Genomic DNA, 218,760 nt, shown 5'->3' with positions numbered 1-218,760 from the left:
TCTTAAAAGTGGTCACCAATACATTCTTTGGTATTCGTTCTCAGTTACATGCATACCCCTCTCTCACAACTGTTTTCTGCAAGTTCTTTTAAAAGTAGAATTATTCAGAGACCACGAGCCATCGTATTTTTTGCTGTCCATGGGCAGTGTCAGAATTGAATTTCTGAAAATCCCAATCACCTTGAGCTAACTTACTTGTTAAGACTGCCCTGGGGCCTTCCCTGATGGTTCTTTGAAAATTTTGAAATCTGAGCACCTAAAGTGTAGGATTTATGTTTCTTTACACTTAATATTCTCTGTTTTGATTACTGTAAACTCTTAACACTGCCAAAGTTTTGATCTGAATCAAACCCAAAGTATCACTTCCCCTTATGGCTTCCCCTATGTCCTGTGAGATGAAATGGACAACAAAAGAAAGTGAAAATATATAGATACTTTATTTTGAATGACATAAGATTCCCAGTAGATGTCTGTATAATTGGAGTACCCAAGTAGAACTTTATTTTGCCCTTGTGATAGTTTTGTGAAGTATGTTGGGAAAATATAATTATATTCTAGGCTTGAGTATCAGAAAACACATGGCACATTCAACAGACTAATTAAAGAGAATCGAATAAGGGGATTGAGGTGTGGATAGGGTTGAGGGAAACTAACAAGGGTTGATGAGGCATCCAGGGACTAACAGCAGGAGTCTTTACTACCTCCAGGCCTTAAGGGACAAGGGATGGAGATGTTATAAGACTCCAACAAGAGCTTGTATGAGTCTGTTAGGGTTGCCAAAGTACTACAAACTGGGGGCTTAAACAACAGAAATGTATTCTCACAGTTCTAGAGGCTAGAAGTCTGAAATCAAGGTGTCAGCAGCGTTGGTTCCTTCTGAGGGCTGTGAGGGAAGGATCTGCCCTCTTTTCTTGACTTGTAGATGACTGTCTTCTCTGTATCTCTTCATATCATTTTCCTTCTTTGTATGTCTCAATCTGTGTCCTAATTTCCTCTTTTCATAAAGACATCAGTCATATTGGATTAGGGCTCATTCTAATGACCTCATTTTAACTCGATTTCCTCTATAAAGACCATACCTCCAAATAAGGTCACCTTCTGAGATACTGGGGGTTGGACTCCAATATATCTCTTTTGGAGGGTACACAATGAGCTGTCTGGGTAAGAAAGGGCAGCTGTGAGTTTTGATAAAGGGATATAACCATGACCCAGCAGGGAAATAAATACCCAACTTCTTTCTCCTCTCATTCTGTCAGGCTAATGCTTCCCGTAGACAAAACCCAACTGGGAGAAGAGTGCCTGGGTGACGCAGTCCATGCAAGCCAGCCTCCTAGGGCATAGAACAGGGTGGAGAAGGGTGGCGGGTAACTACGGAGGGGCAAACAGAGACTATCAAGCACAGCCTGTCTGGGCAGTCTGTAGGATACACCCAAAGCAGCTAGAACTTTCCAAGCGAGTAAGCCAGCTTCTTGGGCTCCCTGATCCCTGAAGAGGCTTGAGAACAGAAGCTGCTTAGAGTTAACCCCCTTTCTGGCTTTGTTCTATAAAAGCTTAAGCTTCACAAGGAAATTGTACTGGAGTAAAGAGTTGGGGGCAGTAGGTGGATTAGATGAAAGACTAAAAGCCTTGGCTTGGTGGGGTAAGAAACTATGTAAGTTCTTTGAGATCTCAACTCTCTGTCTTTTTGGATGCTCTGGCCATGCATGAAGGTTGGAGGAGGGGAGGAGATTATCTACCAATGAGGTGGTTACAGAGATTGGAGGTTCCCAAGGTAGGAAGGGCCCTTGCTCTGCTCCCTGGAAGTGCTCTGGGGAGGCGGCGAGGTGTTGCAAACTGACCTGAGCTGAACATGTCCAACTCTTAGTTCTTTTTCGTTAGTAACGATCCCTGCTAGAGAAGCTTGAAGTGATGAGGATTTGCCCCACATCCTCACTTCTGGGATATGAAGAAAACAAGTTTCAGGCTAAAATCTGCCCCCACCCCCAGGATATTTGTTAAATATTCATTAGCAGGCAGGCACAAAACAGCTCCAGTGACTTCTGTAAGTTCTATGGGGTTTCTCTGTCTTTTTGGATGCTCTGGTCACAGCATGAATGAAAGGTTTACTCAGGGCAGGGACAACAGTATCCTAGAGGCAGGACTCCGTCACCCACAGAGTGGGCATCAGGCAGCCAGAGAGGGAGTTCCCCTTATACTTTATTATGCTGTTCCAATCCTGATCAATGCCAGAGGTGTTATCAGAAACAGGTTTTCACTGCTGAAACAAGTTGCTTGTTAATTTGTGTAATGGATGTTATAAAAGAGGCTATCATTGGCGAAATCTGTGGTATTCAGTTACTCTGAACCACTTTGTTGAAGCCACCTTCTGACCGGAATGCCCACTAACCACTCCCGACGCCGGACTTGCTGATTAGAACATTAGCTGCACCGGGGTGTAACTTCCAGTAACTGACATCTACAAATGTTATTCTGTCTTTGCCAAAAGTTTTAATATGCCCAAGTATTTTATTTTGAAAAAGCATATTTATTTATTGAAAAATGCCTCTCCCTGTCCCCCCTGCTCCTCACCCCGCCCCCAAAAAGCAGCAGCAGCAATCTGGGAGCCTAATACTAGGGGAATGGTTAAGAAAGTGTTACACCATGTCTGTGTGAGTTGGTAAAACAGGGACATGGAGCCTATCTAAGGTTCTGGAAGTACCAGAAGAGCTTTCTTAAACTTTTTCACCTAGAATATGCCTTCCCTGCCTTGATTTCAAGGAAATTACAAACAGCATGAGATGCAGTGCCCCTAAGAGGCTGCCAGGCCAGGAAGATCCTACACTATATTTAACATGTTCAAAGGACCATACGGACTCGGACAATAAAAATAACAGACTGAAGATTAAAAGTTTTTTCCCTGTTTTCTGAGCAGTGCATAAACCTCACACACTTTTCTGCGACCCTAAGGAGAGGAGTGCTGTAATGACTAGGATTTAATTCCTCCAGCTCGGCAATCTCAGGGGCAGAGCAAAGACAATTTAGGAAATATATTGAAATGGTATACGTGTTTGATTTTTGATTTCTACCCTGCTATGTAATGTTGAACCTATTTTCCTTTTTTTTTTCTTTCAGATATTTTCCACCATGTTCATCCTTATGACAAACATCTATTTAGTACCCACAGCAGGCCAGGCATTAGACTAAGGATTGTGAAAAGCAGAGAAGAAACAAACATAGACCTTGCTTTGTAGGACTTAATAGCTAACTCTTACATATTAATTACTGTTTACTAGACACTGTTGTCCCTCAACCCTCAAACAATCTATGAGATAGGTACTATTATTATCACATGTTTGACAGATGAGGAAACCAAGGCACAACCAAAGTCACACAAACTAGTAAGAGGCAGGATTTTGAATCTGGGCAGCCAGGCTCTCAAATTCATAGTCTTAACCATACACCATATCACCTATCTAGTTTAGTGGGGGGATGGACGCATAAGTAAATAAGTACAATGCCCAACAGTAGATGCACAAAGTACCAAAAGAGCACAAAAAGAAGACCACTCAGCTCAGGATTTGAGGAGGGGAGATGACAGAGGCATTGCCTGAGTGAGATGACACCTGGGTCGTGTTGAAAAGCATGAATAAGGATCAACTTGGAACAGCGAGAAGAAAGAAGACTCCAGCCAGAGAAGACAGCGTAGTATGTGCGGAGAACCACAAATGTTTACTCACTGGAGCATAAAATGCAAGGAGGGACGTGGGAGATAACTTGCTCCACAAACGTTTCTTGGGCCCCTTCAATGTGCAGGCATGGTGCTTGGTGCTGGGGGTATGGCAGGGACGGAACATCTAAGGAACCGGAGCTTGAGCTTTCAAACATTCTGCTTCCTTATTCACTAAAGTAACTTTTTGAAACTACCCCCATGCAAAACACTCGATAAACTAGAAATAGAAGGGAATTTTTTCAAACTGGTAAAGGACATCTATGAAAAACCTACAGCTAACATCATATTCAATGGTGAAAGACTACATGCCTTCCTCCCTAAGATCAGGAATAAGACAAGAATGTTCACTTTCACCATTTCTATTTAGTATTGTACTGGAGGTTCTCGCCAGGGTCATCAGGCAAGAAAATTGTATAAAAGGCGTACAAATTGGAAAGGAAGTTGACCCTTAAAATAAAAGTGTTACATCACAGTTTTGAATGCCATCCAATGGAATTTAAATACAATAGCAATTCGATACCAACCATCACCCAATTACATATGTAAAAAAAGCAAAGTCGCTTCAACTATAAGAAATTTCGCATTTCTCTCTTTTCTCCTTGAACCTGTATTTCTATTCCATTTTCTTCTCACAGAAGTTTATCCTCAGGTAATATATTTTTATGCTTGGAAGTCTATCATACTTCTCCACCACAGAAATGTGCATTTACATTGATATTTAATTTGTAAAAATATTTCCTGAAATTGTGATTCTCTAAGAACTTTCTTACCTATCATTGCAAGTATTCTTATTCTTAATCATTGCGTGATTAATCAAAATAACTTATAGCATCATTTTTTGATAAAGGAAATTTTATTGCAGATGTATTTCAGTGCAATGTTAGGTACTTTTTTTCAAAGAGTCCTGCATTATTCTACTCCTGTTTTTTGTCTGTGGCTAAGAAAACTTGTTCACATAAAATAAGTAGATGCTAATGGAAAGGGTTTTGCTATAGCAATACCATTCAGTTGTTTTTGGAACTCTTTCCAAATAATGTGCCAAGAATCACATAGTAATCATTCTAAAACTTATTTTAATGACCCGTCAACTGACAACTCCAGGAGGTCCTTATTCAATTTCATTGAAAGCAAATGATTGGAAACATCTGACTTGCAAAAAGATGTTACCTGATGATTAAGTTGTTTACTTTCTCAATCCAGTATTTTAATATGTCCCTTTGTTTAGACCCCTATGAGGTTTATGTGACCTCTGGCAGTGCACCTGAGAATGATTCTTTGGGAAGAGGGAGAGGCCTTTGTTTTTGTTTTTGTTTGTGTACCCCACCACTCCATGGAATGATAGTGACTTTTGTTCATTACTATATTTCCAGGACCTAGAAAGGTGTCAGATATATAGTAGGTGCTCAATGAATATTTGTGGGATGTTATGAAGGAATGTAAAACCCACAGGCATCAGGGTGTATGCATAGGGGGTCAAGGAGAGGAAGCAGAGACACAGAGGCATCCAGTGTACTTATTTGGGTTTTTCAGTTCAAAAGTACCAAAAGGACACCTTTCCCCAAACTGAAGCAGCACTGAGTAGAAGAAAGGCCCAATATTTGGCATCTATCCTGGGTTTGAATTCTAACATTGACATTGAATAGCTGTGACATTGGGCAAACTCTTGGTCTTAGATTCTTACCCTGGACAATATAGATAATGGTCCCTTCTTCCAAGATAGATATTAGAAGAAGTAATGATGAAATATGATAACGCCTGTAAAGTATCTGCACCATCACATAAACTCAGGAAGTATGAATTGCCCTTCATTTGAACTCTGCTTCTTTTCCTTTTGGTGGCACCACCTCTCCCTTTTCCTAGGTCAGAAATTTGCACTATTGGACTCATGACTACTACAGATGCTCAGCAGTAGATAAAATGGTAGAATTAGAGGCCTCAGGTGGAATTTAGGGTAGAGGAACCTCCTGTACCTTGGATTCTTCAACTAGAAAACAGGAGTAGGGTTGTTGTGCAGAAGAATGCGTTAACTTTTGTGTAGAAGAGAGACTGGTACACAATAAAGGGTTAATAAATATTATTTTGGTTTGCCTGTAGGCCACTGATAAAAATACATGTGTTATCTGGAAGAGAAGGGGCACCCTAGGGTATTAGCGGAGCGGGAGAGCAGAGTTGCTCTGTCTCCCATGCACCATTTATAAGATGTATTAAGATGTCACAGAGAATCAGATTCTACCAGAGGAATGAAAAATAGTGGGCAATTTTCAGTAGGTGTAGCAGGTTAAGGACACCATAAGTATCTGTGGCCAGAGGAACCACACATTTCCTTCAAAGCTCCTATTCCTCTGAAGCCCTTTTAAAGGAATCCTGCCCCTCCAAAGCCCCACCTGCTATTGGCTACAATCTTAAATCAATGGATAAAGTGGGTGTATGTGGGGGAAATGTGGGATAACTTCAAATACGGGTGTCAGAATGTCTTCTTTCGTGAAGGAGGAAGCTGTGGTGAAAATGTGGATATGAGTTCCAGCAGATGTTTGTCTGTCGAAGAGAAAAACATCAGTATAGGAGACTCAGCTCCTCGGCAACAAAGCAGTTCCTTTGGAGAAAATCTAAACTCTTCAAATAATTCTACAAGGAGAAACCAAAATGCTGCCACTGAAATTCCTCAGATTGTTGAAATAGGCATTGACACGGATAATGATTCGTGTCACCCCAGGAACGAGACTTACAAAAGGAGCCTCTTCCTCTTGACGTGCTCCATGGGGTGAGAAGAAAAAACATTCTTGTTCTACAAACACATGGAATTCACTGGATGCTGATAAAAAGTTTAGTAAGACTTGAAGTGGATGTCAAAGGAGAGGTGATATGACGTAAGCTCCATACATGATAAGAACAACATTTCCAGCACAAGTGTAGGAAGTCACTAAGACAGATGTTGCAGTATACTGCAGGCTTATGTTTTTCCATGAGAACTTATGACGAACAATCAAAGCCCCCTTTTTTATAATAAAAGAAAAAAAATATATCTCTGAATTAATGCTTGGGAAATGTCCTTTTCCTGCTGGCTCAAATTTAGTCCCCAAATGACATTCGATTAAATAGCATATAGCCCCTATGAGCCCACATTCAACATTTTTTTTTTTTGATACATTTGATCGATCCTTGGCTCCCATAGAAGATAAAGAAGATAAGCTTAAAGAAAGAAGGCAGCGTAGTATTGAATAAGGGGTCGACCCCCTCCCGATGCACAGACACATACATTTGAAGCCACTGCACAGGTCAATTAATTACATAACCTGGTTCCAAAGTTAACTCCTGGAATGACTGAAATAAGTGAGACAATTCTGCAATTTCACAAGCTAATCGTGACTCATAAGAGGATACAACTACCCTGTGTTCGCAGTCACGTAGGCAGAAGTAAAGCCAGGTGTCTAGAGAGAGCTATGCCCATGTTAGTAGACAGGGAGCTTAGAAAGTCCATACACAGATTCATTACATACACTGCCTCGTGACTGATTTGCTTCAGATATAGGTAGTCCCTGTTACAGGGGAGTGATAGACTGTTATAAAGTGGAAGCTCTTCTTGAAGGGAAACCTGAAGGTACATTTTTGCTCGAGGAGTCTGCATGAGAGTCCTCTTCTCTGTGAGCTTCTGTTGCTACAACAGGTTCCTGCATGCCAAAATTTAACAATGGAATCATAACTTTAGTTTTGATGTTCACGATCCCTGTGTATTTCACTCTTGCACTATAACAGGACTTTTGGAACATTATAAAAATCTCAGTTCTTGCATGTTTTTTGAACCATTGCTCGCTATGTCACTAAATAGGGCTTTCCCTTTTAGCCTGCAATATATCTGCCATGAAGGAATCTACAGATGCACTACATATGATGGAATTGATGGGCTCCCTTTATCACCAATGTTACAGGATTTTTAAAAAGAGTGTTACTATAAACAATAAGTTAGCATTTGCTGGTTAGAATGAGAACCAGTCAAGGCAAAGTGAACTCTCCTGTTCTCAAAGGGCTAGATCTGCTTTTATGTGTATCGGACAGTATGCCAATAGCAGGCACACATATCTGTGTTAGGTTTTTTTCAGTGTAATACGTAAGCTTAATGTTAGTATCTGTCAGATGTGATTGGCTGTTAGATAAATGTGGTGCCTATCGAGACAACCTAGATAGAGACAATATTTTGCTGATTTAGCTGTTTGATTTTTAATGGCTGAAGTAATTGAATGAGACAACTCTGGGCATTTGCTGTGAAGAATTCTATTTCTTACCGAACAACAAATTATTAATATCGAATGAGTATTTGAACAGTGTGACTAATGTTTGAAATTATTATTTTTTTCTAAGAAATTTTCTACAAACTTCCCAAAGTAGCAATGTGTGTAGTGACAATAAATCAAGCTTTGGAAGTCCAAAAAATAAAGACTGCCTTCCTTTAGGGAAAAAAAGCAATTTTCTGGCCATGTGGACTTAGTGCAGTTCACTTAAGTGTTGATATAGTTTATAGTCAATCTCCTTGTCTCTTCTGAAAAAGGTACTGTTACATAAACCAGGTTTTCTAAATAGTAGTTCTTACAATTTCCGACTTATACAATTGGTAGAATTTTATTTAAAGACTGGGGTATTATTATTTTTTTAAATGAGTGCTTTAACTTAAAACAGACATTTGGAATAGTGGCTGCAATGTAGTTCTGTGTGTGATTTTTAAAGTAGACATGTACTGTCTAATTGTTGATTCATTAAAGTTGGATCTTTTCCTATCCTCATGATGAGTTTGTGAACTATGAAGAAAATGAGACTAGAAGATGCCCATACAAGTCAGATAATAGTAACTACAGTGATTGCTGATATTAAGATTATTGTTAAACTGTAATTAATAATTTGGATGACAGTATTTATCTCTGTTGTAAACTCATAGCTGAATTGCTTGAACACAATTTCTAGAATTTCAATGCAGTTGATTTTAAATAGAAAATCTGAAACCTAAATTACAGATTTAAAAGATACTCTACAACCATTATATCTGTAAAAAACTTTACTTAGCACCTTTTTATCACTTAGAATTGTATGCAATACTATTAGAGTGAGCTATTTTGGAAGTAGTAATAAGTTCTAGTGTTTGCTTCTTTGTATTGAACTGAATTTACAATTTTATCTTAGACATTTGCACTAAAGTGGTTAAATCCATTCTTGTGTCTTTTGGTTAATGTGCTCTGAACCACTGGTGAGCGAATGGTCCTTAGTTTCCTAACTTGCTGCTGTAGAATGTTACTTTACATCCCTATGGCTATTGCCAAGGCTACAAAAATGGAAAGCTGTTTGTATGCAACACTAACCCTTTGACTACTAATGTATGTTTCCACTTGTTGTCTTGTTATGCCTTTTTTTGTGCGCGTGCTAGTAAAGTATATTTGGTGTTCTTGTAACAAAACCAAACAAATACAAAAAACTCTTCTGATACCCCCAGCAGAGGGTGAGGTAAAGTTCTGCCCTCCTTTCCCTCAAAGATCTTTGATGTCTTGAAACAACACAGGGGATCATGTACTCAGTGTTAACAGTTCCTAGGTTATATGCTATCTCCCCCTCCAGCCTATGATGTCCTCCAGAGCAGGGAGTCATTCTGTAAAACCCCAGACAAGAATAAGTCTCAGCACATGGCAAGCACTCGAATGTTCCTTAAGCAAAAAACAAAAAACAAAAAACAAAAAACAAACAAACAAACAAACAAAAACCAAACTACTGGAGGTATACTGATATCACATCTTGTCCAAGGGACAGCCTTCCCTGAGACTGGAAGGGCAGCCGTGAACCAAGGGTTCCTAAAAAATTGCAGAGGGTGAGGGAATGGCCATAGTTTCTGTCAACTTCCTGACAGTTCCTTAAGTTTATAAAATCTGAAGGAAGGAGGCTAAAAACGAACTTGTAGGCCTGGCAGCTGCTTAGGGCTGGGGTCAGACGTGAGCAGCCGCGGGGCTTCCCAGGTTGTTTATCTTAAGCTCTTTGAGAACAAGAAACACATGTTAGGATGGGTTGTTTTCCTTAGATTTAATCGAAGCCTCCCTCACCCCCAATTTGATGAAGTTTTAAAAAGTTCTATAACTTTGGGAGGGGAGAATCCCTCCATTACTATGAATGAGCTCATGTCACCTAGGAAAGCAAAGGAAACACCCCCAGAATGTTAACAGGATTACCTCTCGGGAGTAGAAGTATAGGAGATTCTCCCCCCAAGCTGATTTTCTGTATTTTACAGATTTTTATTAAAGAACCAGTATTCTTATAATGAGAAGTTTTAATTTAGAAAATCGATATCATGAGCTCTAAAAGGTCTCCATCTGTAGATTTACAAAATAAACACAAAATTAATTGAAGCATGAGGCTCCCTTGACTATGTTAAGGTCAATTTTCAGAGCATTGGATAGAGTATTTAGAAAGATTTTGTCCCAGTTTTGGGAAAAAATTAGCCCTGGACTAAATGCTGCTCTGTTCCCACCTAACAAAGCATGACAATAATACCTGAAGTGATCGAATTGTTTCCTGGTAGTTTAGCCATATCCCTGAACAAAGCTGAAGAATATTTATAGGAATACAATTATACCCCAACCCTAACACAATAAAATTTACAATATCCAGTATGATTGGTCCAGTGTCCAATAAAAGTTAACAAGTATGCAAAGAAGCAGAAAAATATGACCCTTAATGAGAAGAAAAATCAACCAATTGAAACTGACCTAGAAAATACATTGATGACAGAATTAGTAGAAAAGATTAAAACTATAACCATATTCCATTTACTTAAGAAACTAGGGAAAATATTGAACATGTTAAGTAAGGGTATGAAAGATATTTTAAAAAGACCCAAACTGAACTTCTAGAAAAGAAAACAACAATGTTTAAGATGAAAAATTTCACTGGATGGGATTAACAGCTGATTTAGACATTGCAGAAGAAAAAAATTAGTGAGCCTGAAGATATACCTACAGATGCTATCCAAGATGAAACTAAAAATAACTAAAGAAAATAAAAATAAAAAGAGCCCGAAGTATCAGTTCACTGTGGGACAACTCCAAATGGATTAATGCACCTGTCAGTGGAGTTCCTGGCGGAGAAGGGAGAAGCAAAGGATAGATATTTGAAGAAGAATGGCCAAAAATTTTACATATTTAGGTTAATTGCATTTAATGTGATTATTGATATATAATGGGATTATTTATATTTAATGTGATTATTGAGATATAATGAGTGCTTTAATTTAAAACAGACATTTGAGATATAGTCACATTAAATGCAAATGGCCTAAATATCCCAATTAAAAGCAAGAGATTTTCACACAGAGGAAAAAAACAAGACCCGATTACCTTCCACCTACAAGAAACCCACTTAAATATAGAGACATAAATGTGTTAAAAAAAATTAAAAGGATAGAAGCAAGTTTTACCATGGTAACACTATTCAAAATAAAGTGAGAATGGCATGTGGGTTCCCGGCTTGGTGGGTCCTAGGTCTGGCTATAATCCAGGCTCGTGGCTAGTAATAGGACCCTGGATTTAGAATGTTACATTAGTGTAGTAGGACACCTATGGCAAAAATATGTAAACATACTTCAGCTTATTATATCATATTGTATCAGCATTGTGGCTGAATGCCACTATTGCTCCTGTGTGAAGCCATGAGGTCCCCTGGAGAGCAGAAGGGAGCACAAGAAGGGAAGCAGGAGAAGTGTGTACAATACTGCGCTTCCCACAATAAAGTTGGTGCCTTCTCTTTCATTCTCATGTCGGCCTTTCGTGCATTCTTCTAACTGGGCGTCTCATTATCGAACCTTCTCTTCTCAATCAGCTCAGCACTGATACTTGGTGTAGTCGGCAGGTTGAGGTGTGTACAGCCCCTAGTGCTCCGGGTGGTTCCTGGGTGGAGGATACCAGGGTGGAGGATATATGGCCCCCCTGCAGTGGTACTCTGTGGCCGCGTATCTGGCTATGTGGATGCCCCCGGAGGATTGGGGATGGAGTGAAGCTGCGTCCGGAGGACATCTGGAAAGCCCTGGAAATGTTGGAGCCAAATGTCCCTACCACTTACTAGGAGGCAGCGGGTCGGGTGACCTGGATGTTCCTAGTGGTGCTGTGGCAAGCCAGCCTGGAAGCTCAGCGGGTACAACCACTACAATGCCAGGAAGAAGGGCTGGAAAAGTGGCTGGAGGCAACAGAACATATGTTATAGGGTCCTGATGGGTCGTTGCCATTGTCCAGGTCTGGGAGCCTACCGGAAGTACCATGACAGGCGCGGCTGGTGATATGGCAGCAGGTTGAAGTGAAACAGCCATTGCCCCAGGGGGGCAAGCTGACAATGCCCTCCAGGTTAAAAAGCAAACCACCTTGATCCAGTATACCCCTGAGGAACTCTGGTTCCTGATGAAACTGGTATGGCAGAGAGATGGGGAAAGGGTTCTGGGGTGGCTGCTTTGGCTGTGGGATGACGAAGCTGAAGAAACTGAATTATCTCCGGAAGAGATGGCTCAGCTGGCCTCCATAATGGTGATACTGTCCCTCAGGCAGGGCCTCCAGAATGTGGCACACACGGTGCAGGGTGCAGGCAATCACTCCCTGATTAACTGGCTCATGTCCGCTGCATGGACAATGTGGGCCAATCTGGAGGAGCTGCCAGAGAGAGAGTGAGCAGATGACCACGTACTTAGATCTGGTCCAGATAATTTGGGAAATGGTCATGCGACAGATGATATTTCACGCCCAGTGTATAAGCTCCGATGAAGAGGTATTTACAACCTGTGCGAAGGACTTGATTTTGGCTTCTGGCCTGGCTGGTACTTTTGCTGCCATGGTGGCACTGTTATCCCCATACGTGGATAGGCAGATCCACAAGATGACATCCGCTATGGCTAGGTTGGGCAATGTGGAAATGAAACGCAAGGAGCATTCCACCTAAGCGTGCTCCCTACTGCCTACCGCACTCCCAGACCAGCCAGTGCACGGAGGGAGGTGTGACCAAAAAGCAGGAGCAGAGCAGTGCCCGGCCTGTTCAGCTGTGAGAGTGAGCCACAAGCAAATGCGGTTTGCTCTCCTGGTGGCAGGGTCACTGCGGAAAAGAATGAGCAGCAACTTAATGAAGTGCTGCTGGCGCTGTGGAATCAGCTGTGCCCTGACCAGCAATTGACTTTTATTCCCGGGAAAGCCACAACCCATGAGGTGGGGCTGGCCGATTATCTCCCTGATTAGGGATTCGGCTGGAACACTCGGTTGGCAAGGGAGCCAGTTGACCTGAAGCCTCGGGAATGAATAAGGTTACGCCGTCCCTGCATGCTGCCATGCCGAACATCACGTACATCATGGACCGGTCGTCACATGAACTTGGACGATACCATTATGTGGTGGACTTGGCAAATGCCTTTTTCTCTAGCTCTATCCTGTGCCATTGTCTCGTGGTTCAAAATTTAGCCACGTGGAAACGACTGCCGGCAGTGTACTTGTATCATTACATTGATGACATAATGCTAACCTCTGATTCTCTTACAGAACTAGAAGCAGTGGCAACCAGCCTGTGAGAAGCTCTCGCTGACTGGGATTGGGCAGTCAACGAGGACAAGGTCCGGGGACCTGGGTTCTCTGTCAAATTCTTGGGAGTTGTCTGGTGGAGTGAGACAAAAGTAGTGCTGGAGGCAGTGATTGATAAGATACAGGCATATCTCTGACCTGACACTGTGAAGCAGCTCCAAACCTATTTGGGACTGCTGGGATTTTGGATAATGTTCATCCCTCATTTTGCCTCCTTGATGCAACCTCTGCATCATTTAATGCAATGGGATGACCAATGGGATTGGAACCCCCAAATAGAAGAGGCCTTTCAGGCTACAAAGGGAGCTGTAGCACAGCCCAAATGCTATGTGTTGTAGTTCCAGCCCTTCCATTCCTGCTTACAGTGCAGGTGGATGATGCAGGGTTTGGATGGGGCTTGTGGCAGAAGCACGATTCCCAGAAGGTGACAATAGGCTCTGGTCCCAATTGTGGAAAAGTGCGGCAGTGTGGTATTCTCTGATAAACAACTGGCTGCCATATATGCAGCCCTCCTGGCCAGTGAGGCCATCATTGGCCCTAATCCCGTAATTGTGCAGTCTACGTACCCCGTGGAGGGGTGACTATGGTCTTAAGTAAGACTCCTTGTATGGGAATTGCACAGACCCCCACACTGTCCAAGCAGAGCTCCTGGTGGAGCCTGCTAAGATGGGAAATATACCAAGTCTCTATGTAGAGGGTCGGACTCCCATCCCTGAGGATGCCTAGTACACAGATGGCTCATACCAGGGAATAGGTAGTGAAATGATGGAGACTATCATTGACATGGGCTCGAGCACAAGTTGCTGTGTCACAATGCCTCTGGTGTGCTGAGCAGCACCCAGAAAGATGGTGGATAAAGAGTACTCCGGGGGTGATGCCCCACAGGACTAAGCCACTCCAAGAATGGCAAGCGGATTGTGGGCCCAAGACAGAGCCCTCCAGGACAAATCCTGCACCGCAACCCTGTAGGGGTGGAGTGTGGGTCTCAGGTCTGGTGGGTCCCAGGTCTGGCTGTGATCCAGGCTCACAGCTAGTAATAGAATCCTGGATTTAGAGTGTTACATTAGTGTAGTAGGGCACCTGCACCTAAATTATGTAAACATACTTCAGTTTATTGTATCACACATGTGTGGCTGAATGCCACTATTGTACTCTGACCTGTGTGGAGCCATGCAGTCCCCTGGAGAGCAGAAGGGGAGCACAAGAAATGGGAAGCAGGAGAAGTGTGTACAATACTGCGCTCCCCACAATAAATTGGTGCCTTCTGTTTCATTCTCACGTCAGCCTTTTGTGCATTCTTCAAACTGGGCATCTCACCATCGAACTTTCCCTTCTCTATCAGCTCGGCACTGACATGGCAATGCTAATATCGGACAAAGTATATTTTAGAAAAAAATATCACTAGTCACAAAGAATGTCATTTCATTAGGAAAGAATGGGTCCATTCATGAGGAAGACATAACAAAGCTTAATGTTAAACATCTAACAGCAGAACATTGAAATACATTAGCAAAAGTGACAGACTGCAAAGAGAAATAAACTTTCAATTATAGTTGGAATTTTCAATACCTCTTTCTCAATAACTGATAGAACAAATGAACAGGAAATCAGTAATGATTCAGAACAACACTATCAACCAACTTGACCTTACCAACATTTATAAAACTATCTTCCCAACAACAGCAGAACACACATTTTTTTCAAGTGCACATGGATCATTGCCAAGATAGACCTTTTTTCAGATCATAAAACAAGTCTCAAAAATTTTGAAAGGAATCAAATCATGCAAAACATCTTCTTTCACTACAGAGAAATTAACTTAGAAATACGTAAAAGCAAGCTATCTAGACGATCCCCCCAAATATTTGGAAACTAAATAACACACTTCTAAATCCAGGGGTCAAAGATGAAACCAAGAATGAAATCAGAAGATATTTTGAATTAATAAAACAAAACATCAAAATTTGTGGAATGTTGCTAAAGCAGTATGTAGATGAAATTTATAGCACTAAACATCAGTAGTAGGAAGAAGAAAATTCTCAAATCAATGACCTCAGCTTCCGTCAAAAGAATCTAACAAAAGAAGGGCAAATGAAACCCAAAATAAGTGAAGAAGAGAAATGAAGATTAGAGTAGGAAGAGAAATGCAGATTAGATTAGAGAATGAAACAACAGAAAAATCATTGAGAAAATCAATAAAACTAAAAGATACATGAATATCAAATAAGCATATGAAAGAATTTTCAACATTACTGGTCATTAGAGAAATTCAAATTAAAACCACAGTGAGATATAATTATATAGCTATTAGAAAGTCTCAGTTTAAAAAGACTAAACATAAATGTTTACAAGGATATGGAGCAACCAAATTCTCATATACTACTGATGGAAACGTCGTATAAATATTTTTAAAAATTCATAAAATGTTAATTATATACTTACCACATGACTAGGCCATTCTACTCTGAAGAGAAATGAAAGTATATACATATATGTTCATATAAAGACTTTTACATTACTGTTCATAGCACCTTTATTTGTAATAGCCCCAAACTGGAAATACTCCAAGTGTCCATAAGCAGATGAATGGATAAACAGATTGTGATATATCTATACAATGTAATAGAAAGGGTTAAAGTCTTGATATGCATAGCACATGTATGAATCTTAAAATAATTATGCTGAGTGAAAGATGCCAGACCTCCCCCACCCCAGAAAAAAGCACATACAGTATCATTCCACTTATGTGAAAATCTAGAAAATGAGAACCAATCTATAGAGACAGAAGGTGGATCAGTGGTTGTCTGGGAATGAAGATGTTGCTAGGGAAGGCCAGGAGGGTGGGATTATAGGTGGACACAAGGAAATTTTTGGAGGTGATAGATGTGTTCATTATCTTGATTGTGGTGATGATTTCATGGGAGTATACATAGGTCAAAATATCAAATTGGCACTTTAAAAATGTATTTATTTTATGTTAATTATGGTTTAATGAAGCTGTTCGAAATAAAAACTGACCTGAAGTCCAAGACAAAAAAAAAAAATCAAACAAACAAAAAACCACTTTAGATCAGTATTGATATTAGGACACTCCAAAATAGTTTTTTTTTAAAGAGAAGTTGTCAAAAATATTTAATAACTATTTGGGTAGGAAAAGGGGAACATGAGACTATTTGTTCACATATTAATACTTCTATTTGCATAAAGAAATTACCATTCTTACTGTTATAAAGACATAGTAAGAGGACCTGGAAGCACACAGAAAAGGCTAATAATGGTGGTTATCTGGGTGGGGTGGGGGAAAAAGGAATTTGGGAATGAAAGTGTGGAATAGGACTAGGAGCAAGATTTTTCACTAACTTATTTTTATAGTTTTTATTTTTTGAACTCTAACTACTTTTACTATTTTAGACGATAATTAAACAATAAAGTAGAACTCAGTTCAGGCTGAGAAATAGATAAGAGAAAATATTGATGAATATCAGATAACATGGAGGAAAGTATTATTTCTTGGACATGAATCTCAGTTGCGTGTGTGCGTGTATATTGTGTTATGTTATAAAATATGAACTGCAGTCAAAAAAAATGGAAGGCACTCTTCTGAAAAACCTGGTCTCTCTTCTCTTTCCTCCTACTGTATCTTTTCTTTCTTTATTAACTTTTGGGTTGTACATATTACATTGTATTATAGTTTATTCTTCTACCCATCTGTCTTCTCATCTGGATTATAAATACCTTGAGGATAAGGACTATAAGGAATGTTTGATCCATGCATGCATGAGCAAAAAAGAGAATAAATGAATGAGTAGGTGAATGAATGAATGAATGAAAAGATTCAGATGTATAGAAAGCTGCTACTTAAGCCACATTTAGGTAGGGATGAGAGAGTGGTGGGCTAAAATAATTTTCAAGGCATTTTTCTCTTTGATGATGCGCACAAACAACCTTGTGGAGTCAGTCTAAAACTGAGGGACCTCAGGAATGAGCGATACATGACCAAACTCAATCATCCTTCAACAAATGTGTTCTAAGCTCCTATCATATGCTAGAAACTTGAGATTTACTGAAGGAAAGGATAGTGAAACTCAAGATTTTTCCCAGAGTCTCACCTCAGATGAACATTAGGTCCTCAGTAGATGTGGCTCCCCTGCTCATCCTTGGTTCATTGAGAACCTTGGGCTTCTCTGTGCTGGGTTCAGGTAGTCCCTCTGAGATACTTACATTTATCTAACTTAATAACTTAATAACTGGGGGTTTTTTGTTCTTTTTAATCCTTTCTTGCTCCTCCCTATTTTTCAACTAGAGTCCCCTATTCCTTATTTTTCCCTTTACTGGTTTGGAAATTACATGCTTTGTTTATTTTAGTGGCTACCCTTAAAATATTGCTTTACATATTTAATTTGAAATATGGAGTTAATCACCATCTCTATCTTTCTCCTGAAAAATACAAGGACTTTAGAATATTTTGTTTCTGCACTGAGAGAATTGTATTAAAAATCTTCTGCTGTCCTCAGATTTGTCTATTTCTTCAGTTTGTTTTATATATTTTGAAATGATGTTATCAAGTGCACGCAAAGTTAGGATTGTTAGGTCTTTCTGTTTAATTGGCCCTTTAATCACCATGTAATGTGCCCCTTTAACTTTTAGGAATGCTTCTTATCTCACAATTTAATATTAATATTGCCATCTCAGCTTTTAGTTGCTATTTGCTTATTATGTTTTTTCCATCCTTCCGCTTTCTACATATCTGCATATTTATATTTATAGTGCGTCTCTCATAAATAGCATATATATATATTTGAGTCTTTTAAAAACTACCCATTTGGAAAAATTTACATCTCTTAATTTGAATGTTTAGTCTATTTAGTTGTTGATATAACTGAGTTTAAGACTGCCATTTTGATATTTTTTTTTTCTATTTGTCCTGTATATTCTTTGTTCTTTTATTCCATTTTTCTGCCTACTTTTGGATTAATCAAGTGTTTTTATTATTCTATTTATCTCCTCTATTAATTTAATTATATCTTTTAAAAAAATATTTCTAGTAGTTTCCTGAGACATGATAATGTGCATCTCTGACTTTTTATAATGTACCTTAAATTAGTTCTTTACCACTTTATGAACAGTTTAACTGCATTTACCAGTCTTGTTTTTTGTATTTTTGTGGTCATATTCTTTTACATATGTTATAAACTGGACAAGATAAAGTTATTATTGCTTTAAGCAATCACAGTCAATACTGTTTTATATGAATCTACATATTTAACCTTTCTAATGCTCTTTAATACTTTTTGCAGTTCTAAGCATCCCTCTGGAGTCATTTTCCTTCAGCCTGAGAAATTTCTTTAATATTTCTTATAGAGGAAATCTGTAGGTAATGAATTCTCTCAATAACATCTTTATTATATCTTAATTTTTAGAGGTAAGTTTCACTGGGTACAGAATTTTAGGACAGCAGATTATTTTTTTTCTTTCAGAATTTAAAAGATGGCCTTCTATGGTTTTCTGACTCTCCATAGGTTCTGTTAAAAAGTCAGCAATGAGTGTTATTGTTGTTACTCTACAAGTGTGTGTCCCTTTTTCCTCTGACTGCTTTTAAGATTTTCTGTTCCTCTTTGGTTTTTAGCAATTTAACTATGATGTGGCTATGCTTGGTTTTCTTTCTGTTTATCTCGCTTATAATTTGCTAACCTTGAATCTTTGAGTTGCTGTCTTTCATGTTTTGGCAAATTCTCAGTCACATCTTCAAATATTACTTTCCTCATTCTCTCTTTCTGGGACTCCTAAAACACATATATTAGGCCATTTGACTATGTCCTATATGTCTCGAAATCTCTTTTCTGTACCCCCCCATTTTTCTTCTATATGCTTCATTTTGAATATTTTATATTGACTATCTTTGACTTGCATAATCCTCTTTTGCTGTGTCCATTGGATAAACCTATCAAATGAATTTTTATTTTCCAATATTTCATATTTCAGTTCTAGAATGTGCATTTGATTCTTTTTCTGCAAATTATAATTCTCTTTTGAAATTATTCATCTTTTCATTCATTTGTCCATCTTTTACTCTGCTTTCTTGAACACATTTATAATAGTTTTTTGAAGTCCTTGATCATCTGTGGGAGTGCTTCTATTGTACACTTTTTTTTTCCTATTCATCAGACATTTTTTCTGTCTCTTCAAATACCTTGTGTTTTTTTTTCTTAATTGTATGCTGGATGTTGTGCAAAAAATAGAGACTGAAATCAATATTATTTCTTTCCAAAAAAAAAAAAATACATAGTTCTTATTAGGCAAATAAGATGAGGACGAATCATCCCAATTCTATTAAAAATTGAGCTGTGTTGTGGCTTTAATTGACTTAGTTCACCTCTGGTTTCAAATGTCTAAAGGGCAGGATCTTTTGTGTGCTTATTAAAGAACTCTTTTATTTGGGAGACAAGTTTGCCTCCCAAATAAAAATACTTTGAGACTGTGGGAGATTTCATTTTGTTTTTGAAGGCAATTCCTAGCCTCCTGAGTGTCTCAAAGAGGAAACCAGTCAATCTGTCATGGCACTTCAAGTAGCTTCCTTATACATACCCTCAGAGTTTCCTGTATTTTACCTTCAAGGCGCTTATCACAATTTATAATTATTTCTGTCATCTATTCTCCTCATCTTGTATCTTTAGCACCTGGGACAATGCCTGGCACATAGGAGGAGTTCAATAAATGTGTTGAGTAAACATGAACAAGTTCCAGTCAAGATGGGAGAGTAGGTAAACACTGTGCTTGCCACCTTTCACAATCACATCAAAATTACAACCAAACTGTAGAACAGCTATCATTGGGAGTCGCTTGAATTCTGGCTGAACAGAAGTCCTACAACTGGGGACATACAGTAGAGGCCATTTTGAGACTGGTCGGAGGAGTGGAGATGTGGAACAGGCTGGTTCCTCATCCATGTGTAGTGGTTGAGAATTGGGAGGGATATATCAGCTGTGAAGTTCTCCCTGGAGGAGTGAGGGGTTCTCAGCCCCACACTGGGCTCCTCAGACCAGGGTTCCAATGCCAGGAAGAGAAGTCTCCACTTCTGGCTGTAAAAACCCACAGAGATTATGGCTGATTAAGATGGAGGGCAACTAGAGTTGCAGACATTTCTCCTAAAGGGCCTGCATGAAGACTTACTCAGTGACGGACTCACTCACTCTGAGCTCGGGCTGGGGCAGCAGCTTGAAAAGCACCAGGAACATACAGGGAGGAATGCAATTGTCTGGCTTCAGGGCAAGGGCTGGAGGGGCAGCTTTCTCCTAGACAGAAGTGCTGGCAGAATCTATTGTTACTTTGTTGAGCCCTCCCCACTCCTGGTGAACAGACATAGGTGGCCATGATATCTGAATCTCCATCAACCTGGCTGGCTTGCCCTGGTGATTCTTGGACACCTCACCCCACCCAACTTGTGAGCCCACTCAAGCTGCTTCTGTGGCTTTTCCATACAAGTGGCCTGTCTTGGCTCATGCTGTGGACATATCTAAAATCTCTGAAAGTTTTGCAAAACCCATACAAGCTGCATCTGGCCTCTGCAAGCCCCATACCTCTTGCTGAGCAGCTCCAAGCCTGGTTCATGGCTTGATCCCTCAAGGCTTCCTTCTCCCAGGACAGTGTGGGCAGCAGCCATCAGCAGATTGCTTAATGACTCTTGCAAGGTGGCTTTGGGCATGGCATAGGCTGTGGCTGAACTTGGCCTGTGGCGGGGCCCCTCCCAGGAGGCCCCAGGGCTGGCACACCTGATAGCTGACTTCTGACCAGCTCAGAGCACCACCTGGGGCTGCATTGATGACACACCCAAAAGGCAGACTGGGCAAGCACCAGAGCCCTGCTAAAGCGAATCCTGCTCCATAGAGTCAGTCTCTCACCTGCCACTTCTCACAACCAATCAGCCCAAGGGTCAATTCCTCTCAATGACATGAAAAGTGAAATGAAGGCTCAACTACAACAGGAGGGCACACACAACCCATAAAAGGGACATATCTGGAGTAGCTGGCCCAAGTGACCAGGGAGACTGTGTCACTTGGCCCCACAGGACACCTACTATATAAGGCTACTCTACTAAGACTGGGAGACATAGCAGCCCTACTTAATAATAGAAACAAACACAGGGAGGCAGCCAAACACAAGGAGGCAGCCAAAGTGGGGAGACAAAGAAACATGTCTCAGATGAAATAATAGAACAAAGCTCTAGCAAAAGAACTAAACAAAATGGAGATAAGCAATCTACTGGATACAGAGTTCAGAACACTCTTATAAGGTTATAAAGATGCTCAATAAACTTAGGGGAAAAGTAGAGAAACTCAGTGAGAGCTTCAACAAAGGAATAGAAAACATAAAAATGGAGATAGAAAATATAAAAAAGAACCAGTCAGAAATGAAGAATACAATAACTGAAATAAAGAATACCCAGAGGAATCAACAGTAGATTAGATAAAGCAGAGGTCTAATTGGTGACTTAGAAGGTAAGGTAGCAGAGAACACCCGATCAGAACAGCAACAAGAAAAAGAATCCAAAAAATTGAGGACAGTTTAAGGGGCCTCTGGGACAACATCAAGTGTACCAACATTTGCATCATAGGCATAGCAGGAGAAGAGAGAGCAAGAAATTAAAAACCTATTTGAAGAAATAATGACTGAAAACTTCCTTAAGTTGATGAAGAAATAGACATACAAGCCCAGGAGGAACAGAAAAATCTCAAACAAGATGAACCCAAAGAGGCCCACACTAAAACACATCATAATTAAAATGGCAAAGGTTAAAGACAAAGAGAGAATCTTAAAAGCAGCAAGAGAAAAGCAGTTAGTTACCTACAAGGAGGTTCTTAAAGACTTTCAGCTGAATTCTCAACAGAAATTTTGCAGGCCAGAAGGGTTTTCAGTGATGAAAACCCAGGATCTACAATCAAGATGACTCTACTCAGGAAAGCTATCATTTAGAATTGAAGGACAGATAAAGAGCTTCCCAGAAAAGAAAACGCTAAAGGAGTTCATCAACACCAAACCAGTACTACAGGAAATGCTGGAGAGACTTCTTTCAGAAGAAGAAACAAGATAAATGATAAAAAAATATGAATAATAAAATGGCAATAACTACATATCTATAAAAAATTACTTTAAATGTAAATGGATTAAATGCTCTAATCAAAGACATAGGGAGGCTGAATGGATAAAAAACAAGACCCTTGCATATGTTGCTTACAAGAGACTCACTTCAGATCGAAAGACATATGCAGACTGAAAGCAAAGGGATGGAAAAAGATATTTCATGGAAATGGAAACAAACCAATAAAAAGCTGGGGTAGCAATACTTACACCAGACAAAATAGACTTTAAAACAAAGGTCATAACAAGAGACAAAGAAGGACCCAGTAATCCCACTCTGAGTATTTATCCAAAGAATCCCAAAGCACTACTTCGAAAGGACACGTGCATCCATATGTTCATTGCAGCATTATTTACAACAGTCAAGATATGGAGGCAACCTGGGTGTCCATCAATAGATGATTTGATAAGGAAGAGGTGGTATATATATACAATGGAATTACTCAGCCATAAAAAAACAAAGTCTTGTCATCTGCAATAACACGGGGAGACCTAGAAGGTATTGTGCTGAGTGGAGTAAGTCATGTAGAGAAAGGCAAATACCATATGATTTCACTTATATGTGGAATCCAAAGAACAAAATAAACAAAACAGAAACAGACTCATAGATACAGAGAACATTTTGATGGTGGCCAGATGGGAGGGAGCTTTCGGGGAGGAAAGGGGAAGGGATTAAGAAGTACAAATTGGTAGTTAGGAAATAGCCATCGGAATGTATAGTATAGTATAAAGAATATAGTCGATAATATTATAATAACTATATATAGTGTTGGATGGGTACTAGATTTAGCAAGGTGATCACTTTGTACGTAAATGTCTAATTATCATGTTGTACACCTGAAACTAATATAATATTGTATGCCAACTGTAATTAAACAATTTTAAAAATTATTTTTTAAAAAGCCATGAACAAATGAAGCTTGTGACTTGGGCCTCAACCTCTTTTAGGGTACAATTGTATATGACCTTGGGCTAGTTATAAAACTTATCTGAATCTTAGTTTATGCATTTATAAAGTAGGGATAATATTGTTTTATCTACCCCAGAGTTTGGGAATGTTATGTCTGTAGTAGATGCTTAGTAAATATTGGTAGAATGAGTGAATGTGCATGCTATCTCTGTAATAAATGACACCTGTGTTTTAACAAGAATTTCTTTCATCTAACAGATGAGAGAAATTGAGTACTCAAGCAAGATGAATCTTGTTTATTGAGTGGGAAATGAAATTCAGGATTCCATATAGTATTGTCCAGGAGTCTATATTTCTCTTCTGGTTGTAACATAGTACTAGATATTTTTTAATGGGAGAGGGGGAAATTTTTAAAATAAATTTGGACCAAATTAGTAATGATTGACTTTTCCAATTCCTAAGGGGTTTGTGTCTGCCACAGATTTTAACTAAGTCTGGTCTACCAAGAGTAGAGATTCTAGATTGCTTGTGTCTTAAAAATCTGTAAGAAAGACACAATAGTGATTGTGAATCTGAAGATCAGGGAGAGTTCTATAGAGCTAGCATTCTCATCAGTCGGTACAGCTAATTGGCCTTGTGAAACAGTGGCAGGATAAGATCCTGATCTTGGAGGGATGGCAAAAATGCTTTCAGCCTAACAATTCCTTATCTTACATGCCTCACAGGCTGGCCTAGCTTAATCTGCCTATTTCTATCATCAGGGCAGTAAAAATACCCTGCATATAAAATACAAATGCCACTCGGTTTTTTTTTTGTTGTTGTTGTTCATTGCTTCTCCACCACGTCCGCCCACTCTGGAATTTCTCGCACCTGACATTTCCTTAGGCATACAGAATACAGAGAAGAGAGAAGATGCAGCAAGGGTCCAAATGTAGTAACTAGAGTTACATATTTTATTTGAACCTCATCTCTGGAGAAAGGGGAACAGAGCTGAGAGGATTACGTTAGAGATAGCCTGATAAAACCCCTGACATGCGGGGTATGCGAAGGAAAAAAATCCTTCATTAGAATGTCTGTTGAAGGTGAAATGAGGTGCACCTGGATGAGGAATTCAGAGATAATTCTTTGTATTTAGTATTGTGATCTAGAAGCAAGATCACACTGCTGAGCAAGGAAGAAGGGCAGCAGGTAGAAGAGTCCCAAAGCAAGTACTGCTAGTTAGTAACTTGTCTAGGACTTCTGACCAAATGACCCAACTTGCGTGGAGAGGGAATCAAGGGAATCTGACCCCTTATTCCCAGTTCACCTTCTAGTGATCCTCAGTGTCACTGCCCTTAGGTGAATATGAATTCATATGTTGACGCCTCCTCTCTACTGACTGTGTCCTAGGCTGAGTTTGACTTAGAGAGCTGGAAGGCTTAGACTGATACAGAGGCCAGTACTGCTGCCAAGAATAAGTTTGATCCCTTGGCCTGGATTTGGACTTGGGCTTGGGTTCAGGCTCGGGCTCGGGCTCAGGCTCAAGTTCCAGCTCTGTCTCGGGCTCGAGCTCTGTTTCAGGCTCCAGCTCAGATTCGGGCTCTAGCTCTGATTCAGGCTCCAGTTCACTACACAGGTCTAGGTCCAGACCTCTCATAGCCTCTTGTTCTGACTCCAGCGTGGGTTCCAGCTCCATGTCCAGCTCTGACTCCTCCTCTGTTATAGGCTCTTGGATCATGGTGAAGCCAGAACTTACATTTTTGGGGGCATCTAGAATACTGCTGCTTATTTTATGTCTTGACTCTGCATCCTGAAATATACATAATTAGATGTGTTAACATTTCCAATTAAATCTAACTTTTGAATAGTCAAGGAATTTCAAAATACAATAGGATTTAAGGTACCAGAATCATGGGTTCCTGGCAAAATAGAAAAAAACTTCTGGCCTAAATCTGTTTTTCATCTTTTTTGTACCCTCTGGTTCCTCAGTTACCCATTATTTTTTAGGCTTAATCAATCCATAACTTCTGGTTTCTCTGGATTTCCTACCTAGCCTGGATTTCATGGTCAACCATTTGAATAACAATGGTCTTGGCGGCATTCTGAAACATCTTGTCTTCTTGATCTTACTTGTCTTCCTATCTCCCAATGTAATCCTCAGCAGGACCCTTCATGACCTAGCCTCTTGCCATCTTCTTTGGCTTTATCTCCAGCTGTAGTCCCCACTCTTTGCTCTAGCCATTAAGCTGACCAAAGATGCCTGACTACTGCTTACCTTTGCGTATGCAGCTAGCTCCCTGTGTCTGCCTTGTCCTTCTCCATCGTTCCAGATTCAGATCAAAGATCATTAACCAGGATATTAAATTCCTTTGTGTTCCAACTGTACCTCACTCACATCTTTATCATAGTACCAGTAATATATTGCCTTATTCATTTACAAATCTATCTCCCCTATTAGACCCTAAGCTCCTTGAGGTAGGACAGTGCCTGGTACTTGATATCCCCAGTACCAGGGGGCCTGTCACAGAGCAGACCCCCTACAGGCTTCATGAATCAGCCTTGCAGCAGCATTCCACAGAATTAACAACTTCCACCTTTCCTGAAATATTTTTTTCTCTTCCACCATATGACATTTTTTTTTGCTTTTCTCTCTTCCTTTCTGGTTGCTTCTTCCTGGTCTCTCTGTTGTCATCACTACTTCTTCTGGGCTTCTGAATGTTGGCATGCCCCAAGGCTTAACCCTGGGACCCTTCTCTTCTCCATCTACACTGCCCCCATAGGCAATTTTATTTAGTCCCGTAATTTTTATTACCATCTTTGCGCCAATGACTTTTTGGTTATAACTCTTGCCCTAATCTGCTGGTTCATATATCCACTTCCATTCTTGACATCTCCACTTGGATGTTTAATAGGAATCTTGAATTTAATACATCCAAAATTGAAATTTTTCCTCTCCTAGTCTTTCCTAGCTTAAATGCTAGAAGAAAAAAAAAATGACATACTCAACACCAAGTTTTCAACAAAAAAAAAACTTTGCTTTTTCTTAATATAAGTCCTGATGAGAATATTAGTAAACTAGAAAAATACTTTTTAAAAACACAGTGAATGTAATGTTCATCTTAGGTCAACTATCACAGATACATAAGAAGCTTTCTCATTTAATTCAGGAGTAAGGCAAGAGTCACCATTATTACTTAAATTGTTCTGGGAGGTTTGTTTGGCTAATGCCATAATATATGATACTGAAATAAGAATTCTAACAATTAAAAAATAAGAGATTTATATTATTTGTATAAAATATTTTTTGATTTAGAAAACTCAAGAGAATTAACAATGAAACCTTTTAGGACTAGTAAAAAGATTCGTAAGGTGGCCAAATAATTTAATAAAAATCAATAGGTTTCTTATATGCTAGCAGTTGCCAGTTGGAAAATATAATGAAAAAAATTCATTTTAAAAAGCAATAAAAAAGTAAAACATAAAGTATATCTAGGATTTGTCTATATGAAGAAAGTCACAAAACCTGGCTATGAATACAGCATTTAAAAAGTCTAATAACTGTAGACACTGCCAATATAGAAAAAATATGTTTGATTCTATTTGTTGGGGAAGAAGTTATTCTAGATAAGCAGAGGCACATACCTGTGAGAATTCTCAACAAAGCAAAGAAAATGCTTGCTAATATATTACTTTAAAATAGAAAAATAAATAAAAGGGTCATGTCTCATGAGCTTGGATATCTTTTACTTTTTAAGGTTTTTATAAACACATTACTCTGGTAATATTTTTTTGTCATAAAAATTCAAACATTATTGAAATGTAAATCAAAGAATCAAGGAGTTAATTTTAAAAATTTCCAGTCATTAGGTAATATTTTGGTGACCATCTGTGTTTTAATTTCCTTTTGGTGGGCGGAACTGTTAACCTTCACAGATACTGATTTGAAAATACTGAGGCAGGCCCAGTTCTTTACTTAGTATTAATAAATGGTTAAAAGTTCTGGCTTGTAAATCATTCTCCTTTGTATTTGGTCAGGCAGAGTAAATCAAATTACTCACAATGTAAATAATAGCCAAAGTATTAGACTGACAGATCTTTACCTCTGCTAGTTCATTAGTTTTATTATTCATCCCAAGGGTAGGGTAGGGGTAGATTCTAAAGGTATAGCTAGAGGAGATGTATAAAATATTTAGTCATTGATATGGTGCTTGGCAGTAACCACGCCTGCTGTAAAAGGATCCTTGAAACCTTTGCTGGGTTGGACAACCTTCTCTCCAGTTGGGAAAAGGCCCTGAATGGCACTCAGATGTCACAGCCCTGGGGGAACCTGGGACTCAGGTCCACTGCTATTTTCTAACTGATAAGGGAACTTCAACATCTCAACATCTCAAAGTCTGGCACAGCCATACTCAAAAACCTTACCTGGACGTTGCTTATCTACATCTGATCAGGGCTCTCCCCCACCTCACCCCTACCTCACCCCCACCTCACCCCTCCTCCTCACCCCCAGCCCAATGCTTCACATCATCCAACCTTGTCTGTTTCTGAGTAGGTTTCCTGTATCACTGTCTCAGATTCATCCACACTCAACTCGGAGGACTCTGGAAACTTCCTTGACAAGGCAAACAGCACAGCATCATGGAGAGTGAGGAACAGCTGGGCCTTGGTGATACCAGCATCAAAGAAGTCATTCCTCTCAAATGCCCTGACCACAGAAGCTACAAACCAAACCCGGAGCACACACAGGGTCAGACACCTGGGGAGGAAAGCACCCAGGGTGCAAAACACAGCCCTCTCATAGGGTGAAGGATACTCACAGTGACTCCCTGCAATGAGCACCAAAATGTTGGCATTTTGGAAGGCATTGCACATCTGCGGGGAGAGAGTAAGTCAGTGTTAGGGATCTTCATACTCACTAAGAAAGGGCCTTCTAATTAGTTGTGTTTTAAAATTCCTTTGGTCATTCACTTGTCTGGGATATATGTACCTTTGCATTCCAATTCAGCTCTATAAACATTTGATGGGTGGACTTCTATATGCCAGGAAGTGTCTAAGGTGCTGGGACTACAAAAGAGAATCAGATGGTCTTACATGGTGTAGGGAGTGAGAGGGAGGGTTGCGCATGGTCTTAAGCAGGGAACAGTTCAGGTAGAGATAATGTTCATGTGAGTACAGTGCTAGGATAGAGACAGGCACAGGTGTGATGGGAACACACTGGATGGTCCTCAAGAACAACTATATCTTGTCATTAGTGCTTAGTGTTTGCATATGATCCCCTTCTCCCTGGAGTTCACTGAACAGAGGAGGTAAAACATGGCCCAGAGATGGTCAAGGGTATAGCAGGAAATGGAATTCAGGAACCCTGAGGGTCATAATCAGAGCTGCCCTGTAAAATTACATCTGACTTTAGTAAAACATCAGATATTTAGTAGTATCAGATTAAGAAGGATCTGATATTGATCTCGAATTTTCTTCAGCCAATATATATGCTCTGGGGCAATAAATCTTAAAGTTCAATTCAATGAAAGTCAGTATTAACTTTAATACTCCGATCAAATAAGCCAATCCTGAGCACTAAGCTAAAATGTCAAGAAAAACAAAAACAACTAAAACAGACAGACTCTATTTCTTTCACTACCAAGAAAAAACAAGGAAGCCATTCTTGATGATAAATCATAAAGTATAAAGATAAAGCATGAGGTCTTTTGGTAAAGAGCCACAGTGGACATACTCTGAAAGACAAGCAATGGGAGACTGAATTAGGAAGAAGATTGAATTGAGAGGTTGTTTCCTGGGATTTTTCTTATTAATATTAAGTTTTCAATTATAAAGTAAACAAAATATAATGATTTCCTCCAATACAGTGGTATAGAACAATTACAAAAGAAATGCAGAAACCTGTAATTTTAAAGTGTAAAAGTGCGCCATGAATCTCCGAAGGCTGCGCAGTAAAGGTGTCTGATGTTGCCTCCACATTGGTGCTGGAGCAGAAAGTCATCAACATAAGCCGAGTATGGATGGGTCATACCAAGGACCAGAGCATATGGTGCCTCCTCAAAAAAGGAAGGCAAGAGAGGAGTGAGAGGAAGAGAGGATGGCACAACTGTTTTAAGTTCCAGTGCTGGACAGGCCACTTACTTGCTGTGAGCCCAGAACTCCTAGGGGGAAATATGGCTTGTCTCTAGGGCTATGTGAGAATTAAATGAGATCATGCATATAAGTGTGTCCAACTCAGCCTGGCATTTAGAAGGCATACAGTAATGTGAGTTGAATGAAATCACAGCTATAGCGCAAGACTGGGAAAAGAGACCACAGCCCAGTAGGATGACCTAAAGTGGAAAAGCCCAAAAGATAAAACATAATCAAGTATACTTGAGTCTGAAAATGGGGGGTGGGAAAAGGATCTCATAGATGGAAAAGCCCTGAATATTAATCTTTTCCAAGCCTCTCATTTTATAGATGAGGAAACCAAGACCCCATGAATTTAGTAAGTTGCCCCAGGTCAGATGGACAGTCAGCAGAAGTAAAGCCACATCCACAGACCACCCACCCAGAGTTCTTTTTGACATGAGAAGCTTCCTACTGCTTCAGACCAAAAGGGAACTGGACTCACTTAAGAAAGAATCACATTCCTTTAGGAATAAGGTTTGATAAACTAAGATCTGAGGATAAAAGATGGAAAATCAGCCAAATGAGTATATCTCAAAAAAACAAAAAACAAAAAATGAAAACAAGTGGGTGCAATCAAAGCTGGGTTGGTCAGGATGTTTAAATCCAAGCCATCACCAACAGGAGCCAGAGTGAGATAAAGGGCTATAAACTGAGATAAGCTGGCTGAGAAAAAGATATTTTATTGATGAGACATTAAATAATAAAACCAGTATGGTTAGTTGTGCATCTCAACTGTCCATATTGTATAAGAAAGAGAGAAATGAAAACTGTCAGAGAAACCAGAGAGTGGGAAAGAAGCCAGGATTTAGGGACACAGCTTTTGAAGGAAAAATCTTCCCTGCCCCTTTCGCCCAAAGTTGCAGGCAATGAAGAGGGAACTGGGGATGATCCTATAGGTACTGGACCAGACAGCCCCAGGCTTGGGGTGTCCTTTCATCACAATTTCTTCAAATCTGAGTGCCTTTTACAATGTGTAGGTCAGAGCAGCTGAATAGCGGAGAATTCTTGGTGAGCTCTTTTCTGCAGCATTCAGACCTATTCCCCGAAAAGATTTGCAGCTAACCCTCAGGATATACTAGAAGTTGCTGGGTGTGGCATAGATTGCTGTTTCAGTGGTGTTAAGAGTTTTCTGTTTTTCATTCCTTGAGAAATAATATGCCATGCTTACGGAACCAACCCCAGTTCAGTACATCAGAGTTGGTTCATTTTCTTTTTATTCTGGTTGACCTTAAACTATCTTCAGTGTTCAAGTTTCTAGTGGCCTATGAGTCACATAGCAGCTGATCAATGACTAACAGAATTCAATCAGGATTGGGGCTGGGGTGGTGGGGTAGGTGGGGATCTTACCTGTCTTAATATGACTAAAGCCCGAGAATCCACAAAATGTACCATGGAGAAATCCAGGATGATGGTATGAGTGCTGGGTAGAAGAGATGATTCTGAATAAGGCGCGAGTGCTCTACTTCTGACCTGACTTGGAGCAGCATCAGGAAATGACCTCGAGGGTTCATTAGAAAGCCATTCTTTCTCCACAGGCTCATAGGTTTGCCCTTGATTTCTCAGAAATGTGGAAGATACTGCGTATGGCATTTGGTCATCAGATGAAATTTGGCTTGTGCTCCCACCCTCCAAACGTGAGCAGCGGATCAGGTTAATGGAGGATGTGCTGTGGTCCTGTTTACTTTCAAATCGTTCTGTGTAAATAACCTGGGACAAGAGGTAGGGGAGAACTATAAGATTCAAACAAGGCCTGGAAGTACTTGCAACTACGCCATTTCTGTCTAGTCGCTTCTCTTTCCCTTAGGAAATGTCTCCACAGACTAAGTACTCTACATTTTTTTACTTGGTTATCTCATTGTCACTTTAAGCTAATGGCAAAAACAAACAACATTCATCTTTCCTTATCCTCATCACTCACGGCATCTCCTCCCCAATTCCCTGTGTGTATCAATGACATTATCAATGTCCTAGTGAGCCGGACTTAAAATCATCTTTGATTTATTCTTTTCCCTCATCCCTGGGTTCTAATTAGTTTAGTGCTTACTAATGCTTTGCTCTTTTCTCAACACCCCTTCTTTTATCAGTGGAACAGTCTCTGTCAGACTCCATAAGAAGACACAAATTACTTGAGTAGGGCTGTCTTTACCTTTCACTCCTTTTTCCTCCTAATTGGCCTGGAGTGCCTGTCAGAGCTTAAGGTCAGTATCAAGCATAAGGAATACAACAGCATGCAAGATGTGAATACCAACTCTGCAGTCACAGGGACCAGTTTGTATCTGGGGAACTGGCACATGTCTATTCAAAGGATAAATAACAACATATATGGACAAGAACTATAAGGCACATAGAAAAAATGGAAATAATTCATTTGCTAGAGTAGTATAATTTGGGGTAATGTTAAAAAAAAGTTCTAATAATGTTGCTTATGAAATAAAATTTTAAAAGAGAAAAACTATAAAGATAAAAACTATGCAAGGTAGTATATATTGTATAGCAAAATAAGTTGTGTGGATAGATAATATTACAGTTCAAAAGAGAGAGGTGTTCCCCAAGGTTTGAAGGTCACTGAGGCCAGGTCTTTAGGGGACAGCTGTGGACTGGCTCAGTGGCGGGGAGATGCAAGGTTTTCCACACAAAAGGAAACCTCTGAGAGCCTCCTTTTTCTCTCCTTCATCTACTTTATACTACTATCTTTCAAGGGCTTTCATAATTCACTCATGCTGTGTCTGCCCAAACTTACTTCCTAGGCCAAGCCTCTTACTCTGAGGACCTCATACTTATTCATTGTCTTTGTCCAACCCTATCCATGGACTGAGAGTCCTATTTTTTTTTTTCCAGCCTCACATAAATCCAAATTTCTTTCTTCTGCCTAACTCACATTCATTGCTACCATGAAATTTCTGACTTTTCGAGCTTATGCTGATCTCTCTTTACCTGAAGTCTTAGAGTTGTTAAAATATTAACACATAATTTAGAGCATAAAAATATATTGTATGGTATGGTTTACTACCCTATTTCATTAGTTTTAAGATGCATCACTACTTTTTGTGTTATCAAGGAAAAGAAAACACTGCAAGTTAAACTATGACATGCCATCGATTATATAATGCATCCGCATTTCAGAGATGCGAAAAAAATGTCTATCTTAGGATTGATAAAATACAATAATAGCCTTTTTGGTCACATTAATAGAGTTGTCTTCCTAGTTTGATTTAAAACTATGGATTGCTTCAAAATAATCCTGTGATTTTTGAGGGACTATAGGTAGGTGGGATTATCAATGAAACAAGGTTGGCTATGAGTTCATAAATCTTAAAGTGGATGGTAGGTACATAGAGGCTTGTTATACTTGTCTCTATTTTTGTATATGTTCAAAATTTTCCATGAAAAAACTTTTTTTTTTTTAAAGAACAACATGGATGAACCATGAAGACATTATGCAAAGTAAAATAAAGCAATCACAAAAAGACAAATACTGTACAATTTCACTTATATGGGGTATCTGCAGTACTCAAATTTATAGAAACAGAAAGTAAAATGGAGGTTGCCAGTGTCTGGGAGGAGGAGGAAATGGAAATTAGTTGTTTAATGGGTACTGAGTTCCAGTTTTCTAAGATGAAAAAGTTTTGGAGACAGATGGTCTTAATGGTTGTACAATACTGTGAATATATTTAACACTACTGAACTGTACACTTAAAAATGGTAAAGATGATAAATTTTATGTTATTTTTTTTACCACAATAAAAAGAAAAAGAAAAAAGAACTGCCCGAAGATAGAAAACCTTAAAAAAGTCTTTTTTCTTTTTCATGGTGTCATAGTTCTGGGTGCATAGTAGAAGCTCAATAATACTAGATGATCCTATTCTACTCTAAAGTGTATTTGCTGATGTCCTGTAAATACTCTCTACAATATTCAGTGCAGTGCAGATACAAAATAAAAATTAAATATAGTGTTAATTTTGTCCTCTTGGCAGAGAAATTGGTATTTTCAGGGAGCTCAGTAGAACCTACGCTTCGTTAGGGTGTATGGCAACGAGAGTGGGAGCTTGGTGTTTGCAGGGGTCTACATGAGGAGGCAGGCAGGAGGCGTGTGTGTGTGTGTGCGTGCGCGCGTGCGCGTGCTCACGCGCCCCTCCAGAGTGTGGGTATAGACTAGGTAAAAGGCTTCAAACCTAGAAATGAGCAGCCCTGCTCTGGGGGAAAAAGAATATTTAGATCAAGTCTGAGTTGGAAATAATGAACACTTTGTTCATCAGCTAAAATAACCTTCAGATGCTATAAAATTCCCATCTGTGCTTATCTGCTCTTAACTGCCCACCATCATTTCCTTGGTCACAGGCAGACATTAGGTGACCCTGGCAGATCCTTGAAAACCCCAGCCACCTTGACCCTGCCCTAGTTGGAATTAGAAAATTTTAAATCTTTAAGTTCTTTAATTTCAGAAATCTAAAAGCAGGCAGCTAAAAGTCAGAGAAATAGATACAATTAGGGAATTGCTGACAATCTCAATGAGCCAACTGTACTCTCTGAGCTCAAATAAACCTCCAGCCACTCAGTAGGGACTCAAGAGTCAGGACGTTTCCTCCTACCTACTTTCAAGTCAAGATCTGACCTTTAAAGGGGAACCTGTGTCTTCACTTCTGAGTAGAAATCTTTAATTTCCAATTACCTGTGGTCCATCTAAGAGTGAAATCCCTGAGGTGATTTTGATTTTATTTCCTTTTCTTAAAACAAGTACTAGTGCTCTTCTTTATAAACTGTGGAGAAAAATGCAGAAAAGAAGAGATGTTTCTAACCCTAGGTGGTGGCTCCAGTTCATCACAGTTGCAGAAACAGTGACAAATCTTTCCTTCCCGTGAGCCGTTTTCGCTTTCATTAAATAGGACGAAAATTTCTTCTTCTTTAAGAGGCACCTTGACCATTTCAACCTGAAAGATATAAGAGGGCTCTCATACAGACAGCGAGTGGTGGAAGACAGGGGTACTTGGGGAGGGCGAGGGGAGCAGGCGGAGAAAAGCAGGGGAGGAAAGCCAGTTACCTCTCTCAACAGCTTGTCCTTTAGGTGGTGAATATTTACAAATGTAATGGAGTTGCAGCACTGGAAGATTTTCACCCCAGGAATGGTTGTAATCTGCAAGACAAATGTAAAATTAAGAGAAAATTTTCAGCTCTTTTATGGAATAAGAAAAAATCTTTAGAACTTCCTGGAGAATCTGTAGTCTTTATAAGAGGCAAGAGCTAGCAAATTCCTTCCTTGAATTTTCACCCCCTACTTTTTCTACTATTTTCTTTTCTCCTCCATTTTCTTACTCCTCTCTTTTCTTTTGGCCGCTGAAGAACATTTTAAAATTACCCTTAATTGGCCGCAGGACTCTGAGGATTTACCTACTTAAGCTCCCCACCTTTACCATTGTGCATCCCTTTCCCTGCCTTTGTCAATGTGTGTCTGTAGTACAGCCAACACCACCAAAGAGATTTGGGAGAAAACTAAGCAGCAGACCTAGTATATTCCATCATTTGGGCAAAGAAGTGGGACTGATTTAGATTCTTACCTCCCGATAGTCATTGACGCTTCTATAAATGTTGGTGTTAGGGATCTGACCCAGGAGGAGAATCTTAGTTCTGAAAGGGAATGCATTTGGCTTTAGGTCATAGTTGCCTTACCTTGCCATGGCTAACCTCCAATTACCTGAGACTAAGTACCTGTGTGACTGAAGAGTGATCAAGAAGAAAGCAAAAGCTATTGAAACAAGTAGTCCAATGTCCAGTCCCAGGAAAATTGCAGATGTGAATGTCACTATCCAAATAATCTTATGAGAAAGGGGAAGAAGGGAAAAAGAAGACCATGATAACAAGCAGAATTGAGAAAATCGCCACTCCAATCCCTTAATTCACCTTCACTCTCTCCCTCCCAAGACCTGGAATTTAGAGAACAAATTCCATAGTCGTATGGACTGACACCATCACAAATGATAGGGTCCCAAGGCTGCCTAGCAATTCTTTTATGCTCTTAACTGCCCACCATCATTTCCTTGGTCACAGGCAGACATCAGGAGACCCTGGCAGATCCTTGATCCACCTATCTTGGTAACCTATCTTTTCAATTTTCTCTTGAAACTTCAATCTCCTTGTGTGCAAAATGTATGTAATAATATCTACTTTATAGGCTTTGTTGAGATTAGAAACACCATTTGTAAATCAACCCAGGACACGCGCCAAGTAGTTGCTATTTGAAGACCTAGGATAGTTACTGTAAATCTTTAACATCCTTTTAAAGTCCCTACCCCACCACCTTCTCCATTAGTCTCAGCAGGTGACTTAACTTTAATCTTCATAGAGAAGACAGTCTGACACTCCCTTAAATATTTACTTCCCCCTCCACCAGCCACTTGTTAGTTAATATCTGCACTCAATTTTCCTTCATCCTCTCCAGTACTGTTGGAAGTCCTATTTCTCCTCTTGGAGATGGAAGCTCTACCTATGCATTGGACCACATATCCTCTTAGCTCCTCAGGGACCTGGATCTCCTTGCCTCTGTTGGATCCTTCTCCTCTTGTCATATTATACACCCCCATATTTTATTTCTTGCTGTTTCCCCTTTCTATCTCCTAGTTTTGAGCTTTAGAGAGAAGGAAGGCACTCCATCAGTTATTCTGCCTGGCAAGACAGAATAACTTATTAGGATTTCTGTTTCCTATGCTGGAAACACATTAACTGGGTTAAAAGTCATTCAAATATGCAATGCACGGCAAACCCTTTTTACTAGATGTGTGTGTAACTGTAGCCACTTCATTAATTCCCTTTTATTTAATTTTGCATAAATGGAATGAGGTCTCAGCATTTCCATGCACCAACAACTCTGACTCTCCTTTTTTTTTTTAAAGCAAAAGTAGAGTATTAGGCATCAAAGGGTTGCTAGTGTCCTTCACACTGATCTCTTTGGTTTGTTCTCTTTCCCCCTCTTCAGCCTTCTTCTCTGTCTTTCCCTACTCCAGACAGTGCATCTACACTCACACAGTCATATTGGTTCTGCTTCCACAGACTGGGTAGATTGTAAATGGTTTCAAGGTAGGGTACAACATTGCTCAGAATAATACCAGCCAGCACAGCCTGTGGGGAAAAGATAAAACCTGCTTCATTTTCCCTTTAGAGGTAAAACTCCCAAATCTTCACAAAGGAACAACAAAAAGTCGGTTTTGCCACTCAGAGATATTAGGCATTGATACTTCATAAAAATACCATGTCCATACTGTAACTCATTGTCTCATCAAAGAAGTATTCTCCACATTTTTCTCTGCTCTTCTCCATAATTTGTCAAAAACACAAGACAAGGCAAGGCCAAGGCCAAGACCTGACTGATTCAGCCAGTAAGGCTACAACAAGCACCTGTTAGATTCAGATCATTTATTATTTACGCAGAAAGTGGGGAAAAGAGTAGTCAAAGATTACACATACCTGTGTTGTCACTTTTGGTGTAGAAAACAAGACCTAGAGGGGGCTGGCACTATAGTTATTTGTCTTGCCTTTGGTTACTTGGCCTTGCTTTATCTAGTTTGCTGGTCACATCTATGCTACCTACATTGCCTAGGAACCATTCTCAGATGAGATAACAAATTAAGGGAACTTCTACTTACAGAAACTCAAATAGTTTTGATTGGGCTTTTGTTCAAGTCTAATCATGATACGCTGTAGTTATTTCCACAATGAAATACCATTTTTTTGTCTATCAGATTAAATCAGCCAACTGAAAATACCCCATACACATAGTTGTTGAGTATAAGAGGGTACTGCCCTTTTAGAAAATAATTTGGCAATATATCGAGACATATTGATATGCTTTTACACAGAAATGTTTTATTTTTAGAAATCTATTCCAAATATAGAAAAGGGAAAATGTATAAAATTACTCATTGTCATGTTATTTATGATAACAAAAATTCAGGCAATCTAATTTTTTTGATAATAAGAAAATAACTAAATAAGTTATAGTATGAAGTATCATGCTATATATTAAATAAAAACAAGAATACAAAGTTGTATGTCCAGTTAGGTTACAAAGTAATATCCCTTCATAGAAAATAACATTGGTCAGATATATGTCAAAATGTTAATAGTGGTCTATAGCCATGCCACCCCGACCGTGCCCAGTCTCGTCTGATCTCAGAAGCTAAGCAGGGTTGGGTCTGGTTAGTACTTGGATGGGAGACCACCTAGGAATACCACATGCTGTAGGTGTTTAAAAAAACAAAACAAAAAACAAAATGTTAAGAGTGGTTTGTTTGTAATTATAGATGATATTTGTACCTATTATGCATTTTCCAAAGTTTTAAAAATAAGCATGTCTACTTTCCTAATGGAACAAAATTTCTTAAATTGGAGAAATTGAAAATCTGTACTTATAGGGATATAAAAATCATCAGGGCCTCAAAGTAAATATAACATACTTCAAGAAACGCTTTCTGTGTTCACAAAGTCTTGTGTTGGCATAACATTTTCAGCCTTTTCCTAGCCATCCTCTCCTCTATAAACAATGCCTGGGAATAAGAACTCATCCTACCACTAGGAATGGCTGGATCCAAGCTTACTCTGGTTTTCTGAGGTTACTCAGTGAACAGTTGGACTTAACAGGTCAGTAGAGGAGGGAAGAGCAAAAGTGAAGTCAGCAGAAATTACTTTTTCCCACTAGGAATCACCAAACTTTCTGCAATTTGCAGGGAGACGTGGTAGGAAGGAAAATAATCTCAACTTCATAGGGTTTTTGCAAGGTTTTTGGCTGGAGGTAGGGAGTGTGAAGAGGAAACAAATATTTTCATAAAACAATACACAATAAAAAATTGACCTTTCTGAATATTAAGGTAAGACATGCTCATGTGTAAAGAAGAATTAAACTTATATATAATTTTCATCGCCTAAAAGATAACCATTTTTAACATTTTGGTATGTTCTCTCTCTCTATTTTTTCACATAAAATTGGAACAATATTGAATATACCATTTTGTATTATGTTTAAAAAATTTGTATTGGTCCCATTGCTAACTAGTTGAGATCCTTGCCAGGATGCTCCAATAATTCCTCCAATAAGAATTTTGCAGCAAGCTATTCATAGTTTTTCAAGGAAGGAAGGAATCTTTCATAGTTTAAGACTCATAGAGCCCCATGTTATAGTAATTTAGATATTCCACCGATCAGATAGTGTTCACATTTTCTTACCCAGAAATACCCTAACTAGATGCTGTAAAAATAATGTAACATAACATGGTTAGCCAAAAGCAAGGGTTGTTCTGTCTCTAACATATTTATAATAACGGAGTGTTTGGGATTTTTAAAAATTCTGATTCTTCTAGCTATACAGAAAGAAAAAATACCACTATTTAAAGTAAATTAGTGAGTGGCTCTCTTAAAATAGACTTCAAGAGTTATAGCACTAAAGATGCTATATAAACTAAATTCTAGAGATAACTTCTGCTGAGAATCAGAGGACAGCTTGTGTGATAAATACAAGCTTAATCCCACCTTCCATGCATAGCTTCCATGGCTAGGTTCCAAGGTCCTTGACTCACAAAAGCAGAAGGCAGCAACAGCCTTGAGGTGGTCCTGCTCTACTAAAACCTGATATTCACCAGGTGGAAGAGACGTGTTCAAAAGGATAAGGATAACATTTACAATGACTCCAGCTTCAGGGACTGCCACCTTAGTGTGTAACCAAGCTGCTACACCAGGAATGAAACCTCCTCCTACCTCCCTTAGTACTATCTAAAAATGGCTAAAAGGAACATTAAGGAAATTTAAAAGGAAATTATGGTCACTGCATACTGATCTCTATTATAACTTAGAAGGAATTGATTATAGGCAGTAATTAATGCACCTGGCATCTCTAAACTCAAGGTGGTCAGTCTAATGCAAAGCGAAGAAATGGCACATAAGTATATAGAAGCATTGTAGCTGAACACAGAGTTATAACTCAACTTTCAGATCTTGCTTTTTAGTGCTTTATACTAACCAAGAGACAATGTGGAAGCAAGAGGGGGATTGAGTTCACATGAATGCAGAACAAGTCCTTCTGGAAACGGTTTAGGAAAACAGATGGCATGAATGCACAGTGAGTTTCTAAGCCTGTGTTGGTAACGGGTGTTCTGGCATCTGAAGTCTATTTCGGTCAGCTTTAACTGAATCCTCACTTGTAAAGCTTACTTTATAGCTTAAGCAATTAAAAGAAGATTAATGAGAATAATAAAAATAATAACTAAGGTTTCTTGAGGGCTTATTATTAGCTCAACACTGTTTTCTCTATATTATATATATCATCTTATTTAACTCCCAATCCTGTGAGGTAGATGCTATTATTTTAACAGAAAGGGACTAGAAGGAGGCTGGGGCTACCACTGGGGACAAGCTGAATGCAATTCTCCTCAGAGATACCCACCAAGATGCAATCTGGAGATCGGTCTTTCTTGGCTTAGTTATTTGATCAGTTCCACTTACATTTGGCAGTTCGTAGAAAAAGTGTCCCACCTTCACCATCAGGAGCAGCATCACACCTGCTCCTACCAGAGATGCAAACTGAAGAGACAGAGGCGGTTAGAGAGAGACCATCAGGAACTTTTCGGTTCCTGTCATGACTGAGGCCTTCTGCTTGGTGAGAAGCATATCAGTTTTTCTTAAAAGGAGTTGAGTGTAACCAACCAGCATAGTGCATTTTTGTTAAACTGACATTTTCAGGTCTTGTCAAAGTGCGAAACACATACTAGGTACTCAGTACAAATGGTGAGAGAATGCATGAATCCACTTTGAAAATTTCCAAATTGTCTTGGGCATTTGAGTCTTTATTGCCATAGCTTTTTGGCTATGAATCTGAAATCTAACATCTGGCTTGCATTCCCATCCTAACTTGAACCTCTCCTTAAACAGTTAAAAAAAAGCCCTAGAAGAGTCATTACTGTCAGCCCTAAAATCCCAACCATTCCACTTCTCATATCAATAAATATCCCGCCCCTCGCTCTCCTGTTTGGAGCTTGGATACCTTCCTACCTAGCAGTTTCAGTGGTGCTTCCTCTTACAAATACAATGATAATCACTTCTGATGTTCCTACTTTAGTTGTCTCTGCTTCAAAAAAAGTTACAAACATGAGTCGGGGCCACATGTAGTAGCTCTGGATCCTATCCCAGCTGGGTTGACTACTCTGGGCTCAGTGCGACTTGGTAAGCAGCGATCCTGGTTGACAAACACAGGAGGAAACCTAAGAAACATAATTCCCTTCACAATCTCAAGGCTCTCTGGACATAGTCTTGAACTCATTATATACTTTATTGATAACTTTCTATTGTTTAAGTCCCTAACAATAAAAAATAATATAAAGCAGTATAATTTCCCACTGTGAAGGGAATAAAACTGTAACCACAAATCAAATCAAGCAAGAACTGAGGAAGTCCCTTAAATCTAAACCATTAAATGGCCACTCAGCAATATTCTCTAATTTTCTCTTTATCTTAGGCGTGAAGAAAAAAAAAAAAAACCTTCCTACGGGGTTTCCTGTTACTATTCACTGCTATTTGCCATATAAATGTATCACTGAAAATAATGGCAATGAAATCAATGTTCTATTCCCCCATCCCAGCTGATTCACAGCTAAGGTGAGCAACCTGACGTGGAAAAGTTGAGCCCCATGAGAGTAGTGTAGGAAGAAGGAAGGTTTCAGGAAAATGAATCACTGTGACTGAAACTCGGGGAGTTCTAATGGCAAATATTTTATACACTGGAACTAAAACAAGTAACTGAGGCCATGAGCTCCTCCAGCCAAGATACATATCAGCCTGTTGCTGGATCTAATTTGAGAGTCCGGCTTCAGGCAGTCTTTGTCAGCACTATAGGAAAAAATCTTCTTCAATTAGCACAGAAAAATATATCAGCATTTTTCCTTCCTACCACTTCTTTCCTCCAAAATTCTTCTGATTATTTTTAAGGAAGCAAAGCCATGCAGATGCCAAAATAAGCTGTATAAAGCCTAGATTAAAATGAGTACAAGCCAGACATTGAATTGGATCATAAAATTTTCTACTCAGAGAGGGTTGGAAGGCCTGCTAATAACTGTGTGTCCCCCTTGGCCGCACACACAAGGGAATGGAGCTTTGGGATCAGAGGGCCATCCTCAGTGGCATTATGCCTTAGGAGGATGCTTGGTGGCTCTCAGAATCTCAGACTCAGTGTCTGAACAGTGTCTAAAGACAGCAAGCATGAGAACTGTACATCTCATGCATGCTTTGCTTTTCTGCTCTAATTTTCCATCACTTTTCTAGGCGTTCTTGATCAAAGACAGACTCTGCCCTTTCTCTGGGGATTCAAGGTAATGTGAGTTCCCACAAGCCACAGCCACTATTGACACACAGACCCTCGGACATCAATTACCCTATAAGTAGTGGGTTCCATAAAGTAGGACAATAGATGGCCAAGCGCCCAGGGCTCTAGGAACCTGGGGTTAAAGTTATGATTTTCAAACATCTTAAGTGACAGGCACTGAAGGGAACTATTATCATCGAATTCAATTCTCACAACTGAAAGGTTATCCTTATCACCATTTCATAGGTGAGGAACAGAGCCTCAGAAGGCAAAAGCAACTTGCCCATGGTCATACATCTAGGCACCACCGAGTCAGGTTTCAACCCATCTGACCTGCTGACTCCAAAATCTTGGCTTTCTCTACTATCCCATCTGCTTCCTCTAAAAAAAACACAACACATTTCTTCTTTTATAATTTTTTTCTTTTCTTTCTTTTATAACAACTAATTTTGTAAACAGTTCTTGAGCATGGGGAGAAGGCAAGAAGGCCAGTTCTTAGAAAGCAGAGAATAAGGAAAGGAAACCACTCATGGGGAAGAGGAAAGCACAGTGGTCAGAAGTAAATGAGCAGGAAGATGGAGTGGGGGACAGTCCGAATGGGCCTGGGGCTCTCCACATCCCCTCTGTTCAGGCCCAGGCCATAGCTGGAAGGGCCAATAGGTTTTGCTGTAACCAATGAAGAGAAGTGGGTTATAGATCAGGAAAAATTAAAAAGAAATCCAGACACATATACACAGCTTATATTTATGACAGACCAAAAACAAACAAACAAACAGACAGACAAACAAACAAACAAACAAACAAATAAATAAAATAAGGTGGCCCTTGGTGGCAGGTCACGTCTGAGAGGTTTAGAGCCAGACCCCTAGCTTCTCTTTCTTTTAGTCTTAAGGAACTTTGAAGAAGCAAGTGTGTTCTCAGGCAGAGTGAATCAAAAGTCCTAGAGTGAAAAGGTGGAGAGAGCACCCACGGCTGTGGGATGAAGAAGGCTGTATGAGTCTTAGAGGCCTTTGCCGGTCCAGATCAGAAGCTCAGAGTAGAGGCTGGGTAGCTCCAATATGTAGGGCTAGGGTCCAGCAGCACTCTCTCCTTGAACTAGTGATTTGCATGGGGCAAATCAGGGTCTCACGGAAGGGCTTACCAGCATCCCTAGAAGGGTCACTGCACTGCAGAGAGAGAGATGTCATTGGTAGAGGAGTATGTTACACAAGAGAATAATGCAGCAACAGAAAACAGAATGAGAGCCATAGGCTGGCTGTCTTTGAGGCAGGCACTTTGTCCAACAGGCTGAAGGCAACTCAGAGGCTGAACTGAAGCCCTTCTTCCTTCCTTCCATCTATACATAACCTAGCTCTCTTTCAATAATACATGAAAGTCTCACTTCATCATTCTCCTTCTTACAATATTTATGGCAGTTTTTATTTACTGTACTTATTCTGCACTTAATTTTACTTGCACTGTGATTTAGTTTTTTCCAACTGTGTGCATCTTTTCTCCTCAAATTTATGTTACGCTTATACATTGAATGAACAAAGTGAGTTGTCAAAAGTTAGTGGGAATTAATATCCAGAATTGCTATTTCCATTTCTTTTCATAAAACTCTCTCATTCTGACTTCAAAGCTTTTTCACTAGTGCTTAGGACATTCTTAAAGAATAGTGGAAAAGAGCTACACCTTAAAGGCCAGTGTGTCTGGCAGAAGCTCTATGGCAATAAAACTCAGTCCACATAGAATGATATCATATGGTCTGACTCTAGACCCATGCTTTTGTTCTCACCTTCTGACTTTTATTAGCTTTCACCTTATATTTCACCAAATTTAGCCATGGACTGTGACACTTTATCTTTCCCCATTAAACTTTAGTGTCCATTCTCCCAACACTTCAGTTTCTGACCTTGGCTATACCTTCCTACCATGCTTCTGCAGCCTAAGCTTGTCTTTGACCTCTGTTGCTGTTTCTCTGCCTTCTGAACTCTGACCTGTTCCCTGGCCTTACTCTAGTTTCAGTTTTGATAGTTCTTTGACATTTAATCAGACTACATAGTTGAGATGGAACACCCCTCACATTGTAACGTAGTATCATTTAGTCGGTCTAAAACTCATGAACATTGGACTCATGACTGCAAGTAGACAAGGAGGTTTGCCTTTAGAGCCTGCCTTCTCAATTGTCATTTGCCTCTTATCTCTCCCCTTCCACCTACCCATACATTTAGTTTACTAATTCAGAATACCTGAAGTGAGTCTGACCTAGATAATTTTCTCTCATACATAGGTAGAATGGTCATAAATCCCCTAGGCTTAACTAGACATAGATCTTACTCTCTGTCATGAAAGCATCTTGCTATGCCCTTTGAGGAAGCAAGGACATTTTCTAGTTTGGCTGCCAGGTTGAAGAGAGTTGTGTTATTGCTTTCCCAGTCTAGGACTGAGAATATATAGCCCATATGAAAAAATGAGTAGGTATGCTACATAGAAAATGGTTTTTTGTGAGCTAATATATAGAAACCTGTCACACAGAACAACATTTCTATAGTAAATGACTTTCAAGTTCCATATTGACAAATTGCTTTTAAGACAAAATATAAGCAAAAATTAAGACAAGCATGAAATCCAAATTCTTCCAAGAGATCTTCCTCAATAAGCACAATGTTAAACAGCAACATAATTAAGCTAATATAATCCCTTACTATGACTATATATATATATATACACGTGTGTGTTTGTGTGAATAGAGATAAATATGTTTATACGTTAGACAATGGTTCTATTTCAACACACCTGTTGTCTTCCTCCAGATTTATCCTGGATAATAGTCCTGATAACAGCACCGGTAAACACACAAGATTTGAAAAATGAACTGACGACATTGCAAAGGCCGATGGCTATTAAATCCTACAAAGAAATGGCAAACAATTTAGGCCCACTATTTGTTGAAGAATGCTGATTTACATTTTCACTAAAGGTATACTGTCTATTTCTTGTGTATTAAGATAGGGTTGTTTATATCACTTGAAATAATACTGAAATTTTCTTAGAAAGAACAAAAGGATGGCAAATCTGATTTCTAGATTTCGTTGAATCTTCACTTTAGCTAGTGATCATAAGGAAAGCACGTTTCAAAATGAGTTAACGAGACTTTTGCAAGATCAGTAGGACTTAGAATGACAGAGAGGAACACAGTACTCTTTCTCTCCCTTCCTTCTATACTATCCTAAAGTCAAAGTGGGACACCTCTTACTTCCACATTTCCCTTTTGAGTCCTAGAAAAAGGACCAAACTCAGAATAGTTGGAGATCTTCCAAAAATAAAAAAAAGGCAAAAACTATTTCTGGGAGACCAACTTAATTATATTAGTAGCCTGGTTTTGATATTCCATATCATTTCTTACTGTACCTCAGAATGTGGTTGACTTCTAAGGACTTAGTGGAAAGGAAGATAAAATTAAGAGGAGAGGAACTCCGCTAGCTTACCAACATGGTACCGTGTGTTATCTTCTTGCACTCACTCCTATACCATATCTGTTCTAGGGGAATAACACTCACATTAATTCAAGAGGGTTCAGAGTTAAGTGTGCCACACTTCTCAAAAATCCTTTGGTAATAATTATAGTTTTGATAATGGTCCAAGTGATTCTCTGGTTACAGGAGAATCCAGTCTTCACATTAGCAGGAGGCTCAGATGAGAGAGCACAGACTTAAAGGTCAGAGGAAGTAATAGAAAGACCTGTCCTCTCACCTGGTTGGAATTGACATCATAGTTATGGAAACTGGCCATCTTCTTGCCCAGAAATATGAGCAGTGAGGAGCTTACAAAAGCTAAGGAGAAGGCTTCTAAAACAACGTCCGAAAGAAAGTTCAAATCTGGTGTATCAGGAAACAGGAAGCTAGAATAAAATGGTAGAATTATTCTTGGAGAGCAGGATCATTTATTGGCACCTCCCCCACTCCCTCCTTATCATAAAGGGTAGGCTGACCCTTAAAAAAAAAAACAATAAGAGATAAGAAGAACAATTGAGGCAGTAGCCTGCCAAAACTGCCAGCAAACCAAGCCAAGTTACAACAGCCATTGAGAGAGCATGCTCTGCTATATTCCAGTTAAGGTTTCTGCCATGTAGCAATGGTAACAAATAGGACACACAAAACCACAAAGATTGATGGAAAATGGTTTATATACACGATTTGAGACATACCAGTGGGTAAACAACAGGCAGATATCACATCTAAGATGGTTTAAAGCTAAAAAGCTCAGTGAATTCCCTTCTATTTACACAAACCTTTCAGGGTGTAATTTTAGTCATTGTCCTTTATACAAATTATTTCCAATTTTATCCACACCTTCCCACCTGTAGTTTTTTTCTTCCAGTTTTTGTTATTGCGGTAAAATACACATAACGTGAAATTTACTATCATCCATTTTAAGTGTACAGTTCAGTAGAATTCAATATATTCATAACGTGCAACCATCACAATCATCAGCTCCATAACTCTTTTCATATTGTAAAACTGAAACTCTATACTCATTACCCAATAATTCTTTATTTCCCCCTTTCCCAGCCCTGGCTACCATGATTCTACTTTTTTTCTTGATGATTTTGACTGCTCTAAGGACTTCATATGTGGAATCATACAGTATGTTTCTTTTAGTGACTGGCTTCTTTCACCTAGCACAATGTCCTCAAGGTTCATCCATGTTGCAGTATATGTCAGAATTTCCTTCCTTTTTAAGGCTGAATAATGTTTTATTATGTATATACCACATTTTGCTTATCCATTCATCCACTTATGGTTTCTTCCACTAAAATTTTAGCTGTTGGGAATAATGCTGCTATGAACATGGGTGCACAAATACCTTGAGACCCTGCTTTCAGTTTTAGGGGGTATATATATCCAGAAGTAGAATTGATATATCATATGGTAATTCTATTTTTAATTTTTTGAGGAACTGCCATACTGCTTTCCACTTACAGTGCATGAGGATTCCATTTTCCTCACCCACATTCTCTCCAATACTTGTTATTTTTATTTTTATAGCAGCCATCCTGATAGGTATGAGGCGGTATCTCATTGTAGTTTTGGTTTGCATTTCCCAAATGACTAGTGATACTGAGCATCTTATCATGTGCTTATTGCTCATTTGTATATCTTCTTTGGAAAAATGTCTGTTCAAGTCCTTTCCCAATTTTTTGAGTCAGATTGTTTCTTTGTTGTTGGTTATTAGGCATTATCTATATGTTTTGGATATTAATCCTTTATCAGATATATTTTCTCCTATTCTGTGGGTTACCCTTTTATTCTATTGATAGCGTCTTTTGATTCACAAAAGTTTTTAATTTTCATGAAGTCTAATTTGCCTATTTTCTTTTGTTGCCTATGCCTTTGGTATCATATTCAAGAAATCATTGCCAAATCTAATGTCATGAAGATTTGCCCTATGTTTTCTTCTAGTTTAGGTCTTACATTTAGGCCTTTGATCCATTTTGAGATCATTTTTGTATACAGTGTTAGCAAGAGTCCAACTTCATTCTTTTGCATGTGGATATCTAGTTTTCCCAGCATCACTGAAAAAATTGTCCTTTTCCCATTGAATACTCTTGGCATCCTTGTCATTGGACCATATATGCAAAGGTTTATTTCTGGGCTGTCCATGCCATTCCATTGGTCTATATGTCAGTTTTTATACTGGTACCACACTGTTTTGATTACTTGAAGCTTTGCAGTAAGTTTTGAAATTTGGAAATGTAAGTCCTCCAACTTTGCTCAACTTTTTCAGGATTGCTTTGGCTCTTCCAGACTCCTTGATATTCTATATGAATTTTAGGATTTTTTTTTCCTGCAAAACACCTCATGGGGATTTTGATAGGGATTGAATTGAATCTGCTGATTGCTTTGGGTAGTATTGATATCATAACAATATTAAGTCTTCCAATCCATGAACGTGAGATGTATTTCCATTTATTTACATCTTCTTTAATTTTTTTCACCAATGTTGTGTAGCTCTCATTGTATAAATCTTTTACCTCCTTGGTTAATTCCTAAGTATTTTATTCTTTTTGATGCTTTTATAAATGGAGTTGTTGTAATAATTTCCTTTTCAGATTGTCCACTCTTAGTGTATAAAAAAGCTACTCTTTTTTTGTGTTGACTTTGTATCCTGCTACTTTGCTGTATTCATGTATTGGTTTTAACAGTTTTTTTCTTGTGTAATCTTTAGGGTTTCTGCATGTAAATTCATATCATCTATAAACAGAGATAATTTTACTTCTTCCTTTCCAATTTGGAAGGCTTTTATTTCTTTTTTCATGCTTAATTGCTCTGGCTAGAATTTCCAGTACTATGTTGAATAGAAGTGTTGAAAGTGGGTAACCTTGTTCCCGATTTTAGAGGAAAAGCATTCAGTCTTTCAACATTTAGTGTGATGTTTGCTGTAGATTTTTCATATATGGCTTTTTAAATTTAAAGTCTATTTTGTCTGATATCCACTCCTGTTATCTTTAGGTTCCGATTTACATGGAATACCTTTACTCATCCTTTTGTTTTCAATCTATTTGTGTCTTTGGATCTAAAGTATGTCTCTTGCAGACAGCATATAGTTAGATCATGTGTTTTATCCAACTGACAATCTCTGTCTTTTGGTTGGAGAGTTTAATACGTTTACATTTAAAGTAATTACAGATAAGAAGGAAATTACGTCTGTAATTTTGGTATTTGTTTTCTAGCTTTATTTGTCCTTCATTTCCTGCATTAATTTTTTTCATGTTTAGTTGATTTTTTGTAATGAAATGGTTAAATTCCTTTCTAATTTTCTTTTGTGTGTATTATATAGCTATTTTCTTTGTTGTTACCATGGGAATTACATGGAATCCTCTAGTTATAACACTCTAATTTGAATTTATACTTCAATAACATACAAAAACTCTGCTCTTCTATAGTTCTGTCCTTATCCCTTTTGATTGTTGATGTCACAAAATTACATCTTTATACCTTGTGGGCCCCAAAACATAAGTCTTTTAAATGCATCAGTCTCTTAAATTATGTAGAAACAAAATGTGGTGTTACCATTGTTACAACAATAGTAGCTTTTATAATTGCCCTATATTTACTTGTATTGAGATATTTATTTCTTCATACAGCTCCCAGTTATTGTCTTGTTCCTTTTATTTTACCTTGCAGGACACCCTTGAGTATTTCTTGCAGGGCAGGTCTAGTAGTAATGAACTCCCTCAGCTTTTGTTTATCTGGGAATATCTTAATTTCTCCTTCACTTTTGAAGGACAGTTTTGCTGGATATAGGATTCTTGGTTGGCAATTTTTTTTCTTTTAGCACTTTGACTATGTTGACCCATTGCTTTCTGGCCTCTAAAGTTTCTGACAAGAAATCTGCTCATTATTTTATGGAGGAGCCCTTGTGTGTGATGAGTCACTTGTCTCCTGCTACTCTCAAGATTCTCTCTTTGTCTTTTGAAAGTTTGATTATAATGTGTTACCACATTATAATGATAAACTCTTTGAATTCATCTTACTAGGAATTTGTTGAGCTTCTTAGATGTTTATATTCATGTCTTTCATTAAACTTGGGAAGTTTTCAGCCATTATTTCTTCAAATGCCCTCTCCACCCCTTTCTCTCTCTCTCCTCCTTCTAAGACTCCCATGATGTGTATGTTAGTGTGCTTAATGGTGTCCCATAGGCTCCTTAGGCACTGTTGATTTTTCTCCAGTTGTTTGTCTTTCTGTTCCTCAGACTCAATAATAATTTCCATTATCCTATTTTCAAGTTCACTGATTCTTTTTTCTGACTGCTCAACTCTGCCAACAAATACCTCTACAGACTTGTGTTGCTTAACGATGGGGATACAGTCTGAGAAATGCAACATTAGGCAATTTCATCATTGCATAAACATTATAGACTGCGCTTACACAAACCTAGATGGTATAGCCTACCACACACCTAGGCTATATGGTATAGCCTATAGCTCCTAGGCTACAAAACTGTACAGCATGTTACTATACTGGGTACTGTAGGCAACTGTAACACAATGATAAATATTTGTGTATCTAAATATATCTAAACATAGAAAATATACAGTAAGAATATGATATAAAAGATAAAAAATGTAGACCTGTATAGGGCACTTACCATGAGTGTAGCTTATAGGACTGAAGATTGCTCTGGGTGAGTCAGTGAGTGAGTGGTAAGTGAATGCAAAGGCCTAGGATATTACTGTATACCACTGTAAACTTTATAAACACTGTACACTTAGGCTACACTAAATTTATAAAAAATAATTTTTTTAAATAATAAATTAACAGCTTACTATAACATTTTTACTTTATAAACTTAAAGTTTTTAAAAACTTTTTGACTCTTTTGTAATAACACTTAGCTTAAAACACAAACACATTATACAGCTATACAAAAATATTTTCTTTCTTTATATCCTTATTCTATAAATTTTCTATTTTTAAATTTTCAAAAATTTTTTTTGCTTTTCAAACTTTTTTGTTAAAAACAAAGACACAAACACACATATTAGCTTAGGCCTACATAGGGTAAAAATCATCAATATCACTGTCTTCCACCTCCACATCTTGTCCCACTGGAAGGTCTTCAGGAGCAATAACACATGGAGCTGTCATCTCCTATGATAATGCCTTCTGGGATATCTCATGGAAGACCTGCCTGAAGTTCTTCTTAAGAGATGTCACTCTTTTCAGAAATATGTTTGTTAATTTTTTTCATCATAGTTTGCTTGTAAGCAGTTAATGCACCTCGAACATTTATCTCTACTAATGAAAACCTTTTAGTGTTGGGTTCCAGATTTTCAAACTTTTTAAGGAGCTTGTTGATGTCTGCAAAAGCTTCTGCTAAACCCTTCACTGTGAATTTTCTTGCAGGTGCTTCTTTTTCTTCTCTCGCAGTTTCCTTTTCTCTTGCCTTTTCTTCAGCTATGCATTCCTGTTCCAGTTCCAACAACTTCTCGTTAGTCAGTTCCTCAGGAACTGCCTCTACAAGCTCCTCAGTGTCATCCTCATCCACACCATGTTAAAGTTGTTTTCCATCTCAACCACAGCTTTGTTGATTTTTGCAACCTCCTCATCATTGGCAAATACTTTCAAATCATGGAAAAAATCTCTTGAGTATCTTCTTTCAGATGCCATTCATACACCCCTTGGTGACATCACTCCAAGCCCAAGCAAAGTTTCTGATGCAGTTATAGATATTGTAATCCCTCCAAAATTACACCAGTGTTTTCCTTAGTCGCAGCAATAGCCTGAGCAAAGGTCCTCCTCAGGTAGTAGGCCTTAAAAGCTATTATAACTCCTTGATCCATTGGTTGAATTAAAGAGGTGATGTTTGGAGGGAGAAATACCATGATGATATTGGGATGAAGATCATCAATAAAAGGAGGAGCACTGTCAACAATAAGCGAAATCTTGAAAGGTATGTTATTGTCCAAACAGTACTTCTCCATTGCGCTGGCAGAGCAATTCAAAAGAGCATCTTGGAAGAGAAGTTGGGTCACCCATGATTTATTGCTCTTGCAGTACACTGGCAAAGTGGGCTTATTGACATGCTTGAAGGCCCTGGTGTTCTCACTGAGCCAGATCAAACAAGGTTTTAATTTGTAGCCTGCAAAATCACCCCCAAACAAGACTGTTATCTTGTCTTTAAAAGTCTTGAAACCTGGAATTGACTTGTCCTCCAGGCATCCATTTACAGAATAGGGACCTTTCATCCATACTGAATATTTGTTCTGGCAAGTAATTTTCCTCCACAATCAGCTAGAGTTTCCAAAAATTCTTCAGCTGCCTTTATACCAGCATTCACAGATTTACCACTCACTTTCACATTATATAATGAATCTTGAATGATTTAAAACACCCAGAGCTAGCAGTAAATGCAACACTGTTGTCAGGTCCAGTCTTTTCTTTCAACATCACAAACAAACTTTTTGCTTTGGCTATGATTGTCATGGTGCTGAGGGGGATATGGTTCTGTGTCTGGTCTTCAATCCAGGTAATTAGAAGTTCTCCATGTCTGAAATAGGCCCTTCTCAAATTTTCATTAGTTTTATTGCCTTTGATGAAGCAGATCCTTTAACAGCTTCTATCATTTTGTTCTTGCTTTTCAAGATCATAGCTATGGTGGAATGAAACATATCTGACTGGTGAGCAATTACCATCACTCGTTTCCTACCTTTGTAGTCTTTAATCACTTATAATTCTGTTTCCAGGCCAATCATTCAACATGGCCTCTTATTGGCTACATTAACAGTGGATTTTGTATGCTTAGAGGCTACAATGAACAAAATAACACAAGATTAAATCAAGCACAAGAGAAAATGATGCAACCAGAGACATGGTAAACACAAGATGTGTGAGGCTGCTGCTGGCGTAACACAGCATACTGTTTTATAGCAAACTTTTTAAATATAAGTAGAAAGATTAGACTCTAAAATAACAACAATTAAGTATAGTATAGTAAATACATAAACCAGTAACAGAGTCATTTATTATCATTATCAAGTTTTATGTACTCTACATAATTATATATGCTACAGTTTCATGTGACTGACAGTGCAGTAGGTTAGTTTATACCAGTATCACCACAAACACGTGAATAATGTATTGCACTCTGATGTTAGGATGGCTACGATGTCACTAGGCCATAGGAATTTTTCAGCTCCATTATAATCTTATGGGGCCACTGTCTTATATGTGGTCCATTGTTGACTGAAACATCATTATGTGGCACATAACTATAGTGAATTCTTCATTTCAGTTATTGCACTTCACGGCCCTAAACTTTTCTTTTAGGTTAAGGTTTTCTATGTCTTGTTCGATATTTTCAATTTGTTCCTTTTGATCACTTTCACCCATTTCACTGCTCCTTACCTGCCCCCCCGCCACTAGCAACCAATTTGTTCTCTGCATCTATGAGCTTGGTTGTTTTTTTTTTTAGATTCCATATATAAGTGAGATTATACAGTATTTATCTTTCTCTGTCTGATTTATTTCACTTAGCGTAAGGTCCATCCATATTGCAAGTGGAAAATTTCTTTCTTTCTATGGCTGAATAATATTCCATTATGTACATGTACCATATTTTCTTTATCCACCTATCAGTGAACACTTAGGATGCTTTCTCACCAGGTGGCCCTGGAGGTGCACAGGCTGTGGCTGAACTTGGCCTGCAGCTAGACCCCTCCCAGGACTGTGCCACTGGCCCCACAGGGCACTTACTACATAAAACCACTCTACTAAGTCCAGGAGACTTGGGAGCCCTACCTAATACATAGAAACAGACACAAGGAGGCAGCCAAAATGGGGAAACAAAGAAACAAATGAAAGAACAGAACAAAACTCCAGAAAAAGAACTCGAGGAAAGGAGACAAACAATCTACCAGATGCAGAGTTCAAAACACTGCTTATAAGGATGCTCAATGAACTTAGGGGAAGAGTAGATGAACTCAGTGAGAATATTAACAAAGAGATTTAAAAAACATAAAAATGGAAATGAAAAACATAAAAGAGAACCAGTCAGAAATGAAGAATACAATATATGAGATGAAGAGTACATTAGAGGGACTCAACAGAGTGGATGAAGCAGAGAATTGAATCACCAATATAGAGGATAGGGTAGTGGAGGACAGCAACAAGAAAAAAGAATCCATAAAAATGAAAATAGTTTAAGGAGCCTCTGGGACACCAGCAAGTTTAACAACATTGATATCAGAGGGGTTCCAGAAGTAGAAGAGAGAGAGCAAGAAATTGAAAACCTACTTGATGAAATAATGACTGAAAATTTCCTTAAGCTAGCATAGGAAATAGACATATAAGACCAAGAAGTACAGAGTCCCAAACAAGATGAACTCAAAGAGGCCCACAACAAGATACGTTATAATTGCAATGGCAAAGGTTAAATACAAAGAGAGAATCCTAAAAACAGCAAGAGAAAAGCAGTTAGTTACCTATAAGGGAGCTCCCATAAGACTGTCAACCGATTTCTCAGCAGAAACTTTGCAAGCCAGAGGGCTTGGCACAAAATATTCAAAATGATGAAAACCTAGGATCTACAACCAAGATTACTCTACACAGCAAAGCTGTCATTTAGAATCAGGATAGATAAAGAGCTTCTCAGACAAGAAAAAGCTAAAGGAGTTCATCGCCACCAAGGCAGTATTACAGGAAATGTTGGAGGGACTACTTTAAGAAGAAGAAGAAAAAAAATGTATCAAAAATATGAATAAAGAATGGGAATAACTATATATCTATCAATAAGTACTTCAAATGAAAAAGAATTAGATGCTCCAATCAAAAGGTAGGGTGGCTGAATGGTTAAGAAAACACAACCCTTACATAGGCTGCCTACAAGACTCACTTTATATTAAAAGACGCACAGACAGAAACTAAAGGGATGGAAAAAGATATTTCATGATGGACCTAGAGGGTATCTTGCTGAGTGGAGTAAGTCAAATAAAGACAAATGTCATATGATGTACATGTGGAATCTAAAGAACAAAATAAACGACAACCGAAAAAAAAACCAGAAACAAACTCATAGATACAGAGAATATTTTGAGGGTTACCAGATGGGAAGAAAGTTGGGGGAATCAGTGAAAAAGGGGGAGGGGATTAAGAAGTACAAATTGGTAGTTACAAAATAGTCATAGAAATATAAAGTACAGCATAAAGAATATATCCAATAATATTGTAATAACTAGGTACAGTATCAGAAGGGTACTAGATTTTTCAGGGTGATCACTTTGTTATACAGATGTCTAATCACTATGTTGTACACTTGAAAGTAAAATAATATTGTATGCCAACTATAAGTGAAAAATAAAATTATTGAAAAAATCGAATTGTTTGTTTTTTGATATTGAGTTGTATGAGTTCTTTATATATATAGGATGTTAATACCTTATCAGATATATGATTTGCAAATATTTTCTCTCATTTGGTAGGCTGCCTTTTCATTTTTTTTTTTTATGTATCCTTTGCTGTGCAGAAGCTTTTTAATTTGATGTAGTTTCACTTGCTTGATTTTGCTTTTGCTGTCTTTGCTTTTGGAGTCAGATCCAAAAAATCACTGTCAAGACCAATGTCAAGGAGCTTGCTGCCTGTTTTCTCCAGGAGTTTTATGGTTTTAGGTCTTAAGTTTAAGTCTTTAATCCATTTTGAGTTAATTTTTGTGTATGGTGTAAAATAGTGGTTCAGTCTCATTCTTTTGCATGTGGCTATCTAGTGTTTCCAACACCATTTGGTAGAGACTTTTCATTGTATATTCTTGGATCCGTTGTATATACTTGGATCTCTGTTGTAAATTAATTCATCATATACACATGTGCTTATTTCCATGCTTTTTATTATGTTCCTTTGATCTATGTGTCTGTTTTTATTCTGATACCATACTGTTTTGATTATTATAGCTTTGTAATATAGTTTGAAATCAGGACATGTGATGCCTCCAGCTTTGTTCTTCTTTCTCGAGATTGCTTTGGTTACTCGGGGTGTTTTGTGATTTTATACAAATTTTAGGACTGTTTCTTCTAGTTCTATGAAACCTGACATTGGAATTTTGATAGGGATTGCACTGAAAAGTAGATTGCTTTTGCATATGGACATTTTAATAATATTAATTCTTCCAGTCCATGAGCATGGACTATTTTTTTTATTTGTGTCTTCAATTTTTTCATCAATGTCTTATAGTTTTCAGTTTACAGGTCTTTTATCTCCTTGATTAAATTTATTCTTAGATATTTTATTCTTTTTGATGTAGTTATAAATGAGATTGTTTTCTTAATTTCTCTTTCTGATAGTTTGTTATTAATTGCCGCTCTTTGTGATGTTAGCACATAATATGCTAGTAACCCTTAATGGTGGTATTCTAATTTTATAATTCCTTCTCCCTTTATTGACTGTAATACGTCTATAAAGTGAAATGTCTTTTTATTAACTATTTGGATACCAAAAGCAGTTCTTATAGGAAAGGCATGATAAATATTTGATTTGTTTCTTTTATTTAACAATTTTCAAAATAATTAGCTGGTTCTTTAGCATTTTCCAAGGGTAAAAAAAGAAATTTATTTTTTTAGAGTTTTTATGTATTCGTGGATTTAAGCATATTTTATGTGTTTGGCCAGTAGGAGCAACAAAGTAATATATAGAGTCAATCTCTATCAAAATCCCAATGGCCACTTTTGCAAAAATGGAAAAGTTGATTCTAAAATTTATATGGAATTCCAAAGACCCTGAATGGCCAAAAACAATCTTGAAAAATAAGAATAAAGTTGGTGGACTCACACTTCTCCATTTTAAAACTTACATCAAAGCTACAATAATTCAAAGTGACAGAGGGATACACATATAGATCAATGGAATAGAATTGAGAGTTCAGACCAAACATTGACCAAACATTTACGGTCAATTGATTTTCAACAAGGGTGACAAGATCATTCAATTGGGAAAGAAGTCTCTTCATCAAATGGTTCTAGGACAACTGGATATTCAAATGTAAAAGAATAAAGTTGGACCCCTGTTTTACAACATATATAACAATGAATTCAAAATGGATCAAAGACCTAAATGTAAGATGTAAAACTATAAAACTCTTGGAAAAAAACATAGGGGTAAATCTTCATGACGTTGGATTAGGCAATGGTTTCTTAGATATAACACCAAAAACACAAGTGACAAAAGAAAAACTAAATTGAACTTCATCAAAATTTAAAAATTTTGTGCTTCAAAGGATCTATCAAGAAAGTGAAGAACAACACATTGGATGGATGAAAATACTTGCAAATTCTATATCTAATAAAGATGTGGTGTTCAGAATATATATCGAACTCCTACAATTCAACAAAAAAAAGACAAATAACCCAATTAAAAATAGCCAAATGATGTGAATATACATTTCTCCATAAAGGATATATAAATGACCAATAAGCACATGAAAAGATGCTCAACATCATTAGTTACTAGGGAAATGCAAATCAAAGCCAGGGCAATATACACTTCATACTTACTAAGAGGGTAGTAATCATAATCATAATCATTATAATAATAGAAAATAACAAGTGTTGATGTGGAGAAATTGGAACCCTATGCATTGATGATGGGAATATAAAATGATGCAGTCACTGTGGAAAATAGTTTGTTAGTTCCTCAACAAGTTAAACATAGAATTACCATTTGATCCAGCAAATGCACTCCTAGGCACACATGCAAAAGAATGAAAACAGGTGCTCAAAGAAAAACTTCTACATGAATTTTTGTAGTAGCACTGTTCATAATAACCAATAGTTATTGGAAATAACTGAAATGTCCATTAGCTGGTAAATGGATTAACAAAAAGTCGTATAGCCATATAATGGAATATTATTCAGCCATAAATAGGAATGATCCATGGTAGAACATGGATGAATCTTGAAAAATTATGCTAAGTGAAAAGAAGACAGAGTCAAAAGACCACGTATTGTTTGATTCCATTTATATGAAATATCCAGAATAGGCAAATCTACAGAGACAGAAAGTAGATTAGTGGTAGCCAAGGGCTTTGGATTGGGGCAATTGGGAGTGCTAATGGGTACAGGACTACATTTGGATGATAAAATATTTTAAAATTAGATAGTGGTGATGGTCACACAACTTTGAGAATATACTAAAATCTACTAACTTGTACACTTTAAAATGGTGAATTTTATGGCATGTGAATTATATATCAATAAACAAGATTAGAGACTATTATAAATAACTTTTTATATTATTATAAATACATTTGAAAACTTAGATTAGATAGAAGTAGTATATGAATCACCAAAACTAATTAAGTACTTTTTTATTTTTAAAATCTTTTTAAAAAGTATCTTAAGAAGAAATAAATAACCTGAATCATAAACAATGATTATATAATTTGATGATAGTTTTATTTAGTAAATAACCAATTTAAAAAATGAATATGTAGTTAAGAAACTGAAAACTTCAGGTCTAAGTATCTTTACTAGTGGACTCTACCAAATATGTAAGAAAGAAATAATGCCAATTTTATAGAAACTTCTTCAGAAGTTAAAGACAAGAGAATATATCCTAAAATTTTTTATGTCAACATTACTCTGATATCAAAATTAGACACAGACATTACAATAAAAGAAATCTCAAGTCAACATCCCTCATGAATATAAATATAAAAATTCTTACTATCATTTTAGCAAATCAATATATAAAATTATATCATGACCAATTGTGGTTTATCCCAGGAAGCAATGTTGGTTAACATTCAAAAATAAATCATGATATTAAACAGACTAAATAAAGGAAAAGAAATCTTCATGTTTGGGGGAGAGTGTTATTTTCTATAGATCCAAAGTAGAATAATTCTTTAAAACTGAATTTGGAAGCACCAGTATGCTATGGTTTCCAAATCTCTAGATTTAATTTCTAAGTAAAAAAAAAAAAAAAAAAAAATCTCTCATATAAGTTTTAGATAAGTTTTGCTATTTGAAATGTTTATTCTTCTGATTGGTCTGATCATTTCATCAAGGCACAGATATATGACTTAATAATTGATTTATTTCTGAAATTTTGTATAAAATCCAAATTCAGTAAAATGAACTTGGGAAAATCACTTTAAAAGAAATTTTGTGATGTATTTTAATCCCTTTTCTAATTAAAATTTCTTATTAGTTTATGCATTTTAAGTTTCATTTTCCTTAAAGTAGGAAATATCACTTTTAGCACCTTGAAGTGCTACTTCCTCCTATCTTCCCATTTCTCACCATTATTATGTGAATGAATCTAAATTCTTATTTTTGAATAACTTTTCCTTCATCATGTCTATTTTAATTACCTATTTATAACTTACTTATAACTTTAAAGTACCTTGATGTTTTTCTAGTAATGAGCTATGTAGGAATATAACTGGATACTCAAAGGCAGATATTTAACTTTTTGTTAAATTTCCCTTTTTTGTCCTTTTAAGAAGTTAGGCAAGAATGTGGCTATCCCAAACAGGTATACGGTAAATGGAATTTATTGCCAAAATTTATGTTAGTAAACCTCTAATATTTAGCATGATAACAACACAAACTACAGAGACCTTTCTACTGGTCTCTGTAACATTTAATTCTTTGTTAACAGTTTAGATTAAAAAGGGACATGAATATTAAGCTAACTTAAATAGATCCATTTTTCTAGTCCCTAGGAACCTTGGATAAATATATAATAAAAAAAGGAAGTTCAAAACAATACTTAAAATTATATTTTTGGAATGCTTACTGTCTGTCTAAACCCTTGAATCTTATGATAAAATATAAGCAAAAGGTGACTGTGTGGTTTTTAAGTCATTAAAAACAGAAGCATATTGAGTACATATAATAGAGTGCTTATTATAATCATAGATTTTGTAATTAAATAGCAATGGGTTCAAACAGTAGCTCTGCCCCTGACCAGCTGTGTGTTCTTGGATGAGTAACTTAAACTTGGTAAGCCTCAATTTCCTCAGCCATAAAAAGAAGATATAGTATAAATGTGAGGAGCAAATGAAATAAAATAATTACATAAAGTGTCAATCCTATTGTTCATGTTACTTTTTTTTTTCCTGAGGGTGGAGACCAAGCCTTATTTACTGTCGTATGCCCTGGGTCTGCTCGCTTTTTTTTTTTAATTGAACAGAATTTCAAATGGATTTAGCCATCATCAGATTTCACTGAGAACAAGTAGGATATGAAACTAATTCAATCTGGATTAGAATTAGTGTCAAAGTGGCCCGTGTTTCATTATCCTGGGGGCTAGTATTCCCTATTGAATAGCATGAGGAAAATGAACATACTCTTCAAAAGCCTGCCTATGAGTCAAGAAACTGCAATATATTGCCTTTCTTAGCTAAAGTGATTTATCTGATCGAGGTTATAGAAATTATAACTTCCTAACAGAAGCAAGAGTGATGTCTCATAGACACTGGTAGACATTATAATGTAAATTAATTGTGAGTCCTTAAGAACTTTATCTGCCAGATTATTTGAAGATAACTTTCTACTCAGAGTAATAACATAATGTTGCTCAAGGACACTGATTCAGTCTAAGTGGGTGAAGACAGAAGGAATGCTCACCTCCTAAACACTGAGCCCCAGGAGAGAGGCTAGGAAAACAGAGGCATCCTTGAGAGTTAATCAGATAGGTGTGGAAGTTGAGAAGGCCCATAATGTATTACAAAAAAATTCACGAGTCTCTCTGGTATTCCATGCATTCAACAGTTTACTTGGGTAACGGGATTGGTTCAACTACGGGAAGAGAGTCAGAGGCTGACCAGAGAAGAAAGAAGGGGTTGTCCTAGCCCTTCTCCTTTCATGAACCTCTGTGTTCTAAAATGAATTTGAACTCATTGACCCAAATTTGGCTATGGCTAGAGACTGCTAGTGGAGAATATCAATCAAGCACTGTGGTCAGAGGCTAAGAGAAGGTAACAGAAAGGGAAAAGTAGTCTTGAAAAGTGGAATTACCAACCTATAAGGAATCATATCAATGAGCGTCTTGCTGGTTTCTGTATCCATGTGTATCTTGTTTGCAAATGCACTGAAGCCAAGAATCTGTAGGGGTTTAAAAAAAAAAAAAGGCATATGATCATCTAAATATTATTTTACGTATTGCTTCCAGGAGTAGAGGTGCCCTCAGCATCTGGCAGGACAGGGAATGAAATATGTGGCAGTCTATTTATGAAGATTGGAGAGAAGGCCAGTTTAGTGGAGCAAAAAAGGCAGATGTTCTCCCTGACTCTTTTAGTTCCCTAAACCCTTTTTAGCATTGTAGCCAGAATGAAAAACAGCTTTGGTCTCTGACATAATAATAGGAAAAAATAGATGCCCTGGACTTCTCTTTCCTTACCAACTTTAAACATCTGGAGCAAATATAAACATATTTTCAGGTAATAGTTGTATCAAGGCCTCAGTTTTAAAAGTTTATAGATTTTAGATTTAAGTTGTGCCAATATAAATATGCCTTTTGGGGGATTGTTGAGGTATATCAAGAATCATATTACTGACTAACCCTTAATAATATGAATAGCATTTGAGAGCACAAGGACAAAGTCTTCAGCAAAGCAATTACTTGCCTTTATTCCCCATTCATTTCTTTCTAAAATGGCAAGTCTCCTTTCCATTTCAATTAGACAACCTAGCAGCTGTTATACCTTGTAAAGACCTCACAGAAAAGCAAATTGAACCAGAGACAAGAGATGCCTAGGTTTCAAAATAATAATCATATAGTTGCTGTACCCCATTGTCCCTACTAACACATAAATCTTTTCCCAGTTTCTACTCTAAGAGTTTAACCAGACACTGAGCAGCATAGCAGTTGGTTTACCTGTGATCAGATGAAGACCCCTAGGAAGCCTACAGATCAAAATGGAGGGAAGAATCTGGATCATAGCTTGAGTCAAAGGAGAGTTTTGGTCTTTTTATAGTTAAGAGACAAGAAGTGTGATGAGTGTCCAAGGAACTTTTTATTTTTAGTATAAAGATAATACTTGCTCATAAAGGAAAATAAAGAAAATAGGAAAAATTTAAAAGCAAAAATAAATCACCCAAAGACATCGACTATTGACACTTTTTTTTGTTTTTGCTATACAGCTTAAAAATACACACATATAAATTATGAACATATAGTATATATCATGTTCTATAACTATAAGACTCTTGAATTATATGTCAGTATATTCTACCTGGATCCTAGATATAGCCTTGAAAAATGTCCTTATATTTGAGACTACTACCTTAAGGACAAATTGAGGTATGTGCATGTTCCTCCAGCACATCTAAACAGCAGTGTCATGATGGGTGCTGTGAGAAGCTTTATAGACCTTAGGCCATAGCAGCTTCCACCCTCCCTCTCCCACTCTCCGCACAACCAGAGGAAACATGGAGGTCTTTTTCCAGTTCTAAACTACATCTCTAATCTCTGCTATGTGGTGGAAAGTGTTCCGAATCACCTGACATGAGAATAAGTAGTACATTGTAGGCTTCAATAACCTTTGAGTATAAATTAGGTCATGAAAAATTTTAATTCCTAAATTGCAATAATTCTAAGTCTTTACCTACTTGTATCGCTGGGCCTCAGATTGCTTTCTCACTTCACTTTATGAAGCATCCTAATTATTTATAGCATTCCCCAAAGGAATGTCTTAACTGTAGCCCACAAACCAATCCTTCAGCCATAGTAAAGCCACAGCATCCTCTATACTCTTACCTCTTTCCTTTCCTAATAACCCTGGCTAATAATGTTCATTGCCTTTGAGGCTGCTTGAAGGAATATCACTATGATTCTTATTGCTGATGTCTCTTAGGGGAGGGTTGATTTGAGAAAACATGGATGAGCCTTGGGGGCATTATGCTAAGTGAAATAAGCCAGACAAAGGAAAACAAATACTGTATGGTATCGATTATATGTGGAACTTAAAAAAAACCCAAACAGTTACATTGATAGAAACAAAGAGTAGAAAAGTGGTTGCCAGGGGCTGGGGGGTGGGTGAAATAGGAAAAAGTTGGTAAAAGGTATAAACTTTCAGTTATAAGATGAATAAGGTCTGAGGACCTAATGTATAACACGGTGACTATAGTTGATAACACTGTATTATATAATTGAAATTTGATAAGGGAGTAGAGCTTAAGTGTTATCAGCAAAAAAAAAAGATAAATATGTGAGGTGATAGATGTGTTAATTAACTGGGTGGGAGGAATGCTTTCACAAGGCACTGTATATCAAATCACCATGGTGTATACTTTAAATATCTTACAAGTTTATATGTTAATTGTACCTCGATAAAGCTAAAATTAGAGAGCGAGTGGCGGTGGGGGCGGGGGCACAGAGAGAGAGAGCGTGCGAGCACGTGCGCAAGTTAGTGCGCAAGTTAGCAAGCACATTGATGTCTGTGTCATAGGTGCCATCTGCTGGTGACTCTAAAGCCTGTTTCTTAAGGTGCCAGAACTGGACTGGATTCCAAGAAAATGAGAGGTTGCCTCTGACTCCACTTCCCAAACATCATATGCACACTGTCTCCTGGGCTCTAGGGCACCACTATTTGTGCACAGTGTTTTGAAAAATCTTTTGTTAAAGCAGCCTTTCAGCTTTTGGCCTTTATAAATGAAGAGCTTTTGAGCTAATACAAGGAAGAAAGAATATGTACCTCTACAAGAGGTAGACAACAGTTATGAGACAGAGCTTGGTCTCAGTTTCCAAAGCAACCCCCATACTCTTTCGATCATGAACTATATAGACCTGGATTAGTTAGTATAGGATAGGTTATGCTGTGGCAACATACAAACCATGAGATCTGAACACATAAAAGATGTTTTGCCTGCAGAGTCCATTGTGGGCCAGTGTCTCTCCAGGGTAGCTTCTTTGCAAATGGTGCCTCAGGGGTCAAGACCAATTCCACCTGCAGACTCCATCATCTCAACATACAGTCTCTATGATTACCACAGCAGAGGAAGAAAGAAACATGGAGACTCTCGCCTAGTCTCCTGTGCTTTGGCCTTAAAGTCACATAGTCCTGCCTGACTAGGATGGTTGGGAAATATAGGGGAGCACATGGATATTTGGATGTTAATTATCTCTGCAACAGAACACTTCTTAAGGGGAAAATAATTCTCAATGACACCCAAGCATTCGGTGATCCTAATATGAAAAATGATGGCTTAAAAAACCTGAGCTTTATTTATGAAAATGTCTTTATTATTATAAAAATGTTAATTATAACTGCAAAAGATACATTTTATCAGTAGATTTTAAGAAAGAAACAAGAAATATTATTATTAGATAGTGGGGAGCCCCAGCTCCGTTGCTTACTAGTGACATGGATTAGGTAATTCATGTCACATCTCATCTCCCTCAACTTCTCTACTGTAGCATAGTGAGAATGCGAAGAGGCTGAATAGCAGAATGATTGCAACTATGTTAAAATAGAAACGAAACTTCTACATAGAAGATGGAAATTCACCAACACTGAGCATAGGCCTGTCATATATTTGTTTGAAAGAAAAAAGGACTGAAAAAACTGAAAATCCAAAACTATCAATTGTAGTTGCACCCTCTGCGTGGTGCAGCGTTTGGAATTCTTTTTCTCCCTTTTTTCTTCTTTATGTCTTTTGAAAGTGTTAGGATGAGCCCATATTACTCTCATAAGGAGGAAAAAACCTTATTTTTAAATAGTGTGAAAAAGAGGCAATAGCTAAAAGTCCTTTGAAAATAAGTATGTTTTACAAATATAAGCTAGTATTTAAAACTAAATGTATTCAGCTTTGTCACAATTCAACATATGTTTTTTAAAAGTTATTTTTACAACTGACTCATTAATATAGAGGACATCTGGTGACAGCAGAGGGGAGGGGGTTGGGGGGCTGGGAGAAAGGGGTGAAGGGTTAAAGAAGTACAAATTAGTTGTTGATAGATGGTCATGGGTATGGGGAATGCAGTCGGCAGTAATGTAATGGCTATGTGTAGAGCCAGAGGGAAGACAGAGTAATCAGGGGGACCACTTCATAAACTATATCGATGTCTAACCAACGTGCTGTATATTTGAAACTAAAAATAAAAAAAAAAATTTAAAGTTATTTTTAGTCTTCTCTGAACCTTTCTCTTCCTAGGTTGCTTTTTATTTAATTGTTTAAAAGGTAGGTATTTTAAATGATCTTAACCATGAATTTGGGTCATCAAAACACCTACCAGAAAAACTTCCATAGGAAACTCAATGGGGTACTGATTGAAGGAAATTCTGATGCATTTGTTGGTTCTCAGAGCGACAACAGCAGTTAGGAATAGTAGGATGCTGGTAGAATTAGCTTTTGGGAGAGACATACAGTAGTTAACTATGTTCTGAAAGAAAACAAAATTACAGAGAATTAGAAAGGAATATAATAATTGCCTAAATCTAGAAAATGATACTCTTTCTAGATTAGTTCAAAAAGAAGTCCCAAGGCAGCGTTGCTGGGCCCAAAAATCTTTGGAGTACTACTAGAACAGCGAGACCAAGTAGGTACATGTGTATTTTTTTAAGTTGGAAAAAAATGATATTATAAACAGTAATGTCCAATAAGGAAAGAATACACTTTATATATTTCATTGTAATGAAGGTCTGTTTATTAGCCTATTCTTTATTGATTTTCCCAGACCATATATGTTCTTTAGCTTGGCTTCTATGCCATTTTTTTCATTCAGGGATTACTTAGCATTTTACATTCTTTAGCATTTTACATGTATCTTTAAGATACATGTTTGATATGAGGCATGTAGTAGGAAAAATTGTGATAGATAAAGTACCTTAAAGACCAAATTTTCATATAAATCTTTAATTTAGCTTAATATAAAACATTAGTTTAAAAATCTGGGCAAAATGGTTAATGCAACTGAGAACATGGTCCAACTGGCATCTGCAATTAATCAAGACTGTAAATCTAAAAGAGATAAAATTATTTCCAGGACCTCTTCACCCAACTGCCTATGCAGGAGTATCTCCACTCAGGTCTGCTTCTTTTTGGAAACAAGGGGAGGGGTATTTGTAATTTGGGGTGAGGGTAGAAATTACTCACATAGAAGAAGGAGATAGGGCCAGCGTGGAAACTAATCATAATCCCAAAGATGCAAGTCAGCTGGGACAGTATAATGTGTAGTGCTGTGGCAGCCAGGTAAGCACTGATTGCAGCCTCTGGAAGGTAAGTGGCAATGAAGCCAAAACCTAACACGCCCATTGATAGCTGCAGAGTGGTCAGATGGAAAAGAAAAACAGAGTGAGATGGAATGTCCTCAGACCAGCCATGGCACCAATTAGGTTCTCTCCAGGGCACTTCCAACAAAAAAGTTAGGTTAGGCACTTTTGATAACTCTTCTGTTTCTCTTTCCCTAATTAACTGAATTTAATGAGATAAAGTAGGTCCTGAATGTTCATTCAGAAGCCCCCTACAGGCACTAGACCACACATTTTCTTCCCAAGCACTTAAACTTAATTTCTTGCCCTAGAATCTACTGACCTTGTTGACTTAGGGTTAACAGTAACAAAGCAATCAGAACAAGCCATTTCCTTTTTCAAGGCCCTTTCATTAGAAGCTCGGATATCTTATCCCTGAGAGGAATGCAGCTTTTCACAAAGGAAAAGACAATTTAAAAAATCTGAGCTCTGGCTCAAACTTCTTGGTCTTTGACTCTTTTCTTTACTAAGAATGATAAAACTGTGTTTATGTCATCAGGATTATATATATATATATACTATATACATGTAAAATATAGCATTTTACATGTATGTGTACATATATAACATATAAGTATATATTTTAAATGTCATGTAATATATAATAAAATAAATTATATACATATATTTATAAATATACAAAAGATCTAAAAGACAGCAAACATTAACAAGAGTTACTTTTGGGGAATGGGATTAAAGGTTGGTGGTAATACTTTATAATTTAAACACTTTATTATTTGAGATTTTTTTGTAATATATATATCTATTTTTTATAATAAAAAAACACAATTGGAAAATTGATGGATCTCAATCCCCTTAAGAAGGCAGGTTAAGAAAACTGGCACAAGGAGGAGGGAACCAAACTGGAGTAGATGATAGAAGCTTTGTTCATCCCTCTGGTGACCAAATCAAAGCTGTGACGGAAACAAGGGGCAGCAGAAGGAAAAATCATCTGGGATCTTGATAAACAAGCCATACAACTAGAGAGAAATCTAAAAAAGCACTGTGCAACGGCAGAAGGAAGGACGGGGCAAGGATGCGAGCCTGCCCAGTCTCCAGCAGCTGAGATGGAGGCTGCAGCAGTAGCAGAAGCTGCTTAAAGGGGCCGCGTCCACCAGCAGATTTTTGCAGTGATGGACCTGCTCCCTCTGAGCACCAGTGCCGGTTCAGCTGCACAGGGGGCACCAGGGACTTACAGGAAGACATTGTCGGAGTGAGGGTGGAGGTGAGACTCGCTTGGTCCAGAAGTGCCAGCAGTATCCATTGTTCCCTGTTGAGACCTCCCCCATGCCAGTGCGCAAGACACTGCACGTTCATAGGCCTGATGTCATCAAACTGGATAACAGAAGTCGCTCCACCCAAAGGATTCCCTGAAACTCTGCCTTCCCCAACTCGCAGCCCCACCCAAGCCACATCCAGGTATATCCTCAGCAAGTCAGGTACTCCTTGCTGAGCAGCACCTATACTCATACTGGAGGCAGCTGGCCTCGGTTTCTGGTGTGGCCCTTTGAGGCAACTATAAGCACAGCATCTGTAGATTGCTTGCTGAATCTTAATAGGTGGCCCCAGAGGGGCAGAGGCTTGGGCTAAATTCGGCCTGCAGCTAAACCCCTCTCAGGACTGTATCACTGAACACTTACTTCACAAATCCACACTAATAATACCGGGAGACTTAAGAGCTTTGCTTAGTACATAGAAACAGACAAGAAAAGGCAGTTAAAATGGAAGGACAAAGAAGCAGAAACCATATGAGAGAACAGAACAGAGATCTAGATATAATGGAGTCAAGTAATCTAACAGAAGCAGAGTTCAAAACATTGGTTATAAAGATGCTCAATGAACTTTGGTTAAATTCAGTGAGAACTTTAACAAAGAGATTAAAAAAACATAAAAATGGAAATAGAAATTATAGATGGGAACCAGTCTGAAATGAAGAACACATTATCTGAGATGAGAAGTATATTAAATGGAATAGACAAAGGAATAAACAGAGTGAATAAAGAAAAGGATCAAATGCCCTATCTAGAGGATGGGAAAGCCAAGGACACTCAATCAGAATGGCAAGAAAAAAGATGCCAAGACTATAAAAAGAATTTAAGGAGCATACAGGACACTATTAAGGGTCCAAATATCTGTCTGATCGGCATAACTAAAGAAAATCAAGATGTTGAAAAGCTGTTTGAAGAAATGATGATGGAAAACTTCCCTACCCTGGTGAAGGAAATGGAGATAAATCCCCAGGAAGCTCAGAGAATTCTAAAAATCAGGGATTCAAAGAGGCCCACAACAAGACACATCATAAATAAAATGCCAAAGGTTAAATACAAAGAAAGAATATTAAAAGCAGCATGAGAAAAACAGACAGTTACTTATAAGGAAAAATCCTTAAGACTGGCAGCTGATTTCTCATAAGAAACTATGCAGGACAGAAGAGCCTGACAAAAAATATTCGACAGGATGAAGACTCAGGGTCTACAACCAAGAATAATTTATTCAGCAAAGCTATCATTTATAGTTGAAAGACAGATAAAGAACTTCCCAGACAAAAATAAGCTAAAGGAATTTATCACCACCAAGCCAGTATTACAGGAAATGTTGGAGGGACTTCTGTAAAAAGAAAAAAACATGTATCAAAAACAGAAACAAAAAATGGTAACAACTACATTCCTATCAATAAGTACTTCAAATGGAAAAGAATTAAATGTTCCAACTAAAAGAGTGGATGAATTGAAAGGAAAACAAGTCCCCTACATGTTGCCTATCAGATTAAAAGACACAGAGACTAAAAGGAAGGGATGGAAAAAGATATTGCTTTGATGGACCTAGAAGGTATTTAAGTCTGACAGAGAAAAAGAAACACTATGATTTCACTTATATGTAGAATCTAAGGAATAAAAAGAACAAACTAATCAAAAACAGACTCACAAATATAGTGGACAATTTGGTGATTGACAGGAGATGTTGGAAGGCTGGGAGAATGGGGTAAAGGGTTAAAGAAGTACAAATTAGTAGCTGATGGATGGTCACGCGGTTGGGGAGCACAGCATAGGAAATGCAATTAACATGAATACGTTGGCTAGGTGGACGGTCAGGGGAGGGAGGGAGCAATTTGGGGATCATTTTGCGAACTACACAGATGTCTAACCAATGTACTGTATACTTGAAACTAATTAAAATAAACAAGTTAAAAAAAAAAAAAAAGAAAACTGGCACAAGAATATGGGGAAAGAGAAACAAGTCTTGAAGCCTGCTATTGTCACTATATCTTCCACTGCATTAGAAGCCCTCAGAAAACAGACAAATTGGAAGAATAAATCTTTTAGTGTTACAAGCTTTTTGATTTAAAGCTTCCAATCAGCTGGGTGGGTACTCTGTCTCCCTTAATCTCCTGTCATTATCACCCAATATGCTCCTCTGCTTTAGTCAGGCCAATCTGCTTCCTGTCTTTTCAGTGATTGGCTGATTGCTATTTCTGTGCCTACCACTCTTTTTTTGCACAAACCACTCTTTTTTGCCATCTCCACCAATCCATGTCCATGAAAAGAGCATGATTCCTTGGGATGGAGAAGTTGGCTTCATCCTGGCTCTGGCACTTATTGGCTTTGTGAGTTTGAATCAGTTAACTAAACTCTCTGAGCCTCGGTTTCCTAATCGATAAATTGTGAATAATACTCTACACACAGTGTTTTGTATGGATTACATAACATAACATATGTAAAACATCTAGCTCGAATCTTACAACAGTGACAGATGCAAAAACATATTATTCATTCTCATGTCATCCTTTCTTTCCACCTCGTAAATGGAAAATAGCCAATTAAACATAAAACTCTCTTGCTCAGCTGTTATGTGGCATCAGAATCTGTGTTAACATTGTTTTCTAGGTAGCCATTTTCAGAGTTGGCCTGTGACGTGAAACCTCTCTGCCATTCTTATAGAGAGCAAGTACAAAATGGTCAATGAAGGAAAGAAAACTTCAGTAAATGGTTGTTTCCTTTCCAGACAACTCCAACCCAACTAAAGATTATTCCTCTACCTCATATTCTTTTGACACTGAACTCTCCACTTTTATTAATATTAGTTTGTACTTTAAGATTATCTAGAGCACAGATTCTGGAGGTTAGTTTTATGGCACAGGATATGGTTTATCTTGGTATATGTTCCATGGGTCATTGAAAAGTGTGTGTGTTCTGCTGTTATTGATGGAGTGTTCTTTAAATGTCTCTTAAGTCCTGTTAGTTGGCAGTGTTGTTGAGTTTTATTATTTCCTTGCTGATTTTCTGTCTAGTTGTTTCATCAATTTTTGAGAGAGGGGAGTTGAAGTCTCCAATTTTAACTGTGGATTTGTCTATTTCTCCTTTCATTTGTATTAATTTTTGTTTCACATATTTTGTATCTCTGTTGTTTGGTCCATACATAGGATTGCTATGTCTTCTTGGTAGATTGATCCTTTTATCATTATATAATGTTCCTCTCTACCTTTAGTAATTTTCTTGGCTCTAAATTCCACTTTATCTGATATTAATATTGTCAATCCTGCTTTCCTTTGATTCATATTTACATGCTACATATTTTCATTCTTTTATATTCAACCTGTCTATATCACTATATTTGATGTTTCTTGTAGATGGCATAGTTTTAGATACGTCTATTTCTATTTTTAATGTAAATGTTGATATGTTAGAGCTTAAGTATGCCATTTTTCTGTTTTTTCTTTTTTCATTTTTCTTTTTCTTTTTCCTGGCTTTTGTGGATCACTCGAACATTTTTAGAATTCCATATTTATCTATAGTATTTCTGAGTGTATCTTTTTGTATAGCTTCTTTAGTGCTTGCTCTTGGTATTACATTATATATACATAACTTATTAGTCTACTGGTGTTGACATTTTACCAATTGAAGCAAAGTATAGAAACTTTACTTCTCTTTATGTTTGTTTACAAAAGAATTGTTTTCAATATTTCTTCTATATACATTTTGAATCATATCAGACAGCGTTATAACTTTGCTTCAACCATCAAACATAATTTAGAAAACCCAAAAGGACAAGAAAAATCTATCATACTTAACAATATTTTTACTCTTTCCATTATTCTTTTTTCCTTCCTGATGTTTCAAGATTCCTTCTTTTATCATTTCCTTTCTTTTTAGAGAACTTCCTTCAGCCATTCTTTTAGGGTAGGTTTGTTTATGACAAATTCTCTTAGTTTGTTTATGACAAATTATCTTAGTTTTCTGAGAATGTCTTGACTTTCCTTTCATTTTTGAAGGATATTTTCATTGGGCATATGATTTTGGATTGGCAACTCTTCTTTCAGTGAACAAAAAATATTGTGCCACTTCCTTCTGGCCTCCATGGTTTCTAATAAGAAATCTGCTGTTATTGTTTTCCCTCTGTAGGTAAAGTGTTTCTCTCACTGCTTTCAATATTTTTTTTTTCATTGTCTTTAGTTTTCCGAAGTTTGACTATAATTTGAATCTGTAGCATTAGATATTTTGCCAAATTTGGGAAGTTTTCATTTATTATTTCTTCAAGTAATTTAGCCTCATCTTTTTTCTCCTCTCTTTCTGGACTCTTATTACACAAATGCTAGATCTTTTGTCCCTGAGGCTCTGTTAATTTTTTTCAGTCAATTTTCTCTCTGTTGTTCAGATTGGGTAATTTCTATTGTTCTTTCTTCAAGTTCATTGATTTTTTCCTCTGTCTCCTCTATTCTGTGTTGAGCCCATCCTTTAAATTTTTAATTTTGGTTATTGTATTTTTTTCAGTTTTAAAATTTCCATTTTGGTTCTTCTTTACATTTTTCTATTTATTTGCTGAGAACAGAACATTCTTCATTTGTTTCAAGCACATTCATAATTGCTTGCTGAAACATTTTTTAGAATGGTTACTTTAAAATCTTTCCAGATAATTCTAACATTACTATCATCTCAGTGTTGGAATTTTTTTATTGTATTTTTTACTCAAGTTAAGATTTTTCTGGTTCTTGGTATAACAAGTGATTTTCGGTTCAATCATACATTTTGGGTACTATGCTATGAGACTCTGGATCTTAGTTAAACCTTCTGTCTTAGCTAGCTTATTTTGACAAAATGCTGGAAGGGGAAGGAGCGGGTACCAACTTGTTATTGCCTGGTAGGAGTAGAAGTCCAGGTTCTCCTCTCAGCCTCCACTGACACCTAAGGCAGCAGGGACTCTTTATTTTGCTGGGCATGGGTGGGAGTTCTGGATCCCCCCTAGGCTGGGAGAGACAGGAATGCCTTTACTTTTTCCCACATGGCCTCCAATGACACTACAGCAGAAGGAGGTTGTTCTTATTACTGCCGTGTAGTGATGAAAGACCTGCTCTTCACTGGGCCTTCTCTGACACCACTCCAGCAAAGAGTAGGAAGGTTGTCTCGTTACTGCTCAGTGGGAATGGAAGTCCTAACTCTCTATTTGTTCTTTTCTTCTTCTCTGTCAAACCCCAGTTGTGGGTGGGTGGGTACCTCATTATAGCTACTTGAGGATGAAAATATAGGCTCCCTACTTGGCTTTTGCAGGCATAAATGGTGGTGACACCACAGTTCTGTTTTGTCTTGGTGTTTGTCTGGTTATTGTATAAATGTTTCAGTCTTGCTAGCCTTTCCTGGTCCTGTGGCTATAAACTGCAGACTTTTGTTGGGACTTTTCTTTGGTCTGCATCTGTCTGCATTTTGGGTTTCTGGCTTCTTCAGCACCAAGATTGAACTATATGAGGCAAAAAGAAAACCCAGAGAACTCACCACTGTGTTGTACTTTGTGTCCTAAGGTGCCAAGCCAGTTTGCCTTCTTCTCTCCACCTTTCAGAGTCTTCTATATATAAAGTTTTAAATTGTATTTAGCAGAAGGAACAGGGAAAATGGAATGTTCTGGAAATGGAATGTCTCCTCCTTTACTAAATAAAAAAACTGAGGCTCACAGAAGGGGACAGAACATGCCCAAGGCCACTTGGATAATTAACAGCTTACTGACTTATTGCCTGTTATTTTGTCTTCTCCTACAAGATTAAATTTTTTAACTACAGGAAATATATATATATATATATATATAAAAATAGATGAATGATAGATGAAAACTTCTCAAATTTGGCAAAAGATTATGTTTCTGTTAAAGTACCAAATTCATTTCTTTGTACCCAGTGATTATAATTTATTGATGCTTACTAAGTGACAGGATCTGGGCTGAGTGTTTTACATGCATTTTTTCCACTTAATCCTTACAAGAACACTACAAAACAAATATTATTATTCTTATTTTACACATGAGTAAACTAAAATCCACAAAAGTAAGATAATTAAGTATGTTAATATAGCTGGCAAATGTCAGGGCTGGGGTCAGCCCACCATGATAGCCTGCATTTGTAGGCTTCCAAAAATCCTTATCTAATGAAAGATTACCCCAGGAGAGATCAGTGATAATTAGCTAGAAAGTGGGTTAGTTGAAAAGAGAAATAAATCTGGAATATGTAACTTTAGTTCAGCAGGTGAAGCTTTAGATAGTAGACTCTCAGAAAAATTAAAGACACTGCCTAAAATAAGTTTGATATTTTAATAGGTCATTGATACTATTGTCCTTAAGCTATGGTTCTGTCATTGCAGAAAAAGGATTCCAGGTCTGACTCTAAAGCCTAGTAACCCCAAATGTAGTATGTGAGCCTAATGATGTTACTCTTGTTAAAAACAGATAAAGAAAAAATTTAAAAACATGAAATCATGAGTCAAACACTAAACATAGTTCCTAGGACTCTTCTTTAGTCTTAGAGAAGGGACTGGTCAGAATGTTCGGTATGTCATCTTAAATCAATTGTGGATGATTTCTGACAAAGGATAAGTTTTGTCACTGAGGAAAGAGCCTATCCACACATTCCGCAAGTTTTCTAAAAATAAATCACTAAAGTTCCATTATATCATAATGGATAACAGGAGCTATTAAATGGGTCTATTTGGAGCTCTTTTGTTCATTTATTTCTTCTTCAGAGGTTCAGAGACTCAGGTCTTACCTGAATAATTCCAGTCAAAAACGTTGTGGCTGCCACTGCACTCAAGGATTTGTTATAGGCTGCATAGAAGAAGGGGTTAGAAAAGTCATCTTTGATGAAAGTTCCCATTATCAGGTGGCCACTATTGAATGGGTACAATGTCAGGACATCAATCATCAGAGCACTCACAAGGAAGAAAGGACCTATGAAAGAAGATATTTAGGCAGAAGATGAAGTTTTAAGTCCAGGGAAACTGACAGATATAGACAAAATCAAGGCATGAACTAATGTTGTTTTGTTCTTGATCTGAAGAACTTTTCTCATTTTAAAGTGGCTATTGAGAAGTAAGAAAGAGCAATAAAAAAACCTCTGGGTCCAGAAACTATGATCAATCCACAGAATTTAGATCTTGGTGGTCTAGGTATTAACCTCTTTCATTATGGGCATATGGAGTGGGATTCAAAGAGAAATTAACTGGAAATGTGTATCAGGTTCAGCTGCTGTGTCTATTCTTAAAGATTGTGGAAAGAAAGATGGTGGTGAAAGTATCAGAAAACAAAGCTAATCAATAACAATAATAAGAAAAATAATACCTAACACGAATGAAGGATTTACCAGGTACAAAATGACACTGAGCTAAACCTGTTTCAAACATAATTTCATTTATTTCTCAGATCAACATAGGAGCAAAGGCAAATCTTACTTTTAAATTACCTAACAGAAAAAATAGATAAATAAAATAAAATAAACTACCTAACAGAAACAAAACTCTAATAGTCCTTATTATCAGTATTTGGAAATAATTGTGGTATGCTCCAGGAACTTGGAAATATGGAAATAAAATTGTTCTTTCAATGTTCAAATGTAAAATCAACACATACTGGATTTTAGTAAAGATATGTGATTAAAAAGGCAGACTAGCATTCCACATCTTGAAGAATGGGATGATAACCAGACCGAATATACAAAAACATCTGGAGAAAGAGTGTGTCGGTCAGAATGATCAGTGTCAGTTGTGTGGGGAAGCCCAGGAAAAGCCACTTCATGGAGTGAATGGTGGCAATTCCCCCCCAACACATTGGGGCATTTTGTGATTTGATTTCTATGCAGGTTCACTGAGGTGAACTAAATGTACTAATTATATGACTTTTAACTACTGTCATTCGTGTAACAATCATTTCTAATTATTAAGTAGTATGTGGACTTTTGAGTCTGGGGGAAAAAAGCATTCGTCCTGTGGATTTGAGTGCTTTGATTACTATGGCAGCCTTTTCTCATTGTAAATTAATAAACTGACATGATTATTATACATCAGGCCCACAGAATTTGGTTATTATGGGTCCAGCTGAAAGATGGATCCACTCTAGGAGTACTGGCATAATTGTTACTGAATCTTCCTGGTTGAGGGCAGTTAGATTCCAATGTGTGGTAGTTTCACTAAGGAAAGTACTTCTGTCCTTTAATTTCTTTGAGAAACAGCTGGCTGGCCTGTTTATCTGGTGACATTAGTAATGATACACTAGAAGTCTTTAATTTCTAAAGTCTGAACACTAACCCTATGGAGAGAGTGTTCATCTTTTGTCTCTTTCCTTTCCACCTTAACCGTAGCTTTAATTAGGGTTCCTTAGCACTAAGTAAATAATTGAGGTGGGGACTTCATTCACTTTCTGTGTTTCCAGTACTAAACTCACCAATGGACATCTGATGACATGATCCAAAAATCACGTAAATTACTGAAGAACAGAAAGCTGCATACGAGATATTGAAAGGAGGAATCAGTTGCCTTGCCAGCAAACTAAATGTCAGTCCTGAAAAGCAAGATAATTAAAGTAAGAAAAGGTAGCCTGGCTTTTAAAAGCACCTTAAATAAAAACTATAAATAATATTTAAAATGAAAAGGTTCTATATATCCAACTAAGTATGGTTACAGTATCCCTTGGCATTCAGCCTTTAGTTAGTACCTTTTATTATCTCCTTCGATTCCTAGCATCTTTTCCTATTATACCACGTGCTTTTAAATCTCAGTTCTAAATCATAGACTTACACACCTTTCACTGTGAGGTCTTCATGCTAATTATGGAAAGCAAAGATCACAGCAATAAGACCTCTAATTCTAACAGCTCAGAAGCTGCCCTTCTCCCATCCCCAGCCTAGTACAAGAAGGCCCTGGTAATTCTCCAGGACTGGAGATAAAGCTGGGGAGCAAGGCAAGAATTACACATAACTGACTTGACTCCAAGTTGGTCTATCTTCCGTATGCTAATCACTGTCATCTCTTCCTTCAGCTCTTTCTTCAATACTTTCTTTTCTAAAAAGCACCACGAGAATTAGGAAATTTTGAAGCAAATGAATTAATATGCATGGTGTCATCCTTTGATTCTCAGACCCATAGCTTCTGCCTAGAGAGCCTCAACTTACATCATACCAGTGTGCTCATCTGAATTCTGTTATGAGTCCAGTGAGCTGATTTATCGTCATAGACAAGAAAGGCTCCCTTTTTATGGAAAAGTTCAAATATATACAAAAATAGAGTATAATGAACTTCTATGTATCCGTCGCCAGCTTCAACAATGGTTAATTCATGGCAAATCTTGTTTCATCTATGCCCCCTCTTCTCTCTCACTTCATATTATTTTTAAGCGAATCCAATACATTAAATCATTTCATCTGTAGATTTTCTTTTAATTTAATTACAATATTATCATCACACCTAAGAAATTAAGAATAGTTCTTTAACATTATCAAATATCCAGGCAATGGTCACATTTTCCTGTTTATCTCATTAATGGTTGTTGTGGTAGAGGTCCTCTAAGATGATCAGCAATGCTAATTGGTATTCATGTCCTCGCGTGATCCCCACCCCATAAGTGGAAAATGGATCTTGTAACTTGCTTCTAATAAATAGGCTACAACGAAAAAGACAGGATATCACTTTTGAGATGAGGTTGCAAGAAGGCTGTGGCTTCTGTCCTGGTTGTTCTCTGACTCTCTTTCATTCAGGTCACCAGCTGCCAGAGTTGTCTTCAAGGGTGTGTGACTGATGCAATTACATAGAGCCATGGGCTAAGAAGTCTCCAAACTTGTCTTTATTCCCTTCTCTGATCATCTTGAAATTATGAATAACTTTTGAACTAGGGGCTCTGCATTTTCATTTTACATTGGGTTTCACACATGTAGTTGGTCTTGTCAGCTGCCATGTTGTGAGGACACTCAAGCAGCCCCTGGAGAGGCCCATATGGCAAGAAAACCAGGCCTGCCAGCAAACACATGAGTGAGCCTGGAAACTGATCTTCCAACCTCTATAGCAGGGGTCCCCAACCCCCAGGCCACAGACTGGTACCAGTCCGTGGCCTGTTAGGAACTGAGCCGCACAGCAGGGGTGAGTGGCGGGTGAGCGAGCAAAGCTTCATCTGTATTTGCAGCCACTCCCCAGCGCTAGCATCACCACCTCAGCTCCACCTCAGATCATCAGGCATTAGATTCTCATAGGAGCACTAGTCCCTGGAGCCAAAAAGATTGGGGACCACTGCTCTACAGAGTCTTGAGATGACTGACACCTTGACTGCAACCTCATGAAGACCCCTTGAGGAAAGGAAAGGAAGGAAAGGAAGGAAGGAAGGAAGAAGGAAGGAAGGAAGGAAGGAAGGAAGAGAGAAGAGAAGGAAGGAAGGAAGGAAGGAAGAAAAGAAAGATAGTGGGTTTGGGGGTAATTTTTAAAAAATTATTTACTATTATATGATGTACTTTCTTTTGCAATATTTGTGTTTACATGAGGACTCAAATAAGTTCTTCATATTGACTGATATGTCTCTGAAGTCTTTGGTAATTTACGGGTTCCATTTCCCCATTTTTTTCTAAGAAAGCGCCATTGACTGCAAGAAACAGAAAACCTGCTCAAATTAGCTTAAGCAAAATAAGAAATTTATTAAAAGAGTACAACGGGCAATTGGGCCTCATCAGAGATTGGAACCAGAACCAAAAAGTCATCAACACTCAAGGCAGCTACTTCCCCAACCTTTTTGTCTCTAGGCTTGCATGGTTTCCTGTCTTTGTTTCTAGTTTGGGGCTATAATGAATAATATTGCTATGAATATTTTTGTATGCAGGTCTTCTGGTGCATAGATGTATAAGTTCCTTGAGATAATATACCCTGAAGCATAACTGCTGGGGCATTGACTAGAAAATGCCAAACTGTTTTCCAAATAGTTGTACATTTACCCTCCCACAAGCACTGCATGATAGTTCCCATTATCCACATCTGCATTAGCACATCATACTGTCAGATTTTTAATTTTAATGTGCATGAGTTAGTGTGTAACTCATTTTAATTTCAATTTTCACTTCACAAATTACCAATAATGCTGATCAATCTTATTGTTCCCTTACAGATTTGTGGGAGTAAATTGTCCTTTGTTGGGTATATTGTTACAAAATCTCTCTCATTCTGTAGTTTGCTTTTCAATTTTTATGATGTCTTTGAATGAACTGAAGTCCTTAACTTCTACTTAATTCAATTTATCAGTCTTTTTCCTTTCAGGCTAGTATTTTTTTGTGTCTTGTTTAAGAAAGCATTTCCTACCTCAAGATCATGAAGATATTCTCCTAGATTATTCTAAAAAGTCTTCATTGTTTTACTTTTTACACTTATGTCTTTAATCTATCAGTAATAGGTTCTTGTGTATGGTGTGAGGTAGAGTTCTAAAAATTGTTTTTTCATACCAGAATTCAATTGTTTCACATAATTAAAAAGTCTGTTTCTACAGTGACACATCTGATATAAACTATGCAGCTTACATATGTGTGTGACTTTTTTCTGTTCCATTGGCCTAATTTATCTCTGCAATAGCACGCTCTCTTACTTTTTCAGTAATTAATTTAGTAATAGTTTTGATAATTAATTTAGTAATCACCATTTTTATTGAGAAATGTAACATACACATAGAAAGTGCATTAAAATAGGTGTTGAATTTAATAAATATTTACAAAACAAACACCCATGTTACCACCGCCCAGGTCTTTGACCACAACTTCATTTCTTCCCACAGCGATATTCATTATTTTGACTTTTGTGGTAATTTCTTTGCTTTTCTTTATAGTTTTACCACTAGTATAGATATCTCTAAACAATATAGTTTAGTTCAGCCCACTTTTGAACTTTATATTAATGGAGTTATACTGCATATAATTTTTATTTCTGTATCTTTTGCTCTAACCTAAGAATATGCTATCTTTCGATTAAGATCTTCATTAATATTACTAAGTAGTATAATTTCTTTTTAAAGGGTTTGCACATCTTAGTTTCATTAGAATTGAATTCATATTTATTATGCTTTTGTAAATGGTATCTTTAAAATTTTTTTCACTTGCTCTTTCCTGCAGGTATATAGAAACATAATTGATTTTTATGTACTGACCTTGTATCCAGCAACCTTGATAAAATCTTACTAATTCTACTAATTTATCTGTAGATTCTTTTGAATTCTCTACATGAAAAATTACCTATAAATACTAAGGTTTTATTTCTTCCTTTACAATCTTTATAACTTATATTTTCTTTTCTTGCTTTAACACGCTGCCTATGAATTCTAGTATAATGTTGAATAGCCCCTATTTACTCTTGATAAGCAACATATAGTATGAAGAATGAGTCTTTTGAAATGTAAGGTTTCAAATAACTTACCAATACAGAGAAGGTAAAAGAATTACTTGGGAACAGCCTGAGAACTAAGTTGTCCAGTCTCAGTTAAGTTTAGGCTATGGAGAAATAGAAGGAAATCAAGTTTCCAAACTTCCAACACCTTTAAAAACTTTTTAAATTTTGAACTAATTTTAGACTTACAGAAATGTTACAAAAATAAGAGAGTTTTCATGTCCCTTATCTGAGTTTCCCTGTTAACATTTTATGTAACAATAGTATAATTATCAGAATCAGGAAATTAACATTAAAAATTAAAGATTTTATTTGAATCTCATCTGTTTTCCCACTAATTTCTTTTCTCTGTTCCAGGATTCTATCCAGAGCCCCACATTCCATTTAGCTGTTATTCTTCCTTAGTCCTGTAATCGCTGATAGTTCTTCAGTCTTCACTTGTTTTTTTTTTTTTTTTTTTTGACTTTGACACTTTGGAAGAGTATTAATGGTTCAGTTATTTTGTTAAATGTCCTTCAATTTGGGGTTGTTTTAGGTTTCTTCATGATTACACTAAGGTTATACATTTTTGGTGAGAATACTACAGAAATGATGTGTCCTTCTTAGTGCATCATATCATAGGATTTGTGATCTCCAAATGTCTTACTACTGGTGATGATTAAGCATTGAACACTTGGTTCAGGTGGTTTTTTCCACATTCTCTTCTGTAAAGTAGTGGAGTAATTAATAAATATCTTGAGGAAAATAATTTGAAACTATGCAAATCCCATCACATGCTTTACAAACTTTCACTCACTAATTTTAATACCTGTTAGTGGATTTTATGTACAACAATTATTACTATGGTGTTTCTCTAATGATGATTTTATATGTTCTTTAATATTTATAAATTGGAATTCTACTGTAGGGCAGATCTGGCATCTTCTTAATAAGGTCTCCACCACGTAGTATTTTATTTCATTTGAAGAAATTTATGAAGTCGTTAGGTACTACCTATTCAAATATAAGTAAAACTTTCACATTATTTACACTACAAATTATTTCATTATTCATACAACTTAAAATAGATCTTAATGTAAAACATAAAAATATAAGACTTTTAGAAGAAAATATAGGAAAAAATCTTTGTGACCTGAGGGTTAGGTCTTACATATGATAGAAAAAGCACAATCAATAAAAGAAACAAATTGATACATTAGACTTCATCAAAATTAAAACTTTTGCTCTGCCAAAGGTATTGTCAAGAGAATAAAAAAAAAATAAGCAACAGACTGAGAGAAAATATTTGCAAATCACATATCTGACCAAAAAAAACTGTATCCAAAATATATAGAGTTCTCAAAAATTGATACTAAGAAAACAAAAATTGTAATTAAAAAGTGGGCAAATGACTTGAATAGGTACTTCACCAAAGAGGATATGAGGATAGCAAATAAGAAAATGAAAAGATGCTCAACCTCATTAGCCATGAGGAAAATGCAAATGAAAACCCTGATGAAAGAACACTATAATCCTCTTAGAATGGCTAAAATAAGAAATACTAAAAACCTGACTTCCTCAAAACAAAAAATTTTGCTCATTAAATACTTTGTTAAGAGGATGAAAAGACAGGCTACAGACAGGGAGAAAATATTTGCAAAACACAGAAGAGAAAGGACTAGTATTTAAAATATATAAATAACTCTCAAAACTCAACAGTAAAAATGTGAACAATTCAATTAGACCATGAGCAAAAAACAAGAAGAGACAATCATTAAAATGTATAGATGGAAAATTCACATATGAAAATATATTAAATATCAATAGCCATTAGGGAAATGCAAACTGAAACCACAATGAGATCTCACTACACATCTATCAAACTGGTTAAAATAAAAAGTAGTGACAACACCAAATGTTAGTGAGGATGCAGAGCAACTAGATCATTCATAGATTGCTGGTAGGAATGCAAAATAATACAACCACTCTGGAAAACAGCTTGGCAGTTTCTTAAAAAGCTAAATATGCAACTACTGTACTCCTGGACATTCATCCCAGAAAAATGAAGACTGTGTTCACTAACCTGCATGAAAATGCTCATAGCCAAAAGCTGCAAACAATCCAGATGTCTTTTGAGGGTGAATGTTTAAACAAACAGTGATACATACATATAATGGAATACTATTTGGCAATGAAAAGGAATAAACTATAGATACACACAACAGCCTAGACGAATCTTCAGAGTATCAAGATGCTGAAAAAAGCCAATCCCAAATGGATTGCATGATTCCATTTATATAACTTTCTTGAAATGACAATATAGAAATTATGAACAGATTAGTGGTTGCCAAGCATAAAAGAGGAAATAGAGGCAGGAGGCAAAGTCAGGGTGACAGTAAAAGGGCAACAAGAGGGATCCTTGTGGTGGTGGAAATGTTTTGTATCTTTCCGTATCTTTACTGTGTTCATACCAATAATCTGGTTGTGAAACTGAACTATAGTTTCGTAAGATGTTACCATTGGAGAAAGTGGGGAAAGAATACAAGTGATCTCTCCCCATACGTTTCTACAAAGGCATGTGAATCTATAATTATCTTAAAGTATAAAGTTTAATTAAAAAATACTGACAATATCAAGTGCTGATAAGGGTGTGGAAAAACTAGAATTTTCATTCACTGCTGGTGGAAATGTAAAATAGTCAATACAGCCCCTCTGGAAAACAGTTTGGCAGTTTCTTATAAAGTTAAACGTACACTTTACCATATGACCAATGATACCACTCTTGGGTATTTATTTACCTTAGAGAAATGAAAACTATGTTTACATAAAAACCTGTACATGAATGTTCATAACAACTTTATTTGTGACAGTCAAAAACTGGAAACAAAATGTCCATCAACAAGTGAATGGATAAACAAGCTGTGGTACAGCTGTATAGTGGAAGATTACTCAGCGATAAAGAGGAACAAACTATTGATGCATATAACCATTTGCATCAACTTCAAAGAGCTAATGCTGAGTTAAAGAAGCGAGCCTTCAAAAGTTACATACTGTATGAGTTCACTTATATGATATTCTCAAAAAGACAGAACTATAATGGAGAACAGATCAATGGTTGCCAGGGATTAGTGGTTAGGGAAAGCTGTGACTAAAAAGGGATGGCACAAGAGAGTTTGGGGGCTGAGGGAACAGTTAGGTATCTTGATTGTGATGGTAGTTACATAAATCTATATAGGTGTTTAAATTCATAGAACTGTACACCAAAAAGAAAAAAATAATTTTACTGTATGATAACTAATTAATTTTTTAAAAAGGGATCCCTTATTTTTTTTTTTTAAAAAAGGTACCACCTGCCTCTTTTGTGCTATGCACAACCTGTATAATCACAAGTTTCAATCCTACCTGATTGGCTCCAGAAGAATAGAGAAATAGAGTGTTTAAAGACTACGTAGGGAATTGTGAACTACTATAAGTAAAGGATTAACAAAATTCTTTTTATTTTTCTGTGGATAAATTTGATATTGGGTTAACTTTCTAGCTGTATGGGGTTTTTTGTTTGTTTGTTTGTTTTTTGAATGAGCTGGAGGTTGGAATTCAAGAAGTCAACAGAACACCCAATTATTTCAACCCAAAAAGGCCTTCACCAAGACACATTGTATTAAAGTTATCAAAAATCAACGACAAAGACAGAATTCTCAGAGCAGCCAGGGAAAAGAAGACAGTAACTTATAAAGGAAAAACCATTAGATTATTATCAGACTTCTCAGTTCAAACCTTATAAGCCAGAAAGGAATGGAATCAAATATTTAAACTATTAAGTGAAAGGAACTACCAGTCTAGAATAATGTATCTAGCTAAGCTCTCCTTTAGATATGAAGGAGAAATTAAGACCTTTGCAGACATACAAACATTGAGAGAATTCTCCACTACGAGGCCTGCACTACAGGAAATACTGAAAGGTGTCAGCTCATCTAAAACAAAATAAAAAAACAAAACAAAAAATACATAATTAGGAGTAAAGCGACTATTAGGCAAATAGAAGCAGAGGAGTGCAACCCTTACTAAGAACAGAGCATTATAAGCTTAAATAATAATAAGAGAATTGCTATAGCAAGATAGTAATGAATGTTTAGCATACATAGGGACAAATTGAGATAACAATGACTGAAAAGGGGAGGATTCAAAGATCCAAATTTACAAAGGGGAAAGGAGATAAGGCACACGCAGAAGAAAATGGATGACTGTATATATATAACTATCCTTTTTATATTCATAATGGTAACCACACACCAAAGATTCAGAACTGAAGTATATAATATAAAACAAGAAGGACCAAAGCCAAAACTCACAAAAGCCAACCGAAATAAAGAAAACAGAAACACAAGGACAAGGAAGCAATGGAAACACTGAGCTAACAGAAAGCAAAAGATCAAATGGCTATAAGAAGATCTCATATTTCAACAATCACCATAAATGTAAATGGACTGAATAAATGGACTGAACTCACCAATAAAAAGGTGCAGAGTTGCAGAATGTATCAAAAAACAAAACCCGACCATATGTTGCCTCCAAGAGACACATCTCAGCTCCAGAGACAAATATAGACTCAAAGTGGAAGGGTGGGAAATGACATTTCAAGTAAATGGCATTCAGAGAAAAGTAGCGGTACTAATATTAGACAAAATAGACTTCAAAATAAAAAAGGTAAAGAAAGATACTGAGGGACACTTCATAATAATAAAGGGAATCATGCACCAAGAAGACAGAACACTTATTAATATCTATGCTCCTAATCAGGGAGCCCCAAAATATATAAAGCAATTACTAACAGAACTAAAGGGAGAAACAGACCAAAACACTATCGTAGTAGAGGACATAAATACCCCACTGTCAGATATGGACAGATCATCCAAACAGAAAATCAATAAGGAAATCACACCCTTAAATAACACATTAGACCAACTGGACATAATTGACATATACAGAGCCTTCCATCCCAAAACAGCTGCTTATACATTCTTCTCTAGTGCACATGGAACATTCTCAAGAATCAACCACATACTGGGACACAGAAATAGCCTCGACAAATATAAGAGGGTTGAAATCATACCAATCATGTTCTCTGATCATAATACTTTGAAACTAGAGATCAACTGCGAAAAGAAAGCAGGAAGAACCACAAATACATGGAGGTTAAACAACATGCTACTGAAGAATAACTGGATCAGGGAAGAAATAAAAAGAGAGATCAAGAGATATGTGGAAATGAATGATAATGATAGTACAAAACTTTTGAGACATGGCAAAAGTGGTCATAAGAGGAAAGTTAATATCATTAAAGGCCTATCTCCAAAAACAGGAATGAGCCCAAATAAACAACCTAAGGCTTCATCTTTAAAAAACTAGAAAAGGAAGAACAAATGAAGCCTAAAGTCAGCAGAAAGAAAGAAATAATTAAAATTAGGGCAGAAATAAATGAAATTGAAAACAAAAAACAATAGAAGAAACAAATACAACAAGGAGCTGGTTCTTCGAGAAGGTTAATAAAATTGATAAACTCCTGGCGAGACTCATTAAAGAAAAAAGAGAAAGGACACAAATAAATAAAATCAGGCATGAAAGAGGGGAAATTACGACTGACATCACAGAAATACAAAGGATAATGCAAGAATACTATGAAAAAGTATATTAGACCAAATTTAATACCTAGAAGAAATGTACCAGTACTTAAGAAAATACAATCTCCCTAAACCGAATCAAGATTTGGAAAATCTAAATAGACTGATCAGCAGGATGGAAATTGAAACAATCATCAAAAACCTACCAAAAAGTAAAAGTCCAGGACCAAATGACTTTACCAATGAATTCTACCAAACATTCAAAGATTTAATGCCTATTCTCCTCAAACTCTTCCAAAAAATCGAAGAGGAGGCAATACTTCCCAACACATTTTATGAGGCCAGTGTTACCCTGATACCAAAACCTGGTAAAGATAACACAAAAAAAGAAAACTACAGACCAATATCTCTCATGTACACAGATGCAAAAATCCTAAATAAGATACTAGCGAACCAAATACAGCAACATATTAAAAAGATTATACACCACGATCAAGTGGGCTTCATCCCAGGGGCACAGGGATGGTTCAACATATGCAAATTGATTAATGTGATACACCACATAAACAAATAAAAAATAAGAATCATATTATCATATCAATAGATGCAGAAAAAGCCTTCAACAATATACAGCATCCATTTATGATCAAAACACTTAATAAAATCGATATAGAAGGAAAGTACCTTAACATAATAAAGGCCACATATGACAAACCCTCAGCCAACATTATACTTAATGACGAAAAACTAAAAACCTTCCCTCTAAGATCAGGAACAAGGCAAGGCTGTCCACTATCGCCACTGTTATTCAATATAACATTGGAGGTCCTAGCAAGTGCAATCAGGCAAGAGAAAGATATAAAAGGCATCCAAATAGGAAACCAAGAAGTCAAACTGTCACTATTTGTGGATGGCATGATTCTCTATATAGAAAACCCTAAAGACTCCACAAGAACACTACTAGAAACAATAAGCAAATACAGTAAAGTCTCTGGATACAAAATCAATGTTCACAAATCCATAGTGTTCCTATAATCTAATAACAAAGCATCAGAAAAGAAGTGGAAAAAATAATTCCTTTTGCAACTGCAACAAAAAGAATAAAATACCTAGGAATAAATTTAACAAAACATGTGAAGGACCTATATAATGAAAACTACAAGACTTTATTAAAAGAAATCAAAGAAGATACAAAGAAATGGAAAGATATTCCGTGTTTTTGGATTGGAAGAATCAATATAGTTAAAACAACCATATTACCTAAAGCATTATACAGGTTTAATGCAATCCCCATCAAAATCCCATCGGTATTTTTTAAAGAAATGGAACAAAAAATCATCAGATTTGTATGGAAGTACAAAAGATCCCGAATTGCCAAAGCCATCCTGAGAAAAAAGAATGAGGCTGGAGGCATCACTCTGCCCGACTTCAAATTATACTACAAAGTGACAGTAATCAAAACAGCATGGTATTGGCAGCAAAACAGACACATGGACCAGTGGAACAGAATCAAGAGTCCAGAATTTGCCCATATTTATATGGGCAAATAATTTTTGACGAAAAAGCCAAAAACATACAGTGGAGAAAGGAAAGCCTCTTCAATAAATGGTGCTGGGAAAATTGGAAGGCCACCTGCAAAAGAATGAAACTAGACTATTATCTTTCACCACACACCAAAATTATCTTAAAATGGTTAAGGACCTGAATATAAGACTGTAATCAATAAAATGCATAGAAGGAAACATAGGAACTAAACTCAAGGATCTTGGACTTAAAGAGGATTTTATCAATTTGACCTCAAAGGCAAGGGAAGTAAAAGCAAAAATAAATGAATGAGACTACATCAAACTAAAAAGCTTCTGCTCAGCAAAAGAAATCGTCAACAAGGTAAAGGGACAACCATCCAAATGGGAAAATATATTTGCAAGCAATGCCTCCAATAAGGGCCTAATATCCACAATATACAAAGAACTCTTACGACTCAATAACAACAAAAAAAATGTAAATGATCCATTCAAAAATGGGCAGAGGACCTGAACAGACACTTCTCCTTAGAGGACATACAAATGGCCAACAAATATATGAAAAGATGCTCGACATCGCTAGCTATTAGGGAAATGTAAATCAAAACCGCAATGAGAAACCATCTCACACCTGTTAGAATAGCCATAATCAACAGAACAAGTAATAACAAATGTTGGAGAGGATGTGGAGAAAAAGGAACCCTCATACACTGCAGTGGGACTGCAAATTGACACAGCCACTATGGAAAACAGTATGGAGTTTCCTCAAAAACTAAGAATAGATCTACCATATGATCCAGCAATCCCTCTATTGGGTATTTACCCCATAGACTTGAAAATCCATATCCAAAAAGATTTGCACACTGATGTTCATAGCAGCACTATTCAGAGTGGCCAGGACATGGAAGTAACCGAAGTGTCCTATGATAGATGATTGGCTAAAGAAGCAGTGGTACATATATACAATGGAATATTACTCAGCCATAAGAAGAGATGAAATAATGCCATTTGCGACAACCTGGATGGACCTCAAGATAATTATGCTAAGTGAAATAAGCCAGACTGAAAATAATTGAAAATCACATGATATCACTTATATGTGGGATATAAACCTAAAAGCAACAAATGAACAGGAGAAACAGCGACTCAGGGACATGGACAATGGACTAGTGGTTACCAGAGGGTAGGGGGTGGGAGAGGAGGGAAGAGGTAGACAGGGTAAAGGGGGTCAAATATAGGAGGGTTGGGGGAGAGTGAAGTGAGTAAAGGGGATCAAATATATAGTAGCTGAAGGAAACTGGACTCTGGATGGTAATCACACAATAGAATATATAGATGTCAAATTATAATGTACACCTGAAAATTATATAATTGTATTAACCAATGTTACTCCAATAAACTTAAAAAAATTGTTTACTCTAGGGAGGTGGACTAGGTCTGTGAGTAAAGAGGCTTCATATCTTCCTTACCTTGGGGAACTTGCACAAGGCCGACACTTATACCAGCAAGTAAGTCTCCAAGAAGCCAGTCCTTGAATCGATAGAAACACACCCACTCTAGGAAGGGAAAAACCGTCAGCATGCATTTTATAAACTTGTGCCACGAACAGCTGTGAGAAAGAAGAACAGAGGCTTGATTAGGTTCTCTGAAGAAAAAGCCCACATAGCCAAGAAAAGGCACAGTGCATAATTCTTCCCATTCAGCAGTTTTTTTGTTGCACTGTTGACATTTTGATATACTTGACTTGATAATTCTTTGCTCTGAGTGAAATATAAATACCCAGTTAGGGGAAGCTGTGCATTGTAGGAAGTTCAGCAGCTTCCCTGGTCTCTACCCAATTAATGCCAGTAGCACCCTTTCCTCCATCTGTGGCACTCAAAAATGTATCCAGAAATTGCCAGATGTTCCCTGGGAGACAAAATTGCCTCCAGTTGAGAGCCAGTATCATGCATATACCACAAACTAAGCCTTATAAGTTCAGTGTAAAGATCAAGTCTGTGTGTTTCACAGAATGTTTAGAAAGATTTAAACCTACTGACTTTCCAGTAGAAAAACAGACTCTTATTGCTTTCTCTTGATAAGTACAGTTTTTTGAGATGTGATATTGGTGAGTGGCAGCGGCAATTAACACACCCACATCATTCTTATATAATTTTTACTGAACATTCATTCTACGTGGCTTTGACCCATAATATGTAGAAATTTATAGAAAATATAGGTTATGAAGTTACCATGCTTAAGGAGTTAGCCATGTTAAAAAAGAAAAAAAGGCAGTAAAATATGACTTTGTTATCTTTAGCCCAGTGGATGTCAACCAGAAGCAATTTTGTTACCCAAGGGACATTTTGCAATGTCTGGAGACATTTTTGATTATCATGACTGTAATCTAATGAGCAGAGGCCAGGAATGCTGCTAAACATTCTAAAATGCATAGAACAGCTCCCCATAAGAAATAATTTTCTGGTAAAAAATATTAATGATGTTGAGATTGAGAAAACATACTTTAACCTTTAGATCATCTAAAAAGGAAGAATGACCTTAAATCCATCGATTGATCAGTTAATCAATCAGTAAAACTAGTTAGGTTTTAAATTGCTTTTTGCTATTTACATTTTAGTATGGGCTGAAAGCAAAGAGTATGATTTTTCATGTATAAGTTGTAGCTGGATAACTGGGATTTGACTACAGCAATAAATAAAACTTTAGTGTATGCAAGGCTAAAATGTGTGCTCAGAAGAGAAGTAGTTTCACATAGGTTTGACATAGGTCACACAACTATGAGCATTACTATCCCTAAGGTAATTAGGGCTAAATAAGTGTAAGTGACTTTGCTAAGGTCATAGTAGTAAGTGTAGGCAGACCTTAGGCTAGAACCCAGGTCTTCTGATTCCTAGTTTAGTGTTCTATTGATTCTATTATTGTCACCATTCCTATTGACGCCTGTTGAATTCTGCTCAGGACCCAGAAGCAAGACCACTGGTTTGAAAGTAATATCACATTGCTATTTTTATGAGAGTCTCTGGATATTAGGTAGGTGTACAGTGTGCTCTCTCCAGTTACAGCCTTCTATGGAGGTGAGTGGAGCATGACATTGGGACAAGTTGTTCCTTCATCCAATCTAGTCACCCCTCCTCTCCATGTGCCACTTGGAAAAAGACCAGCCACCCTAGGCAGCATCATCAAAACTCTGTAGCATGGCAAAAAGTAAAATGGACATGGAATAATGAAGATCTAAGACTGAAAGAAGAGGAATAGAAATTGAAGCTGGTGGGAACAGTATAAGCATTTGACATGAAACTGGATTTTAGCTAAGGCATCTTAAAAGTGAGGAAAATAAGCCAATAGGAGATTTTGACAAGAAAGAGTCTATTTGCAATTGCTAACTAAGAGGGAGAAAATGAGAAAAGAGATTAGGTTTTCTGAAGAAAGGAAGATATGGAGTTAAGAGATTATTTTTTAACTGAAAAAAGCCACTTATATAGTGCTTTCTACTTGCTAGGTGCTTTACAAATACTCATTAAATCCTCACAACTGACAAACCTTTAGCCAGGCTCACCAAGGAAAAGAGAGAGCTCAAATAAATAAAACCAGAAATGAAAGAAAAGAGGTTATAATCAACACCACAGAAATACAAAAGATGATTAAAGACTACTATGAACAATCATATGCCAACAAATTGGACAACCTAAAAGAAATAGAAAAATTTCTAGAAACATACAACCTTCCAAGACTGAACCAGGAAGAAACAGAAAATCTGAACAGACTGATTACTAGGAACAAAATTGAAGAAATTAAAAAAAAAAAAGCTCCCAACAAACAAAAGTCCAGGACACTTCACTTCACAGATGATTTCTATAAAACATTTCAAGAAGAATTAATATCTATCCTTCTCAAACCATTCCAAAAAATTGAAGAAGAAGAAATATTTCCAAATTCATTCTACAAGGCCAGCATTACCTTGACACCAAAATAAAAAAAAAAAAAAAAAAAAAAAAAAAAGAAAGGAAAAGAAAAGAAAGAAAGAAAGAAAAAAAGGAAAAGAAAATTACAGGCCAACATTCTTGATGAACATAGATACAAAAATCCTCAACAAAATACTAGCAAACCAAATTCAGTAATACATTAAAAAGATTACACACCATGATCAAGTGGGATTTATCCCAGATATGGAAGGATGGTTCAATACCTGCAAACAATTAATGTATACATCACATCAACAAAAGCATGGATAAAAATCATGTGATCATTCAAAAGATGCATAAAAAGCATTTGACAGAATTCAATATCCATTTATGATAAAAATTGTCAACAAAGTGGGTATAGAGGGAACTTAACCTCAACAAATAAAGGCCGCATATGATAAACCCACAGCTAACATCATACTCAATGGTAAAAAAGCTGAAAACTCTTCCTCTAAGACCCAGAACAAGACAAGGATGCCCACTCTCACCACTATTATTCAATATAGTATTGGAAGTCCTAGCCACAGCAATCAGACAAGAAAAAGATATAAAAGGCATCCAAATTGGAAAAGAAGCAGTAAAACTGTCACTATTTGCAGAGACATGATACTCTGTATAGAAAACCATCAAAGACTCTACCAAAAAATTAATAGAATAAATGAATTTAGTAAAGTTCAAAATTAATATATAGACACCTGTGGCATTTCTATACACTAATAACAAACAATCAGAAGGAGAATTTTTTTAAAAAATCCCATTTTCAATTGCACCAAAAAGAATAAAATACCTAGGAATAACTTTAACCAAAGAAATGATGACCTGTACTCTAAAAACTGTAAAACATTGAAGAAAAGAATTGAAGAGGACACAAATAAATGGAAGGGCTTGTTGTGCTTATGGATTAGAAGGATTAATATCTTTAAAATGCCCAGACTACCTAAAGCAATCTACATATTCAAGGCAATCTCTATCAAACTGCCAATGGCATTCTTCTCAGAACTAGAACAAATAATTCTAAAATTTATATGGCGCCACAAAAGACCATGAACAGCTAAAGCAGTCTTGAGAAAGAACAAAGTTGGCAGTATTATGCTCCTTGATTTCAAACTAGACTACAAGGCTATAATAATCAAAACAGTATGATACTGGCACAAAAACAGACACATAGATCAATGGAACAGAATAGAGGGCACAGAAATAAACCCTCACTTATATGGTCAATTAATCTATGACACAGGGGGCAAGAATATACAACGGAGAAATGACAGTCCCTTCAACAAGCAGTGCTGGGAAAACTAGACAGATACATGCAAACAAAGGACACTGGACTGCTCTCTTATACCATATACAAAGATAAACTCAAAATGGATTAAAGATTTAAATGTTAGATGTGAATCCCTAAAACTCCTAGAAGAAAACATAGGTAGTAAACTCTTTGACATCAGTCTTAGTAATATCTTTTTAGATATGTCCCCTTGAGCAAGGGAAACAAAAGCCAAAGTAAACAAATGAGACTTCATCAAACTAAACAGCTTCTGTGTAGCAAAAGAAACCATCAATGAAATGAAGACCACCTACTGAATGGGAGAAGAGATTCACAAATAATATATCCAATAAGGGGTTAATATCTAAAAGATATAAAGAATTTGTACAACTCAATAACAGCAACAAAAAAAAAATAAACAATCCAATCAAAAATGGGCAGAGGACATGAAGAGACATTTCTCCAAAAGAATACATAGATGGCCAAAAACATATGAAAAGATGGCCAGCATCACTAATCGTCAAAAAATGTAAATCAAAACCACAATGAGATACCATCTCACATCAGTCAGAATGGTTATTACCAAAAAGTCAACAAATAACAAGTGTTAGAGATGATGTGGAGAAAAGGGAACCCTTGCTCACTGTTAGTGGGACTATGAATGGGTACAGCCACTATGGAAAACGGTATGGAGTCTCTTTAAAAAACTAAAAATAGAACTACCACATGACCCAGCAATTCCATTTCTGGATATTAACCAAAGAAAATGAAAAACTAATTCCAAAAGATATGTATCCCTACGTTCATTGCAGCATTATCTACAATAGCCAAGATATGGAAGCAACATAAGTGTCCATTAATAGATGAATGGATAAAGAAGAAGTGGTATACATACACAATGGGCTATTATTCAACCATAAAAAAGAATAAAATTCTGCCATTTGTGACAACATGGTATTATGCCAAATAAAATAGATCAGACAGAGAAAGGCAAATGCCACATGATTTCGCTTATAAGTGAAATCTAAAAACAAACAACACAAAACAAAAACAGATGCACAAGAACAGCGAACAAATTGATGATTGCTAGAGGGATGGGAGTGGAGAGATGGGTGAAAAAAGTGAAGGGGAATTTAGTCAATAATACTGTGGTAACTTTGCACGGTGACAGAAGGTTACAAAACAGTGTGGTGATAGACCTTACACACTGTAAGGTCTATAAATGTCAAATCACTATGTTGTACACCAGAAACTAACATAATAGTGTATACTAAGTATACTTTAGTAAAAAATAAACAAATCCTTACAATCACCTTATGAAGAAGGTGCTATTACCATCCTCATTTTACAGGTGAGGAAACTGAAGCACAGTAGGGTTGGATAGCTTACCTAAAGTCACACGGTTGGGAAGCAGAACAGGGATTCGAAACCAGGCAATCTGCCTTCTGAGTCTCGCTCTTAACCACAGTACCTCTCAGGTTAAAATTCAGATGTGAATATAATTGTAATTGTATGTTTTAGAAGTAGGGGATAAGAACTGCTAAAAAAAAGCCCATGGGAGGCAGAACAGGTCAGATTTAAAAGTCTAAGGCTAGGGCCGAGAGGGGGCGGGGAGAGGGGAACAGGGATAAGTACCCATTTATGAAGAGGTATAAGTCGGGAAAAGACTATTATTTTGTAGAGACAAAGCCAATGTGGCCCCCCAATGCCCTCTTTGACATATGATGTCTTACCCAACCTGGAGCAGAGAAAATGAGAGCGGTGATGTAAGACTGAAGAGGGACATCCAAGACCACAACTTGCAAAAGGCAGGATATGGACAAAGGAGAATACCTCAGAGAGAGGAAGTTCTGCAATAGGGCTGTGTGGAGGCCTTCCTCACCTATCACCCAGCACATGCTGATTGTGGGCGATAAATCCACCGTGTAAGTGAGGACGACTTGAGTAATTAGGGTTAATATCATGATGGAGGTAGGTCACAAAGGGTTCTTATCCTGAGGTCTATGGACCCCACAAGAGGTCTGTAGATAGAATTTATGGGGGTATGTGAACTTAGGAAAAATTATATCTTTATTTTCACAAACCCCCTAACTGAAATATAGAATTTCTTTCAATTATGATGACAACAAACCAGAGTAGTATTAGCAGAACTTGACTTTGCCACCAATAGAAATCACAAATATTTTCATATTACATTAAAATTGTTGCAAATATCTTAAAATATCATTTATATTCAATACTACATTATTAAATAACATAATTTGGGGATTTTTTATATTTCGATAAGTATATTTAAATAAAGCTTGTTTCTTTTATAATCCTATCTATTTTATGCATTAAAAAATATTCTAGTTGAGACCATTCAATGGGAAAAAAACAGTCTCTTCAACAAATGGTGCTGGGAAAACAGGATATCCACGTGGAAAAGAATGAAGTCAGACCCTTACCTTGCACAACACAAAATTAACTCAAAATGGATCAAGGATGTAAATTTAAAAGCTAAAACTATAAAATTCTTAGGAGAAAACATAGGGGGAAATCTTCATGATCGTGGATTCCACAATAGTTTTTTAAACATGATACCAAAATCACAGGCAACAAAAGAAAAAATAGATAAATTGGATTTTGTTAAAATTAAAAAACCATTGTGCACCAAAGGACACTATAAATAGAGTGAAAGGAAAGCCTACAGAATGGGATGAAATATTTGCAAATTATATAACTGATATAATATTCAGAATATATAAAGAACTACAACTCAACAACAAAAGACAACCTAATTTTAAAAAGGGCAAAGGAAGAAAATAGACATTTCTCCAAAGAAGGTATACAAATGGCCAATAAGCACATGAAAAGAAGTTCATTATATTTAGTTATTAGGGAAATGCAAAAACAAATGAACGAAACCCACAGTGAGATACCACTTCACATCTACTAGGATGCCTATAATGAAAAAAAAGGTAAATAACAAAGGTTGGAGAAGATATGGAGAAATCAGAACACTTGTACATTGATGGTGTGAGTGTACAATGGTGCTACCACTGTAAAAAAGTTCGGCAGTTTCTCAAAAAGTTAAATATTGAATTACCGTGTGATCCAACAATTCTACTCCTAGGTAATACCTAAAAGAATTGAAGACAGGGACTCAGCAGTTACTCTGATGCCAATATTCATGGCAGCATAATTCACAAAAACCAAAAAGTAGAAACAGCTCAAGTGTCCACTAACAAATGAATAGATAAACAAAATGTGATATATATGTATAATAGAATATCACCAGCCATAAGATGAAATAAAGTATTGATTCATGCTGTAACATGGATGAACCTTGAAAACATTATGTTAAGTGAAATAAGCCAGATTTGAAAGACAAATATTGTATGATTCCACTTAAATGAAATATCTAGAATAGGCAATTCATGGAAATAGAGAGTAGAACAGAGGTTATCAGGGGCTGGGGGGAGGGGAAAATGGGGAGTTATTGCTTAATGGGCAAAGAGTTTCTGTTTAAGGTGATGAAAAAGTTTTGGAAACAGTAGTGATGGTTACACAGTATTGTGAATGTCATTGATGCAGATATGTACATTTAAAAATTGTTAAAACAGCCAATTTTATTTTATATATATTTTAACAATAAAAAAAGGAAAAAAGATTATTTTGAAAAGAGATTTCTAGGCTTTACTAGACTGCTAAAAGTTTCACAGCACAAAAACAGGGTAGGAGTCCCTGAACTGTAAAACCTATATGGTCACAGTGAGTATTAGATGACATGGATTCCATGTTGATGGCCATGACTACTATGTGGGTTCTGGTGGATATGAGATACGAGGAATCTCATTCTGTTACCATTAATTAGTCCACCATGATTGCTTCTTTTGTTATTGTTAGGAGACTGATAATGGTGGTGGTTAATCAAACAATATATTTATTAAATATCATCTCTAGATGCTGTGGGGGATATCCAAGGCCTTTATGTTCAAGAAGTTTAAAACCGAGAAGGTGCTGCAAGACAAAGCACAAAAGAATCAACTAAAGAGAAATCACACATTAAACTAAGCGTTCTGATGACAGGAATTCAGAGGAGAAAGACAGAAGTAGGCACCAAAGGAGTCAAGTAGGGTTATGGTTCTGCCAGCATAGCTGTAGGTAAGTGGCCACACACACGAACCGGCACTGGACACGGTGTCTGACGGTGGTGATGTCGATGTCCACGTTCCCAGAAGAAGTGGACTTCCTTCTGTGTTCTTGCTGAAAGGTCTCCTCATTGTACACATCTCGCTTAACATCATACGTGAAAGAATTTCCCCTAGATTTAGAGTCAAAATTCTGAATGTGCCTCTCTGGTTGCATCATTCCTGGACAGATGGAAAGAGATAGATCAAACAAAAAACCATTAAAACAATTTAGATCTTTATAAATAAAATTTCCATATAATAATTTCTTACATTTGTATAACATATTATGGAACTCTCTCATGTGTTGTAAAGTTTTTTGTTTTTTGTTTTTTTAAGGTGAGGCAATCCTTGATTGACCTCACAGATTGCAAAGACCTTGTCAGCTTACAATTTTTTATTTTTATTTTTTACGCCTACAGCACCTGGTCTTCCTAGGTGGTCTCCCATCCAAGTACTAACCAGGCCAAACCCTGCTTAACTTCTGAGATCAGGCAGCATCGGGCTTGTTCAGGGTAGCATGGCCATAGACTCAGTTTTATACTTAAAACCATCCTATAAAGAATGCAAGGTGTGTATTATTCTCATTTTCCAAATGGAGAAACCAAAACTCAGAAGTTTAAACAGACTTGGCTGTTAAATAATTAGAGTCAGGACTAGAATCCAGGTGTCCTGCTAGGAAGCCTAGTTTTCTTTATATTCAATTATGTTGCAGGGAAATGATTAAGAGGTAAAAGTCAGTATAACCACCAATTTTCACTGAAAATGCTAAGGATTAAGTGGTCAGGCAATACAGTGTCTTCTAACTTTCTCTATTTGAAATAGCATCCATCATTATCCCTTTATCCTTTCCTATTCTTTAAAGCACATGTATGGTCATGCCACCTTGAATGTTCCTGATCTCAGAAGCTAAGCAGGGTTGGGCCTAGTTAGTACTTGGATGGGAGACCACCTTGGAACACTAGGTGCTGTAGGTGTTATAAAATAAATAAATAAATAAAGCGCTTGCTAACGCCTGATTCAATATTTTTCTATTTGGTCATTGTCTGTTTCCCATACTAAAATGCAAGTCTAAGAGGTAAGACTTTGGCTGTTTATGGCTGTATTCTCAAGGCAGAATAGTGCCTGACACTTAGCAGATCCTCAACAAATATTTCTTCAATGACTTTCAAGTATCCCCTTAGAGGCTTCATGGCGTAGGAGAAAAAGTATTGCACAGGGTCTCAGGAGACTGGGGTTCTAGCCCTGGCTGTTTTTCTAACTAGCTGTATGATTGGGGAAGTTTCTTAGAAACTGACTTTCAGTTTCCTTGTGCACAAAATGACATGGTTGGACCACATGATCTCTAAGGGTCACATTAAGCTTTAAAAATCTGTATGGTTCTGCTCTTTTAAGAGAATCAGAATGAGGAATTAGGATGGATATAGATCCATCTCTGGGAGAAAGTATGACCATTCTTGATCATCTGTGTTTTTGAATAATAAAAAAGGCATAAACTCTAAAATTTTTCCACATAAATATGAAAAAGTATATATATATCATAGCTATAAAATATATAAGAAAACACAAATTATGTAGACTATGCAAATAGTTCTTTAATAGGTAAGGCTGCAAATGAGTTTAATGTATCAACAACTTTGTTTTCCTTCAGAAGGATCATGTGTCATCATCATCATCATTGTAATCGTCAACATTCATTGAGCACTTACTACATACAAGCATTGCACTAGATTTTTTTTCATGAGTTTTTTCATTTAATTCTCACAACAATTCTAGTATTACTATTATCCTTATTTTATAGGTGATAAAACTGAGGTTTTAGAAAATTTAAGTAACTGGGTCATAGTTATATATTGTACTTTTACCCTTAAAGCATTGGGTAGCAGTAGTATGCTATACAACACCTATGAACTAAAGATAAAAAATTCAATAAAGAAGTGAGAATGTGGTTGGGAAATACAGAAGAGGATGGAAGAGGTATTTTACAATGTATCATTTAAGAGAATTAGTACTTCGTATCTTTCACATAAACAAAAAAAACAGGTAGAACTGTACATCAAAACATAATATTTCCCTCTTTGTTTCCCCACCTATAGCAATACTGACCCAGTTTTCCTTACTTTTTTTCATGCAATGTTACAATAAACTTCCATTACTAGCACATATCTGTTCCTGGCAACTAAAAGAGCCTAATTAACCTGCTAATTATATCAAGATTATAATAACTACCATCATGGGTTAGATCCAGGGGCTAGAATCCAGCATTTTGTTTCTGAAAGTGGCACTAAGGCAGAGTTGGCGAGAAGTAGGCAATGTGTGAACATCAAGGCACAATGAGGACTGTGGGGCTGAAGAGGGCAGCAGCAGCTACTCCACTCCAGCAACTGTGGTTACAGGTCACATTGGGCCCAGCATTGTCAGATCAGATCTTTCTCAATAGAATCCATGATTCCAGATTTTTATGTGAAATCTTCTGACATTTAAATGTTGTCAATCACTCTTCATATTTTTTAAAACACAGTACACATCTAATAAAACTCTTCCACAGGCTAGATGAGGTCTGTGGATCACCACTGTGTGACTTTTGTGCCAAAAGCCTTGTTGTTGAAGACATAAAATATCCTCATCTCCTCCTATCAAATACTTCCAAAGCTGAAGTATTTATATTTTCTGTTGTAGTACCCTTTGGAGGTATTATATCCTACAAGTTCACTTAGGAAAAGTTGTATTTCATTTTGTCTTTGATCTATATCATTTATATTTCAAGAGGTGGCCCTCATTTACTAGACTAGGATTTACTAATTTTGCTTGCTTTTATTTTCACAACTTTATAAATTTCTCCCGTACTACTCTTGGCCTTCATTTGTTTCTAACCGCTATTTCACCTGTGGTCAATTAATTTAGTGTTCCATAAACATTTGCTGAATGCCAAGTACTCTAGGAATACAAAGACTCTAAAATTTGTTAGAATAAAAATAGCAAGATATAGTGCTGTGAGAGTTTAGTGATGGGAAAGACACGAATTAACGTTTATTGCTTCTCTGCCATATGCCAGGTTCTTCATCTCATGAGATAGGTACTATTTTCCTGATAACGATTATATTCATTTTACTGATGAATTTAGTGAGTTCCTCAGAGTCCTACAATAATTAAATCGCAGAGCCAGAATCTGATCTTTCTGATTCCAAAATAGACACCACATCCTAATACCATGCAATCTCCTACAGAGTGGAGTTAATAATCTCAACCCTAGGGATGAGGAAGGCCTCCTGGAAGAGATATGATTTGAGCTATGCTCTGTCTAAACTGTGAACAAGGAAGAGAATAAGGTATTTCAGGAAGAGGATAGAATAAATTACAGAGATAATAAGATAATAAGGCAAGTAATTCAATAGATCTGAGTAAAGTCAATGTTAAGCCCAAAAAGTAGGTTGAAGCCCATTCAAAATTTAATTGGACTTTTTATCTATTTAAAGTGTTTGAGCAGATGTAGTAACATGCACAGACACATGTTTTGGGAAAATGAGCTGTGTCAATGGTATGGTCTAGAGCTCTGCTATCTAGTATGGAAGCCGCTGGCCACCTGTGGCAATTTAAATTTAACTTAATTAAAATAAAATGAAAATGTTGGTCTCTCGATCTCACTAGTTACATTACAAGTGCTCAACAGCCATATGTGGCAGGGGCTACCATACTGGACAGCACAGACATAAAACATTTCCATCACACATTAAGCGCCATTGAACCATGCTTGGAGAAAGAAGAGAATGAGGGTAAAGAGACCATTGGAGACCATTGTTATTACAACAGTTTAGGGGAGAGGTAATCAAATCATAACTCATGGGACCATAGTGAGGATAGCTAAGAGGGGCAGGTGGAAAACTCTTCAAAGGGCTCATCACATGGCTGGCTAAAGGCAGCAAGGGAAAACAAATGATTTCCTTATTATTATTTTTTTTAAGTAGTCTTCTCTGGCATTTCTACAACTTCATTATGTCTTTCTTAATTTTACAGAAACCCTAGTGGTTCATCTTCATGTACTAGCAGGACCCTTCCTCACAAAGTACAATGACCAGAAGCTCCTACTGACAAGTGGCAGATGCACTTTGGTGTGGAGAAAGTGATACATTTCAGAAAACAGTCATCCAAATTGCATCGATAGGATAATGACCTTTCATCTGAGACACAACACAAGAGGGAGTCTGTGTTATTGACTCCGGAGGCATTAGTAGGATGGGGCCTCTGCCTACAGTGTGATCAACAACATGGTAAGCTCTACTCATAATCTTGAAGATAAATGTCCACTTAGAAAACAATTCTCTGATGCTTCCTGACATTAGACAAAATATTTAGGTAGGTCCAAACTACTTAAGGTTTCATTTTCTAATTCCATAAGTATGACATAATTTTGGATATCTGGATTCACTACTAACAGAAATTAGTCTGATCTCCATAGCCCACACACTGTCTCCACATAGCATCAGGATCATCTGGGAACTAATTTAGAAATGCAACTTCTACTTAGCAAACCTAATTATTAGAAACTTTGAGGATGGGCCAGTAGTCTGGTTAAAGCCCTCCAGGTGATTCTGATACACAGTAAAGTATGAAAACCACTGTAAACATAGCTAATTATCTTTATTTAGTCAGCTTTTCAATGCTAAACTTGAGGGCACTGTTAAAATACAGGCACTTTCGACCTAGCTCGTTTATCCCCCAAATTACCCCTACCTATCCAGCCATCCACTGATTCATTAACATAATGTGTTGAAAGTATTTTAAAAGTCAAGAATAAAAAATTTAAATGCAACCTAATTTTCTGACTATTGACCCAATAGATATGAAATCCTGAAACAGTTTAGTTGTAAGAATCTTTTTCTTGATATCGTCATCTTTCATATGTTCTCTCAAATCATGGAAAGGTAAAATTCACTTCCAAATTTCAAAATAAGCATTTGTAATTCCATCAGAAACAGTTTTTTTTGCCTGTTACCACGCACATTTTTATGGGAAATGTATTTGGAATATAGAAGAGGCACAAGCAGAGCATTGCTTTTAGTATCCTTCAGTCATGCTGTCTAGTGGCTGGGGATGAATAATTTAGATGACAGCCCTCAAGGAGCTGACCATTGGACACAAACAACTATCTTACTGTGATTTGAGGAGAGTATAATAAGTAGGGTGTGTTGGAGAGAACTCATTATTGGGGTGGGCACTGATACATAAATCGGGTTTGATAAGAAGAGAAAGGCGCCAAAGTGAGGGGGATGGTGGAAGTGGGGGCTCAGTCAGAGGGCATAAAATGAATCAAAGCAGTGAGGTCTGAAAGTACAAGGCGCTTCTGGGCAGTCAGGCCTCCGGAGGAGATGGATGGGTGGTCAGATGAGACTAGGGCAGTGGACCAGTTCTGGAGCTCCTGATAAATCAGACCAAAGGGTTTGGAAGGATTCAGCTTGAAAAACGCACGCAACTGTCTATTGCCATTGCCATTCCACGCGGCCTTTCAAAAGTAGAGGCAATACCTGAGAGATAAGCTCCCAGTGTCGACTGTCATTCTTTCATTCTGCAAATATTCACTGAGCGCCCGCGACGTGCTTGGCTCTGCGGGTGACGGACGCAGCCCTTGCCCGGGGACTTGGCAATGTGACCAGGGGCTGGTCCCTCGCACCCGGACGCCGGAGCGGCGCGCCGCTCGCAACCTGCAGCCCTGGTACCCAGGCGTCTCCCGGCAGCCACTCACCTGATTCGTCGGCGGGGGCGGGAGTGCGGTCGCCGGAGTCCGACGCAGCTCCAGCCTGGCTGGCGGCGCTGCCAACGCGGACGCCGGCGGTTCCCGCCGTTGCGGCCGAACCCGCGGGCGTTCTATCGGACGGGGGACAAGAGTCGGGGAGAGGAGAAAGAGCAGGGGCAGCGGGGGTGGGGGCGGGTAGAATGGTACCTGGGCCTTCCCCTCCTGTTTTTGGGCCGTGGAAACCCCTAACCTGTGCCATCCAGGGTTCCACTGATTTCCAGGTTTGACTACTGTTGATTGAGGGCCTACCTGATGCCAGGCCTCACGTCCCGCATTGCACACAGAGCAATTCACTTAAGTCTGTCCGTCAATATGTCAGGTCAGAAGAGGCAAGGCTAGAAGGTCACTCAGGTTTCCAGTCCTAGCTCTTGGCCCCACACGCTTGGCTCCTTCCACTAAAGGCACTCTCCTCCTGCCTGGGTCTCCTGCTCTGCTCTCTCTCCTTCTGTAGCTCAGTCTGTCAGTGTTCCTCTCTGCAGCCTTGTATTCCTGATCGGCCCACTCGCACTTTAACACTTGCTGCATTGCTGTATTAATATTTGTCTCACCTCTACAAGGGCAGGGATTTCTATCTCTCATTAACTGCTGAATCATCAGTGCCTAAAAACAGTGTGGTAGATATAGTAAGTGCTGAATAAATTTGTGTTGAATGATTGAATGATTGCCCCGCAGTTAACTGTAAGCTCCACCTAGGAAGCACTGTGTTTGTTTTTTAATCACCCTTTCATCAGAAGTGCTTGGCACTTAATAGCTGTTCAATATATATTTGTTGAAGGAGTGAGAGAATGTACTGTTTACTTCATCTTTACCCTTTTGGTCATTCTCACCTCATCATCCCAATTTGCTGGATAAATTTATGAATTTTTTTAGGATTTCTACTTCTAAGTTTGCTCCCTTGTACCCTTGATTCATCCCCTTGATTCCTATATTTGCTCTCATTTCCTCCTTCAACCTCCATTATTTCACTGAAAACTCCCTAATCTCCAGGTTGGCTTGGGACATTTTCAAATATCATGTCTTTGTAGGCAAGAGAATCCAGGCTAAGCCACACTGAATCCAAAAAAGCTCTACACAAATCACCCATGAACCTGATGTTATTATTTTTTTTCTCCCGTTAGGGAGAACTGAGGATCCTGCAGCACCCTCTCAATTGAGATCATGGTCGGTGTTCATAATTTGTTCGACAAATATTTACGGGGTATCTTTTATGTTCTGGGCACTGTGCTAGATGCTAGGACAAGATGGGCAAAGTCTGAGCACTCCAAGGGATGCAAAACACAAAAGAGAATAATCGTGGGAAGAGATGAGAATTGTCCTGGCTTGGACCTAGTTATTTCTAAGAGAAATGACTGAGAGAATAAGATTCGGTCCAATTCTTCTGCTTATTGTAACACTCTTTAGAACAAGAATAGGTTGGTAACAGTGGGGGAAGGTATGGGGTTAAAATATCTTGCCCATTCACATTTATTATCTTGGTCAGCTTTACAAATGACCCTACTAGGAATGTAAGACAGGAAATCTCTTTTCATAAACTGAAACTAAGGTCTAGGAAGGTCCATTTACTTGCCTAATAAGACACCGCCAAAAGTCCACTCTCTGCCTTGTTCTTTTTACTCTGAGAATTAAATGCTTAAAATCCTCTTAGTGGAAGCTCTTCAGGGCGGGAGTCAGTTCCAAATCCTTAGGTTAGTGGTTTTAAAAATGCCTCTCAAAGAGAGATACCAGAGACTTTCCTGAAGTAGAATTGCCTGGACCGTATTGTAAAAATGCACATTCTTGGTGTTCGTTATAATCCTTGTGGATCCTAGGAATCTGCATTTTTAAACTTCTAAGGTGAGTCTTCTGCACATAAAAGTTCGAAACCAACTAGGAGAGTTTGGGTGCAAAACTTCAGCCTAAATGCAGAACTTATATTTGCTTTGGGACAGATTTAATCAGGCTTTCAAAGAGTAAGCCATAGGTCCTTGAGCAGATAGGACTACAACGGCTTGCTGCCTGGAATCTTTCTCAATTACTTCTTGGAAATTGGGGGTTCCGCTGAGCAGCTGCTCTGCTGCTGGTGACTAACCACACAGTTCAAAGATCTTTTGGATTTTTCCCAACACCCTATTTGTCACTGTCGCTTGTCACCATGGAGCAAGGCATCTGCCCCGCCGACCACGGTGGGGCGCACGCGGAATGCATTGCCTGCTTATCCTCTCCTTCCCAAGTCCGTCTTCGCGCCCTTAACAAGAACAGACACTGGGAGTTCCTGCCTCCAGTCTCCAGCTGTTGCTCTCTTCTCGCGATAACTGCTCCTCCCGTCCTCTCCTCTCATCAAACCCCTCCCGTGGGCAGGTTCCATATTGGGTAAAATCTCGGCTCGCAGAGAGTCCCAGGAGCTGTTCTCGCGAGAGTACGGCGAGAGGCTTCTGTTCTCTGGGTCTGGAACGGCGACCACTGGAACCTCAGCGGGCGCAGCAGCTGGAGCTATAGTCCCGTGGCGCAGACGGGAGTCGGCCTGGTTGGGGAGAGGGTGCAGGTAGAGCGTGGCGGGCGCAGGCTTGAGCCCCAGAGCGCGCCACTGCCCTTAGCAAGGCTTGCCCCAGTCTCCAAAGGCGCGACCAGCAGCTGCAGCTGACAGGGGCAGCGCGCGCGGGAGTCGGCGAGGTCGCGGCAGCCGCACCTGCGCAGGCGGCCAGTGCGGGATCCCGGCCGCATCGGGTGGGCATCGCGGGCCAAGGAGCGGGTGCGGGTGCAGGCGGGGCCCCGGAGGGCCACCTCCTCGCCCGCGGCCGCCGCTGGAAGATGTCTCAGGAAAGGCCCACGTTCTACCGGCAGGAGCTGAACAAGACAATCTGGGAGGTGCCAGAGCGTTACCAGAACCTGTCTCCGGTGGGCTCCGGCGCCTATGGCTCCGTGTGGTGAGTGTCATTGGGCCTGGAGCCGTGGTGGCTGGCTGGCCCTTCAAGCTCCAGAGTCAGGCCTGCCCCCACGGCTCAGTGATGCGCCAAGCGGAAGGAATTTACTTTGGGGGAGGACATTGCTGCCCCATAGACTCCCCGTCTAGCACTCCCTTTGCCCCTTGCACCCCTCACCCTGCATGCCCAGGAAAGTGGTCAACAGTGTGCAGAACGCAGGTCCACGGTGGGCGGTGGTGCTGGTGGAGCTCGAGCCTGGTTCGCACCCTGCGCATTCCCTTCTTGGGGTTTGCTGCTCCCAGGGCACGCACCGGGGGAGGCTTTTTTTGGGGGGCGGGGGGGATCTCCCTGCTGGCGTCGAGCAGAAAGACCCTTTCCGGAGGTCCGCCCATCCTGGGCGCTTGGAGTCTGCGCTTTCAGTAGACAAACCCAGGGAGCTGCCGGGAGAAGAAGGGCAAAGCCCGACCCGGAGGCTGCGGTCATCTGAACAAAACTAACGACCAAATGCGTTCTGTCCGGGCTCTTTTGCAAACCTGTGTCGAAATCTCATTTTGAGAAGCATTCTTTTTGAATTCGCGTTTGAATTATCAGCGACCCATAGAACTTAAAATACCAACTTTATCTCGGTGAGCGCTGTGCCAGCTTGAGTGGTGTGTTTCCGATTCGGTTGAAAGCGTATTTCCTTTTCGCAGAGTTGGGGGTGGGTGGTAGTGCCTGCAAGAACACTGCAGCTTGAGAAACTGGCGGCCTCACTGATTAGTCACATACCACTTCTCATTTAGGTATTGTTTGACAAAACAATTTTCTCGTTTGGAGCAAGTGAGATTCAGATCCGTTGGACGCCCTTAAGATCAAAAAGTTATTAACGATATTGGGAGGCATTGGAAATATTTTTTAATTGCGATAATTCTTGTGAATAATACCGCGTTTTTACAAAGTTCCTGAGAGGGTTTGCAGGGAACATTTATAGACTGAGGTACACGATGGTTTTCATAAGGATATAGAATATATACCAAAGGAGAGAAAAGACACTTTTCATCTTTCATTTACACTGTGAATGTGTTTTAAGTTAAATTAATACCATCAAATTTCCGGACCTGAAATATTTCACTACCTCCTCTAACTTCCAAGGTTTTATACACTATATTTTAGACTTACTGTAATTTGAGAGCTCCCGATTTGAAACTGATTCATATAATTCATGCCCATGCATCATTGGAAAGGGGTCTATAAAACTTTTTGTTTTGGAACAAATTTCAGGATGTTAATTTTTAAATATAATTCCTATGTTTCTTAAAGTCACATCATGAATTTCCTGTTTTGTAGAATCTTCTGGGTAATTGAGATTGTGAAATTGTGTCTAGCAGCAGATCATATTGCATTTTCTAGTTCATGCTGCTTGAGTTATGCTGCCAATGGTACCACGCTTGACATCTTTTCCCCATTTTTATAGTATAGCAGCCTACATTTTAAGGGAATTTGCAGTAATTTACTATATAAATTATCGATTTGCTAATTTTCAAGGTGTATTTGGATCATTGCTCCTTTATCAGCTCATTAGTTTATTTTTCATTCTTGAATTGGCACATCGATTTTTGTAGTACCAAGTTTTGTTTCCAATGACATTTAAACTTGAATGGAATGATACAGCAGAATAGCTCAACTATGATGAGTTTAGTGAATTTGTATAGAACTACTTGCAAGGTTTTCCTGCTGTTGGTGTGAATAGCTCTGCACTGGAACCGAAGATCCAGATTTACAGAGAAGTGCCATTAAAACGTACTCCATATTTCTTTAGTGCTAGTATACTTTTCTGGCTTATAGAAGCCAGAAATATCTGACACTTAGAAGTAATTTTGTTAAGTAGATTTTTAAAAACTAGGTAATACATTCACACTGTATAAAATTCAAAAGGTATAAAAGGATATTCAGTGAAAAGTCTTTTCTTTCTGTTTTCCAACCATGCTTTTCCTTTTCTCAGACGACCACTGTTAAGTTTCTTAGTTTCTTGTGTGTCTTTCCTGTTTGTTTTATAGTTGCATTTCTGTGAAGAGGATTTAAGGTGTAACCTATGACACATTGGTGGAGGAAAATACAACTGATACAATATGACAATTGACTATAAACAAATGTAACTGATTTTTGATTGAAAATATCAATTTAGATTTACTTATTGTGTTACAATGTTCAGAGTAGTTATTTGAAGTTGTTTTTTCAATTAGCAACTTTTCAGGTGTGGCAGAAAATACTTTTTTTGAACTTCTCTTAGAATCCATTTTGGAGCCTGTGTTATTTTTCACTATTTTCATCCTTTGAGCGCAGATTTGATTTTAGGGAATAACAAAATCAAATTGAATCCAAATAATTTAGAGAATTTGGACAAAAGTCTGGTGAAAAAGATTAAGCAGTCAGGTTGGTGATACTGTTTTATGTTAAGTAGGAGTCGCAACTATAAAGTATGACACGGAATTACTTGCGTGACTTGTAGAACTGGATCTGAAGTCTGTTCCCAAAGAGAATCTCTGAAAGTATTCTAAGGAATGCAACGTCACTGAAATATGTGTCAGTTTCCTAATTTGATAGCTCTGAAGTGTGATACACTTTGTTGTGTAACTTAAAAAATCTTAATATTAAGGCTATTTTCATTATTTTAATTTGTATTACATATATAGTAAAAAAAGCAAATAGCCTTGAAGCAGCCATGAAGAACCACCTTGGTTATTGATAACCATCCTTAATATTTGAATCGAAGAGTTAGACTAGAAATTTGAGAATTGATAGGATTTTACAAATATGCCTTTCCTTTTTAGGGAGTAAAGGGAAGTAAACTAAGTCTTGCAGTTTTAAGGAACTTTGTGCATTGTGTGTGAGGGGAAATGAAGCAAAATTGTTTAAGAATACGTTGTTGCAAAGCATTGATTTATGGTTTGGAGACAGAAGGGGGGAGGGAATCTTTGTGGTGAGTTTAAGGAAATATAAACAGGAACTTAAATGCCTTTTCTCTGGGGTATGGTTTTTCCAGACCCTTGCTGTTGATTTGAGGAGGTGGGGCACTGGTAACCATAAAATACATGAGTGAGTTGAGAATTACTCTTAATTCATATTAAATTGTTTATGCAACATTATTTATTAAATACCAACTATGGACCTGATACTGGACTGGGTTTCTTGAGATAGAGTGTTGAACAAGATGGGACAAGATAATACATTCCCTCATAGATCTTATATCCTAATGTGAATAGTAACTACATTTTATGAATTGCTTACTATTTTCCAGGTATTGTGCCGTGCAGTTTATATTTATCATCAGTATATAAAGTTTATAACAAGACTTTTAGTAAGAGGATGGCAAAATTTTCTAAGAAATCAAATTCAGCTTTCTAAATGGTTTGTAGAACAAGATTGTCTATAAATAAACATAATAAAAATAAACGAAGTTAAATTTTGTTAGTATTACTGGCCATTCACCATTTTAAGTCTTTTGGTTTTCCTTTTTTCTTTTCTTTTCTTTTTTTTTTTGAGGGGGAATGAGCCAGGGCACAAGTAAATAAAAAGACATCATTATTGAGTATGCAAAAATGACTTTCTTGACTCCCGATCAATGAGAGGGGCTTGCCCTTTACTTTTCTCGTGATAATAGGCCCATATTGATCTTTCCTCCCATTTGCTTTTCTTTATAACCAAAAATATTGTGATTGCTGCATGTTACTAGTGCTAACCAATAAATATTTAAACACAATGGCAAATACATTGATACATAAAGATTTTTAAGAAAGCTTTCAGTCAAGTTGGCTATAGTCATTTTGTTTATCAAATCTCATTTTTCCACTGATACTTTCCCACTAGTACCCATTTTAAAATAAGGGTATCCTGGACCTCTGGCTTTTCAATTCTGCCAGTTTAATTTCTTGATAATGAGGAGTACTCTGCTTTTGATTTCCCTTCAACTCAGCCTCAGAGATGATCTATGTGTTGACTTTGCCTTTCATGGGTAATAGTGCAGATGGTGCTGAGCCCTTGAGGCTTGGGATTCAAAGGTGGAAGAATTCACTGGGCTAGATCACATGATATCACTTTAGTATTAACTGACATTTTTATGGGATTTAATATTTTATAAAGTATTTTCATTCAAAGCACTATTATTCAGTCTTCACTGACACTGTGAATGCTGATATTAACCCAGTTCTATAGACGAGGAGCTGGACTCATTTGTGAAAGAAATGGCAACTTGTCAGTGCTACTTTGTGTTTGGTTCTGGAGTATCAACACTTTAAAAGTCACCTTTCCTCTGCATGTAGGCTGCTGAGTTGTGTGGTGGCACCTTTTCTTGTGCTGTTTGCCTCCCCCTATTGCTTCTTTTGTGAAGAAAGGGGTTGCTGGGTCACTTGTAATAGAGGTGTGATTGTATAAAACCAATCCCACCATGTCATTGTCCAGCTAATCTGAAGGGTAATGACTTTATTAAAGTCACATCTTCTCAGAATTTATAAACCAAAAATGAACTTATTGTCTAGATTAAATTTTTTCCCAAAGAATTATTAGGAGTGCAAATAATTAATTCCTGAATTTATGAATCCTGTTCGCTTGAAATTCTTGTGTGTGTTTTGTAAAGTTGGGACTATCTGTATATGTTTGTCATATAAGTATAGGATATAAATAGAAATAAGTGCCTCTCCAGACCTTTGAAAGGATTTTTGTGCTTCACTGTGAAATTTGGTATTGATTTGTTCCTATCCAAGAGGTATAATTACTATAGTGCTAACACACACACACACACACAAAACACCTCATTATACAATGGGTTTCCTGACTTGGAACCTAGGAATTTTGTCTCCTGGTTGCCATGTACTTGGAAGCCATGCATATGTTTCTTTAGAACAACAACAAACGATCTCTTTAAACTTAAACAAATTTTTTTTTATAAATGAAGCTTTCAGTATTAGAAATAGTTTGTCTTTGCATAGTGCTTCCATAAGTTAACTACATGTATGTTAAGGATTTATAAAATTAACTGGCTTTCCATCATTTCATTCTTTTAAAAATTTATGTTAGGGAAGAAGGTGGTGGTCTGTAAATTCTGTACTTTTGACAAGTAAGTCCTGAGTTCTGACACGCTTGGCTCCCAGGCTGAATGTGGGGAAGAAAGAGGTACAGAAGAGAGGAGTCTGAGATGACCCCTAAATTTTGGCCTTGAACAAATAGATAGATTTTAGTGCCATTATCTGAACTTTGAAGTGTTATAGGGTACAAGATTTGGAGGCAAAAGGAGAGAAAGATGGTTTCATGCTAATCTCCTTGAGAACAGGATTCTGTGTGTTATAATGATACCTTGAGTACCTACTGTGTCATTCTTTAGGTCATTCTTTAGATGCTGGAGATGGGGTATGAACAACAGATAAAAATTTCTGTTTATAAGAAACTGTGTTCTAAGAGGGGTGGAAGTAGAAGTAGCTAATAAGAAAGTACAATTTATAGTATGTAGAGTGATAAGTACTATGGGGAAAATGGAGCAGGGAAACCAGAGAGAATACTGGGGTGGCTCCATTGCACTTTTAAGCAGGGTGGACAGGCTAGGCCTCAGTGATAAAATGACCATTGAGCAAAGACCTGAAGGAGGTGATATAGAACACCTGTTGGACATAGGTGGAGAGGGAAGAACATTCCAGGCTGAGAGATCAGCAAATGCAAAGGCCCTGAGGCAGAGTCCTCTTGCTTTTCCAGGAATAGCTAGGAGACCAGTATGGCTAAAGCTGAATGAACCAGGGGCCAGATAGTAGTAGGAGAAGGGGGTGGAAGGGTTGCAGATGTGTAGGGGTCATTAAGGGTCTTATTTGCCCTTGTAAGAACTGTTCTTTTTACTCCGAGTGAGAGGGGAAGCTATGGAGGGTTATGACCAGAGAAGAGAGACATGACCTAACTTTTATGTTTTAACAGATCACTCTGCTCTGGGGTTTCTATTTTTTCATTTCTGTTTCTTACCCATTAGAGACGCTAATTATAGTTTAGGGTAGAATGGAGAGTCAGATAAATTCATGCACAGCTCTGACCTGTGCTCACAACTCTCATTCCAGAAGGCTCAGTACCAGAGCCAGTACTTTTGGAGGGCCCTAGAAATTCAGGGTACTCCAGCTCTTTAAATAACACGGGCTTGCTTCACTTTATCAGGTTTCTGTTGCCAAAAGGAAGGGAGCAAAGAAAGAGATTATCTCTAGACTTCTGCTGACAAAGAAGATTAGCCTGCTGGCAGGTTGAATGTTTTCTAACTTCTTTGGGCTTCTAGGTTTTTTCTAACTATTGAGTCATATATAAAAAGTTATTTTACCTTCTTTCAACATTTAAGATTTCATTTATTTTCTATTTTATTTGGCCCTGTATCTGCTTTACATTCCTCTGCCTTTCCCCATTACAGTAATTTTAGGAGATGGGATTATTGTTACCTGTTACTCATATTTTGGATATGAGGCCCCCAAAACTTCTGTTAAGCTGAAAAACATTATAGGTTGAAAGGTTCTACACAAATGTGACCCTATAAAAATCCATAGGATTTATTGTCTTCCCTGTGTTTACAGGGTAAGTTTCTCTCCTCTTTCATGAAAGCTATCCCCTCTTTTGCTGCTCTGTCATCTAGTTGCAGAAAATACTTGTTCCTAAACACAAATTCCATGGCAACATAACAAAAAGGTAATAGAACAAATGTTAATTTTGTTTAGATCTGCTGTCTGAGTAACTTTAGACGCTGAACATGTTGGCTCCTGTTACTTTGAATGTTACAGATTTCCTTGTTTTTCTTAAAACCTTCTCCCTTAGGCCTTGGTGGTATTGTCACTGTGTCTGTGACATGAAGGAAGGTATGTGAGTAGGTGCATCTTACTGTCTGTCAGTCTACCCACAAGTAAGAATTGGTTGCTTTGCCAGGCTTATGATCCAGAGTGTAGGCATCATGCAACACATGACTATGCAGAAAAAGCATACCAGTTGTCTCCCTTGTTTTCTTAAATTTGTTAATTCAGTACTGCCAGTGCTAGGCACTGCAATTGGTACTATGTTTATAATGATTTTTAAAAAAGGCAGGAAGGGTCACTGCTTTTCAAAGTATCAGTCCACAAGGGACATATTTATGTTGTTTCCTCGGAGTTTGCTTTGGAAGTCCTCTTTTGGAAGTAGCTTTTCTATATTCTTTCAGCTTAAATTACCATTTCGAATCTATCTTTATATTTCTAATGCTTCTCTTGAAGTCTTCTTTTAGATTCTTCTGTGTCTCTTATATCGAGTGACATACTGGCCACTTTTTACATCTAGGACAATTTTATTCAAGGATGTGTGTTGGAAATCTGTGTCAAGAGAAGCCTTCCATCTGATGATTCAGATCTAGAAAGTGATGACATCAGCATGTGCCCACAAGAGATTAGAACTTCTTCTTTTGATCTGCTGAGGGCTCAGGGAGGCTATGTTTCAGGGGAGGAAAGGGCCTGTGAGGGTAAGGGTCCTCTAAATCCTTAACTCAGCCCTTTGCTTCCACTTGGGGTAGTGTCTCTGCTGTGACAGTTTTCTCACCTATGGATTATCTGCCCCTTATCACGCCCTTTGTCCGTCCCTTAGTCTGTCCTGTGACACTCGGCTTGAGGTGTCTGGTTTATGCAAATTTATACTGAACTCTTACATTTCTTCATCCCTGTAGTAGATATAACTTTATTCCCAGAAATAATTGTTTTATTCTTCATATCTTTAATAGCTATTTCTCTTTTTCCCCTTCTGTCAAATCCTTCATCTAGGGCTTTCGCTAACTTGAACCTTCTTTTTCTTTGACTTTTTTTTTTTTTTAGCATTTATTTGATGCTGAAGTTACTCCTGGGCCATAAGTTTTTGTTTCTTCAGTTTATTCTGAAGTTTATTTTTCTTCTGTGTACCCTCCTCTCTGGTTTAGGAAGAGTCTGCTCCTTTGCATAAGCATCATCTCACTGTGGCAGGGAGAGCTCAGGCAGGGGATAACCCACCCACGAGCTCTGTAAGTTCTGCGCTGCATCCTGGGAGCTTTGTTCACCTGGATGTGCTCAGTGACTAGAGAGTCCACATCTAAACCCTTAAGCTCAGCATCACTCTCTGCATTTTTAGGCACGTGCAGCAAAAATTCAGCACTCTTTTTGGGCCACTGACCCTGCATCCAGCCTCGCTGTTTGGCCTGGGTACACCTACCAGCTCCACCATTGTAACGATGGAAAGGCACACATTACTTCTGTAAAGTGACATCCTACAGATACTTTGTGGCTTTTTGGATTTGCACAGCCTTGTTGGCCTTGGCAGTATAACTTAGGGTTACTCAACCTATTGACATTTTTGGGTGGGATAATTTTTTATTGTTGTTGTGGGGGGCTGTGTTGTACAATGCAGGGTGTTTATTATCATCTCCATAGCCTACCCACTAGATGCCAGTAGCAGCTCCCAGTGTAACAACCCAAAATATATCTAGACATTGCCCTATGTCCCTGAGAGCAAAATCACCCTTGGTTCAGAGTTACTTATATAATCCTCCTGTATATTTGGATCACTTGGCCCTTAGTAAAAACAAGATAGGGTAACTTGAACCTTCCACCTGCAAGAAGATAGAAACACTATACTTTCAGTGCATATTCCTTTTGAATTCATTATCTGATAGAGTCTACACAGTGGCCTTGTTTACATACTGTGCATCCAGGTTCGTACTTCCAAACTTAATTTCAAGAATGTCTGACCCTTTGGATTTCAAGTCTATTGAAATGTAATGTTTCATGCTTTCCCTTGATTATTTTTCTACACATTATTTAGGATGATCTCAGAGACATAGATTCATGTTGTAAACTTGTATGGTTCAGTCTTAGATAAGTGGAGCTGATATTTGAAGGAAGCTTATCATTAGGTGAATGATAGTGGTCATGAAAATTACAATCAGAATGAGCCAATTACCTGAAGATTTCTATAACTCTAGATATTTAAGGCAGCGTAATGTCAAAAGTTTGAAGTGTGTGTATGTGTGTATGTGTGTGTGTTTACGTTTATGCTTACGGAGCTTTTAAACATACAAGTGCTTGGGTCCTACCCCCAGAAATGAAGAATTAGGTCTGGAGTAAGGCTAAGGCAACTGCATTTTTCTAGGCAATAGAGAGCTGTTACAGTTTCTTGAGTTGTAAAATAGCAAGGGAAAGTGTTTTAAAATTGATCTGGCTGGAGATACAGAATGGATTGGAGGAAACAAATGTGTTATTTTGTAAAAGTTTTTAGTAACTTGTTTATGGATGTGCCTGTTTGTTCTGACTCCCCAACTAGATTTCTCAGTTCTTTGAGGTCAGGAACTGTCTGCTTTGGTATGTATTTATTAATCTTGCCTCATGTTCCAGGCACTGGGCTAGGTTCTGAGGATTAACTATAGCTTCTGCTCTCCCTCATAGCCTAAATTGGGAAACATATATAAAGGAATAATTTTTTGCAGTTCACTGTCTTAAGTATTGACTGTGTTATGTTTGCTGATTATAGTAGTTCTTAGATCCTATCTAATAATTGTTAAATAAACGTGCATATTAACTTGTAGAAACTGTAGTTTCTACATCCATAGCATGACAACCAATGATCAAGGATTTGGGCCCTCAGTTATAAATTTTAATAACCTGCCCTATTTTACTATTATTTCAGAGATATACTCAACCTTAAATTTGAAGGTAAGAGATCTGAAAATACATATTGAGAATTTACGATGTGATAAACCCCATGCTGGAAGCTGATCACGAAACTTTTATAACAGCCTGTTCATTTCAACTTGGAACATTTAAAACTAGCTGCCTTATGTAGTTCATAAAGTACTTTCACATAACTATCTTGAACCTCAAAACAGCGTTACGAGGTAAGCAGGGCTGGTGACACCACCATTTTACTGATTTGGAAACAGGCTCATAGAAGCTTTGGCCAAGATCACCTGCTAGAAAGTGCCAGAACCAACACTAGAATGTAAATCTTTTCACTAGTTGTTTACTTTTCTCTATATCATACTGCATATGTTTATGTTTAATAGAATTTTTGGAGATCAGTTCATCAAAATACTGCAAACAGACCATTCACTAGGATGCAAAAGTAGCTTTGTTAGATGTAATTTCACATTTTTCTAGAGCAGTAAAAAGATTCTTATCTAGTATTCCCCAAAGTTAGTGAGATATCTTGAAAATTCCAGTATTTTGATTTAAAAAATCAAGTTGCTAAGTGCAGTGATTTAAAAATTATTTGATATTCCTCCCTTCTAAAGGTTGAGCTTAATTCTCCTCCCCTTGAGTGAAGGCTGTACTTAGTGACTCACTTCTCTAATGTATAGAATGTGGCAGAAATGATGGAGTGTGACTTCTGAGGGTATGTCATAAAAGACATTGTAGACCCCTATCTTGCTCTTTCTCTTTCTCTGAGATCATTTGTCTGGGGCACTGTCTCAGCCTCGGTACTATTGACATTTTGGGCCAGATAATTCTTTGTTTTGAAGGATGTTTAGCAGTATCCCTGGTCTCTACCTGCTAGATGTCAGTAGCACCCCCCCGCCCCACCCCCACCCCACGCCACCAGTAGCGATAGCCAAAAATGCATTGTCAGACATCTCCCCTGGAGGATGAAATTGCCCTCCATTGAGAACTACTGCTTTAGGGGAAGCTGCTGTGTTGAGAAGACACTGAAGCAGCCCTTTGGAGAGGTCTACATTGTGAAGAACCGAGACCCGCCAACACCATGTTAGTGAGCCATCTTGGAAATGAATCTTCCAACCTCAGTCAAGCCCTCAGATTACTGTAGCCCTGGCCAACATCTTGCATTAGATAACCAATACACTAAGTGTTACTGTAAAAAAAAAAATATATATATATATATATGTGCATGTCATGTAAGATGGAGAATCACAGACTGAGCAAAACCCAAAAGTTGTAAAGACACATTAATACTGTTAGGTAATTCTGTAGTCATGTTCATACCATGTATTTGTAGGGTGCTTTTCTGGATATGAAGCCTAGAAACATTGTTCCTTTAATAGTCTTTTATTTGTAGCAATGAGGCAAGTTGACTGATGGTAGTATAAATAGTTACAATGTAATATATGGGCAGTCTATTTAATATTTCAGATTTGCTTGAAAGGAGTTAAAAATTATTTAATGATAACTTCAAAAACATTTGTTATTGAAATTTGCAAACACATGAAAGTAAAGAAGATGTGCCTTTGGTGACAACATTGTAATGAGGCTTTGGAAAATAATCTCTTTAAAAAGAGGAAATAATCCACATGTAATATTTTTGCAATCAATATGGGATAACCATTGCTCTTGATGCAGATATATCACTTCACATTTGTAATCAAAGAAATATGTTAACTGACACAACTAGCTTTTAAAGCTGCAGTGAAGAAATAGAAAATCTTTCTTTTTTCAAATGGAGCTTGCAGCAACTGAAGATTAATTGCATTTTACATTTTAATCGCAAATGGTTTAGATTTTTAGACTGTGTGTCTAAAATTTTTAGATCGTGTGTCATTGTTTGACTATTAGTTTTCATCAGCTTAGTAAAAACTGTAGCAGTTGTGAAAAACATTTCGCTTCAGTAATTTAGAAGCTTTTGCAGCAGGAATTGAACCAGATCAGGAATGGTGTTTATCTAGCATGTGTGTTGCCATTCCTAGAGTCCCTGCCCCATGGCTAATGTCCCTAATAAATCCTGTCACAAATATATTTTCCTATCTGAATGAGATTTTCATGAAAATACTAAATTTGCATAAAAGTTCTTGAACTATAAGTTCTGCAAGTCAAGGTAAATGATCAATTTAATGATTCTTTTTTCATTTGGGCTACTTATCTGTTGATAAGATTTTTCACATATCTATGTTTTAAACCTCTTTGAGGAAGTTTTAGAAACTGAAAAGCTGGGGATTGGTTGCATTGTACACACTTGTAACAATTCTATTCATAACATCTGATGTTCTTTCCATAAATATGAAAATGTTATTGTAAGAAACTAAATTTTGTTTAAAAAAATACTACATATATATGTAGTGCAAATAGTTGAATAATTTTGTGATTTTTAAAAAATCAATGTTATATAGACATTAAAACAAAGTATTTGAGAGTTAGTGAAGATATTGAAAGCTCACAATATTTCAAATGTTATGAATTTTTAAAGTCAATTTTAAATCTCATTCTACTCTGAAGAATATTCTTTTGAGGTTCCTTAATTAAAATTTGAGTTTTAGGTTTTGCATAAAGTTGCCTTTATTTTTATGATGTTATTTCCAACATTTTATGATGTTATTTCCAAAATGGAGGGGCAGAGCATAGGCATCAAAACTCTAGTGATAACTTACATGTGTCTGAATTTAGAAGGAAGAAAAAAATAGGTTTCTGTAGTAGAGGGATGTGTGTGCTGAAAACATATTTCCAGTATGGTATTTATTGAAATTTTTATCAAGTATTATAGGTAAAGTGCCAAGTTAGTAGTCTGAATTACTTAGTTATTTAGAAGGACATATTGAAAGTCATTATCAATTAGCATGAATTCAGTTGGGAAAAAACCCTCTAATTACGTGATCTGTATAAGAGTAAATATTTCCATTAATTTCCATAAATACATAAAATTGTGTTTGTCTTTTTTTAATTTTTATTTTTCGATCAGAATTGACATTCAGTATTATTTTATGTTGGTTTCAGGTGTACAGCACAGTGGTTAGACATTTATATAGTTTATGAAGTGATCCTCCGATTAGTACCCACCTGGCACTATACAGTTATTACAATATTATTGGCTGTATTCCCTATGCTGTACTTCACATCTCTATGACTATTTTGTAACTACCAATTTGTACTTCTTAATCCCTTCATCTTTTTCACCCAGCCTCCCAACACTCCTCTCTCATCTGGCAATCACCAGTTTGTTCTCAGTATCTATGAGTCTGTTTTCATTTTGTTTGTATTGTTCCTTAGATTCCACATATAAGTGAAATCATATGGTATTTGTCATTCTCTGTCTGACATATTTCACTTAGCATAATACCCTCTAGGTCCAACCATGTTGTTGCAAATGGAAGATTTTATTTTTTTTTATGGCTGAGAAACATTTTATTATGTATGCGTACCACTTCTTCTTTATTCAGTCTTCTTTTAATGGACATTTAGGTTACTTCCATATCTTGGCTATTGTAAATAGCATTGTAGTGAACATAGGGGTGCATATATCTTTTTGTATTAGTGTTTGGTTTTCTTTGGATAACTACCCAGAAGTGGAATTGCTGGATAATAAGGTAATCATTTCTGATTTTTTGAAGAACTTTCAAACTGTTTTCCATAGCGGCTATACCAATTTGCAGTCCCACCAACAGTACACAAAGGTTCCTTTTTCTCCACATCCTCACGAACACTTGTTTTTTGATTTATTGATGAACGCCATTCTGAGAGGTGTGAGGTGATATCTCTGTGGTTTTAATTTGCATTTCTCTGATGGTTAGTGACATTGAGCAGCTTTATATGTCTATTGGCCATCCGAATGTCCTCTTTGAAGAAATGCCTATTCAGGTCCTTTGCCCATTTTTTAATTGGGATTTTTTTTTTGATGTTGAATTGTATGAGTTCTCTATAAATTTTGGATATTAACCCTTTATCAGATGTATTATAGGTGAATATCTTCTCCCATTCAGTGAGTTTTCTTTTCGTTTTGTTGATGGTTGCCTTTGCCGTGCAAAAACTTTTTAGTTTGATGTAGTCCTATTTTTAAAATTTTTTTTGTTTCTTTTGCCCAAGGAGATATATCAGAAAAATATTACTAAGAGCAGTGTCAGAGAGTTTGCTGCCTGTTTTCTTCTTGGAGCTTTATGGTTTTGGGTCTTACATTTAAGTCTTTAATGCGTTTTGAATTTATTTTTGTATGTAGTGTAAGAAGGCTGTCTAGTTTCATTTTTTTTGCATGTATCTGTCCAGTTTTCCCAACATCATTTATTGATTAGACTGTTTTTATCTCACTATATATTCTTGCCTCCTTCATCATAGATGAAATGACCATGTAGGTGTGGATTTATTTCTGGGCTCTCTCTATTCTGTTCTATTAACCTATATACTATACTCTTTATTATAGCCTTGTAATATAGTTTGAAATCAGGGAGTGTGATACCACCAACTTTGTTCTTCTCTCTCAAGACTGCCGTGGCTATTTGGGGTCTTTAATGGTTCCATATAAATTTTAGGATTATTTGTTCTAGTTCTGTGAAAAATGCCATTGGTGTTTTGATTGCATTGAATCTATAGATTGCTTTGGATAATATGGCCATTTTAACGATGTTAATTGTGTTTGTCTTCTTAACCATTATTGAGGGCCCATTTTTTTCCTTAATAACATCATTTGGGGATTAGAGAAGTCATCTATGACCATTGAAAGAAATTGTAAAATCACTTATGATCCCCACAAATTACTCAGAGACTTGCCCATTCTTCATTCTGTTGGGGAAACCCCCCACTTTTTTTTTTTTTCTATTTTAGGAAAATTCTCCCGTAGTCATAGTCATTTATACTCTCATGTTGTGTGATTGTGGGCTCTTGTTCAGGTTAGGCAGCACATCATCTTTTTTTTTTTTAATAGGTCGTCTCCTTTCCTCTACCTACCAACTCAGCTGTTAAAGCGTATTGATCTGCCTTTACCTTGCAACATAGAAAATCTGCCAGCCAGGTGCCAGTCATGGAGCATAAACACAAAGGCCCTATGTCTCTACCTACCTAAAGCTCAATTAATGGAAATCATCGTTGGAGGATTGTCTAAGGAATATGGAGCTTGTTATGTATTTTTCTAAATATTCTTAAGATTTCCTTTTAGATTAAGTCTGTCAGAGAACAGCATACCATGCTGTTTTGTACTCTCCTCCTCTCCTTTGCTAATAATGAATTGTATTTTGGCTTTATTAAAATCTACTAATGGATGCTCTAAGAAAAGAATCATCTGACACTATGATGTTTGTGTAAGGATCTTGGTAGGACATTTTTACCACATTATACAGTGTCTCCTTCATAAACATACACAGGAGGAACTTTTCTCCAGTTTTACTATAGAAGTAATTACTCTTTAGTTCTCCTGAGTACCTGGTTTGTTTTTATTGTATGGTTCCTGTGACTTACGTCTTCACTGGTTGTGTTCTTTTTTTGTGATGGCTCTAGTAAACTCAAAGCCAAATTTGTGACCCACCTCTTATCACAAAGGACCTCCTGATAAACATTTGTGTGCTAACCTCACCCATGTAGAATTTCTTATCTTACTTACCTTTAATCAATTACTATTATGTCAAGTTGTGTATATATATTTCCAGGCTGCTTTAATTCATTACGGAATAAAGCAGGGTGGAGTATGTAAATAAATTTAGAAGTTAAACAAAATATATTAGAATGTATTAAGAATCTGGTAAGCTTTTTTTTCAGCCAGTTATGGGGGGAGGCAAGTATGAATGTGTAGTGAAACATTTAATTTTCCTTAGTGAAAATTATCGTGTCCTAGATACTAGATTCATGGTCAACAGTAGATGAGTGACAATGACATCCTAATATTATAATAACTGCTTTTAATGAATTTTATATTTATTCCTTTATTTTTTTACCCTAACAATGATTTTATAAAATGTGAATTAACTTTATAACTTTGAAAGACCTCAAGTGAATTTATAATTGGGGAAAATCTTATAAAGTAGTGTGTTCTGAATTTTAGTTTGGAGAACCTGATCATCATAAAGATAATTCCATTGTATGTTGTTTATGAAAACAAGGTTTTATTTGTAGTTGTAGTTTTAAAAATGTGATTTAATAGGAATCTTCCCAACTGATAATACTACTAAGTGAATCATTATAATAAAGGCAAAACTGATAACTGGTCCTCGGGTTGTCCTTATTCCTGGTAGCTTGATGTCCTGGGAAAAGAGTAAGCATTGGAATTAGACAGATCCGGGTTTGAATCCCGCTGTGTGAGTTATACGACCTTGGGGGAATTGTTAATGTTTGTGGCCATTAGTTTCTTAGTTTGGAAAGTAAATAGAACTGTCTCATAAAGTTATTAGTATAAGTGTTAAAACATTTCCTAAATAACACGTGGCATAATCAGATATTCAACTATTTGAATTTCTTCTCAGTTGGTTTCCTTCTTTTTAATTGGTTTATCAGGTGATTTGGTTTTTAAAAAAATTATTAGGAATTTCTGCTTTTGGTAATTGCAATGATCAGTTTACAATTAGATACATGATTTCTCCTCTCTCCAAATATTGCTTTGATTAGTGATAGAAACAGAAGGCTAGGTTTGAGCAGTTAATTGCTAAAAGAGGTAGAGGCGGGAATGGATCCTATATTCCTTGCTTCAGCAGCTTTTGCTATAGCAATTACTAATATGCTGAGAGCAGTTTCTCTGAACAATTCCAGCTTGTTCTCTTTTGTAAGTCAAATATGTTTTTAAAAGTGGGCGTGTGTGAAAAAAATAAAAAGATAAAAGTAGGGAGTATATGTCCTTTGAAGTAAAAATAGTCTATTCTAAGGAAATCATTCAGTTATGGAAGAAGAAGTATGAATTAAGATGTCCAATGTAGTAGTAATTATATTATTTGTGTGTGTGTGTGTGAATGAATGAAATGACTATAATGCCCATCAATAAGAGAAGGATTGAATAGATTGTAGTACAGATATTTAGTGAAATTATTGTTAATGTTTGTTTAGTAAAATGGAAAATGCTTATGGTTTAGGGATGGAAGATACAAATTTATTTGTATATTATGAATATAGCCCTGTGAATATTATTTGAAGGAAATATAATTGTTAATAGTGGTTTAATTAGAGTCTCTTGTTTTAGGGTAACAGAACAATACAGATGACTTCTGCTTCTAACCTTACTAATGCCCTTATTAAAAAATGTAAGCTCATTTTTATAAAATCAGATTAAAAGATTTAAGCTCAGAAGATAAATCAAAAAGCAAATCCATTAAAAGTTTGAGTATAGTAGACATTTCTTCTCTGCATATATATGTATATATGTATGAGTACACATTTTTTCCCCATAGATAAGATCATTCTTCTGAAACTTGTTTTCTTTACCACAAATAATATAACATGTACATATTAGTATGTGGAGATTCTTGTTGATGGCTATATTATATGATACATGAGAATGTACCATAATTTAAACTCTCCCCTATTTGATGTTAAGGTAGTTTCTGGGTTTGTTCTTGTAAACAGGCTGCAATGAATATTTATATATTTTGAACCCCTTATATATTTTAAACCTACTTTATATATTTTTGAATCTAACATTTTTGAAAATGGTCTCTATATATAGTTGCACTGGAGTATTGGGCATTCTTTGCATTTATATATGTTTCATCATCCCAGTTAGATGGTAAGTTCTATGATATCAGGAACTATATTTTATGCTTCTTTTATATCCACAAAGAATCTCAGGAAGTAGATAATTTCAGTAAATACTTAGGAAGTGATATTTTGGTATTTGTGAGATACCATATCACTGACTCCTTTAATGTTTTAGATTCACAGGGAGTAGTAGAACTGTAGGGATTGAAAACTTCTCCTTAATAGAGTAATACATAGAAAGTAAGAGCTATTTCTTATAAAGTACTTTTCATTAATACTACTCTGAGTTCAATTTCATATTACAGGAAAAAACTTGTATTTATGAAATGTTATTAATTGTAACAGGAAGCATTTTTTTTTTTTTTTAAAAAACAGAGTTCATATAATTAGAACATGTTTAAAATAGACTGAACTATTAAACAAGTTGAACTTGCTTTTCCATTATGGTATAATGGTTAAGAGTTCACGCTTGAAACACACCACTTGGATTTCAATCCTAGCTCTCCTATTTTCTGTCTATACCCTGGACACACTACTTAACCTCTTTGTGCCTTTGTTCTCTCATCTGTAAAATGGAAATAATAATAATGTCTTCTCATAAAGTCATGATAATTAAAGATGTTCATTCATGTAAAGATCTAAAAATAGTGCCTAGCAATAATAAGCAGTTAATAAATATAAGTTGTTAACATTAATATCTGTTTCTTGTTAGATGCTATTGAAATTATAAAAATTGAGAGCCAAATGAAAAGTTGATGGTTTTCCCCCCATATTTCATATAACTCTGTTGTAAAATAATGTTTTATACTTTGTTAAGCATTTATTGAGACTGTATCATGTGCCAGGCATTATGCTGAGTCCTGTGTAATACAGTAGGAAATAAAACAGAAGATACTTCCTGCCCTCATGATGCTTAGAATGTGTGGGAAAGGTAGGCATTAGTAATGTCTAAAACTGGGCTTTACCATGGGCCAGACCCTTTGTTAAACCTGCTACAAAATTTTTCACATTTAATTCTAACACATATCCTACAGGTTAGATATAAACATTATTCATATTTTATATATGAGGCTAAGAGAATTTAATTAACTTTCTCAAGATTATACAGCTACTAATTAAAATCCAGATAGTCTAATACTAAAGCTCCAGCCCTTATTTAAGTATCCTGCTGGATTATAAATCAATATATAGTACTAAGAAATTGTGATTATTAGAGTCTGTAGGGTACTGATTAATCTTAGCCTGACTTTTACTTAATAGATACAGAAGTAAAATAGAGATAAAAATATGTACTTTATTATTGGCATAGAGAATGCCTTCTAATGGCTTGGACGGGCAGCTCAAGTAGACTTCTTATTTTTTCCTTACTGTATTGAACTTGCACACTAAAGTCACAAGTAGGTCAGCTAGAAACTTGATGGCATTCCTTGCTCTAGGAAGAGATTTCAGTGACAGATATAAGCTTTGGGAGTTTTCAATATATAGATGGCATTTAGTTTAAAGTTGGGGTATGGATGAGGTCATCTAGAAGGAGAATGTGGGAGAGAGAAGAGAAGAGGGCCCAGCACCATGCCTGGAAGGACTCCAACATACAGAGCTTGAGTGGAGGAACCACATGCAGTAGAAACAGAGATGTAGCTGCTGTAGAAGTCATAGAAAACCAGTAGAGTGTGCTGATGTGGACTCTAAGATGGAGAATGTTTAGAGAAAGGGAAAGTGGTAACTGGAAAAGTGGTAACCATGTCAGTTGCTAATCCAGAAAAGTAGCCATTGGATTTGATAACAGGTCATTAATGACCCCAAGAAGAGCAGTGGAGTAGACTGAGGAAAGAATGGGAGCCGAGAAAATATTGTGTGCTTTCTCAAACCTTAAGATGTATATGAATTACCTGGAGATCTTGTCAGAATGTAGATTTTACTAGGGCTCGCGTTCATGTATTTCTAAAGAGCTCCTGGATAATAACAATGCTGCTGGTCCATAGAATAGCAGAGGTATTGATTAGTGGTTCTCAAACTCCAATGTGTTTTAGAATTATGTGGGGGGCTTGATAAATTACAGATTACTAGACCCACTTCAGAGTTTCTGATTCAGGCGGCCTGGGGTGGCAGCTGAGAATTTGCATTTCTTATAAGTTCCCAGGTGATACCAAGTCTGCTGGTCTAGGAACTGTACTTTGAGACCCACTGGAGAATTTTAACTGAGGGAGAGTTGTCAAGGGAAATTTTGTTTGTTGAAGATGGGAAATGACTAGAGCATATTTATGCTGATGAGAATGATCCCTTAGATAGGGAGAAAATGGTGTGATAGAAGAGAAAGGGAACAAAGGGGTTAAGTCTTTGTAAAGATAAGAGAGGATGGCTCTGAAGCATATATTGAAGTCTTGGGTTTTTATAAGACTTATAGCAAGAGAGAAAGCAGAGAAGATGGGTCCAGTGCAGATGGGTTTATAGATTTAGTAGTGGTAGGCACATGTAACTTCTCTTTGATGGTTTCTATTTTCTCAATGAAGGCAAGGGCAACTCCTGAGAAAGGAGGATGAACTGAGGTTTAAGGAGAGAGATGGTATTAAATGATGACTTTGAGTAGGAAAATGAACTTACTAAGAAAAAAGTGGCAGCATTGACCGCCTTATTTGAGGTTAAGCTCAGAAATTAAGAATGAAACTAATCTATATGATTGTGCATTCTTTCTCTTCAACCACAGTTAGTTTTTGGATTCAGGCATGGAGAATTAAATAGTTAAGATCACCCAAGGTTAGACTTTATCCACGTGAGTACATCAGAGAGACAGAGAGGAAGAAAAGCTTCGAAGGAGAGAGGGTGAGGGAAGGTAGAGAGGGAGGGAGGGAAGCGGGGAGGTGAGAGAGACAGACTGAGACAGACAAAAGAGCTTAGGTACAAGAGAGAGGTACAAGGGCGCTTAGACTACTGTCTAAGCCAGGCAAGAAGCGAATTGAAGACCAAAGAGGGTTAAAGGATAAAAATAAGCAATGATGAGAAGGCCAATGAATTATCGTAGTCAGGGAATAAATAAACTAGAATTAACTAAAATACATAGGAGGTTGATGATGAAAAACGAGTGCTGGCATTCAAAATTTAGTAGGCAGGACAGTTATTGGTGGTGATAGAGGTGCAGGGTGTGACCATGGAGGCAGCTGGATGAGGTGGAGTTTCCTGGAGAGGTCAGGAAACTGAGAGACCAGGATTTTGAATGTGCTCTCCACCTGGATGAAGTTGCCAAGAATGATGACACGTTGGGAGTGGAGAGAGACTTTGAGATAGGAACTAACTTTGTGACAATTGATGGAAAATTCCAGGTCAGTGGGTAACAGAGGCAGAGAGAGAGGTGACTGTGAGCAGGGACTTTTATTTATACAAAGGGAGGGATGGTCTGGAAGTGGTAATGCTTGGCAAGGCGGACATCCACCCCACCTGCTAGCCATGAGGTGCCTGGGATATGAGAGAGAATGCCCTCAAATGGCAGGGCTATAAGAGAAGTACAGCTTCCTTTCAATTAAAGCAAAGAAATGGAGGGAAGGTTCAGAAAAAGGATTGAAGGTTTATAAGAATTTATCACAAATTGAGAGTTGAAGAACAAGGATTTGGGAGTGAAGGTAGGGAATTTCAGGAGTAAGTCAGTCATATGGGAAAGAGTTTGGTGATAATAGATGATCTGAGAGTCTTGGATGCCCATAACTGACTGAGATAAACAGGAGAATGAAGCATGATGGAATAAGCCTAGTCTCTCAAAATAATTAAAATACACGTTAAGCTTGTTGCTGTGGATGTCCTACATGGTCTAGCTTCTGCCTACATCTCTGACCTCATTCTTTTCTATTCTGCTTGCTCCCTGTGCTCCACCTTCACAGGCCATCTTTCTTTCACTCCAGCATGCCATATTTTTTCTACCTCTGTTTCTTTTCCCCTTTGTGCTTGCTCCTCTGAGAGACAGCATAGCAAAGTGGTTAATAGCATGAGCTCTGGGTTCAGACTTCCTGCTCTGCCACTTTCTAGCTTTGTGACGGTGAGCAAGTTATTTAACCTCTGTGCTTCAGTTTCCTCATTTGTAAATGGGGGAATGATAATAGTACTTACTTCATAGGGATGTTGGGAATTAAAAGAGTTAATTTTAAAAATTAATGTAAAGGATATAGAACAGTTGCTGGTATGCAGTAAAGACTCACTAAATGTTAATATCATTATTTTTTCTTCTGTTTGAAACTTTTCCCCTATTTCATTATGTGGTTGCTACTTTCTCATCATCAGTTGTCTCAGCTCAAATGTACTTCCTTAGACAACCTGGATAAAGTAGCATCACTCTGTTGGCTTTCTTATCTCTTTATCTTAATATCCTATTTTATTTATTGATAACATTTACACTATTTGAAATTATTTTATTATTCTTCTCTTTCCCTTTCTTTCTTTCCCCTGACAGAGAGGAAGAGAAGGAAGGAGAGAGGGACTTGTTCCCGACTGAATCTCAGTTTCTAAAACGTGGTAGATACTTTGTAGGTGCTCAAGAAATTTTTGTGCCAACTCATCCTGAAAATGCGCTGGTTTCCAAGGCCTCTACTCTGATCAGGCAGCATACGGTGGCAAAGTAACAGTGAGGCTTAGGCAGAGAAGACAGAATCTAGCTTTGTGTATCAATCCGTTGGCTCATCTAGATGAGGTAGCTGTCTATTTTTGTGTTATTGGAACACAGCCACATTCATTTTTAAATTTATTATCTGGCTACCTTATAGCTACGACCACAGAGTTGAGTCTAAAGTATTTACTGTCTGGCCATTCACAGAAAAGTTTGCTGACCCCTGATTTAGATGCATAGAAAAAAAGACTAGAAAGGCAACACCAAAAATAATAACGAAAGATTTCTTTGGAAAATGGGATTATTGGTCATTTTAGTTTTTATCTTTATGCTTTTTTTGTATTTTGTTATAGACCTGTTTGATTTGGAAATGAGCCTTGTAAATACTAATTTTGAGGTGTTCAAAGCGTATTTAATGATGGGTTATTAATGTTTTTTTTTTTTCCCTTAGTGCTGCTTTTGACACAAAAACTGGGTTACGTGTGGCAGTGAAGAAGCTATCCAGACCATTTCAGTCCATTATTCATGCCAAAAGGACCTACAGAGAACTGCGGTTACTTAAACATATGAAACATGAAAATGTAAGTTACTCATTCAAGGAAGAATAAATTCTGCTCTGGAATAGACTGGGAAAAAATGTGTTTTAATTACTGTAAATGGAACTACATTAGAGCACATCAAACTTTGGATCATGCTTCTTGTACTAGGGTTTTAGTGGCCACTGTGTTATGTAAGGTAGTTACTTAAAGCCTTGGAGTGAAATTGGTACATCTTCCTGGATTTCGAGTTTTACTCAAAAAGATTTTTAGACGGAAAGTGTTAATTTTTTTAAAATAAAAAGATATATTATGAGGTATAACAAAATTCACAAGGATTTTTAAAAGGAAATATTACAAAGAAGTTTTATATTCTTTACTGGGTTTCCTTATGGCTATCTTATCAGAATATGTGATTCCATGCTGTTTATTATTATGCGTTATTTCAGTGGAGAAGTTTGAGGAAGAGCGCCTTAGGCTCACTGAAAGTTCTATCAAAGATGGCTATTATTTTATATATAATTTAATATTATATTTTTTCTTTTTAATCTTCAAAAAAGCATTTTCTAGATTTGGGTATTTTAATAAATATGACAAAGACATTGTTTAAGTTAAATAAAACTTTTTCTTTTCTATCAATTTGGAAATTTGGGAACAATGCCATCCTGTAAGGAATGCTTAGACGTTCTAATATGGTAAATCAATGGATGCGATTGGCATATTAAATGCAAATGAAAAAATACAACTGAGGACACTTATTTTCCTGAATTTCAAAATCAGGTTAAAAAGAATGTATATGATTGCTGTATGAAAGGAACTGTAAAATTTGCAATATTGTAGAAACAATGACCGTAGAGATTTTAGAGTCATTTGACCCTATTGATTGTTACTGTGTACAAAACTTCAAATTCTAAATTTATTACTTGGCTATTTAGATCTTTTCTGTTTTAATAATTGAACTTTTTGGTTTCTAGTAAGAAAAAATCACAGATAAGAGCTACTTTATTCATATTCATTTATTTCACAAAGTATACATTTCTTCAAAATTGACAGCAATGAGACATATTTGCCATTGGATTATGAATGCTGTTGTAATCACAGCTGCACCTTCTTATTTGTTTTCATGTTTTATTTTAACTGCATACTATTGAGAAAATTCTGTTTTCTACAGGTAACCTCTCTTCCTAGGTATAATTTAATGTGAGCATCCATGTGCAAACCTGAGTTTTTAAAAAATTCGGTGCAGAGCTGCAGACTTTGTAATCAGTGACATGTTTACAAGAAGCTGAGATAATGTGGAAAAGCTAGCAAGAGAAGCTTTATTCCAAGGTCTGCATAAAATCAAGATGGCTTGGCAGCTTAACTGATAACATTTACATTTGGTTTTTAACACGGTTGAGTGTTTATGCTGTTTCTCATTACACATTAATAAATGTGACAGAGACATTGTCATTAGCTTTTTAAATGTAAAGAATACTTTGAAAATGGAATGCAAGCCAAACATTTATAGAAGCCCAAAGCATCTCCAGGAGGCCCTGGGATCCCGCTGATGTTGCCTACACTAATTTAAGAACATCTGGTTTAGAAGGTTACCAGTGCTATACTTTATTGTTTTGCTTTTCTTTATATATAAAGTAAGCCAGCGTTTAGGGCAAAAATTATTTTGGGTTATCTGAATCCATGCCTTAGCTTTTCTAGTGATCATAAGCAACAACCTTATTGCTTTAATTTTCCGTAATGAGATACTTTGAAATCTGTCTTATATGATATCAGGCTGGTTACATTTGGGCTATTCTTGTATTTGTAGAAATGAGGAGGCCACAGTGATGGATACAATTTTGCTAATTTAGGAAAGGTTACAAGACTCCTTTTAAAAAGAGGACTGACGTTATTAGAAAAACAAGGTTTTGATTTACATAAATTGTTTCATAAGCAACTTGCTTAGTAGTAGTCTATTCTTTTTTATATTAAAATATTTAGGTTTTAGCAGTATTAATGTACAGGGTCACCTGTATTTAGGTATTGGCGATTTGTTGTTTGAACAAAAGAAGGCACATGTCTGAATGTTTCATAGTTCTCTATTGTGTTGCAGATGTTTGAAGGGGGAATGGGAAGGGGACAAAAGACTTTTTGACTCAATGTGGAAAATTTTCTGAATTTCAGCCTAGTCTACAAACAATTGTTAGATGCTTAAAATGTAGAAATGGTTTTCCTTGGTAAAGAACAGGAGACTTCCAAGTAAGCTTAATGAGGATTTTAAAAGGAATTCCTTTCTTTATTCCCCTCTTCCTCTTTTTTTTTTTTTATCACTGCTTTGGGCCACCAACCAAGTTTTAGCTAGCCGCCAGATCGCCAAAGACAACAGCAATAGCAACAGCTTAAAACTATTGAAAATTTTAAGTGAATATTGATAACAAAAAGAATTTTTAAGATGCCAGAATGCACAAGTGTTCTTTTACACAAAAGTACATCTGACCCACAATTCGTAGTTCATCTTATTTCTTTTATTAGTGACAGTGAATGACAGGTACACATTTATCAGATGAGTAACAGAAGCTGGGGGATGTCTTCTGTGACTGTAAGAGTTATTCTCTGAACGAGGTTAGCTGGTCTATTTTTCACTGAACTTGCGACCGAGGTCTCATTAACACCTGCTCTAAGGAAGGATTAAGGGAAGCAGCCTGCCAGCTGCATCCTTTAGCTGTCTGGGTAGGTCCTACAAAGACTGCCCAGTTAAGGACCTGGGTATCTGTACATTTGAAATTAAAAAATGATTAAGGTAATCCTTTCATAAATTTTATTCTGGAGCCTTATATTTAACTTCACCTTGGTAGACCAAGTGATTGTTTTGGTTTGCTTGTGTTAAGTACATTAAATATTGTCTTTGATTGATTACTGAGTTAAAGTATTTATTTTTTGTGCTAATTTAATAAAAATGTATTACCTCTTTGTGTCAGCCTCTGGAACATTGTAGGACAATCACCAGAGATATTTGTTGATTATTTGTTGATTATTTTTGTAAATTTGTTTTCTAAAAATTTGATTTCTGGGCTACTTTTAGGTATCATATAATGGCGGAAAGAGTAAGAAAATAGGCTAAAATGTGACAAGTTAAAAGGAAATTTCCATTTAAGAAATGAGAAATGAATAGATTATGGAATATTCCTAAAATATTCCCCAGATCTTTTTAATGCTGGGAAAATTGTTTTTACAGTATTTTCCTTATTAGTAATACTCCATAAAATATGATTAGTAGAGAAAAAGGACATTTTGTAAAAGCCCACAAAAAATTTAAAATACTTAGATATAACATGGGTAGTTTTAATCTCAAAATGTGTCACATTTAAGGAAATTAAAATTTGATAGGGTATTTACTAATATGCTTTGCTCAATTTTTTCTAGATTAGTTACTTGTGCTTCATGCAGTCATGCTTTTTCAAAATTAATCATTTGAATAATTTAGTGTAGCTTTATATCTCAAATTTTGTTACTGGAAGTAGCTGCTTTGAATAGTTTGTTTCTGTGGTTTTTATTTTGTAATTCTTTATAAAACTCCAAGGGTGCGATAACCACTAATCTTCCCTACAATACTGTGAAAATAAATAACGATATTTCCATTTCATTCATATGAAGAGAATGAGATTCAGAGAAGATACCTTTATTTCATTTATTTAACAAATATTAATTGAACTACTGTAAGCTGGTCACTATTCCAAGTGCTGGGGTTATTGGAATTGAAAAAGATATAAAAGCTCATGGATCAAACTTACAGTTGTTCCAAAATGCCTGTCGTGTGTTAAATTGAAATTGGGGCATTTACTTGAAAATGTTTTGAACTTGCTTTACTGTCTTCAAAGTGTCTATTGCATGAATAATCCTGTGTAAATCTGATTTCTAGTGGTTTAATTTTATTTTGATCGGAGGATGATTTTTCACAATCACAATCGAAATAATGTAAAAAAGTTATATATATATATATATACACACACACATGCAGTGTTCCTTAAATGTCCAAAGATAGGAAATTAGTTAATTATGGTACATATATACAAATAATAGAGCATATTATTGAAAAATAAGGACATAAGAATAATCATATGTTAAGTGACAAGGCGGGATATAAATCTATTTATATAAATTGGGGTTATGCGTAGTATAACCCCAATTTAATTTATGTACTTTGGAAAAAACCAAAGGAAATATATCAAAATGTTAATGATAGTTATAATAGGTAGTGCAATTATAGGTAAGTTTGGTTTTCTTTTAAACAGTTATCTGGGTAAGGATCTAATGGGTAACTAACTACCTTTCCTTTGGAATAAAATGCAAAGACTTGAAAAAGCTATTCTTGAATTCCAAGAGTTTCTTTTGGTTTATTTTTCTTTTTGGTTCAGACTAAATAATTGAAATCACTTTTAAAAGTCTGGTATTTGGATGAGAGGAGTAACATTCTAATTAGAAGTGCTTTTTCATGATAATGTTTGGAGCATTGGTATGTTTTACCATTAGAGCTATTAATTTAACTTGGTTGGTTAGAGCAGCATGCTAATGAGGCAACAGTCCTGGGTCAGTTTTCACGAAGGCCTTTTAGCTTTCGTTTGTTTCTTTTCCAGACTCCCTTAAATCTGGCTGGACCTGTTACAAGTGAATTATAGTTGTTTGCCTTCTCAGTGCCTAACTTTGTAGAATTGAATAGTCTGGGTTTTAGGAGAAATGGAGGGTGTGAAGTATATGTGGATTACAGTATAAATCCATAACCAGAAAAACTACTCAAAGACCATGGATTACTGAGTATTAAGTAGCTCTTTGCTTTATCCTTGTGTAAAGATAGCTTTCAAAATAATTTAGTCTTATCTAAATGCCTGATAATGATTAAGAAAATTATCTTAATATTAAGAATATTATGGGAGCATTCGAGATCTTACTCCCCAGTGTGTTGTCAGTTTTGGCCCAAATAAACTCTTAAAAAAATTCTCAAAAAAAAAAAAAAAGAATGTTATAAGAGTAATACCAAGGATATACTGAGAGAATATTTTGGGGCTTTAAAAATGTCAATTTTGAAGACTATATAATAATATGGAAATTTTTCATGGAATAATAATACATTTTAAAAAAGATACTATAATAACAACTGTAGATGTATGACTTTTTTCTGTTTGTTAATCATAGACTATTAGTGCATATATAAGTCAAGAGCTCAAAAATTTTTTGCTTCTGTATAAACTAATGGCTATGTGTAACCAAATTCTAAGGAGTTGATGATTTTTAACAGTAAAATAGGCTTTTATGAGATGTGATATTAACAAGTAAAAACAAAAGCATAATTCAGGTAGAAAATAAGATGTAGTTATTTTATTAAGTATGCATATGATTTGGGGATGTTATTGAACTGAGATAGTGGGAGTTGGAATTAATTCATATTAAAATATTAAGACCTGATGGGTACCACATTAAGTTCAGTACTTATTTACTGTTTGATATTTATGTTTTCCTGTAGGTGATTGGTCTGTTGGATGTTTTTACACCTGCAAGGTCTCTGGAGGAATTCAATGATGTGTGAGTAAATCTTTTGCATTTGTCTTCCTCAGCCAGGGGATGAAGATTAGCAGCCCATTTTCTATTTCTGAACCCATTTAGCAGTACACAAACTTCAAAAGATTCTTTATTTCTATCATCCAATTCTTCTGGGGGAATGGGATAGATACAGAAGATGTATATTATGGGCGGTCAATGTATTTTCATCATTTCAGGCATGTTTTACTTTATTTGGAGAGTTATTGGTGAGTCCTTGCCAAGTAGTTCAATGAATAAGAGTATAGGGAGTTTGGAATATGATTTTTGTTCTCAAATTGCCTTTCCCAACTTTTAAAGGGACACCTTTACGTTATTATATCAAGAAGTGTAATGGTGCTCTGGTTCCATTTAGGTTCTTTCTCCTCTTTTATCTCACTTGTGTGTGAGAAATGATACTAGATCTCATAGCTGATCCTTGCAGCATTGGATTTCTGCACTTGGACAAAGAGAGGGCCTCCCACGTTGAGAAAGCTGATGAATAGTGCTAATTCTCCCAGATTTGTGATCATCTCTATTATTTTAGCCTGGGACCCTCCTGGAAAACAGAGCCAAGATTCTCAAGACCAGTAGTGGGGAACTAGGGAAAATAAAACAGGGACGAGAGAAAGCTGATACAAGGATATGTTATTAAGTTGGTCACCATTGTGGGCAACTGGGCTGAAAACTGCCTGGATCTTCTAGGAAGCTATACAGAATTCATCTCAGATAGGAAGCATTTATTCACTGGCTCCTGGCCCCATTGGCAAGGGTTACCCAATGGGGTATTCATGCTCTCATGTGCTTGGGTTACACCTGTGTGAGTACAAGACACATGTGCATTCATGTAAGTACAAGATAGATTTCAGCAGGTGTTTTGTACACGTACAAGCTCTCTACTACAGCTTTCCCAGTATCTGAATTAGTACACCTCCCTCCCAGAAGGGCACATTTTTTACCAAGGATGAACCTACATTGACACATGATAATCACCCAAAGTCCATAGTTACCTTAAGGTTCATTCTTGGTGCTCTACATGTTATGGATTTGGATAAATGTAGAACAACATATCATCATTATAATATCTTACAGTGTATTTTTACTGCTGTAGGAGTGATGGTTTTGATATTCTGCCTAGATGTGGAAGAAATGCTGAAGTAGCGTATTTGCGAATTACTTTGGAAAACATTTGAATCAGATCCAAGCTATAGGCCAAAATTTTAGGTACAGTGCATTGGATTTATTTAACAAATTGATGATTTGCCGACCTAGGCAAATGCTGTATTAATCAGGCATTATAGAACTGGATTATGAATCAGTTTTTCCTATGCAAAAGGACTTTATTTAAGGCTAGCGTCTGTTTGAAAGGTTAACTTTTATCTATTTTAATGCCTTTGTCTCCTTTATGCATTTGAAAGCCCATCAACTATCAACTTCAGGAATACCGAACCAAAGTTGAATTTCTTCTTAATTTTTCAACAAATACCATGGCTCCTGAGCAGGAAACAGTTCTTTCTACTTAACTGTAGCTGTATTTATTTATTTCCAACTTTATTGCGATATAAGTGACATACAACATTGTGTAAGTTGGGTTCTAATTATTTATAAACAAGAACTGAGTTCATCTCTTGGAAGTATTCAGCTATTTATTGAATACTTGATGAGTGGAGTGTTGGAACAGGCTCAGAATAGTCAGAAACATTAGTCTTTGCCCTTGATGAAATCAAAATCTCTTTAGGGGAAATAAATTCAAAACATTTTTGAAAGTTACCAGTTGGTCGTATGACCTTGGACAAGTCACTTTACCTCTCTGGGCCTCAGTTAACTTCCCTGTAAAATGATGAAAAATTGGGGTGGTTGACTTCTGAAGTGTTTTCAGTCCCAGAGACTCTCTGAAAATAGAATGATGTGAACCTAAGGTTGCCGTTAGGAAAATATTTTATTGTTTATTTTTTATGATGTTTGTATGACTGAAAAAAATTAGTGCTTGTCCAGGATTATGGTTATTTCAGTGTTTTCCAAAGACATTAGGGTTTGAAAATTAAATATACCTTTAGGGCCAGACAGATAACATAAATGAGACTCACTGCCACAACTGGGAATGGTAGGGTCTGTGGTAAAACAGAATGAATACCTGTGCTTTCTAAAAACATTCAAATTCACATTGAAATGAAACAAACAAAAACCCACTGTTTAGGCCAAATCAGATATGTTGTAGGTGGCTAGGGTGGTTCTATAGGCTGTAGGTTTAGAGCAGGCTATCATTTTGAACCGGAATTTTCTGTGCCAATTAACAAAATCTCTAATTACTTTTAATATTTGCAGTTGCCTTTTAATCATGTGTTATGTATATTTGTGTCTTTATGTTTCAGTTAGCACTTTTCATTTATCATGCAATTCAAATTTTTACTAAATTTTTAATTTCTTGGTTAATAGGCAACCTGCATACTTCATTTGTAAGACTATACTTTTGAGAAGGATCAATAATAGGTAGTGAGTTTCGATCATCAGGAACAATGTACAGTAACTGAATCTAACAGTTAGAGATGGTGTTTAGAAAATGTGGAGTTAAAAGATGGGTATACCCAGTTGTTCTTGACTGCCATATGATGTGGTTGTGCAGATGGCAACATTTTTTGTAAAGATATATCTAGATCTTTTAAACGACTGGAAATTATTTGGACATTTTTGTTGGCTTCTTGATGGTAATTTTTGGCAATAGGTGAGGCATATGTGTGCATATACATGCTGCGAATATTTAGTTACCAATAGAAATCCAAAAATTTTAATTGGCCAGTATTAGAGCCACACCCCTTGAGCAAGCTCCAACTGTTGTGCTGCTACATTGTTGCCTTTTCTTAAGGATAGTGGTTCTCTGATCAAGCTTAGTAGGCAATGAAGAGTTTTTGGAATCTTAGTGCAAACTGTTTCCTCAAATCTCAGGAAAACTGAATTGTCATGCATTAAGTGGAAAATTGTCTCCCCCTCCTATTTTCTGTCATGTTTCCCCTTATCTTACAAGTTCCCGTCCGAGGTTTCTTACACCTGAGCTCCTTATTTCTGCTTAGTTCTTAAAGAGAGAAACGGAAGCGTGGTCTTATATTCTACTGTGATCTAGTAGAAGACCTACAACAGGGTCAGTCAGCAGCTATTATTTTAGTGAAAGCCAGTGGACAGTTAATCAATCACCTTAATCTTCCACTTACAAAAATGATTGTGGAACTAATAAGTTTAGCTTTTTTATATCAATGTAAAAGTTGCCGAATATATTGAATAGGTAAAGGGAGTTTCTACACTTACATTTTAACCTGATTTCAGTGAGTAAATATTCAAATACCCATCCTTTGCTAGGCACAGTACTAGTCTATGGGAAATATAACAATAAATAAAATAAACATGATAGACTTGAGACTCATAATAGGAGAGTAGAATACTTTAAATGATCAAATAATACAGTGTGGTAAGCTCTGAGAGATCCTATATGATGTATTCCTGTGCATTCTCTGACCTCACCTAACACTCCACTCATTCTCTCCATTCCAGCTGCTTTGGCCTTTGTTTTTCCTTGAATATAGACATCCACAGTAGACCATTTGCACTGTTTTCTCATGTTGGCCTGGAGCACTCTCTCCACATATCCACATGACTGGCTCCTTTATTTCCTTCAAAGGTCTCTTCACCAGAAGCTCTTTTCTCCTCACCACCATAGCTGAAGTGCTGTGCTCTCAGTGCCCCCTCCTTACCCTCCTTCATTTTTAGCACATTTTATCATCATGTATTTGTAATTCTTTATCTTTTTTCCTCTAGGTTGTAAGCTCTTTTAGAACAGGGAGTTTATATTTTTCTTCATTGAGTCTTACTTAGAACTTTTCAGATAAGGAAACTAAAGTTGAAAGAGGAACTGAATTGTATAATACCACATACAAAATTGCATACATCCCAGTTCTTTTGGCTCTAAATCTATTTCTAATCGCAATTTTACTGATCTAGAGCTATGATTATTATTTGAAAGTCTACTAACCGTTTGGATTGGGTAAATACAATATTTTTATTCTTTGAAAATAGGCTGAGTGCTCAAGATATGTAATAGAGGAAGAGAAGGAGTCTGGGGGAAAGATGGATGAGTTAACTGTATTAACAGTTATATTTGCAATTTATTTCCTTATCAGAGAGGTCTGCTGAAATGGAGAGAGTTGGTGAAGTTCCTTGTAGATGTCTTCACTGGCTCACATTTTAAATCTAAATAAATTACACATCTTTTAATAAAATACCATTCAGTTTTTGTCTCAGATGATCAATAAGATGCCCCCTTTTTCTCAGATTAGCTGGTGTGAAAAGGTAAAAAAGCTTCAAGGCCTAGCTTATAGCTTGAGTCCTACAAGATATCTTTCCCTAGCATTCCAGTCAAGATGACAGAGTAGATAAATGTTGTGTTTGCCATCTTCCATGACCACATCAGAATCACAACTAAATTATAGAATGATCAACCTGGAGAAGCATCTCAAGACTAGCTGAACAGAAGTTCTATAACTAAGGATATAGAGAAGAAACCATGATGAAACTGGTAGAAGGGACAGAGATGCCGAATGAGCTAGTCCCACACCCACGTTTGGCAGTTGAGAATCAGGAGAGGTATCTCAGCTACAGAGGTTCCCCCATTACGAGTGAGGGGTCCCAGTCTCATATCAAGCTCTTGAGCCCAGAGCACCAGTGCCAGGAGGAGACCCTGTAACGTTTGGCTGTGAAAATCAGGGGATTCCATCCGTCCAGGTGAGACAGAAGGCTGTTAGAAACCAGGACGTTCTCTTAAAGGGCTCATGCACAGACTCAGTCGCTTGTAAGCACTCACCCTGGGCTGTGGTGAAGGAACAGAGGCTTGAGTGGTATCAGAGACATACAGGGAGAAATTGAGTTGTATGACTTCAGGGCAAGGGCTGGAGGGACAGCTGCCATTGTCCCTGTGTTGAGCCCTCCCCGCACATGGCCAAATCTGAATCCACATTAACCTGGTGAACATCACTCCCCCCACATTGGTGACTCCCTGAGACCCCTCCTCACCCAACTCACATACCTCCTGAGGCCCTTTCAGTGAGTGAATTTTATGGGCAGCCGGCAGGCAGTGGTAGGCCTTGGGATGCCCTTTTACTGAGTGGTCCCAGGCCCGGTACTGGTGGCAGCTGGCCTCAGTTCACAGCGACCTCTCTCACATACCTCAAGGCCCAGTACAGGTAGCTGCTAATCTCAGATTGCTTTGTAGCTCTTACCAGGTAGCACTGAGCTCATCACAGGTAACATCTGACCTTGGCCTGCACTAGAGCCTTTCCTAAGAGGCCCTGCACCACACCTGGTGGCTGGCTTCAGACTACAACAGAGCACCCCCCAATTAGCTTCACAAGTGACATACCCAGAGGTTGGTCTCATCAGGCACCAGAACCTGCTGAGGCAAATCCTGCTTCATGGGGTCAGCCCCCTCACAGCAGCTCCTACCCTGTGATTGTGGCCAATACTCAAAGCCAGTCAGCCTGAGGGTCCACTCCACCACTGATGTGCCAACAGCAATCAAGGCTCAACAGGAGAGCACACAGAATTCACACAAGGGACGCTCCTGTAGCACACAGCTCAGGAGATTAGGGAGACTGAGCCACTGAGCCCCACAGGACACCTGCCACATAGGACCAAGACTGGTAGACAAAACAGCCCTACCTAATACATAGAAATAAATACAGGGAGGCAGACAAAAGGGAGAGACAAAGAAACATTCCCAAATAAAAGATCAGGAGAAAACTCCAGAAAAAGAACTAAACAAAATGAAAGCAAGCTATCTATCAAATACAGAGTTCAAAACACTGGTTATAAGATACTCGAAGAACTTAGTGAGAACTTCAACAAAGAGATAGTAAGCATAAAAAGGGACATAGAAATCAAAAAAGAACCAGTCAGAAATGAAGACAAAACAGAAATGAAGAATACACTAGAAGTTATCAATAGCAGATTATATGAAGTAGAGGATTGAATCAACAATTTGGAAGACAAGGTAACAGAAAACACTCAATTGGAACAGCAACAAGAAAAAAGAATTTTAAAAAATGAATAATTGAAGAGACCTTTGGGACATCATCAAGTGTACCAACATTCACATAATAGGGGTACCAGGAGGAGGAGAGAAAAAGCAAGAACTGAGAATTTATTTGAAGAAATAATGACTGAAAACTTCCCTAAGCTGATGAAGGAAATAGATATACAAGTCTAAGAATTGCAGAGAGTCCCAAACAAGATGAACTCAAAGAGGCCCCCACCAAGACACATCAATTAAAATGGCAAAAGGTAAAGACAGACTCTTAAAAGCAGCAAGAGAAAGGCAGTTAGTTACCTGCAAAGGAGCTCCCATAAGACTGTCAGCTGATTTCTCAACAGAAATTTTGCAGGCCAGATGAGATTGGCATAAAATATTCAAAGTGATGAAAAGCAAAGACCTATAACCAAGATTTCTGAAACCAGCAAAGAAATCATTTAGAATTGAAGGAGAGATAGAGCTTCCCAGACTAGAAAAAGCTAAAAGAGTTCATCAACACCAAACCAGTATTACAAGAAATGGTACAGGGACTTCTTTAAGAAGAAGAAGAAAAATGGTTAAAAATATGAATATTAAAATGCCAATAACTAAATATCTATCAATGGTTACTTTAAATCTAAATGAATTAAATGCTCCAATCAAATGACATAGGGTGGCTGAATGGATGAAAAGACAAGACCCTTGCATATGTTGCCTACAAGAGACTCACTTCAGCTCAAAAGACACACACAGATTGAAAGTAAAGGAGTGGAAAAAGATATGTCATGAAAATGGGAACAAACCAAAGGAGAGGAAAAAAACTGGGTAGCAATACTTAAACCAGACAAAATAGACTTTAAAACAAAGGCCATAACAAGAGACAAGGATTTAGTAATCCCACTCCGGGTATTTATCCAAAGAATCCCAAAGCACTACTTCAAAGGGATGTGTGCATCCATGCGTTCATTGTAGCATTATTTACAACAGTCAAGATATGGAGGCAACCTGGGTGTCCATTAATAGATGATTTGATAAGGAAGAGGTGGTACATATATACAATGGAATATTACTCAGTCATAAAAAAGAATGAAATCTTGCTGTCTGCAACAACATGAGTCAACGTAGAGGGTATTGTGCTGAATGGAGTAAGACAGACAAAGACAAATGCAATATGATTTCACTTATATGTGGAATCTAAAAAACAAAATAAATGAACAAACAAAATAGAAACAGACTCATAGATACAGAGAACAAACTGATGGTTGCCATCTGGGAGGAGGGTTTGGTTGCCTGGTTGAAAAAAGTGAAGAGATTAAGTACAAGTTGGTAGTTACAAAGTAGTCACAGGGTTGTAAAGTATAGCATAGAGAATTTAGTCAATAGTGTTATAATAACTATGTAGGGTGCCAGGTGAGTACTTATCAGGAGAATTGCTTTGTAAATTATATAAATGACTAACCACTATGCCGTATACCTGAAACTAATATAAATAATATTGAATGTCAACTGTAATTGAAAATTGAAAAGGAAAAAAAAATCGATAGAGACAACAGCATACAAATGGCTGGGTTATGTAAATAGCGATTCTATTTCTAAAGCTCAACAGACCTCTCGAAGAAAACTACATAGCAGCATAGAAAACAAGGCATCTATTTGCTTGTTGGAGAATGTGTTTTCCCCATACAACAAAGCTGAAATATACAGTCTTTAACAGTTGACACTTTCTTAATTGAAATGTATATGTTTTAAAATTCAGTATAATATTTTCAACAAAAGTCTTATAGAAGGGGCATTTTAAATTTTATTTTCCTTTCAAATGTATGATTTAGAAATTAATTTTTAAATAGAATATCCAAATTACATATTGTCATTTTGTTAATTTATCAATTGGAAAAAAATTCATCCTTTATATACATTTTTAAAAAAAATCTTTTTCTAATTAACTCTTTCCTAAGTCTAGATTGGGGCTCTCTCCCATGTGTTCTTCAACATTTTGATGTTCCCTTTCGTAGCTCTAATCGTGCCCTAGTATGATTATATATTTACATTTGCCATCCTCTTATCTAAATTCTATATCTGTCTTTTCCACTGTTGCATCCCTTCAGTGCTCAACAATAAATAATTGTCAATGGAGTGACAGAATGAACGAACCTTGTGCTGTGTTGTTTATAACTTTTTGATAATCTGATTGTTTGATAGCATGCCCTGTGCATTCTCTTGACTAGCTTTTTTGTTTTTATCCTGTAATGTAGACTATATTGTAGAATATCGAGTCTGATTTGTTGATGCAGGTAATGTAGAGGGCACCTTTTGGTAATCTTTGCTTCAAACAAGAATAGTTTGTTGCAAAATAAACTGGCTAAGCTGCCTACCTGGCTGCTGAATGGTGCTTTTACCTCTTACATTAGAAAGATCTGGTCTACTTATCAGATGAGATCTTTGGCATGAGTATTTCATTAAGGTGTGTCTTGCCTGGTATTATGTAATAGTAAAGCTCTATGAGTTGTCCTGGGCCATTCAATTTCATTCAGTAGTTATTGAGTGCCTACTATCTGCCAGACACTGTTCTAGGTGCTTTAGATACTACACAAAAAAGAACCCTGTCCTTCTTGAACATTGTACAGATAGAAAGCAGTAAACAATGCACATTTAAAAAATAAATCAGATAATCTGGTAGCAGGCAATAGTGCTATGGACAAAAAGAAAAGGTAGAGGAAGGAAGGGAAATTAAGAATGTGGGGGCAGGGTGAAAGATGCAATTTAAAATGGGGTGGTAAGGATATGCCTCATTGAGAAGGTGTATTTTGAGCAGAAATTTGAAGTACTAGAAGAATTAGACTCATGAATGGTTGGGGAAAGAGCATTCCAGGCAGAAGGAACAGCCAGTGCAAATGTCATGAGGCAGAAGACTGCATGTTGATTTGGAATTGCAGCAAGGGGGCCTCTGTGGCTGGATTAAGGCCATTGTGGAGCTGAGAGAGAGCAGGAAGAGAAGCAGATGAAGTAAGAGATAACTGGGGATAGGGTGCTGGATTATGTAGGGCTTTATCTACAATCGAAGGGATTTTTCTTTTTGAAGAGAGGAGTGACAAGGTCTGGTTTTTATTTCTAAAGAATCGCTCTTTTCCGCTGTGTTGAGAATAGATTGCAGAAAGTCAGTCCCAGAGATCATTGAATGTATGTATTTCAAAGGCTTGTTGTTACAAATTGTCAGTTCCTGTGATTATTTTAAATACTTTCTTTAAATATGGAATTTTTTTTTGCCTTTTGATAATAGTTTTATCAAATAGGGCTGACAATAGTAGAGATGCCAGTCTGTAGATATAGAAGATATAGGTTCTTTTTGACTATATTATGCTTAAAAAAAAAAAAAAAAAAGTGGCAGAGTAGGAGTCTTGACAATTGGCTGTTATCCAAGAAGTCCTTAATAAATGAAGCTCTAGAATAGGGCGCTACCTGCAGTACTGAAAACCACTTATTGTAGACTTCTGCCTTTTTTACTGGTATAGTACATTTTACTTATAAGAGTCATTTTAAGAAATGGTGATATATGCTCTTTATAGTCTGATTTAATTTAAAGGAGACAATCTTCACAAGAAAAATGAAAAAAGATTTGTATCATGTCATGAAATCATTTTTTCAGCCTTTAGCCTAAATAATAAGCTCCTACTTATTTCCTTTTTAAAGATGAGAGAACTAGATACAGAGAGCTTTCCAACTGTGCTCAAGTCAAATCTTCATTAATTTATTTGAGGTGTTATAAACACTGACAATATTAGGCATGTCTTTACAAAAACGTGACCAAATTTGCTTTCCAGAGACAAAGACTAAAGAAATTATGTTGCTATTAATGCTCCTTTTGGAATTCACTTTTTAAAAATGTGCTCATCTATGTTTTCTTTTCATTCCCTTTTTCACTACTTTTAAAAGTTGATATGTCTTCCATAAGAATTCGGTAACTTTCACAGTGCTTGCTTTTGTCCACTATTGCAAGATTTATTTTGGAAACCTTTCTTTATGTGATGAGTTGGAATTTGACAATTGGTTGTCATAGGTTGGTCTTTGAGCTTCATGGAAAAAACATAGAGTGATTTGGTTAGTTCCTGCAACACACTTCTGCCAGGAATAATGCTTTTCAATTTATTTAATTATAGCCTAGAAGCAGTGCTTGGTAGTTATTACTGTATAGACTGATTAACCTTATATACTTACATAATGTTTTGAAAGTCTCACCCTCCGTCTGGAAATTTTAGTGATAAAATGGATGTGGTCTCTGATGGGGAGGGGATTTGAGGGGAATGACACAGTGGGGGAACATTCTAACTAAAAGCAGATTCTTTCCCAAGTTGTACAGTCAGTGGTCTTCTGGATGTATAGGATTTCTTTTTTCTGGTAACCATTGAAGCACAGTAGTTACAGTTGAAATTACTATGGTTGCATCGATAATACTGCTTAACACTTTTGTGAATTAGCACAGACATATTAGCAAGTTAAGGTTTTTAGGTTTTATTTCAAGACAAATTAAGATAGATTCTAGGTAGAATCATCCAAAATAATATTTTCATTGTGTACCTTTTCTCCTTAAAATTATTTTTAAAAATTGGGAGAATAGTCCTTTTACTTATCAATGTCATAAAATGTAATTATTTGCAAAGCAGTCTTATAAGACAGAAATTGATTCTCTCTTCTTCAACCTGAGCCTTGCAGTTTGTCATAATTGTTATTATGGACATGGCGGGCTCTAGCTCAGGTTTTCTAGGGGAAGTACTGATTTCAAAATATTAGCTAGTTATTCACAACCTTCTTATTTTTTTCAGATTATGTGTCAATTTGGGGTGTTTCTGTTTTGTCAGCTTTCTTCTTCATTAGTTAAAGATTAGCTTTGATAGTAAATATTGAGAATTGATAAGGAAATTATCTGGAGATACTGCTTCTCTGGTTATTTTGACATTTATAAAACTTTTATTCTCTCTACTTAAATTGTGTGTCAACTGGAAGATTTTGGAGGTAGTATGTGCTGTGATTACTGTTATCATCTCTGAGATCACAGTTTTGGATTCAGCCCCTGACATTACCACTCTTTTAACCTTGAGCAAATTTCGCTTGTTCTATCTTTGTTTCCTCATCAGTGAAAAGGGAATACTAATGGGACTTACCTCACAGAGTTGCAGGGAAGAGTACAGAAGACATGGACATAATAAATAGTGCTTGGCCAAGAAATAAACACTAACTGTCTTTGGTTATGTTATATTGAGCTTGGAACATCTCTTAAATCATAACTACCTTTATGAAAACATTTCAGAAAGTCCAATTTACACTTCAAATTACATTTAGAGTCCATCCTTTCCTCAAGGCAATATAAACATGCAAGTTTTGAAATGCTAAACTCTTACCTTGAGGTTACATGTAGTAACTACTGTTGACCTTAGTGAAATTGGGAACCAAATGACCATAGCAGCCCAACAAGGAAATTATGGAACAACAACAACAAAAAACAATTCCTCTTCGAGGAAAGAAATTAATAAATGGTGTGTGTGTGTATGTAAAGAGAGGTCATACACATTTATTCATATAATACATTATAATAAATTTAAAATTACTGGCCTGGTTTCTTTCCCTCCAAATTTATTTTTTTAAAAAATCAACATTCTTTATAACTGAACTGGTATATGTTATTATTCAGCCTCAGGAATGGGTAATGATTCTTAAACAGTAGATAAAACCTAATCTGGTTCTTAAAAATTCAGCCTCTTTAGTACTGATGTGGTTTTTATGTTCTCATACTTGTGTAATACAGTAATGAGTGGGTAAGGCATTGCATCTAGAATATCAGAGGTAAACCTGTTGGACTTGAATGTAATCATTCCCTAATCTTACCATGTAAGAACAAGATTAATTGCCAGCACCACACCTGTGAGGAGAAGTTCTGGAATGCCTCATCTCGCTTACGGATAAAATGTGTTCCTCCTTCCTTTAAAGTAAATGCAGGAATGTTGTCAGTGAACAATATCTTTTACCAGTCATTCCTGAAAAAGGAGAATTATAATGTGAAATTTTAAAGCTACTCCAATTTTAGCACCTACAACTTGGAGGGTTTATAATGAGATGAAAATGTAATGGTGGATTTAAAAGTTCAAAATACTGTATTATTGTCATGCATTTAGTTTACTGTATATTTCTCATGCAACAATAACATTTTTAAAGAAAACATACTAAGACAAGTTCTAATCTCCATTTTTGATTTTTTCCTTTTTCTGTAGAGAATGTAGGAAAAAATATGTCAACTTGGAACAAGTATAAAATTTTTAGAAAAATAGATGATGAGTGATAAAATTAGAACAGTAGTGTTGAAAATGAGCCCCCTATGGGTAGTTATTAAGCTTTTAGTTGTCATTGTGATACTTACTCGGTGGCCTTCTCTTAAAAACTTTTAAAAGTCTTATGAAGATAACAACTTGCTCAGGGGTTCTGGATTATTGTGTAACTCTTTGCTAATTTCTAGGTATCTAGTGACCCATCTCATGGGGGCAGATCTGAACAACATTGTGAAATGTCAGAAGCTTACAGATGACCATGTTCAGTTCCTTATCTACCAAATTCTCCGAGGTCTCAAGGTACTGACAGTATTAGTTAATAATTTTGAAAAATGAAATTCTCTCCCTCATTCTTTCCCTTCTATTTAGAGCATAAGAAAAAACAAAACAAAACTTTTCTTATGCAAAATTCAAACGCTCACAACATCACTCATCCAGTCATAGTATAAAACCCCTGAATTTCTCAGTGACCACAGTTACCAACATATGGCCAATCTTGTTTCTTTTGTATTCCCCAAGCCCTGGGTTATTTTAAGGCAAGTCTAGACATCATATCATCCCACCCATAGATACTTCAGTATACATGTCCAAGAGTTAAGGACTCTTTATTATTACAGATAAACAATAATAGTAATTTCTTGATATAATCTAATATCTGGTCAGTGTCATGTTGAAACTTTAGAAACATCCTCAAAGAGACTAATTTATTTGTGGAAGGGGCAGATAAACAGTATTTTAAAATTAAGCCCCCTTTGATACTTAGCAGCTTTGAGCACTTATTGAGCTCCAGAGAACCAACTAGAAAATAGATCAAAAGCTCTATTTCACTCATACTTCAGCTCTGTGAGTAGAGTTGGTGGTATGGAAATCATAGTTACAATAAAGGTACAGACTACTTGTTCTTATTTCTAATCCCATTGTTAATAATAGCAGTTCTTATTGATTCATGAAAATGTACTTCAAGTAAGTCTTATAATGTGGTAGTTGGAGGCTGGAGATAACTTTTCATTTAACTGACTTTTTTTCTGTTTCACAGTATATACATTCAGCCGACATAATTCACAGGGTATGTATTGTGTTTTTTATTAAACTATTTTCAGGAACTGAGGTGTGTGTGGGATGGGGGGAGATCCTAATCTAAGCTTACTTTAGCCATTGAAATATTGATTGATTGATTGCAACTTTGTTCTAGGTTTAAACTGCTTAAAGAAAGATGTATAGTTTTTACCTATTTAAGGCTAATTAGGACTAGATAGTGACTACAGAGTGGAGATTGTCTGTTTATAGCTGGATGAAGTCTTACTTTTATGTTTGGATCTTCATCATTACCTTTGAGAGAATTTACCATGCTTCATAAAGTTGAACCTGTCCTCTCTGTACTTGCTTCCTAGGACCTAAAACCTAGTAATCTAGCTGTGAATGAAGACTGTGAGCTGAAGGTAAGATGAAGAGAGGGTGGTAATTGTTTCACCTTGTAATTATATGTTTGATTAACCAGGCAAATTTATATAGGGAATAGTTTATAGGCCATGACTTTTTATCTGAAAATTCATATTGTCCTTAGGAATATCAGACTTTGGAATTTAAACCATAGACTTAGTAAGCTTTAGTTTTAAGTGACATTGAAGGTGCATCAAGTGTCTTGTTTCCATTCTAAAAGTTAAGTTAGAAATTTAATGTATTAGTTATAATAGAGGAAAATTATAGTCTGAATATCAAGTAAGCAATCTTGAAGAGATAATTATTAGATTAAATAGGTTCCTAAGAAAAAAAATGACAGCAACCTACTCACTCAAAATAATTCAAATAAAAGATAAATAAATCTGTTAAGAGCAAACAGCTCTGGAAAATTTTTGTTTGTTCGTTTTATTTCATTTTTTACTCAATGATTTTGAAACAATTTACACACATTAAAATGCATCATTTTAAGTGTACATTAGACAAATTTATATATCCATAGAACCAACACAGTTTTGATAAAGAACATTTCCATCACTTCAAAAAGCTCCATTGTACTTTTTCCTAGCCAATCACCACCCCTTCACCCCTAATTCTGGCTACAGACAACCACTAATCTGCTTTCTGATACTGTAGAGTAGATTTATCTTTTTTGGAGTTTCCTACAAATGGACTCATACAGTATTTTTGTGTGTGTGTCTGACTTTTGCTTAGGATAATATTTTTGAGATTCATCTGTATTGTGTGTATCAGCAGTTCATTTTTATTGCTGAGTAGTATCCATTTTATGAATATATCACAATTTGTTTATCCATCCATTGATAGACGTTTGCTTTAGTTCTCATTTGGGGCTATGCTCTGAATATTCATGTGTAAGCCTTTGTGTAGACATTCATTTTCATTGCTCTTGGGTAAATACCTAGGAATGGCATTCTTGTTTTGCTTTTTGTAATTTCTTTTTTTAAAGTTCTTGCAGTGTTTACCCTGCATTCGAAGCATGGACCAGGGAATATGTTTATGAAAGTGCTATATTGTTCTCCCTTTCTATAAGGCACTAGAGTTTTTTCCTCTCCTGCTTTACAAGTCTTAGGAGTTTGACTCTTTCAGTGCCTGATCTCTCTCCCTTAGATCCTGGATTTTGGACTGGCTCGACATACAGATGATGAAATGACAGGCTATGTGGCCACTAGGTGGTACAGGGCTCCTGAGATCATGCTGAACTGGATGCATTACAACCAGACAGGTAATGCTTACATTGGTTATTTAGGGCCTTATTAATACCACGTTGGGTGAATTTGAGATTTTAAGAAGATGGTGGGAGTGGGAGGAAACATTTTTTCTTCCCTCAGCGATTCTTTTAATGTCTACAAATAGAAACTATTTCTGTTGTTTAGATAGACAAAGTAGAGTTTAATACACAGCTTTTTAACTTTGTGATTTAGCAATTAGGTTTTTATTTATTTAGAGTTTCAACTTATTTTCTGAATACTTCTACATGAAGACACTGGGTTCATAATCTTAACTTCTCAATATTATTTGGGAGAATCCTCCATTTCTACCAGTAAGAAACTTTTGCTCCTTTGTGAACATCTTATTTCTCTTGCCTTAATTATGATTTGACTTATCCCACATATGAAGCCCTTTAGTGGGTTGAGAGTCTTAATAAGCTTATTTATTTCTTTTTGTACAAATGAGTATGATTGTTGAACCTAAGATATCTTAAATAATAATTTGAGTATTTCACCACTAGTTACAGTTTCATTCATGGCCAACTATGATAATAGTGACATTGTATGCACTTTTATTTCTCTTTAATTTTGCCAGTTGATATTTGGTCAGTGGGATGCATAATGGCCGAGCTGTTGACTGGAAGAACGTTGTTTCCTGGTACAGACCGTATCCTTTAAAAAGTTTTGGATTCTTGTTTCTTAACTGTATTCCAGTGTTCATGGAAATATACTACTTTTACCCGTCTCTAGGGAACATTCTCAGTTCCTGGCTTTTATAGTCTAGATATGAATAATGAGATCTCTCTTTCTGAGTATCTTGCCTTGCCAAGAAAAAGGCTTTGGTTTGCTTTTGTAAGTTGGAAGAATTCCTCATAAGCTGGAAAATCCTTTAAAACTTTCATATATCATCTTTTTGCCACAAGTTTCTTATATTAATATTCTGTGACCTGAGAGTATTCATGAGACGTTCTAGATCTCAATGACTGATTTAGTCTGCTTGTATAAACAATGAGCACAAGATACTTATTTATAAATCAGGTATCTTTTGTTTTTATATTTGGTTTACATATTAAAAAGGCTATCTTTGGTCTCTGTAATGATATACCTGCTGACTCTTATGTTTGTTTAACAACAGTAAAAGCAAAAGATGATAAGGTCACTGCGTTGTATGCCTTTTTTTTTTTCCAGTACAACTTTATTTTTATCCCAAACCTTAACTTACTTCCAGATTTATTGTCTAGTTTATGGTTTCTTATGACTCCTTTGTTTTAGCACCTTTCCTATCTGCTGCATGCCTATTTCACAGTTTAGTAATAATATCAAATTGTGGTTTGTTGAAAGTCTCATCATTTCCACTTGGTGAAGATGTTTAGGTGAGAAAGAATGTTGAAATAATATTTCTAGAATTAGGTTTGAGGATTTTTGTAAAATTCATTTGACTAGCCTTCAGTGGGTTGGTGGGCTTTTAGAGGTGCTGTAGTTACCTGTATTCTGTCATGCTTAGAGACCTAAAAGCTGTTTTAGCCCCTCACCTGAGCAAATTCATTGCATTTATAAATAAGAATATCAGTTTGCTTGCTTACAGTTTGGGGTATGCTTCTGTGGTGACCGCGATGTTCATGTTATCTATTCACATAATCTGGATATGTGGCTAATAAACTGAAAAATATTTTCCCTCTGAATCTTACTGGATTGATAGAGTTCAGTCTCTTGATACTTAGCTCACTCTCTTCCTCCTCATCTCCTAATATGAAGTTAGTTTAATTAATACCTCGTGCTTCTCCTTTTCCTTTGCTTAATTTACCTTATATCTGATGCTTAGAAATTTGGTATATACATTACAATTCAAGCTAAGTGAATTAGGGAAAATTTGTAATTCTCTTTTTCCTCAGGTACAAACTTCAGAGTCTCATCCTTTAGTCTCTCCTCCCGAGCACACTGCTCTAATGCTGTCCTCTGTTCCCTTCTCCCCTTTCTCTTCTTTATATCTGTATTTCCATCTACCTTCAGTTAGTTGTAGACACTCATACCTACATAGACGAAGTGGTGGAGAAGAGTCAACAATAGAGCATACTGGTTAAGAGCACATGCTCTGGAATCAGCCTAGTAGCTCCTTTACTCACAGCTGTGTGACTTTAAGCAAGTTTTCTAATCTCTGTCTTTTGGTTTCCTTAACTATAAAACGCTGATAATAGTACATACCTCATGAGGTGGTTGTGAGAATTCAGAGAGATAAAATCTGGAAAATACTTAGAACAGAGCCTACTAGGAAATGTTACCATCATTTTCATTAATGATCTTTGGAAAACAATTTCTCCCTTTATCTTCCTACTTTATTATCTACTTATGAATCATTAAAGGATAACTCTGTTTTATTTACATTTTGTGACAGTTAGTAAAAGACGGGTCTGCTCGGTAGGCTACCGGTAGAAAGGTTTCAAAGCAGTCGTGCCCCCTGGGCCCACCTCAGACACAGCTGCCTTTTAGAATGCTATCTTGCAACCTGTAAGAAGTCTTTCCTTTTATGCATACTTCTTTTCCTTCTATGTCTATGAGCTTTAGATAGAAAACCTAGCATTAAACTTTTTACTGGGGGATTCTTTCTTTAATAGATGAGAATTCATTTCAAAATTCTTATTTTAATAATAGTGTTTCTTTTCTACTTGGCTCTTTTCAGTCAGATGTCCTTCTGGATCATAAAAATCAAATTTAAATGATTGATATTTGTAATATCCATAACCCCCATCTGTGGATGTAGCTTTGCTTGCCTGACAGAGAGGGAAGTGTTTTCTATTATTATTTTTTTAACCCGAAGTGTATAATCACTTATATTCTAGCATAGTAGTTCTTTACTCTGTATATCCATATACTTTGGGGAGCTTTTAAAAACTCCAGATGCCTAGACTCAACTTCAGTTGGCATGGGTCACAGCACAGGCTTTGCTGTGTTTAAGTGTCCAGTTAATTTTTGTGTGCAGCTGGTGTTTAGTACAACTAGAGTTTAACCCAGTTGAATTTTAATTCTTACCTTTCAGACTGATCCTGGAAAAGTATTTAGTTAGGAGTCTTTTCTTGTTTTTAAGAATCTGAAAGTATTCCCTTAGGGACATAGAAAGACATTAGAAAACATCTAGTTGAACCCCTTGTTTTTACAGATGAGGAAACCAAGACCTAGAGAGGATAGATCCAAACCTATTATATATGACTCAGGTCACAGTTTCTTTCCAATATTCAATTTTTGCCTATTTCCCAAATTTCTAGAACTCCTCTTCTTAAAACCTTTGGAGAATGTGCTTCCCCTCACACTCTTCTTCCTTTGCCCAGAAGGACAAGCAGCTACTGCTTATGGTTTTTATGTGCAACTGAATGTTGAGGTAGCCTCTGGAGCATGCTCTTTATTTGAGTGCACAATTTTCTCCCTATTTTCCTCATTTATTAATCTCACATTTGGAACGGATGCTTTTAGCTTCCAGATAAGAACTAGGTAACAGAACTACGTAACAGAACTTTCTGTGATGTTGCCAAGTGTTTTATATCTGTGCTGTACAATATGGTGGTTGGTAGCCACCAGCCACATGTGGCTGTTAAGCACTTAAAATGTGGTTAGTGAAACTTAGGAGCTGAATTAAAAATATTTTTGTGGTAAAATGTATTAACATAAAGTTTTCCATTTTAATTTTTTGTGGTAAAATATGCATAACATAAAATTTACCATTTTAACCATCTATAAGTATACAATTCAGTGGTATTAATTATATTCACAAAGTTGTGCAGCTATCACCACTATCAATTTTTAAAACATTTCATCACTCCGAATAAAAACTCTGTAACCTTCTTTCCTCCCACAGCCTCTGGTTACCTCTCTTCTATGTTCTGTCTCTATGAATTTGCTTATAATCCATGTGCTAGTGTATATCAGAAAATTCATTATTTTTTATGACTGACTACTATTCCTTTAGATAGATAGACAGACAGACAGACAGACAGATAGATAGACAGATAGATAGATAGATAGATATAGATAGATCTATTGATTGATCTATTGATTGATCACATTTTGTTTATCTACTTATCTGTTCATAGACAATTGGGTTGTTTTCACCATTTTGGCTTTTGTGAATAGTGCTGCAATGAACACTGGCATACAAATATTTGTTTCATTCCTCATTTTCAATTCTTTTGTGTGTATAACTAGGAGTAGAATTGTTGGATCATACGGTAATTCTGTGTTTAGCATTTTTAGGAGCTGCCAGACTGTTTTCCACAGCAGCTCTACCATTTTACATTCCTATCAGTAATATATGAACAGTTTCTTCACATCTTCACTAATACTTGTTTGTTTGTTTGTTTCTTTTTTCTTTTCACTTTCCTCTCTCTTGCACTCTTTTTCTTTCTCTCCCTCTCTCTCTCTCTCGTCTTTTTTGTTGTTGAGTTTTAGGAGTTCTTTATATATTCTAGATATTAAACCTTCATTAGATATACGATTTGCCAATATCTTCTCCCATTCTGTGAGCTGTTTATTCACTTTATTCATAATGACCTTGGATGCCCAAAAGTTTTAATTTTGATGATGTTCCAGTTTATTTTTTCTTCAATTGCTCATGCTTTTGGTGACATCTAAGAATGTATTGCCAAATTTAAGGTCATGAAAATTCACTGTTTTCTACTAAGAGCCTTATGAATTTATCTCTTATACTTAGATCTTTGATCCATTTTGAGTTAATTTTTTGTGTGATGTGAGGTTAAGGGTCCAATTTTATTCTTTTGTATGTGCAAATCCAGTTATGCCAGCTTTACTTGCTGAAAAGACTATCCTTTTTATCCTTTTACCATTGAATGGGTTTGACACTCCTGTCAAAGATCACTTTTACACCACTGATCTATATATCTGTTCTTAAAGTAGTACCATACTCTTTACTGATTAAAAAAACTACTGATTACTGTAGTTTTATAGTAAGTTTTGAAATCAGGAAGTGGGAGTCCCTATTCTCATTTTTAAGTTTTGTTTTTTTTGTTTTTGTTTTTGTTTTGGCTCTTTGGGCTGTTTTATAATTCCATATAAATTTGAGGATGTGCTTTTCTATTTTTTCAAAAAAGGCTTTGGAATTTTGATAGCTAATACATTGAATTTTTAGATCACTTTGGGTAATAGCAACAATTTAAAAATATTAAGTATTCCTATAGAAGAATGGGAGAGGTCTTTTTTTAAGTCTTCTTTAATTTCTTTCAGCGATGTTTTATAATTTTCAGTGAAGTCTTTTATTTCCTTGGTTAAATTTATTCTTAGGTATTTTATTCTTTTAGATGTTATTGTACATGGAATTATTTTCTCTATTTTCTTTTTGGTTTGCTTATTGTTGGTGTAGAAATACAGCTGAATTTTTGTTTATTGCTCTTGTACTCTGCAATTTTGCTCAATTTGTTTATTACCTCTAATAGCTTTTTTGTGGATTCTTTGGTATGGTGTTTTCTACATATAGGATCGTGTCATCTGTGACTAGAGATAGTTTCACTTTTTCAGTCCAGTTTCGATGCTTTAATTTTTTTTCTTCTTATCTAATCGTTCTGGCCAGAACTTCCAGTATAGTGTTGAATAGCAGTGGTGAAAGTTGGTATCTTCATCTTGTTCGTATCTTAAAAGGAAAGTTTGTAGTCCATTGAGTATGATTTTAGCTGTGTATTTTTCATAAATGCTCTTTATCATGTCAAGGAAATTTCCTTCTATTCATAGTTTTATGAGTGTTTCTATCTGATCTGAGTTTTAAATTTCATTAGACTTTAGATTAAATTTAATCACATGTGATTACTGGTATTGTATTGGACTGTGCAGTTTTAAGTCTTTTTGCAAGTCTTCCTATTTTACCTCTTTCTCATTTTTTGTGATTAGTCTCTTTATTCTGAGAGATTCTTTTGTTACTATTAACAATCCCTAGAGTTTCCCTAAAGATATAAGAAATACTATGTCTTAAAGTTAATTATATGTCATTAGATTAGAAATGATGCTTGTTTATGACTTTGCAGAACCCTTCCAACTAGCTCAAAATAGCGTTATAATTTTTTAAAGAATGAAGCTCTTCTTTATAAGTCTAGTTGACTAGGTATATCAAGTGGACACAGCTGACAGAACTATATTAGAAGAGAGTGAGGATCCAGAATGTCTCTTCAGGTATAGTGCTAACTTATTTAAAAAACTATTGGTTTGGAAAAGAGTAAACCCATTAGAAAATGTTATTATGTAACGCTTAACAGTCTGTAGCCTACATAAGGAAGTGAGAAAATGAGTTTTGTAGCTCTGTTACACATCAAATACTGTTTTTTTCTTCCAGAAATCACAGCCTTGGTTTACTGTTGTTTTCTGTATCTAGGTAATCACATGAATTTCCTTCATGTGTAAAACTTTTTTTCTTTTAATAGAAATGATACTCTAAAGACATTAACTAGGGCATAATGGCGCTGTTGAATTATAATCTATTTGCCATCAATTTGCTATCCTACCCCATATGAATTCTCTTAGTAATTTTCTTTGTATTAAATTTACTCCTTAATTCTACTCTATTCATTTCATCTTTTGATTTTTCAAACATTTTATGAAATACTTCAGACATAGAAAAGACAAGGAATAATAAATGAATACCTGTGTTCCAGATTATGAGATAAAACATTGCCAGTAGAACTAAAAATTCTTGTATATCCCTTCCTGTCATATTCACCTGTCCCTTCCAGACACTGGTTTCAGATACTCTCTCTCATTTTTAGAAAGCAGTTGCATTTTAGACACTGAAAGCAAGTATCCTAATAAATGTTGAAGTAAAATATTAGGTTATTTTTTGACTTTCTCTAATATGAGAATATATTTTTTCAGAAAAGGCTAGAATTCTCTGGTTTATCCATAAACCCTAAGAAATGTTCTTTGCATGAAAGTAAAAATGACTATTTTGATGACCAAGAAGAGAAGCAAGTAGGCTAAGGCTCATTCTGGTCCATCCTTTCTGTCGCCAGGAGGATTTCCTACTGTCCAAAGATCAATGTTCTGGCTTTACCCCATATGGATATTTTTTTTTAATTGAAAACTGTTACTCAAAAGCAGCTGAGACTCAAAAGTAGTTTCAGGGAGGTCCTGCAACTGGTCATTTTATTCATCTTCAACTCTTCAACCTGTGGAGGTTTTCTAGAAATTGCCTAGAATATTTAGAAGTGACTAGAATATCCCTTCTTTCTTTCCCTCTAGTTACCCCAATACCCTTAGTTTTTTTTCCTCACTTATTCATTCTAGCTTCCTTTTACTTTTGTTACAAGGGTCCTGGTCTAAAAAGTAATCTTAGGCCTGAGTTGTTTTAGGAAGAATCAAGCGATATATATGATTTAAATTTTGACATTGTGATCATTATAATTAAAACATTTTTAACTAATGGTAAAAATAACACCTATCTAGGTAAAAAGGATTAAACTTCTTATGAAGGATGGTTTGCTGTGGAAATAACTAATTGTCATAATATGGTAAATTTTGCTTTGCTCTGCTTATATAGCTACTTAAAGCTCCTTCTGGCCTTAACTGCTTGGACAAATTGTAGTGGTCTTACAGTAGCTGGTACTGTTGGAAGACTGACCTGTATTTCGATGGATTGCCAACTCTTAGAGAATTTATGGTGATGTCTTCTGAAGTTTGATGCTTTGACTTCCTTCATGCAAGTGCTTTTAGCTATTAAGTAGATTTTTATTTGGCATTGTATGTTTACTAATCTAAGTATTGGCTGCCATGCTCTATCAACAGTCTTTTCCATGGCCCTTACACACTCATGGTACAATATATGTATACTCTTCATGGTATAAACACTTCAGATGGAGTGTTTGAGAACTTGTTAAGCCCAACATTAAATGATACAATTTTTCTTTTTTGTATATAGACTTTCCAGAGTATGGTTGTTCTAGATTTTGAAGGCAAGGCAGAGGGGCGGAGCTGAGTAGAAAAGCATATTATAGAAAGTTTTATCAAGTTAATTGATATTTACTAAGCTACTTTTTGAGAGGTGCCGGGGATGAATGAGATGGTTGGTACCTGTCCTCCAAACCAGAATGGTCATACTAGAAAGTGAGTTACAGGAGTTACTTGAACAAATGTCCATTCTCTGATTATAAAACAAGACAGAGTGATTAAAATAAATAAATAAATAAAGGTATAAATAAGTTACTGAGAAGAAGCAGGGATTAATTCAAACTTAGGATAACCAGGAAGACTTTATGGCAGAGTTCTTATGCAAGCAAGACTTTGAAGAGTAAATAAGAAGAGAAAAGGCTTGATAGGAGGAGAGAATGAAGGGTCTTCCTGTTTATGACTTCTCTCTTCCTCAGAGGGAGTATAAAACTTGACTCTCATTTTCAGTAGTCAGAGTCTCTTAAACAAGAGTACCAATCTCAACAACATTAGTTTTGATGCATATATTGTAAAACTACCTGTTTGAGAGTTGAAATAGTCTAGTTGTTTGTTTTTGTTTGTTTTTTCATATGCAATATACTTTATCTTGTGGAACAGCTGCCCAGTTAAATTTATTCCTGAGGAGTGTGAGGGAACTAAATGTTTGTAAATTGAATTATTTTAAATGAGCAAAGGGGATCTTGTACTAAATTCTATTGTAATATAATTATATTATTTTAGAGCAAGATGGTATCCATCCTCCTCTCTGCTCTAACCCCATTAATGTATGCTTTAAATTTTTTTTCTCATCCATATCTTGAACTGATATCACGAAATCAGTATTGAAAATTTAACCTCCAGAACACATTGATTTTTGTCATTCGCAGATGACGAAATGCTCTATTAATTCAGAAATAACTTGTGAGAGTGGACTTGTTTTTAATTTATCCTTATTTTCAACACAGGTTGTTTGGATCTAGGACAGGGTTCGACAAACCTTTTCCTAAAGGGCCAGATAGTAAATATTTTAGGTTTTGGGGACCATATGGTTTCTGTTGTAACTACTCATTTCTGCTATGTAGGGTATAAGCAGTCATAGACAATACATAAACAAATGGACATGGCTGTATTCCAATAAAACTTTATTTTCAAAACAGGCAGCAGGTTGGGGTTTGCTGACTCCTGCCTAGAATTTTCTTCCACTTAAGCCAATTTCATATCTGGGCAAGAAAAAAAAAAAAGAACAGGGCAAGATGCCAGGGATATTATTGCATAAGTAATTTCTGTAACTTAGGCAACTCTGGCTTGCAGAGGCCATTATTTTTAAGTTACACTGTATTGCCTTTATATGTATAATCATAAGAAGAAATATTTTCTTCCATCCTCCTTTCCATCCTACTCTACCTTTTCCTCAACTATTTTGAGTACCCACCATATACCAGATGTTAGGCTAAGCCCTGGGGATAAGTGGTGAAGACACAGTGGCCTCCACCCTCAGAGAGCTACAGATCAGTAGAAGTGACAGACAATAAGCAAGCAAAGTAGTTATAGATTGTGATAAGCACTATGATGTTTTCAACCGTTGAGCTGAGATAGAGAGTAACAGAAGTGGAGAACTTCTTTATATAGAGCGTTGAGAGAAGCCTCTCTGAGGAGGTGAAGTTTAAGCTCAGACTTGAAATTGAGAAAGATCAAAACGTGCAAAAAACCTGATAGGTTTCTTGACAGGCATCAGAAGGTAGTCATGCCCATCGAATGTCAATATAGACATGGATTAACTATTTGAATTTTCACAGATTATTAAAAGCTATTTTGTAAGATTTTTTTCTCTCTTTAACTTCCTTCTTAGGCAAAGCTAAAAGCAACAAGAACAAATGGAAGTTTTTGTCTTCTTGTTAATATACGCACATACATTCTGAGTATACATGGAAGAATTGGCTACTAGAATAAAGATTTGGGCATTGTGGCCTATTATTTAGAGTCTTTGGGATATATGAAGTTTGTTAATGTATTTATAAGGTTGAAACCTCATATGTCCTGCTTTATGATGGCATTCCCAAAGATCATACATAAGCCATGGAGGAGTAGGGCCCTCTGCTGGCTATCACTCAGTTCTTCTCTGCCTATAGAGGGAGAGGTTTTCTAGGGGACATGCTCAAGTGGTTAGGCTCTGAGATCTTCACAGGCCCCTATCATATTACAGGCTCCTTCGGTTAAGCTTCAGGATAATAACTTAGAGATAGGCTTGTACATTCCTAGCTCCTATGCTCTGCTGCTTTTTCTTATCTGTAGCACTCTGCTTACCACCGCTGTTTGCTTAACTGGCTCCTGATGCTTTGGTGGAGGGTGAGGTAGGTATGGACTGAGTGAAGCTCTTGTGTTTCCCTCTGCTGTCTTTGGCAGCTAAAGTTGCTTCACTATGCTAATAGGGAATGTTGACAGATGCACAACGATGAATATAAATTGGATATGTGTGTAGTATCATTTTGAATCTGTACAGGAGGAGCATGTTCTACTTGAAGTGACCATCCTACAGAATCCTTGCCTAGAGGAATTCACCATTTTGGCTTGGTTTGGGGTTTTTAATTTTTGTTATTGGGGTACTTTATTTGTTTGTTTTTATTTTGTTTTATTTGTTGTTTGTTTTTCATTTTTATTTTGTCCCAACATTTTCCTTTATAGTCCACCATTAGATATTGATCAGTTGAAGCTCATTTTAAGACTCGTTGGAACCCCAGGGGCTGAGCTTTTGAAGAAAATCTCCTCAGAGTCTGTGAGTTGATGCTTTGATTGTAACTATCTGCCCTGTTGGGAGCCTCTGTCACTTGCCTTCCATCAATCTGTACTTTGACCCGGGTATGTTTGTAAGCACATGTGCCCTTTGTGTGCTGACTTCCAGGATGAGGTGTGTGTGTGTGCGTGCGTGAGTGTGTGTGTTGTGCATGCATGCACACACACCCTCCTGGTCACATGCATGAGTGTATTTTGTTTTCTCTCTATCTGGATATGTACTTAGATTATGGAAGCTTGCACTGAGCAGTAGTATCTCAGTAAATGAGATATGAGAGATTCTCATTCATTCCAGGAGATTAATGGAAAATTTATGTCTCCATTTTCTAGCCCTGTCTTCATCTTTCTCAGAAGTTTCACGTATATTCAAGAGTTCTTTTAACTTTTTGGTTAGTGTTTGTTCTCAGAGCACGAGCTTCACTATGTATTAGTGTCATCACTGGAAGACTGAAATGTACATTATTGCCCTTTTCCAGAAGTTACTTGCTTTGTATTGTTTTAGAATAGCAACTTGCACGTCCTGTGTAAAATGTCTGTTCCTGACAGGGGTACATCTCTACCCAGTCTCCAGACCATCAGAAGTCATATCCTACTCCCGATACCTCAGATCCACAGGAGTAGTATTGTAAATCCTTCCCACAGCCTGCCTTTGTAATTACAAATTAGAATAACCTGAGAAAAAGCTTTGGCGCTAATGCTTTCCTGCCTTTACTCAGGCATTTATTAGAGAAGCCAGAGGAATGTGACTTTGGCTTCCTTTGGCTATAATTTCCTGCTGTTGGTCATTTTGCGGGGACAGGAGAGGTGAGAGAAATCACGAAAGCTCAGCCTTTTTCCCTTTTCCCCTCTGTCTGCTGCCAGGCAGTTGGATAAAAGGAAAAAAAAGCTGTGAAGCCTTCCTGGATTCTCTTCATAGCATTTCTAACTGAAGGGGTCCCTTTGCCCAATTGGGAAGACTGCTGGGTAGCTTAAGGCAGGCTTGAGCAGGTGAGTTTGAACTGTTCATCATCTCCCTGTCAAAATAAAGCATATTGTCATCTGCTATGTGTCTGGTACATTCATTAAAAGGACCACAAAGCCCAAGATATCTATGAATTTCCACTCTGATGGATGTAAGAGAATGTGCCAGCCCTATTTTATTTTGTTTCATTTACTTATTTAAGATGATGAAGCAAAAGTACAGAAAGGCTGTGACTTGCCTGAGTCATGCACTGAGTCACTTGGCAGAGCTGAGCATAGATCCCAGATGTTCTGATAACATGATCTAAACTTTAATCTCATGTGATTGCACCCTGTTTAGAAAGTCATTGTCAGAGTTCTTGACCACAGGAGTGTTTTCTTTTACCTTATGAAACAGTAGCTATATTGGAGTGAATCAAAGAGGATATAAGAAAATGCTTAGGGAGGATAGCACTTTTTTGTTTTAAATGCATTTGCTTAGAAAGATTGGCTAGTAGAGAGGACATGAGAGCAAGGAAGTGGGGTTGAGAAGGAGCTGGTTTTATTAATGAATAGCGCTAACGAGACTAAGATAACAAATTTATTCCCTGTCTAGCAGCTCTTTTCCAGTCCCCTCTCCCATTCCCATCCACCTGCCCTATAGTTGTGCTGTTCACAAGAATTTCTTGAAGAAAAAATATAAATAGTATTAAATATAAATATATATAAATATAAATAGTATATAAATATAAGTAGTAAAATAGTACTTATCACTAATCTGTCATTTATTTTTTTTAAGAAACACCACCAGATGTCTGACCTGATATTGAGATGCCTTTATCTTATGTGAAATAAGGCACATTATATATTACAAAACTCTAATATAAAGTTGGGCATAATAATATTGAGTACCAGAATATAGAATTTACTCAAATAATGTTGTATTGAGCATAGGAATAAGAAAGTTTTTTTTTTTTTTGCAACCTACATAGTTATGGTGAGTGGATAAAAGTGGTATAAATGTTCAAAAAGGCAGACAAGATTAATTTGATGTTAGTGGTACTACCCAAGTACCAGTTTACCTTAAAAGCACGTGATGTATGGAACACATGATATGTAAATAGCAAAGCCAGGTGAGTAAAACTTTAAAGATTTTAAAAATTAAAAGAAAAATTTATTATTGAAGGAATGTAGTAAACAGAGAAAGGTAATGGCTATTTTTGTTATTCCTGAAAAGTAGTGAGAAGTAGTGATGCCATCACTTATATGGAAATTCAGTCAGTAAATAGTAGGGCATTCTGAGTAAGAGAAGACAATAATAGATGTGCCGATTAAGAACAAGTCAGAGTGTGCCATGAGGAAGGGGATAAATGGTCATGATGGATAGCTAAGGAAATACAGATTTTTTTTTTTGGTCGGTGACCCAGTACTTATAGTAATCAGTGAAAGAACTAAAAATCCTATTAAAGAAAGCAAAAGCCCTTTCACTGACTCTTGCATTTTTCTCTAGAAATTTTTCTTCCTAACCTTCTGACAAGAAGGGGTTACGATAACCTATTTGGCTAAAGGAGACAAAAATAGAAAATGTACAGGCCAAGTATTGTTCACAAGAAGGAAGAAAAAGGTGGCAGGATTTTAACATTTTAAAACCCACTGGTATTCTACTCTTGCTGGTTTACTTACTGTGACCCCCTTTTGTTATTTCTCTTGGCATCCAAAGTACTGTTTTGTTATGTAATTTGTTTAGAGGTAAATCTAAACTTTGTTGTGAGAATGTTAAAAGAACTTCATACCGCCTTTAGAATATTCTGGCCTCTCTATCGTTGGGCTTAGGGAGCACAAAAAGGAAGGTGGAACAACATATGGCTCCAGCTCTTTTCGAAGGGCCAGCTTTAAACATGTATTTGTAGCAATCTGACCACTGGGGAATTTGAGTTCAGAGAATGAGCTAAAGTGGAAAAATTACTGAGGGAAGCCACAAAGAAGTGAAATCACTTGACCAGGGTGCTTATTAAAGATGATGCTGCAGCTGAAGTAGGGCATTGATAGTTAACAAGAAGACAAATATAAAATGTTTTTCATGGAATCGTGTTGAGGATTTTTAAAATCCCATCACTTCTACTTTAATGGGAACACATGATAAACAGTTCAATATTTTGGAGGTGGGGGAATTGTGTTAAAATTGATAGGACAGCTAAAATAGAGAAGTTTGGAGTACAACTTACATGTGCCTGTACATATGGAAGGCCTCATAGTTCTACCTTTGTCAAGTAATTGCAGAGTGTTTTTACAAACTTCATTCCAGCTGTTTGTCAGGTGAAGTCAGCCTGGTCACCTGTTAAAGAGACTTGTGGGAGAAATCGTGGCATGCTATAATACTGTCAACAGCCTGTGACTTGTATTTTGTCTCTTTGCCATTAGCTTCTAACCTTCCCTCCACCTCCCCTTTTCTTCACTTACCTGTGTGTTTGTGGCATGTATTTTAAATGTTCCACTACTAATGTCTTTGAAAGTTGGCATTGCACACCTACCTATGTTTTAACATTTGGAGGGGTGGTGCCTTGGAGAATCACCAGAACCTGTGCCACAAAAATTTAACTTCTTCCTTGATTGGATGTATTGGATATATTGTTTTGTCCAAAGTTGAGACAAAATTTTCTGAATCATCTCCATTTACCCCACAAGCAAATAGGTTTTGGCCATCAGTGCTTGAAAACAGTTCTCTGGCTGGCATCCTGGATCAAGGGGCAGTCTCTTTCCAGGGAGCCTAAAATATTGAATGTTAAAGATGATGCTGAAACCAAAGAATATTTTCCTTATCTGCATGGCCAGTCACTGGCTACATTCCTGATAACTCTCATGCATTCACAGAAGCATGCTTTAACATACAGCCTTGGGCTCAGGCCTGGGTGGGTGGGTGGGATGGGTGAGGAATAGGTTTTCTGTTCGTTTGGGGGTGGCTTTTGGCCTTTTTAAACTTGAGTTAAAAGTTATTTTTTGCACTGTATGTTTAACAATGCCCTTGACTAGGCATCTAAGATATTAACCAGCTTCAGCAGATTATGCGTCTGACGGGGACACCCCCTGCTTATCTCATTAACAGGATGCCAAGCCATGAGGTGAGAACAAATAGACTGTACAGGGATATGTAATTTAAAAGGCCACATTCTCATTTTATTGCCACTGTAAAACCAACACAGTTTTTAATGTCACTGAATGCTTGCATGTGCCTTGAGGGCTACTAAGGTAATGACTACCTATGTGCTATTGCAAGATGTTGACATTTGGGATAAAATGTCATCCAATCCTGTGGATTGAGGACATAATTTATAGGCTTGTATGTAGAAAATGATGTTACTTTTATATTTGGGTTTTATGAATTTAGTGCTCAAGAGGCTATTGTGTGTTTTTCTGGGTTCTGTGTCTGCAGGGTGTGCTGGCCTCTGATGACTTTCAGCTGGAGGTCTAGTTAACTGAAGGCTGTTGGCATGCTTTACTATTCATCAATTTTTTTTAATGACAAAAAGAGGAGTCTTCATTTAAAAAAACAAATGTACAACAGTAATAAGTACTACAATTAAAAGAAAGTACACAAATAATATAGAATAAATATGAGCACTTACATAGGGTTAGGTGCCGTTTTTACCAGTTCTTAACTGCTTAATCTAACTCTAATTTTATCACCAGAGATGATTAGAGCACTTCGTTCTAATGTGCTCTCAATCTTTTGGGGAACTGGGCTGGCATCATAGAGGCCCTTCCCAGCAGCTTTGTTTCTACCTCAGATCTATTCAAGTGGTCTTTTTATTTATATTTATTTATCTTTTTAGAGGGATGACTGTTCACTGCATGAGACAGGTCTCTCTTTACTTCTGTTTTCCCTTCACCCTTTTGTCTACATGCTCAAGTAGGAAGGGGATTATAGCCATGTAGATATTCAATTCCTAGAATTTTCTTTATAAATCGGAAAGATTCTCAACTGCTTTTCAAGGCGGATCTCTCCTGCTTGCTGCACACATAATGACTAAGAAGGTGAAGTTGCCCAGGCAATCAGAACTTTTTCTAAACTTGTATGTGGGGTGTGTGTGTGTGTGTATCTCTGTGTGTGTGGTGTATGTGTTTATGTTTACACACACATACATACCTTTACTGTTGAGCTATATTAAAATAGGAATTTTAAGGCGGTGGCTAAGATTCAAAGAAGTTTTATCTCAACTACTCAGATCGACTGATAGTGGGATTTATTCACTGAAACAGGGAAGGTTATAGACATAATTTAATACCTAACATCTGAAGCACACATTTATGAGTTACATTTGTACTTATTTGCTTATTCTCAAGACCAGTTTTTGTCTTTGCCTTGATTAGAGCTGTCGGTTCCTAAAAGAATTTGACCCCTTAAGTTTCTTAGAATGAAGTTCAGAAATTGGGAAGTTGAAACATCCTTAGGAAATGAGAGCAGACTTTCCTTTCTAAAGGCAGCTAATGTTTATTGAGCTCTCACCCTGAACCAAGTACTGTGCTAAGGAAGTACTGGTTGTTTATCTGTAATCCTCACTTCAGCATTATTAATCCATTTTTACAGATGAGGAACTCAAGACTTAAAGAGAATAAGTAACTTGCCCAAAGTGATAAAGTCAAGATTCAAACTCAAGCTCGTCCCACCCCAGGGACCAAACTTAGAACAACTATATTGGTAATATAAATGTTGTTTGTGTCAGAATTTTATTTGAAGCTCTTTCATGAGTTTTATCTTGCTTGAGTATCACAATAACCATATGATATAGGCAAGCCAAATACTAACATCTAATATTAATATTTTGCAGATGAGATCATTGATATGTTGCTTGAGATTGGCCTAAGAAGATGTAGCTTATAAGTGATAGGGGAAGGATTTCTGCCTAGGCCTTGTAATTTATAATCCACTGTTCTTTAAATCTCTTCTTAAGTTGGTTTAGTATTTTTAAAATGTATTCAAGCCTCTTAGAACAATAAACTAAGCTTATGTTTACTTTCTTGTTACTAAGATTACTTTGTTAGCAAGGTTTAATATTGATATCCTTTTGAAGTACTAAGAACGCCTACTGAGATCAGTACTGTCAAAAGACTGCCAGTCCTAGACTTTCTTTAGGAATATCAATTCTTATGCCAATTTTAGCTTTTTAGGAAGACTGTCTCAGGAAGGGCTACTTCTCAGATATCTTGGCCTCATTTTTTAAACTTTCAATCCTATGATCAGAAAGCTAATGAAAGGAAACTTAATTCGTTAGCATTCTCATTCACTTGAAATACAACTGTGAGATACAGCAAGAATATAAATAAAGGTGGTGATCATAAATAAGAAGTTAGGATGGCAGTAAGAGAGAAATACTTAATGCATATCAAAGACAGTCATAACCACTGGAGCCAGCAGACTTTGTCAGTTAATGCTTATCCCTCGACAGGACCAAGACTCTTCGAGAGCAGTGACATTATTGAACCAAGCCATTTTGAAAACTCTTTGTTTTTACAGGCAAGAAACTATATTCAGTCTTTGACCCAGATGCCGAAGATGAACTTTGCAAATGTATTTATTGGTGCCAATCCCTTGGGTAAGTTGACCGTATCCTCATCTCCTGGATATTAAATTGGTTATGACATAAATTAGGGATTTGAAAGCCTGTGACTTGTTCACAACTGCTGTGTTATGATGTCCCAAGCTGAGGGTAAGAACAACTGAATCACAGATGGGTGTTTGAGGACCCACCCAAGAGCTCTCTGCAGTGTGCCCTGCCCTGCTTGTAGCTTCCCAATGCTATAGGTCCTGTCATCCTCAGCAGAGACTTAACCATTCTCTCTTTGTGGAGCAAGTTTGCCACCTCAGACTTTAAGAAATGGCACCATATTCCTTCCTGCCAGCATCACTTCTGGATCCTTGGTAAAGGGACATGTCAAGGCAGCTGCAGGATATGTACTACCTTGGCTAAAAAGGAGTTGCTTTATTCCTTAAAGCTGGGGCTGATGTGTGCTTTAGTTGGCCCCTTTACAGCGGCATTGCCTGAGGCTCTAATTCCCTGACTTGAGAGTACAGTGCACAGTGCTATTTAACAGCGGACATAGAAAAATCAGAGCACGGCCTCCCTGTGACAGGGAGGGAAGCGATGCTATGATAATAGTATAATCAACCTTCTCACTTTTCTGAAGATTGTATTATAGTGGGTCATCCCTCTGCTCAAGGGTCCCAGCAGCTGTGCTTCAGGTTTAGTTTTATCCTATTGAGGGCTGACAGCCAGGAGAACCTCTTCAGAAGCTGGAGTGAAGGCTAAGTGGTTTTACTTTTTTAAGTACTCCATCCATAATGATTGTTGACAGTGATTTCAGTGCCACTGTGGTAATTCTTATAATAGCAGAGATGTTCATGCTCTTTGAAATGTTGGGTGGTTATGGATGAGTCCATGGCAGCCTTGGAGATGGAGAGTTTGTCAGATCTCAGCTGGGTCACTCTCACAACCAGAAATGAATCCACACACTCATCAGGGGTATACAGAATTCTACCAGAGTTGGTTTAGGTTTGCATCTACCCGGGTGTGTTCTCATTGTCTTTGTATAATTTATTTGAGCTGCATTATTTAGTTCAAGGATCTATGAGAAGCTCCCTTTGAGTCATAAGTATTTCAATATTGAATTTGGGAAATGTTGATTATGGTGGTAGCTTTCTTGTCTGTCATTCCGTTCTGAATTTTTTTTTTTTCCATTATTTCAGCTTGTTTTACACATGACAGGGCTTACTGTTTAACTTCCTGTTAGCCAACTCAGATTTGTTCATTCATTTTTCTGGGGAATGGGGGATATGTTTGTGTCCCAGCAGCTTATTTAGGTCACATCCATCCTAATAGGTGTCCTCTTCACTGGAATCATGACATTTATATGTTCAAAGTAACTAAATACCATTAGCAATACAAACTGCAAGTGAATTGAATGGAGGCTTTGGGCCATCTGGTGCTCAGCACCACAGTTCTCAGAATTTAAACACGCCTAACACCCCACTGCCAAAGTGATGTCATATAAAGAGTGTCTTCTTGCAGACTTCCGAAAACATGGTGTTACTGACCACAAACTTGTACCCAGCATATTAACTGAGTAGGAATACACCAATAATGTAAACATTGACATCTGTTTTGTCTGTCACTAACTTTGTATTTCACCATTATCTCAAAACATGAATTAAAACTTAGATTGCCCTTTGATGTAGTGTTTGTATTTGTGTATGTCAGGATCTTAGAAGAATCTTTCTTACCCCGACCTTACTCCTTATCAAAGTACTGGTTGTAAGGACATGGTACTTTTTACCCAAGGGTGGCAAAGACTCACCATATGATTCAAACAACAGCTGATAAGTTTTTCTTTTTCCGAGAAGAGAAGAAAGCATGGCATGTCTAGGCAGTTCTCCCCGTGCTTTAAAATGTAAACTTATGAACTTGAATTGACACATAAATATCCACCATGTTTCTATATCCCTTTGAAAACCACATTTCTCCTTTGTATTACTCTGGAATTCAAGCTGCAGGACAGGAGTCATTTACAACCTCCAGTGTATACAGCAGTAGATCTCTTTAGGAAACTGTCTTCCCCTTCACTCCACGTGTCTTTTCACATTTAAGGAACCATTGGCAATTTGCAAAGCCTCAGAAGCCTTGTTTCAACCCGTGGTCCTGGCTATTTATCCCACCATCATTCTGAAACTCAAAACATCTTTATTGGAAAGAATTAGAAAAATCACCATTTGTGAACTCTAATGAAATACTTGCTGTGAAGGAAAATCAGTGGATGATAAAAGCCTTAAGTAAAAGGAACTGGTGATATTCATGTGATGCCAAAGTATCCTACTGGTTAGTTGTTTAGGGCAAAAAATCCAGTGATCATATTTAGCATCATTAATAACAGGACAAACTACCATAATGCACTGTCAAGTACATAAAATCACCTATGAAATATTCTTGCCGAAAATGTTTAACCCAGTTGTTACCAAATTTTTAGATCTAACATGGTTTTCAAGAAATACAAGGGGTAAAAGAAAACAAGGATGTAGGTACATGATAGCAGAGAGAAGCAATCAGACAAATCCCTAATGATGGGTACATTCAAGACAACTGGACAGTCTTTGAGGTCAGAGTTAGGAAGAAATAGGAGTTAGAGGCGGGGAATTATTCTAGATGCAGAGAGACTAAAAAACCCAATCAAATGCAACGTATGGCCCTTCCTTGGATTTTGGTTTGAACAGACTAGGTGCAAAAGACAACTTTGGAATAATTGGAGAAATTTTAACTTGAACTGGATTTGAGATGATATTTGGGAATTATTTATTTGTTGGATATAACAGTTTATGATTGTATAAGAAGATGTCTTTATGCTGAAATTTTTAGGGGTAAAGTATCGTGTCTATAATTTTATTTTTAAATGGTTCAGTAAAAACTATATATACATATAGATAAAGAAATATAAAATGTTATTTGTTGGACATAGGTGGTGGGTATATGAGTATTCATTGTATTGTTTTATATATTTAGATTTTTCATAGCGAAAAATTTAAAAATAAAACACCATTTTATCCAAATACCATGTCTCTCACCCCCACACCCATGTGAAACCCTCAATTTGTCCATTGTTTGAAGTCCCATTTGATACATATTTATTTGCCTAATGTTAGTAAATCAACAGTGAAGGGGGACAGAAGAATTGAAAAATCCAAAACTGGCCCTGCTTACCTCTTCCAGTTTAGTTAAAGGCTTTTGTTTTGACACAGTTTGACAACAGTGGTAACAGTTGGACATTGACATTCTACAAAAGCTCATTCAAACAGAATCTCAGTTACTTTTAAAAATTCTTCAGTAATGTATTCTTAAAAAGTACAAAAGTCATCCATTCATACACACACACACACACACACACACACACGAAAAAAGTGGTACTATATTCTAGAGCAGACACTTTGGAGGAGAATTCTTTGTTTAGGTTTGAAGGGTCAAAACTGTATGTTTGCTTAATAAGGCATAATTTTTTGGTAACATGTTAAAAACTCTTCTTTCTTCCAATTCGTGGTACTAATAGCTGTTGACTTGCTGGAGAAGATGCTTGTATTGGACTCAGATAAGAGAATCACTGCAGCCCAGGCCCTCGCACATGCCTACTTTGCTCAATATCATGATCCTGATGACGAACCAGTGGCTGATCCTTACGATCAATCCTTTGAAAGCAGGGACCTCCTTATAGATGAATGGAAAAGTAAGTCATAAAGGCAGGATTAAAATCTAGCTTGAGGACTTAGATTTTAAAATCTTTCCTAGGTGAGCCACTAACCAAAAGCTGTGGGAAAAATAAAATTTCTGGCTGTAACTAACTCGTTAAAACTTGTAATTCAGGTCTCTAAAGCAGAATGAATGTGTTCCTCTGATGGAAACTTGTACATGATGACACTCTCTGGACCTTTAAGATGCTTCTGTCTGGTCTGACTTTGAGTACAGCCCCTCACATCTGAATAGATCTTCGAGGTTCTCAGAGTCTTTGCATTTACAACATCTCTCTGAGCTAAATAGAGAATAAGGTGTTTTTTCAGTTTTACAATTGGTAGAACTAGGAGAAAGAGTTTATATCATATCTGTTACCTTAGACCTAGTTAGAGACGCAGCCAGAAATGGAACCTATGTCTCCTATGTCCAATCTCATATTCTTTTCATAAAACACAAATTCAGAACTCCAGTTATTTTCCAAAGGCCAGGATTATCTATCTGTTGCTGTAACTTGCGGGAGTACTTTGTTATTCTTGAGCACCTTCTCCAGAGAGCTTTACAGAGGAGGCACTGAGTGATGAAAGAAACTAAAAAATGTTTTTTCCCCCTGGATATTTACTTTTATTGGTATACAGTATGTGTGCAATGTTAACTGTACACATGCAGTTGTCATTGTGTTAATAAAGTAAATCATAATTTTGAGTAGATCGACATGTTAACTTTTTAAAAATTTGCTACTTAAGTCAATAAAGCAGCTTTTTTTAAGGAAACATAAAAAATGGTTCTTTCATATGTATTTTTGAACTTCTGTGTAATCACATGATCCATTAGGTTATCACACACAAGCAATGAAGGAGCCCATCAAACCACTAGCCTCGACAGGGAGGAGGATCTTGAGCTTAGAAATTACAGTGCTTGCTAGCAAAGAGAATAGTCTAAACTCTCACATCCTACTTTTCCTTCCCAATTTCTAGGCCTGACCTATGATGAAGTCATCAGCTTTGTGCCACCACCCCTTGACCAAGAAGAGATGGAATCCTGAGCACCTGGTTTCTTTTCTGTTGATCCCACTTCACTGTGAGGGGAAGGCCTTTTCACAGGAACTCTCCAAATATCATTCAAGTGCCTCTTGTTGCAAAGATTTCCTCCATGGTGAAAGAGGGGTGTGTTTGTGTGTGTGTATGTGCACGCGTGTGTGCACACATGTGTTAGTGTATGTGCGTGTCTGTCTTTGTGGGAGGGTAAGAGAGTATGAGCAAACTGTGATCACAGCGACATTACTTTGGAGTTACAGATGCTCCGTGGCAGCCTCTGGTGGCTCTTCTTTGTGAGTCAGCTCAGGCAGGCAAGAACTGCCATCTTTTTAGGGTTTATTAAATGCAAAGTAAAAAATATTAAACGTCTCAGATCCCAGTCATGCTTTTACCATTTTGGCCTCTCCTGTGGCCCCACCTTAACTATGGTGGGTAGACTTGACCACATCCCACAGTGGCACAGAGAGAAGGCTCACACCTACTGGCCGCTTCACATCTGAAGCCGTCCCTCAGTGATGCGTACAGCCAAAAAGGACCAACTGGCTTCTGTGCACTAGTCTAAGATTAACCTGCTTAGTATGATTCTCAGAACTCAGCAGGTGTATCTGAAACTGTAATATGTTTGTGCCTTAAAAGGAGAGAAGAAAGTGTAGATAGTTAAGAGAGTGCAGCAGATGAAGTTCTGAGCCAGGCAAGTAGGTTGTCGGACGGCCACTCGTGAACCAGGGAGCCTTCAGAGGCACCATGTGTGCATGTGTGAGCATGCGTATATGTGCTTCTCTCTCTTTCTTCCTCACCCCCCAGGTGTTGTTGCCATTTCTCTGCTTACCCCCACTTTCAGTGCAGAGGTTTCTTGAGTATTGGCCCCAGTAGCCAGAAGTTGGTTCTTGCTGTCAGTGTACTTCCTGTGTGCTCTTTCTTTCTGGCAGAGTGACGATGTGTTTTGCACGTCTTGCTATTTGAGCATGCACAGCTGCTTGTCCTGGTTTTTTTTTTATTTTTTATTTTTATTTTATTTTTTTAAAAAATTTTTTTTGTGGGGGGAGGCCCTGGTGCCAAGCAAGTCTGCCAGTGAAGACTTCTTGGGTAGTTCAGAACCCATGTCACCTTGGCTGATGCTATGGGCAGGTAACATCATCTTCTCTTAAGCCCCCAGTTCTATTTTGTATTGAACACAATTGAAACTCCAGGTGCTTTTGATGTGAAAATTATGAAGAAATGGAAAGGATGGATGTATAGCATTTTCATTCTTGCCATCTGGTTTTCGACTATTTTTGGGAAGCCATCGCGGGAAAGATCAGGGCTTTTCCCAGGAATATCTCAGACTTTGGAAGACAAGTTGTTCTCTTCGCTCCCAGTAACCAATGCTAAGAAGAGCTGAAAATCAGAGAGAAAAATCAAAGCTTATGAGGCTAGAAACTCCTTTTGCTATCTCTGTTTAAATATGGTTATTTAAAAAAAAGTAATAAGGTGTCTCTCTACCCTTCTTTGGAAAAGGGTCTTCTTGGCAGCTTAACATTGACTTCTTGGTCTTGGTTTAGGGAGAAATAAATTTTGTTTCAGAATTTTGTATATTGCAGGAATCCTTTGAGAATGTGATTCCTTTTGATGGGGAGAAAGGGCAAATTATTTTACTATTTTGTATTTTCAACTTTATAAAGATGAAATATCCTCAGGGGTGGAGAAGAGTTTTCGTAATTTTCTGAATTTCAGGCATCTTGTGCTATATAAGGGCCCATATATTTAAATCTTTTGTGAAATAAGAAAGTGTAAAGCCACTTCCAGTGTCGGCTGTGTGACAAAATCATGTATCTGGGCCAAGGTGTTTCCATTTCTCTGTCACAGTGCAGTGATACGTGCACTCCGGAGGAACAGGGTAGGACTCCCGAGTCAACTGGAGCAAGAAGGAAGGAGGCAGGCTGATGGTGATCACACCTCACCTGGGATTCTCCCCCTCTTTAAAAGAAAATGAATGCAAAGGCCTCATCTCCTTGATAAGCAGTTCAAATCCTCACAATCCACAGAAAGATGAATTTTATCAGCCGTGTTTGGTTGTAAATGCTAGTGTGATTTCCTCCAGAAATACTGCTCTGAATATTTTTTCATAAAGGTCTTTGCAATTGTGACCATATATGTTTTGGGACGCTGAATGCTCCAAGGAGCCTGGACTCAGCTGGGGCCTGTGGAAAAGCTCCTTGGTTTCTGAGCATAATGCTCCCATCTCCTGATTTCTCTGAACAGAAAACAAAAGAGAGAATGAGGGAAACTTCTATTTTATTTGTATTCATGAACTTGGCTGTAATCAATTATGCCATATAGGATGTCATACAATACCACTGGTTAAATAAAATAAAGCCTATTTTTCAAATTTAGTGAGTTTCTCAATTTTATTATTTTTTCTCTTGATTGTATTCAGTGTACAATGTGACTTTATATCAAAGTTCTTTCAACTGTGACCCAGCATATGCTTCTGACAGATCTTTATATTACTCCTGAAATTTAGAAAACATTCATAGAGCTCCTTAGTTGTACACTTAATGGTGAAGCCGATCTGAGTCTTTGATGTGAATGGGTAAAGCGAAGAACAAATAAAGGTATAACACAATGAGCCTGGTGTTACTACACTTGGGTGTCAGAGTGACCTAGGACAGGGGTCAGCAAACTGTGGCCAAGGGCTAAATCCCACGAAAAATGGTCTTTACATTTTTAAATGGTTTAAATAAGAAGAGCAATATTTTTGTAGCGTGTGAAAAATAATGTAAAATTCAAATTTCATTGTTCGTAAATAAAGTTTTATTAGAACACAACTATGTGTTTGTTTACGTATTGTCTATGGCTTGTTTAGTGCTACAATGACAGAGTTGAATCGTCGCGACAGAGACCATATGGCCTACAAAGTCTAAACTGTTTATTCTTTTACTGAAGAAGTTTGCCGACCCCTGGCCTAGGATTTCAGTTTCCTCATCTATAAAATGAAGTTTGTTTAAGTAGATGTTTGGTTTCTTTTCAGCTTTGACATTCTAATACTATCTGTAGAAAGTACATTTTTATTTGCATCACAGGATTAAAGGGCCATAAGGTCTCAGCTGTTTTCGGGGTCTGTGTTTGTGTACGTCCTTTCTTAGTGGCCTAGGAATGCTGACAGGTGTCCCAGGGTAGATTGTGAGGCACAGCCTGTGGGCATGCAGTTGGATTTTTTTTGTCCTATGCTATTTGGTCCTTGCCTGGCAGTTGGGAATGATGGCAGTGATAGGAAGACAAACCAAGCACAGACTCTTTTCTTCATCTTGTCCTCAGTGACTTCTTAAAGGGGTAAAAGAAAAGGCACCCAGTTGTCAAATGTGATACATCAGCCCCTGTAAAGATCAGACAGTTATAGGAAATATTTTGCCTTCACATACCAGGCGTGAGTGCTATGACACAACTTTCCTTCTATGCTTCTAATAGTGAAGGGCCTGATTAGCTCAAGGAGAGAGTTGACACCGGAAAAACCTTACCTGAAGTGAATCCACTAAAATAGGAACCAAAATTTCATAGCGTATGGTGGGGATTACAAGAGAGAGGGAGTCTAATTGGGATTTTTATCATGAAAACTAAAAATTATAAAAGCATTTATAATTTCAAATGTATTCTGATAATGAACAAAGAATGAATCACATGTTTGGTTTTCAAGTGAAACAACGTTAAGTATCATACAATATCTTTCCCATTTGATTTTTTTCAGCATAATCTTAGTGGTAGTTTTTGCAAAAATGGGGTCTCCCTCAGTTTTCCTAAGGACTTCAATCTTTTGATATAAGTGTCTATTGCTGATCACCTTGTCACTTTTCCATTTATTGTTAACTGGTCCAAGTCAGTCAGATCCACATTTTTCAATGGCTTTGCTTGAGATTTGAGCAGTTTTCTGGCATTGTTTATCAAATTCATCAAATCCACCATCTTTTTGCAAGATTTTCAGTTATTGCAATTAATCTGCATTTTATTTGTGTCATTTGCCATATGCTTACAACATAATCATTTTGAGGCTAACAGACTAGAATGGGTAGGACAGACACTGTAGGACAGAAACTTTAGGAAGCAAGGAAGGACTAATTTTTTAAGTAGTCCATTCATTAATGAATGTTTTCCTGTGATGACTTTCGTGGCTCTGTACAACTGATTAGCTACAAGGACTTGGCTAACGAATATGTGAATAATGAAGACACTTTTTATTTATAATACAGATATATTTTAATATACATATCCTTTGAACTTAGCATTTACACTTCACAGAATTTAGAGGCCTCACGAGTGTACAAAGGACAAAGTAAAAGGTTATTCAGTGTTATGGTCTTTGTAATAGCAAAACATTGGAGGTAACCCACATATCTGTCAGTAAGGACTTGATTGAATAAGACAGTCATCTATACAATGTAATACCGTACAGCTAGGTGTGGATACATGTGCAAGATACATTATGAGGGAGAAAAAAGTGGCAAAGTATAGCATGTCCTCCTCCTTTTTGTATTGATAGAATGATAGTATATGGATAGGAAAAACCTAGAGGAACACACACCAAAGTCTTAGCAATCATCTTTGGGTATTGGGATTATAGGTAGCTCTTTTTCTGTAATTTCTGTTATGTTTGCTTTCTTTTTTAATACTGAGTAATTTTTTTCTTAATTAGAAAACTTTTAAAGTCTATGTGACCTGAGGACCCATTCCCCAATTTCAGTTTTCCCAGGGCCAGAGCCCAACTTTTCAAGACAGGACATTTGCCGGAAAGGGGTTGCACCCTTCTGTGAGGTCTCTGGCAAGCAGAGCAGCACCACTGCCTTGTATTATGGTTCTCCCCCTGCTGGCAGGGCTTGGTATTTTCTTCCCCAGTAGAAGAGTGTATTTTAAGGGTCTGAAGCAGGATTTTTCAACTTTGGCACCATTGACATCTTGGGCCAGATAATTCTTTGCTGTGGGGACTGTCCTGTGCATTGCAGGAGTTAAATAGCAGCCAGACTTCTACAAGGTGACAGTAACACACATCCTCTCCCCATCCCCGGTTATGACAGCCAAAAATGTCTCCAGACATTGCCAAATATCCCCCTGGGGAGGCAAAATTGTCCTTGGTTGAGAACCACTGGTCTAAAGCTTGAGATAGCCCCAGTCTTATAGACTACCAAAGCCTCTTTTCTTGAAGAAATAATTGGAGGTTAATACCTACTAACCCGTTATCACTTAAAGAAGTGGCTTGATATTTCAAAGGGAGGTACAAATATGAAAGACCTTTTCAAAGACCCAAGTATATCTTTTTGGGGAGAGGAGGGCGAGGAAGGAAGCTATCAGGCAGTTCAGAAGAAAGTATGTTCTATACCAGATTAAGGTTATTCCATTTCTCAAAAAAAAAAAAAAAAAAAAAAAAGTGATGAGTGAATAAAGTTCTCTTTTGTTCAGAAGTTCTTTGGCTATTATCCACAGACAGAAAATCTAGTGATTAAAATGGGATATGACCTTTGGCAGGCGATGGGTTACAGTGGAAAGAATACTGTGTCGTGAAGCCATGCAGACCTGGGTTCAAATCCTGGGATAATAGTTTCTAAATTTCAAGTGATTATAAAGCTTAAGTGAAATAACAAACCTCAGTGTGCCCAGTATGTTGTGGCCCCTAGATACTGGTTAGTTTGCATCTTACTTAAGTTGGCCTTGGTGCTGAGGCTCTCCTATTAGAGTGAATGTGAGAGCATACTGCCTCTGGGAACAGTGTGAGTTTCTAAAACAAATTGGAGGGAGAGCTAAAGATGAGATGATCCAGGGGCTAGCTCCAGTGCAGTTTCTGGAAAACTTTCATTATCGAGGCCATAGCAATAGGACATTATTGTACTACAAACCTATTCGATTAATTCAGTTTAGAGATTGCTATGTTTAGAGATCACCAAGCAGTTGAGGAAGTAACCTTAAGTGCAGTTTTGCTATTTAAAAATTTATATTATATATATATAATATATATATATTATATATATATATACGTATATTATATATATATTATATATATACGTATATTATATATATATTATATATATAATATACGTATATATATATTATATATATAATATACGTATATATATAATATATATATATATATATATATATATATATATATATATATATATATATATATGCTACTACCTTTTGAGTATCATTTGGGGGAAGGGGAGAATATGTAAAACTACAGTACGAGCCTAGCCCCTTGACAAAGATCAGTGGTTCTCAATTTTATCAGATCCAACACCTTTTACATAACTAATATTTTGTAACATCTCTTTTATGATCCTGAAGTGAAATTAATAGGTAACACACACATACAATTTCAAATATAATGATCTATGTAAATGATAGATAAAGGAAAAAATGTACACTTCAATATGTAAATGCTCAAGCATAACTACATAAAAGATAAAATTAGATGGCATGCACCGAAACATAGAATCACCTTGAATGTGACCACTGCATTGTGCTGTCTTGGCCACTCAAATATCATGACTGATCAGCCATGTGACTTTGAAATTGGTGACTAACTTTTGGTAAAATTTCCAAGAAAACAAATTACAATCTTCCTGATTTACTCAGTTGTGATCCTGGACATTTTAAGTATATTAATAAGTAAAAAACTATTTGTGTTTTATATGTAAACTCAAGTTACAGTCTAGGCTCAGATAATTATACACAGGTATTTCTGCCTACACGAATATGTTCAGCAGGATGTACGTTTGTGAAATGAGGCAACTCTTGTTGAGAATCCCACTCTGCGTGATGGCTCCTGCATGCTAAATATCAGTAAAGCCCTGGTCATTGTGACAACCAAAAGAGACCCCACAGATTTCCAAAGTGTACCCTTTGAGAACTGCTGACATAGACAAAATGACTCGAGAGATGTGGAGCCCTAAGAAGTGAAACCTCCCTATCGAAGGACGGGTCTGACTTTCTATTCTCTTTCCTTCACTTCCTCCCCGCTTCCCTCCTTCCCTACTAAAGAGTAGTTATTTTATTGAACTCTTACTGTGTGTTAGGCAATTTGTATCCTTATTTGCATTTTATATACAAGTGATGTCTCAAGTTCTCATCCAGAGTCACATCACAACTGAGGGTAGAATCAATAGACTATCCTGGTACCAACATCGAAGGACTCCCAGTTCCAGAGTTTTCTGACATTGACATTAGACATGCTTCTCTTGGTTTTTGAAATAAAATCAAGAAAAATATATTTATTCTACATTATTTTCCTAAACCCTTGCTGGCTGCTGCTGGCCAAAGCAGAGAGGCATCAAAAGGGCATCACTGTCCACGGCAGCCGCTTGGCACCTTATCTCTCATTCAGTGCATGCTGGGCTTCTCTCCTAGGGCCAAGCCCCATCTCCATCTCCCCTGCTTCTTTACTCACTGGGAATAGAAATGCACCTCCAGCCCTCTGAGGAGAAGCAGAGCTGATGAGGTGTGGCAGCAGCTACCTTCCCCCGCACCCTGCCCCCCAGCCTCCCTTTGGTGCTGTTCTCTGCTGCTTCACATAACTTCTCTCATCTCTGTGGCACTGCTCTGCATGTACAATGCCACCGTGTGTTCTAGCTTTCTGTCTCTCCTGGTTCTTGTGCGTGATAGTCCCTCTGCCTAGAATCCCCTGCCTTCCCCACCCCTCCAGGCTAACTTTCAATATCACTCCCTCTGTAAATCTTCCCCGGCCATCCTCAAACTTGGATTAGGTGTCCCTTCTGTGTGCTTGTATTCATCTGCCATTGATCAGTGGTGGCAAATGCCTGGTGTTTGTATCACCTGCTTAAGATGGAAAGCATAAAAAATAAGGACACAGACTCTTAGTTCAAACCCTAGCCCTTGTATTTCCTAGTGGTACAATCGTGGGCAAATTAATCCCTCCAAATCTACTTAATAGGGTTGTTGTGAGGATGAAATGAGTTAAACATGTAGAGCCCTTGGCATACATTAAATGCTCAATAAATGTTAGCTTAAGGCTATATGTCCTTGAGGGCACAGACTGTCTTGTTCACTACCGTGTCCCCATCACCTAACGTGTTACCTGACACACAGTAGGCATCCAATCTTTTTTGACTGAGTCAGAGAATGACTGTCATCTTTAAATCATTGCAAGTCATCTTGTCCTCTGCTTCCTGTGTTTACAATCAACAATCTTTAGAAGCAAAGATTATCTAAAGAAACCAAATATGTACAGATTATCTGCCTTAAGAAATGATGTTGTATGCAAGTTCCCAGTTTAAGAAGAGACAAGTGTTAAGAGAATTGGATTCTGATTCTCTTGGCTACATTTTGCTGTGTAGTTCAAGTTGTATGCACAACAATTTAATGAATTGGAACAAGAATCAAAGGATTATTGAAGGTGGCTGATAGCCACGATCCAGATAAGTCCTACCTTTTCCCCATCTACCTGCCACTTTAAAGTGAAAATATCAGGGGAAAAGAAGGGAAATTGGAAATCATTATTGTATCTTGCACCCTCATTCAATCATTCCACAACTATCTATTGGGTCACTTATATGTGTCAGGCACTGGGAACATGGGAAAAAATGAGTTCGGCCTTCTTGGAGTCAACATTCTACTGGAGAAAGACAGCTGTAAACAATTAACTGTTAGCATTTTCCTAGCACCCCTAGATTAGAGCCTCTGAGCCCCCATTGCTGGTGGCCATTTCTGGGCCAGGTGAACCTTTGTTCCACCTCCCTGGTACCCAGCTGACAGACAGTGGGATTTTTTTTCATGGGAGTCCTAGGCCTATGTGTTCTCCTGGGTGTTACCTTGACCTGATCAGCTAGCTCCTCTCGCAGGGCTGCCAACATAGCCACCTGTTTCCGGTTGTGAGATATGAAGTCATCATATACCACAATTACACAAAGGCCGTTTCCCCTCGCCCATTGCTCAGGCATGACACAGCTGATGGTCTGTCTGGGCCCTGTGCGGAAAACTCATACCCACAGCTCTACCCAGTGACAGGGGCAGTGACTCTCCGATAATGGTTGCTGACAAAGTGCTTGTCCTCATTTGGAAGCTATTCTGCCTCCAACAAGCCCCACCCTGCTCCCCAGTTAGAAAACATCAACCCCCACCCCACCAAGCCTCTCCCCAGCCTCCAGTCAACTCAGGGGCCCACTCCAGGTGTTTCTATAACTTGCACCAAGCTTACTGGTGTCAAAGCATTTACCACATTACTTTTTCTAATTATAATGATTCATGGCACAAATAAAACATGTTTATTGTTGAAAACAATTTTAATGTGGCAAGGTGACATCCATTATCCTACTACTAGGAAATAATAGCTGTTGACAGGTTAGTTTAACTCCTAGAAAATGTCCTAAATCAATAAAAATACATAACTTTTTTAAAAAATGAATGTATATTGTTCGGTCACCTGTGTCAATAAAGGTGTCGAAACACCTGGACAGCTACTTTTCTCCCTTAACCACAACTACTTCCAGACAAATCAAAGATTTAAATGGAGAAGGACTTCTGAAGCATGTCACAAAACCCAGAAACCATAATGAAAAAGGACAATGACTGTGACTACACAAAAACTGTAAGACTTTCAAACATTGAAAGCAGTTTGGTAGGATTTAGTAAGGGTGGAAGCTGCACATGCCTTATGACCCTGCACTCTACTTCTAGGTAATTATGCTAGAGAAACTTTCCCATTTGGGCTCAAGGAAATAAGCATGGGGACTTTCCACTCGGCACTATTTGTAACTGCAGGAAAAAAAAAAATGGAACAAATCTCAAAGTCAATCAAAAGGAGAATAAGAAAATAAATTGTACGTATCCATACCATGAAATATTACAGAGCAGTGAGAACATATGAACTAGAATGACTTTGTCTATCTCCCAGATTTTGTCTGTCCCAGGAACAACTGGCAGTGTCTGGAGACATTTTTGATTGTCACAACTGGGGACTGGGGAGTGAGCTACTGGCACCTAGTAGCTAGAGACCAGGGATGCTGCTATGATGCACAAGACAGCCTTCCCCACAACAAAGAATTATTGGGCTTGAAATGTCACTAGTGCCAAAGTTTAGAAACCCTGAGCTAGATTGAATCGACATGGGCAGGTCGCACCAACAATCTTGAGTGAAAAAGAAAGTTGCAGAATGGTCCAGTTTGATATTTTTACAGATATAAACATATATAGCACAAGTGAAAAGCACGTATGGGAATAATACACACCAACTCTCCAAATCTGGAACAATCCATGCTGGCATTTTTTCTTTAACTTTTTTCCCTGTGATGCTAGAAATGTCTCTTTATTGATGATAATACAGAGATAAGTATATATGCCATCCTGTCTATTTTACATAGACTAAATTGATAGCCCTGGGATTATCAGAATAAATGATGTGCACATTTTCACCATTTTGATAATTTATTGCCAAACGTTTCTAAACCTTGTGCCAATTTGCACTCCCACCTGCAGGTTACAGTGAGTTTTTTCCTTTTTCACTCTGCCACCCTCGCTAGGGTATGAACTTCTTGAGGAGAGGGACTGTGACATTTGTCTATGTATCCTCAATGTCCTGATCAGTGCTCAGCAAAATTAGGTAAAATGGATTAAGGCTGCATAATACATTGCTAAGTAGGTACAGAGGATAAAGAGAAATAAGACAAGCATGCCCTCCAGAAAATTAACAGTTTAGTTTTGTTCGAAAAGTGACTGACAATTCAAGTCTAAGGGCCTGCTGTGCCTTAAGTCCTACAGGAAGGGATTGGGGATGGGGAGGGCACTTGGGTAGGAGTGGCCTGGCAAAGCTATCCGGAAGAAGTGCCACTGAGCCAAGTCTTGAGGCATGAGGGTCCTCCCATCCTTGGTAAAGCAGAGGAATGGCATTCCAGACAGGCAACAACTCAAGTGAAGGTGTGGGGGCAGGGATGAGTAAGGCATGTTTGTGATATAGTTGGAATGGAGGTCGTTTGTGCATAGATGCCATGCAGGATACAATTAGCAAGGAAGGCAGGGCCTGGATGAGGGTAAGTCTTATCCAACAGGTCAAGAAGTTTAAACTTTATCCTGGAGGCAACAGGCTCATGGGTGGGGAGTGTCAGGGAGGAAAGACTGCTCTAACCAGGAAGATTAATCACAGCTGGGCTGCTTGTCACACCTGAGCTGTACTGCTCTCAAGCTGCCCAACTGGTACACCTTCTCCTGATGGCCAAAGCTGGATTCCCCCTGGGTGAGGAAGGACAGCCTCAGGGAAGGGTGAATGAGTGAAGACCAAGGAGGACCTGCGAGACAGGGAGAAGCACAGTCTCCAGGCCCAGAGGACCAGCTAGCTAGTGGTTTGTGCCGAGTAGTCCCTCAATCATCCCTCTTGCCACATATTCGCTTGTGCTGACAGGGGTGTGCTAGAGCCCTCTCTTTTGTGTGTATGTGTGTGTGTGTTCACACATGGCACGTGTGTGTGTGATGTGTGTGTGTGTGTGTGTGTGTGTGTGTGTGTGTGTGTATGGCTTGAGAGCTGATTTCCATGTTCAGTGACATCAGGTTGGTAGCTTGAACTTGGCCATGGTGGGAATTTTCATACCACAGAAAATGACAAACAGTATGCATTAGGGCTTTCTAAGCCCCATAGTAGTTCCGGCATACCACTGGCTGTTTCCTTTTAAAAGTAAGGGAGATGCAGTTATTAGATTGGGAGGGCAAGAAGGGAGATTATTGTTTAGGGAAGCCAAATGCAACCTTTAGGAAAATGAGTGTGTGGCCTCCAAATGATGGAGTAAATTCAGAAGTAAATTCAGAAGTAAAATCAGAAGTAAATTCAGATTTCTAAAAGGCAAAGCCTGGCCCTTCATAGGCACTGTTCAGTGCAGCATAGTGGTTACCCGCACTGACTCTGCAGTGAGACTGCCTGGGCTTGTATCCTGCCACTGCCATTTACCAAGTGTGTGACCATGGGCAAGTCACTTCACCTCTCTGTGCCTCATGTTTGCCATATGTAAAATGGAAGATATTATTAACCTACTCATAGGGTTCTTAAGAGGACTAAACAAGTTACATGTACTCTGTCAATGTTTGTTAAATATGTAAAATAAAAAACTGAAGTACCCAGAAAGGCAGTGTCTTACCTAAGGTCACACATCAAATTGGAGGCAGAGCTGGGATCAGTGCCCAAAGCTCTGCCATGGCAGCTAACCTTACTAGTCTGGTCTGGATTCCTTTGACTCTGACGAGGGTCATGGAGCTCCTGAGGACGATCCATGTGTCCTGGTGTTGAATGTTTACATAGAAGGGGTGGAGCAGGCAGACTCGGTGGCCTCCGCTCTGGAAGGGCAGTTTGTTGAGGTGGCCTTCAGGGTGTACAGCCTGGAGCAGGGCACACAGGAGCCCAGGCAGGGTAGTGACCCTATTACCGCTGTTTGGCAAGTCACTGGAGCTGGGACTGCCCCAGGCATGAAGGTGAGTTCGGCCAACCTACCAGTTGCAAACAAGACAGATGCACAGTAATAAGAGTAGCTTCCATTTATAAAGTCCTTACTATGTACCTGCCATTCAGTAAGTCACTCTAGGCCAGGTATTATTCTAGGTACTTGGAATTCAGCAATGAACATAGTAGATAAAAGCCCTACCCTCATAGACCTGACATTCTAGTAGAGGGTAAACAGGTGATAAATAAATTGAAAGATTTGTAAGGGCTTGAAGGAAAATGAGGCTGGATAAAGCAGGTGGGGCGTGGCTTGTGATTTTGTCAGGGAGGACTCTCAGAGGAGGTGACATATGAGCACCATGCACAGTGCTTGCAATCTTGCATCCATAGTCTGTCTCTTTAAATCCTCCTGCTAGATGGATGATGCTCTCCCATTTTACTGATAAGGAAGCTTAGAGACATGCACTTACCTGCTCAAGGTCACACAGCTGTAAGTGTTGGCAAGAGATTCAAGCCCAGCTCTGCCTCCCAGTCCTCAGCTACTCTCCACTGGCTCACAGGAGTAGTAGTTCATCCAAAAAATGTGGACGTCACAGAACTTGGGTGTGTGTGGCAGGGGCAGCTGGAGTCATGGGGTCAGAAGGGTATGTACACAGGGGTACTGGGGTGAGCAGGTCTGGAGTTCACCCTAGAACACTTCTTCGAAGAGGTGAGTTAAGAGCTGAACTCTAAAGACCAGGAAGAAGGGCAATTCCAAAGGCAGAGGGTCTGGCTTACGTAGAACTTCAGTGGGAGCGGTGAGGGCTGCAGGCAATGAAGTCTGATACCAATTCTTGGTGACAGAAGAGGTCACCAAATTAGGGGTGTCCTCCCTGGTTCTTAGTCAAAAACCTTTACCACCATACACAGGTCCGGTCTTATGCTAGCAGCTGGAGGACCGTACGAGCAAAACACACCTAGGCCTCGTCTCGGGGAGCAAGAAAAGAATAGAGAAAAGCCAAAAAATTACCAGGACAGGTATGTGCAGCCAAATAGAGACCACACATCCCAGATATTCCACAGTAGACCCAATTTCAAGCATATTCTCTCTATCACTGCTTCCTCAATTCCACCATTTGGGTCTTCAAACCACATCCCTTCACTTCCTCTTGTACTTACAAGAGATGCAAAAATCTTTGGTTCGTTTATTCACCAAGCATTTACTGAGCACCTACTATGGGCCAGCATGGTGCTGGGGGCTCAGCAGTGACCAAAATGTTGTCTTTGACCGCACCAAGTCATTTTTCCAGTGATAGAGAGGGACATCTCACAGAGGACAATGCAGATTGCTTAAAATTGTGATGAATGCTACAAGGACAACGCGAAGATCAAATGGAGCAGAGGCGTCGCTGGAGTATCCCACCAGACGGACCCCAGGCCACATCTTCACAAGACTGGGCCAAAAGTCCCTTCCTGCAGGCTGGGTGAAGGGATGGGGGTCTTGGGGCAGAGTGCATGGGGAGTGAGGGCAAAGGCAGTGTACAGTGTGAAGAGGGGAAGTCTACCTTTCCAGGCCCAACAAAGCAGGCTGGCAGGTGCCACTCTAGCAGAGCGGTCCCTAACTCCTGTCCTCCACCAGGGGGTGCTAAAGCTGAGGGCAAGGAAGAGGATGAGGTCAAAACTAGAGGCTGGGAGGCTAAGAGAAAAGTTCGTATAGGTGACGGGTGCCTGTGAGAAGGAGGAGGCTGATACTTTGTTCTTGGGATGGGTGTTCTGCTCAGACCCTGAGTTGGCTGACCAGCCTCAGTCCCCCAAAAAGGAAGAAGTACTGGGGAAAGATGGTCCGATAAGCCAGAGCCCTGTAAGCTGCCCTCAGGTGCTCTGAGCTGGGTCTTCTGAGTGACTTAACAGAGGCTGCTGGAGATGGAGTGGCACGGGAGGCAGGAGGCTGGAGAGCAGGGTCAGATGTGGAAACAGTGGAAAGGTCTGGGAGGCAGACACCTGCTCCTCCTCAGAGATCTGCATGGCTCACTGCTTTGCTCATTCAGGAGTTGCTCAAAAATTGCCTCCTCAGACAAACCTTCCCTGACACACACCTGGGCTGGGGAGGCAAAGCTGGACAACAATGGGTAAGGAACATTTAGCAAACACTTACTACGTGCCAGGGATGTATTAGACACTTCTCAGGTCATCTCGTTTAGTCCTCGTAACAGTCCTATGAGGTGGGTGCAAATACCCACTCCTGTTTTACAGATTAGGAAACTGAGGCTTAGAGAGGATAACTCTTCCAAAGCTAGCTAGCTCACAAGCTACAGAACAGCCCCCACTTGCAAAATCTTTCCTCTGCATCTCCCTACCTCCTCGAGAGTCTGATTGTCTTGTGGAGTTTTGAAAGGCACGAAGGAGCATGGGAATCTCTGAGTTGGGGTGAGAGCTCTTAGGCTCCCTCCCTTGCTGTTTCATTCCTGCAGGACCCCAGGCATGTCATGATTTCTGTTTGTAGCAGTCCTGTGGCCAATCATGGTGCAGATTTGAGTTGCTGGCCCTGCCATTTGGGACAGAGAGGGCTGTAGCGTTTGAGGAGCTGCCATATTCCTGAGATAGGATGGAGTCTGTGTGGCTGATGGGGGACATTGGCAGCCAGCTTCATAATTACATGAGACTTTTGTTTCAGCTTCCAAGAAGTTAGTCATCAATCCCCCAAACCACGTCCTTGCCCTCCAGAGACTCACAGCCTCGCTAGGAAGACAACACGACAACAACAGCCATTTCTCAGACACTTGCCGGGCACCAGGCAGTCTAGTTGGTGGTTAAATGTGCAGACTCTGGAGCAGGACACCAGGTTTGAAAGAGCACATCCACCACCTTCTTTATCATGTGTGTCTTTAGGCAAATTACCTAACACTTCTGGGCCTCAGTTTTTCCACCTGTACTAGGGGACTAATAGTATCCAGACAGAGCAAAGCAGCCTTGACGTCTGGGAGCTGCCTGTTTCTGTTGTCCAGGCTTTGGTGTGGCTTGGAGCTGGCCTGGCACAGCTCGGACTGGGTGTGTTCCTGTTGAACACAGACATGGCCATGTGCGACCATGATGGATCAAGGCCATTTTGTAATCATGTCTGAACATAGAGAAAAAAATGAATATTGTTCGAACCACAAAAAATGACCAAACATCCCTAACCTAGCTAATCCGAGTGAAGGCTGCTTTTGTACCCTTTGCAGTTCTCTCTTCAGTCTAGCTGGTCCTCCTTCTAGGTAAGATTTATTAGGATACCCATTATAGAATCACCTCCTCTTCCTAACAGCACCTTCTGACCGAGACACCTTATTGTTCTAGTGGCTCATGTTCTCTCTCTTGCTGCAACGGGTCATAAACACAACCTGTTCGCCCACAGGTGTGTTTCTGGTGATCTTTGGCTGGAGGCGCTGATGTTCTCTATTTCACTGGGTTACTGTTACACTGCACTTGGAATGATACATCCGCAGGACTCTTTAAATATACTTGTCGTGTTAATATCATTTCATTTTATAAGGAGGACATTGAAACTCAGAGAGGGGAAGGAATATTGCCCAGGTCACACACCTGGTAGTGCAGAGCTGGGATGAAAATTCGGGTCTCATTCCCAAGTTGGTTTCCTAACTCCCTACCTCCGCATTAATAGGGCAGCAACCAACACTGTAACATTGGGCCAGCCTCAGTAGAGGAACCCTGGAGCTCAAGGAGACAAGAGCCCCAGGAGCTGCGGGAGGGGAATACCCAGGACACCCTCAGTGACTCTCCCCTCCTCCTCTCCCATCTGTGACTTCCCTGACTGGATCCTTCTCTCCCAGGCTGCCCGGCTGCTGAATAAACACAGGCCCAGCAGAGGCCTGAGGTGGGGGTCAGTGTCAGCAGAGCCTGAGGCCTGAGTCACTTCCTGACCATTGCCTAAGAGGTGTCAGGAGCCGCAGTCTGAGTGGTCAGCTCCTGCCGTAGCAGGATTGCACCCACTTGAGCAATGAGCACTTCTCTGGTGGTATTCCTTACCTTTTGAGGTTCTCCTCTGCCACACTCGGGTTTTCTGGACATATAACAGAGAGGCTCAAGCCCTGTCTCTACCCTGGAGAACTGGATCCTTAACCCAGAAGGAAACCTAAGCCTTCTGGGCAATTCTCTCTTGCTCGTGCCCAGTTCTGAACTCTGGCTTCCAGTACTCTGCCCCAAATTCAGAATTAGGGTGCCTTCCACTAGTGCCACTAACCCCATAGGTCCTAAACTCCCACAGGCCTCGTAGGCACCTAACCCCTTCCCTATTCCTCCCGTAGGGTCTCAGGGCCAGAGCTGGGGGTGGGTCAGGGAAGTGGGTGGGGTACACGTCAGATAATCTGTGCAGGATGTACTGAAGGAGACATGATTTGAGCAGTAGACATGTCCTAATGATGTGGGTGAGGCAGATGATTTCAAATACAGGGCATTTCCTTTAAGGAGCAATGCCTCACAACTCAGAGACACTACACAGCCCCAGGGCTGAGAGCACGGACTCTAAGGCATGTACTAACTTCTTCAATCCAGCCAGCTCTGCCCCTTACCAGCTGTGTGACCTTCAACAAGTTACTTAACCTCTCTGTACTTCAGGTTCTTCATCTCTAAAATGAGGATGATAATAGTATTAATTCATAGACTTCTCACCAAGATTGAGGGAGTAATATATGTAAAACACTTAGAATGATGACTGACACATGGCAAAAACCAGTGTTCATTAAATATTTTTTCACTTCTAATGGGCTAATTCTTTCACTCATTCTCAATATAGTTTTTGATATTCTACGGTATGTCAGATTCCCTGCCTGCAATGCTTGTTGGGCATTTCTGTGGGATCCCTATGCCACTCCCCCCACATGGTCTTCTAGGCTGTGCCTGGATGCAGGACTCATGGAAGGGTTTGAGGTCTGTGGTGGTGACATCCCACGAGCCTCCCAGCTGTTGGGGAAGTCATGTAAAGTTCCTTTCCTTCTTCAATACACCTTTCTGTTTGACAAAGTGAAGCATGTAATCCCCACGCCTTCTACAACCCCATACCCAGGCCAGCAAGGGGTCAGACAATACAGGCTGGACATTCGGATCTCCTGTGGCCATTCTCTGACCACCACCCTGTTCCTGGGAGCCTCTGTGATTTAATTTGAGCACAGAATTTTTTTTTCAGGCTGCATAAGCCATCTGACACAAATAGCAAGAAGGCTCTGGCTTGTCATTGCCCTCTGGGTATTAGGAAGCTAGGAAAAAACTGTTTAAAACTGAAATTTTGAACCTAGACTAGATAATTGATTATTATAGAATTACTGTTATTAATTTTCCACGTAAAAATGATCTCGTGATTATGTTTTTAAAATAATCCTTATCTTTTAGAGACACGAAAAGTATTTATGGATGAAATATGCCTAGTTTTGCTTCAGAATAATGGGGGAGGAGAGAATAATGGAATAAATGTGACTAAGTTAATGTAATCATTGAAGCTGAGGAACCGGAGCCACGGAGGTTCACTGGAACCTCACCAGCAAAGTGTGGTCCAAAGGCTTTCTGAACCTCGGAGCTGGTTGGAAATGCAGAATCTTGGCTCCACCCCAGACCGACTAAATCAGAATCTGCATTTTACTAAAATAAAATTCCCAGGCGATTCGTGAGCATATTCAAGTGTGAGAAGCTCTGGGCTATTTTGTCTACTTTTGTATATGTTTGTAACTTTCCATCGTCAGAAAGTTGCCGGGTTTTGTTTTGTGTTTCCGAAATTGTCTTCAATATCGCCGGCAGATCTTCCTGCAGAGTCCCAGGCTGCAGAGAGCTGGGAGGCCGTGTCTTCCCATCCCTCAGCCCCATGCGGGAACCCCTCGGTCTATCAAGACCTAGCCCCCAAGGCAGCACTTGGCCGGGAAGCACCCCTTCCTGCCGGGCAGCGCACCTGCCACTCCGGCTGGGCTGCGGTCCTGGCGGAAACCCGGGGCTCTCGGCGAGGGCTGTCGGGGCAGGCCCGGGCGGGGCCGCACCTGGGCGAACCGGCAGGTGGGACGCGCCGCGGGCCGGCCCCGCCCCCGCGCGGGGGAGGAGCGGGCGGAGCCGGGCGGGAGCGGCGGGGACCTCGGTAGGGGGTCGGGTGCCGGGAACCTGGCGGGCAGCGAACGCAGCCGCCGCACTGGAGCCGCGGGGATTGTGTGCGCGGGATGAGCCTCACCCGGAAAAAGGGCTTCTACAAGCAGGACGTCAACAAGACCGCCTGGGAGCTGCCCAAGACCTACGTGTGCCCGACCCACGTCGGCAGCGGCGCCTATGGCGCGGTGTGGTGAGACCCCTGGGCATGCACGCCCGCCGCGGGGAGCAGGGGGCGCCAGGGCGTCGGGGCGGACCGACGGCGGGCGCCCAGGCCCCAGGACGCAGGTGGAGCCTCCCCCACAGGCCTAGGCCGGGCCAATGCACCTCCTCTGCTCTTCCGAAGCCCCTGTGGGTGTCTCTTCTCCCGCTGCGTACCTGGGGCGGCGCGTCCACCACCTGGACCGAGGACCCCAAGGCCCAGCCCCCGCAGATTTGGAGGACTCCCTCCCCCGCCCCCCGCGCTTCCCTCTTCCCCCGCTGCCGCCCCAGGGGCTTTTCCTGGGTCCAACCCGTGGAGCTAGAAGGAGGTGGCAGACTGGGCTGCAAAGTAGAGTATGAGCGAGAAGCCTCAGGCTGTGGCAGAGGCTGGCCTGGGGTCACATCAAGAGCCATCTCACTTTTCTCACTGGCTTTGTGGAGTGTCTGTGGGTTGGATTAGGATTGGGTCTGGTTCTCCAGGATTTGAACCTTACAAGGGACCCCAGAGTTCCTCCAGGAGAATCCCCATTGTTACAGATGGGTCCATTGAGACCCAAAGAGGGAGAAGTGATTTGCCAAGTTGCATAGAGTGAGACGACCTGGCGCTCTGGTTCTGGTTGTCCTTGTGTCTGACCCAGGTGCAGTGTACCTACCTCTCTCAGTGTCTGCCTGCTCCCTCCTCCAGCCCCCACCCCGCACTGTGCTTCTGGCTGCTCCATCACATTCCAGGTGGTGGGCATCAGTTTCTCCTAGCCTAGCCTGCTGGCCAAGAGGGATTTGGATGAGGATGGCCTGGGAGATACCATCCAGGATCTGGGGTGGGCGCTGCCCAGTGAGGAAAGTGCTGTCTGCTGACCTGCGTGTGCCTTCCAGCTCTGCCATCGACAAGCGGTCCGGGGAGAAGGTGGCCATCAAGAAGCTGAGCCGGCCCTTCCAGTCTGAGATCTTTGCCAAGCGGGCCTATCGAGAGCTGCTGCTGCTGAAACACATGCAGCATGAGAATGTAGGCTGGGCCTGGGGCTGCTGGGGAAGGCAGGGAAGAGGGGGATGGCCCAGACAGGGCCCCCTGCGTGTGTGCAGAGAGCTCAGGACAGGTCCAGGAGAAGGGGAACCTCCTCCCTGCTCCTGCAACCCTTGTACCTGCCTCATATTAAGATGCGGTACAAGAGCTGCCCTGCCTAATTCCCAGAAAAGATGCAAAGGGTATGTTTGGCAGTGGATCAGCATGAACTTTGTGAGATGCAAACTTATTGTCACTGTTATGAGGAAGCAAGCACAGCGGAACTTTGTAAATCTGTTCTACATCTAAGAGCTGGTGCCCAGAATCCAGGTTAATGTTATTTCCACATGTGACCCTGATAATAACAACAACAATAATAATAGATACTTATTGAACACTTATTATGTGCCAGGCACTGTTCAAAGAGCTTTGCATAAACTAACTTATTTAATTCTCATAGTATCCCATGAGATAAGTACTAAGCCTGGCTCTAGGCCTCAGTGCATAATGATTAGACTGTTCTATCTAACAGAAACAAGTAGGAAAAAAAGTGACCCAGCACTGGGCCTGGCAACCAGGCTTTGCTTTAGGACACCTATATCGGGAAGCAAACATTTAAAATAATGATTTCAGTTTAAGCCCTATTCCTCTTCAGCAATACTCCCCATAGCCTCTAGCCAGGGGTGATCTTGCCCCTGCCTCCAAACCAGCCCTTTGGCAGGCAAAACTGGATGTGGCAGGAGACCAAAGGTCTTCCTGCTGGCTGGAAGGTGTCTTCCCTGTTTCCACCTTGATTCCCTTCACCACTCATGGGTCCCTGCTTGATATGAGAGTGGGTTTGTGCTGCTTGCCCAGAACACCAGCCTTGGGGGAAGTGAGCACAGGAATGGCTCCCTCCCCTTCTCCCCAGCCGGACTCTCCATCACGGTGCACCAAAAGCTCCCTCCCAATTCGGGAGATCCCTCTTCTACCTCTGTCCCTTTACTGCTTCCAAGAAGGCTGGGATCCTGCCTATTGCTGGAGATGGAGTATCAGGAAAGGATGGATGGTCACTGCGTGGCTGGGTCCTGGGGGAGGGGTAGAGAGGGCTAGGCGGCTGCCCAGCCCTCACTGGCAACCTTCTCCCCAGGTCATTGGGCTCCTGGATGTCTTCACCCCAGCCTCCTCCCTGCGCAGCTTCCATGATTTGTGAGTCGGGCCACACTGGGTTTCAGGATATTGCATGCCTTGGGAGCAAGTTGAGGGACGGTTGAGATTCTCTAACCGGGTAGGGGGATTCCCACCCTGGCAGTCCCTGTGCCTCTGTGCTTTTGAGGTGTGATTCTCTCTGGAGAGGTCCTTTCAGCCAAGGGTAGAGAGGACAGCAGGCAGGAAGAGGTAGGAGGAGCTTTGTGGGGTATTTGCCTGACACAAAGCTGTCTGCTAGCTGCTTCCCATGTTACCCAGTTTTAACACCCCAAGACATCATTGCCAGTCTTCACTGGCACCAACCTCACTGGCATCACCAATTCATTGCCATTCCCTGGGGGCCCAGGTGTGGGTCTGGACCTTGGGGCTCTTCCTAGAATGGAGCAAGGATCAGGAAGTCTTGGCTGCCTCTGGCTAATGGGATGTTTGACAGAGTTATACAGTACCAAAAAATTTAGTTGCTAAATGCATGGCTTTGCTAGTGCAGTGTCTGGTCTAAAATTTAGAAATCTTTGGAAAGGTTTGTTAGCATGCTTTTGTTTTAAATGTAATAAAGTAATTTTGAATGAAGTTTTTCCTATAATGTCAGTTGCTGGGCTCAGCATTTGGAATTTAAAGTGGACCAGCTAGAAGTCTGCCTGAGGTAGAAGGGGCTAGGGGCATCCCAGGTAGAAGGAACTGCAAGGGCAGAGGCCATGGTACAGGTAAGAGGCTGGACTGTGTGGGCAATACTGAGAAGTTTGATGTGGCTAGTGGAGGCCAGTGGCTGGTTTGGTCAAGCTAAGAGTCCAGACTTGTTCCCATGGGCAGCCTCAAGTTCATGGAGGTTTTGAGCAGAGAAGTGATAGGGTCACATTAGATTTTTGGGATGCACTCTGATGGTAGCTGGAATGGAACAGAGAGCTGTTTTGGGAGGTGGGAACCCAGAGGGTCATGTTCAAGACCTAGACCTGGATCTAAATAGAGTAGTGGTGATGGGATGCTGAGAGCAGACCTGAGACCCTTGGGGTGCAGTGGCTGGGTGAGATAGCATAGGTCAGGGTATGTCAGGTTCTTGCTTGCAATACAAGGTGGAGGGTGAACAGATCTTGGGAGAAAGATAATGTGTCCTTTTCAGACACTTCACTTTTGAAATGCCTGTGAATACTCAAGTGTTTAATTAGCAGTTGCAAATAAATCTGGAGCTCAGGAGAGAAAAGTTTGTGCTAGGGATGTGAATCTGAGTTGAAATAATCACCCATGGATGGTAGCTAAAACCCAGGAACAGGCTAATGTAGAACATGAATACTGTTGATTAAAATATCAGCATTAAAGGGAAAGTCCAAGAGGATGAGCAGGTGAAGACCTGGGAGCACCTGATCAGAGGTGAAGGCGAATCAGCGGAGACTCTTGAGGGAATGTCAGATTGTGCAAAGGTCAAATAGGACAAGAGGGAGCCAGGGGTGTGTGTATTGGTCAGTTAATGGTGTCCTTGATCTGAGCAATGTTGGCAGTTGGACAGGGCCAGGTTGGCCTGGGAGTTAAGGCTGTTGGGTCAAGAGATGTGGACCACTCTTTCTAGAAATTTGATGGGGAGAGAAAGAGGAAGAAGGGGTGTTTATCTGAGAAACAATGTCAAGGGAAGGTGGTTCTATCACAGTGAGACTTCAGGAAGTTTGTGGGCCAAGAAGAAAGAACCAGGGTCCGTGTAGAGGTGAAAGATAGGAGGGGAGGGATTGTGCATGGAGCAGGGTTCAGCAGGAGGAAGGGGTGTGGTCGGGCTGAAGAAGGCTTCAAAAAGTCACAGGCTCACGGAGGTGGCTTCCACCACATCTTTTTTTTTTTAATGTTCCTTTTTCAATCTTATCATTTTTTATTCTAGACTTTGCTGGTACCACTTTGAGTAATCATTACATTCTGCTGACCTGGACTGGTTTTGCAATCCCGTAAGGGTGCAACTCCTTAGCCAGCTCCTTCTTCCTTCTTCTACCCTTCTAAAAATTGTTTCATTGTTTCCTTCTTGGAAGGGCAGACAGTTTTGGTTGTTCTTGGAGCCATCAGCTGGATATGACCCTCTGGGGGAGAGAAGATTTGGAGAGAAGCAGAAAGAAATAGTAGCAGATGTTTCTAACTCACAGCTCTTGCTCTCTGTGGGGCATGGAGGAGGGCAAGGAGAGGGCACCTTTGAAGAGGTGGAACACAGCTCCATTTGGTTTTCCTAAATATGTTCCAGCTGAAATGCTCACCATGAGCTCTGCCAGCTAGGTGGCCACTGTGGCTAGGCTGGGAGCCAGGAGGCCTGTGTGGGGGTCTAGATGGATGTGGTTGAGCTGGTTCTTCTTACACACAGAGGTCATCTCTAAGGCCCCTGTTCTGCCTCAGCCCCTTGCCCCTCCTCTGAGCTCAGACCCGGGGCTGGGTGGGACTTGGGGCCATTCACCAAGCTCTCGTGCCTTGCAGCTACCTGGTGATGCCCTTCATGCAGACAGACCTGCAGAAGATCATGGGGATGGAGTTCAGTGAGGACAAGATCCAGTACCTGGTGTATCAGATGCTCAAAGGTCTTAAGGTGGCTAGAGGCCTGGAGGATGGCAGAGGGGGGACACCTTGGTGTTGAGACCTGAGGTTTGGGGAGGCTAGCTTTGGGCCAGAAAGAGCACACTGACAGAGTGGAGGGGTTTCTGAGCCAGCCTGAAACAGCTGGTGAAAACTGAACTTCTCTTTCTCCTACACAGTACATCCACTCAGCTGGGGTCATCCACAGGGTGAGTGCTTTCTCTTCTACAGTCCTTCCCACCCCTGGAGGGGTTCTCCTCAGTATGTGTGTGGGGGGCGGGGCGTTGAACAGAGGGGACAATAATCCCCTGGGACATGGGATGTGGTTTTTTTCAGACCCATCCTTGGCCCAGAAGAACCTGCCTCAAAGGAATTGCTGTGTTCTGGGGAACTTTTGGGGGAAATGCTGCAAACAAAGCAAGCCCTGAGCTGGGTGTTTCAGGCCCTGAGAATCAGGAGCATTTTAGAGTTGGATGGGCCCTACAGGACACCTAGTCCAACCCTCATTTTATGCATGAGGAGACCAATGCTCAGAGAAGGGAAGGGGCCTGCTGAGGTCTCATGCTGGGTGGTGGCTGAGCAAGGACAAGTTTCCATCTCTGCCTCTCAGCCTGGTACTTGCTTGCTCTCTCTTCTCATGTAGGACTTGAAGCCAGGCAACCTTGCTGTGAACGAGGACTGTGAGCTGAAGGTGAGTCGGCCCAGGCAGGGCCAGCCCAGGGATGGGGTGGGCCCCTCTCCCGCAGAAGCCTCCCGAAGCTGTTCCAAGGGCCTCCTCTCCTCAGTGAGATTCCTTCCCTATGTCCCCCGATTCGTAGATCTTGGATTTTGGGCTGGCACGGCATGCAGACGCTGAGATGACTGGCTATGTGGTGACTCGCTGGTACCGGGCCCCTGAGGTGATACTCAGCTGGATGCACTACAACCAGACTGGTCAGTGGTCAGCTGCCTGGAGGCCTGGGGGTCTTCTGTGGCAGCTTCCCCCAAGGCCATCTTGGTTACTTCGGGTTGACTGATCACTGGGTCGTGGTCAGTGGTTTATGCGATACTTCCTCCCCTCCCTCGGCAGTGGACATCTGGTCTGTGGGCTGCATCATGGCAGAGATGCTGACTGGGAAAACTCTGTTCAGGGGGAAAGATTGTATCCTTTGCTAAAAAAGCCCATACTCCACCCAGGGATTCATTCCTTCAACAGATGCCTTCTTACTTACTTAAATCTCTCTCTCTTTTTTTTTTTTCTTTAATTCGGAGGTGATACATGCTCAGTGTAGAACAATTTTAAAAAGCAGGTAAGCAAAATGATGAAAACTAGTCACCTTCATTTCATCACCATGTAGAAAATTCTTCATGTTTTGGCACCACACACACTAATTAAGTGCCTGCGTGTGCAGTGAAGGCATTGATGAGAGGATGTAGGTTCCGCTCTGCTGAGCTCAGTGTTAGGGTCGTGGAGACAATGAGGAAACCAATGAGGGTGACTGACCGGGATGAGGCCGAAGGGTGGCACACTCAGGAGCATTTGTGGGGAGGGACCCTAACCCACCCTGGCAGGGGAAAGCCTTCCAGAGTCCTGAGTCTTGAAGGATGAACCTCCTCTCCTAAAGCAGGAGGGGGCTAGGTACGTCTGGAGCCTGGGTGGTGGCCACAGGGACTGGGTGGCAGTGATGGAGGGCCCACGGGAAGGGCAGCTTCCAATCTGCCAGCAGAGAGTGAGGCCAACCCTTAACCTGCTGCCAAGACTTGGACCAGTTGACCCAGATCCTGAAAGTGACTGGGGTGCCGGGCACAGAGTTTGTGCAGAAATTGAATGACAAAGCGGTGAGTGACCAATGGGCCTAGGCTGTGCACTTGTCTGACCAGGGGCAGGTGGGCTGCAGGTCTTTGGGGAGGAGGGCTTACCTGTGTGTCCCTCTGCCCTTGCAGGTGCTCTTGCCTTCATCCCACTTTGGGCTCTGACCAGAGCCATGAGCCCTACTGGGGCTTTTCTGGAATCCCTGCCCTATACTCCAAGGCCCGAGCCCTGAGGGGCTGCCAGTTGGGAATTACTCAGTGCCTTTCTGTCTTCCAGGCCAAATCCTACATCCAGTCCCTGCCACAGAGCCCCAAGAAGGATTTCTCCCAGCTCTTCCCACGCGCCAGCCCCCAGGGTGAGTCTTGGGGCTGTCCCCACAGAACCACTGCTTTTTGTCCCAGTGAATGGGCCTGGGTCTGAGACTCATGCTCTTGCTGCAGCTGCAGACCTCCTGGAGAAGATGCTGGAGCTGGATGTGGACAAGCGCCTGACAGCCTCACAGGCCCTCGCCCACCCCTTCTTTGAACCCTTTCGGGACCCTGAAGAGGAAACAGAGGCCCAGAAGTTTGATGACTCCTTAGAACACGAGAAACTCACAGTGGACGAATGGAAGCGTAAGAGCCAGGCGCTTGGGCTCCTTCCTCTCTCTGCCTGCAGCCTCTCTCCTTTGCCTACTTCATTTTCATGTCTGGCCTCAGATAGCCCCTGTCTCTGGAGTTTACTGCATCCTTCTCTATGAGTGGATATTGTCTCCTGCATCCATTTCTTTCTTCCCGAGCTGACTTCCTACTCCACGTTATATCTGTGGGGGCTGGGGACAGGTTCTTTCTTGCCCTCAGTACCCCAGACCCACCTTGAGCCACCCTGCCTTTCTCAGAGCACATCTACAAGGAAATTGTGAACTTCAGCCCCATTGCCCGGAAGGACTCGCGACGCCGAAGTGGCATGAAGCTGTAATGACTCATCTAGCTGACCTGCAGCTAAGCCCAGGGATCACTACATAGCACCACCTGCCAGACATTGTCCCTAGGACCAATATTTATTAATAATGGTTTCAACCATTATTGGATTATAGCCTTCCGAGCAGAGGACAGAAGGGCCCTGGTCCTTGTGCCGTATTCAAAGATCTTGGTTGGGAGAAAATAGCTCTGATCATAACCAGCCGCATTAAACACCCATCTGGAGAATCGCCTGTGTGTGGGGTCCTTTCCTTCACAGCTATAATGGGGCTAAGAGGGGTGGGCTGAGCCGGGGCAGGGGTCTACAGCAGTGATGATGTATTAGTTTGCTAGGGCTGCCATAACAAATTTCCATTAAAACACCAAAACTTTATGCTCTCAAGATTCTGAAAACTGGAAGTCTGAAATCAAGGTGTTGGCAGGGGCATGCTCCCTCTGAAGGTTCTAGAGAAGAATCCTTTTTTGCCTCTCTGTAGCTTCTGGTGTCTCTCAAATCTTTGGTTGTCCTTAGCTTGTACTGCATCAGTCTCCTCTCTGCCTCTTTCACATGGCCTTCTCCCCTGAGTGGATCTGGCTGTCTTCCCCTTATAAGAACACCAGCTATTGAATTTAGGGTCTACTCTAATCCCATATGATCTCTTCTCAAGCCTTACTAGTTATATCTGCAAAGACCCTATTTCCAAATAAGGTCCTGAGCTTCTGGGTGGATGTGACTTTCTGGGGAACACTATTCAACCCACTACAGAAGCCCACGAGGGAGGGCCCTTTCCTGGGCCTGGTGCTCTGCCACGGAGCCAAGCATGTTGGGCTGCTAAATTAAGAAAGTTGCAGAGAGAGCTACAGCTGGTGAGACACTGACTGCATGCAGATTATTTTGGGTGAGTGATAAGCAATCGAGATATGAAACAACGGCAGGCTTGTTGACTGGGAGCTGCAGGAGGCAGGAACGGGCTTTTTCCAGGCTACGGAAAACTGTTCTGTGCCTTGCCCTTGTTGGGAATGATCCATCTCGGCAGAGCTTCAATCTGACATTGGCTAAGATCCCTCTATTTAGATTTAAAAAGCTTTGATAGAACTAATTCCCATGCACGAGGAGTCAGGCGCCTGGCCCCCTAGTTCCTGCCCTAGGCCCAGTGGGTCTCAAACTTCCTCATGCACCAGGGGCCTGGTTAAAATGCAGATTCCTGGGCTCTACCCCAGGGACTCTGATTTAGTAGGTCTGCAGCTGAGACCCTAGAATGTTTGAATGAAGACTCCCTTTCCTCAACCTTAGTCTAGTGATTCTGATGGCTATCAGGCAATACTTAGAGAAACATTTAGCTGTTTTCTGTACCACTTAATTCGTCAAGAGGCCTAAATTAAGAATGTAAAATGGAGGCTGAGGAGTTTAGGAAACTTCATGCTCTCATTTTGCAGATGTTAAAACTGAGGCTTAAGGCATTTTTAGGGCAGTGAAACTATTCTATGTGATACTGTAATTATGGTTACATGACATTAATATATTTGTCAAAACACCAAGAGTGAACCCTCAAGTAAACTATGGACTTAAGTTAATAGTAATGTACCAATATTTGGCTCATCATTTGTAGCAAATGTGCCACATTAACGCAGGATGTTAATGATAGGGGAACTGTGGCATGGTTGGGGAGGGAGAATATGGAACCTTCTGTATTTTTGGCACAACTTTTCTGTAAACCTAAAACTTCTCCAAAAAATAATGTGTATTTTTTTAAAGAATCAAATAATGTAATTAAAAAAAAAAAAATCTTGAGGCCACACTGCCCCTTCCCTGAGAGATTCAGTCAGATACCCACAGTTAGGAAGTGGTGCAGTCAGGATTTGAACCAGAACAGCCTTGACCACTGTGCCAAAGACTCTTAACCCACACTTGGATTCAAGGGTTGCTCAACTTTCCCAACCTTCCCTCCCTTCTATTCTGTCTCTCTGAGCTCTTCACTGCTGCTTGTGTCCATGGGTTCTGATTTCTCTCCCACAAGAGTGGCCCTGCTGTCAACGAGGGAGTAGTAGGTATTAGGAGGGGCTGGCCATGTCCTGTCATAGCCCCAGCCTTGCTGGTTACTAAATTGTCCCAGGTCCCCTGAATCTGCATCTCTCAGTTAATTGCCTTCTGAGACACCTCACTGGCCCCAAGGAAAAAGTCCACGCTTGGCCTGGCATTCCGAGCCCCTTTCATTCTCTCTAACCTCATCAACTCCCACTGCCTCCCATTTTCCTTATGCCAGTGTGGCCTGCCATGCAACACGAGTCCTGGGATACACCATGAGGCTCACCCTGAACCTTAAGAAGTCAAAGGCTCTGACAAGTCCTGTGGTAGAGATATCTGTTCAACATTGTTTAATCGAGAACTTTCCAAATGTACTTAACCACAAGACCCCATTTTCTCCTGACAGTCATCACACACAGAGTCTTCTTTGCCAAGGGTACAGGTTTCTATACCACTTTTCCCCAAGCAGGCCTGAGGCTTGGATTTCTTTCAGAACCTCTGCAGAAGGTTCTCCATCTCTCTCCTCACTGAGGAAAATCCTCCTTATCCTTCAAGGCTTTGCCTCAGGCCTCTCTCTAGGAAGTCATTTTCTAGCTTCCTTCCTCTACCCCAGGCCCTCTGTGTGGGGCATCTACAGTGTATGTGGTTCTGCCTCCCCTCCCCAGTGCCACTGTGAGCCCGTGCTTGGGACAAATATCCATGAATGAATGAATGAATGAATGAGGGAATTAATGATGTTCCAGGGTCCTCTTGGTCATTTGTCTGCCCCAACCAGACAAGCAGCAGAGAACACAGCAGGAAGCAGAAGTGGTGGCCCTGCCTTGCACCCTAAAAGTTGCTCCCCTGAAAAATTGCAGACTCCCAGGCCTCTCCCATCATTACTCAGTGTCTTCTAGTCCATCCCCACCCCAGAATTAAATTTCCATGGCTGCTTCAGCCCCTTCCCTACAATGATCTCAAACCCGGGAGTTTTCTCCAAAGAGAGGTGAGGGTGCTGAGCAGTGGGAAGGGGTTCATGGATTCCGGCCTTACTCTGTGGGCACTCGAGCAGAGTGACAGGAAATGAGTTCATTCTCAAGCTGGGTGGGAGCCTGAGCTTGGGAGATCACGCTCAGCTACTCTCACGGCTGGCCTGCAAGACGTCAGGCAGGTCTTGTGCCCCTAGCCCTTGGTAGACAGGGTTGGGCTTTGCTCTATGGCCAGTGGGAAGCTCGAAAGGTCTTAACAGAGATAAAGAAGCCAGACTCAGGGACTGAGGACAGTTCGGTAACAGCTGTTGTGTCCTTGATTCTCTCCTTAGTGAAATGAAAGGAGTCCTTACATGATGACACAGCTCCTCTCCCAAGGCAACTGGGGCTTGGCCATCCATGCTACCCAAGGCAGGACTTGCCTGGTGTATATTGGGAGTGGTGCTGCTTCCAGTGAGGGGCAGCGCATGGGGAAGTAGAGAGGGAGGAACTAGCCTCCCAACAGAGAGCCTGGTGTGCACAGACGCCCAGAGACTTGCGTGAGAGGGGGCATGGCTCAGCTTTCACCCGGCGCATCGAAATAGTGTTTGAAACTTTCTTTTCATGTCCCCCAGCAGCGCGACAACCATAGCTGAAGAAACAGGAATCTCTTCCTGTCTCTTCTCATTCTTGGCTTTAAATTTAGTAGAATCCCCCCAAGAACCGGTGCTGGGCTGCTCCCCGGAATTTATGCCACGGTGAATGTTTTCATTCTCCCTAAATCCCCCTGTGATCTCAGGTAAAAGGCTGGTGATCTTCTCCTTTTCACCATGGGCAGCAGAGGCCCAAGTCTATTTAATTAAACTGAAAATCTCAGCTGTCCCTGATGATGCTCCACCACCACCTCCCCACCCCCCTGCCCAAGATTTCCTGGAGCAGTGGTGGTGCCGGTGAAATTCTGATCTAGCTCCCATAGAACCTCTGCTCAGCTGAGCAGCTGCCCTCACTCTGGGTCAGAGTGTCAGCAAGCCCCCTCTGGGCCGTGGATCCCTTCTCAAAATAATATTTTCATATGCACAAAATAAAATACACAGGGTTATAAAAGAAGCTAGTTATGTTGAAATAGAGTTGTGAAAATATTTTTTAAATGTACAATGTCATAAGACATGGGTTTCTTTATTATCACATTAAAAAACAAGATCTAGGCACGAACCTCATAAACTACTGTAAATGTGAAGTAGAAAGGAGTGTAAATGATGTTTCAAGATATCTGCAGCAAGAGGAAAGGGAGATGAAAAGCTCTGTGCTGTCTGCTGGCACTGTGAATACAGCCACAGCTTGCTGCCTTTACTCGTACATGAGAAATGGAGGTGAGTAGAAGTAAAGCTGTAATATTTTACAGTCTAAGTTCATGGACCACTGAATTACGGTGTATAGGCTATGGTTCGTGGACCCCAGTTAAGAGCCCTTGTTCTAGATACTAAAATGTGACTTTAGCTGTCCTCTGCTATTTCTTAACTGAGCCCCCACTCCCCATCTTGCTTGCTCATGCAGCCTAGATCTGCACCTGGATGCCTACAACGCATATTAACCCCGCCTCCCTCCCAGTCCCCTGTGTCTCCCAGCCTCACGATCCAGGTAGGAACAGGTCTGACTGGGGCGTTTTGCTAGGGAATTTGCCCAGGCCTCTATAGCTAGTTTGCAAACTGGGTGAAATTCTCTTGTCCCCACTCCACAGTATTCCCTCTAAATGATTTTAGTGATGAAGACATTTGGGTCCAGAGTGGAGATTGGGGTCCAGGTCCCCTTCTATTTACCACTGCACTGTTCTTTCCACTGCAGCAGTGGCATGATCACTTATTGAAATTAATGCGTGGTTTTCTCTCCCTGCATTATTGTCTCTGTCCTCCCAATCACCATAGGCATAAAGACAGGTTTGTGTTAAACTGGCCGAGAGAAGAAGCTACCAGAAAGACGCTTGTTTCTCTCTGTTTTTCCAAAGGTCTCACCCTGAGAATATTTTGCTAGGACTCCAGCAGGGGAAAAGGTTGAGAATGAGGGAGAGAAGTACACTTGAGAAACAGTGTGGCTTAGCTATGATGTTTCTTCTGACCAGAAGGAGATAGAGACCTGCTAGTGCTCACATTCTTTGGGGACTGTGCCCAGCTCTCCATCAACACCCTGGCAAAACTCCAGAGGAGGCTTCTGGGTACACTTAGGGAGGCTAGACCCTAAGAACAGGGCTCTTGGTCTTGGCTGAAATCCCTGTGTCCTGAGTGAGTCCTGGGACAGCAGAAGCATGGACCTGAAAGAACCCTGTAGACTGGGACAGAGGTCTTCCATGACAGACACAGTTGGTTTCTTATCCATCAGCCGTTTTCTCTCCTTCCTTAAAGAACCCACATTTTGTTCAGGCTGCAATTCTTGCAGAAAGGTGGGCCTCTCCGCCAGCCCCAGGTGGTGACCTATGATTGTTATAAATCAAGTGAGCTAATATTCCTTTGCTAGTGATTGGTTTAGGACTCAGTTCTGGCCAAAAGGGCGTGGGAGAAGTCTAGGAAGGAGATCCAGGTGGTCTACATCTGCTTTCTGCCCTGAAGATACTTTTGTGAGTGCTGCGGCTCTGGCAGGCATTTTGTGACCATGAAGAAACAAGCCGAAGGATGAAAGTCCACACATTGAGGATCATAGAATGTAAGGATGGAAATATCCTGAATCCTTGGAGACATCAGGAAGCTTTGAACACTCCAAGGACTGCTAGCCTCCAGACTTCTTATGTCAAACAACAAAATACCTTTGCAGCTTAAGCCACTATCAGTCAGGTTTTCTCCTACATATAAGCCATAAATCTTTAATTGATGCAGCATCTCAGTGGTTGTAAGTACAGACTGATGATCAGAGGGGCTTTTCTCGTGTTGTGGAGTCCATAAGATCCCAGAACTTTTGTGTAATTCTGAGAAGTCCTAATAAAGACTGGAGTTAGATTTCCTCCAACCCAGCAAGGTAGGGCCTTGGCTTTAGAAACTCCAACTTGGTCCAGCCTCTCCTTGTTATCTTCCAGCAGAAGAGTGGCACATCTATATAACCCTTTTCTTTCCCTCTGTGCTATACTGTGGTAGTTAACTTTTGGGCTCTTGAGGCACACTGCCTGCTGCTCTGCCATTAAGCAGATGTGTGACCTTGGGCCTCAGTTTGCCCATCTGTAAAATATAGATAATAATACTAAAGAAATTAAGGAATGCACTCAGAACAATGCCTGGCACATTAGAAGCATTCACCAAGCGTTAACTCTCTATTATTTTTCTACCACACCCACTTCCCTCCTTGGTTACCCCATCTTCCTGACATCTTCACTTCCTCCTTCTCAACAGCAGTTTTTTCCACTCACCTAGTCTCCTTCATGTTAAATCTTCCCTCCATAGGTCCTCAAGAGTCTGGTCCCAGTCGCTCATGGCTTGTATTATGACCGTGGTACCTGCAGCCTCTCATGCAGGGTCTGGGAGGGAGTAGAGTTTGGAGTTGAGAACATGGGCTTTGCATACAAAAAGACCTCAGGATAAGAGAAAGAAAGAGGGACTTAAGGAATTGGCTAATGTGACTAAGGGTAGGGGGAAAAGGGTTGGCAAGTTTGAAATTTGTAGGGCAGGCGGGCAAGCTGGAAATTCACACAGGATTTCTATATTATAGTCTTGAGGCAGAATTCCTTCTTCTCTGGGAAACCTCAGTTTTTGCTCTTTAGGCCTTCGACTGATTGGACGAGGTCCACCCTCATTATGGAGGGTAATCTGCTTTACTTAAAGTCGACCTATTGCAAATGTTAATGACATCTTCAAATTCTTTGCAATATCATCTAGGCTAGTGCTTAATCAAACAACTGGGTGCATAGCCAAGTTAACACATAAAATTAGTCAACACACCATGTGTCTGAGGGCAGGGCATTTTACTCCTCCGAGTCTCATTTTCTTTTTCTAAAGTGAAATAAGAGAGGAGCCTACCACAGAGGACTGGTGAGGAGAAAGTACATAGAGTGCATGGTAAATGTTAGCTGTTCGTATTACTGTTGCGGTTGTTCCAGAAGGTGCTCAAAAACACACGCTGACAATGACAATATCTAGGAATACCAAGAAACAGAAGCCATATCGTTGCTCTTAAGCTTTTGATTGACTTGCATAGGTATCACGCAAAACTATGGAGGTGCCCCGTGCTTGTTCCCAACTGACTTTCCACCCAACAGACTAGTCCAGAGCCTTTGGTTCAGGTGAAAACCGCTAACGAAATGAATCTTTAGGAATTCTGCACTCTTCTCTATGGGAAAGGAGGAAAGTTTCTCCACTGGGTTTCTTAATCTTCGAGACAGTGTGGGGCTTGGAGCAATACGTCAGAAAGAATTACATTTCCCTTCTTCAGCAGCCATTTCACATTTTGTATGAACTGCATATTCATGTCGGTAAACAGCCAAGTAGGAAACAGATGACAGCTCAGTTTTCCTGGAAATCAAGAAATCAGTCGAACTGCCAAACTGAGATGTCTGCATTGTGAAATACTGCTAACATTCCAGAAATTCGTTTTAAGTCAGGGTAATTTTTTAAAAGGGAAATTCTTTCTCCCTTTCTCCTTCCCCTCCTCTTTATCTTTCTCCTTCCCTCCCTCCCTCCATTTCTTCCTTCCTTCTATTTTTTAAGCTCACAGTTTAATTACTTCTTCTAATGTGTTTAGACTAGGCATGAGTTTTTTAAAATAGGTGGGATGAGATATGGGTCTCTCTGCCTCTTTGAGACCTTTCCATTGTTCCTATTAATTGGCATCCTTCTCTGCCTGTCCAGGAGTCTGCTTGCCTTTGTCCACACCTGTCCTTCCTGTTTCCTGTCTTTTTTTTTTTTTTTTTTTTACAGTGTAACCATGACTTCGACCACCTCCTTCAGAATCAGGAATAAAATGATTCCAAAAACCTCTGCATCCAGTATCAAGCTGTAACTTTAAAAGAAAAAAATTTTTTTAAATAAATCTTTTACTTTAGAATAGTTTTAAATCTCCAGAAAAGCTGCAAAGAGAGTACAGAAAATTCCATATATCCCTCACCCAGTTTCCCTACTATTAATATCCTACATTGTATGGTACATTTGTCACAAGTAATAAACCAATATTGATGTACTATTACTAACATCTGTACTTTATTCAGATTTCCTTAGTTTTTACCCAATGTTCTTTGCTGTTCCAGGATCCCATCCAGGGTGCCACATGTGTCCTGAGTTAGGCTCTTCTTGGCTGAGACAGTTTCTTAGACTTTCCTTGTTTTTGGTGACTTTAACAGCTTCGAAGAGTACTAGTCGGGTATTTTGTAAAATGTCCCTCGAGTAGGGTTTGTTTGATGTTTTTCTCATGATTAGTCTGGGGGAATGTGCTTTGGGGCTGTGGACCACATTCTCATCACATTATATCAAGAGTAAATACTATCAATATGATTTATCATTGTTGATGTTAAGCTTGATTATCTAGGTAGTCTTTACCAGATTTCTCCACTGTAAAGTTGATTCCCCCCTCTTCATACCATACTTTTTTGGAAGCAAGTTACGAAGCACAGCCCACACTTAAGGAGGGAAGTTACACTTCACTTCCTCGGGGAGAGAGTACCTACAAAAATTATTTAGAGCTCTTCTGTATGGGACATTTATTTAGCAATGTGTTTATATCAGAATGGATTCATGAATATTTATTTTATAATTTGGGTTATAATCTAATAAATAATAAAAATATTAAAATAAATAATAAAAGCTTTACTTTTTGACTTGGTTTGTAGATTTTCTTCCTTTTGTGTGAACTGAACTCATATTCATAAAAGGACCTGGAGTACTGTCCACAGCCAGAAGGAGAGTTTGCTCATCAATGATGCAAACACATGGGGTCCTAGAGGTAGTGAGAAACATTTTTCACTTCTCCCATTTGGATGCTGGTCAATCCACAGAGTCCACTTTGGATGGGCATCCTGAAGGCCCTTCCCTCTCTTGTCCACTCACCCTGGTAAAAAGTTTGGAGGAACTTCATTCTATTTGCATGGATAATAAAGCTAAATAGAATAAATAACATCCACAGGCACTATAGCTATCCTTTTGTTGCATGTTTTCTAGGTACACTATATGGGTTACTTTAAATATGTTATTTCTAATATTTGCATTAATGACAAGGTAATTATTATTGCCATTTTACAGATGTGGAAACTGAGTATCAGAATTTTAAAAATCCCCCCAAAGTTTTCCTCTTACTTCAGAGTTCGCTCCTTCTCAGTAGTCTCCTTCACTAGTTCCTTTTCTACTAGTTCATCCACCTCCTATGTGACTATGGGCAAACCACCCGCCTCTTTTCTTGTTCAGTGATACTGTTGAATGAATTCAATGAAATGTATGGAAAGTCTTCCACACAGAGTTCAATAAATAAATGGCATCTGTTATTACTATTAATTTCATAAGAGTGAAATTAATGTTGGTTTTTTTTTTTTTTTTTTTTTTTAAACCTCTATCCTTGGTTCTCTTTTCTATTTATGCTCAGCTCTAATGGTCTCTTCTACTCTCATGGCTTTAAATATCATCTATATGTTGATGAATACCAAATAAATATCTGTACCTTAGATCTTTCCTCTAAATTTCAGATGTCAACATCTTCACTTGAGTGTCTTAAAACAAAGTTGGAAGTTCTGCTTCTAGTAGTGGTGGAGTAGCCTATATTGTATTATAATAACTATGGACTCTAGACAAATTTTTTTAAAAACACAATTATTTGGAGGGACTGGAGAGAACAAAAGCAGGCAGAAGCTGGATGGGAGCCAGTCACTGAGGGAAGGGAGGTGCAGTGGGTGAGATTCGTGATTATAAGAATTTTTGCCTGAAGGCACTACCCGGAACATGTAGCATTAGATGGCTAGAATTCAAGCATAAAGTTGCTAGTCTTTCTGGTTTGACAAGTCAGAGAATGGGATTTAGAAAGAAAATCTAAGAAATAGAGAAGTCACAGAGGCTTCTTAGAAGTGCATATGAAATGTGACCAAATCCTTGGCTGACTTCTGATCTCTGCACATGTGGGGAATACTCTACAAACCCTAGCAGAAAACAACCAGGAAAAAAAAAAAACAAAACTGGAAGCTGAAGAAAATGAGCAGAAATTTTAGCTATTGACCATTCCAGGTGACATAGAATTTGGAATTTTATGCCTGCCGAGTTAACTGCCTGCTTAAAAATAAATACTCTTTAGAGGAAAGTAAAATAATTTAGATTTTCTAAAATGTATCATCTATAATGCACAGTATTAAAACGTTTTTAAAAAACCCACTAAACTTGCAAACAAGCAGAGAAATGTGACTCATAGCTCAAAGAAAGGAAGTCAATAGAAACCGATTTTGAAATAACTCAGATATTAATTAGTAGATGAAGATTTCAAGGTGGCTATAATAAATATGTTCAAGAACTTAAAAAAAATAAGTCATAATGAAATTCAACAGAGACTAGAAAATCTAACAAAGAACCAAATGGCAATTCTAGAATTTAAAAAAGCACAATTTCTAGTAGTTGATAGATGGTCATGGGAATGGGAAGCATGGCATAGGGAATGCAGTTAGCAGTGGCTAGGTGGAGAGCCAGAGGAGAGAAAGAAAAATTAGGAGGATCATTTTATTAACTATATAAATGTCTAAACAATGTACTATATAATTGAAACTAATAAAAAAATTTATAAAAAAATTTAGAAAGCACAATTTCTGAAATGAAAATTTTACTAGATAAGCTTAATAGAATATTAAAGTTGGATGAAGAGTAAACCTGAATTAAAAACTTTTTAACTTATATTAATCTGAAGAACAGAGGAAAAATATTTGAAAAAATAAGCAACGCTTCATTGACTTGCAAGACTATATCAAGCCATCCAACATACATGTCATTCAACTTCTAGAAGGAGAGGAGATAGATTATGGGATGCAAATGTTATTTGAAGAAACAGTGGCCAAAAAATTGCCAAATTTGGTGATAAATATAAACTTACAGATCCAAGAAACTCAGTAAACCCAACATTTGGTGAATACAAAGAAAACCATTCCTGAAACATCATAATGAAACTACTAAGAAATCAAATATAAAGGGAAAATCTGGAAAGTGACCAAGAAAAACAACATGGCAAATACAGGGGACCAGTGGTAGAAAAGTCAAAAGACTTCTCATCAGAAACAATGGATGCCAAAAGACAACAGAATATCTTATTTGATGTGTTAAAAGTAAAACCCTGTCAGGGGAGAATTGTAAATTTAGCAAAAATATCCTTCAAAAATGAAAATGAAATAGAGATTTTTTTTAGATAAAGAGAAAAACTAGAAAGTTAATCACTAGCAGATGTGTACTATGAGAATTGTTAAAGCCAGTTCTTGAAAGGGAAATGACAATAAATGGACATTTGGATCTCTACGAAGGAATTTGGAGCATTGGAAATGGTAAGATGTGGGTAAAATTTTAAACGTATATGTATTTATGTACATATTTTTTATAAAACCATATACACACATACGTATTTTCATAGTTTAAAAGAAACATGAATATTTAAAGCAAAGAATATACCACTACAATGTGAAGTTTATAATATATGTATATATAATATATGAAAACAATAGCACAAAGGACAAGTTGGAGAAAATGGAACAATACGTTGTAAGATTCTTATATTTTACATGCTATGATACAATATTAAATCTAAGTAGACTATGATGTATTTAGGATATATATTGTAACCCTAGAGCAACCACTAAAAAAAAAAAATCACATTTTAATAAGATGATTAAAACATTCAATTAACCCAAACAAAGCTAAGAAAAGAGAAAAACACATGGAGCGAATAGAAATAACAAAAATTAGGCCTAAATCTAACTGCATTAATATTTGAATTAAATATGAATGACCTAAGCACTTCAAATGAAAGGCAGAGATTGTCAGAGAGGATAAAAAAAGACTCAATAATATGCTATCCACACGAGAAGCACTTTAAGTACAAAGACACAGATAGACTGAAAGTAAAAGGATGAAAACCATACTATGAAAATAGTAAACACAAGGTATCTTGAGTGGCTACAGTATATCAGACAAAAAAAGATTTCAGGACAGTGTTGTTTAGATAAAGAGGGCATTCGTAAAACGAAAAGGTCCTTTTTCATCAGAAAGACATAATAATTGTAAATGTGTATGTGCCTAATAACGAAGTTTCAAAATGCACGAATACTGACAGAACTAATATTGGCAGAACATACCCAATATATCTGTCTCATTTTTATGTTTCATATTGCTAATATCCTCCTTTAGCTGTTTTAGTGTTTATTATGCTTCAGGTCAAGGGTCCACCTCAGCCCCTCAGGGAGAAGCTACACTAGTAGGAGTGTTGGGGAGGTGACTACTTGAAAATGCTGAACATCCATCTATTGTCCCCAGCAGCTCTGCAGAGCAGGATTTATGCACCGTCTTGGCGTATACCAGAAGTCTGAGCATTTGTCTCCAACTGTCTTGGTGACTGGCAATTGTCCTAAGACAACTGAGAAGCAAAAGCAAAACTCAAACGGCTTTTATTCCATTTATCCTATGATATTGCTGGTTGCCCTTGCCTACTCTTCCCTGCACATCAATTCAAACAGCTCCTTCCAAGTTAAACAGAAGTGGAGATAGTGGGCATTGTTGCCTTGTTTCAAAGGAAGTGCTTCTAAAACACTTAATGTTACATTTAAGTATGAATGTGTACTGTTTTTTGGTAGATATATTTTATCAAGTTAAGGAAGTTGACTTTTTCCCTAATTCACTAGTTAAAAAAATACCTAAGTGTTAAATTGTATTCAATGCTTTTCCTATAAAAATTATCGTGTGGTTTATTTTCCCTTTAAATCTGTTAATACAATGAACATATTAATAGATTTTCTAGTATTAAACTATCTTTAGATTCCCATAGTAAATCCTTCTTGGTCATAATGCAGCAGACCACACATCATCACTACTATCACACACAATAATAACATAATGTTTATTAGTGTGCTATTTTCTTTTTCTCCTACTAGCTTCATTTAATAAATGATAAAGTTACTTTAATCTATAAAGTGACTTTGAGAGTCTCTCTCTCTCTTTCTCTCTCTCTCCCCCCGCCACCCTCTCTCCTCCCCTCCATGCCCCGAATGGTTCATATGTTCTTTAAATGTTTAGAACAAATGGTTTGTTAAACTATTTGGGTATAACGGAGAGGGGAGTGCATGTATAGATATTCAATTACTGATTTGTTTTTCTCGGTTATCAGTCTATTCAAATTTTGTTTCATTTTGTGTCAGTCCATTAGGAATGCTTTTGTCAGGAAGCAACCAAAAACCTGACAGTGGCCTAAGCAACAAGTCCTCTCTTCCTCCCCTCTCATGCAACCAGAAGGGCAGAAGAGATATTTCAAGGCTGGTGTAAATACTCAGGGACACAGGATCCTTCAATCTTTTCACTCCATTATCTTCAGCTGTTGGTCACTAATAGTCTCAAGCTGGGTACTGCATCTCTAGACATCATGTGAATCCAAGCGGGAAGAAGGTGGGAAACTGTCTTTTCATTTGGGACAGCAGTCAGGGTTGAGACTGATCTTTTCTGCGATCAAGAATTCTTTACCTGCTCTTCGAATAAATAGGAGTTGAGTGTGTCAATGTGTTGTAGAAGAGGCAACAAATAGAGAGTATTTGTTACTTAGTTTTGGTAAATTGCAGTTTTTGTAAAAAATTATATATTTTGTAGGAAATTTTATATGTGTAATATATATAATCTAAAAATTCAACATATCAGCCCAAAGATTTTCATAGTATTCTCTTAGGATTTAAAAAAATCTCTGCTCTATCTTTAGTTATGTCTCTCTTTTCTTTCCTAATGGTGTTCTCTCTCTCCCTCCCTCTCTCTCTCTTTCTCTCTCTCTCTCTCTCTCAGTCTCTCTCTCAATTTTGCCAGAGCTTTTCTACTTTACTAGTCTTTCTTTTCATAACATCCATTTTGGCTTTGTTGATCTACTGTGTGTGTGTGTGTATATATATATATATATATATATATATATATATATATATATATATTTTTTTTTTTTTTAATTAGTTTTTGCTCTTAGCTTTAGTTCTTTTTTAGGTTTATTTTACTGTTCTAACTTCTTTTTTTGATTAATTAATTAATTAATTTTTATTTTGATTATGTTGACATTGGTTAACGAAATCCAGTAAGTTTCAGCTATGCAATTTAACAGTAAGGCATGTATATATATTTATATATATTTTATGTATATTAAGTATATATATATTTTTTATGTATATATATATATATATTGCATTGTGTGTTCACCGCCCACAGTTAGATTTCTTTCTGTCACCACCTATTTGATCCCTTTTACCCCATCTATCTCCCCACTCCTCCCACCTTCTGGTAATCATGACTCTATTGTCCATGTCCATTAGTCTCTGTTTTTGTCCTGTTCATTTGTTGCTTTTAGGTTTATATCCCACATATAAGTGATATGTGGTTTTCAACTTTTTCAGTCTGGCTTATTTCGCTTAGCATGATTATCTCGAAGTCCTTCCATGTTGTTGCAAATGGTAGCATTTCATCTCTTCTTATGGCTGAGTAATAGTTTATCGTACATGTGTACCACAGCTTCTTTATCCAATCATCTTTGTAGGACAGATCTGAAAAGATATTTGCACACCAATGTTCATAGCAGCATTATTCACAGCATTGATCTACTATATGATCCAGCAATCCCTCTACTGGGTATTTACTGGGTATTTACCCCAGTAGAGGGATTGCTGGATCATATAGTAGATCAATGGTTAGATTTTTGAGGAACCTCCACACTGTTTTCCATAGCGGCTGTACCTATTTGCAGTCTCACCAGCAGTGTATGAGGGTTCCTATTTCTCCACATCCTCTCCAACACTTGTTATTACCTGTCTTGTTGATAACAGCTATTCTAACAGGTGTGAGATGGTATCTCATTGTGGTTTTGGTTTTGATTTACATTTCCCTAATAGTTAGCAATGTTGAGCATCTTTTCATGTCTGTTGGCCATTTTTATATCTTCGTGGGAGAAGTGTCTGTTCAGGTCCTCTGTCCAATTTTTAATTGGATTGTTTGTTTTTCTAATTTCTTAAATTGGATACTTAGCTCCTTAATTTTTGGTTTTTCTCCTTTTCTAATACATACATTTAAGGCCTAGAATTCATTCTCAGCAGCATTCCATAAGATCTGATATGTGCTATCTTAATTATTATTCAGTATTAAATATGTTTTTAAAAAATTCATTATAATTTATTTTGGGGCCAATACATTATAATTGACCCTTGAACAACATGGGAATTAAAAATATTGACTCCCTGCACAGTTGAAAACTGTGTATAACTTTTGACTCCACCAAAACTTAACTATTAATAGCCTACTGTTGACTGGAAGCCTTACCAATAATGTAAATAGTCAACACACATTTTGCATGTTATATGTTTTATACTGTATTCTTACAATAAAGGAAGCTAGCAAAAAGAAAATGTTATTAAGAAAATCATAAAGAAAAGACATTCACAATACTATATTATATTTATTAATACCATAAGTTTACATCATCAGTTTATAAGACGAATTGTCTGTCAGTACCTACATCGATAGTCTTATATGCTACAAAACACTGTGAATATTATAAATACTACTAACATTAGATATCATAAAATGAAAAAATACTGTGAAAAAGCAATTTATATTGATTTAAAGATGTAACAATTTATACTTTGATAATGAAGAAGCAGCAATATAACTTTATGGTAGCCTAGTATGAGCCATACAATTGCTTCATGGTAGCCTAGTTCATACACTAATAAATGAATCCATATAAAAATTTCATGGCATACAGTATTACAGTCATATTTGTAAAACAGTATTGGAAACATTGTTATATATGTTTAAAAAAACATTTATCTGTGATGATAGCCTGATATGCAGTTTCTCCAGTCATGAGAAAGAGAGGTATACTGTACAGAAATGTAATTCTTTAAAAGCAAAGTCATAAAAAGTCAGTAAGAAAACTAACACATTAATTTTATAAAAATATCACTCGCTTTATGCCTATGTAAAGACAGGCTATCCATTTCGATATGAGTCTTGCACGTGATCTTCTACACGAAGAATTCTTAGGGGATGATAATGATGACATAAAAATGTCTCATGCAGTTCTTGTCATATAGTTATTAGATTTTCACACAAAGACACACACACATACACAACAGATAAATTTATTAACTGTACCACATAATGGTTATTTTCTGTTCATTAAGTAGAAGTGGATCATCATAAAGGTGATTATCCTCTTTGTCTTCACATGAGGAGGAGGAGGAGGAAGTGGAGGGGTTAATCTCGCTGTCTCAGGGGTGGCAGAGGTGGAAGGGGAGACAGGAAAGGCAGGCATTCTCGGTGTAACTTTACAGAAATACATTGTAATTTCCGTCTGTTTTTTTTTTTCCCCTCCTAAAAATGTTTCTATAAGGTGCTAATCCTTCCACTGTTTGCTTTAGTTTCAGTGTTTGTATCACAGAAAGGTCAATGTTGTAAAAGAAGTCCAAAACAGTCTTGAATAATCAGAACCCCCCTGCCAGATTGTCTACGTCAATTTGTTTTCTGGCACAGCTTCTTCCACATCTTCTCCCTCATTATCCAGCACCATTTTGGAAGCACTCACCTCCATCAAGCCATCTTTTGTTCATTCCTTGGGTGTGATGTCTATTAGCTCTTGAATTTCTCCAACATCCATATCATGAAACCCTTTACCCCCTACCTTTTTTGCCACACCACAATCTTTTTCATGACTTCCTTGGTTGGTTGATTGGTTCTGTCGTAAATCCTGTGAAGTCATGCACGACTTCCGGACACAGTGTCCTCCAATAGGAATTTATTGTTTTGGGCTTGATGGCTTTCACAGCTTTCTCTATAATAAGGCTGGCATCTTCAATGGTGTAATCCTTCCAGACTTTCATTTCTCTTTGCCAGGATTGTCTTCCACAGGATTGACAATCCTTTCCATAGAGCACTGTGTGTAATAAAGATCCTTATGACCCCTGATCTAGAGGCTGAGTTAGAGACGTCATGTTTGGGGGCAAGTAGTTCTCCCTGTCTTCAGTGTTGAACTCATGTGGTTCTGGATGGCCAGGGGCATTGTTCAATATCACAAGAACTTTAAAAGACAATCCCTTGCTGGCAAGGTAACTTCCTGACTTCAGGGACAAAGCTTTAATGGAACCAATCCAGGTTTTCTTAATGGCATCTGGAAACTCATCTGCTGCCTCTTGGTTGGCAGAAGTTGCTTTTCCTGTTACATTGACATTTTTTAAGCCAAACTTCTTTCTAAAATTATCAAACTATCCTTTGCTGGCATTAAATTCTCCAGCTTTAACTCTCTCACTTTCCTTTTGCTTTAAGTTGTCATATAATGACTTTGTTTTTTCTCAAATCATGTCTGAGTCTACAGGTATGCCTTTCTTATAACAATCCTGCACTCACATAAAAGCTGCACTTGCTAGACGATCTAAAATATTATTCAGCAAAAAATGCAAGTTTTTTCAAGCCTGCTGGCATAGCCGCAGTGATGACTTCACAAATTTCCTTTTCTTGCTTGCTCGCTTGCTTGCTATTCCTTTCTTTCTAGTGGTCCTTACACTGGATTTATTTATCTTGAAATGGTGGGCAACCGCAGCTGCAGTCCTCATGCTACGGGACAAATCGAGTAATTTAACTTTTTCTTGCAATGTCATGAGTTTTCTCTGCTTCTTGGAAGCACTCCCAGCATCACCAGTGGCACTTTGTATGGGCCTCATAGTGTTATTCAAGGTTTATGGCATTGCTCTAAACGTGATGAAGAATACATGAGAACTGTGAGAGACCACTTTTTACTGTGATATGCAATTTACTGGAGTGAGGAACTGCTCATGTGGAGATGATTAGCTTCACACAGCATTTTGAGCGGATACTCACTGCAATAGCAACAGGAGGTGGATATTATAGTAGTACAGTATGTACTACAGTTAATTTTTCTGCAGTTATGATTTAACACTGCATCTTTACATTTGTTTACGTTTCTCTTGACTGAAATAGCAACATGCATAGTCTGTGTATATGTTTCGATAAATTTTAACTTTTTATAATAGATTTGTGTATGTCTTATGACAGCAAATGATAAAATAGACTAGTATCTACCTATATTTTTTGTATTCATGACATACCTAACTTTTTCTTAATTTTTTTTTCACATTCTAGGCTATGGCATTCATCTGAGAATTTTTTCGAGTTGTAACGAATCTCCAAAATTTTTCAATATATGTATATTTTAAATCTGTGTATAAGTGGACTCACACAGCCCAAACTAGTGTTGTTCAAGGGTAAACTGTATTTATGATCATTTTTTACATTCCAAACATCTGAAATTTTAAATGTATCCTTTTGTTATTCATTTTTAATTCAATAGCATCATGTCAAAGAACATGCTATGGATGCTAATGATTTTTTAAAATAAACTTTATTTTTTAAAGCAATTTTAGGTTGACAGAAAGTTGAGCAGATACTCAACAGAGGGTTCCTATATACTCCTTTTCTCCCTCCCCACAAAGTTTCCCCTATAATTAACATCTTGTGGTACATTTATTATAATTAATGAACTAATATTGATATACTCTTATTAACTAAAGTTCACAGGGTTCACACTTTGTGTCGTACAGTTCTATGCATTTCAATAAATGCATAATGTCAAGTATCCATCAATACAGTATCATACAGAATAGTTTCACTACCCTCTGTGTTCCAGCCATCTATTCACCCCTTTTCCTCTCTGCTGCACCCCTGGTAACTATTGATCTTTTTACTGTCTCTATAGTCTGGTCTTTTCCAGAGTTGGACTCATACAGTAGGTAGACTATTTACACTAGCTTTTTAATTTAGCAACATGCATTTAAATTCCTCCACGTCTTTTCGTGGCTTGATAGCTCGTTTCTTTTTCTGCACGAAATAACATTCCATTATCTGGATGCACCACAGTTTGTCTATCTTTTCACCCATTGAAGGACACTTCAGTTTCTTCCTGTTTTAGGCAATTATGAGTAAAGCTGCTATCAACCTATATGCAGGTTTTCTGTGGGCATAATTTTGAACTCAGTTTGGTAAATTGCTAGGGGTACAATTGCTGGATTGTATGGTAAACCTTTGTTTGAACTCATAAGAATCTTCTAAACTGTTTTCCAAAATAACTGCATTACTTTGCATTCCCACCAGCAATGAGAGTTCCTGTTGCCCCACACCTTCCTCAGCATTCGATGTCACCAGTGTTTTGGTTTAGCCAATTCACACCTGTGATATTTCATTGTTTTAATTTGTAATTCCCTAATGATATACTATGTTGATCATCTTTCTATATGCTAATTTTCCATCTAGATATCTTCTTTGGTGAAGTGTCTGTTTAGATTTTTCGCCCTTTTTAAAAATTGGGTCCCTCTACTGGGTATTTACCCCAAACACTTGAAAACCCATATCTGAAAAGATATTCGCACACTGATGTTCATAGCAGCATTATTCACAGTGGCCAGGACATGGAAGCAATTGAACTGTCCTACGATAGATGATTGGTTAAAGAAGCTGTGGTACATATATTCAATGGAATATTACACAGCCATAAGAAGAGATGAAATACTACCATTTGCGACAGTGCGGACGGATCCAGAGATAATCATGCTAAGCCAGACAGAAAAAGTTGAAAATCACATGATGTCACTTAAATGTGGGATATAAACCTAAAAGCAACAAATGAATAGGACAAACAAACAGAGATTCATGGACATGGACAATGGACTAGTGGTTACCAGAGGGTAAGGAGTGGGGGCAGGAGGGAGGTAGACAAAGTGAAAGGGGTCTAATATGTGGTGACAGAAAGAAATCTAACTATGGGAGGTGAATACACAGTGTAAATACGTATATGCCTTACTGTTAAAATGTACAGCTGAAACTTACTGGATTTCGTTAACCAATGTCACCATAAAAAGTAAATAAATATTTTTTTTTTTAAATTAGGAGTTTTGTTTTCTACTTACTGAGTTTCAAGGGTTTTTGTATATTTTGGATACATGTCCTTTATCAGATAATGTGCTTTATCAATATTTTCTTCCAGTCTGTGACTTGCCTTTTCATTCTCCTCACAGAGTATTTTTCAGAGCAGAAGTTTTCAATTTTGATCAAGTTCAACTTATATGTCTCTTTTTTTCATAGATCATGCTTTTGGTGTTGTATCTAAAAGCTCAATGCCAAACCCAATGTCACCTAGATTTTCTCCTATTTTATATATATATACCTGACTTGAAATGTTTGGCTTTTTCATTTTTCTTCACAGTATAATCCCCTCTGGACTTTACCTAGGAAGTTTCTGGGCCATTCATTCTAGTTTTCACTATTTTAGCAGTCACATTTCTAAATCTCTTATTTCTCAGGTACCAGTTTACTTCCCTCTTAGGCAATCATGTCCCGAAGTCGGTAAAGGCCCATTACTTTTCCAGTTTTCTAGTGTCTCTGGTCTCATAGCTGTATTCTCTGACTTTTGAACAGCCATCATTCCACTCTTTAAACCTCAAAACATTGCCACAGGGGTCTAAAAGGAAAGAAAGCAAATGATATGGAGGTAGCATTCACTAGTTTCCAGAACCAACCTTGAGAAATAAAAAGAAACACTTCCCAAACTTCGTAATTCTAGCGTGTTTTATCTAAATTTATATGCAGTGCTCACTTGTTAATTAATAGCCTTCTTCACTGATTTTCTTTGCAGCCTAAGCAAGGAAACTTTTGTAAGAAAACGTTTTAGTCACAGAATTTAAACTGATGATATCTCTTATGTCAGAAAGGAAAACTAACCGGTTTCTTCCCATTTGCCTTCATTTTTGTAATTGAGTAATTTGAGTTCCTAAGGTTCTTCTAACAATCACACTTTTATTTCATTCAAAAACAGTAATAGTAAAAAATGTTTGATGGATTTAGGTAATTGATTTCATAAATGACTTCTGGTTCTGATTAAGTATGCTTCTTACAAAGACAACCTACTAAATCATTCATATAATTTCTGCCTGGCATGTTTAATTTAAACACGCTGAGGCAAAGTGTATTAGTTTCCTAGGGCTGTTGAAACAAACTTTCACAAACGGGGTGACTTTGAACAATAGAAATTTATTCTCTCACGGGTCTGGAGGCCACACGTCTGAAATCGAGGTGTCAGCAGGCCCATCCTCCCTCTGAAGTCTCCAGGGGAGGAGAAATACTTTCTGGCTTCTTTCTAGCTTCTAAGGAGATATACTAAGGAGAGAAAAACACAGGACCAAACATGCTTTGGGAAGAACAACTGGGGTGGTGGTGATGTTGTGTGTGGTGATAGCTTTGAAGAAGGGCTGCTTCAGACAGAGAAAGTTCCTATTCTAAACCTTTCAAGAGAAGCAGGGTCTAGATGTGCTTGACTTTAGCTCTGAAAAGAATAATGAGGAAAACAAAGAACCCAAATCTGCAATATTAACCAAAGAGAACTGTAAAAGTGACTGAGTAAAAGTTAAAAGCAAAATAATCACAGCTGAACATGGGCAGAATGTGAGGGACTAGGTGTCATAATTGGCCACCAGCCAAGTTATAAAAGGCAACGTGTTCGCTATACCTTAATTTTTGTTGCATTTCGTTCATTGTCTTTGTTTTGCTTCATTATTGGTTCATCAGGTATCTAGTAAACATCTCTCATCTATATTACTGATTGGCATTTTCTTCAATCATTTGCTCAAGTCTCAAAAAGACGTGGCTGTACTACCACACCACAAGACTCCTGGGCGTCCAAAGGAGAAGACCTCAGAGTCCCTTGTATATGATCTGGAAGAAAAGGGTGAGAGGCTGGACTATAAATCTTTCCCTCTGGGTTAGGGACCCATGAGGGAAGCCTGACCCTGAGTGGAACTTCCTACATTAGCAAGGGAACTGGTGAACCCAGTAAGACATGGTAAGTATATTTGCCATTTGTTCAAGATGAGGTCTTGCTGGAGTTGCCATGTACAGACTACCATGAGAGGGTGCCCCAGGCACATTGTCCCTGCCTGTTGATATTGCTTTATATCTCACTGGTAATTGAAGAGGGCAGCTGCACTGCACTAATGACCCCTGTAGGTACTAGGTGACCCGAAGGGTATGTAAGCTAACAGACCCTAGTCGCCATGGCTTCCCTCATGTAATGTATTCTATATGCATAGCCACTCTTGTTGTTTTTCCGCTAAAACACACGCTGTGCAGAACTTGGAGCCATCGGAATCTCCTTCAGGTGTCGCAAGTGTCTGTAAAGCTGTCCCTGTGCACGGTGCTGCCTTCTCTATTCTGTATCCTATTTTAAAGCTAGTAATATTTGGCTTGCGAAAGCATATTGTACTTTCTGAGTGTGATTAACGAGCCAAAGCTGAAAACCGCTGTTCTTGAGGTGTCTCAACTCGCTTACAGCGTTGGAGATTACAGTAGATGGTTTAAATGTCAAATGCTAGTGAGAAATTACAATACCAATAAAATATCATCTCTTGAATGGAAAAAGATTTTTCAAATTTATTTATTAGTTCTAGTAGGGTTTTCTTTTTGCCCACTCCTTACCTACCATTTTACTATGAAGATTTCCTTAGTTTCCTAGTGCAAAACAACAACAACAACGAAACCCTAAAACCAAAAAACAATCCAACAAAAAAAAGAACAAAAGAAACCCCCAAAGTATTACATATTCTTATTCCTTTGTTACACAAAATATATAGTTTACCCACTGATACATATTGCTAATCCGAATTTAGGAAAAAGTACATCAAATCACACTTTAGTATGCTTTGCCAAGCATCTTTTTCTTCAAATCCTCACCAAAATATTGAGTATTATTATTTTTGAAAAAATCAAATCCAGAAGACATGGTAAGTATATTTGCCATTTGTTCAAGTCTTTTTTTTTCTTGTAACAGCAAAAAGCACATCTCTTGTTAAACTTATTCCTAGAAATTTTACCTTTTTAGTTACTATGAAAAATAGAACTCTTTTTCCATTAATCTGATTCCCGAATATTAATTTTGTATTCAGTCACCTGACTAAAGACTCTTATTATTTATTTATTTTTTATTGTAGTTTTTTCAT

The 218,760-nt window shown here is 38.3% G+C and overlaps 3 protein-coding genes, 1 long non-coding RNA gene and 4 pseudogenes across 7 annotated transcripts; 6 read left to right on the top strand and 2 right to left on the bottom strand.

The window, feature by feature from the left end:
• Positions 1 to 5,444: 5,444 nt before the first annotated feature.
• On the top strand, positions 5,445 to 7,713 carry LOC120597595 (suppressor of cytokine signaling 5-like; annotated as a pseudogene).
• Positions 7,714 to 24,638: 16,925 nt separating this feature from the next.
• SLC26A8 (solute carrier family 26 member 8) lies at positions 24,639 to 95,888 on the bottom strand. Its single transcript, XM_039856148.1, has 19 exons — positions 95,707 to 95,888; positions 87,782 to 87,921; positions 75,234 to 75,350; positions 73,564 to 73,745; positions 65,389 to 65,553; positions 64,526 to 64,675; positions 60,314 to 60,396; positions 45,549 to 45,696; positions 44,592 to 44,705; positions 39,962 to 40,039; positions 36,494 to 36,589; positions 35,183 to 35,289; positions 35,032 to 35,101; positions 34,518 to 34,610; positions 34,276 to 34,407; positions 30,827 to 31,186; positions 28,126 to 28,180; positions 27,842 to 28,026; positions 24,639 to 25,118 (listed from the first exon to the last, which is right to left on the bottom strand). The coding sequence occupies exons 1-19, from the start codon at positions 95,886 to 95,888 to the stop codon at positions 24,639 to 24,641; spliced, it is 2,937 nt and encodes a 978-aa protein (XP_039712082.1).
• LOC120597716 (uncharacterized) lies at positions 37,596 to 37,714 on the top strand (annotated as a pseudogene).
• Positions 95,889 to 96,123: 235 nt separating the features above from the next.
• LOC120597766 (uncharacterized) lies at positions 96,124 to 96,242 on the bottom strand (annotated as a pseudogene).
• A 336-nt stretch (positions 96,243 to 96,578) lies between these two features.
• On the top strand, positions 96,579 to 96,687 carry LOC120597772 (uncharacterized; annotated as a pseudogene).
• A 7,165-nt stretch (positions 96,688 to 103,852) lies between these two features.
• Positions 103,853 to 171,800, top strand: MAPK14 (mitogen-activated protein kinase 14). 4 transcript variants are annotated; one of them, XM_039856334.1, is made up of 13 exons: positions 103,876 to 104,022; positions 104,322 to 104,404; positions 126,801 to 126,930; positions 132,383 to 132,441; positions 144,990 to 145,101; positions 145,838 to 145,867; positions 146,193 to 146,240; positions 147,388 to 147,502; positions 148,084 to 148,155; positions 158,093 to 158,172; positions 164,641 to 164,719; positions 168,216 to 168,389; positions 169,369 to 171,800. In XM_039856334.1, the coding sequence occupies exons 3-13, from the start codon at positions 126,916 to 126,918 to the stop codon at positions 169,434 to 169,436; spliced, it is 852 nt and encodes a 283-aa protein (XP_039712268.1). In that variant the 5' UTR covers positions 103,876 to 104,022; positions 104,322 to 104,404; positions 126,801 to 126,915; the 3' UTR covers positions 169,437 to 171,800. The 4 variants fall into 4 exon arrangements, with proteins under 4 accessions (XP_039712269.1, XP_039712267.1, XP_039712266.1 ...); XM_039856333.1 differs by lacking the exon at positions 158,093 to 158,172 and adding an exon at positions 162,168 to 162,247 and having other exon boundaries at positions 103,860 to 104,404; XM_039856332.1 differs by having other exon boundaries at positions 103,864 to 104,404.
• Positions 151,873 to 156,698, top strand: LOC120597694 (uncharacterized). The gene is made up of 2 exons (XR_005651440.1): positions 151,873 to 153,653; positions 155,014 to 156,698. It is a non-coding gene; the product is annotated as an uncharacterized LOC120597694 (long non-coding RNA).
• A 16,108-nt stretch (positions 171,801 to 187,908) lies between the features above and the next one.
• MAPK13 (mitogen-activated protein kinase 13) lies at positions 187,909 to 195,830 on the top strand. Its single transcript, XM_039856116.1, has 12 exons — positions 187,909 to 188,120; positions 189,002 to 189,131; positions 190,258 to 190,316; positions 192,756 to 192,864; positions 193,031 to 193,060; positions 193,495 to 193,542; positions 193,670 to 193,784; positions 193,921 to 193,992; positions 194,590 to 194,669; positions 194,920 to 194,998; positions 195,084 to 195,257; positions 195,521 to 195,830. Exons 1-12 carry the CDS (start codon positions 188,002 to 188,004, stop codon positions 195,598 to 195,600), a joined length of 1,095 nt encoding a protein of 364 aa, XP_039712050.1. The 5' UTR covers positions 187,909 to 188,001; the 3' UTR covers positions 195,601 to 195,830.
• The last annotated feature ends 22,930 nt before the right edge of the window (positions 195,831 to 218,760 follow it).

This window comes from Pteropus medius, unplaced genomic scaffold, assembly GCF_902729225.1.
Source record: "Pteropus medius unplaced genomic scaffold, Ma_sr-lr_union100, whole genome shotgun sequence".
NCBI lineage: Eukaryota > Metazoa > Chordata > Mammalia > Chiroptera > Pteropodidae > Pteropus > Pteropus medius.
The sequence above is the reverse complement of the archived record's forward strand: the minus strand, read 5'-3'. Positions and strand labels throughout refer to the sequence as shown.

What these genes read in the sequence shown, in the direction of transcription:
- MAPK14 (XM_039856333.1), top strand. Translation starts at nt 104,289, where the DNA reads ATGTCTCAGGAAAGGCCCACGTTCTACCGGCAGGAGCTGAACAAGACA. An exon ending in ACAGGATGCCAAGCCATGAG is followed by an intron (nt 162,248 to 164,640) that starts GTGAGAACAAAT and finishes TTGTTTTTACAG; the next exon opens with GCAAGAAACTATATTCAGTC. An exon ending in TATTGGTGCCAATCCCTTGG is followed by an intron (nt 164,720 to 168,215) that starts GTAAGTTGACCG and finishes TGGTACTAATAG; the next exon opens with CTGTTGACTTGCTGGAGAAG.
- MAPK13 (XM_039856116.1), top strand. Translation starts at nt 188,002, where the DNA reads ATGAGCCTCACCCGGAAAAAGGGCTTCTACAAGCAGGACGTCAACAAG. An exon ending in AACACATGCAGCATGAGAAT is followed by an intron (nt 189,132 to 190,257) that starts GTAGGCTGGGCC and finishes CCTTCTCCCCAG; the next exon opens with GTCATTGGGCTCCTGGATGT. An exon ending in AGATGCTCAAAGGTCTTAAG is followed by an intron (nt 192,865 to 193,030) that starts GTGGCTAGAGGC and finishes TCTCCTACACAG; the next exon opens with TACATCCACTCAGCTGGGGT.
- SLC26A8 (XM_039856148.1), bottom strand. Translation starts at nt 95,888, where the DNA reads ATGCAACCAGAGAGGCACATTCAGAATTTTGACTCTAAATCTAGGGGA. An exon ending in ATGATGTCAATTCCAACCAG is followed by an intron (nt 44,706 to 45,548) that starts GTGAGAGGACAG and finishes ATTTCTTTGTAG; the next exon opens with GATTTAATAGCCATCGGCCT. An exon ending in AGCAGAACCAATATGACTGT is followed by an intron (nt 35,290 to 36,493) that starts GTGAGTGTAGAT and finishes CTTTCTCATAAG; the next exon opens with ATTATTTGGATAGTGACATT.